The following is a 281,039-nucleotide window of genomic DNA, read 5'->3' as shown; positions in this document are numbered from 1 at the left end:
GAATAGACCATCGTGCTTGGAGCACACCAAATGCACGTTCCACATCCTTCCTTGCCCCTTCTTGATGTGCGGAAAATAACTTGTGCTTTTCAGTTTGTGCCATCGGTATCGACTTCATGAATGCGGCCCATTCTGGGTATATTCCGTCGACAAGGTAATAGCCAAGCTGGTATTTTAAGAACGTTGATATCATTGTTTGATCCAGCTAGACCAAAAAATGAATGCCATATCCAAAGATTCTGTGAAGCAACAGCCTCTAGAATAAGAGTAGGAACTCCTTTATGCCCGCTGGTGAATTGACCCTTCCAAGACGTGGGACAACTCTCCCACTGCCAATGCATACAATCGAGGCTTCCTAACATGCCAGGAAAGCCACGACTCTCACCAACATCAAGTAAGCGTTGCATATCGTTGACATTGGGTCTTCGCATATACTCATCACCGAATATGTCAATCACCCCTTCTGTAAACAGCTTCAAGCACGTAACTGATGTGTACTCGGCAATCTTGATATACTCATCGAGAGCGTCTGCCGGAGTACCATACGCCAATTGACGAATAGCCGACGTACATTTCTGCAATGGAGAGAGCCCATCGCGGTTAAGAGCATCTTTCCTTTGTGTGAACTCCGGAGACCACTCGCCTAATGCCTGGACGATACGCTCGAAGAGAGGTCTTCTCATCCGAAATCTCCTACGAAATACTTTGGCGGGGTAGAGAGGATCTTCACAGAAGTAGTCACATACTAAAAATGTGACGAATTTCAGATTCACAGGATCATCATATATTCAGGTTTACACCTAAATGACTAGAAATGGAACCATCAGGATCACACAAAAATTAACTCGAGAGGCAAATCATCAGGTTCGCACTGGATAATTCATCTTCAGGCAGTAACTAAAACAGCAACAGAACCAGAAACATCAGCTTCGCACCGATCATTGCACTTCCCCTTGATCACCTAGTCAAAGAGTCATCAAACACAAAGTACATGATCATTGTGAGTAACGACATGGCCTCCATTCTGTACAAAAGCCTTAGAATGCATATAACAATTGCAGAAGCATATGACAAAGAACATTCTGTACAAAATATGAAAATACCTGAATCTCCTTCAGGAAACAACATGGCCTCCATTCTACTCAAAGCCTTAGAACGCCGGGCCTTTTCACCATCATCCATCTTAGATGTGTCGGCTAAAAGCATTTTGGTGTAAGCATCCAACATTTTGGTGTTGTTGTTGATCTTTGCAGTTTCAAGCTGTCGATTTGATAGAAAAACTTGGTTATCTATCACCTTTTGGCGGTCCTCCATTGATTGATTGTTAACCTCAATGAATTTGTCCAATCTTTCTCCAAGCTCCTGTGAGAGCCCTCCTAACTTGCCTTTACCAGCACGATTAGCTTTAGCCTTATCACGATCAGCAAGTGGGCGTTTCTCAGCCTCCAAGTTGGTCTCATTTGATGTGAGATTGGTCTCCATGTCGGCACTGCTCTTTCCTGCTTTTGCTTTCATGTTTTTGTAACAGCCTAGCCATTTCCCATCATCCTTGAGTTTTTCCCACATGGCTAAATGTTGGAAAGGATGGCCATAGTTGCCTTCATACTTCTCCAATGCCATTTTTTCTAGGTCGTGGGTGCTGTGACCACTACGATACACACCAATTACAGCCATCCACTCAACATGGAAAGCAGCGAGTCTTTTCTTGGTCCTCTGCCACTCCATCTTCAACTGATTCCGATCTCTCTTCCGCTTACTTGGTGTGGTACTATTGCATAGAGCAGCAATGTCATCCCAAAACTTCTCACCCTTCTTTCCGTTCCCATCAATGGGATCAAGTGAACACTCCAACCAAGCACTTGCCTACATTGTGAACATTTAATTTAGTTGAGCCCAACAAGCAACAAGAATTTACATGCATAATAACAGGGATTTGAGCTACAAATATCATTACCAATCTGACATGTTCTTCGGGTGTATATGCCAGACGATATGCAGTCCTTTCTCCTGAACCATCGCCATCTACATCAATGGCCCTCCTTTTCCTTTTGGACGAAGTCGAATCCACTTTGGCTGGAGCAGACCGAGATGCAACTTCAGGCTTCGGTGGTGGTGGTGGTGTTGAAAATGAATCATGTGGGGAAGCACCAACGAAGTGAAAATTCTCCAAATTTTGGTGTCCTTGTTCATGATGGTGCATTGGCGGAGGTCGGAAACTATAAGGATGCATTGGCGAGAATTGTCCAAAACTTAGCAAGCCTTCGGGTGCAACAGTATAGGTTGGCCTCCTGTTACAAATATCAGAATTCATCACCACAAATTCCAAAACGATGTTGCAAATTTATATATGTAAGTAGGCCTTGCTTTTGTGCTTATTTAACGGAAGGTTGGTCTGATTAGACAAGAACTATCTAAACTGAACTGTACTTATTCTAAAGCCCACCGGATGTTCCTTACACTTGATTTTTGTTATCCAGTGAGGTAGCATGTCATCCCAAAACTTCTCACCCTTCTTTCAGATTTTGGCAAACGAACATGAGTTCTGATGTCTTACAGTTAGAGTACAACTAGGAGTTCCATAGGTAAATTAGTAACAACTACTAGACCGAACATGTACAATTACTAGTAGTGAATCAGGTACTCCAGACGCTGAACAAAAAATGCAATGCAAATTCGAGCTAAGGAAGTTGTAATTGCTGAACATTTTGATTTAAAATCAGAGAAATCTTACCATGAGTTCAATGAGGGGATGGCAGAAGAGCTTTCTAGGCCACGGGGGTATAAGTGCGGCGGTGTAGATGGGTTGGCGCAGGAGCTCGTCGGGGCGCCGGGGTAGAGTGGCGGCAGTGGCGAGTGGTTGGTGGAGGAGCTCATCGGGGCGCCAGGGAAGCGTTGCTGTGGTGAGTGTTGGGAATATGCCCTAGAGGCAATCATGTATGATGTAATTCCCAATGTATTCATAAATATTATTAAGTTGTCCTTGTTTGAACATATGATATGTATCATTGAATATGTGATTTGATTGTGGAACTATGTATTCATGTTGTTCATACTAAATTGTCCTTAGTCATTGAGGTTGTGCTGGACACATAACCTAGACTAACGTGAAAGTTGGCTGATGACTCGGTTCCACTTGTCATGGGCATGGTGATGTCATTTCAGCTTACACGGACTCGGCTAAAAAGTTTAGCGAGTCGGACTGACCCATATTGAGATGCAACGAGTAGATCGTCATTTGCATGTCTCAATCAATGTAATCCTTAGACCTGAGGTTATCGCACAATCCGAGTTGTGGATCACCAACTTAGGTTCTGTCAAACGTTGTTCCGTAACAGGGCAGTTATAAAGGCAGAGTTCGGGTTGACTGAGAATCAAGCTGTGTGGATAACCAAGATGGGATTTTGCCTCTCCGACTGGAGAGATATTCTCTGGGCCCTCTCGAGTGATATGATTCGGGAAGCATGGCCATGCGCGACTTGGTAACTGTTAACCGGGTCGATCGACTAAGAGTTAGTCGGATGAATCGTATATCACAGATCGAGAAGAGAGTTGAACTATTAAAGGGATGACGATTAATCGCCTATAGTTCGACAAGGTATATCGTGAGGCAAAAGGGACTAAGACGTATGTCATATTGGAAGGTACGTCGTCATGATTCGATGGTACTTGGAAGTCGGCACGTTCTGCTAGGAGTCGCTACCGATTGATCGATTGTGAGTCGGACTCCAATCGTGTCGAAGTCGCCATGAGCCTGCGGGGTCACACACTTAAGAGCGGGAGCAAGTATTTGGTCGGGTTGGACCCGAACTGGAATTGGGCTGACAATGTGAGTTGGACTCGCAGGATGGATGGGCCACAAGGCTTGGAGCCCACTTCCACTCGGTATATAAGCAGGGGCGTATTTGGTCGGGTTGGACCCGAACTGGAATTGGGCTGACAATGTGAGTTGGACTCGCAGGATGGATGGGCCACAAGGCTTGGAGCCCACTTCCACTCGGTATATAAGCAGGGGCGTGGGATGCCTAAGGGGCACGGTTTTTCCACTCTCATGCGTTGAGAACCCTAGCCCGATTCAGTTCAACCATCACACCGGACCTAGCAGTCCGCCGCCGGAGCTCCTCCTCGCATGTGTGGATACCGGCAGAGGTGCTGTACGTTCAGCACTTCGACGATCGCGGGATTGGATCGGCTGGATCGGATCGAGGGACTGCACTGCATCAAGGCGCCGCATCGATAATCCACAACTGCGCGTCTAGTGGTAATCCTCGTGGCCTTCTACCTCGGCTAGATCTTGGGAGTTCGCGTAGGAAAAGTTTTTGTTTATCTCTACGCGTCCCTTCAGTGAGAAGTCGGAAGGCCGGGCTGGCGCCGATTCCTTGCGGGCACCAGATTTTGCCATGTTTCGGGTGGCTCCCTGGTGGCACCGTCGGCCTCTCGCTGCCGCCGCCGGCCGGCGAGACGGAGAGCTGCGCAAGGGAGACGTATGGAGGAGCTGGGTGGTGGATGGATGGGGGCCTGCGAGAGAAGGAAGAGGATGAGTCCAACAAGGGGATTTTGACGAAGCATCCCACACCGGATCGATAGGCATTAAAAATTTCTCGTACTACACGCTATGTTACGGTAACCAGATATGTTACTCTATTTGCCTCTCTCTTCATTAACTCATTGCCACATAAGCAAATTTGCTGAGCTGGACTTTTTGTTACTGCTGAAGTTACCTGCACTATGAGCAGCCTTATGGATTTCCAAATCTCCAACCGATTATACATTTTTACATTCGAATAGGATCAAATTTTGGAACATTCCCATGGTATTCGTGATATTCTCTATTGTAATAAAACAAAGAACAATCAAACTGGGATCTACCTTGCGAAAACTGGGATTTATTTAGACTTCCAAGATAACAATAACATGCGTTGCAGCATACATGATGCAAATTAAACGGACAATTTTGACTTATGCATGAACAATTTCTTTTCCCTCAAAGTTGGTATATTTACTTCATCCGATTCATATTAGTTGTCTAAATATTACATGTATTTAGACATTTTTTAGATGTAGATACATGCATATTTGGAAAAAATTAAGATAATTAATATGAATCGAGGGAGCAGTCAACTTCTTTTAAGCCGCATCAAAATTGAAAAGGTAGTTCATAAGAAAAAGCGTTAAGCAATAACACACGCACACAGGCTATAGTCTATCAAGCTTGGGTAGCGACATTTCGGTCGAAAATGCCAAACGTTGCTCTTGCGTCAGGCCGCACGTTATCATGCACGGTCTAGATATGTACGGGATCAATCCAGTGAGGAACCGCCAGGGGTATTAAAAACTGGGCCACTCCTATTTTTTCAGGCAATCAACAGGGCAAGATTTCCCAACCGAATACTCACTCCGTCTCATATTAAGTTGAATCAAATTTGTCCAAATATAAATATATCTATGTCAAAAGGGGCTATATACATGTAATATAAACTCACTTAACATGAGACGGGAACATGTTACTTCAAAATATCAGAGTGTTACAAACGTGGTATGAAAGCCGTATTCGGCGTGTCCGATCAGTCGTTTGGTCCCCCAGACCAGTAGAAGATGATTCAGGGTCCGCTGGCCGAGGTCAATGTTGGACCATCAAGTCCAGATACCCAGGGAACCATCGAAACTTTATGTACACTAGCTTTGTGCTCATGCTTTGCTACAAAATCATTAGGAAGAGAAAATTGATAGTCAGCTTAATAAAACCTGATGATAGGTTTTGCTAAATTTGAACTCTGTTTGGCTCAAGAAATATTTTCCGACGAAAGGAAAATAGATCCTGTCGCACCAGGGAAACTAAGAAAAATTGCGGACGTGTCAGTGTACTGTGTACACAAGAAAAAGAGAGGAATCGTATATTCTATTAATCTGTTTGAGATTACAAAATACAATTCCTCGTGCGCTCCGTGGCCTGCTTGCACGGCTTGATTGACAAGGCGATTGTGGTCATCTCCTGGTTCACGGGGTCTCGGAAGGCTCCCGCTCATGTCATCGCTTCACGTCACCTATGCATGTATGGGTAGTGATGGTGTGGGTGCCGGCAGAACCCGTGTACAAGACACTACACGCGCCGTTGAGCGTGGCCTTAGCCGTGGCCACGCCCAACCTGTCGCTAAGCCTCGTCGGTCTCGACAACCTAAAAGTGGAGTTGGTGTAGATGCATGATGCCGCTTGGCTCGGACATGCCGACTATTCGGCAGCTTCGTCGGGGACGCGAGGAATCCATCCCGCGGGAGTGATTAATTGGAGAAGACCTGCAGGCCGGCGGGCGCATCCTGCCGACACAAAGAACCTGTTGCCGATGACGACAGCGTTCGAGTGAACGCCTCTCGTGCTGCGGCAACCTGTACGTCGGCTCGACCTGTTCGTCAAGGTAGTGCTCCGTGACGTCGCCCACGTCCGTACCATCGCGTATGGTGGCGCTCGGGCGGACTTCGGCGAGTTGTCGATGAGGACGGCGCCCCGCGTCGGGTGGGCGCCATAACACGACGATCCTCTTGTACCTGGCATCGATGGCGGCACGCGATGGCCGTCATGATTGCTTTGAAAAGCGACCGAGGACATCACGCCGCCAAGCTCCATAGATGGCCGAGCGGAGCGACAATGCTCGGGATCCACAGCACCATCATCATGCTAGATGCAAAAGAGGATCGAGCCGAGGATAGGGTTAGTAGTAGATTAATCCTCACCGAAGTCGTTACCTGAAGCCATGGAATTGATGTTGATGGAGTTTGATGAACCTGTACGCCTCAGCTTTCTGAGCGCCGGTTGCTTTGATCTGTTCGTGTCGCCGAGCGTTTCCTCCGTCTCGGAACTCTCGGAAAAAAAAAGCCCCCGTGCACCGTGGGGTGCTGCGCTTTATATAGGCAGCGGATGAACCGATACGCTCCGAGATCTCCGCGTAGTTACGCTGGCCGGCATCCTTCTCTGTTCCGTCCGCGCACGCGATTTCCTCTTCTTGTGTTTATCTCCTCTGGACCCCTGCTTGTTGACGCGAACCCAGGCTGTCAGGCCTCGGTCGAACAAACGGCAGGACTCTTTTGATTAGCTGACTAGCTCTCCAGCCGAACTCGAGCGCGCGCATGCTGCCTTGGCTGGGACATGCACCAACTAGGTCCATCGTGTATGCACGTACGCAGCCTAGCTGCTTGCAACGCAAATTCTCAAGTGCTCCTGCATGCATATATATGTACATATACACGGTGCTGCATGTGTCATATTCCATGTTTTCTTTTTTTTCTTTTTCTTAATATCCAGATCAAGTATTGGACTTGTACAAAATGTCATCAAACAAACTTTGAATCCAAACTCATAGAGATTGGAGAGGAAAGTCAGCAGCAGAGACTATGTAAAGAAGATTATGAGTTGAAGTTTTAATTCGTGGGTTTGTATAATCTACTTGTCAGAGTGACAAAAAAAAGATTAGAAATAAGTGAATTGACGACCACCGACTCCAAACTTTACAAGTACGCAAGATGTTTGGCATTTGTCCCGGCCCAAGTTCATTTTCGGGTGTAAGTTGGTGGACCAAGGTTGTTTTTCATGCAATGGACTGGGCCCGGTGATTGAGCATCATGGCCCGATCTTGGACTGGTGATTGGGCATTCAAATATAAGAATATATTGATGGAAAATAATCTCTTGATTTCATCGCCCCCAATCCCGATAAATAAAAAGAATACATTCTGGTCTACCGAATAATGATTTTGTATCTGAATTGTATTAAAGGATTCCGCTCTTACCACCTAGGTGGCCGTATCAGCCTGAAATCTTGCTTGGCCTGCAAGGAAAACATTTAATTTGATATTCCCGACTGCACATATATACTGGAACATATAGACCAGCACTCGTCAGTTGGTCTTACCACCCAAGAAAAAGTTTTTTTCGTTGATCTTTTATTCTCCCTGCTAGAAGTTACTGCCCACCGGCCCATGAGCGGCCCACCGTGCACATCAGCTTCTTGTCAGAACAACCATGCCAACCAAGAAGCGTCGCCGTAGCATAGGTACCATGGGCCATGGTTCTTGCAAGGGTCATCCCCGTCCTCATTCGTCACCGGTTCAACCTCAGCCCCACCATTAGACGCCTCTCTCCTCAAAACTTCACCGCATCCTCAGGCGCCCAAGCTGACGCAACAGGCCACGTATACCCAGTGGGCCTCATTCACATCAAATGAAATCATCATCTGGCGCGGGAACACATTTACATCAACTGGGCCGACAGGATCCGATTGCCCACACGGCCCAGTAAATTTAAATCAGCCCAGGTTATTTCGAACTCCCCGACCGATTTTAATTCTTGGTCGCAAGAGCTGGCGTATTGTGAAATACTAATACTCCGTATAATGAATTCGACTCAGAATTGCTTTCATATCTAAGAAAAACACAGCCAATCGGAAAAGAACATCAGGAAAAAAAACACCCCAATGTTTCTGGAAATGTTACAACTACTCAGCACTTTCAGCTATAAAATGTAAAAAAACAAGTGCCAAAACACATTGTAATTGTTACAGAGGCTATCGGACTGAACACAAGTGACAGACATTGAGAACTAATTATCGAGGGAAAAAACTGCCCAGCATGACAGAACATAATGTGCCCAGGTAAAACAAAATGTACGTAACAAGATCTATGCCATCAGTATCTTAGAATTCCCGCAGCTGCCCTTCCCACACCGCAGTTCGAGCATGTTGGTTCTTTTCTCGGCTTCTTAGGTGTGTCACCCCGATCCGGGCAAGTGATATTCTTGTGCCCCGACTTCCTGCATATCTAGCAAAAACCTGGTCCTTTTGCTGCTTTGCTCATATGGTGGTTTATCCCTCCTGTTTGTTGGCCTCCCGGGTTGCCTTTTCCGAGTTGGTTCTGACACGATGTCGACAACGACTCGCTTGTTTGCTGAACTATCTATCTCCCTCTCAAATTCTTACACCGGTAGAGGTTATCTTGTCAGGGGTGCCCGTAGTCCTCGTTACTTCATGCTCGTAGACGCCCATGCCATCCTTCAGCTTGCTCAATTGCTCATGGGCTCAACCTTCGCTTTTAGCCTTGCCAGTTGATGCATCACCTCCGTGTAGCACTCAACGTTGGCATCCCCTAAAGCCTGTATTTCCAAGCAAGCTATCTGAAGGCTTGTATGCCTGTACGTTCGGCAGGCAAGCACCACCTGATCTTTCTGGTACCGGATTAGATGTGGAGGCAGGACGTCTCTTGCGTCCCTTGTCCACCTCTTCAGTACATACCTCGCCGGAAGGGTCCTAAAACCCAAATGAAGCATGACCTAAACAATTGACTGACAATATTAACCCACACTCATCACCACAGCCGCAAATGATATACATGTCCAAGCTAGGAACAGAAAATTCATACCTTCAAAGAGTGAGCACACGGAATGCCTGAATGCTCGAACAGCCCGCACTCACAGTTAACTTCTTCTGTCTCGATGTCAACCGCCACCCTGAACACAATTTTAAACCATTTCTCTTTCTGGGCTGCCTTCTCGTGTCTAACCAGGTATAGCTTTGGATGCTCCATTTCCTCTACCATGTACTGTCCAGCCTCATAAAGAAGCTTGCCAAACTGCTCAAACATGGTACTTGTGTACACCTTGCTTGCATGTATTTCGAGTGGTAGATTGAACCTAAGCACCACCCCTGCCTGCAACAATCAAATAAGTACTCGTCTCAATTTTTAACTTTGAAAACGCCATGACACATAGCCAGAAATGAAAAAAAAACATGAAGTAATAGGTAATCACGATCCCAGTCCTCTTTTCCTGAAAACTTTCATCCGAATCTCTGTCGAACTGCAACTTCTCATATTGCTTCACAAACAAATGCATTGGACACCCTGGTGGTACATATCCTTTCAGTACATGGTTTGCACTCTCACTCCTTTGAGTGCTGGTCATGTTTGCACAGAATACATCCCTGAAATATGGTTTAGCCCATTTCCGCCGCACCTCGTATATCTGCGTCAAGAATGACTGCTTCTGTAGACCGTGCCTCACAATGAGGGTCGCCCACCCCTTCTCGAACTCATCCTCCGTATACATCTCAGAAACCAACCTGTGGAAATCGGCTCTGAATTCGCTCTGTTTACCATACAACGCGCCCAGAAATTCTTTCACCTTCTTAAGGACATGCCACTTGCACCATCTGTGCGTGGTGTTTGGTAGCACCTCACTAATGGTGATTTCCATTGCTCTAGCTTGGTCTGCAAAGGACCTGCACACACATGGGTTCAGTAACCAGAAAATAAAACATGTGAAGTGACATTACATATGAAGCGACCTAACCTGTAAGAATTGTTGTTGGATGCTTGTCTTTCCCGCCGATCATCCTCATGAACTCAGAGAATACCCTTTAAAGCTCTCCACCTTTTCGTCCCTCATGAGACACCTCCAAGTATGATGCTCTGGAAATGGTTGTTCACACCAACGAACAGGCCAAAGGGCATGTCATATAGGTTTGTCCTATATGTCGTGTCGAAGGATAAGACATCTCCGAAACATGCATATTTCTCAATACATCGCCCCGACGTCCACATCAGTGTCTTGATGCGGCTGTCGTCATCTATCTGGACACTGTACTTGAAAGTCAGATCAGCATCCTGCATTGCACTGAACGCCTCCATTGTTTTCACCGCATCCTGGTCAAATTGGTCTCTGCTAATCTTGCCACAAAGTGCCTTGAGCGGTCGTTTCGTGAAAGGAACATTCTCCATGCTTCCAAAGAAACTTCCAATTATGCTGTATACCTTGCCTAGGCTGACATTGTTCTCCCTCAGATGCTTCACCAATTCCTTCGTGTACTTGTCCATATGTCTGTGAGGCTGCCAATGCAGCTTCTCCCCGCACGTGCTCGACAGCAGATGGTTATGTGTGTCCCTGTGCTCACAAATATACCATCTGTTGTCCCCCAACCTAAGCACCCTGATCATAGCAAGGCAGCCGCAGCGTGCAGATCTGTTGTTGTCACGCATGGGCTTCCCCTGAAACGGATGACAGATAGTTTATTATTTCTCATAAATACATAAAATGCAAGGGTGCATCATTTCCGAAAACAAAAATCTACTGACCGCACAGCTGCAGACTATTTCCTGCATACACTTTTTCCAATGGACGGTCAATCTGCACTTTGAAAGTCTGACGCCGAAGCCAACCTCCCATGAATACAGGTTGTAAAAGTTGTATGCTTCATCAAGCGAATCAAACTGCATTCCGATAGCCGGATACACCACCTCCCCTGTTTTTCTATCTGCGTAATTACGGACAGCAACTTCTAGTGCGCAAGGTCGGCTTGGATTCGGCCTCCTCTCATCCGGTGCATTACCGAGCCGAATCCTTGTGTGAGGATTAAGAGCATATGAGCCAAACAGAATGCAATATGCACCACACACATCTAATGTGTTCATACATGACAATTTATGATTACTAATAGAACCGACCATTAGTGGAACTAACCTTTTTCTCCATCCCTCTGTGGAAATGTCACCAATGGGATCCAACACCCCTCTCTGCCCAATGTCCGTGGCAACTCCCCTGTTTTCCATGTTGTCTGAACCTGCCTGATCTTGGAGAACAGGAGGCTCGTTCATGTCGAACCCAAGCGGCTGGCAATCCAAGCTAGCACGTTCGCTAAGCAAAAATTGCCGGCCAATTTCATCAACAAATTAACAATAAAGATGTTCAAAAAAACACGGAACGTACCGATAATAATACGAACGACAAAGTAGGGGAACTCACATATCGGCTGCTGCATCCATGCCGCCGCCCTCCAAGAACCCTACTGTGAAACCAAAAGATCCAGAACGGGAATGGACGGTGGCCCGCAGGTTCTTACTGAAGAAGACGGGGCGGCAAGGAGCCTGACGATACCAAGATCGCGCCCGGTTGCGGTGGCGTCGGGCAGTCGGCGGAAGAACGGGACGGATCTTGGCCTGCAACAGAACAACCAAACCCCTCCACCTGTGAATATCTACTGAAGGGTAAAGATATCAAGATATGCAAGACACCATAAGCGAGTACTACACAAACTACCATCTACCTGTGGATTGACTCCGATGCAAGATATCTACTGAAGAATAAAGATATGATGATATGCACATTCTCTGTGATCACATCAGTGTCATCATTTGCAAACTGTGGCTTCTCTCCGGTAAATGATAACATGGCAATGTTCAGAAATAACCAACCTCTTCTGCTTCTAGTTACGCCACAGATTCTAGCAGGCAATACTTTGTTTCCACCACTACTGAGGTTAAGCATATGGGCTTTGGGAAAGGTCAGCAGAGGAGAAGAATATGCTTACATCCATCAGCACCCAAAGGAGATAGGATACATGCACTTAATTATGGTCTACCTGGTTTTGACCAGAGTGCTACTAATGCAGAAATATACAGCTTAATTATGGTCTGAAATCTACAGCTTAATTATGGTCTGAAATTGAAAATACCTATTGTCGACAGAATAGAAGCAAATGTAGAAATATAGCTCTGTTCAGAGTGTTCGGAGTAAGAGGTTACAGAAAATCAGTAAATGTCTAAATGACAACCAAATTCCAACTGCAGGCTACAAAGTGTTTCCCCCCTTTTCGAAAAAAAGAGAGGCTACAATAGTGCCAATGGAAGAAGTATAATACTTTTCACAATCCATGCCATACAGAACATATTGGGATCATAAAAGTAACATCCATCTAAAGCTCAGGTTTAAAATAACCTCCATGGCTCGTGCACTCCATCAATGACATATGAAAATGACAAAACAAACAGCCTTTATCTCAGTCAGAGTGCCAAGTGCTAATTGTTAAACAATGTCCTTGTTTCTACTAAACAATATCAGCTGCACCATAAAATAAATTAACAATAACCGAACATATACATCTAGGGATCAGTATTCAGTAACTGAAGGCTGAACTGCAGAAGTCTTCTTGCGGGAGAGCGATGGTGCAGCTGGGAAGTGGGAACCTTGGAGAGAGGGAAGGGCGGTTGCAGCAGCTACTGGGGAGCTGAGGTTGCAGCTCTGGCTGGATCGTAGCTCAAACCAACTTGACCAACAATAATATGTACAGGATATTTATTGAGACAGAGTTTACCTTGGAGCAAATCTACTGGGACTGGCACTGGGAGACGGAAGGATGAGGGCTCACGAGTCACGAGCTTGGCCGGAGAACTGGGGGGACGGGGGGAGGGGATGGGGGAAGGTGGAGAAGGGGGTGGGGGGTCGATGGGAGAAGGAGGCGGCTAGCCGGACGAGGGAAGGAGGCGGCGCAGGACCCAGGGCTCGGCGGCGGGGCGGCCGGCCATGGCTGCGTGCGTGTCCTGGTGGGGAAGAAGGAGGAGTAGGCGGGCCTGGCGGAAATGAATGCGGGGTCGATGTGCGACACGGACGCGGCTAGCCGGAATATGGAAGGAGGCGGCGCGTGACGAAGGGCTCGGCGGCTGGCCATGGCTGCGTGACGGCGTGGGGAAAGAACTATGCAGCGCAAGGACGGTCGAGCTCGGCAGCGTCGGCGGGTAGAGAAGCTGTCGTGGTTTCGTGGAGGATTCATTCGGCGGAAATGAAACGAAATGAAATCTAATTTTTGATAGGATTTTATTTGGGTGAATTTAAATTTTGAGTTCAAACATCATTTTTGTCTACCACATGGATCTGTAGAGTAAGAGACAATTCCGAAGAAATGATGGTTTTTAGAGAGGAATTGAGATTAGTTGTAGTGTGATTCCATGTAATTACAAATTAAATTCATTTAACCAATTCCATGCCAATCAAATAAGTTAGTTTCTAGAATCCAAAATGAATGCCACAATTCTAGCCCCAAATGATGGGTGCAGTTGTTAGGGATTTTGACCGGTTAGTTTTTTTTTCTTTACAAAAAAAAACACTCAAAAGTTCGTTCGTGATGGCCCACGTCAGGAAAGCCGTTCCTTCGAGCGAAAAGACCAAAATTTTGAATAAAAATCACAAAACCCTAGTTTCCGACGAACCATAAGCTTGTAACATAGAATTCCACCTATGAATTTTTTATCACTTACACCGTATTTTTGGACAAAACTGTATCCCAAAACTCGTAATCCTGCGGTCAACACGGGTAACATGAATTTTCTTCCAGTATCTTTAGCTGCATTACTGGTCTATCGTGCGTAAGCCTCCTTTATTCTCCTTCTATGTAATGCAAAGCTACGCTGCCGTGTGTAGATTTACAAAAAAAGAAAAGAAATCCTTTGTTATATATGTTCGCGTCCCGTCGGCAAAATTCTGGCTGTGCTGCAGCCAAACACACACGACCAAGACCATGTTGATCCACAGCGACATAAACGACCTATATGGCTATATCTTAGTCGATTCATGAAGAATAAAATGACACCATTATTTCTTCCATAGAATTTATTGCTCCTCCATTTCATACAAGGAAAACTACCTCCAAACTTACAAATATTCCATTCTTAACATATTTATTACTTGCAAATCATCTACCGAACCAAAGTTTGATATTAGAGCGCAACACGGGTTGAGTTGCGAGATTTTGAAATTGATACAACTTATTTTCATGGACAAGAAAAAAATTATGATGCAATATTATTATCATAGTTTGCAGGTCGTTTGACCGAGTTTGCTCCATACATTGATCATAACGTATTTAGAATTTTTTTTCTAAACCTTGTTTTGCCCTCTGTTGCAGGTTAAAGAAAAAATCGGTGAGGGACAACCCTATAAGTGTTGCAAGTGGCTGCATTTTGGTGGAAGATTTGAAGCACATTTCTGTGTCAAAAGTTATCATGTGGTCATGACAGATTTGAAGCACATTTCTGTGTCAAAAGCTAGGTGCATACATAATGTCTCATGAGTCATGATAGAATCAAATGTGTGGTTCTGTGTTTGTTGCCTTTGCAGATGAACATAGCATTCTGCGATGGTCATTACAGGAAAGATTTAATTGAGTAAATCTAGCTACTGGGATGCTTCCAGTTTGAACCGGAAGACCGAAACAACTCCAATACCTTCCCCAAAATGAGATAGTTCATCAGCAAACTATAGTTAACAAAGCGGAACTTCTCATATTTATCCCCAAAATATGACCAAACTCTTGAAACACCCCAGACTTCAATAAGTGTTCAGCGAACCACTATCATCAGCTTCCTAAACCATCATACCGAGCACTTGCATAGTTGCATCTGTTAGCTTTACGCAACCTAAAAAGTAACGTTACAAATTTTGGAACGTTTTAATAAACATCTGAACAGAACGTGATGGATTTCACAAAAGAAGAATAAGAGTGATATAGAAAAAGATGAAGCAAGTTGGGTAAACTACAAACTCAATAATAGTGGTACTGGCATGAATATGGGCATCATATTTAAGTTCTATCCATGTCTTGATTGAAGCAGAGAATTACACCGTGATCACTTGCTAACAAATAGCAAGCTTGGATTCAGGCTTGGCCGGTGTCAATATTTCCGTAAATAGAAATAATTAATACTAGTCAAAATGATGACAATGCTAAGCATATGTCAGGCTCTCATACATTATACGACGGTGACAACTTGCCTAAGTTCTGCACTTAAACATGCATGCTAACTAGTTAAGAAACACTGATGAACCTGGACGAAAGGTCCAATCTAAGATGAACACCAATCAGTAATTTTCAGCAGTACCATCAATGCTACTTGTTGCTATAAGACTGCTGTGAAGTTGATATATATATTTTTTTCTAACAAATGACATCATCTTGCATCAACACTGAAATGTAATTCTGTAACTATTTTGAGACCCATACTATTCGATCCACTGAAACACCAACTAGAAGTCCAGAACTCGATCGAGCAATGACAACCAAGTAGAATGCCGGTAATATAAATATTGCACTAGACAGTAGCCATTGGCACAATACACAAAACATTTTTGTCGATGTTATGAACAGCATGGGTGACTGAAAGATATATGTAAGAAGAATAAAATATCCTAAACATGTCAACATATGACATCCAGTAAGGATGTGTCAATAAATAAGCATTAGCTCAGAGATACAATGGCTGGTAATTATGTACCTTCATTTCTCCTGGCGTCTGTCTGAACGAACCAGAACATCAGCCAATGTATTCTTTTTTGTGAGGTCCTTCTTGCCTGATAAGGTGAAAAGAAGTTCCTTTGATCAAGGTACATGAATCTGAACACCACCCACCATAATAATGCATAACAATTTATAACTGTACAGTGTACACATATAGGTGTACTGTATAAAAGAACTAAGCTATGATATGATGGTCTATATGGTTATGTCGAAATGGAAAACATGTTTAATAAGCAGGTAGTTTATATATCTGCCAATTGGCTGCAACTGGTCCCATATGTGGCTAGTGCCTAGTGGAGTGTCAGGGTATGGTTTTACAGGCAGCTACATCTTTGGAGGTCATCGTCCAGGAGGTACAAATAATGTAAGTAATCATTGTAGTTCTACCGAGATAGGTTATTAATAAATCTAACTGTACAAATCATTCAAGTTGCCAACCCAAAGAGGGTGGATCGATTTGACGATTTTGGCATTATAATGATCTTGCCCAGAGTTGGCTAAATTATGAACCAAAATAGATTGTTTATTGCAATTTGCAAATATCATCTACATGAAGGAAATGAACTGATCTTCAAGGGACTAGAAGTCTGGAACCGTACCATTTATCAGAATGTAGTATGCTTACCATTACGAATTTTCATCTTTCTACAATGATATATCTATATGGGTGTGGGCTGTGGCTATTTCTCAATCGCTTGATATTTAAGAAAAAGCGTTAAATCTCACTCGACCGTGGGATTAAAATCTGGACATCATCCCCACTTCCCCTATCTCCCACATGATGCCACAGGATTAGCACGTCGACTTATCTCTAACTAAAAACCAGTCAAATTCTCTATAGCAAAACCGTATCTATGTATAGGTTTAACTAGTTGGGTGCCTGGTTGAAGAGAGCAGCAATTTGCCTGTCCTAATATTATGGACCGGCAAGCACACCAAAGTGATCGAAAGTAAAACTGGAATGCAATCTAGCTAGTGAATTAAAGAGCAAGTAACTAACCTAACGAAGAAATTGAGGTTGTCGAAAGCCACGGTGGAAGCACACATTGTAAAATCGGGTTGATGTCTCGTCGGGGACAGTGTCCAGTTACCTGACCCTTGTCCATGTCCACAATGACAACGTGATTGCCGACGGTAAGGTGCACTACATTTGCTTTAAACGGGCGAAGAGCACCAATCAGGGGCGTCCTCTTCGCCTGCAAAGCTGGTAGCCACGGGTGGCCTCCATCCACCCATAGCCGGCTGAGCGCCACCCTGTGCTCCAGCGTCCAGCCACTGCCGTCAGCGTCAATCGCGAAGGAGCTGAGCACGAACGGCTCCTCCTGAGACACCTCGACGTACCGCAGCGTTGCCCCGGTGACCCCCACGCGACGATAATTGACCGGCAATGGCATCCACCACGAGGTGCCGCCCTCACCGTCAGGCAGCATGTCTTCCTGCTGGATCGCTTTGTCGTATGCGTCCTCAGGCAGCACGCTGCCGCTCGGCAGCTCGACAAAGCGGGGCTCCGGCCGGTTGCTGAACGGGTCGGCCGAGATGGCGCCCCAGGTCACGTCAACCCACCACAGCCTGCCGCCCCAGGCCACCGCCTCCTGGCTGGGCGACATCCGCCGCGCGGCCGGTAGCAGGCAAGGGGTGATGGGTTCGTCGCATGTAAAACAAAAATTTTCTTACAAGAAGTGCAGAAGAAATCCAAAATAATATCTACTAGATGTAAGTAACGAGAGGGATTATGAGCATCATATCCTCGTAGACCACAAAGCGTTACGATCACGGGATCGTCATTGGCGTAGTGGTACTTTCGATGAGATCGATCTCAATGCTGAACGTACAGCACCTCCTTGGTATCCACACATACGGCTTAATGTCGTCTCCTCCTTGATCCAGCAAGACGAGGGGGAGAGGTTGACGAGATCCCGACAGCACGACGGTTTGGTGTACGATATGGTGGAGAGCTCCGCGGGCAGGGCTTCACTGCGCACGGGAGAGAAGGAGAGGGGCTCAGGGGAGAGAGAGATCTAGCTGAGGGCTTGGTGTGTTCTCTCCCCCTGCCCCTCACCTCTATTTTATAGCGGGTGGTGGCCAGGGTTTGCCCCTCCTCCAAGAAGGGGCTAGGGCCGGCCAGGAGAGTTCCGGAAGGATTTTTCCTTCTGCCCGACCTCCCCACGTACGTGGAGTTCCACCACGTGGTGGAGACTCCACCGAAGGCTTCCTTTCCCCCCCAATGGGATAATTAATTACCACAAAGACCCAATTAAATTCTCAGGAATAATCCGGAATATTTCAGAACCTTCCGAGAACTTCCGGAACCTTCTAGAATATTCCGGAACTTCCCGAACTTTTCCGAAACCCTGAAACAGCTTTTCCATATATAAATCTTTATCTTCGGACCATTCCGAAGCTCCTTGTGATGTCCTGGATCCCATCCGAGACTCCGAATCAATATCCGATACCACCATCTATTATCTCATCGAACCCTAGCGATATTAAGCGTTAAGTGTGTGACCTTACAGGTTCAAAAACATGTGGACATGACCGAGACACCTCTCCGATCAATAACCAATAGCGGGACCTGGATGTCCATAATGGTTCCCACATATTCCACGAAGATCTCGTCGGTTGAACCACAATGTCGAGGATTCAATTAATCCGGTATTCAATTCCCTTTGTCTCGCGATATATTACTTGTCCGAGATTTGATCGTCGGTATCACCATACCTAGTTCAATCTCGTTACCGGCAAGTTCTCTTTACTCGTACCGCAATATAATATCCCCGTGACTAAACACATTAGTCACATGCTTGCAAGCTCATTAGGATGTTATATTACCGAGAGGGCCCGGAGATATCTCTCTGTCACATGGAGTGACAAATCCCAGTCTTGATCCATACAACCCAACAAGCACCTTCCGAGATACCTGAAGAACACCTTTATGATCACCCAATTACGAGATGACGGTTGATGTCCACAAAGTATTCTTCCGGTATTAGAGAGTGGCATGATCTCATGGTCTAAGAAAATGATACTTGACATAATAAAAGCATTAGCAATTTAAACTTAAGTGACACGATCAAAAGCTATGCTTAGGTTTGGGTCTGTCCATCACATCATTCTCCTAATGATATGACCTCGTTAATAAATGACAACACATGTCTATGGTTAGGAAACCTTAACCATCTTTTAATCAACGAGCTAATCTAGTAGGGGCGTATTAGGGACACGGTATTTGTTTATTTATCCACACATGTATTTAGTTTCCTGTTAATACAATTATAGCATGGATAATAAACATTTATCAAGAACAAGGAAATATGACAATAACTTATTTATCATTGCCTCTAGGGCATATTTCCAACACGGGGAGCACTGCACGATGCCCCAATCCCTTGTTTCTGAGAGAAACCGGAGCATCATGTGTTCCTCCAGCTCCAGCCTAGCCACGGCGTACCTGTCCGGGGGCCCGCTCCGGCTCCGCCGTCCATCGGCTGGGGTGAGGATGCCCAGGTTGAAGTTGCACAAGATCTCCCTCCTTGGGCCTTTGATATCCGGGAGACAGGGTGATATCTCGCCGGTGATAGGGTTGAAGACGAGGTGCATCATGTCGGGGAGGCCGTCTAAACAAGGCTTGCCGATGACAAGAGCTGGGATGCTGATTCTCTGGACCTCGCAGCTGAGGAGGAGGAGGCCGTCCTGGCTTGTGGCGCAGACCTGGCGAGAGGGGAATCGATGGACGTCGCCTTCGTGGTCGGGGTCAGAGAGGCCGCCGCTAGCGAGGTGCTCGGGCATGTAGAGCTGGGAGACCCTCGGAGGTTTGGCGAAGGTCACGGATGGGCCCGGCGTCGACCCATTGCTGGCCGCCGTCCTCCCGAGCATGTACCCCGACTAGCCTTCCCCGGGAGAGCCCGTGGCGGCCGCGGCCGTGGAGAGTGGGCGGTGGAGGCGGCTGGCGGAGATGCCCAGGAGGAGGAGGCGGCAGAGCAGCATCGCGGCGGTGAGCGAGCAGTGGACGCCGAGAAGAGGGTTTCGAACTTGTGCTTGCTCTTCGTCTTCAGGCGTCAGAAGGGGGTTGTGGATCACGCCGGCGAAAAGCAGCGTGATCGTGTTCCACGGGATGCTTTGCTTGTAGAGCTTCAGTGGGGCCGAGACGTCAGTGACCATGTCCACTGGGGATAGCCCATGAGGAAATTTCAATAAAGGCAGCGGCGAGGTTGGCTATTGGCTGTAGTTCAGACATACGTCAGCAGTTTCACGTGTGTTTCCAGCTGTGGACTGTAGAGATTCCTAGCCTCCCATCACCTTCCCTCCTCTAGAGATTTATCAACTTTTCGATTCTTTTTCATTCAAAGTTTCAAACTAGCTCTCACCTGGGGAATGAAAATACGGATGGATTGCTGGTGGCACGTAAAATACAAGGATAAATAACTACTTGCATCCAGCTTATCTTGCATCCAAAACTCATCAACAACACTACAATAGGCATGTTCACTCCATCCACACCTATCAGATGTAGCCTCACTCCGTACGTCCACACCTGTCATGTGAAATTTATGAAGCGTTCTCATCTTTGTCTCGGGCCGCATCTTTGTTTATATAGAAGACCAATCAAATCGATTGAGTACATCTTGTGTTACAAGGAAAGGAGTTTAAACTCCGGGGAGAGATAGAGATAGAGATAGAGATAGAGATAGAGTTGTTAGAGATACAACTAGAGAATCCTGCCGACTATACAAGATTGATATCTACGACTAAGCAAGTTTGTTACAAACTCTAACACCCTCCCTTAATCACAACTTGGCCAAGTTGAGATTACGCTTGAAAGCCTCCAGATTCTTCACAGGAAGCGCCTTTGTAAAACCATCTGCAACCTGCTCACCAGAGTTAATGAATTGTATATCCAATTGCTTGTTAGCAACCCTCTCTTGCACAAAATGATAATCAATCTCAATGTGCTTAGTTCTAGCATGAAAAACTGGGTTTGCAGATAGATAAGTAGCTCCCAGATTATCACACCAAAGACGTGGAGTTCTTCTTTGTTCTACTCCAAGTTCTTTGAGTATAGATTGTAGCCATATAATTTCTGCAGTTGCATTAGCCAAAGCTTTATACTCTGCCTCGGTACTTGACCTTGAAACTGTAGCTTGTTTCTTTGCACACCATGATATGAGGTTTGGTCCAAAGAAGATTGCGAATCCTCCTATTGATCTTCTATCATCAACACAACCGGCCCAATCCCAATCAGAGAAGGCACTCACCAAGTTAGATGGTGATCTGCTGAACACTAGACCAAGATCTGAAGTGTGCCTGATATATCTCAAGATACGTTTTACTGCTGTCCAATGAACACTTGTGGGTTTATGCAAATATTGATATACCTTGTTCACTGAGAAAGCAATGTTAGGACGTGTCAAAGTCAAGTACTGAAGTGCACCTACTATACTTCTGTATTTTGTGCCATCTTCCTGTTCAAGTAGCTCTCCACCATGAGCTGACAGTTTCTCTGTACTTAACAACGGAGTTGGCGATCCTTTGCAATGCTGCATCCCAACTCGAGCAAGAAGACCAGACGCATATTTTCCTTGGGACAGTACAATGCCATCGTCATTCTTCTTTACTTCTATACCAAGGAAGTAGTGCAAATCACCAAGATCCTTGAGAGCAAACTCAGACCCTAGATCTTTCAATAAGGCTGAAACTGCATCACCTGAAGAGCTGGTGACAATAATGTCATCTACATATATGAGCACAAATATGGTTATGCCTGACTTGTTGAAAATAAACAAGGAAGTGTCTGATTTTGATGGCATGAAGCCTAGCTGCTGCAGCTTGCTACTTAACCTAGAATACCATGCTCTAGGTGCTTGTTTTAATCCATATAAGGCTTTGTCTAACTTGAAAATGTGATTTGGAGAATTCTTATCTTCAAAACCTGGTGCTTGCCTCATATATACCTCCTCTTCCAGAACACTGTGCAAGAACGCGTTCTGCACATCTAGTTGGCGCAAACTCCAACCTTTTGACACAACAATGGATAAGACAAGTCTGATAGTGGCAGCCTTGACAACGGGACTGAAAGTGTCCTCATAGTCTATGCCACAGCCTTGCTTGAAGCCTTTTGCTACAAGTCTTGCTTTATATCTGTCTATAGTACCATCTGACTTTTTCTTGATTCTATAGTCCCATTTGCAATCTGTGAGATTTTTACCTTCTTGAGGTAGTACCAAATGCCATGTTTTATTTTTCATCAGGGCATTATATTCATCTTTCATAGCTTCCTTCCACCTTTTGTCTTCAAGCGCCTGCTCCAATGTTTCTGGTTCACCTGTAGATGTCAACAAACCATAGCATATCATACCAGGGAAAAGCTTTCGTGGCTTAATAATTCCTTGTTGGAGTCGGGTCACAGCATGAGGTGGTGAAGCTGGTGGTGCAGGTGGTGAAGCTGACGGCACAGAGGATCCGGAGCTGCTTGAATCTATTGCAGAAGATCCAGAATTTGCCGCAGAAGATCCGCTGGAGTTTTGGGCGAGAGACAGCGTCATCTGCGATGCTTCTGTGCTTGTCGGGCTTGCGCTTGCGCCAGGTGTTGTATGGTGATCCGGGGAAGCTCCACCTGCAGTAGTACTGCCCCGATCTTCTTGGGACCGCGCACAGGCAGAATCTGCCTGGGATCGCGTGATGGCAGTGGCGGGAGAATCTCCCTGGCCTTCTGCTTGATGCACACAAGAATTGCACCCGGATATATTTGTTTGCCTGAAACTTGCTGGAATTGCTGCACGAGACTCATTGGAACTGTTAGCAGCATTAGTATGAGTATTAATCACTTGATCATCATCATTAAATTCGCCCCCATGATCAAGAGGTCAGAGGTGCTCCGAGAGAAGAAGGATTTCTGACCGAAATAGATGACCGGCATTTGGATGAAGAGATTTGAAGGGAAAAACACTCTCATCAAAAACAACATCACGATATATATATATATATATATATATATATATATATATATATATATATATATATATATATATATCGTGATAGGCACTTGACCCCCTTGTGACGTGAGTTGTACCCAAGAAAAACGCATAGCTTAGAGCGAAAGGCTAGCTTGCGGGAATTATAGGGGCGCAAATTGGGCCAACACACACACCCAAAAACTCTGAGAGAGGTGTAATCAGGGGTGGTGCCAAAGAGACACTCTAATGGAGTTTGAGAATTAATAACTTTGCTTGGAAGCATGTTAATTAGGTATGTGGCAGCTAGATAAACTTCATCCCAGAATTTGAGTGGCATAGATGCGTTTGCTAGGAGAGCTAGGCCAACTTCAACTATGCGGCGATGTTTTCGCTCAGCCGAACCATTTTGTTGATGGGCATGTGGACAGGAAACATGATGCATGATTCCTATCTTTTGGAAGAAAGAATTTAATTTTTCATATTCTCCTCCCCAGTCAGATTGCATGGCAAGGATTTTTCGGTCAAATTGTCGTTCAAAAAGTGCTTGGAAATTGTGAAAGATAGCAAAAACATCAGATTTCTTTTTGATAAGGTAGATCCATGTGTATTTGCTATAATCATCAATAAAACTCACACAACAAGAAAATTTGCCAACCGAAGTGGGGGCTAGACCCCAAACATCAGAGAATATCAACTCTAATGGAACAGTGGATACACTTGTAGAAATAGGGTATGGCAATTTATGACTTCTTGCTTTCTGACATGAATCGCAAACCGAATCACCTAAGGACTCACCATCATGTGGGAGTTTATTTTTCACTAAGCACTTGCTGAACTACTGAAGACGACGGATGACCTAAACGACTGTGCCACCTAGACGAAGATAATTTGGTGGCACTAAGACCTTGCTTGTGAAACTTGAACTTTGGTGGAACTAGGGGGTAGTCCTCCTCTACATCTGCCTCGATGAATTATTCTCCTCGTGACCGGATCCTTGATCAAAAAGAATTTAGGATGAAAATCAATAGAGACTTGATTGTCGATAGTGAGGCGATGAAAAGAAAGAAGATCTTTTGATGTACTTGGAACATGCAAGATGTTATTTAAATGCAATGTGCGACTAGGGGTGCGAATTGATGAGTGACCAATGTGATCAATTTTCATACCAGATCCGTTGGCGTTGTGCACTTGGTCCTACCCCCGGTACTTGTTGCGAATGGAGAGCTTCTCGAGCTCGCCGGTGATGTGGTCAGTGGCTCCACTGTCGGTGTACCAGCTGGTATCACCGCCATAGGAAGTGTTGATGGAGCCTGCCACCTTCTCCTCTGCTTGGTAGTCTTCATCGAAGCGCCACCAGCACTCAAGTGCCACATGCCCAACCTTGGAGCAGATTTGGCACACGGGTCATGGTTCATTGCCACGCCCTTTGTTGGTGTTGTTGTTGGAGCCTCCTGGACACTGGTTCTTGTTGGTGTAGGTGCGTCCGCCGTGATTTCCACAGCCACCATTGCCATGTCCGCGCTGTCCACCACGGCCACGAGATGAGGAGCCACCACGTCCACGTGTCGCAGCGTTGGCTGAAGACTTGAAGTTGCCTCTGCCCTGAAGGAGCTCCATGCGTGTGTCGAAGTTCGACATATGTGAGTACAGCTCACCAAGTGTGATGCCATCGGTCTTTGCATCTAGTGCAGAGACGAGCGGGTTGTACTCGATGTCGAGCCCCGCGAGGATGTAGGACACCATCTCATCTTCTCCTAGCGGCTTCCCGGCAGCAGCAAGTTCATCATCGAGGCTCGTCATCTTGGAGAAGTAGGCAGCAACCGTTTGGTTGCCCTTGGTGGCGTTGGCCAACATAATTCCTAGATTCTTGACCCTTGATCTGGACTGAGAGGAAAACATGTTCTCCAGAGCAATCCAGACTTCCGTCGCGCTCGTAAGCGAGAGGACCTGCGTCAAAACTTCTTTGGAAAGAGATTTGAACAGGTAAGAAAGGACCTGTTGGTCCTGCGCAACCCATGTCGCGTAGGCCGGGTTTGACTTCTTGACGATCGTCTTGTCGGCTTGCTCATACTCAAGCTCCTTGCTGGGTGCCTTGATCGAGCCGTCAAGATAGCCATAGAGCTGTGCACCACGCACATCAGGAAGGACTTGTGCCTTCCATAGGAGATAGTTCTCCCTGGTGAGCTTCTCAGTAACTGTGCCACCGAGAGCAGTTATGGGGTTGGATGAAGAGGACGCCATGGAAAGAGCTTGGAGATTGGATCTAGATGGGGATGGAAGAGGAAGACTCTGATACCATGTGAAATTTATGAAGCGTTCTCACCCTTTGTCTCGGGCCGCATCTTTGTTTATATAGAAGACCGATCAAGTCGGTTGAGTACATCTTGTGTTACAAGGAAAAGAGTTTAAACTCCCGGGAGAGATAGAGATAGAGATAGAGTTGTTAGAGATACAACTAAAGAATCCTGCCGACTATACAAGATTGATATCTACGGCTAAGCAAGTTTGTTACAAACTCTAACAATCAGATGTACTCCCTCCGTTTCTAAATACTTGTCACTGTTTTAGTGCACTAAAACAGTGACAAGTATTTAGTAACGGAGTGAGTACAATATTCTCAATTCGGAAATTGTAAAGAATGGGTCCAAAGATTATTTCGCAAAACAATCCATCTTTTTCTGGTTTATCAGTTTTATAATGAAAAGTAGAGGGCCTTGTGACTTGGCCAATGACTTCTCCATTAGGTAGGTTTTTGTTAGCCCAAGCCTTTATTTGTTGAGGGGAGGAGGAGCTGTCTACGGTAGAAACAATGGAACCATAAAAACAATTCTCACCAGCGCAAAAAAAATAAAAATAAAAATCTCTATACATAACAACTTTCTCCTCGGAAATCGTGGTCACAAAAGTCAAAACGGTCTCGAGCAATCAGTGACACAAGTGACTTCAAAGTTTCTCATGATCCAGCAAATGATGATAAGACAAAGGACGCCCGACAGTTAACCTAGCCTACTTTTTTTTGTAAGAAGGGAAATTTATTCATTAACAGCAGATTACATGTCGGAGCCTGTAGATAACAAAGCTCTGAGAATTACAAAGTTGTCTCAAAGGACAGCCAGCGGACCTGTGAAGGCTATTGGTACATGAGACAAGGGGCATGATATTACGTCTATTCTTAGCTGCCCTAGCAAGCTAATGAGCAAGAGTGTTGTTATCCCTAGGAGTGTAGATCATGTGAGAATTCAGCCTAGAGTGGATAGCTATAATTTGAGTAAGCTAAGCTCTAATGGACCAATGCCCAGGATAGTTGACAATGTCCTTCCGTTGGCATGCAATTGCTAGAGCTTGGTTGTCAGTCATTTGGTTAGCTTCCTGCTAATTGAGATGAGAGATGAGATCTGCAGCAAGGAGGCATCCCAAAGCTTCTGCTTGCAAAGCTGAATTCACTGGAATAGAGGTAGCTTGTATCTGGGCAATCCACCTGCATTGAGGATCAAGGGATTCAATGAAAACTCCAAGGCCTGCAATTGAAACTTCACTCCCATCAACAGGTTTCTTCCAAGCCGCGTCAGAGTAGATGTTAAACCCCTGCAAATGAGAAATTTGGGAAGTGGAAATGGGGGTAGAAGGAGAGATCAATTGATTTTGCTCCCTGTCTGAACCTATAGAAGTCTCCAATTCCCACCCTGCAATTAAATTTTAAGTATTTGGATAAATTTGTAGAGGGGAGGAGACCTTTCTATTGAAAAGTTAGTTATTCTTAGACTTTCAGATGCACCAAAGGAAGGTGAAAATGTTATGTAAAGAGGCATTCGGGTGACCACCTTTAATGATTGCTGCAATTATGTCAGTGACGGTGTTATGCTGATGAGCATAAAGATCAGATCTGATAAACCATGAAGAAGCAAACCAGGCAGCTCTGACAAACGGGCAAAAAAAGAAAAGATGTTTCTCATCTTCTACTGCCCCACATCTAATGTAGTTTTTGGAAATATGCCTGAAGATTTTACCTACTCTTTTACCCATATGGAGGGCCTTTTGAATAAGCCGCCAAGCAAAAGTCTTGACCCTGGAAAGAAGAGCTTTGCATCTCCAAATCTCCTTAAGAGCAGTGGACACCTATTGAGAGATAGGGGGGGAAGGAGAAGAGATTTGCAAATTTTGAGCACAGAACTTATAAGCCTCCTTAGCAGTGCAGACACCAGAGGCATTATGCTTCCAGCACAGGATGTCTTCTCCTTCTCCACGGAGAATTGGTGTCCTGAGAATTTCAGTTCAAAAAGCTGCAAAATCATATTAGGTTCCAAAGTTTGTGACCATCTAGCCAAAGATCTTTAACCTTTCATTCAAAAAAGCCTTCAGTTACGCCCTACGCGGAGAGAGCAGTGCAGATCAGGAAAGTACATGCAAGGTTCGCACGTGCATTGATCTGCTTGCTCATGCTGATCCAGCTAATTAATATCGATCAGGCATACTACGAGACATGTTCAAGGCTTTCAAGGCCTCCCTGCACATTTCAATTCAGACAGTAACTATGATGGCTGTCGTTGTGACAAGGAATTGTGGACGATCATTGAAGTTATCAGTTATCACTATGCTAGACTAGGACATGGCCAAAAGGGAGGAGGGAGGATACCGTAGCCACTCTTCGATCTCGACGTTCCCTGGCTCCAATTAAGACCATCAAGAAATGCACCAGATGCCTTTACATACTCCTGAAGACAAAAGGTTGTTACGTGTACATCAAAAGGATTTGCCTCAAAATGCAGAACTTGCACATTGAAAACGTTTTACTACAGAAAATGCACATTCCAGGTACACACAACCACACTACACCATACCCATTACAGTTGGACAAATCAATAACCCATTTGCCACTCCAGTTTCCAATCTGTGCAAGAGTACGAGTTTCCCTTTGGCTTGGGGGAGGGGACACCTTTGCATGCAAGGTCACCACATGAGACATTCAAGTATTCAACCTTGACACGAGGTACCTTAATTCACATGCCTTTGCATGATGTGTGCAAGATAATCTTATTAATTGGATCCACACTTGGACATTACAAGATTGTTGACAACACAGGTACCAACTAAAGTTAAGCTGTTTACAAAAAATGTAACAATATAACATAACAAGGTACAAGAAAGACTCATCTCAAGCTAGTAAAACAAATGATGTGAAAATAAGTGTGCATCAGGGTAACTAACAACAGAAGATCTTTTTTTTTCTGCGGGAAAAAACAACAGAAGATCATCCATTTATAAGGATGATATGCGTAGACAGAGACAGGGACGAGAGAACTTTAAATGCGAAATAGACTAATTTATCGCCTTCCATCTTTCAAACGACACACACGATCATCCATTTATAAGGACTACATAGGGTCATGACAGATGTCTCGCACTGTTACTCTACATGACAGGTATTCTAGGTCCATACATAATGTCTCATGACAGAATCAAATGTGTGGTTCTGTGGACGTTGCCTTTGCAGATGAACATAGCATTCTGCGGTGGTCATTACAGGAAAGATTAAATTGAGTAAATCCAGCTACCGGGATACTTCCAGGCTTCCAGCTTGAACTGGAAGACCGAAACAACTAGAATACCTTCCCCAAAAGGAGATAGTTCATCAGCAAACTATAGTTAACAAAGCGGAACTTCTGAAATTTATCCCCAAAATACCCCAGACTTCAACAAGTGTTCTGCGAGCCACTATCATCAGCTTCCTAAACTATCAGACCGAGCACTTGCATAGTTGCATCTGTTAGCTTTACTGAACCTGAAAAATAACATTACAAATTTTGGGACGTTTTAATAAACATCTGAACAGAATGTCGTGGATAACACAAAAGAATAAGAGTGATATAGAAAAAGATGAAGCAAGTTGGGTAAACAACAAACTCTATAATAGTAGTAATTGGCATGAATATGGGCAACATATTTAATTCTATCCATGGCTTGATTGAAGCAGAGAATTACATGTGATCACTTGCAAACAAATAGCAAGCTTGGATTCAGGCTTGAGCGGTGTCAATATTTCCGTAAATAGAAATATAATACTAGTCAAAATGATGACAATGCTAAGCATATGTCAGGCTCTCATACATTATACGACGGCGACAACTTGCCTAAGTTCTGCACTTAAACATGCATGCTAACTAGTTAAGAAACACTGATGAACCTTGGATGAAAGGTCCAATCTAAGATGAACACCAATCATTAATTTTCAGCAGTACCATCAATGCTAGTTGTTGCTATAAGACTGCTGTGAAGTAGATATACATTTTGTCTAACAAATGACATTATCTTGCATCAACACTGGAATGTAATTCTGTAACAATTTTGAGTCCCATACTATTCGATCCACTGAAACACCAACTAGAAGTCCAGAACTCGATTGAACAATGACAACCAAGTAGAATGCCGATAATATTAATATTGCACTAGACAGTAGCCATTGGCACAATACACAAAACATTTTTGTCGATGTTATAAACAGCATGGGTGACTGAAAGATATTTGTAAGAAGAATAAAACATCCTAAACATGTCAACATATGACATCCAGTAAGGATGTGTCAATAAATAAGCATTAGCTCAGAGATACAATGGCTGGTAATTATGTACCTTCATTTCTCCTGGCATCTGTCTGAACGAACCAGAACATCAGCCAATGTATTCTTTTTTGGGACGTCCTTCTTGCCTGAAAAAGTGAAAAGAAGTTCCTTTGATCAAGGTACATGAATCTGAACACCAGCCACCATAATAATGCACAACAATTTATAACTGTACACAGATAGGTGCCCTGTATAAAAGAACAGAGCTATTATATGATGTTCTACTCATTTTCTAAACAAATGATGGTCTATTTATAACCGTACACAGATAGGTGCATTGTATAAAAGAACTGAGCTATAACTGTACACAGATGGTCTATTTGGTCATCTCGAAATGGACAACATGTTTTATAAGCATAAGATCTCTAATCCCTTGCAGGTTATTTATATATCTGCCAATCGGCTGCAGCTGGTCCCAAATGTGGCTAGTGCCTAGTGGAGTGTCAGGATATGGTTTCACAGGCAGCTACAGCTTTGGAGGTCATCGTCCAGGAGGTACAAATAATGCAAGTAATTATCATAGTTCTACAGAGATAGGTTAGCTAAATTATGAAGCAAAATAGATTGTTCATTGCAATTTGCAAATATCATCTACCTCAAGGAAATGATCTGGTCTCCAAGGGACTGGAAGTCTGGAACCATACCATTTATCAGAATATAGTATGCTTACCATTACCAATTTTCATCTTCCTACAATAATATATCTATATATAACTTCAACTAGTTGGTGCCTGGTTGGAGAGAGCTGGTTCAGCACTTTGCCAGTCCTAATATTATGGACCGGCAAGCACACCAAAGTGATACAAAGTAAAACTGGAATGTAATCGAGCTAGAAAATAAAAGAGCAAGTGACTAACCTAGCGAAGAAATCCGGGTTGTTGAAAGCCACGGCGGACGCACACATGGTAAAATCGGGTTGATGTCTTGTCGGGGACAATGCCCAGTTACCTCACCCTTGTCCATGTCCACAACGACAATGTGATTGCCAACGATAAGGTGCACTACATTTGCTTTAAACGGATGAAGAGCGCCAATGAGTGGCGTCCTCTTGGCCTGCAAAGCTGGTATCCACGGGTGGCCTCCATCCGCCCATAGCCGGCTTAGTGCCACCCTGTGTTCCAGCGTCCAGCCGCTGCCGTCAGCATCAATCGCGAAGGAGCTGAGCAGGAAGGGCTCCTCCTGAGACACCTCGACGTACCGCAGCGTTCCCCCACTGACCCCCACGCGACGGAACATGACCGGCATTGGCATCCACCACGAGGTGCCGCCCTCACCGTCAGGCATCATGTCCCCCTGTTGCATCGCTTTCTCGCACGCGTCCTGTGGCAGCACGCTGCCGCTGGGCAGCTCGACAAAGCGGGGCTCTGGCCGGTTGCTGAACGGGTCGGCGAAGATGGCGCCCCAGGTCTCGTCCACCCACCACAGCATGCCGTTCCAGGCCACCGTCTCCTGCCTGGGCGACATCCGCCGCGCGGCCGGGAGCTGGCACGGGGAGCACTGCACGAAGTCCCACTCCCCTGCTTCGGAGAGAAACCGGAGCATAATGTGTTCCTCTAGCTCCAGCCCAGCCACGGCGTACCTGTCCGGGGGCCCGCTCCGCCGTCCATCGGCTTGGGTGAGGATGCCCGGGTTGAAGTTTCGCAAGATCTCCCTCCCTGGGCCTTTGATCTCCGGGAGACGGGGCGATATCTCGCTGGTCAAAGGGTTGAAGACGCGGTACGACGTCTGGGGAAGGCTGTCGGGATTGTCGACGGCGCCGGCCACCTGCCGCACCTGTTTGCCGCCATGCTTGCCCACGACGGGAGCCACGATGCGGATGTCCTTGCAGCCGAGGAGGAGGAGGCCGTCCTGGCTCGCGGCGCAGGCGTGGCGAGAGGGGAGACGGAGGACGTCGCCATCGGGGTCCGGGATGGGGAGGCCGCCGCCGGCCTCGGCGAGGTGCTCGGGCACGTAGAGCTGGGAGACGCGCGGAGGTTTGGCGAAGGTCACGGACGGCCCCCACGCCGACCCCACGGGCGGCGACAACTTTCCGAGCATGTACCACGACCAGCCTTCCCCAGGCGAGTCCGTGGCGGCGGCCGCGGCCGTGGAGAGTGGGCGGCGGAGGCGGCTGGCGGAGACGCCCAGGCCCAGGAGGCGGCGGAGGAGCATCGCGGCGGTGAGCGAGCAGTGGACGCCGAGAGGAGGAGAGAGGGGCCGAAAGGGGAGAGGGTTTTGCGCTTCTGCTTGCTCTTCGCCTCTTCGTCTTCAAGCTGGGCTCCGGTTCATGTGGACCGGGTGCGTGCAGCTCAGGCGTCAGAAATGAGAATGGGTTGGTGACTGGTGAACGCCGGCCAAAAGCAGCATGGTCCTGTTCCACGGGATGCTTTGCTTGTACAGCTTTGATGGGACCCAGACGTCAGCGATGTTGGTCCCGTGCAGACAGCCGATGGAGAAATTGCAATAAAGCGAGAGGCGTGGTTGCCTATTGGCTGTAGTTCAGACCTACGTCAGCAGTTTCACGTGTGTTCGCATTGCAGAACTGTAGAGATTCCTTCCGCCTCCCCGCACTTTCCTCCCCTGGAGATTTTTGAACTCTCAAATTTAATTCCATTCAAAAAAAAATGTTGGAATTCACCACTAAAGAAAAGAAAGAAGTAATCAAGCTAAAACTCTAGGCTGGATACTAGCATGGCTTTGGTGAAACTTTTTCAACTTTGACCATCTCTATAATTGCTCTAAATGTCTAGACTCTAAACTTGCATTATACGTAATAATTTGTATCCAAAAGTATTGTTAGCCGCTTCTTTGATCTCATCGTGGATGATCTCCAATCCTGAAGAGTTGCTGGATGTATTGTTGATCTTTAGGGAACTTGTTGTATTGGTAGCTTAAGAAGGGACAGTTGCTGCGGCCATTGCTACCTTTGTATTTTGTACCCCTCTTTCTTTCTAATAAAATTTGGCCTCCGGACCTTCGACAAAAGCATTGTTTAAGTTGCTAATATCATTTATTTTTACTTTTGGTTCAGAGTGATAGATAATGAAGATTTTAATTTTGTGGCATTTATTGAGTTGGTTTCGAACTGCTTTGAGTTTTAAATAGTTTCTAGGTTTTAAATAAGAAGTAAATATTTAGAGGATTGATCCCTACATAATTTACAAATAAAAAGTTATTTAATATGGGACGGAGAGACTATACAATTGGAAATTGAGCCTGGCTGCCAAGTGCCAACCTAGCAATGACACGTGCAACATACATCAAGTAAATTGGAATATCACTTGCCCACGGTATTAAGATCATCACTACGTTTCATAAAAGAGAAAATAAGATCCTTAGCTTAGCCTGGGCATTGCGATGTACATATTTCAGGATCCACGGTATTAAGATCATCACTACGTTATTAAGTCTGGAGCCCCAAAAATTAAGTTACAAGTCTCCAAGACCAACATATTTCAGAACTTGCAAACTCTTGGAGCTGAGGATTCAATTGAGGATGAATGTCAAGAGGAAATTAAGTTGAAAATGTTGACACATTTGGCTCACATATAACCGTCTAGATGAATATGGAGGACACATTTTTATTTTTCCAAATGCAAATCAGTTCGGCAGTGCTGATGATCGATGCTAGCTTCCTGAAAATGAAAGGCTGCAACTAGAGATGAATACATGGCCGATGCCCCAGTCTGCACACCATTTGCTAAAACCATGCATTTGGGAAATGGGCCAAGTGGCTAGCAGATATGGGGCTAAAGTTGAGCCATAACTAAGATCCCATTACTCTTGCATAACAGAACAAAAAAGGTTCGGTTTCAGGGTTCAGAGTTTGCACCGGAAATCTAACAGTTTGGTAGCCTGAAAGGGACCAAGTTTATCGTAACCTCAGGTGCGGTCACACTCTGGGAAAACAGCAAACCAGATATCCTATTACAGCTCACCCAAGAGAGCAACATCGTTGCATCAAGACATGAAACCACCCCATTATGTCCATCACCCCTCGCCAATAGACTGACGCCACTGTCCCTAGCATCTTGTTGTCCTCAAGGGTGTCATTCCTGTGCATCCCTGCTCAATATTTGAATTTTAAAGAATAAGCAGATAACTTCGAAATGAATCAAGATCAATGTGTCACACACACACAGAGCGCAGAAAAATGTTTAACCTACCAGATGAAGAAATGGTATAACTTTCTAGCTTTGCAATAAAAGATAGCTTTCCCTAGGCAGCTGAGATCGCATTAAGACAACAGTAAATAACTTGTCAAAATCTGAGCTGAGAATATTATCTTGCTCATTGTGCCTCAAGACAACAGTAAATAACTTGTCAAGCATGGAGTGTAACTTGGATTGTAAACTTCATTCAACCATCTTTTAAAAGACAAACGCCACCTAGAATTAGCTAAACTATGAAGCAGAACAGACCGTTCCCCGCAGATATCATAAAAGTCAGGAGATTGATCTTTAAGGGCACTGGCATGACAACATTTATGTGGAAATTAGCAAAAGTTACTATTGTGCCTGCCGGAATAGTTATTATGGTACACCCCAAATGAATCTCTCTATAGTATGTTTTATAGCTATTACGTTGCATCAGTCGATGCAGAGGCCAGGGGCTTCCCTCCTTTTCAACAAAAAAGCTATTATGCGACTAATATGCATTCTAAAACTCTAAATCAAATCATATTCCTAGAGATGGAGATGAGAAATTCAAAATATTTTCAAACAAACTATATTATCAGACAACATCAGAATATAGCAACTAATCCAAAGAAATCTTGGTGCGCAAATTGCACAGGCAGCCCTGCTAGTTTAGTATACATATGAATATAATCAGATAGATTTTGCAAAAAAAAACAAGAATGCTATAGAAAAACAACAATTTGTGAAAACATTTGGCATAAGGGAAACATGTCTATTTCCTACCATGTAGATTGAAGCAGAAAATTACAGAAGTAGCAAGCTTGAATTTCAAAGCTTGACTATCGGAAATATTTCAAGAAAAAGAATTACATAGTCATAACGATGACAATGCTAAGCATATATTGGCAGTGACGGAGATAGTCCTAGGACAACTGGGGCTGTTGCCCTAGGTGCATCTCATCGCTGGCTCCGCCCCTGTATATTGGTATCATATACATTACATGATATCTTTCCTAGTTTGTAGTTCTGTACTTAATCATGCTTACCAGTTAAGAAACATTAATGACAGTAATAAGGTCCATGATAAAAAAACAGCAATCATTAATTTTCAGCAGCACCATCAGTACAAGTTGTTCCTATTAGGTACTGTGAAATGGAATTTTGTCAAACAAAAGATGGTGCCTAGCATCAATACTGAGAATTAATTTGTAAGTACTTTGAGTTCCAAAAATATTATTCTTTCCACTAATCACCAACTAGAACTCAAGCAATGACAGGTTACCAGGATGCCATTATATTGAGCAATACATAGTAGATATTTGTAAGAACACATCAGCGTAAACAAGTGATTATATGACAAATAGTAAGAGTGGGTAAAGCATTAGCCAGGAGATGCATTGGCTGGTAGATTGATACCTTCATTTCTCCTGGCGTCTGTCCGAACGAACCAGAACATCTGCCAATGTATTCTTTTTTGTGGCATCCTTCTTGCCTGAAAACAAGTTCCTTTGATCAAGGTACAATAATCGGAACTACAGCCCACATAATAACACATAACAATTTATAACTGTACATGTATAGGTGCGCTGCATATAATAATTGAGCTGCCATACGCTAGTCTATTTTGTTATGTCAAAATGACAATGCATCTGATAAGCGTATTCTAATCCTTTGCAGGATAAATGTCTGCCAATTAGCTGCGATCCTGATCCTACATACAGTGAACAGAGCAGCGGGATATGGTTGTACAGGCAGCTACATTGGCAGACACGGTGTTGTCATCTTAAAATTAGTGCTGGCTGAGAGGTCAGCTTCATGTAATTTTGTTCAAATGGCACAATAATAATGAACATATGCCAAAATAATTTAAGCAATTTTTATCTAGTTGTACAGAAGAAACGTTCTCAGGAAATCAAATAGTAGCACAAATAGTTCAAATGGTCAATAAAAAGAGGGTGGCTCTATTCAACTATTCCAGCATTATAAGTACAAAGCAAGTCCAGAGTTGGCCATCTTATGAACCAGAATGGATTGCTTATTGCAAATATTGGACTATTTGGCTTAATAAAGATGTACCAAGTGAGGCACACCTAAAAAAACAGTGTCCATGACGACCCGCCAAACAATTCGCACAGCATAGTTAGCTATAATCTAGTGAGGTACACCTAATAGAACAAGTGAGTACTTAAAACCTGGGATCCGGGTTGTTGGAAGCCAAGGTGTAATGATACAAGGTAAAGCATCGTTGTTCCCTCCAACCGGAGAATGCCCCGTAACCACCCCCTTGTGCATGTCCACGCAGACGATGTGCTTGCCGACATTGATGTACATGACATTGGCCTCAGCCAGGTCGAGAGCACCGATCTGCGGCGTCGTCTCCCCCTGCTAGGGGAGCCATGGGTGGCCTCCATCCGCCCAAAGCTTGCTGAGTGCCACGCGGTGCTCCAGCGTCCAGCCGCTACCGTCAGCGTCGAGCTTGAAGGAGCTGAGCACGAATGGCTCCTTGTGGGACACCTCGACGTACCGCAGCCATCCCCCGCTGACCCCCACGCGCCGGTACATGTGCGGCTCCAGGATGGAACCCTCAAGGTTGAAATTGAGTGCTCGGCGGACCACTTCGTCGACTCCTTTCTCGTGTATGTGCGCAGGCAGCATGCTCCCGCTCGGCAGCTGGACGAAACGGGGCTCCGGCCGGTCGCTGAACGGGTCGGCGCAGATGGCGCCGAAGGTCAGGTCCACCCACCACAACTTGCCATTCCAGGCCACCGCCTCCTGGTTCGGCAACAACCGCGGCCGACCAGCCGGGAGCTGGCACCGCGAGCCCTCCAAAATCTCCCACTCCCCTGTTTCCGAGAGAAACCGGAGCATCAGGCGACCCTCCATCTCGGCCACGGCGTACCTGTCCGGTGGCCCGAACCCCCCGGAACCAGCCCGCGTGAGGAGCCCCAGGTTGAAGCCGGCCAGGATCTTCTTCGGGCCCTCGATTTCCGGGAGACAGGACGAAATCTCGCGGTTGCAAGGGTTGAAGACATAGTGCGACATGCCGGGGAGCTGGCTGAGGTCGGCGAGGCCGGTGAATTGGCGAACACGGTCGCCGCCCTGCTCGGCGCCCTGCCTAGCGACGATGGTAGCCGCGACGCGGATGTCATGGATGTTGAGGAGGAGGAGGCCGTCCTGGCTAGAGCAGCAGGCCTTGCAGGCGAGCAACCGCACGACGTCGTCATCGGGGTCCGGCAGCGGGAGGCCGCAGCTGTGCTTGGCGAGGTGCTCGGGCACGTGGAGCTGGGAGAGGCTCGGAGGGCTGTCGAACGACACTTCCGGGGCCGGCGCCGACCCGGCGGCCATCGTCGTCTTATCCAGCAAGTACCACGTCCACGAGGCCCCCCGGCGCGAATCCGTGGCTGCCGCGGCCGTGGAGAGGGAGCGGCGGAAGCCGCGGGCGGAGACAGCTGCTAGGAGGCGGTGGAGCGGCATGGCGGCGAGCGAGCGCCGGAGAGAGGGGAGAGGGATTTACGGGCTCCGTCGTCGGGTGCGGTTCATGTGGATTGGGTGCACGCAGAGGCCAGAGAAGGGCTCGAACCAGAGGACTAGAGGAGTGGTGGACCGGACGCCGGCCGAAAGCAGCCTAGTATCGCGCGTGGACGTGTTCCACAGCGTGAGTTTCCTGCATACCCAGGTGTCAGTGTCCTTGGTCTACTGGAATTAGTTCATCTGAAAGCTTTTGCACCTTTGGCGAGGCCTCTTGTTCACGAGTCACCGGGTTTCTCGAGTCATCGAGTGTTCCCACTCCTCCTGGAGATTCCCCTTTCCTCCCCTAATTTTTTTTGAAATGTTTCAATTGGTCTTGTGTTGTGAATTTGCAAAATTGCAACTTGATTGGACATTCAGATACGATCAAGGGTATTCCCGAAATTCTGTACGTACTATAGAAAACAAAGAAGTAATCAATTGAAAGCAGCCTTTCAAAAAACTATGACATGTGTTAATTGCAGCATACATGAATGCAAAAATACTTATGTTATATGGAATTTATTTTATTCATTTGATTGTGTGTTTTAAAAACCATGAGTGTTTGAAATTTCAGCCCTTGGTCTGTACTAAATCAGCGATACTTATTAACACTTATTATGAATCGAAGGGAGTGCTATTTTATTACTATGGTTTTTTCAGATTTTAAAATAAAAAGAAAAAATAGGTTACATGCCCAAAAGATACATCAGACGGTCAGGAAAGCTGGGGGCGTGAGAGGGCTGGGAGACTGTCCAGTTTTACTGTCCTAAATATATATCGAGAATGCATCTAGCTACTATGTGCATGTAGTTACAAAAGACCATCACACAATAACTAATGATTTGTTAACAATCATCACATGTTTTTCATAATGTAGAGGATGTACGTTAAGCAGAGACTGATCCCTAAATAATGTTTTTGTCATAGCAGAATTAAACATGGGGACGCATAGTAACCGTAGCATGTATGCTGCTCCACAATATTGGTCGTTACATGCTGGTTTAATCGAGTGATTCTACTGCAGTGTTGTTCTACTGTGAACAGAAAGTTCGAAACGGCTCTCAAAACGTGATAACGTAGCTTGATCAATACATTCCGAGCAATCCAAACTTCTCTCCAAAATTTACCCAAAACGAGAGTTTGCGCAAACTACCAATCGGTTTCATTCCTACTACGTAATTGATTGTGGCACCCTGTTGTAAGAAACCTGAAAAATAAAAACAATAAACATCAGGGACACTGAATAAACATTTTGGTGAGTGATTGATATAAAGGACAAAAATATATATGAGTAAACAGAAATAATCCTAATAGTCCATCTTTGTGCCTTTACAAGATTTAAAGAAAAAATAAAGTGAGTTATCATATGGAATAATATGCTTGCTCATTATCCATACATGATCACTTGTTAAGAAATATCAAGCTTCAGTTTCAAGGTTATAATATGCGTTCACAAAAATATTTCAAAGTGATAGTATGAAGCTTCAACTTCAAGGTGATAATATTTCAGAAAAAAGAGAAAACAGTTTTCCACCAGCTACTAACTGCGAGTTTGCCACCGCCGAGCACTATTAACTGCCATCGCGGGGGCATGCCTAAACAAGCTCTTGGCATGCAGATGTTTGTTTGTGCAAAGAAAGAACATGCAGGTGTTTGCAAAAAAAGAACACGCAGATGTTTGAGTAGGTTTGAGCAAGCCCTCAATTTGAGATAAATACTTCTTATGTTAAGCTGCCAAATAATTATGTTTATAGAGTGCAACAAACTACAAATTTGTTAAAGTAAGATGGCAGGCGAGATCCTCACTTCATACTTTAGCACTCATTTTCTTCAGTATATAGTGATTTATTATCTTTTTCTTTACGAGATGCAGTGTATTTATTATGTGCGGCAGAACATATGCAAGGCTAATTAGTCATCATGCTATCGAGTATCGACAGAAAGAATACCGTTTACAGTCCACGGCTATCTAAGTTTCCATCTTTTAGAAGTGATTTGGCATACATCCACTCATTCATATCGAAATGAGACAACCAAATTTATATTTTCCTACCTTTTTTGCTCATATAAAGGTTTGTTTCTTCTTCTAAGATGTCACAAGTCGTATAATGGTGAGCTGAGAGATGGTTATATAAACTGGTGTCTGCAATTCTTGTTACCTCTATCTAAGACTATTTATTCCATTGAAAAAACAAGTTGGATATTTTCTTGATCTTTTGAAGAACATGTAGATCTTGATCACTAGTATGCAGACCAAGAATGTGATCTGTTAAACTTTTTGTTGTCATGGATCTGTGGGTCACAAGGTCTGCAGAAAATAAATGGAAAGACAACAGCTAACATGTGATCTGCTCAACTTCTTTTTCATGCATCTCTGTATGATCAGGTCTACAGAAAATTCATGGAAAGACAACTGCTATATATTCTAAATTACATCAGGGTTGGTGTGTTGCATGAAGGTCTACAAAGGTCACCAATGAGGAAAATCATAATTTCCCACTCAAAACTGCCTCACTTATGTAACCAGATGGATGTGAGATGCTGATCTGAGGGTCAAGAATTAGAAATTCACAGGAGTGGAAAATCAGGGGGAAACTCGGATTTATGGAGATAAAAAAGAATAATCCTAGACAGTTCATCCCTTTGAGTGGGAAAATGGGCACTTCAACCTTATGAGTGTAAATCTACAGTTTTATCTAACACGACGAGTAGTGCTCCAGCCTTGCATGTTCTAGATAGTATGTCAGGTTTCTGACTTCTGTACCAAATTGGCAAACTTTAAGTTAAACATGACTAAATTCCTTTGGTGGAATATAAATGTCATTACACACCATCATATTTAGTAGTGCGAGCAGGGTACAGATTTCAATTCCTTTCCTGATGTACATTAATATATCACTACTTGTACTTACATACCCATCATCTGGAGTTCTCAACCACACAAAATGACAAAAATAAATGAAGATTCCTACGATATTCCAGTCCTCGTAAAGATAATTTCAAAATTCTTTGTTCAAAGATGCCAAGCCTATTTTTTTAAATTCAGGTAGCATATCATTACTGCAGGCAATGTAATGGGATGTTTGCCCATCTACTATATCATTGTGTTGAACATACGCAGGCAAAGGTAAATTGCTGTTAGCTAAATGCCTGAATTTGTTGGTTACTAACAAAATACTACTAGATGTGCAGAAAGATCAACTAAATGCTTGCATTGTCATCAGAAACAATTGAAATTACTAATTTTCATAAATTACTAATTGAGCACGATGGCGCAGGCACAGCTATAGGCTATACCCATAAAACTTCAAATTGTCGCAGCGATGCACCATAGGAAAGAAATATATATTGATAAATTGATATATTGATAAATATGGAATATATAAAGGAAGGGGTGGGAAATGTTCACACTTTTCTGCTCTTCCTCATCTTTTATGATTCATAAAAATGAATTAACTCATGTTAGTTGAGACATTTTCTTATGAAGATTTCTCCGTAAATTATGTGTAATCATGAAGCATTCTTTTCCTATGTTTCTACTCCTATAGATGGACGCATTATGTGTAATATGAGACGGAGGAAGTAGTTGAAAATTACCTCTCGCGAAGGTCTGCTCTTAATATTGGCTATTCGGCACCGTCAAAATGATTGACACGGCGACCACGTTGAACTACCAATAAAAAAACCGTTTGGATTTCAACGTGGTGGATTTACAAAATTTCTTGAGTATCACGTAACCTTTATTTTCGGAACCTCCGAGGCTGGCTTCCATCTCTCTAACTTTGACCCAATCTCACTCCTTTCGCAGACAATGGCAACACCATTTATTCAGGCCGCACAGCCGCTGGTCGTGCTCAAGCTCTTCAACACCGCCGCCCGCGAGGTCGAGATACTCAGGCTCGCCATGGACGCGCCACATGTCGTGTGCCTCCACGCGGTTGTCCCAGCGTCCTTCACGACCGGGGCGCAGTAGCCGCCCGAAGCGGTGATGCTCGAACTCTTGCCGGGCGGTTCGACCAAGATCTCAGATCTGAATCAACCCGTCTGCAAACCGTGTTTTTTTTGCTTGTATACATGCTGACGAGTGGGATCCACTTGTCAGATCTGGTGTTAACTTGCTTAAGTGACAAAATTTCAGTTTCGCGTAATTGATTAAGTATTATAGTCGCATTATGTGAGAAAAAGTGCAGAAATTGTGATTTTTCGATACAGTACTATAAGTTCGAATAATAAGGATTCCGTAATATTTACTCTTGTCTTTGAAAACCTCTTATATTGCTTAAACGTACAATCACCTTTCACTAGTTCCAACACGCAGGAGGCAATATGTTTATGCTGGCTGCCGGCATTTAGCCACATAGAGATGGTAGATCGGGTTTTATCCATCCAAGTATCCAACATGATCGTGACGGTTCGGCCGCCAGGATCAAACATCAGGAAAGCGACCGTGAAGATTGTTTTGAATGTTCATCTGTCAGGAATGTGCTCTTTTGAGCAGCTGCGGTTGGCATCCTGACAGTACAGCTGGCCATCCGGAGAGGGTGTGGCCGTCAGGAAAATACTATTGGATGGAAACAATTTTACGAAAATCTGTGTGGATAATTTAATTCGGAATTTGAAAGACAGACAGATATATATTTCCAAACTGACCACATAATAGTACAGATCACACACTTCAATTGACATCCACCAATGTTCACAAAATACAAGTTCAGACAAGATCACACTAACTGAGGATAGCAATCAAGTTCACAAAAGAACAACTACAACATGCTACATCAAATATAAGTGGTCATTATGCTTGGCCATCTTAATCATTAGGAGTGTGTTGTGGAGTAGCACCATGTTGTCTTGATTGGGGAGTAGTATGAGCATGATGTTTGGCATGGGACGATCCGGTCAGCGGAGTATCAACGTCGTCTTGGTATGGGGAAGATACCTAAAAGAACAAAGCTATGAGTTTATGTCCAATAAGTACTTACAAACATCGCAATTTGCAGAAACACCAACAAAAGGTAAATAAATATCACCACACAACTCAAATGACTACCTTATGCTGGCAAGTACATTAAGAAAGCCTAAACAGCTAAATGAAAGGGATTAATTGCATTTCAAAGTATAGTACGTACAGGAGCTCAAACAGAAAAATTCTAGGTAGAAAAGTTGTGAGAAAAAATTCAGAATACAAATCAGAGAAATGATGCATTCTGTACATCAATTTGACGTGTCCAGGCTCCAAAAAAATTGACCCAGTAAAAAAAAACCTTGTGCAATATTCTCTTGGAACAGCAACCATCAGCGGCAGCGGCAGCAGCAGGTTTAGAACAAGAATACAGCAGCCAACCGCGCCACAACGGCAGGTTTGTGCAAAAAAATTCCTGAATTTTTTTCTTCTGAATCTTGGAGTTAGAGTTGATTGCCAAACAGGTCTGTAACTCCAGATTTTGGTAGTGGAGAAGGATTATATGGGATGAGTGGAGTCAAGAATTGGGAGGTGCACACAGCTCCTGGACAGGTTCTAAAAGTGCTAACCAATAAAGGATAATCACTCTTTTAATTCTCATGGAGCGGCCATAGCAGATCTGGATGAAGCATCTAAATACCTGTACCTGCAGATAACTTAATCCACGAATGCATCTAAAAGAGGAACACGTTGACATCTAAAAACTGTAAACACGAGGAACATAATGGATAATATGAGAATGATATCTGGATTGTAATAAAAAACAGTAATCTATCCTAAAAAAAACAGTAATCTAGAGGATTTTTTTCACAAGCGAACCTAATGGACAGCATGGAAGACTTAGGCCTAACATAGCTGCTTACATGATCACCATCGGCCATAAGGTCATCTTCCAGGTCTTCGGGCACAGGAAGTCCAGATTTAGCATATAGGAGTTGTAGTCGAAATAGTGGTTCAGCTTACAGCAAAGTAACAAAATTGTATGTATACAAATGAGATATCTTACTTTGAGATGTTTTGTCACAATATCAATTTTTTTGCACTTCTTTTCCAGTTGCCGGTTCCTCCTCAATAAATCAGGAAGTCCAGAGTTTGCTGACCTAATGTTGTGTGTTTAGCAACTGCAAGAATCTCTGACTTCCTTATTGCACCTTCACTAGCTGATAAGTCAGCGACCATGTTGTCCATCCTAACCATATCACCCACTTCAACAAATGCATGGTTTGTGATATGGACACGTCTCTCACCATGTTCTGTCCAAACAGTGTAATTTCTCTTGAAACCAAAATGACACAAATCTAACTCCACACCATCTCTGTTCTTCCTATTGTAGTTTTGACAATCTGAGCACGGGCACTTAATCTCCCCATTTTGCACTACATTTGGATTAGAAAAGGCAAGATCTAAAAATTCCTTTGTGTTCTCATACCACTCATCTGTTGGTTTACCACGTTTCCAACCACTATACATCCAGTCTCTATCAGCCATTGCTTAATTCTGAGTTGCACACTTAGCACTCATGCACTGGACCTACAACAGCAAGCAATAAAATAATTTAACCTCAAATATTAACAAGTGTGAGAAAAAATATAAGTTTAAATTGAGAGTAAGCACTAAATACAGGTCTAATAGTTGTTGTCTTTTAACATGTCAATTGGCAAATTAGCATGTAGTACCATAAGCCAGTACTACATATTTTGCCTGTGGATATCTACTGAAGAGTAAAGATACCAAGATATGCAAGACACCATAAGCGAGTACTACACTATATTCTCTACCATCTACCTGTGGATTAACTCTGATGCAAGATATCTACTGAAGAGTAAAGATATCAAGATATGCACGTTCTCTGTGATCACAGCAGTGTCATCATTTGCAAATTGCGGCTTCTCTCCGGTAAGTGATAACATGGCAATGTTCAGAAATAACCAACCTCTTCTGCTTCTAGTTACGCCACAGATTCTAGCAGGCAATACTTTGTTTCCACCACTACTGAGGTTAAGCATATGGGCTTTGGGAAAGGTCAGCAGAAGAGAAGAATATGCCTACATCCATCAGCACCCAAAGGAGATTGGATACAGGCACTTAATTATGGTCTACCTGGTTTTGACCGGAGTGCTGCTAATGTAGAAATATAGAGTTTAATTAGGTATGAAATCTACAGCTTAATTATGGTCTGAAATTGAAAATACCTATTGTCGACAGAACAAAAGCAAGAAATATAGCTCTGTTCAGAGTAAGAGGTTACAGAAAATCATTAAATTCCTAAATGACAACCAAATTCCAACCGCAGGCTACAATAGTTCCAATGGAAGAAGACTTTTCATAATCCATGCCATACAGAACATATTGGGATCATAAAAGTAACATTCAGGCAAGGTTTAAAATAACCTCCATGGCTCGTGCACTCCATCAATGACATATGAAAATGACAAAACAAACATGCTTTATCTCAGTTAGAGTGCCGGTGTTAAACAATGTCCTTGTTTCTAGTGAACAATATCAGCTGCGCCGTAAAATAAGTTAACGATGACTGAACATATACATCTTGGGAGCAGTACCTGAAGGCTGAACTGCAGAAGTCTTCTCGCGGGAGAGAGATGGTGCACCTGGGAACCTTGGCTGGAGAGAAGGAAGGGCAGTTGCAGCAGCTACTGGGGATCTGAGGCCTGAATCGTAGCTCAGATCAACTTGAGTCAACAACACGAAGTAAGAGATTGATTGAGACAGAGTTTACCTCGGAGCAAATTTACTGGAGCCGGAAGGATGCGGGCTCACGAGCGATCTTGGCCGGAGAAGCCGGGACGTCCGCCGGGCAACACTAGAAGGGAAAGAACTGGGGGGCTGGGGGAGAAGGTGGAGAAGGGGAGGGGGTCGATGTGAGAAGGAGGCGGCTAGCCGGACGAGCGAGGAGGCGGCGCGTGACGCAGGGCTCGGCGGCGGAGCGGCCCGCCATGGGTGCGTGATGTGGAAGCAGAGGCAGCGCAAGATCGGCCGAGCTGGGCAGCGTGGTGGAAGAGAAGAACGAGAGAGTGTTAGGGATTTTGACCGGTTGTTCCTTTTTCCTTTTACCAACTCAAAGTTCGTTCGTGACGGCCCGCGTCAGGAAAGCCCGTTTCTTCGCGCGAAAAGACCAAAATTTTCCCCGCTCACGCGCGCAGAAGGCCCGCGCATCGCTCTGAAATTCGTTCCCGACGGCCTCGAAACGTTTCTTGACGTCCGACCGTCACGAACGAATTACGCATTCCTGACGGTTACATACATTCGTGTCGCTTATTTCTGCAACCGGCTGGAAAGTACTCCCAACCTTCCTGTCGACAAGTGATCCCCGCCACGCACACTATTTCGCCCGTCAGAAATTTGTCCGCTCGGCGTAGTGTTAGCAGCGATGTAAACGGCGCGCGTCTGGACGCCGTGATTCTCGTTTAGCACTTCTTCCCGTGCATTTTTTTTTCTTCGTTGTCAAAGGCCTGGAGGGCTAAACGGGCTTAAACGGCTGCCCGTTTACATCCCAGAAGTCTGTTAGAGAATTGATTGGGGAGACCTAACTGGCGGACGGTTTCCGACCGGTGTGAACGCCGCGATCGTCCCGACCAGGTAGCCTCCACCACGACATGAAGAGAGCCGCTGGCCGTCCCTAGCCCAACCGGCTGTCTACCGCCACCCGCGGCCGATGCGCTCCTGCGCCGCCTCGCCGCTCCGCCCTGCCCCATCTGCCACTGCTGTTGGGGAACGCGGTATGCTACGCTAGCACAAAATAAAAATTTCTACCGCTTCCGTCCGAAACAAAGCTGTAGATAATGGATCACGGGATTACCACTAGACGCGCAGACCCATAGCGGAAGTAGAGTCGATGTAGCGTGTCGATGCCGAGTAGTCGAACAGCCTGCTCCTTCTCGCCGATCCCACGAACAGTTCGTCCAAGCGCCGCAGGTGCAGCGCCTCCGAGGTATCCACACGTACAGGGAGGAACTCCGTGCGGCGGACTGCTAGATCCGATCGCAAGGCTTTGGGCGTGGAGGTGTGACGGCCGAATCTAACTCGCGTCTCGGAGTGGTGTAACCCTAGACGGGTTGGTCTCCTCCACTTATATAGACGTCCCTAGTGGGCTCAAACACTTGAGACCCGTTAGGAGTCTAAACCCGATACGAGTTGGATCCGATCCAACTCGGTTCCCACCCCTCAAGCGTGTGACCCTTCAGGTTCGCGGTCAGTCGGACACGACTACAAGCTCGGACTACGGGCCCGAGTAACACCTTACTCGTCCACCGGCACCGACTCAAGTCGATAGTTGGTAGCGGCGCCTAGCAGCACGTGCCAACTCCCGAGTAACCACAAGGTATATTGACGAACCATACAATGTGTCATATGCAACATTCCTTTTGCCTCACGATATGTGTGTCGAGCTCAAGGCGAGTGCTTGTCATCCTTGTGGATAGCTCGACTCTCTTCTCGTTCCTGTGATACAAATTCCCGAACGGGTTAACACTTAACCCAAGTCGCATGGCCATGCTTTTCGAATCTGATCACTCGAGAGGGTTCAGAGATATCTCTCCGAACAGGAGGGGCAAATCCCATCTTGATCAACCATGACTCGCAGCATGCTTCTCAGCAAACCCGAAAGCTACCTTTATAACCACCCAGTTACGGAGTAGCGTTTGGCAACCCCTAAGTAGGCCGATTCACATCCCAAGCTTATGCGATGACCTCAGGTCTAGGACTGGCATATACATCGTAATTTAGACTAACAAATAACAGTCATCTCGTTGTGTCTCAGTGCGGGTCTGTCCGACTCAACAATCTCATTGTCTAGTCCATGCTATCAGTCGGCAACACCTTGCCCTATGACTTGTGAAACATAGTCATCATATTGATTCACATTGCTAGTCTAGGTTATGTGTCCGCATAACCTCAATGACCAGGAACCATTAGAACAATCATCATAAAATACATAGTCTCACAAACAAATCACGTATTTATTGATACATATCAGTGATGATGTTCAAGGACAATAACAATGACTCATGAATACATAGGAAATAACATCATCACATGATTGCCTCTAGGGCATATCTCCAACAACCGTCGCCGCCCCGGCCACCCCTCTAACCCCGGGAACCTTGCATCTTCTCCAGCGCCGACCCCCCCCCCTAACCCTAAGTTCGACCTCTGACTAACCTCTCCGGCGGCTCATCACCTCCTTGTCTCCATAGTCGCCATCGCCGCTCCGGCTCCGGCTCGCCATGTCTCACCTCCGCCGCCCACCTCGTCGCTCCAGCTAGGTAGAGAAAGTCAGGAGAGAAGAAGAAGCATCATGCGCGTGGGGATCGTGGGAACAGATTTTTTTTATCGGAAGAGATAAGGCAGGGAATCATGGAAGAAAATCAAGGTGGGGCCCATCCAGGATTTTTTGCGCCAGTTTCGTCCACGGAGCACGGTTAAGCGCCAAAGAGTCCTTTCGGAATTGATGTCGGAACGTAGGGAGAAACCATGTCTTGAGCATCTTCGGTTATCCATGCCAATGGTGAACTGAAAGTCATCAATTCATCAAAAATGTCAATCTCAGACTGTTTTGGGGACAGGTACAGTAGGCAAAGATCTCTGTTTGCAAATGCTGATACGCTTAAGTAAATCTAAGCCAGAGGGATGTTCCAGTTCGGCAGCTTGAACTGGAAGCTCGAAACAACTCCCATATTTTACACCAAAATGAGGTAGATAGTTAATTAGCAAACTACAACGACGCCAAACTTCTCAAGTTTACCCCTAAAATTTAGTCACTAAACTCTTTAAACACCTAAGCTTTTCCAGATCTCCAGCAAAATGAGAGTTCATCAGATTAGCATCATCAGCATTCTCAATCTTCAGATCACCTGCATCTCTGTTAAGTCTTGAGAAACCTGAAATATAAAATAAGAAAAGTTAAGATAGAAACTTTAAGCTTTTGGATGCTTCAATAAACATATAAAGAGAATGAGATGAATTTTGCACGAAGAGTTCACTATAGGAAAGGACATAACAATTTGAGTAAACAAGAAGCACTCAAGCACTACTATAGTACTCCCTCTTTTTCCATCCTGAAATAAGTCGGATAGAGGGAGTACTATACTTGGCATATGGGCAACACCTAAATATTTTGCTTGCAATGTTACCAATGTATCTCTTTTCTGGAAAGGGGTTATATTGCCCCCTTGTTTTGGATTTCTAGACTAGCTTTTAGGTTCCAGGCAGCTGAAGCCCAAAAGAAGAGAAAATTTCCCACCAACTGCCAGGTGAAGCCCAACCCAAATCATGTGTAAAAACAGCTGCCAGGAGAAACTGGTCCGGACCAGTTTCTTGGGCTTCTCCGCGTAGCATTTTCGGACTTGCCCTCGCGGCGAACCGTTTTTACAGCCAAAATGCCACCGCCAAGTTATACCCGCGAACCGTTATTTCCTAACACCCGAGTCCATGTCAATCGCCAACTCCCTCCATCTCCCCCGGAACCGGCTGCCCCGCCTACTCCCTCCATCCCGACCGCCGGCCGCCGCCCTCATCAGCTCCCCCGGATCCGTCCGCCGCCATCCCCATCTACCCCGCAACCACCGCCCCCTCCCCTCCTCCCCTCATCAGCTACCCCGGATCCGGCCGCCACCATCCCCATCTACCCTGCAACCGCCACCTCCCTCCATCTCCCCCGCAACCGGCCGCCTACCCCCTCCATCCCGACCGCCGGCTGCCGCCATCCCCATCTACCCCGCAACCGCCGCCCCCTCCCCTCCTCCCCTCATCTTCCTGGATCTACGCCCCTCCCTCTTCCCTCTTCAACCGCTGCAGCTGCCCCAGATCCGCTGCCGCCGCACTTCGCCCCTTGTCAGCGCCAACACGACCTCATAGCCCTACCGGAGAGCTCCAGGACGACGTTGCCCCGCCACCGGACCTCGTCTCTTCACCGCCAGCCTCCGCCAGAGACCGCCGCCCGTAGATCCGCCATGACCTCCCCGGAGCGCCGCCGGATGAGAAGACCTCCTCCCCGACTCCTCTGCCCAAGCTCCTACCGTCCTACGCCCCCTAGTCAACCGAGTTCCTCCCCACCCTAGGTCGCCGAGCTCCTCTGGTTCTCTAGCAATACTGTGTTTTTTCAGTGGTTCTAGTAAAATTTCCGTTGCTTGGTGAACTTGTGATTCTGGTATAATTTTTTTATGTTAGGCATTGACAAATCTCAGAAATTGGTTGGATCTAAATTGTGAGCCTCCAATCTTGGCTCTTTTTGTATATCAAGAAAATTTAACATCTAAGTGTGTATTCTCTGTTGCTTGCTGAACTCGTCGTGAACCTGCAGTAGTTTCATGTTTAGCGCAAGTTCTGAACTGAAATTCCAGAAGCCAAAAAGAAGGGAATGTAAACAGTTTCTGGGGCTTCTCTGGGCAGCAGCTTGTGTGAGAAATTCAGCTGAAGCTGGCTTCCAGAGAAGCTCCAGCCGAAAAGAAGGGGGCCTATATACGGGCCAGGAAAGCTGCTTAATTTGGCCATTTTTGGAATGTTGGAAATGGAAGGTCTGTGAAGTTCTAAGATCAATGGATAGGAGGCACTAGTCTTGTTATCCAACAATGGGAGCTATATTTCATCTGTATCAAACAGAACAAATCTATATCTGATATCTATCATGCTTTCCCATTTGTTTTTGTCTCGTCATATTGCTCAAATCATGTGGAGTGGTGCCTCTGATTTGATACAACTGAATATTGGCAGTAACTTGGAACAAATAGTACTCTATGGCTGCAATATAGCTTGACTAATATGTTGAGTGCAGCTGTCCTGTGGGTATTGTGATCTAATATCTTGGTCTGGCAATGCAGGTTTTTTGGGGGGAGATTACATCATGCTTCCAAACCTGGCAGCCCCCGTGTCGAAGTGCAAAAAGGCAATAAATGGACCATTTGGTACAGCTACTGCAGGACATAACAATGCAGACCAAGGATTGGCTAGCAATGAGAAGGAGGAAGTCGATGCCTGAACTGTTCCGATGAAATTAAGCCCAGCAAACTCTCACGCTGAATTGAGTCTACTGCGGAGATGTGTGGCTTGTAATCTGAATTTCCCTGCATTACCTGGTAGCCTTAACTGGTTCCGCCATTTGACAACTTTGAACTTCATTATTTAATGTTGTTTCCTTTCTCGTGTGAGAAATGAAACGGGGGATTTGCCCTTTCCCTCTAAAAAAGTTATGAGTGACCACTGGTTAAGAAATAGAAAAGCTTGAATTTCAGGCTTCATCGTGGACAATTTTTCAGGAAAAAGAAATACAACAGTTATAATGATGACAATGCTTATAGCTAAACATACATCAGACCCTTATAAACTACATCATGTCTTGCCTAATTTGGAATTATACACTTAATCATGCCTGCTAGTTAACAAACACTAATACACCTGGACGAAAGGCCCATGCTGAAACAGCCACCAATAAATTAATTCAGAAGCACCATCACTGGAATACAAGTTTTGCTATAACACAGTACTATGAAATGGATATTTTGCGTTTGCCTAACCAATGACAGCATCTGGCATCAAAACAAAAATCTAATTCTGTATTTATTTTGAGTAGCCAAAATACAATTCGCTCCACTAAAACAACTTAGAACTCAAGTGATGCCAAGTTAGTAGGACGCCGATATATTTGTGCAATTCATAGTAGTCATTGGAAAAAATATGCACTGCATTTTTTGTGCATGTGATAAACAGCATGGATTAAGTAAGAGATATATGTAAGAAGAATAAAGGGTCCTAAACATATCGAAGTATGAAATACACTAAGAATGGATCAATAAATAAGCATTAGACAAGTCACAAGAGATGATACCATCATTTCTTCTAGCGTCTGTCTGAGCGAACCAGAACATCTGCCAATGTTTTCTTTTTTGTGGCGTCCTTCTTGCCTGAAAAGAAGTTCTTTTGAGCCAGGTACAAGAATTCAAACACCTGCCACCATAATAATGCATAACAATGTATAATTGTACATGTATATATAGGTGCACTACATATAATAACTGATCTATGATATACTGGTCTATTACATTATCTTGAAATAGCAATGTGATGAGTGTAAGATCTTTAATCATTTGCAGGTTATTTATACGGCTGCAACTGGTCCCACATGCAGTGAACGGAGCAGCGTGATATGGGTTTACAGACAGGTACATCTTGGATGTCATCATCCAGGAATTTTGTACTAGGCATGGGTGGCGTTGTCACCTTAGAACTAGTGTTGCTTAAGAGCATCAGCTTAATGTAATTTTGCAATTGTTCTATTGTCGGTTCATAAAATGGGGAAAGTCCAAATCACTTTCTCATGTTAGGAACCAGAACATTTACAAGATATGGCTCTGTGTGTTTTCACTTACTACAAACAGTATATAAATATTATACTTGTATCAACTCTCTCAAAGAGCCACACACTTATTTCTTGTGCAGTCTTACAGTCTTACAATATTCCTCATACACCTAACAATAAACAATCACACAATACCTCTTCGGAACCTTTAATACTCACCGGCTGACATCACAATTGCTATTAATTATCTAGTTCTACAGAAAAAGTTATCAGGGAATCTAGTTGTAGAAATTGGTCGAATTGTCAACATAAAGGGGATTGATCTATCCAACTATTCCTGCATTATAAATACAAAGCTTGCACATAGTTGGCTAAGCTAAAGGGCCTGGAACCATACATTAATATAAACTGGTTGACTGCCTGGTCAGAAAGAACTGGTTCAGCACTTGCTCTGTCCTAATATTATAGACGGACAAGCACAACATAGGGATCTTTGGTTACTTGTCTAGTCCAACCATTCTTCCATATCATCTTGGTTACCTCTCTGGGCAAAAACATAGTTTAGGTGAGAACTTGGACCGTTTTTAACCCAAGAAGAGAAAGGGGATCACCAGTAGGACTACGTACAACTGAGCTCTAGATAGCATTGCTATATAGTAATAATTTTGGCTATAAGCATCTAGATAGCATTGCTATATGCAATAAGTTTGGGACGACAAGCTTCCATTTTCTATATAAAAAGATAGCATTGCTATATGCAATAAGTTTGGGACGACAAGCTTCCATTTTCTATATAAAAAGATAGCATTGCTACATCCTACTAATGTTAAGAGCATATATAAAAAGATAGAATTTGCAAGAATATTAAAAAAAACACATGATATGCTCTTAACATAGTATTAGCCGAAACAATTAATGTACTCCGGAGTAAATATGGCTCTGTGTCTTTTCACTTTCTATAAACAGTATATAAATTTTATACTTGTATCAACTCTCCCACACACTTATTTCTGAAGTATTCAAGTCTTATTGTACTTTTTTTTACAGCTTTCTACAAACAGTCTTACTATATTCCTCATATACCGAACTAATAAACAATCACAATTTACACAATACCTCTTCGGAAACTTTAATACTCATTGGCTGATAGCACAATTGCTATTAATTATCTAGTTCTACAGAGAAAAGTTATTCGGGAATCTAGTTGTAGAAATTGTTAGAATTGTCAACATAAAGGGGATTGATCTATCCAACTATTCCTGCATTATAAATGCAAAGCTAGCGCAAGTTGGCCAAATTATCAACCAAAATAGATTGTTCATTGCAAATAGGGTTAAGTTAGCACATAGTTGGCAAAATTATCAACCAAAATAGATTGTTCATTGCAAATAGGGTTAATCTGATGTCATAAAGCTCAAGGAATTGATCTTTAAAGGCATGGAACCATACAATTTATATAAACTGGTTGACTGCCTGGTCAGAGAGAACTGATTCAGCACCTGGTCTGTCCTGATATTATGGACAGGGTAGCACAACATAGGGATCTTTGCTTACTTTTCTAGTCCAAGCATTCTTCCAATCTTAGTTATCTCTTTGGGACAATAACATGGTTTGGGTGAGAACTTGGACCGTTTTTAACCCAAAAGGAATGGGAGGGACACTGATAAACAAATCCTGAACATGGTGACAATTCATTCACTGCAGAAGTATGCACCCAACCTCAAGTAAACTGAAGCAAATGAACGAGCAAGTGACTACCTGCCGAAGGGATCCGGGTTGTTGGAAGCCAAGGAGAAAGCACGCATGGTACAAAGTAGATGTCACTGCTTTGACATGGACAATGCCCAATAACCTCACGCTTCTCCATGTCCACGACGACGATGTGCTCGCCGACAATGAGGTGGACTACATTGGAATCAAACGGGTGAAGAACGCTAATCTGTGGCGTCATCTTCCCCCGCAAGGGTAGCCATGGGTGGGCTCCATCCGCGGCCGCCCATATCCGGCAGAGCACCACTCGGTTCTCCAGCGTCCAGCCGCTGCCATCTTCATCGATGGCGAAGGAGCTGAGCACGAATGGCTCCTCCTGAGACACCTCGACGTACCGCAGCCATCCCCCGCTGACCCCCACATGCCGGAACATGACCGGCAACGGCATCCACCAAATGTCTTCTTCAGCGTCAGGCAGCTGGCTCCATTGGCGGAACACTTCATCGAATGCGTCCGCAGGCAGTACGCTGCCGCTGGGCAGCTCGACGAAACGGGGCTCCAGCCGGTCGATGAACGGGTCAGCAAAGACGGCGCCCCAGGTCACGTCCACCCACCATAGCATGCCGTTCCAGGCCAACGTCTCCTGGTTCGGCACAATCCGCCGCGCAGACGGGAGTTGGCACGGGGAGCACCGCGCATCCTCCCATTTCCCTGTTTCCGAGAGAAATCGGAGAATCGAGCGGTCCTCCAGCTTGGCCACGGCGAACCTGTCCGGCGGCCCGCACCCGCCATCGGCTTCGGTAAGGAGGCCCAGTTGGAAGCTGTTCCTGGGGCCTTGGATGTCCGGGAGACTGGGTGATAACTCGCGGGTGAGAGGGTTGAGGACGAAGTGCGTCATGTCGGGGATGAAGCCGTCGGGGTTGGTGATGCCGGCCAGCCGCCGCTCCCGGTTGCCTGGTCCCGGCTTGCCGAAGGCGGGAGCCCCGAGGCGTACGTCCTCGCAGCTGAGGAGGAGGAGGCCGTCCTGGCTGGAGCAGCTGGCCTGGGCGGTGTGGAGTCGCAGGACGACGTCGCCTTCAGGTTCAGGGCAGGGGAGGCTACGGCTGCGTCGGCTGGCTTTGGCGAGGAAGTGCGCGGGCACCCGAAGCCTGGAGACGCCCGGAGGGTTGGCGAAGGCCACGGACGGGCCCGGCGCCGCCGACCTGACGGCCATCGTCATCTTCTCCAGCATGTACCACGACCAGCTCGAATCCGAATCCATGGCCGCCGCGGCCGTGGAGTGCAAGCGGCGGAGGCCCCGGGCGGAGAAGCCGAGGAGGCGCAGCAGCGGCATTGCAGCGCGCCGGAGACGAAGCAGTGGTGGTGGACTACTGGACCTGGACGCCGAGAGAGAGGGGAGTTCTGCTTTGCTCTTCGTCGGCAGGTCCGGTTCATGTGGACTGGGTGCGCCCAGCCCACAGCTCGCATACGGGGTGGTGCTCTGCTCGCCGGCCGAAAGCAGGTAGTGTAGCGTGCGTGGTCGCGTTCCACTGAGTACTGCATCGTGGACCTTCTGTCGGACCCGCAGGTCAGTTATTCCGGTCTACTGCGGATAGATCAGGAAATGAATTGGTACTGTTAACCGTGGCGTGGCGTGTTCGTGCAGACGGCCTACGTCACCGGTTTCTTGAGTTTTCGCTGTCAAGTGTGCGAAAATCGACAAAATTGACCCAAAGTCGAAAGGAATTTGAAATCTGGATTCCGCGCAAAACTAATTTACAAATCTGATCCTTCTTCTTAGCGCCTGCACATGAGGCGCTAAACACTCAGTATAACGTCCTATAATGTGGCGTTAAACTCGTGCCAGCATGGCGAAGCCGGGCCCCATGCGCACTCATGTAGCGCCCCGTGCCGTGGCGCTATACCCTGGGCATAGTGCCTGGTCACTCGGCGCTATCCCCCCCGTGCCCTAAAGTAGCCGAACCACTCGGGCCGGAGGCACAAGCAGACAGACAGAAGGAGGCCGTCGGTTGAACCAAGGGGCGGACGCGGCTCCTCCACTCTCCCCCACCTCAAATGTCCCCTTCAAATCCTCATCTTTTGAAGGAATTTTCCGTGGAATTCTTCTCCCTTCCCCCCCCGAAGGTAATCTCCTCCGATCTACTCGTTTCCATCCCTACATTTCTCAAATTAGGGCAAACCCTAGGTTATGTGTGGATGTGGATTTTCCATGGAAGAATCCCATCATTCTTTGTTTCTTAGAGCCTACATGGGTATTATTGTTGCTCGAATGCAATGTGTGGTCTATTTTTATGTTTTAGGCTCGAATGCAACCGAAAATGGAGTCACAAATATCATGTTGACAATGTGTGGTCTATTTTTATGTTTTAGTATTCTCATTGATCATGTTTAGAATATTGTGGCACAATCAATTAATTTTGTAGTTGAGGCGTATTGAGGCACAAGTTTCATTTGTTGTATGTGGTCGTAAGTTATATTTTCTTTTCATGAGGCATATATGGTGAGTGCTTTTGCTTATATTAGGTCCTATGGATGCATTTTTGCAACTTGATATAGCAACTTGTTAAATGTGATGAATTTGTGTTACAAATTGGACACATAGCAATTTTCTCGGACTTATTAGTAGTCTTAATTGGAATATGTAGGATGGCTCTACTGAAAGATCAATTGTTTCTTTAACGTTGACAACTAGTGGCAATTAGCTCCCTTGCTTGTAACCAGTGGTCTTTTCAATCTGTATAGAGGAAAATGGAGTTTGTAATTCTTTTTTTTTAAATAGATCAATATTGTTTCTGTAGATGGATCTATGTAGGTTCATATTTTTAAATTGTGTTAATTGGAAAATGCAGCATGGCGCTCCTCAAAGATTACTATGATCAGTATCACCGTGGGCGTTTGATGCGGGAGGAACAAATGGTAATGAAAATTTACATTATGGTTCGTTTTGTAGTTGTTATGTTATAAATGTATAAGTAGCACAATCGGAGTTGTATTTTTGCAGGATCTCGGACCACTGAAGCTCAGGTCTCACGGGGCCTCCAATGCCGCCATGTCTTACGATGAGCGGTACACACCGTACATCTTGAGGACAGGGCTCCTCCCGTTCATCCATATGGTGACCCGGTCGACGCTTTGGTTGAACGCTCCTGCGATCACGGCACTCGTCGACCGGTGGAGGCCTGAGATGCACACGTTTCACCTCCGTACCGGAGAGATGACCGTGACTCTTCAGGACGTGTCCATGATCCTTGCACTCCCCATCGGCGGCGAACCGGTGTGTATCAACACAAGCTCATCGGGATGGCGTGAGCAGATGGCGGCTCTTATTGGTAGGGCCCTTGAGGACCGTGCTAACGATAGAGTGCCAGCAGGCGCTACGTACACTTGGATCGTTGAGAACTTTGCCCAGTGCCCCGAGGGTGTTGACGACGAGGTGGTTCAGCAGTACGCACGAGTCTACGTCTGGTACGTCATCACAAGGACTCTGTTTGCTGACGGGGGTGGCAGGACAGCTCAATGGCATTGGCTGAAGGCCTTGACTGTATGGGATGCGAATTGGAGCTGGGGTACAGCGGCACTGGCCTATCTTTACCGCCAGGTAATCATCTATTCGTACTTTGTTTATGCCTACATGACCTCTCATGACATGTCATAATTTAACCATGCATTTCTTTTTGTGCAGTTGGACGATGCTTGTCGTAGGAGTAAAACCGACAGCGGCATAGGCGGTCCTTTGCTCCTACTTTCGGTTTGGAGCTGGGACCGCTTCCTAGTTGGACGACCAATACTGTTGACATACAATGATTGGGATGATCATGGAGACCCGCTTCGGAGATCGACTTGGGCTTACAAGTGGGACGTTATCAAGGATAACTGGAGCGACACGGCTCTTCTGTACAAGCAGTACACGAATGAGTTGGACACGTTAACCCTCGAGCAGGTACATATTTTCATTGTGTCACTTATTATCATTTGTGTCGTCCTTATGAAAACTGATCATTGCGATGTTTGTGATATGTTGAAGGTTTAACGCCTCGTATCGCGGCGCTATACTTGCACTTAGAAATTTTTCCACTCCTCCGTCGGGCTGAAACGGTACTGACTAGATAATTAAATAGCTTAGCGCCTATTCACCAGGCGTTACATGTGAAGGTTTAACGCCTCGTATAGCGGCGCTATACTTGCACTAAGAAAAATTTTCCACTCCTCCGCCGGGCTGAAACGGTACTGACTAGATAATTAAATAGCTTAGCGCTCCTTCTCCCTTTCCTTCTCCATCCTCTTCTCATGTGCTTCCCAATCCTTCTTCCAACGAGCCTCTCTCTCCCTTTTCTGCGCTTCCACCATCATTTGCAACTTCCTCTCCCTTTTCTGCGCTTCCATCCTCATTTGCCACTTCCTTTCAACCTCAGCTTGAACGCGCTCATTATGTTTCCTAATTCTCTCCCTTTCCCTCTCCCTTGCTTCCGCCTCTCTCACCTTCTTAGCAGCTGCCTCCCACCACCCCGGCCTCTCACTCTTGTCCCCCTCCTCCTCATCCTCCCACTTAGTTGCCTTCAGAGGTTGAGAAGCGGTCATACCTTCTTGAAAGCTTTAGCTTCTTTGGCCGTTAACCCGTCCTCATCAACCTCTTCCTCGGGACCATTGTCATCCGAATCCGATGCATAGACTCGGTTAAAAGGGATGTCATGGTCCATATCCTCTTGCTCACAATATGCCTCCAAATCACCAACATTATTGTCATGCATGTCATCGTTATCCTCTGGCCATGATTCAGGTTGATCTTCTGTCATCAAGCTCGATGGTTGCGTCTCTTGATGTTGGATCACTTCAGGTTCAGGCGGACTCATTGTTGTGGTGCCAACATCGGGCTCAACGTGTGGCTCACTTCGGACCGGACTACTTGGGCGAGAAGTGAAGGGCGCCCTACGATTCAACTCAATGTGCAAACTTGATTCAACCTTTCTTGTAGCAAATAACTCTAGAGCCTTGTCTTGTGATTGGGCCACCGTCTCTTTATATGCGACCCAACATTGCTCCGAAGAGATGCGCATTGTCTTCCAACGGAGATGCAAACCGGACCCAACATTATGCCTTCCCTCTAACTCTACCACATCACTTGGGTTCATCCATTTCAACTCAATCCTCACTTCTTCTAATAACTCGGCATACGTAGGACTACAATCAAACACCAAGTCTTTTTCCTCCGGGTCCGCCTTAACATTGCCTTCCAAGAAAGCCTCTTTATCCACGTGATGAACATGAACAATTCTTGCCATCTATAAAATAGTTAGAACGATAAACTTCCATCAACGGAATCACCAATATACCCTTCAACCTAACAACGACCTTTACCATAAAAAAATTGTTCATGTTCTAAGCTTAATTAACCATAACTTAATTAACCATAATGCATAGGGTCATGTTGTGAGCTTAGTCAAGGGTTTGCCTAATGCTTAATTCCAAATAGAGAGCTCATCTCCACGGTACAAATGCAAGTGCTACATATCCAATAATCAATCCATTGTTCCAAGCAAATTCGGGTCAACCATAAAAAATTAGGGTTAGCCTACAATTCAACATATCCTATAGATCCAAAATATCATCCCATTTGGAACCAAATAGCATCCCATCATCCTATATGCCATAGATCTACAATTGCACGTGCTACAGATCCAAATAGCATCCCATTATTCCAAACAAATTTAGGTCAACCATGAAAAAACTAGGGTTTGCCTCAAATCCCAAATGTTCAGCACATTGGAGCAAATAAACGCACCAAAAGGAGGGGATCGGACGAGAATACCTTCGGGAAAGCTAATGGGACGAAATCCACACAACGGGGGTGAGATTTGAGATGGGGGTAGGGGGAGGGAGGAGTCGCCGCCGCCGCCGCCCCTCAGTTCTTCCTCGAGCCGGTCTGTGCTGGTGTTCAGTGTGCCTCTGCCTCCAGCCCGACCAGCTCAGCCACTTTAGGGCACGGGAGTATAACGCCCAATGACAAGGCGTTATACGCCATTTTTAGCGCCCGTATAGCCGGCGTTAAATGACCACGTGTGGGCCCCGATAACGACGGGCTGGGGCCCGATGAAGCCACGCTGGCATGCGTGTAACGCCGAGGGTTAAGGCGTTGGTCTGCGTTCTTAACGCCTGGTGTGCAGGCGCTACCCGAAAGGGTCGGATTTGTGAAATAGTTTCGCACGGAGTCCAGTTTTCAAATTCTTTCGAATTTGGGTCAATTTTGTCGATTTTCGCGTCAAGTGTCAACCAGTCATACATCCCCTCCCCGGGCTTTCCTCCTCCTCCCTGCAATTTTTTGAACTTTCAGTTCGACGAGTTTTTCATGCCTTGTTCGACAGTATTTTTTACTTTTTTTAATGATATTATTCACTCTAAATTAAAAAATAGTAGAAACCTAAATAATTGTTTGGTAAGGATTAAACGGGACTATTCATAGTTTGCCCCCACAAAACACCTCATCTTTGTATCAATTTAAAACACATATCAAATACCACAACACTTGTGACTAAAATTAATACATTAGTGCCAAACAAGGCCTTAAGAATTTTCAAAATCCGAACGAAACATTCACATCAAATCAAATCGCAAAGTTACGAACTACAGAGAATATTAAGATGTATTTAAATAAGAATTCTAGGCTCAGCCACGCAGCAAGTGACCACTCACACTGACTCGGTCGGTTAGAACTCGCTAGAGTTAGCTCGACTCCGCTCATTAATCTGGCGACTCGTTCAAGACGTTACATAAGTGATTAGTTTAAAATAAATCCAGATAAATGTGACACACATGCCATGTATAGGATTGAACCTTGATCGGCAGGTTCCATTACAAGGTACCAAGCCACCTGAATTATGCTCAGTTCACATATAGTGATCTATATTTACGTTACCACAAAAAAATATTGCTCGATAAACTATTTTCCAAGTAATTCAACATCGTTGATCTTCAATTTGAAGCAATGCGACGAGTGATAGGAGCCCATCCACGCGAACAATCGAACATCTCAGCCGCCGAGAACACCTGCAAGGAAGCTCCTACATCAGGTTTCTTCAAACCAGCCCAATGATCGACAGTTGAGCCAATGGTGAAACATAACAGAAGAGGGATCATTCGGCCTCGTTGCGAGCTTTCCACACCGTCCAAATGACAGCCACAATACCAATTAGAACAAGATTTCTCTCCCTTTTATTAAATTGCAGAAGCCAGCTATCAAACATGTCTTGAATTGAACAAGGAATACGAGAGAAACCAAAACTACACTGCACAATGTTCCAAAGATATCGTGCCATAGAAGAAGAGATGATCAATACTATCTTTCCTGTAACATATAATAGACAATGATCTTTTCCGTCCCACGCTTGCATTCTTAAAACATCCCTGGTTAAATTGTTGCCTCTACTTAAAAGCCAAAGACACACCTTGATCTTCAAAGGCAATCTGACACACCACATAAACTTATATGCCTCTGCTACGTACTTAAAAGCCAAAGAAACACCTTGATCTTCCAATGCAATTTGACACACCACATAAACTTATACGGATTAGGCACTTGGTATCGTTTGAGTGCTCCGAAGAGAGAGCCAACAAAAAACCTACCACTATCATTAATCACTATAAAAAGTTATTTTGTCAAAATTAGATCCAATAGAGTACGTACAATTTCCTTTCTTTATTTTCCAAAACCGATAAAAAGCATTGTTCAAGGACTTTTTTTCAGAATGGAAAGGTGATTTATCAATCCCGTTGCTTATCATTGACCGGAATGGCGGAATTACATCCTAGATTCTGTTGCCGTATATCGTTCGGTGAGAGTAATTAAAAAGCATTGAGTTTCCTTTGGAAAAGAAACCTTTGAAAAATTCTGTCATGGCGATATCCATACCGGTCTTACCGTCAGGGGAGGATGGCGAGGACAAGTTGTGGCCTCGTGGGGCGCCCGCCGTGTGGTGCAGTGGTGGTTGTGGGCAAGGCTGCCCCTACGAGGTGGACCTCCTTCTCCTGCTTGCACCCGTTCTCGACTCCTGATTGCTTATTCCCAAAGCAGTGTACGTCTTGATCATAGTCTCTCCTAGTCGATCGATCGGGCCATTTTGCGTGCATCTCATCCGCCTGATACCGCGCACTGAGGCGTTCAAGCACTTTTGCACTTCAAATTTCAGTCTCCCAGGTCCCAAGTTGTTTTATTTAGTCAATTTCGCTAAAAAAAAATTCAAGTGATATGATTTCGGATGATTCTGGTTCGTGTTCTTCTATGTAAGATTCACATCCTAGCTAGTCCATGTTGTCAGTATATGTTATTCCGTTGATGAGTTTTTTTCTTTTGCCTTTTTAGCATAACTTTTATTTTCAATATATTGGATGTTTTTTCAAACTTTTAATTTTACTCAGTCTGAAATTTAATTTTTCCAAGTTTAAGTTTTTTAAGCTTTTCATTTACAAATTTTTTTAAAAAACTCACCGTCGTTGCTCCTGGGCGGCGCGTCGATTTGCGTCACCTCCTGCAAGCGAGCGACAACGGCACGTGGCGGCGAAGGCGTAGGAAAGACGTGACAGCGCAGATCCAGGCCGTTGGGAGCCCGGGCAGCGCGAATCCGGCCTCCCTTCAGCAGCACAGCAGTGGCGAGAGGAGGGCAGCTGCGCCTGCGCGAGGGAGAGGAAGAGGTTGGGGTGCAGGGGCACGTGGGGGAGCGGGCGGGGGGATGGGAGAAGAGAGATATTTGATCGAGAGGGGGTTTTCGATCTGCCGACCAAGAACTTAGGGCACAGTCAATGTAAAAAAATAAGTTAGACCATAAGAAATTTTATGGTCCGTGAAGTCGACCTCACATATCGTGTCAAAAAAAAGTCGACCTTACATATTACAGTTGTCGATCTTACATATTGCAACAATCTCAAATGCGCACAAACTAGTGGTGTATTTCACTCTAACCGTGCATTCGTTTCGAGTTTTTGTTTTTTTATTCCACAAAACAACTCGTTTTTCTCTTGACTTCCTCCGACCAATAATGGTTCACATCCATTTAGTAGTTCCAATATGAGTGGTCGAGTGGTCAGACACTAGAAACGAGAACTGACTTGGTCCAAGTGCACGAATCTATAAGAGGTGTTTTGTGGGATGGAGGGAGTAAAATTTAGCATAATTGTCCACATGTTGTTGTTAAATTTTTGCAAAAAAAAATCCGCCGAGAAATATCAATAGGAACCCACGGTTCTAACTTAAGCCGACGTGGCTGCCATGTGGTCGGAATTAATCACGCCGAACTTTTTTTGACCTAAGTGTTACAGTTATGCCAGTTTATGGTGTATTCGCGTTAATTATTTGCACATTTGTAAGTATAAATAACCAATCAGGGGTCTAGTTGTTCGCTCTTCTTTTAGGAAAACTTTTATCATCAGATAATGACTACTCCCTCCGTCCCCAAATAACGTGGATTTGTATAAGAATTTATACAAATTCACGTCACTTATTTTGGAACGGAGGGAGATAGTTATCATTTAATAATTCACGTAGTATGTCTCATAATGTAGAGGACAACGTTGTTCTAGTCAGTGAACATGGAGTTCGAAAGGAAACAGGAGTTCGGCAAACTACCACCATCAACTTCATTCGTAATGGATTGTAGAGTAGTACTCCATCTTTTATACGAAACCTGAAATAAGAACAAGGAACATTAAATAAGCACATGGAAGTGAGTCATATCTGATCGAGTTAAATATTCAATCCAGTTTTACAGCCAGAACTTCCCTTACGGCTAATTACATCAGGATAGCTTCTCAAGAAATGTTAAGCTTGATCGGTTGGTACATTGTCAGACTCCAGATCATCAAGATCTTCTCGTATCGACGAATAGAGTTAAGGGAACAAGGAAATTTATGAGCGAACCAGAAACTTTGTGGACCAGCCTGGACACGCAACGGGAAACAGAGCCTTCCTTCGGTCCTTCCTAGTATTCCATTCTCTCCTGAGATCTCTTCTCTCCTCAACATACGGGTGTTTAATTTCGTGGTTTCCAATTTTCCGAAATCGGCCACAATAAATACCCTCCTACCGAATTCCCCACATCAGCCCTTGAAACTTTTCTCTTTCGCCAGGAAACCCTAGAGTTTAGCGAAACGCCCCCTCGCCCACCAAACAATTCGATCGGGCTCCAAGACAGCAAATGGAGTCGGCAGCGCTGGTGGTCGGGAGGAAACGCCGCCGCAGCGACTCTCCGTCGCCTTCTGATGATGAGTTGGAGGAGGGAGAGTTGGCGCCGTCCTTGCTTCACACAGAAGGGCTCGGCGGCCTATGGAGAGCTCACAGAGCCTCCCCGGCGGCGGGCTTGCTCCGACGTGTCTGGAGAGCTCTCCGAGACTCGAGGCTCTTCAAACGGCAACGCAAAGAAGACGAGTTCACGAAGAGAAACGAGGTCCTGGTTCTGGTTTTCGAGAGGCTCTGCATCCGAGATCTGTTCAGGTTTTTTTCGTTCCATCCATCCTCTCCCTCAGCTCAGTAGAAGTTCTCGGTCCTTGCCGGTATGCTTTTCGTTCCGCCGCTCTGCTTTTCCTTGTCCCGCTCCCGTTTGCTGTCGCCGCTGATAGAGGATCAATTTTTCGGGAGGTACCCAAGCCCCAAGGTACCGGGGATTTGGTGCTAAATTCCCCATCGCAGTGGCTGCGCCTCCCCAATCCCCTCGTTCCAGGATCCCAGTCCCGTCCTAGGTCTGTGTCCACAGCAACATCGTACCGGACTGCACGGCGCTCGCCCGCCGGATGGAGGCCGCCGATAGGGGCGTTGCGTGCTGGCTGTCGCGCCAGGCCCCGGCCCATGTGCTTGACGGCGTCGTCCGCCTCCGCATCAGGAGAGATTCTCAGTTTAAGAGATTAGCTATGCGCACGGAAGTCGTTGTGTTTTTTTCTCCTCCTTTTGTTTTGGCCAGTCAGTCGATCCCATTTGCTGAAACTGAAAGCCACCTGGAACTGTGTGTTTTTGTTTTAGAGAAATTGTCTGTCGGTGGAGGTACTTGGTACAGTCTTTCTATCGGTCAGTCATAGACATCCTAGTCCTAAACGCTTTCCTGCATATGTATTGAACAATTTTTTTTGGAAAGATATACTGTATATCAGACAATTAAGTGAATGAAAGCATTGTGAGATCCATGATGATCGAAGTCACATTTTCTACTTCCACTATGTGCATGTGGCTTTTCTGTTTATTTTTTTGCAGCCACTTCTCATTTTATGTCTCTTCTCTGTACTAATTGTTTTATTTCTTTTTTTCTCAGGTGCTCCATCACCTGCAAGGAATTCCAGACAGCACTTGCTTCGCATGACTTCAGAGGCGCCTACCGTCAAGTCTCCAGAGGACCTCTCCTGGCAGTATTTTACTCATCCCTACTCCAGCCTGGTACCAGTTGCCCGACCACCACAGCAGTCTTTTCAGAATGTTTTGCTGAGTTTGGACTTCGGACAGAGATTTATCGTCATTGCTGATTCAAGAGATGGACATCTTCTGCTTGTAAATTGTTTTGGCATCCCGTACCAGCGGTTCATGATTTGCAATCCAGTGGCCCGTCTTAGGAGGGAGGTTCCAAAGCCACCCTACAGGCCTGATCTTGTGTATCTTACGGCCGGATTCATCCCAAGTACAGGTCCAAGTGGATTCCAGGTCATCGTACTGTATGCTCATGCTACATCAAGTGATATATTGGTGAGCTCTAGGTATTTGTCGGCAAAGAACACATGGAAATCAGCTATCCACAGTTTGGAGCATAGCGTCAATTCACTGCGTGAGCGTGATATTAGGGCACCATCAGTCCTCATCGGGAACACACTGAATATTCTAGTGAGAAGCAGATTTGTTCTCAAAGTTCGTCTTGGAGAGCTGAATGTTCTTGGAGAGCTGAATGTTCAAGTATCCCAGATCCTACTTCCAGCTCCACATGTTGGAGAAGAACAGACCATCAGTGCAAATCTTATTGGAAAAGTTGGTGGAAGATTGTGCTGGATTGGTGCTACCGGAGGAGGCTTTCAAGTATGGATGTGCAATGAGTCGACAAATACCTTCTCAGACCCTTTATGTGACTGGAGTCGATGAAACACCACGCCTTCTTGGCTTTGCGGAAGAGAATTCTATTGTGATAGTTCAGCCTCGCATTCTCGTCCCAGAAAATCTGCAACTTATCCACCTTGATACAGAGGAGCGAGAACTGGTAGCAAGAGAGGGAGCTGACTTGTTCATATTCGGTTACGAGCTGGAGTGGCCTCCATTCTCCAACTTAAGAAGGCACGCGGGTCAGGGTGCAATGTGGGAAGTGTATTAGATATAGGACACAGATTTTAGCTGTTCACGAATTTTCTTGTCCCTTTTACTGCTCACAAATCTGTAGATGAAGAAAAACTTACATACACACGGGCCGGGTTGCAATGTGCGAGGCACTGCGAGGTGTACTACTATTAGATACTATAGGACACAGATTTTAGCTGTTGAGAAATTTTGATGTCTCTTTTACTGCTCACAATGTGTAGATAAAGGAAAAACTTACATACACCGAAGTGTTGATTTTGTGCTTGTTGAAGCTCGAGCTTGTGCTATCTGACCGTCGGTTCTGGCTTTGAGATGTATCTATCTGTCTGCACCGCTGGTACATTCTTTTTTTTTTTACCGCTGGTACATTCTGTCAGGACGAAACTACTGTTAGCACTTGTTTTATGTTGATGGGACAGTTGACTTGACTATGGCTTACATGCATCATCAGCCACACCTGACTATGGATGGCTACGACAGTTGACTTGACTATGGCTAGTATCGTGTACTCGTACATGCATGCATCAGCCACACCTGCCTCCTACCCCCAAAATGCGCCGAGCGGTCCATCCCATGGTGCGTGGGGGCTCTCCCGGAGAAGAGCTGACATTATTTGCGTCAATTCGTCGAACAGCTTGTTGGCAGCAAGCTAGTAGGAGGTCGGAGGAGTAGAAGACGAGCAACGAGGACGAGAGAACGGGGTTGGAGGAAGCAAATTAAACCGCGGCGGCGTGCCTGATGCGCGCCTGGATCTGGTAGGCCCGCCAATCGAGCGTCCAGGCTGCGGAGAAGCGCGGACTAGGCGACCTCGTAGGCGTCGCGGTGAGTGGCGAGGACGCGCAGGCCGGAAGACGGCGAGGGCCGCGGCTAGAGCGCGCGTGCCCACGAAGGCGATTGCGGCGGCGGAGAGCGAGCGAGTGCGACGCGGCGGGTGGCGCGGAGTGAATGGCCAGCTGCTCCTCGGTCTTCCGGTGGTTCTGGAACAAGACGGCGACCTGGCTGCAGACAGAGGTCCACCTCGAAGCTAGCTCCGCTCCAGCGCGCGCACACCAGCGCAACTCGTCCTCCGACCGGCCGGCTTTAATTTCTGCGCGCGCCGACACTGGCCGGCCGAGCTCGGACCCTGGAGAGCTAGCTTCGAGGCGTCGTAAGTCCTTGTACCCGACCAGTATACGTACTTCCGCCGCCATGGCCGAGCCGGCGCTGAGCGAGTCCATGCATGTACGCGCCGAGCGAGGCCCGCATCGCTGTGGAGCGTGGCCACGTCCAACAGCTTCGCGCCTCGCCAACTTCTCCAGACTCCAGAGCGGCGTCGGTCGACGCGCGAGTTCGTTCGATTCGTCTAGCCGAACAAAAAGAGCGAGAGAGACGCGGACGACCGGAGAAGAATCAAGAAGAAAGCATACGACAAGATGACAGGGAAGAAGAAGACAGGGAGGAAGAGACAAGAAAATCGACGAGCTACATAATCCCTCCATTCCAAAATAGTACATCTCTCGCTTGGAGTACTCTGTGCGGACGTGTGTATTCAGACAAGTACGGAGTAATAAACCGGAGAGACACCTTGCCAACGCGCACTGTTAGTCTTAATCTCGATTATTCATGCATCTGCATATTTAGTTTCCTTTTGCATGTGGTTAGGCGTCCGGCTAGTGATACGTGCGACTGATGCGTGCGACGCATATGAGTCCGGCAAAATTTCAGCTAGAAGGGTGATCCATCAGGCCAGGTGTTGTGTATGCGTGCATGTGTTATGTTAGCAGATGTAGATTCTTAGCTAATTAGGGCATGTATAATGGTTTATAAGGTTGCCTTCTTTTAGGTCTTTCACGTCATTTAAAAAAGACAACAAAATGTTTGTACAAATATGTTATCCCTTTGTGACATATCTTACGATTAATGCTTAGATAAATAAAATTAATTAAATAAATGTTAAGAAAAGATGAAATCTAATACATCGGAAAATTTGCCTTATCATTCTTGTGAAGGGATCATCTCTTAGTTAAGGAGTAAATCTAGTCCGGGACGAGAACTCCACCGTTCGGGGCATGCTTGTCGGCACCACATGCGCGGTGGCGGCCGCCTCCGCTTCCGCCATCCTTCCCATGCTGCAGGCGTCGCCCGCGTGTCCTTCCGCCTCATCCTCCGTGTTCACACACCAGGCGGGTGGGCGCGGTTCCAGCAGTAGTGAGGCGCAGCGTAGACCACGCCAAAAATTATCTGGTGTTCAACGCCGTGCCGACCAGGATGTCAGGGAGCATCCGCGGGCGAGTCTGCTGCAGCCGGGAGAAGAGAGGGGGACGATGATGTGCGGCGGGTGGTGGGCGGCACAGGCTGGAGGCGGCGGACTGGAGGAAGGAAAGGGGATGAGATGAGTTAGAGTACGGCTAATTTTTTTTAAATAATACGATTTTTTAATCATTTTTAAAAATAATACGAGTTTTTAGAAAATTGCAAAAATAATACGGCCTCAGCCTGGGCCAGACCGATTAGGCCTAGTCGGCCTGACCAAAGCTGATAAGGCCCTATCAGCCTGGGCCAGGCCGACAGCTTCCTGTCGGCTGGGCTAAGCCGCCCCGTCGGCCCCTTATCGGTCTTGGCAACGCCGACTGCCTTGTCGGGCTCGGCTAAACCGACTAGAGCCTGCCCAGGCCGACTAGACCTAATCGGCCTGACCCAGGCCGAAGCCGTATTATTTTTGAAATTTTCTAAAAACATGTATTATTTTTAAAAATAATTAAAAAAGTCGTATTATTTAAAAAAAATAGCTATAGTACGAAGGATCTTTGCAATTCATCCATCGCCTTATACCCGTCAGTTCGTGAGTTCTGTCTGTCAAAAAACGCCATGTCAGCAAAATACGTATCCCTTGGCCGTATATGATCGTATTGGATAGTATTTTTTAGTTCGATGACTCAGACAACCGTTTTCGAAGTATGAGAACTAGATTGCACGGACAACTCATGTTTAGTGACTAACAATGTATTTTACTCTATAGCAAAACCATTGTTATTGTTAATTTATTCTCGGAACCACGTCATTTTGGTGAAATTGTCTCAACTAGACCAAAACACTCGGTTTAGCGCAGTTCGCACGGTTTCTTACAGGTAGGCCCCACCTGTTAGGCGGCACTTCGGATCTGACATGACCCGTTAGCCCGCGTCTTGCTCCTCTGGCGCCCGCGAAGGTGGAGGCCGAACCTGATCCGCCTCCATCGCCGTGGCAACGCCAGGGATTTGCCCCTTGAGAATCTTGTGCACCTCGGGGCCCTGGCTCTCCTGCGCGAGCCGCCGGCATATTCCCCACTCGTTGCCGCCACCGTTTCCTGCGCGAGCCGCCCAAGGTGCTGCTGGACAAGGACAGCGCCGCAGCCGGTGTCACCATGGCGGGGCACCAGGCATCATGTCGACGGGGCCGTGAAGAATGAAGGCCCTTCTCCCTCGAGCGACGCCGCTGCCTCCCTCCACGGGAGCCGCCGCCGCCGCCACCCTCCGAGCGGCCCGCCCAACGGCCTCCCCGACACCCGTCTGAGCCGTCTCCCAGCGAGCCGTGGCGCAGCAGCGCCCTGGCCGCCCTCAGCCCCTCACCACCCGCGCATGAGTCGAATCCATCTGCTGATCCTGTCACCCCAGCAGTATTTGGTGTTGCCGTTGCTGAGGGTTCTGATTTCAGTAACAGGCCACCCATTGGTAAATTTTATGCCACCTACTACCTTGCCTTTTCATATAATTGGTTCTTCTCTGTGTGTTTATGCCGTTCTTAGCATTGGCTTTTTGTAAGAACTAATGTCCTTACCTGATTTGTAAGGTGGGGCTTGCCTCCAATCTTGCTTTGCTGTGCATCTCTAGACACCTGTAAGCTCATAGGATCACTGAAATTTGAATGTAAATCATATTTGTAAGCATATTTTGTACTTATGAAACATGTTTCTGCTTGCAATTCAATCAGATCAAACTCTATATGTCCCCCTTGTTTTGTTGCAGCCACAGAGGGAGATAAGAACCAGTAAGAACAAGGGAGGAAGCAAAACACACCCTTGCGCCTGCTTGATGGGTTAGTACAGCTTGTATGGAATTGGTAATCTGAACTTTAGTGATGGTTCGAATCCTGTACAGTAGATCCATTTTTTTCATCCTGGGCCCCAATGACAAGCAATGTTTTGTGTGCTACTTGTGTTTGTATACTGATTTGTCTCATTGGGGGAGAGGTTTGGTTTGGGGTGGTTGCTATTTTTTGTGATTTACATTGAACTGCAGTATAGAGGTGAAGAATAACCCCAAGCAAAGTAATGGTGAAATAGCCATCTCCTCTAGCACTGTTTTTTTTTTCATCTGCAGTATAGTCAACCTGTTTTATATTACAGCATGTTTTATAATGGTGAATCTTATCTTGCCTTTTCTTTTTTAATTCATTAATCTCTGTGGTCAATCATGTCCAATTGTATGAATTAGAGCATTGGTAATTTTTGTTATATGCTTTGTGCAGTTTTATCATTGTGGTTAAGCTGAGTTTTATTTTTTATTTTTGGAACACCCCCCTGCCACTATATTTACACCCCATGTGTATAAGTTGTAATTTTAGGCCGTAGCATTCGAATACCGATTTTTTTTTTTGCATTCCCCGACAACTGATTTTGCAACCCTTTTAAATTTTGCAATTCTGTGTCCTAGAAGGTGCAATTATATGTCTAAAACGATTGTGTGTACTGCAACAACACCTGCTCACTGTGTATGTCCTTTTTGCTCCTGTTGATGATCAAAAACCTAATTTTTGTACTGTCACTGCAATTTTAGTTGCACAGAGTAAGCATGCGCAATTTTTTATATTGAAAATCAGTGCAATTCATGTATCACTTTAGTGCAATTTAGTCCATTTTTGCATGTTCAGATATGATACAATTTATGTTGCACTTCAGTGCAATTTTATTTTTCTGTTTATAATGAACTTTGTTTTAGAGGCACTCGATGAAATGGCATAGCCATGGTCCAATTGCATGCTTAAGTAGGATGCAATTTATGTACCCATTTTATGTATTGCGGTAGTGCAATTTTCGCCTACCCTTTTGCATGCATATACCAGCCTAATTGCATGTTTAAGTAGCATGCAACTTACGTATCATGGCACTGCAATTTTTATTTTTCTATGTTTCTACCCTTTTTCTAAGGTTTTTCTAATGGACTTGATTTGTGTTAGAGGACTCGATCGGTAGTGCATATTTTCCCAACCCTTTTTGCATGCATATACCAGCCTAATTGCATAGACGGGGTCCAATTTTGCATGCTTAAGTATGATGCAATTTATATCACGGCACTTGGACTAGAATAGAAAATTTCGCTTCCAATTTTCCAAATCAATTTTGTTTCTATCACTGCATATTTTTGTGAATGGGTTGTGAATTCATTGCCAAGTTTTGATGGCTGTTGGGTGCTTGAGATTCTAATATGAACAGCCTTCTTCTCCTAAGTTATGTCACTTTAAGTTTCCTGTGTTAATGTTTCTTCTTCGGATGAGCAGCTCGAGTGGTTGCGCTTCTTCTTCTTAAGAAAAGCGGGTACACTGGAAGACATTGAGCAATTTTTCTTCACTAGAGAGCAATGACTTCATCTAAAAAAAAGAGAGCAAGGACTTGTGTCCAATGCAAAACATAAGGGTAGAGTGAATAAGTACACTGCTTATGCTTGGGCGTGCAGTATACTAAGCAAGGGTGGCTGCAATTCCTAATCCTAACTCTAAGTGTGCCTGTATTCTTGCTTTATCATGGGTTACATGCATTGTAGAAGTCCAGGATGCATATTTTGTCTGACTTGTTTTTTTTGCCTTTCAATCTGCAGCCTGCTTGAGCTGGAAGTCAAATTCAATGGAAAGGCCTGTATTCTGGATTGGGTGGAAATCTTGTCAGTGTTCTACCGTGAGTCTAGAACATGTTAATTTTTTTTTTGAAAGGAGAACATGTTAAATATTCATACTAGTACATGCATAATCTTATTCATATCACATTTGTTGCTTCACAACTTCTTTAAATAAAAAAATGTACTCCATATATCCATTATTCATAGCTTCACTTTTCTTTTATGCCATGAGATGGAATCACTCACACTTGTTCCAGTATATACTGTTTCTGCCTATGCAATTTTCTTAAGCTAATCCTTCACTTATTGCAGGGCTTCTGGTTTGTTTGTGGGAATATATGAACTAACAAAAAGGAAACTACTGGACGTGTTTCCTGAAAATTTAAGGGTCGTTGCTCATCTTGTAAGTCTGCACACACTTCTTGTTGGACTAACTAATTTGCTCAAAGCTTTTCTATTCCGTATATAACTACTCCAATACTAGTAGGTTTTGTAAGATAGTCTAGTGTCATATATATACATGCGTAATTAATCATGATAAAAGGTCATTTAGTAAAAGTTAGTCCTAAAATGCGTGAAAAAATGATCCTATATGACCTCGGTGCATATGACCCGATGTCGGACCTGATCGAGAGCCGGTCGATTAATGAGCCACGCCCGATCCCAAAGCCGCACTAATCTCCAACTCCCGTCCCTACCGGTCGAGATGGCGAACTCTCAAACGGGTCCAGCGTCGGGTCGTATGAACGAGGTTGTATATGATTCCTTTCCAGAATAATTAAATGTCGTTTTAGAAAAACTCTAATACCAAGGAACACTTAAGACGCTAGGAAGTACTTGGAGCTAATTCCGTCACTACGAACACCTCGTTTCGATAAAGCACACCTCCACCATGTAACCGTCCGCATCTCGTACGCTTTCTTTCCTTTGGTCTGTCTAACCTCAACATAGCTGAATAGATGTTTCAGCATGTTGCTGCCGTGCTCGTCGGCACCACTATGTTTGTCAGGGCAGAAACGAATTTCTGGGCCGTCGCCCTAAACTGTGAACTCCCAGCCTGGCCAAAGAGTAGGCGCTCTCGACGCCGTCATCTAACAAAGCCTCGCCAATCTCTTGCTCCCTCCGTTCACGAATAAGTGTATGTTTGGGTTTAAAATTTGTTTACAAAAGAATGTACTTTTCTCTTTTCAAAGCACTTTAGACTAAGAAAAAATGTTTCTCTCTCGTTACACGGAAATCAAACCCAGTGATATTTCTTCATGCACTTAGCTCATTGGTGGTGGGAGAATTAAAGAGGAGATAGATGGTGATTGACACCTTCCTAATTCATTTTCTATCTCACTTCTTAGTTTTTTGGAAATTCTCACTTCTTAGTTTTTTTGAAATTCCCGCACGTACACTTATCTGTGGACGGAGGTAGTATGTCTCGGTTCGAACCAAAGGTCCGTGGCGAGTTCGATTGATACAGAAAGGAAGAAAGAGAGGTGTGGAGCGGAGTTTCATCAACCAAGACGACATTTAATCTGAAAAAAAATAAAAATCCTAAAACGACATTTAAACTTGGAAGGAGGGAGTACATCCTAAAGTTTGTAGAATTCCCTTTGTTTATTTTCGGAAAGGCAAGGTGATTATCATTGACGGGAAGTACACGAGACGTGCACAAATTCTGTGTCCGTATATCGTTCGGTTAGGGTAATTAAGAAGCATTGAAGTTTCCTTTTTTCCTTTGGAAAAGAAACAACAACAGCAGGATGATTTTTCTGTTGTCGTAAAAATCTGCCTCGAATTCTGTACAGACGGGATCTAAACCGACCTCAGTCCTCGTACGGCGTAGGAAAACTCCTTCCTAACTTATGGGTAATCACATCGCGAAATTGACGAGACGGATCAGGGAGACACCAACGCTCCCCGTCGAGATCGTCCTCACAATCATCGCCCGGGCCGACCCTGTGACGGTCGTCCGCTGTGCCGCTGCCTCCAAGCTCCTGCGCCGCCACATCGCGGACCCGGCTTTCCATGCCGAAGTTGGCGCCGCCGGGCGCGGTCGCGGCGGCGCCTACGACCCGTCCCTCCTCCTGGGCATCTTCCAGCAGCACCGCGACGGCGAGCCGTACCGGTTCGTCCCCGTCCCGCCGTCCCGCGCCAGGCTCACGCTCCCGCTCATGCCGGCGGGGGACGCCCTTCCAAACTCGTTCGAGCCCGTGGCGTCGCGCGGCGGCCTCGTCGTCCTCCGGCGACGGCAGCGCGTCGGCGGTCCGGTGGAGCTCTGCGTGTGCAGCCCCGTCGCGGGCCGCCGCTCTCTAATAATCCTCCCGCCCCTCTCGCTGGACTACTACGACTCGCATGTCCTGCTCCCCGGAGACGAAGACGACGACAGCAGCAGCAGCACAGGCCGCCGCCACTTTTCCTTCCGCCTGCTCGTCGTGGAGGTGCTGTGCCAGACGCAGACGTTCTCCTCGAGGACGGGCGCGTGGGGCCCGGTCACTGAGGTTGCCGGAGGAGACGGATACTGGCCCGTGCGTCCCACCGCCGTGGTGCTCCGCGGGGTCGCGCACTGGCTGTGCCGACGCGACCACGTGCCCCCGCGGGGCTCATCGGAGGAGTTCTTCACATACCGAGTGGTCAGCCTCCGCGTCGACACCACCGGGGCGCCGCAGCTGGCGGGCGCGGCGATCGAGGTCCCGCAGTGCTGCCTGCGGCGGCGGTACAGGTATCCGGCCGCGGTTCCGCGAAGCAAAGAGCTGCTCCTGGTGTCGACGGCCGAGGGGAGGCTGGGCTTGCTGGTCGCCGAGATCATGGCGATATCCATATGGGTCGTCCCGTCGGGGGAGGACGATTCGTGGGGCGCGCGCCGCGTGGTGGTGGACAAGGCGGCCATGCTGCGGTCGGTGGAGCTGCGGTGGGAGCTCCACATATGCGTGACTGTTGAGATGGAGTGGTTCGGGGAGGCGAGCGGCGCCGTGGTGTTGCAGGTGCATGGCGCGGGGGTCCTCGTGCTCGACCTGCGCACCGGGGGCGTCGTCCAGCTGAGCTTGCATCTCCACAAGCCGCTCCGGTGCTGCCCCTACGAGGCGGGTCTCCTTCCCCTGCTTGCGTCCATCTCATCAGCGTGACAACGCACCAAGGCACGTAAGGGCAGTCCCAATGCTCCACCGTGGACTGTATCTAAATTAGCCACGTCGGATGTTTTGCTTTGGTGGCGAGTTAATTAAGAAGAAAGAGAAGATCACGTGGTGCTAATCGCATGACAGCTTGGTGCTAATTTGGGGATTTTTGCCTTCGTGTGTATTTTTTTTTTTTTGCATTCGTGTGTAATTAGGATCTTTGGTTATGATTTCACCGATGATGGATATGGATGCGAGAGTTTAAACTGTGAAGTGCGAATTCTACTGCTCTAGATACTTAGATAGCTTGCAGGTTCCTCAAAATTTTAGGTTGCGTTTGGCCCATCAAAGTGTTCGACGAATTGCTCATAAGATTTAATCGGTAAGTTTTTGCCACAAAAACAGAACATTAGTTTTGATCTGAACATGCACGATGATTAAAATTGCTGATACGATATATGATACAAAACACTGTGATGGTTGCATCTATAGGCCAATTTAATGGGAGGATAAGATACCGGTTTAAGATACCATGCATTGGAAATGCCATAAGTTTTTTTTTTCTTTTGAAAAAAAGCCACCGTGACAACTTTATTGATTCTCAAATACTCGATGCAGAGGCACTGGTGTCTCTCCTTTGCGAAAAATCTCACCAACCAACTGCCTACTAATAAATTCGGAGGATCTTCGTGCCAAACAACTAGCTGGGATGGAACCACACGACTAGCAAGAGCATGATATATCCTATTACTTTCCATAGGACAATGCTCGACTAAAACATGACTAAAATCACAAACTAAAAAAATAATATCATTCTTTATAGATTTCAGCGGCTGGGCCAATTGAATTGCCTCCATCCCACATGGTTCCGATCATCTCCATACAGTCGTTATTCACGATGATACCGGAGCAGCCCAACCGTCCAGAGAGAATAAGACCATCCTTGAACGCACGAGCTTCAACTGAAGGAGCATCAACAATGTTAGGAGGGGGCAGCTAATTGGGGGATGACTTGCAATGCACAATTACATGGCTCCTTCACGTGGCAATAACCTGGAACGACAGCACAGACAGCGGTGGCGGCGGCCTCGTCCGGCGAACGCGTAGAGCTCGTCGTTGAACACATCGGCGGTGCCAAGCTTGACGTGGAGGGTGGCAGCGGCCTCGTCTGGTGGATCGGGCGGTGGCTGTGGTGGCCTTGCCCGGCAACGGCGGCGGTGATAACGTGCCCTACCCTGCCCGATTCCTTCCTTTTCTGTTCTCTGTACCACTACCGGGCAATTAGTACCAATCGACAACGAGGAAAATTTGGTCCAGGAAAATGACATGTGGGCCCATGTCGAAAAAGTGGCTATTTCTTTTTGGTATTTTGTCAACATATCAAAGTAAGGTGTGCTATTTTGTCTAAAAAAAGAAAACGTATGCATTTGAAAAGATGTGGTATTTTGTCAAATTTTTCTTTAAACAACGCTGAGCATAGTATATCGTAAAAAAAAAATTGAAGTCATTTAGGAAAAAAGAGACTACTTGTTGTGCATAGGCCACCCGAGCAAAAAGAGAAGCCGAAGGATCCGAGATATAGGTGGTCAACGAGCCCGGCATGGCATGACCCGTCACTAATCAGGGGCTTAGCCTGGCATGAGCCTCCCCGGGCCTGAATAGAATCGGGCTGGCCCAGGCACAACACACCTGCGGGCCCCATAAAAAAATACACAGGAGGATGCAAAAAAATAGAAAAAAAAATGCTAGGTCACGAATCCGCACGGTCCTTTTAGGCGCTTGCCAGGCCAAACCCGAGCCGGGCTGCTGTGCCCACCACCTGGCCCATTGGCCACCTATAGTGAGGGACCACGGTTGCGGTGGTAGAAGAGTTGTAAGTCTTGCTGGTGGTAAGGCTTAGGTTCTGTTTGGTTAGAATTAAGGAAAATGTGATTTTTGCTTTTAACTTGATATTGTTACATGATGAATAAGCAAAAAACCAAATCACACATTTAGATGCTTTTATTGCTTACAAGCCAAACAATCAAAACCATGTTTAAGCCTAACTAAACAGGGCCAATCCCACGACACGAGCAAGTCACTGCCCGCCTGCGGTGTCCGGTCCCTGAGCATAAGTGGCCAACGGGCCGGGCCTTTTGGAAAAAGCCCACGTGCAGGCAACCCGGCCCGGCGCGGGCAGGGGAGAAGGGAGGAACGGCGAATCGGCGGCGACGCGGTTGAGTTTAGACGGCCGTTCGCCTGGTGAGTAAGGAGGCGGCGCACACCACGATCGTGGATCTGGCTCCGGTAGCCACCTGGGACAGAAGAGGGGGACGATACGCGGTGCGGCGTGGAGGCATGGTGCGCCGTCGGTCAGGAGGGGCGGTGGTGGGCCGTGCGCCCGCATCCAGGAAACCGACGCGACGAGGTGTCCCAGCCGTAGCGCCGTTCAGTAACTCGCTCTCCAGCGAGCAGCCCGCGTCAGGCAAACCCTGGCGCTACCCGCCGCCGTCTCCGCTGCAGGTAAGACGGCCGAGCACGTGCGGCGTGTGTCGGCAGCCCCGTCACCTCGTGCTCCCCATTCACGCATTTTGCGAGAAATCACATGACAGGCACAGCGCAGCTTCAGTAATTTGGTCACTGGCTAGCTAGAACTAGAAAAAGAATATATGCATCTCTTATCTTTGTTCGTGTCTGCGGAGCATAGGGGTTCAACTAATATAGGAGTACATGCTTATTGAGTTATTTCCTTCTTCACTGCCAGGGAGAAATAAAATTATGCACCTCACTGGGTAGATATGGATGTTTTAAGACTGAATATACCTCTTGGATTTCTAATTCCGTGTGTTTGCTTGCTGTCTCCACCGAATGGACGATTCCTGTCGAAATTGAAGAGATTTTGGGTAGAGTTGTGGTGAAGTTATGCCTGACACTATTTGTCTCTGCTTTTATCAGGTTACTGCACTGGTTACACCTGTCTGTTCCAAAGAATACCTGGGAGTTCCCAGTCCTTCCTTGGGATAAGCTGGTAAATTAACAAGCCATTAGCAGCATACTTCATTTTATTCACGGTCATCTAAAATACACGTGCTTATTATTTGCATAGGTCTTGGTTATTTTATTTCAAGTGTGGAAGGAACATTGGTTTGTTGTTTTTACTTAGGCTAACAAGCGCTGTTCCTTGAGGTCGTATAATAATGTATGAGCACTGTGTCCACGGTTCTCAACCTTGTAGTTTACATCATGTGTATAGCTATGCTCGTAGTTCACAAATTTATATGTAGTGTTGATTCTTGTTGGCCAGAGAACATAGATATGGTGCCTCATCTAATCTTAAAAAATTCCAGAGATCCACAATAAGCATTAAATTTGAATTACAAAACTGAATGAAATTTTGCGGAGTTTGAGATCTGTTTGGCCATTTTAAATATTTAAAATCTTTAATACTTGCTTGCAAGCTACTGAAGTGCGATTTTTTGTGGATGACACAATTGGGTAGTGTTAGAAAGACATTTCTTTTCTTTCCTTTTTGGTTTGGTAGTTGTACTGCTAGCTTTCTCTCATTTGTTTGGTTTTGGTTTTGTGTTGCCTGGTCCCCCAGGCGTTTTGTAAGATTCTCGCCCTCGTGACACACGGCTACTCTATGCTTAGTGTGCTAGTACTGTTGGCAAGTCCATTTTGTTTCGCAGTGTTTAAGAAATGCTTTGGTGATAACTAGTGAAGTAACACTAGTAGGGGGATACATATACCAAACTTGTTTCATATGCAAAACAAAAAGGCACCAGCCATCATTTAGAAAAGCAAAAGTTCCGGGCCATCTAAAAAGAATTTCAAACATCTTCTTAATTATATATAAAAATGAAAGCATTACGTGGATGCCCCGAGAGGTCTCCAGTGGCGGTGTGTTTTTTGGTCTGTTTTAACCGCCACTGGAGAGAGATCACGGAAGGAGTTTTCTGTAGTAGTGTGCGGACAATCAGTTTCCTTGATGCCGTCAATGTGAATATTGAAGTGATCTTCAAATCTTTGACCTTGGGCAGGTCGGTTGTCCCAGAATTGTTGATACAGATTGACCAGCTGTTGTGGGGTATGGCATGTGTTTGGTGATATGCGTGTAGCATAATCACTTTGGACAAAGGCTAGTTTTAACATAGCATTTGCGATGCCTTTCCCACGGTTTGAAGCATGTGGATATTTCTATCCAGTAAGTATTCAGACTTGAGATCTGGATGAGTATGGTACAAAGCACCATATTTTTGTATTTCTGTTAGTTGGGCATCACCTCTTGAAGAGGTTGGAGTATACCCACAATCTCATGGGATGCAATGTAGACCTTTTATGTCCATTATACATGTAGGATAGTTGTGACCGTTGAGCGCAAGCTCACCGAATTGTATTTTTCCGATCATCTTGACCTGTATGTATTGAAACCAGAAATTTGATTAATTTATTTCTGAGTAAATTAAATATCATCATGGTTACGTTGTAATAACATTTGCAAAAATTGAAAGTTCAAATGAAGACTTGAATAATATAATGTGGACCTCAAATTATTAATATAGCACTTTGAAGATTATCACTAAAAAGTGATTTAGATCTCTCAGTAATATGCGAGAATTCTTTGCTTTCAATAAGGTGTATGTTTCCACGGAACATTCAACGCCATTTAGCATTTTACCGTTATTGAAAGACTATAGTACCTTGTGTTATATTTAATTTAAATATTCGAGAAAACACATTGAAGGTAGTCATTATGTTAATTTCTGACATAACGTAGACCTCTCAGTAATACGCGAAAAATTCACTGCTTTCAATAAGGTGTATGTTCCCACAGAACATTCAACGCCATTTAGCATTTTACCGTTATTGAAAGACTATAGTACCTTGTGATTCACAAATATTAAATTGAGGTAGTCACATAGCGATGATTTTTGTTTATTACAAATGGAGCTTTTCTTGAATTAAATCAAATATGTGCATATTAATGCCATTTGGGACTTAATCGATGAAACAAAACTCAAGAAATAAAGATTTCAATTGCAAAGTCATAAATATCACATGTAATAAGGAATGTATATTACACAAACACATTGGACATGATAATATTTACATAGACAAAGATGTCTTTGAATAGGAAAACAGAAAACTGCTGGAAACTAAATAAATATAAGTTCAGGATCTATAAATATAAGTATTGTTACTAATAAACAGAAATCTGGACCGAATTGCAAATAACCGAAGGCTTCGGGCTTTTCTGCAAATCCAGCCTTGTGCCTGTGGAGGGGGTCGCTGGGACTTGCGTGGGGGCTTGCTGGGTTGGGCTTTGGTGGCCTTTTAGGCCAGCCCTGGTTAGGCAAGGGAGGCAGACGTGGGGGTTAAAAGGAGATGGGTGTTCGCTCAAAAAAAAAAAAAGGAGATGGGTGTGGGGAGATTAGGTTTTCCCAACCGGCCACCACGACCCGACGGCGCCTTCTACTGCTGCATCTTCTCCCCCGATCCCTTCTGTTGCTGCTGCTGTTGATCCCCATTTGCAGCCACAGCAGCCAACCCCCACAACCATGATTCGATTTAGAGAGAGGAGGGGAGGCCGAGCGCCTCCGCGTTGGTGGCGAGGCTTGGCTGGATGGAGGAGTCGTCGGTCCGGGTCTCCTCCTTAGGATGAAGACCGGTTCCGCCGGAGTTGGCGACGGGAGCGGCGGCGCGCCGTCCCTTGTCGGGCACGTCCGGCGGTGGAGGTGCAAGGTCGGCGTCCGTGGCGGCTATCCCGTGGCCGTGGCGAGCACGGGGTCCACACATGCGGTTCTAGCGGCGTCGAGGGATCCAACGGATTCGAGGGTTCCAGCGGCGTCGAGGGTTCCGGCGGCGTCGAGGGATCCAGCGGCGACGAGTCTAGCAGCGTCGGCGACGGTAAGTTCGTCGGCGGCGAGGGTCTCCATGGTGTAGGGGCTCGTGGAGACCAGAGAAGATTTGGGGAAGATCGTTGATCTCCACGTTTCTCACCTTTCTTCATCTCTGTTCTTGTCTTCTCTTCTTTTCTTCTTGATTTGCTCTCGGCAGAGGCAGTGCTGATAACGTGTTAGAGAATGAAATGATTGAGAATCTGTGATTGTTTCCATTGATTGGTGCTATATTTATAGAGGAGTCGCCTATACATGCACATGCGCTACAAGATTTGGGCACAGGCGTCCGTTAAGGAAAAATGAGGGAATAAACGTGGGAATAAAGAGAATATGCTTTGGTCACTAATAACTGTCATCAGTGCTAATTACCACGCGTGATAAAATTAATCTTATCAAAAACTTTGTTGTTGATGCACCTAGCTAGTTGTATTGACCTCCTTGCATGAACGTGGTTGCTAAAGCTGTGTGCCTTGAACCACCACATAAACACGCAATAAAATCTTCCGTACAAGACATGCTCGCCTCTTAAATGTTACTGAAAGCCTGAAATCAAATAAAGCCCCCAACCAACCTTGTTTTCCCACATTGCTTTTTATATATAGGAGCTAGCTAGAATATAAACTTGTTCGCTATGTCCATCGATACAGCATCACGGGTCACTTTTCTATCCCGCAAATAAGTTAAGCGAGGTAGGGATGGCAGCTCCAAAACACAAAAAAAAACTATATGAGAAGACACTGGAAAGTGTAGTAGTTTTCTAGGAATTAGAGACATCATGAAAGAAACATGCTCTAAAGCTCGATCACCCTGAAGTAGGAGTGCAAGTGGAACGTGTTTGCCATTCGTCCCTCAGGCCGTCCTCTGAGAAAAACCTGAAACACTTTTACGGGCTGCCCGTGTATCCCACAAAGTCTTAACTAGGAGAAAACTACCCTGCAGGTTCCTGACCTGCACCCTAGTTCTGACCTAGACGTCACTCCCCTAAACCTCCTGCTACGCCGACTTGACTACGGCAAGTTCATCAAGTCCAAGACATTCGCCGTCGGAGCAAGCCATCACTAGACTGGCATCTTTTTGACGGGCGAAATACCGAGACGGTAACGACGGAGGTGGCGGCTCAAAGTATTTCGATTGGATTCCCGTCTTTTTGCATCGCGGTTACACTGGTGACGATGGGAAAAAAAAGTCAAAGTAGTTTGCTCGACCAAGATGGGAACCCTGTCCCTTCGTGCAGCGTGAGCAACAACCTGAGGTACTTCTACCATGGGGAATTGGGGGTGGTTTAATCATCAAGATGATGTTAATTTTAGTGTGAGGTGCAATGTGTCGGTGGCAAAGAAGATCTTCACCAAGGCTGACCCCGCTCCAACAGTTCGTGGTGGTATAGAAAGAGAAGTCATACTCGTGGTAGCTAGCATTTCAGCGTGGAACAAGAACAGTTATAGATATGAGTAAATTTCACGGAATCACAGTTTTCGGGGCAGTCTTCTCACCGAGCCATAGTTTTTCTTACTTATCAGGTTTTGGCCGACGTGACACCTGACAGATGGGGCCCACATGTAAGGAAACCTGTCAAACAGGCTTAACCATCTGATTTGGGCCACTTGAGACATTTAGACTCAAAATGTGTGGTTTTCCTGTCAAAATAGCAAAAACTTGGGCTCCATGAGAAGACTGCCTCGAAAACTGTTGTTTCGTGAAATTTACTTCTATAGATATTTTGGCAGGAACCAATTATAGTATTTCCTCCGTTCACTAAAACCACGACAAGTATTTAGGAACGGAGGAGTATCACGTGACAATCCTTCGAACCGAGTTCGTTGTGTGATTGATTTTCGATTTATGAATTGTTGGTTGATTGTTTCAAGGAATATCATTTTTTTTTTCTTTCTACTACACGTACGTTCGCAAAACAACGTGCTTAGATTTGAACGTCAAACTCAGCAATGTTCGACCATGCTCCAAAATCGATGGCTCGCCACCATCGGCGCCGAGAGCTCGTCAAGAATGATGGACCTTTTGGGCCTAACAAGAAGACAGTCCGGTAGTTGAGCGATAATATGCATGTGCATCGAATTTGGCTCCACGTTCAAATGCAAATAATGACATGAAACCAACACGATATATAAATACTAGTAGAACTTAACAAAACATTTTGGCACGATGTAAAGGTAAATGGAACAAAGCACTGTGAACATATTTACAAGCACTTACTCTATTACATGAAATCAGCATGATAAATACTACTGCAGCTAGCCGCCTATATCGAGCCCAACACCAACCTTGAAACTCAAAGTTTTTTTTGTTTCCTCATCTCCTCCCAAATATATATATGCTACGTCTTGCTCCCAGGCCTAGCTATGACAGCTACAAAAATAAAACATTGAAAAAGCTTGCTGTAGGAGGCACCAGGAAAGTGATAATGACTGATCGTAATGATCGCTCCGCGCGCGGGCTTGCAACGTAGCATATCCTGGAGGATTTCAATTGCCCGTGGAAATCAACTTGCATAGCAAATGCCAAACGAAGATATGCACTCCTAGTCCAAGGTTGATTCAAGCAAAAGGGGTTACTAATTCACCGCTTGCTGCTTTTTATTGCTCACATGGTAAACACTATGTTCAGATACAGGTAGTCTAACTGAACCTGTGAGCCATGCGCCGCTTTTGGCAGCGAACTTGGTTTCCTATCTTAAATATGTGTTTTGCTGTGGATAAACATATTGGATCTTATCCGTTTCCTATCTTAAATATGTGTTTCGCGATGGATAAAAATATTGAAGATTATCCATGTAGTGAGAGGCATCCACGACCTTTGAAGTTGTTGGCGAGGATCAATTTAGTCCTCGAAGTCACAAACTGATTTTTGATCCCCGAAATTGTATTATACGTCCATACATGATCCTTGTACGGTATATCTTTATAATCAGACAGTAGACCCCACATGTCAGGTCCATTATTGAACAGGCGAATTGGTATTTTTTTTACAGAAACCCCCTCCTTATTCCCCCTCCGCTCCTTAGTCCTTTCCCCTGTCTCCTTCCCTTCCTTCACCCACACCCAGTTCTTCCAGCAAGCAGCCGCCATGGCTCCCCCTTCCCTCTCCTCGATCCTCCCAACTCCTCGTCAACGGATCCTTCCCCGAGCCCTCCTTCCTCAGGCCTCCTCGCATCTGCTCTCCTCCGAGCACATCCCCGCCCTGCACCTTGCCCGCCCCTGCCGTCGAAGCGCCCGCTCCAAGGCCGGTCCCTGACGTCGCGTCGGCGAGGAGCATTTTTCTCGGTCCTGCGTCGCATAGAGGATGGGATTTGGGATTCACGCAGCTGCACAATTCCGACAATCAAAATCGGCGCTAGGTGAGCGCGCTTTGAAGGCGACGTTTCGGCTTTGCCCTCGTACTGTCGTACACCGTGCTTGAAGGGCCACATGCCTCATCGACTCGCTGGTTTAGCATGTGATGGACACCGCCACACCGGTGAAGATGGCAATGGGACCCGAAATTCGTATTCCCGCGGGCTTTTATTCCATTAGGAAACGGGTTTGGATCATTCTCGATCACCGCAAGTTTATCCATGGGTCAAAAGCTCATATCTATATCTATCTAAAAACAATAAATACGGACAGTTCTTTTCGGCACGAGTTTTCGTATTCCGTCGAACAATCCTTCGTCTCCCCCGCGTCCCGTACCCCTTCGTGAAAAAAAAAATCCCCTCTGTCCCTCCCTTCCCCTTCTGTCTCTCTCCCCTGTCCCTCTCACCTCGCCAGCGCCATTAGCCCGGCCACCTCCTCGAGCCGAGCTCCGCCAGTGTCCGGCCGCGTGCCACCTTGCCTGCCCGATCTCTGCCGGCGCCTCCCCTTTCTCCTCTGTCACTCTCTCGGTCTCTCCCCTATCCATCTCAGCTCGCCAGCGCCAGCAGCCCGGCCCGCCAACTCGTCCAGACGAGCTCCACCGTCGTCCGGCCGCGCGCTGCCTCGCCTGCTCGATATCCGCTGGTGCCTTCCCTTTCTCGCCTGTCGTTGTTCCTGCTCCGACGTCTTCAGCGGCGCCGCTGCACATACTCCGATGGCCATGCGCCGCTGCTCGAGTTCGAGAGTCCCCGTGGGAGAGACTGGTTGAGTCCTGAGTTTTCAGGCAGGCCGACCTGGCCGACCTGCTCTCGCTGCCCTCCAACCAGGTCGTGGTGGAGCTCGGCGAGGCGGATCTTTTTACAACGGAGCAGCAAGAACAGGCAGCAATCGCCAAATCACGTTCCTCGATTCCGCAAAGGTGAATTTCTTGTTCCCTCGATTTCCAGTTCCAATATGTTGGAAGTTTCCCTCGATTTCCTTGCTGGCCGGCTCCCCTCCCTTTCTTTCTCCCACTGTTTCCTGGTAGAAAAAAATTAGTTGATTGGATTGTTGAGCCGTATGATAATTTGTGATTCCATTCGCAATGGCAGGTCAAGGAGGATGCGAGCGCCCTTCTTCTTGCTCCTCCTCCTGTTGCTGGCCATTGGTTTAGACGCCGTGCCCTAAGACAGGAGGCTTCTCAGGGATTATGGTATGTCTCTCTCTCAACGCCCTTCCTCTGCTGCTAAACTAACTTGATAATCGAAACCAGTGACCCCCATATGCAAATTGGAGAACGAATTCAGGTTTTTCTGCAATGGGAATTTCAAAAGTTTACGGAAACGTTTGCTCTTGGGACAGTAATGGAATCCCTGATTTCATGATTTGTATGAGTCATAATTGAAGTTTATATGCTACTACTCAAAACTTTGACATAATGTCTACCCGTTGGCATCATACCGCTTAGATTGTGTTAATGCAGCCTCATATGTTTTTGGTTTACATGCGTCTGGCCATTAATAAAAGGATGGGTGAACATTATGGTTAACCGAGGGTAGCCGACTTCATCCATCATTTTAGTTTCTCACATCTGTTATTTGGACAGCAGTAGACTGAGGACACCTATAACTTCATCAGTAACATCAATTTTAGTTTCATTATTCGAGGAGATGTTGGTCGGATGCGGAGGCGTTCGCGGCTTCGCGCTCCCGATGGACGTGGTCGGCCTCTTCGATTGCGGTGCGACGCCGCTCGCCTCGCACGGCAGTCTCCTCGTGCGTCTCGTCGACGGCGAAAGCGATGCGGAACCAGTTGATATGCTTGTCTCCGTTTCCGCGTGCTGTGTAGCACCTGCAAGGAAGAGCTCGCCGAATGCCAGCGCTGCAAAGCTGCCGTCATCTGCAGCAGCTGCAGGCCAACCGCGGCTTTCCAACGAAGGTGAATCAAAGAACAAGACGACGCTGGTGGTGAGGCCGAGCATGGATACCCATCTCCCGGCCGGCCGGCGCTGCAAGCATTCCTTTTCTTTTCGAGCTCTTGTTCTTCCGTCATCTCTGCTGGTCCAAGCCTTGAGAAAGATGATGTTGGATGAAGTTGACCTGCACCTGTCCGATGTAATGCCTGCCAGAGCAAGTTTTCACACGTAATTTGATTTACTCACAAACTTTATTTTCCATCTTGATTCCTCTTAAAATTAAAGAATAAAATGGATTTATTTTCCGTCTTGATTCCTCTTAAAATTAAAGAACAAAATGGATTTAGCTAAATCCACCGCATGCGTTAGCACACGGGTTCTATGACCTGGGTTGTTTGAATTTGTATCATTGTTCCGTGACAGCGCACGGGCATTTCGGCTAGTATGTATGTATGTATGTCTCTCTCTATATATATATACACATATATATATATATATACATATATATATATTTATATGGCCCAGTTCAGACCATCCTAAAGAAACCTTAGGTATATAACATGTTTTTAACCTTCATTCACTTCCCCAAATCCCTAGCCCCATTCTATCAAGTATCAACATCCTGATCGAGCCGCTCACTCTCTCTACGCCTACTCGTTCTCGCTCAGTCGCTCCATCCACTGCACTGCGCTGCCCACTCCCTCCGCGCCGCGGCGTTATTATATTGTTTTACTATAATTGTGCTGTTGAAACGGGATGTTTTTGTGTCGTTATGCTGCTGTTTTTCCTAGTTGTGTTGTATATTCTCACAGGTTTAGGTTCCCTGACGGGGACGAAAAAAAAATGAAACCTGTTAGCGGGGACGGGTTTGGGGACGGGGCTGCGATCAGGGTTGCGGGGACGGGTTCCCGGCAGGTTTTGTACCATTGCCATCCGTAGACACAGGTGTGCTATGGCCGGTGAAGACGCAAAGCCATGGAGGATCTGCAGCTGCAGCAAGGTAGAAATGGAAAAAACACTAGATGGCGTAATTTGTGTCAAGTTGGTTGAAATGGAATGAATTTGTACAAAGTCCACAAAATGGGGTAAATTGTATCACAAATGTGGAAGTAGAGTGTGAAAAATAGAATTCACTCTTCTCTTAATGACTCTTCGTGATGAGATGTTGACATCGTCATGTTATTGCTGTCTTTGCCACTTGACTACCTCAACGAAAACTCTGCGGTTGATGCACCTAGGTAGTTGTTTGACCTCCATGCATGAACGTGGTAGCTAAAGTTGTGTACCTCGAACCACCACACGAACACAGAAATCGTGCGTACAAGATATTGTTCAGCTCTGAAATGTTAATGAAAGCCTGAAATCAAATAAAGCCCCCAACCAACCTTGTTTCCCACATTGCTTTTCTTGAAGGCGCCCACGGTGCTTTACATATAGGAGCTAGCTAGTACGTAGAATATAAACTTGTTCTATATGTTCATCGATTCAGGCACCCTGAGAGACAAAAATGATGAAAACCCACCGGAAAATGAACTAATTTACTAGGAATGAGAGACATCATAGCCATGTTTTCTATCCCGCAAATAATTTAAGGAGGTATGGACGATAGGTTTGAGAGACAAATGATGGAAAACCACCGGAAAGTGCAATAATTTACAAGGAATGGCAGACATCATAGCAGAAACATGGTCAAATTGGTAGGATTTGAAAATGCTCACGTCCCGCAGGTCTTGTATTGTGGGGAAAAACTGGTTACTTGGTTGGTCTAGAAGAGCTTGTGTCAGGCTCTGATGATGTCTCCTAGTCTACTTTCACGGGTGGAGGACCCGGTAGGGCAAGGTAGGGCGCTCGCCCTACCTTGATTTTGCCTCAGTTATGAATTGGGGAAGATTATGAAACGGGGATCTAAAGGGCGGACTCCGTTCGTGGTGTGATGGGAGGAGAAACGGTCGGGAGCGAGAGGTGGAGGCGCTCGAGCGTGGAGGAAGACGAAGGGGGCTCGGGCGCTCGGCAGCGGGATGAGTGGCGGCGCTCGTGCGAGGAGGAAGAAGATGCACGGAGCGAGGGGGCTGTGGGGCTCGGCAAGGAGATGGGGAGAGGGGGTATAGCTTTTCTTTTTGTTTTTTTAAGAGAAGGAGAGGGGGTATAGCTATAGGTGGCCATCAGGTTGGCCTGGCCCAGGCACCGGCCGGTCTAAAGTTAAATGGGCCTGACCCGGTCGCGGCCCGGTGAAGCGCGACTCCTCCAGGCCCAGGCCCAAGCACCGTATAGCTGGGCCAACTACCCAAGTAGTAAATGAGAATAACACGATTACTAATAATATTTAAGAATACATGGATAAAAAAATGACAAATTCGTGTTAGATGTCGTAACCTTGCATCAAGTTAAGACAAATTATTAAATCGTTGTTAGATGTACATTTATTTGATCCTTTAGAATTTGTATTTGCGTCTCTGTATAAAATAAATATGCAAAATTTCAACTAATTTAACTTTGAATCATTAGAGGCAGCGATGGCGATGATTTGCATTTTTTACGTGGTCTGAGAAAGACGTTGTAGGAGGCAGTGATGATGGGTCAATTGTCACCTACATCGGTGACCAATCTTCGACGGCGACGCCCGTGTGAGGTGGTGTGTGTAGTGTTCCAACGTAACTTTGTGCAGTCGATGAGGATATAGCCTGCAAAGACTGGTTCTCCGAGAAACGCAACTTCTGCACTCTTAGTTATTTTGGATATCTACTTTTGATGTCCATGTATAATTGCTCATTGATGTCTTAATTGTCATACATTTACTCGTATTTTGCTTAATGAAAGTCGATAGGAAAATTATATTACTTAATGACAGTAGATATGATAGCCATGTCCACGTGGTGTGTATTACTCCCATGTTTTATGAGTTCTGATTTTGACAAACTTGCATCCTATGTTTCAGATTGTGTAGTTATTTCGCATAAGATACCATATCTCTCGAAGTATTGAGAAGGGCGTTGCTTATTAACTAAATATCTACTTGATATTTTTAGGTCACTAAGTATGGAGATATTTTTGGAAGCAAAATATAACTATAGTTTCACCCTTATAAAAATTTGAGTTGTTGATCGTCTGCTCACCCCACCGAAGAACTGTTTGCAAATTATTATAATTATCATATATTCTATGTTACAGATATTTATATTACATCTTCATATTATGATTAACATATAATATGATGAAAATTAATATTTAACATAAATATCACTAGATGATATATCATAAATGTACAAACCAAAAAAATGCATCCTAAAAATCCAAAATAACCAAATTTATTAAAATATATTTTGCAAACCTAAAAAAATATTAAATGTGATATCTATATTAACTCATAGATATTTATAGTAGTAAACTCACTACCGCGGTACAGCGGGGAAACAGCCAGTCATGAGGGCAATCCTCCGCAATGAAGACTTCAACTGGAACTTTTGAAACTGCAGATGCAAGTTGCATGAATAGATAATAAGACAGAGGGAAAATGTGAAATAATGAAAACACTTTTGTATCCATCTGCATAAGTTCCTAGAAAATGTAAGAAGCATCGGTTTATATAGAAGAGCACTCACATGTTTGAGTACTCACTACTCACATAAGCAAAACCTGTAGCTCTATTTAGTGTCCGCATACCAGAAAAAGATCATCACAAAATGAAATATCATTATCCCTTTAGAAAGGCCTTTTGTCTTTCCTCTGATGGGCTTGGCGAGGATTCTGATGTTGCACCTTCTTCACCAACAACTCTCCAGAAGTATGACCAAATGAATAAAAATCTCATTAATGTATACCTTCTCACGTTCTAGAGGGGGCGAGAGCTGATTGCAGAACAAAATCATAATCAAAGTACAAATAAAAGTCGAATGAATGAATACCAGAACTCTTCCAAGATTAATAGAAAGAGAAGATGCATTGGCTGACTGACCGGAATATTAGCTTAGGTGCCATCCTCATAGTTTTCATGGAATGTATCCGGCAACCGTGGGACTACAAATATAGAACATTACACAGACGTATTATTGCTTCTAAATAAGAACAATGAGAGAAAAAACAAGAGCTGGGGAAAATAATTCAAAAGGAGAAACAAACAGAAACCATACAAATCAGATAATCCACATGAGAGAAAAGTGAAGGCTAGCTGTGTTGACATGGCAAACCTGGCCTGGTGGATGAGGTTGCCGATGGTGACGTCTGTCGCCCTCCAGATCATCACCGGGAAACGATAAAACGCAGATCATGCTGGCTCCACACCATACCAGGAACACAAATAAATTCCCTAACAAATCTCTCGAAAACCGTAGGCCCGATGGTGGCGGAAGGGGACGGTTTTGTTACCTTTAGGGTTTTGGGACGGCGAGAAGAGCACATCGCCGCGGAGGAGGAGGCCGCGGGGGCAAGAAAGGGGGGCGGCGGGGCGGGATCCAAAGGCGGCGAAGGGAGCTTGTTGCTATGAGCTCATCCCAGCCATGGCCAACCTCCGCCGTGCGTTGGTAGGAGCTCGTCCGCGCCATGGCCAACCTCGCGCGAATCGGGTCAGGCACGGAGCGGATCCTGGTCCAAGAAGCAAAGAAAGAACAGAGAATGCGAGGTTAATGCAGTTCTTGTAGTGGTCGGGCATCTAGGGATTTTGGATCAGGCCAAGAGAGAGCTATGAAAGAAGAGAGCTTTCGTGCGTACCGAGAGATCTAGCTACTTCCGATGGTGGCGTCCTTCGCCCGCCGACGAGCTAGCGTCCCTCTTCCGTTGGTGGCGTTTGCCGCCCTCCCATGAGGTATGGTTAGAGCCGCCTCTGGAACGGTGAGAGATGGGGAAGAATGCCACAGCCTCTTCCGACCGATGGTGGCGTTGGTCGCCCGCCCACGAGGTAGGGCTACGACCGCCGCTGCTGGAATCGAGAGAGATGGGGAAGAAAGAAATCGTCAACTCCCAGATGCTACGCGAGACGGACGAATATGCGGCGGTAGTACAACGGCAGTACAACGCGGAGTACAACAGGTGAACAATACCTGGCGGTGGCAAGGAAACGTAATTTCCGCCCGTGAACAGTTCCGGGCGAGCCACGTGGCTAGGCCGAGCGTCCGCCCTTTCTCTCCCAGTTACTTGTTTCAATGGTCGATCATCGAGCTAGCCCGGCTGCAATCTGAAGTAAATCAACCAATGCCCCCAACAAATGCCCCCAACTAACCTCCTTTCCTACATTGCTTTATACTAGATGGGATGGCGCGCTTCGCTGCGCCGTTAAGGCTTACGTACGCCTCCACGTGTAGTTTAAGCGCCGTTGAAGTAAACCGATCTGATCGTGTGTACGTGGCCCATGTCTATACCTGCGTGTTCAGCGATGCACAAGACGAAATCGGAGTTCATAATGTCATTAGTGATCACACAAATGGGAATCAAGGTTGCTCTTGTGTTGAATCCGGGTATCTGCATGCCACGTTCTTATCTCTCTCTTTCTATTTTGATACAGAAACAATCTGGACGCTTATATCGCCCATATATTCTAGTTTGGGTAACGTATTGCACGACGTGTGCAAAGCTCGCAACTTCTTTAGCGATTGCAAGTAAACCGTGCATATTTTAGTTCATTTATTTGTTATTTTTGATACCTACAACCGTTACATGTTCGGAAATTGGCTTTAGCAATAAAAAAAAGATCATTTCCTTAGGCACAGTTTTGGAAAGAAAGGATCAAACATAGCATAGGCATTACCCCAAGATGAGGTTGCCATCAACGAAGCTTCTCATCGCCTGGCATAAGGTGTTCCATTTGTTTTTCAACACTATACTGATCAGTGACACCCAATTGTTTTTAAGGTGATCTCCCTATTATACTGAAAAATTAGCACCCTCAACTGACATTAATCCACAAGGATGTTGAAGGCTAATCTTTTCAAGATAGAGGATGTCAAAGGCTAATCTTTCCCAGGTACTTAGCAAGCAATAGCTGAACGTAATCTGCGCAAAGATAAAGTTCTCATCCTCCTTTTCATTAGATTCTACACAAAAGATACATCTATGGCCACAAAGAGTTCATTCCATGTTCTGAATGCACAGTAGTTCGAATGCACAGTAGTTCAGTTTGTGCTCCCGATGACCGACCATTGCTCACAGCTCCCAGTAGATGCTCCAAGAATCAAGTAGCAATTTGGAGGAGCAGATATGCACAGGCATGCTGCAACTGAACCAGAGCCAAGGTACGTGTGCAATGTCAAATTGGACGTGTGGCTTCAGAGAAATATTCTCCAGGAACTCTTTACAGCTATGCATGCGCCATATGAACATCCATAAGAAGAGAGATGATTTATACCGTGTCGTTGTACCTTTTTTTTTTACGAGTGCGTGTCGTTGTACCTTGTAAAGGTGTCCCCCAGGTTAAGCAGGTACGGAAGCTTAGTGATCGCCTGTAATAACAGGCAGATAACATCAGTAATAATCATTAGAAGGGAACTTGGGTTCAGTCATGTGATCCAGCGGGAGGAACATCAAAATGGGATTATAAGTATGGGGCAATCTATTTTATCAAATATGTTAGAACATTTGCCTGCCATAACCAGACAAGCAGCCTCTCTTAGTAGAGCAAGAAAAGTAATGGTCTATCAGTTTGCAGTTTTTTTCAGGTATTAATCTTTGGAACTATGGAGTTCACCAATATGAACAATCATAAGCATCATAGTAGTCTGAAAATAAAAAATCTGTTATAATGGAATATGCCTATGTACCAACAAAATTACATAAGACAAAGAAGGGCATAGCATGTTTTACCGGAAATGCATGTTTTACCGAGCTATGAATCATAGGTGATTTGATTTAGACCTGTTCAAATTCTCTCTACAACATCATGAATTTTGCACAAGCTAAGTAAAAAGACACCATTTTGCAAGTTGCAACGTATAACTTAAAAAAACAATTCTTTTTTTCTGGTCACATCACTTCTTATCCACAGTTAATTTATGTTTATAAAGCTACGATAAAAGGAACTACCTAACATAAAAGGAGTTTGCAGATGTTGTCCTTAGATATACTCAAGCAGCATAGGGCATTCTACCAAATATGATAGTCATGAAAATTAACACCATCACTACAAAAGCCGCAACCCATGCTTGCATAGCATATGTAACCAAGGAAGCAAGCGATAAGTAGCGTGCACATAACCAAGGCAGACACAAAACTGTTCCAAGAAAAAAAAGGCAAACATAAAACTGGAAATTGTAAGCTTCAAGGGATAAGAGCACTCCTTGGAACAAAATAGTCTGCATCATATTAAAACCATAATATTATACTTAACAGAGGAAGAACAGAGATCACTTAACATAAAAAATCTACAGAAAGATGAACAACGGCTCATGGGCAGCGCAAACAAACGTGCCACTTCCAGCCCTTACCTCACACGTTAACCTTTCTCGCAATAACTTTAGTCAGTCATGTTTACAAACACTTGTGCATGCACCTGCAATGCCAAAGCCAAAACAAAAATATAATCAGGTAAACAACCATCTATGGTGCAGCTAGTACCACAGTAAAGGCAAGTATGTTTCAGAAGTCGGACCACACGTCAATAATCTGATATAGCTAGACCTGGGCACTTACGTCCAAATCCAATAGAATGAAAATGTCAGGCCGGATTCCAAGAGTTTCCAGTGTCATCGCCTGCGAATTGCTACTTGGAGCCAACCCTTCTCCTGAGCATCTGGTTGCATCTGATTCCAAGAGTGTCCAGTGTCATCTACTCCGACCTTAGCCACAAAATCACCGTTTCCTAACTGCATCCTTTGCCATGTCTAGAACACTCAGCCTTCATGCTTCGTCAAGATGCCACATAGCACCGTAGCTTAGCAATGCCATAGTGCCATGTCATGCGCGGTGTAAGCATTAGGCTTCTGAGCCGATTGTGAGAAGTGCTAGAAGAAGGGACCGGCCATGCATAGAGGTTGAAGGGATAGCTTAAGATAGAAATATGACAAAAAAAATTGATTTTGTCCATTCAGCACACGACCCAGAAGGCAAAAATCTGAATCAACTGCTTACTTAAATAATGTCACCAATGCCAATGACCCTCCTGTACAGAATTAAATATCTTGGTTACCAATACCAAGTTGCTCTATGCTCTGCTAGACCCAATGCACCCGTTAAATTCATGATCAGTTAAGTGAATGTCTCCTAACCTGATGCAGATGTGAGCCCCTGAATGTTTCATCCTGCAGCCCAGAGAGTATTGGTATATCAAATGTGTTTAGTGCCATTAACACTGAAAGTAATGGCTCCAATTGCTATCTCTCGATCAAACTAAAGGTGCAAGCATTTTTTTCTAGCATATATAGCAAATCCCACATCCAAACTGGTCAGCTGTCATTCAGATAGAAGTGTCATTTATAGCAGGGTTAAATATATATACATCATTCTGTGTGTTTACCCAAATGTAAGGAAACACTATGGACACCTTATTAATCTGATAAAAAGTAGTATAATTGAAAGACCTTATCTCAATTAGCCAAACTCATGGCATGTCAACAATATAACCTGATCTAAGTGACTTGGAGGGTAACGACTTCACATCTAGGTTATATATGGTCCAAGACATCATCCTCTTTTGCACTTTGTAGCCACTCCTGTAAATCAATTGAATTGCTCAGAAAGTAAACCCTAACATGAATGAGCATTAAATAGATAATGTACTTAAGAAACAAATAGTACCACACAATTAGGGAGTGGACAGCAGCTGCATCTTTAACCAAGATAGTGAATTAATTCATCAATAGTCGAATAAACATGTATGTCTAGTTAATTGATTTTAAGTGGAAACTGAGTGCTGTGACTCTGACTATAAGCAGACCAAAGTGAATATATTTTTGAAGTAAACCATTGTTCAAAATAGATGATAAAGTCTAGAGAACTCATTGAAGCAAAAGAACATTCATGATTTGCATACTACCGGCTACTCCCAATCAATTAAACAAACTGTACGCAGATGAGATTAGGAATAGATTCCATACCACTTACCAGTGCTTGACGGAGCATCCACAATCGGTTCAACTTGATCTGTTGAATAAACGGTGGAAACAAGAAAAATCAGAACATCAACCAGATCCAGTACAGATATCACCAAGCCAAACTAACAAAGCACGGGATAAAATCTGCAACCAGCAGTTCAGCACCCACCAATCTGCCTCCTAGAAGGGCTAACCGACCCGCCGGCTGACGCCAATAAGCACGGGAGAGAAAGACGTGACCACAAAAAACCTAGCCACAACGCCACACCTCCTGCACAAAGGATTGGAAAACGAACGAAGATGCAGATAAACCAAGGCAACAGTGAAAGGAAGGTACGTGCGAGACCAAAGCGGCCGCAACCTATGGAATCAAAATCCGTCCGCCAGAGAAGAAAGCAGACCGGCGCCGCCACCAAATCCAGCCAGCGGATGCCACCAAAAACCGAGCGCCTGTAACATCCCAAAATTTTCCCATTCTGAAACGTTAAATAAAATAATTATTTTAATTAAACTATTGCCTTTGAAAATATTTTGGTTGTGAAATTCTAAAGGATTTTGAATTTTTAAGACTTATTTAAAATTTTCCACACCATGTTTGAATATTCAACAAACGAGTGGATTAATATGACTATCCAAATTATACAACGTGTTTAGAAGATTTATGTAAGTTCAAAGTACTTTATTTGGAACCATTTGCATATTATGATTTATCTGAATTATTCTTTTTATCTTAATAAATCCTATTTTCCTTTTGAGGGATTTATTAACATCCCAAGTTTCCATTTTGGATGCCATGACCATTTGAGAGCATCGTTGCGATAATTGAATCAATGAGAAATGCTTTCCAAAATTTATTTAAATGTTAAAAGAGAGGGAATAATATGACTTTCCCAATTATAAGGTTGGAAAACATCTTTAATGGTTCATGTGTATTTTCTTGATTATTATTTTGGTTTATCTGATTCATTTTTTAAAAGGAATGATTAAATAACAGAGAAGAGAGTAACATGACATCCTCTCGTGCAAATGCTTTCCCAACATTTGTTTCATCAATTAGACCGGGATAATGTTACTTCCCAAATATATATATATAGTTGGAAACATTTGCGATGGTTTATAAGGTTTGTGATTTGGTGTTATAAATCTATTTGGGAATCTATTAAACCATATAAATTTTATAAGATTTTATTTGTAGTCCAACCCAATGGGGTATTTAGCTAAGGAGGGGTTTTAGTGCAAATATGCCAACCCAGTATTTTATTGGAGTTTAAACAAATTTATGAAACAAGGTTTCATAATGGATTTTAAAATCAATTTTGATTATTACTTATAAAGCCCTAAAGGCAAATATATAAACAAAGGTATTTTTAAATATTTTATTTTGAAAAGATTCAAGTCCCAGAGGCTTATACGTTGGGTATTTGAATTTACAAATTTTTTGGTATTTATTTGGTTTGATTTGAAGTCATAAATCAAAAGATATGTTTTAAAAACAGAAAATAGATTAAAAAAAAGGAAGGCAACGGACCGGCCGAATTGGGCCGAACCGGCCTAGCTTACCGCGCGCCCGAAGCCGCAGCCCAGCCAGGCCTGCGGCCCATTCCCTCCCTTTGTCTTTTTCCTTTTTTTTCCTCTTGGGCCATCCTCTCTTCCCAGCCCAACTCTTATTTCCTTCCTTCCTTTTTCCTCCTGGGCCGAACTTCTTCTGGCCCATTTCTCCCCAGCCCAGCCCGCATGAGGACGTCTTCCTCCTCTGCTCGTTCTCCAGAAACGCACGCACGCACGCAGAGCCATCACGGCCACAATCTCCGCCCCATTAAAACCCATCAAAGCAGCCATTGATCCTGGAATTAAGACCGGGAAATCAATACCTACAATCCCGCAGTGATTCAATCAAGCCTTTCCCGTCTTAATCGACATTTCCTACTGACGTGCCCCTAATGCCGCTCGGTGGCATCCCGCTCCCGGTCTCCCTCCTCGGCCGGTATAAAATGATTCCACGCGCGTCACTTTGAGACTTTGCCCTCCTTTACCATTCCCATGTAGAAAGTTTGGTCTCAAAACCTCTATACAGCCGGGACCATCGACGTCCTCCTTCGCCGGTCATCGTCTCCATTGTTGCCGGTGAGATCTCTATGAAACTTCTTTTCCAAATTCCTTTCACCGGTAGGCTCCTATGACCCGTGTCTACCTCTGTGACAAGGTTGTGCGAACAACCGTCACCGTTGGCCGCGTCGTCCCCCGAGCCCATGCCGACGCCGCACCCGGAGCTCCTCCGTCGCCATCCGGAGGCGCCCTCGACCCCGACAGCCGTGTCATGATGTCCGCCTCGATGTTGAGCACGTCCCTAGACACCTCACCAATGCTGAAGCCCGCCGGAACGACGACTCCAACGACAACCGTCATCACCGTCTCCACGTCACACCACCGCCTCGGAGCACCCCGACAAACAGCGCGACCACCCTCGCCTTCCTCTCGTCTCCCTCGACGTCTTCCACGACCACATCGACCTTGCCGACGAGTTCCTCGCCGTTTCCGTTTCATCCCCCGGCGAGCTGTCCCCGTTTTGGTAAGAAAACTACCTCTGCCGACTGTCTGCCGCGGCAGGATTCCGGCAGGAATTTGCAGAACTGTTCGTATTGATTAGTCATATTTGGGAGCCCGTATCTTTTGAACCATAGACCATTTTGATCTGATTCTTTTTTCTGTAGTTATACCACATCTATATATACATATTAGGTCAGTTTTTGAACCCATTATAGTCCATATTCACTAGTGCATCGTCGTTGCAAAACTGTTTTCTTAGCAGCCCCCTATCCTTAGCCGTTTTTCTGTCACGACCTCAAAACAGTACTGTTTTGACTAGCTTCATTCCAGGCCTTGTAACCTGTGAAACATAACTCCTTTTCGTCCAATTCTTTTTTTTTTGTTTAGAGCACACCTTTATCTACAGTTTAGACCACTTGGTGCACTTTTTCCCACATAGACACACTAGTCAATTTTCAACCAAACTTTGTATCTTTGAGCACTGTCTTATTGATTAGCAATGTTCCAAAGCTCATACATGTTGATCCTAGTTCTAAACCAGTTCTTTCTTTCTGGGTTGACAAGAATAAACACAATTCTTAATTCTGGACCACTTCGTGCACCTTTTTAAGTTCATCTACCATAGCCCATGACTCCTAGAAAATTGTATCTGTTAACAGCCAATGATTTCACCATTTCAACTCCGATAGAACCCAAGCCTTGTTCCTACCTCTTAGATCTATGCCTAGGATAGCCTAACAGTAGTTAGGTACTGTTTAATTTAAACTTTGTATATTGCTTTGGTTCTTTATTTGGAGTTATGATTTGGAGTTGTCGAATGGTTATTTATTATTGCTTTTCGTTCTTCGCGATAGATTATACGGAGTGCGGTAACTGTGAGTATCGAAAAGAAGAAGAATACAAAGACACTAATCAGGCAAGTTACCTTTGACCATGATCCTATTATTTTATTATGCACTAGATTTTATTAGTTGCATTGTTAGTATTATTACTGTACCTATGCTAGCTATGATTCTCCTAGTAGTATAGGATACCCTTGCCATGTCCTTACCACCAATTGCCATCGTAGGTAGTCCAATGCTATGCTATGTTAGTATTCGTGGGTGGTTTCACTACAAAGTGATATTATTTTCATTATGAAGTAAAGTATGTTTTCCTTGTGTATGGCAAAACAAGTAATTTAATGAACCATCCTGGGTGGGCTGCTTTGAGTATTTGAGATGTATGCGGCGTTAGGTCCATTTTTATGGGTCCATTTCTATGAGTCGTCTCGCCATGTCTATGGGAGCGCCTGTGTCGCAAATGTGGGATGCCACACGGGGTAACCAGAGACTGGACTAGTTTCCTATTTAATAGCTTCCAGTACAACCACATGCTAATATGGGCTCTGGCTTGATGGAGTAAGACATATGATTTTAGATCCGAGGTGACATCAGTATGTAGCTGTGTAGATTGGAACGCGTCCCTCAGGCGGTGATTATGGTCTGAAAATTCTCGTAATCGACGTCGTTGCTACTCTACCCTGAGGACAGCAAGGGAACCCGTTGGTTTCTTGTGGAGATGTGTACAACCTTTCGAGAGTGTCAAACTAAGTACTTAGCCGTGTCCCCGGTTACGAACAATTTTGAGCGACTAGATTTGGGAGCTGTAAGGAAGGTCTCACTCATTCTAATTTATTAATAAAATGAATGGTTTGAACCTGGATAGGAGCATTGATGTGTCTACTCAATGTTCATTAGGTTAATAGGAGCATGTGTGTGTCTACCCCGTGTCCAATAGTGATAAAACTATTTGGTTAAAAATGATAGGATGAAACATTGATGCTTTTATGCAAACAGCCAAACCCCACTTAGCCAAAATATGCATGTACTTGGTAGGTCCTTTTATAACCTCTGGTGAACTTGCCAATACATTCAATGTATTGACCCCCTAGTGGCTGCAACGTTTAAATGTCGCAGGTGAACCAGGTGAAGAGTGAAGTACGAATTGTTAGGGTTGCGAGTTTACATTCTAACATGTTTCGACTGTGGAGTTGTTATGGGACTTATGTATCTTCTGCCTTCCGTTGCAAGATTTTATTTTATTTTGATCTAACCCATGAGGTTATGCAATATGTAAAGTATTATTAAAATTCTGGATCAATGCGGTGTACTTTTGACCTTTGTATCTTGATATTACATCTTGAAACTATGTGTGCTAGCGAGTCGATCTAGGAACTAGCACTGTAAACACAGAGATCGAACCCTGTACAGGAGCGGTCGCTTCAGCGCCTCGAGGCGCTTCTATAGCGACGGTGCCGCCGGAGCCGGCGGACAGCAGAAGGACGCGTAAAAGGGAAACGCCGAGAAGAATCGCGTCGGGAAGGACGAGACCGGCTGGGAACTGCTGCGCTCTGTCAGGATGGAGCGTTCTAGAAGACACGCGAACGCACCTCTAGCAAAGCCCACCACACAACAACTGCGATGGCCCAACCAGGCACGCAGCCCTACGCCGAGACAAAAAAAACATCTGCGTCGACGTGGCCGATCGATTGCACAGGTGGTTTCTTTGCCCTTTCATAGGGGTAAAGATATAGGAGCTGCTCCCCACCACGTAACATATGAACTTGTTGGTTAGGTTCAGCGATCCAAAACCACCCTTTCTATCCCGCAATGGAATTAAGCAAGGTATTGATGGTTGGTCCGTTAGGAAGAGAAATGAAGAAAAAACACCTAAAATTGTCCTAAGAGTTTACTAGGAATGAGAGAAGTCATGGAAGGAACATGATCAACCGGTCATGAAAGGACATGATCCAGTATTCTCACCAGTGCAGAGTAGCAGTCACGACCGAAAAAACGTTCCTTGCCGAACGCATTTTTTGAGGTCTTCAGCAAAGCCAAGATGCAACTCGGGTCAAAAGAAACGCACACGGCAAAGAAAATCACATGGCAGTGGGCTCATCGAGAGGAAGGATCTGGAGAAATCGATTTACCTGAAAGATCATGTGTTCTGTTTCGGTGACAAAGAGGATCTTCACCAAGACCATCCCGGCTCTAGCAGTTACCCGTGGTATCAACTAATAAGAAAGAGGAGGCAGGGCACTAGCTAGTAGTATTTCAGTGGAGAGTATCATCATCTGGTGTTCTACTACATTTTCCGATGGTTTGATTTGAACATCGAACTCAGTAACTCATCGGTGTTCCACCATGCTGAAAAATCGGTGGTTCGCGATCATCGGCGGGGAATTGGGCTTCTTGGGCTGAATAGAATGTTTGGGCCGTGATGAAACCTATCCGGTCTGCTCATCGGTTTCTGTGGGGCTCGAGGCCAGCCTGCTGCAGGTGCAGGCGACGCACCAATACGTTCCTGCCGTGTCCATGAAAACCTCCAACCCGAGCTTGTACGTCCGCAAGAAGCGTCACAGATAAAGCTGGCCACTTGGGCTGGGCTTAAGGCCCGCCCGGCACCCGTTTACAGAGCTGGCTTGGGCTGTGCCTGGGCCTCAGCCTCGAGCACGCGCGGCCCGGCACGGCCTAGCTTGTTTATCATTTTTTTTACTGTCTTTACATTGTCTTCTTACATTCCTCGTAGGACATTGGGCCAAACGGGCCTGGGCCGGCCCAGCCATGCTATTGGACTCTGACTGGGCCTGCTTGTCACGGTACGGGCACGGCCCGTTTATATGGGGGCTTGGTGCCGGATTGGGGAAAACCCAGTTAGCGACGAAGCGGGCTGTGTTGGACCTGGGCCGGCCCCTTGGCCAGCTATGGTCATAGGTAGCATCTTTCCTGACTCTTAGCTTTTTTTAAGGAAATTGACTAAGTTTATAAAAAAAATATAACAACGTCAAGTATAATATCAAATAAGAATACTTATACATGTCAAGATAAATTTAGTCTAACTAATTTAGTAGAACTGTAGTTGCTGGTATATTTTTTTATGAATTTTTTCAAATTTAACTATATTCCCTCTGATTTTAAATTCTTGTCTTAAATTTGTTCAAATATGGACGTATCTATTCTTAAAAAGCGTCTAGATACATGTAATATTTCGTCAACAATTTAGGATCGGACACAGCAACTTTGAAAATTTAGGAACAGTGGTAGGTCCAGCTATACCTGGGCAAACCCGGGCCGGGCCGGGTCCGGGCCGGGCTTCATAAAAGCCCGACGGTCAAACCTGAAGCCCGAGCCCGGCTCGGCCCGGCCTGAAACCCCGAAAATAGGTCATTTAAGCATTAAAATAATTATTTTTGAAACAAATAAATGATTTTTTATACCCATTTTTCCTATAAAAAATACCCGTTTTTAGTCATTTTGGACTTTTTTCGGGCTTTCAGGCCGGGCTTGGGACTGGAAAGTGAGGCCCGAGCCCGGCCCGGGACGTCGGCCCATGCCTAGGTATAGGTCGAGCTATATCTGGGCAAACCCCGGGCCGGGTTCGGGCAGGCTTCATAAAAGCCCGACAGTCAAACCTGAAGCCCGAGTCCGGCCCGGCCCGAAACCCCGAAAATAGCCCTTTTAATCATTAAAATAATTATTTTTTAATAAATAAATGATTTTTTATACCTATTTTTCCTATAAAAACCGTTTTTAAGTCATTTCGGGCTTTTTCGGGCTTTCAGGCCGGACTTGGGACTGGAAAGTAAGGCCCGAACCCGACCCGGAACGTCGGGCTTCGGGCCGGGCCACCCATGCCCAGTATAGGTCCAGCATACCCTGGGGTAGCCGGAGGAAGCATGTATCGCTTGTGACGCTTCGCCAGCTCGGGGAACGTAGATCGATCGAGCATCTCAGTGTGGCATGAGCTGGTGTGGCACGTGGATCGAATTTGACTCCGGGTTCAAATACAATTTATGACACGAAACCAACACGATGAATATTAAAAAACATTTTGGTACAGTGAAAAAGAAAAATGGGACAAATTAATTACTAAACATATTTACAAGCACTCCGTGTCCGTGATATGAAACCAGCATGATAAATACTACTACAGCCAGCCCCTGGCCTGCGTCTTGCTCCCACCCAACACCAATTTTGAAGATCAGATATATTTTTTGCCCCATCTACTCTCAAATATGCTACGTCTTGCTCCCTGGCCTAACTATATGCAGTTACAAAAAAAGAAAAAAAATATAAAGCTTGGAGTAGGAGGCAGCAGGAAAGTGATAATGACAGCTTGGCGCGGAGAATTAGCTTCTTGTAGTTTTGTCGGATTTCAATTGTGCATCGAAATTAATATGCAAAGCAAATGCAAAACGAAGTATTGCACTGCTCCCTGAACACTTCAGCCAGCCAGCTTCTTAAACGCTACAGTTTTCCTTGATTTTCTTCAGAGTGTATTGCTTAAGAATGATTACGGTGACTGTCGGTGGGACTCTCTGAAACTAGAACTTTTTTGGTGTGCAGTACCTAGTTGGTCATTTATTTTTCTTAATGACTGTTGTGAATGTAATGTAACAGATGTCTCAAAGGAGTTACATGTATATTGGTCCAACAGGAACATGGATATAAAGAGGACTAAGAAAAGATTTTTATGATGAGATGTTGACAACGTCATCTTGTTGCTGTCTTGATTACTTCCATAAGAACTCTGTTGTTGATGCACCTAGCTAGCTGGTTGCCTTGGCCCCTGCAGCATGAACCTGGTAGCAAAAGGCTTGTACCTTAAACCATCACACAAACGCGCAATGAAATCTTCCGCACAAGATATGTTTCAGCTCTCAAATGTTACTGAAAGACTGAAATCAAATAAAGCCATCCGCAAAGACAAAACAAAAATACAAATAAAGCCCCCAACCTTCCCAAGTTGACTTATAAAGTACTCCCTCCGATCCTAAATTGTTGTCGAAATATTACATGTATCTAGACGCTTTTTAAAAATAGATACATTCATATTTAGACAAATTTGAGTCAAGAATTTAAGATCCAGTAGATATGAGCTACAAATCCTACGGGTCTGGTATTGTCGGAGAAAACTGGTTACGCCGTGCCAAACTCGTCCATCTTCCGCTGTTGTAGCTAGGCTTGCCACCATGTCAAACTCGTCCGCATCTGACCTCGGCTGCGGCCATGGCTCGACGGCGTCGGCCATCGTCGCCAAGCCGCAACCCCACCCGTATGCGGGTCGCACGTTCTCAAGAGGATGTGTTCAGTTTCAGGTGCGATTTGTCGGTGACAAAGAGGATCTTCACCAAGACCATCCCGGCTCTAGCAGTTGGCCGTGGTATCAAGAAAGAAGAGGCAGGGTACTAGCTAGTGGTATTTCACTGGAGAATAGCTACTGTATCTTTCTGTTGCACGAACTAAGCAGTTCATCACAGTCTCATTTGATGATCGTGCCAAGAATTATGGGACAGAGGGAGCAGCAGTCTTTCAAACTGAGTTCATTGCATGAGTACTCGATTGTTAATTGATGGTTGGCTCTTTGTTGAAATCATCTTGTGTTCTACTACATGTTCGGATGGTTTGATTTGAACATCGAACTCAGTAACTCACCGGCGGGGAGTTGGGCTCTTTGGGCTGAATAAGAATGTTTGGGCCGTGATAAAACGTATCCGGTCTGCCGTGGTATCTATGACACGAGACCAACGGGATAGGCACGGGGATCGAATTTGGTTACGGGTTAAATACAGTTTATGACACACGTGGATCGAATTTGGTTCTAGGTTAAATACAGTTTATGACACGAGACCAACAGGATATATACTTCCTCAGCCCTGAATTAACTAATGTATACAAATGCATGTCAATTAATTTGGAGTAGAGGGAGTATTTAAAAACATTTTGCACTCTGATACTACTCCCTTCGTCCCATATTAAGTGACGAAATATTACATGTATCTATACGTTTTTTGGGTATAGATACATTTATATTTGGACAAATTTGAGTCATGTATTATGAGATTGAGGGAGTACTCCTGCAGCCAGCCCCTGGCCTGCATCATGCTCCCACCTAGCTAGGTCCCACCCAGCACCGTAGGATATATATTTTTTCCCATCTTCTCTCAAATATGCTACGTTCATCTTGCTCCCTGGCCTAACTTCGGATTTTATCGCCTTCCATACTTCACAAGCTGTGGTTAGTTCAGGACTCCATTTGCAAGTTGCTCGGATAATTTCGCTACTTTCACGAGCAAGATCGCGCTTTTCGTTACGAGCTTGAACTCGGGCTTCTAAAGCCACTGGATTAGCTGTTGCATGCATCCGTTGCATTTTCCCAGGGATGCTGTCGTAAAATTTCTCCACTATCTATGCAATGTAATTCTTGTGTAATTTTATGGAAATTCATTTCTTTGTATGAATTTCAGGGTGAAATAAACCTTTTATCAATTAATTTGTCACATTTGGACCGCCAAGTTATCCAATGTTACAAGAAAACTGTCATCACCTACCCATCCAGGGCTATTCGAGGAGCTGTTCTCTCATGAAACAATTGCTCGAGCGTTCATCGAAATGTTCGTGTGTATATGAAATTTGTTATTATGCCATGTGCCAATGCAGTGCGCCCGGCCAACTAAACTAGCAGCCGAGCACCAGATGCATCGCAGCGGAGGAGGGCCTAACATACAGGATTACCCATTACCTGATTACAAGGAACCTACAGGGTTTGAGGAAATTACAACGGGTCCATGAACTTGGCAGCGATGTTTAGTTTCATTCATTAACTTGAAAACTCCTCAAATGACTCACTAAACTTGACAGCTTTACTCATTTTAGTCCAAATAATCAGATTTGGGCGAAATTCGGTCATGATGGCATGTGACGTGGATCTGGCCATTCGAGTAGCCGCCGTTGAACCCATCGACGGAGTCATTCGCTTGGACGCCACATATGCCGGCCCGAAATGGGTTCACCAGCGAGGGCAGCGTCTCCCCATCCTGAAGATTTAAGGGGGTTAAATAGAAAAGGTCCATAATTAGAAAATTGTGAAAAGCCCCCTCACATGCGGGCCAAGTCCATGACACATGCCAGCGTGGCCGATTTTCACCTGATTTTGACCATTTGAATTAAAATGAACAAAGCTGCCAAGTTTAATGAGTCATTTGAACAGTTTTCAAATTAATGGATGAAACTGAACATCGTTGCCAAGTTCATGGACCTGCAGTGTAATTTCCTCGGTTTCTCTAGTCGTTTCTTCTTCTTCTTAATGACAGTTCTGATTACAACAAGAGTCGTCCAACATCATCTTGTTCATGTCTTTTGATTACTTCCATGAAAACGCTGCTACTTCCTTGACCCAATCGCAAGGACGCGGCAGTCAATGTTTGTGTACCTTGAAGAATCAGCCACATAAAAACGCAATAAAATCTCCCGTACAAGATGCTATATGTTCATCCAGCCTGGCCCCTACCGGAAGTGTTATTGAAATCAACTAATGCCCCAAGCTGAGTAGTATATGTTCATCCCGCCTGCCCCCTACCTGAAGTGTTATTGAAATCAAGTAATGCCCCAACCTGCAGAGCTGTCCCTGATCAATTGGCGTCAGGCTGTTTTACAAAAAATAAAATCCTGTAAATTTCCGAAATAAACCTGTGGTCCACGTTCTATCGGAACTTTTGCGAAAACCCCTTGTTGTTTTTCAAAATAAATGCGCAATCCACGTTTAATTGAACACGTGGACTGCAGGTTTATTTCAGAAATTGACAGAGATTTCTTTGCAAAACAGCCGGCGCAAATTAATTAGGAACGAAGGGAGTAGCATATAAACTTGTTGTTTGTTACGTTCAGCGATCCAACATCGCGTCACCCTTTCTATCCCACGATGAAATTAATCAAGGTATTGATGGTTGGTCCAATACATAGGAAGAGAAACAAAGAAAAATAAACCCGAAAGTGGAAGACCTCACTAGGAACGAGAGAAGTCGTGGAAGGAACATGATCGGCCAACAAACAGTGGCGGAGCTAGACAACAATTGTCGAGAGGGCGAAAACAAAAGATTACGGCTTGCTTAGGTGAAAATGGGTCTGATCCTGCACTTGGAGGGGCCAAATTGTCTTTTTTCCTACTCTAAACCCTGATTAATACATGCTGCTACGCTAAAAAGCTTTTGGCCGGGGAGGCGGTGGCCCCTGCTGACCTCCACGTACACATCTCCGCCCCTGCGGCCAAACATGGTCGGCCGCTCATCAGAGGACAGGATATGAAGTTTACCGTTCCCAGTGGTGCAGTTGCATGTTACCGTGGCGGACGCAGGAAAAAATTTAAGGGGTGGAGAAGTTTACGCAACAAAAAAATCATGTGCAATATAACTATACAAAAGCTCATTATAATACTAGATATGTATTACTTTGTGTTCAACGAGCCAACAATAAGATAGTTAGAACCAATACATACCTCTATGTCTTATCTTCTTAGAGTATGCATGCTTAATCAGTTAACTTCATCACGGAATTGCATATTCTATTCAAGGTTAACTCATTGTATCCCGTTCGTATGCAAATACTTTTGAAGTTTTAAGAACTTTGACTGTTTTGTTGCATAAAATGTGTGTGAAGAAATATCTCCCAAAAAGTTTAATCGTGAAGTTCGTTATTTTTTTTAGATGCATCATGAAGTCCTTATCTCACATCTAAAAAAACAGTCAGTATCTCACTTCTCAAAGAAAAAAACAGGGCTTCAGGCCACGTAAACTCATTATCTCAGTGAGTATACGTGCAACTTGTATCTCCAAACGATCAGAATAGTAAAGCATGCGTCGACCAAGGGATATACACTCAGGGCCTTACATAGAAATTTGAGGCCCTTTGCGAAATCTAAAATGAAGCCTAAATTTTTGTTTGCCGATAACAAGAATAGGATTTTTCATTTGATTATACGACTTCCAGATATGCTACAACTTATTGCGACAGTTAGTACCAAACTATATATTCATGTTGAGACAAAAACTAAAACTTGATATGTTCAGAGCGACAGCGAGACAAAGAAAGAACAGAAGAATTCGAAGTTGAGGATCCGGCCTTCACCGGTGTAGGGAATCGACGCCGCTTGCTGCTTGAGTTGCAGCCTTGCAAGCAGCGGAAGAGGTTAGGGACTGGGAAGGACCGAAGGAGAGGGAGATGAATCGATTGGCGATTTCCTCAGACTGGGACTTTAGGAGCGTAGAACGGCAGAAGACGGAACTGAAGCATCGGGCACCAGCGAACAGACTGCAAGGCTAGGATCGTGCGATAGATTTGGTGGGCTGATTGATCTACGGTGTGGCCAACTGGCCGTGTGGGCTTTTTCCTTTTCCTGCCTGCCTCCATGAGCCATTGGACCTTATATTCAGTATTAAGCAAAGAAATTAATTATGATAACTATTAGTAGTACTAGTACTTAAGTAATTTTTGAGGGTCCATAAAAATTAGGGGCCCTGTTTCATCGGCCAGCCTGCCCCTGCTGGTGTACGGGCCTGTATACACTGCTTGGCACATGCAAAAAAAAAAAAAGCACACATCAATTCTCATTTGTGTGACAGTCGCTCCAATTTGATGTTGTACAATAGTAAGGACGTCAAGGCAAGTGAGCGTACTGTCATACACCACCGGCAATTTTTTTCGAATGTAACTATTCAGATCAGCTTAAAAGGCTTGAATTTGATTAACCCCTTATCCTTAACACCCACCGAAAATGCCAACTCCTTCAGCTTAAATGATCTCAGTAAGCAAAGGTTTCAAAGCACAAGTCAAGCTTCGGTACAGGCAAACAAGAAGTCAGTTTGATTCTCGATGTTACGTTCAACCATGCCCGAAAACTCTGTCCTCTTCCAATCTATACAAAAATTGACTGACCATAAGTTACAACGAAAGGCAGAAACAATTTTTCATAGATTGGCTAAATGAGACTTCCAGAAGACATGGACCAAAACTGTGAACTATCACATCATAGACGTCAAGATGCATCCACAAATGTGGGTTCTCGTTTGTGTCACCTGAATGTATGTGTATGCTCGAAAATGTCTCTCTCTTCACGAATTCTGAACAAAACGGCAAAAATGAATAAGCTAGCACTCACAAAAAAATAGATAGGGAGAGGCAGCAAGTTTGGGAAAAAAATCAACTTACATGTAGTGTGCTACTCCTTGGGATCAATCAAACTAATCTTCTTCAGTGGCCAAATCTGAGATTAAACACACTGTCAATACTCACACTTTCACCAAAGGGAAAACTCATGGTGATAAAACTCTAGGAGGATGGCCCCCAATTCCCATGTCGATGCACTAAATACTTAGAAGCCGGACATGGAACTGGACTCTAAATATTAGGTTTGTTACGGACATCACTAAGCAGTAGTAAACACTAAACATTAACTGTTCAAGCTTCCAAATCATGCAAATTATATTTTATGGCTTATGAGCTGCAAATGAAATTAAACATACATGCTCATATCTGACTGTTGGAAATAATGTCAGGTAAACAGCCTGACACTGAGAGGCAAAAGAGGGTCACACCAACAGACCTAAGAGAACGCCCTGCTCAGGGGCACCAAACCAGCGATGGTTTCTGTCCCCTATCACACAGCTCATATGTATAAGGGGAAACAGTTACCCTCATTATTACAACCAAACTATTGTGCCTATTGGCTCGGCCTCAAAATTTCCCTACAGCTCAAGCGAACCGTTGAAGTGGTGGGAAGACCGACTCCACCCCGGACAACGACGCCAGTCATCGGCCAGTGCTACCGCCTAAAGGGACGCCGCCACCGTCGCCCTCCCTCTACTTCGCCTATGGCTTTCCCCAACACGAGTAAGTACATTGTTCATCCCGTGTTAACGCTAATTAAGTGTTCTACTTGGCGATTAATGATGTCGAACATTAAGATCTAACACTATTGTGTGAAGAGGATCTATCAAGTATCAACATGCAGTAGCTAAATAACATTGGTAGATGGCAGAATATTTCTTCCAGTTCAGACCACCACAAATTTAACCTCTAAACTTATCCTAGTAATTTGGACTACACCAATTAGTGATCACTAATGATCATCTTAGAAGAAGTCTAATAGACACTGGCTGCCTGGTTGTCCAAAAAATCTGTGACTTCAGGGTACCTCAAGTTTAAGAAACACTGGTGATATAAGAAGGGCTATATTACCCCCCTTGAATAACTCAAGAAGAATTTCCCCAGGGCCTGATTACTAGCTCAAGAAAGATGCAGAGTACTCAATTACTTACCCAACAGTTTGTTATATTGAGTCTAGAAATATTCTATAAAATATCTCAGCACAACATGCCCGCTCCTGATGATAAATTTTTTTTGAGAGATCAATGGGGGGGAGAAATCCCCACCTGAATATATTCCCAAAAGGAAGCCTGAGGGGCAATACACCTTACCGGAGCAAGACAACATAAGAAAACAAAAAACCGAGTACATGATTACAACACAACGCCAAAAAAACCCACAAGAGGAGCAAAGCTATGCGGCCTATGTTATGCTCTAATCAATGAACAGAGTGACACGAGCAATAGGAGGAGGACTGTCATAGACAACACCAGAGAGCGAGGGGGCATAACCAGAAAGCTCAGACCAAAGCACGGAAACTAAGCCGGGAAAACCGAAGCATCACCATCAAGAAGTCGCACCGTTGCCATCCATGGGGAAATAGACGACGAGGGCTCGCCGATCATGCATAAATGTCACGCAAACCCTCCACTGGAGGATGGCTTTTCCGAGTGAAGGAGAAGAGCGACAGGATGGTAGCATGCTCTCAAAGTGTGCCACGAATGAGAGATATCTCCCCAACATGGGGGTGGTTTACCCAGTGGAGGAGTGTAGAAGAAGGACACATACGACGACATAGGATGACAACAAAGGCAACCAAGCAGAAGTTTGTTGGAGATTTGGAGGAGCAAAACGGAAAGTGGATGGACCTCAAATCGACCATTAGCAGCGCACAAACCCTCTATCCCGGCCACCTCCGGTAGGAGGATGCCGTCTCCATGGCTGCCATCTACAAACCATAGATCCTGGAGCATAACATCCCAGGGTGTATAGAGACTTCCGAATCCGAGCCACGACACCAACCGTTAGACGGTGACGCCACCACAGCTGCCATCCGCAGACGGTGATTACCGAAGGTCATGGCAAACCACGACCGACAGAGGGAGGGACCGGACAAAATAGGAATGCACAATTCCCAAATCAGCATGTAGCACGGCAAAAGGTCGTAGGATCTGAGGGGGATGGGTGGCGGATGAACGAGGATGATGGATGGCTGGAGGTGGAAGTGGGTGGGTGGCAGCGGAGCTCCTCCCTTGTCTGACCGAGGACCGGGCCACCGGATCTAGCAAGTGGCCGCCACGATTTGGCCGGGAGATAGGAGGAGCTGGGCGGGGGCAGGACCGCTGGAGAGCTTGGGGAGTATAGGAGCAGCCTGGGGGACATGGTTGACGGCGTAAGGGCGGGGGTACGCAATAACAGCGAGAGGAGCACAGCGATTGTGACGTGGGGAGGCCGCTGGACGACGGCGGCACGGTTTTGGGGCTGCGCCCAGCGATGTCGAGGTGGAGGAGCAGGAAACCAACGACGGCGGCGCGGTGAAGTGGAGGCATTGGTGAGGGGAGGTAGGAGCCAGCTTGATGGGGGAGGCGCACGGGTCGGGGACGCCGGATCCGGCAAGAAAGCAGCCGGATCTGACCCGGATGCGCTGCCACGACCCGGGGGAGAGCCGGATCCGGTGGCCGATGGCTGGCATGGCGAGGGGAGGTGGTGGTGAGCCGAGGATTGCGCTGGCTTGATGGTGGAGGCGCACGAGGGGAGCAGAGCCGGATCTGGAGGAAGGACTTGCGGATCCGGCCAAGGGCGGCGCTCCGACGACGCACGCGAGGTGGAAGCGCACGGGAGCCGCAAAGCCTCGCCGCCACCTTCACGGGCAACGGCCTGGCTTGCCGGCAGCAGCCTCCAGCAGCGGTGAGGGAGGAGGGAGGGGGGGGGGGTCGCGGCTGGTGGCGGGGGTCGCCCTCGAGTCGCCCGAGGTGGGCGACGCGAGAGTTAGGGTTTCTGCTCCTGATGATAATCACAAGGCAAATTTGGTGAATATCCCAAGATGTGATAATTAAAAAATATGGAAATATAACAAGAAACTGAAGGACTTGAAACTAAGTTTTGCCCAAAGAAACATAGCCTCACTAATTGCCAAAGTATTCACATCATACAGTGAAGCTATTATCCTATAACATGCAGCCTCAGTGTAAAGTTTGTTACTCGGAGAAATTTAAGTTCGAAATTGTCACTAGTTAATAATGCAGAAAACAAAAGTTGATCTCTAAGTAAATGCCAAATCTGATGATGATGATGGGTAAGTTTTAAACAGCACAGATAGAAAGTAATGAAAGGTTTCCACCAGGCTTTCATTAACTAATGAGGTTCCGTCAAAGAAAAAAAACTAATGAGGAAAGCAGAGAAGAAGTTTGCATACCCAATAGGACATCTTCCCTTCTACAAGACCATAAGGCACAGATCCAAGTTTCCTTGAGTCCGTAGATGCATAAATATTGTCACCCTGCACCCAAATATAACCTTGCGGTACCTATAATTATACAACGTCAAGAGTAACAGCATTTTAGGAAGGTCATAAGAAAGAAATTCAAAACTGAACAGAGCATGGAACTTGTCATGTTCCAAACTTTCACCTAGGCATCAACTAAAGCTGCAACGAGCTTAAACAAAAGAATTTCAGACTTTGAGAGCAGGAAGGTCATTTAGATAGTCTTTGACAGACATCAACAAGCCAATTTTTGGGGCTACAGATCGTCATCTGAAGCCATAAGAGGTACACGTCTTTTGATGGGGTAATAGCGCTGGCATCTTATCACTTAATCAGTACGGAAATTTGCCATCCATATCCTAACTCATCAGGTATCTGAACGCCTTATCTAAAAGTTACCATCAGTGATTCTCTTTCAGGGGAGAGATCATATCTAATACTCCCTCCGTCTCATATTAAGTGACTCAAATTTGTCCACATATGGATGTATCTATATCCAAAAAGCGACTAGATACATCACACATGTAATATTTCGTCACTTAATATGGGATGGAGACACGGAGTAGTACTTAGAAAACACCAAAGTTGATATAAATCAAGGAAATCTGAAGTCAAGATCCGTATCTGGAGGACAACGAACCTAACCGGCTAATCCATTATGCTCTCCTAAGTTTGCAGAAGATGATGTCAGTCATCTGGAGATTGGAATCCAAAACTCTAGTTTCAGGCACTGGACTAGGCAAATAAAATTATATTTTCCCCCCGATAATAACAGCATCAAATTCGAAACCCAATCTAGCATTCTAGCTATGAAAGGAAGCGCATGCTAAGCTTCAGACCCAAGCCATTGTAACAGTTTTTACGTTTTCCTTTGAGCAGATTAACTTAAGTTGATTTTCCATCTGAGCCCTACTTGATCATCACATGTTCTATTGGTTCTGAAATGAAGTTTTTGCCATATTCTTCTGTAAAGGGGATGCAAAGTACTATAACACCAAGAAAATATGTTATTTACAAAGGATTTCCAGGTCTCTATGTTTCTAGAAATTGCTAATCATTCTATATATCCCTATAAGACCTAGGAATCAGATTCAATCAACAAGCCAATGTTTCGAACCACAATAGCAAAAGACTAACCAGAGATGGTAAACAACCTGTTTTTTTTGCCATCCATTGCAGCTAGGGATGCAAGCGGGATTCAGCATATCCCGCTTAAATAACTTGCTGCTTCCGAGGTCTCGTATAAAACTTAGGTTACAAACTTGTAGATTGACTTAGATGCAAGATAAGCAAGATATTCAGTCAAAAAAGATAAGCAAGATATTCTGCTTGCATCCTAGTTGCAGCTGCTTTCAAGACAGCAAGTTGCATTACAAACACCTTTTAACATTGAAGTTCTGCAAACTTCAGTTGAGCTTGTGAATATTTTCACTCTTACCATCTTGATCCTGAGGTCTGGTGCATGGAGATTTCACCGAACCAAAAAACTAATCAAACTACCGCCGGACAACAGGGAAACTACATTCAGGTGCCCACATCCTGCAACAGAGAAATGAAGTATGCAGGAACCATAAAGTACAAAACACAAAGAATAACACGCAGGACTACTCGAATCATCACCATCAGTAGGCAAAACAAACACTTTCTTTTTAAGATAGCAAGAAAAGGAAAGAGTTGCTCATATATGTTAACACCAAGAAAAACGAACGGACCGAATGTTTTCCGTCACATCTTGTAAAACTGGAGAAATGGCATATGAATGTAATTTAGGTAGCAAATGATCACAATAAACAAATCCTAAATTCCAGAAGTTATCTGCATTCCATGTTCCAAATCACTGAGCTAAATTGCAGCAGCTGGCGCCACAAACATATACGGTGGCAGTAATTTAAAGAACACAAAAATAAGCTTATTTTTACATGATTATAGAGGACATGCATAATTTAAAAACAAAGAATCTCAAGACTGTCAAAGCCAAAGGGTTCCGTAACTTATACAACCATACATGCTTAAACTTAAGTCCTTTTAAGTCTTCTCAATTCACGCAGATGAGAACAAAACATCAGAGGCACTCTGCAACCAATGTCGAGGGAAAAGGAAGGAACTAATCAAGATCCACAGGGAAAAATGCACAATAGGAACCCAGTATGAAAGCCACTCTGCAAGCTAACCTCCATTTTTCTTATTTTCACAAGACATTCTTGTAGAACTGCTACACTGAATCCCGATCAGTTTGTCCTTATAAAAACAAAACCAACAACGCTTACTATATCGGCAGTTTGTTCTCAGCTCAACACCAACATGACAACAATGCTTCATACGGATTGTAAACATGACATTTGAAAGTCTCAAGTAAAAGGCCATGACATAAGGCCTCAAGCCCTGTGTCACTCATCTTTCATGGACTACAAAATTAGACAATCATGCAAATCTTGACGATTAGATTACACTTCATCTTACCCAAAGTGCAAACTTTAATCTAAAATCATCTGATCAAAAGTTCACACTGTTGACAAATAATTAAACCTGGACAAAGGTCTCCCAATGCAATGGCTGGACTGCAGTATCATCAGGCTCACTGACAATTATCTGAGCATTTGGAGAAGCCTTTTCGAGAGGCAGCAGTTTGGTTTCAAGAAACTCGGATGTATTCAGATGATCCTTATGAAGCCCTTCTAGGTGACCGCTGGGAGTAAATAGAATCAATTGGTTGAGTCTGGCTGACTTTTTTAGCACAAAGCTTACTAGCCGCATCTCATTGTGGCGGCCCTTAAAATTCTCCATCTTGAGCGACATAAGGTTTTCACAGCCATCCCCTAGTGGCTCTTCTGCTGATTGCCCTACATCAGATGGCTCTTTCTTTGACCCATCTTCCTTTGATTGATCTTCTGCTGAACCCTGTTCCTCTGATTTGTCTCCCTTTGAATGATATTCCTCTGACACCTCTTTCTCTGATGCACCAACCTTGGAGTGATTTTCCCCTGACTCCATTTCCTTTAATTCGTCTTGTTCTGATTGCTCTCCATCAGACAGCTCTTTCTTTGAACCATTTTCCTTTAATTGACCTTCCGCTGACCCCTGTTCCCCTGATGCGTCTTCCTTTGGGTGACATTCCTCTGATACCTCTTCCTCTGATGCGTCAAACTTTGAGTGATTTTCCCTTGACTCCATTTCCTCTAACTCATCTTGTTCTGATTGATCTTCATCGGACTCTTCTCCCTCAGACTCAGACAGCTCTTCCTCTAGCTCATCTTCCTCTGACACCACTTCCTCTGAATCTGACCTATCTTCCTCTGATTCTGATGGTTCTTCGTATGGCTTATATTGATCAGTCCTTGTTGGAAGCTGCAAGAGGGTGTAGTAAGCATTCGAAGAACTAGCACATAGCAAAAGCAGGCATACAATACAATGACTATAAAGAAGGGCCTTATATGCCAATTTTCTATTAACAAAGAGCATTTGAAACGGTGGACAAGTCATCAACAAAGGTCATCACAAAATGTATTTATGTAACAAACAGAGGGCATTCACCTGCACAAATAGTCTCTCCAATCGAGAACTACAGCATATCATGAGGAAATCCATAATGTGGCCTAGATTTTCGTTGTACATTGCAAACATCAGCAGCTGCACCTCTCTCAAATTCCTTAACTGGCACAAGGCAGCATTTCCAGCTACTGATTTGGCACGAGCCTTGCCAGAAACTCTCTGCAAAGAAGAAGCATATAAGAGAAACTGAGCAGTACAAATCAACAAGATGGAACGAAATAAAGTGAAGAACGGACCCGTAGGGCACTGCTGCAGAGGGTAAGCACGGTGAGGTTAGAGCAGTTGATGAGTGCATCAAGACAACTCATCTTGCAGAGCCTCAATTCTCCATCGTCTGTTCTGATCCATATGGAGGGTCCCGAGCGTTTGCGGTCAGGTCCCCCGAAGCAGAGGTAAAGGTCGTCAAGGATGGTCGGGATTAGGTTGGCGTTGAGGTAGCCGCCGCTGTAGCGCAAGGAGCGGAGGAGGCCGGCGTCCTCCTCACGGATCATAACGTCGGTGACGTATTTGCACTCCGCGACGGTGACGCTCTTCAGGTTAGTCCCGGTGGGCAAGTAGTCGCGGCCCCGCAGTCCTTTGCAGTAGCGTAAATCGAGGGTGCTGAGGACGGGGCATGCGGCGACCAGGTCGAAGACGGTGTTGTCGAAGATGGTGACGTCGGAGACGGTGACGCGGTGGAGGTGGATGGCCTCGAGGGCAGAGTAGGGGCGGGTATCGGGGCAGAAGGAGTCGGAGAGGCCGACGCAGACGCCGCCGAGGGAGAGGCGCTCGAGGCGCGGGTTGCCCGGCGACAGGCGGAAGTTGAAGGCGCGGCCGGAGACCTCGTTTGCGCCGGAGAAGTGGACGTCGAGGTCCGCGACAGAACAGGCGGCAGCGTAGTCGAGGAAGCGGCGGAAGTCCTCGGGGTTGAGCCCGCCGATCTGGAGCGAGAGGGAGAACCGGTCGAGGCGCCGCACCCCGCGCCGCTCCATGGCTTCCATGAGCTGCCGCGAGGATTCCTGCTGGACGGGGACGCGGAATTCCAGGGAGGAAGGCGCCGGCCAGCGGTAAGTCCAGAGCGCGCGCCACTGGGTGGAGAGCGCGCCGGTGCGGATGGCGGATTTGAAAGGGAGGAGCGCGAGGATGTGCAGCCGCAGCGCCTCCGGCAGGGTCGAGATGTGGTCTTCCTCTGCCTCCTCCACGTCTCGCTGCGGTTGCTCCCCTTCCTCATCTGTCCGCTGCCTCTTCGAGCCGCCGCCGGAATCGAACTCCGTTGCCATTCTCTGCTATCGGCGGCTCGCCACTCTCCAGCCAACACCCCGGCGCCGCGCCGCTTTAACATTTGCTCAGTGATGACCGCTGGACTAGCCCAAATCTGGCCCGGAGTATGTTTTTTTCTGAATGAGGTCAACTTGTGCCAAAGTTGGAATATTATGCATTTGGATATTATTGTACTACTGTACTATGCAAGCCAGATCTTGATAATGGTGCGATTTAACCTCATAGATGACCATTTCTGCAAATCGTTCATCGCTCGGCTCTCCATCACCACGAACGTCTGACCTACGTTACTACATGCCTTATTTCAAGAGAATCTTCATGTGTGTTTTCCTCCCTGAATTTTTGTTGCCACATGTCCCTGCAGCGGACATCATCTAGTTTAATTAACCCGTCATTCATAACACCCATCGATAATGCCAGCTCCTTCAGCTATAAATGGCCTCAATAAGCAAAGGTTTAAAGCACAAGTACAGTTTCCTTACAGGAAACGAGAAGTTTAGTTCGGTTCTCCATGTTACATGCAACCATGCCCGAAACTTCCTTCCTGTTCAAATCTATACAAAAATTGACTGACCATAAATTACAACGGGCGGCTATTGTATGATAGATTGGATGAATGAGACTTCCAGAAGACAAGGACCAAAACTGTGAAGTATCACATGATAGACGTCAAGATGCATCCACAAATGTGGGGTCTCGCTTGTGTCACATGTATGTAGGTGTCCTCAAAAATGTCTCTCACTTCACAAATTCTGAACAAAACGGGAAAAATGAATGAGGTACCACACAGAAAGAAAAAAAAATAGATAGGAGAGGCAGGAAGTGTGGAAAAAAAAATCAACTTACCTGTAGTGTGCTACATCTTGGGATCAATCAAACCAAACTTCTTCAGTGGCCAAATCTGAGATTAAACAGAATGTCAATACTCACACTTTCACCAAAGGGAAAACTCAAAGCGCTAAAATTCTAGGAGGATGGCACCCAGTTCCCATGTTGATGCCCTGGCGTTTCACATTTGGCCAATGCATTAAATACTTAGAAGTCAGGCATGGAACTGGATTCTATATTAGGTTTGTTACGAACATCAAAAAGCAGTACTCCCTCCGATACATATTATTCCCTCCGTTCCATAATTCTTGTCGAAATCTTACATGTATCTAGACACTTTTTATGAATAGATACATCCATTTTTGGACAAATCTGAGACAAGAATTATGGAACGGAGGGAGTACTTGTCTCAAATTTGCCCAAATATGGATGTATCTATGTTTAAAAAGCGTCTGGATACATGTAATATTTTGACAAGTAATATGAATCGGAAGGAGTAGTAAATACAAGCGAGATAAGACCCACGGTCCACATCAAATGAGTAAACACTAAATATTAACTGTTCAAGCTTCCAGATCATGCAAATAATATTTTATGGCTTATGAGCTTCAAATGAAATTAAACATACACGCTCATATCTAACTGTTGGAAATAATGTCAGGTAAACAGCGAGGACAAAGAGGGTACGCCCAACAGGCCACGACCCTAGGAGAACGCCCTGATCGTGGGCACCAAACCAGCGATGGTTTCGGTCCCCTTTCACACAGCTCATACATAGAAGGGGAAACTGTTACCCTCATTACAACCTAACTATTGTGTGGATTAACTCAGCCTGAAAACTTCCCTGCAGCTCAAGCGAAGCATTGCAGTGGTGGGACTGGGAAGACCGACTCCCCGGACGACGACGACGCTGGTCACCGGCCAGTGCTACCGCCCAAAGGGACGCCGCCAATGTCGCCCTCCCTCTAGTTCAACTATGGCTTTCCCCAACACAATTACGTATATTGTTCATCCCTTGTTTATGCACTTAAGTGTTCTACTTGGCTATTAGATTAATGACGTAAGATCTAACACTATTGTGTGAAGATGATCTATCAAGTATCAACATGCAGTAGCTAATTAACATTGGTAGATGGAAGAATATTTCTTCCAGTTCAACTTGCAGGAGCTAAATAACCCCTAATCTTATCCTAGTAATTTGGACTATAGAGATTAGTGGTTACTAATGATCATCTTAGAAGAAGTAAAAAAGACACTGCAAGCCCGGTTGTCTAAGAAATCTGTGACTTCAGGGTTCCTCAAGTAAAAGAAACACTTGTGATATATGAAGGGCTATATTAGTATATTACCACCCTTGAGTAACTCAAGAAGAATTTCCCCAGGGCCTGATTACTAGCTCAAGCAAGATGCAGAGTACTCAATTACTACTTAGCCAACAGTTTGTTATATTGGGTCTGGAAATATTTCTATAATATATGCCAGAACATGTTTGCTCCAGATGGTAATCAGACCAATTTGGTCAATATCCCAGGATGTGATAATTAAAAAATATGGAAATATAACAAGACACTGAAGCACTTGAAACTAAGATTTGCCCAAAAAGAACATAGCCTCACGAATTGCCAGAGTATTCACAGAATACTCTAAAGCTGTTATCCTATAACATGCCAGCCTCAATTTAATATACATTACTCGGATAAATTAAGTTCGAAATTGTCACTAGTTAATAATGCAGAAAACAACAGTTGACCTCTAAGTAAATATCAAATCTGATCATAATGGTAAGTTCTAAACAGCACAGATAAAAGGTAAGGAAAGGTTCCCACAAGGATTTCATTAAACTAATGAGGAAGCAAAACAGAGAAGAAGTTCACATACCCGATAGGACATCTTCCCTTCTACAAGACCATAAGGCACAGGTCCAAATGTCCTTGAGTCCGTAGATGCAAAAGTATTGTCGCCCTGCACCCAAATATGACCTTGTGGTACCTATAATTATACACCGTCAAGAGTAAGAGCATTTTAGGATGGGCATAAGAAAAGAAATTCAAAACAGAGCATGGAACCAAACTTTCAACTGGGCATCAACTAAAGCTGCAACGAGGTTAAACAAAAGAATTTCAGACTTTGAGAGCAGGAAGGTCATTTAGATAATCTTTGACAAACATCAACAAGCCAAACTCTGTGCTACAGATCATCATCTGAAGCATAAGAGGTACACATCTTTTGAAGGAGTAATAGTGTCGGCATCTTATCAGTATGGAAATTTGGTCAACCAAATCCTAACTCGTCAGGTATTTGATCATGCCTTGTCTAAAAAAATACCATCAGTGATTCGCTTTTAGGGCTGACATGACATCATGTCTACTTGACAATACCAACGTTGCTATAAATCAAGGAAATCTGAAGTCAAGAGCCATATCTGGAGGACAACAAACCACACCGGCTCATGCATTATGTTCTCCAAAGTTTGCAGAAGATGATGTCAATCATCTGGAGGTTGGAATCCAGAACTCTAGCGTCAGGCACTGGACCACGCACAACACATTCTACTTTTTTTTCCCCAATAATAACAGCACCAAATTTGAGCCAATCTTCAGCCATTATTAGATCCAATATATACTCAACTCACCACCACGGTCTTGGAGGTGTCGATGTTCTCGGGGTCGACGAGGTATGTGACGGCGTCGCCCTCCATCCCGAGCACCCGCTTGGCGATCTTCTTGCGCGGGTCCTCGGGCGAGGTGAGGAGCACGACGTCCCCGGGCGCCACCCACCGGTACCGCGCGCTCAGCCTGTCAATGACGGCCACGTCCCCCATCAGGTTCAACGCCGGGAGCATGCTCGGTCCTTGGGGCTGCAACGACGATGAGTAAGGCGTCAGGGAAATGGGAGAGCGCGGAGAGAAGGAGAGGGATGGGGGAGGGAGCGCGCACGTAGGCGAGGGAGAAGACATGGGTGTGGACGACGTGGACGGCGCAGAAGGCCTGCGCGGCTAAGAGAGTGCGGTCGAAGGCTTCCCCGGCGATCTGGCGCCATGGGAGGCCGGCGAGGCGCCGCGCGAAACCGGACATGGGTGGCGGCGGCGGCGAGATATGGAGAGGAGCAAAAGAGCTTGCGAGAGCGCTCGTGGAGAAACGAGAGAGTAGGCCATAGCGATGGGAAAGGGGCCACTTTTCTTCTGGGCCAAGATTCGGCTATCGGGCTGGGGTCCTCGCTTGGGCTCAAAAGCAGATTGGCCGACAGACTACAGTAGCCCAATCAGGATGTTCGCTTCCTATTTTTTGAAATCGCAATCATGATTTTCACTTGATTTCTCAAGTCTCAGTAAACGCGTGGAGGTGAAAGAAAAGCTGTCGATTACAAAGAAGAAAAAGAGCCGGCAGAGCAACTCAAACATTTCCAAGTTCACTAGTAGGAATACATGTCAGTGATATTATATATAGCCGTGCGACCCCGGGGCAGAAGACAAAAGGCAGCAGCGGCAAAGGATAATAGAAGTACTAGATGGCAATAACAAGGATTAGAAAGGGAAAGCCCCTGCTGAGGCTTTTATCTACGATGTATATATATTAGGGGGAGGGCATCATCGTCCTCAACTCTAGTAGTACATGAGCTGCTGCTGTTGTTGCTGCTGCTGCTGCTGCGGGTTGACGCCCTGGAAGCCGCCGTCGTAGATGGCCTGGCTGGCTCCGGCGCCCATACCCATCGCGGCCTGCCTCAGGGCGGCATGCTGGCCCATCAGGGCCGGGTTGCCGGCCATCTTGCTCAGAGCCAGGGAGCGCTCATAGGAGAAGAGGTCAGCGGCTGACACGCCAGGAGTGTATGGTGCCACTGCCAGGGCTGGAGGGGGCAGAGGCGCGGATGCTGTCCCTGGTGGAGTTGGCTTGCTTCCCCAAGAGCACTGCAGGATTCAGTCAAACATGGGAATATGGGAATCCAATCACTATCACACAATAACTGGATTTTTATCATAGCAGATGAACTTCAGTTAACTACATGAAAATTGAATTATTTGTGTGAATATCGACGTATGAAGACAAAAGTACCTTGATCTGCCTTCCACCAACAAGTTGGCCATTACCCGTCTGAATTGCCAGTGCAGCTTCTTCATGGGTGCTGTACCTCACAAAGCCAAATCCTTTATCACGTGTTACGCGAACCTCCTCAATTGAGCCAGCCCCGAGTAAATGGAAAAATCGATGCACATCATTGCTGTTGATCTGGTAAATAGGAGACGACAAAGTTGGTGATGAGCAAACATGATATGCACAACCAATAAGAACAACACAACATTTAATTGGGACAAAGATATTACATCATGGGGAAGATTGCCAACATAAACAGTTGTATACTGTGGATTATTTTCAGGACCATCTTCATTTGCATTCTCCTTGCCAGCTTCTGTATAGCAGGAACAATGAAAATATTTTGTTAGTAACCGAATGTACCACGAAGGATTTCACATATCTGCGTAGATGGATTCTGTGGTAAGCAAAGCATTATTCTAATTCCTAGTGTACAAGAGAATAAGACTGGAAACGTCTACGCTGAAGCTGAGTTCCAAATGCAACAGAATAACTTTGAAGTGAATTCAAGTCTTATTAATTGTGCAGAACATAGATTTGAAACCTACGCTTCCACAATTATGTTACGTGATGGTTCAACAGTTGCTAGCTGATTGTTCCATATCAATCATCTAGTATCACTTAGACAAAGTTAAGTAGCACAAGGACAAAGAGCACATATATTCACCTGATGAGCCGTTTATCAACTCTACCATGCCCTTCGAGTCCGTATTTTGCTTCTCTTCACCAGCATTAGCACCCTTTGTTGCCCAATTGCAACGAATCTGACGGTTGCCAAGCCACTTCCCTGAACACAAGAAAAAACAAACATACATTATCACCATTTAACTGAAGTTAACTTGGATGCAGGTATAATAAGACATGAGTAGCAACAAGGAACGTAAGCGCACCATTCAACTCATTTATGGCAGTTTGTGCATCCTGTGGATGAATAACAAAGTAAGATGATGAAAGGGGAGTCCAAAAAAAGTTAACAACACAGTTTGGAGTCTAGACTAGTGTTTTAGTTATCATAGTGACACTACCTGCTGATTCCTGAAAGAAACAAAACCGAAACCTCTTGATCGTCCAGTCTTCTGATCCCACATAACCCTAGCATCTCTGCACAAGTTACCCAGCTTCAGTAATAGGATGGGATATAATGTACAAGGGGGAGAGATGCACAGAGCTATAAAACACTTACGAGCAAGTAGAATATGCCGAGAAAAAAGCAAACAAAGCAGCATCTGTGACCTCTGGGCAAAGATCCCCCACAAAGATGTTAAAATGACCTGCAAGAATAAACAGCCATCAGCAGAGCTCAGTTTCAACAATGTTGCCTTCATATGCATAATGAACGACACACACTGGAACAATCTGGCATTCATATGCACAAGGCCGCACTGGAAAAAAGAAGTAAACACAATGAAACATTTAGACCATCTTTTAGTTACAAACCTGATGTATCCTCTCTCTGGGTACTTGCATATGCCCAGTTGACTTTTATTGGCTGGCCAAACCTGGTTATTCAGTATTCATAAGAAACGTTAATCTGAAAGGGAGGACATTACATTTGTTCAAAGATAATTAATACTTAAAACCAAACACTTACAGTTGTCTACCGTTTAGTGACACAATTGCAAGTGCAGCAGATCTACGGTCATAATAGTCAACGAAACCAAAAGATGACTACAAGATTAAAAGAAGGAAGGTGAATAGCAGATTAACACAGGCAATACAACTAGGATTAACCATTCCACAGATAAAAATGATAGTAATGAACTAAGTATAAGCCACAAACACAAGTACAGGGCTACAGGTTTCTAAAGAGAGAGGAGAAATGCATTAACTAAAATAGCAAGTAATAGTCCTGGGACTCCTGGCAAGAGATCAGTTGAGTAAGTTATGTATGATGTATCTCGTCCATGTGTTAAGTAATCATAGCCAGACAATATTTAAAAGCTTCCTGGCAGGTAGTTGCTCAGAACTAGGATCTATGTCATTCATGCAACATGTATCTGCCATGCCTACCCAAACAAACAAATTTGACAAAACTGCAAAGTAAAGCTTCATCAAGTAGGGTTGTGAGAACGTTTAACAATTATGCACAAAATTAGTCTATATTGTACCAACCAACCAAATACTTCACTGTGATACTGTAAATCCTTTTGTTTAGGAGCATGTATCATGCCTAGCTGTCCATGTCATGTCATAATGCAACAGACGGCATACAAGTTGTTTGATACTACCGTACAATGATAATGGTGCCTACAACTAGCACCATTTACAAAACAAAAGATGGTGTATATCATAAAGAAAACATGGTGTGTGTGTGTGTGTATATATAAACAAAAATAATACTCAGCAAATTCTTTCAAGTCACCTTTTCTTTTCTGATGAGTTTGCACCCTTCTACTGGACCGATACTTTGAAAGACCTCGTGGAGTAGTGAATCCGTAACTTGCAGATGGATATTGCCAACATACCTATTCAGAATATCAACAATTAGTACAATAAAGAAAGAATGCGCAGCTTTATGTTACAACAAACAGAAGAAAATTTGATTCAAATTATCAAAAGATCTGAAGAAAAAGTTCAATTTGAGTTTGCTATTTGAGCCCATGTTTACAGACAAGTATTTATTTACATAAATCAACCATTCTCCCAGTAAAGCAGTAATTAGGCCATAAGGTTGCCAAAAGCAATGAGTAACAAGACTTACACGCTGCGGCATGTGCTTGAATCAAACCCAGGAGGCAGGTTTCCGCTAACAATGGGCTCTATCTGCAAAAATACAAGTGTCACAACAGAGATACAGCTCTCTGATCTTTGGAAGGACATAGGAGTCAATCAAGCTGTAAAAAAATTTGTAAATCATATATCACAACCAAAAGTCACATGAAACCATATGAATTCCATAAGGTGTGAAAAGAACATCCAGTCCATTAGTCTATGGTGTACATGGTTAGGGAAAGTTATGCAGATATACAATATGATGTTGCATGTAGGATTCCTGAATGCTCAAAGGAAAAACTAAGATCCACCCCTCCCTGTCCTGTGAGAGCCTCCTGATGCCAGACCATCAGAGGTAAGCTAGCACCGGGACGTCCCATCGGCCTCCTTTCCGCCCGCTCACCGGCCACAAAAACCGCCCAGTGCGAGGCCCATTCAGTCAACTGGAATGGTGCTAAGGCCTTTCCACCCTGTAAGCTGGCGGCATGCTTGCCGCCATTTGGGTTGGCGGAAAGTGTGCCCGTTGCTAGGCTTTCCGCCAACCCAGATTTGTCAATTGGCTTACGAGGGGGTTATTTTTGGCAATTGCGTTCAGCAGGGAGTTTAGGACAGCATAAAATTTGCTATACGATACTGTCAACATGTCAGAAGCACTTGTTGTACTCGGTCAGCACTTAATTTGAATATGCTTACCAGAACTACAGAAGGAACTGTATTCACTGGCTACAAGTATATAATCATGTAAAAAGAAAAGAATCCCCACCATCACAAAACTGTTGCTATTAACAAAACAAGTGGAGTTTGGCATGAATGCAAAACTACGGACTAAAACTCAAGACTGCATTGCCATCTGAACAGACCAACATGATGAAGAAGGAAAAAAAATGGCAGGACAATTATGGTGCATTCACAATGACCACTAAATGCGCAGTATTTATGATCAAATACAACCGAAACTTAACCCACATCCTTAAATGGTGACCATTTCAGTAATCACCAGACTAGTTTCATCTGGTACTCACACGCAACCCGAACACATTCACAGCTCCGCACTGCATATATTCCACTTCAAAATTAAGAAAAATAACTCGAAGCACAAACATGCTTATCCCTATCACGCTTATATAACACATCAAGCTCCAGCCCAAAACTGCTGTCGCTCAACAAACCTACCCATAATCTGTACTGTAAATCCAAACCCTCGCAGTACCGCATGCAACTAATTCCGCACAGCGTAGCGTGCTCAAGCATAAATCCCCGCAACGACAGCTAAAATAAACACAATAATTGGCAAACCTGCTTCTTAGCTTAAGAAAGTAGAGAGGATCTGAAATCCATTCAAAAGCAACCTCCTGAGAGACGATCTAGACCGACAAAAAAAACCCTAATTAAAAAAATTATCCCGCGCACACGCGGCAACGTGCAGAACTCCCGAGAGGGACTCACGAAATTGGAAATTCCAGGGGCGAAGCAACAGAATCTCCAACATTTCAACCGATTAACCCAACCAAGAGACATGAACCCTAGAACACGGACCACACCGCAGAAACGCCCAACCCGGCGGGAACCCCCAAATCGGAGCCCGCGCACCCCCGAATACCACCAATCCGGAGCAAACGAGAGCGATCGAGCCGAGGAAAAAGGAGCAAGCACAGGGAGAATAACAGGAGCGGAGGAGCCTACCTGCGGCGCTGCGAGGAGGCCCGGGTGCGGGTGGTGCTGCGGGAACATAGGCGGCTGCTGCTGCGCCGCGGTAGCCGCCTGCTGCTGCTGCTGCATGAGCAGCGCCTGCTGCATCATCTGCTGCTGCTGGGCCGCCACCGCCGCGGCCTGCTTCATCCGCTGCTGCATGGACATCGCCGGCCCGCCCGCCTCCCCCGTGGAGCAGGGAGATCGATTTATTAGGGTTTGGGTCGGGATGAAATCCAACCCAAACGGAACAACAAGAGAACGAAGATGAAAATCGAAACGGAAAGAGGAAAAAAAGGGAAGAACAAAAAAAGAAAAAGAAAAAAGAAAGAAAAAAAACCCTCGAAGCCGAGGGGCGAAGTGAAGAGGAAGAAGGAGGAAGGAGGCGAGTGTGGTGGGGTGGGCGACCCCCCCTGAACCAAAGGATATTTTCTTGCAGCCATGCTACTTTTACATCCCAACCCCTAACTTCCTACCTAATTCCCAAGTCAATCTTCTTCAGAACTTGAGTATTGTGCTCGCTTCCGAGCGACGGGAGGCAATAATTGAGGCATGTACGTTTATGTAAATTAAACAGAACCCAAGGGGTTTGAGGAACACGGGCGCTGCAGTGGACCGAGACGGGGAAGACCCGGTGTTCGTGCGCCGGTGCTGACGTGGCGGTTCGTTGCCGCGCGACTCGGCGATGTCTCCGGAGCCACGTGGCAGGGGAGGACAGCGAGGGCAGCTGGTGGTTCCGGTGTTCGTGGACGAGGTTCACGGGAGGCTGTGTCGGGGAGTGGATAGGGTTGGAAGGAGGACGGTCGGGATCCGCTCTGCTGCGTGTCAGACGACTCCGTGTGCCCCCTCGTGTGGTTGTTCACCTGGTTGGGCATCTACCGGCCGGGCAGAGATTTCCATCAAATGATGATTGAGTTCTCATAAACAAAAAGAAACAGGATTAGAGAATGATGGTGCGCACATGCATCAGCTTTTGTTTGATTTAATACTAGGCTATTTTAGCTTAGAAAAACCGTTTCTCAAAGAAATTAATACGGAGTATGCTGTTTTGGCTTAGCGAAAAACATTTCGTTTTCTAGAACTGGGGGAGTAGAACATAAACACGTGTGTGTTGATGTTCAAGGACTGAAGGACACTCGCTGTTATTCGGCGATGTGCCGATCTGTTGATCTTGTTGTACGGGACTGTCGCTGTCTTGGATGTATGTGTGTTTAGTTCCCATGTGGCCACTAATTAAGGGGTAGAAATACTGGTTGTCCAATCGCCATCGCTGGGGTGCAGCCTCTAGTCTCCACAAGATTGATTTGTTTATCTGGGAAGAGACGAACGAAACACTGCTTAAAAAAAAGAGAGAAAGCAAACAAAGATCGATTAGACAAATAAGATAGATGCGTGCTTTCGAGAATAATTAGGTGAGCAAGACAACCTTTGTGCGTGGCTTTGTGCAATTGTGCGCGCGCGTGATCTAGCTGAATTGCTCAAATGGACGGCTCTCTCTTCAATTTCACATATGATTATTATTATTACCTCCTTTGAGTTTGCAATATCAATTTTCTAGAATCACTATACCAAAAAAAATTTAATAAAGTGTTGGACCAGATATTGATTCCCATGTACTCCGTATTAACAACCGTTCTCCTGATGCATTGGCTAACGAAAACTACGTCCATTGGCTGGTTAGGCTGGTAATAGTGTGAGTGACATGGAGTAGTAGATATGATACTACTCTATGTTACTACCTTCATAACGTATGGTAACATAAGTATCGTACCATAGGTTCCTCGTTTATTAATTTACAAGACACATCATGCCTCAAGACACATTTATGTTATACTATTACACTCTCTTTCTTCATTAATGATGTGCCACATCATTCAAAACCCTATAAGGATGATACTACCTTTGTTACTAGCACTATTATCAGCCTTAGGGCATCTTCAACAAGCCGTTACTTTGCATTCCATGTCACCACTTCTCTCTCCTATCCATCACTTTTCTTTCTAATTAAAAAGTATTCTTTGTACTAGACCCATTTGTCATACTCCAATTTTTCTCGGTACCCGTGAAGTAGCAGTTTATTGCAGGAGTAACTAGTACTATACTTCTTCCTACTTTTTCTCTTTCACCTAAGCAAAAGTCTGACACGTGGCGTTAAGTAACGGCAGCAAAACAACTGTTGGAGATGCCCTTAGAGGCAATAGTAGATGAAGCAAAGCATGGCCATGTATATCAAAATGTCTTAATTTTGGATATGGGAAATTGAAAGGAGAGCATCATAGTTCCTGCCGTAAACGGCCTCTTCAGTGACAGCTCCAACTTCCAACCCGCAAATGAAGCACCTAGATCGATACTGAACGGTAGGAGCGAGGTTTTCGTGAATTCCACCTTCACGATAGTAATGTTTACTACTCCCTCCAATACACGTACTAACTTTGTACTAAATGCAAAACATTTATTATGAATGAGATGGAGCATTTCCTAATGTGGCCACTAATTAAGCATAAAAATATCAGCTTCACCAACCACCATCGCTGTCTCTTCTATCGGAGAAGAGACGAACCCAAAGAATTAGGTGCATTCTTTTCGAGTAGAATTAGGCGAGCTTTGTGTTCGAGCTGAATTTGACTACTCTCTTCACATATGATTATTGTTACCTCCTTTGAATTCTCATATATTCACATGTGACTACACTTAAAAGAGTACTTAATTGACGAGTATTGGAGCAAACATTAATTCTCATATAGTATTACCTATCCTTCTTCTGATGCATTGGCTATTCAAAAACTATATCGATCCATTGTCTCGTTTGAGGTAAGAGTCGGTGGAACCAGAGCATATGAGATGTGAGCAAAACTGGATCCGTTTACATAAAGGACTTCTTCGGAGCCGCTCGGCTTCCAGCTCTACAAATGGAACGCGCAAATCAGAACCGAACATCGTAACTCCACTAGTCCAGGGAGCCGGGATCGTGAATTATGCGAAGCTAGAGGCCTCCCGAACAAATGTCAAATTTCCGGATTTAATTCCCTCGGTGTGGATTTGGCGGATCGAGCTAGAGGCCACCGCAACGTATCCAAGATTATGCGGCTGGATTCCCCTCCCTGGCCGATTTGGGGACCCGATACCAGTACCAGTACAAGTTGAAACAAGATTCACATGCAAACACAAACACAAGCAAAAACACAAACTATTCCAACTCCACTACCGAAATACGGAGTATTACATGACTAAATCCTGGAATTAGTCCGTAATACGTAAGCGTTTTGATGACGTACACTGTCTTTCAGATGTTGCTGTTTTTCCGTGTGTGAAGTAATTCATTCCGAATTGTGAGACAAGTCTCCGTATAAGCACGCGTACTCCACACATGCGTACGCGGCGGCCGGCCGACCGATCGAGCTGAAGGACTTGGCGCCGCGTCCAGCTCCAAAGGATCGTACGTACGGAGCACGTCCCTGATGCCGGCCGTGTTCGATTGGTTCCCCGGGCGCGTGCGAGAGAACAAATAGAAAGACCGGGCACGCCGAAGAGGTATTACCGAGTACACATATCTTCGGAGCTGGGCAGAACGAAGAGATATTACCGAGTCCATGTCTGTCGACGCAGCGGCGCCGGCGGCGGCCGAAGCAAATAAGAAAGGGGGAAGGATGGCGCGGCTCATCCAGGAGAAGATCGACCGTCCTGATCAACAGCATGAAGAGGCCGCGCCCGGCCCTCTCCACCTTCTTCACCAACGGTCTCTTCGACAGGCTGCCGAACGACGAGATGCGTCAGGGTATCATGACGCTGCTTGGAGACATGGTGGAGCTGTGGGACTACAAGCAGGGGCTCCTCGACCAGTGCCACGCCCGTGGCTACACCGAGGTCCTCGTCCACGACGACGACGTGTTGGAGATCTCGACCTGCTCTGATTAATTAAGTAGTGACGACATGTCTTTTGTCTCCAAAATGTGAGGCTTGTAACTTTTTTTAATGTTCAAAGTTTTATCAGATCTCTTTTATATTACTTCCAAAAATAATTGAGTTTTAACGTGAAATTTTGCATGTTCACCGAACATCACATCTCCAACAAAAATATTTGAAACTTCTAAACATGGTTTTTACTAAATTTGCTGCCAAAAAAAAGAGATTGTTTTCCTGACAAAAGCAAAAAAATGCTTCCAAGTACCAAACCTCCAAGTCAAAATGTCTATTAATTTTTTGGAGAAAAGGCTTAGGCCCTGCTTTATTAGAAAGCATTCCGGAAATGTCTATTAATCGATCCAGCAACATTGGCGAATGTACCTCATCTTTTTTTCTAAAAGTTATATTTCCAGCCGATGGTGTGGTCTTTACTGATGGAACATGATCCTTTAGGATGAAAGTCCATAAAGATCGTCATTGTCTTTATTCGTTTTGATTGTACTGATGTATTGTATTCTTATTTCATAAAAAAATAAAAGCATGCCCTTGTTCTAAAAAAAACGAAGAAACCAAAAGATAATAAAATTCTTTCTTCGTCAAAGAAAGAGAGAGCTGGAATTTGATTCCGTGCAAAGAATTAAATAAAACGTGGCGCCACACAAAATTAGAACGAGCAATGTCGCGTAGTACAATTATACGTATATATTTCATACATTTTCTCTTCTTGTTTTCCTACTGTCAAGGGCAACGGGGTCGTTCTTGGAGACCTGATCAACCGGTGCGTTCCGGAGGTGACTTAATTAAGTCTAGGTACGTATGTAATTAGATTGTCGCACGCAGTCGCTAATTAAGGATCGGAAGAGGCAATCGATGAAGCGGCGGATCCCCGCTATTGAACCTTCGTCGAACCTCCCTAGTGATAGCCTCACGTCCATGGCTACCCAACCTGCGCGGGGGGAGAAAAGAAAGTGAGGAGGCTGTCGCGCCTAAACCATGAGGAGATCGAAGCCCTAGTCGAGAAGATGAAGCCGCCGCGCCCTGTCCTCCCCGCCGTCCCCAAACCCATCATCGACAGGATGTCCTACGACCAGATGTGCCAGGTGTACGCGCCCATGAGGGCTTGCGAGGCTATGGAGCCGCAGGAGGGTCCTTGACCATTACCACGCCAGTGGCTATGCTGAGGTGCTCGTCGACGATGATGATGCCGTGTCCTGCGGTGAACTTGCATTAGAGCTGAGTCCAATTCTTAAATCGCGGTGGAACTTGTATGTATTTTCAGGAGAACATAAAAACAGTTCAAGGTTTTGAATTAATGTATGGATTTGCTAAGTCTCGGAGGTGCTCAGTTAAGATTGCTGTTGGATGAGAGAATAGACTGGCGTGGTTCCGACGATCTTGAGATGCACTGATCTATGTAAAAAATAGCTGCGCGAATGTGCACCTGGCATGTGACCGGTACCACCTTCTGTACTACAAGATGAAAGTGTGATTCGATACAGGAGTCTGAACTTCGCAGCGGACCTTGATTGCTACTGTGGCCTGTCCCCACGAGTCGATCGATCACGTCTGTTTCTCACGCAACCCGTGCTCCTCAGCACCTTACAGGTGGCATCCCTGCCTTTTGTCCTATATATGCTTTTCTGCATGTTCGACAGCAAGAGTATTCGGGCATGATTAATTGGGACCATTTACTCCCAAGGCTAGCTAATAATCATCACCCATCTAAACAAATAAACTTGATCATTCAATTTTAATTAAAATTCAAAAATTTCCCACGGATAGTACTACCAGATTCAAATCCCGTTCCGAGTAGTTCTTGCCAAACTGGGATTCAGATGCCGTGTCATGAGTTTTCGTATCACTGAGTGTTGTGAATTGAATTTGTTCATTCGACTCTAGTGGGTCAAATGATCAAATCTGCCATTTTTGGCCGCATAAATTTCCAGGTAAGCACAACGAGGATCATCAACCGAAGCCGTCCGTTCACGGACGGACGGCCCGGATGCAGTTGATCAGATCTGGCTAGAGGCCTAGAGCCGTGTGATTCCTCCTCGTCGAGTCATCTTTTCTTTTTCCCCATCTAATCATCACCAGCTTCGTCTTCATCCCCTTGCTGTCGTCTCCACTCCCAACAAAGAGACCACCCCTTCTTCCGGCCCTCCCGCCATTGCTCTGCTCACTCCCCCTTCCTCCTCCTCCTCAAGCAGAAGCTCCGGCGCAACGCGAGCTGCCACTGCTGCTGATGCTTCTGACCGGTTCACCAGTCGCCGCCGCCTGCTGGCTTGGTTTGCCCCCTTGCGCGCTCCCAGTCTCTCGCAGCCAAGGTGTTAGGATGAATCGACAGGTGAAGTGAAGGTGAGGAATTCCACCTTTTGGCCCAGTTTTACCGCGCGGTTTCGGTGCGAGCTGTGCTTGCGCTTCCGGGAATGGCGGGGAAGCGGTGGTGTTAGATAGGATTTCTTGATAAATCCTAGGGGCTGTGTGGGTTTGCAGGGGGTTTCTTGCTGATCCATCCTTGGTTGCCGTGTGATTTCCTTTCTGAAACTATAAGTTGTTATAGGTAGCGTGTGGAATGAGGTTGGTGAGCTCCTGAATTGGTAATTCGGTGATAGGAAATGTGTTAGTGACGATACTGATAGAAGGGTTATGGGATGGGGAATTGGGTTTGTGGGGCGCATGTTCATGTTGGTGACTTTGCTATCTGCTTTTTTGTAATAATTTTGGAAGGCCTTGGGGCGGTTGCTACTGGACTTGGAAATTGGAAAAAATAGTAAGTTACTTATAGTGGCGTATGGTTCAATGGTGGTACCCGCTATCTGTTATGCTACATTTGCGGATTTCTATATGTTGAGCTGCATGTGATTCACTTGACATTGTTAGATTTTCCTAGTTAAGAAGAAGTTGAAATTAATGTGGCACCCGCAGATATGAACTATTGACTCTCAGGCAAGGTGTAGTGTTTACCGGATCCCGTTTTTTACATCAAATTTTGAATTATTTGTTTAAGCAGAATTTTTCATCAGTGCACATATGACAGGATTGAGATTATAAATAGAAACAGTTGTTCATATGAGCATTGATGAGACTGTCCAATGGAAGGTTTAATCTTTATTTTAAGCAGTTATAGAATGAATTGGATTGGGTTTCTTGACAGTTTTGCACTGTTAGTTATTAACTTTTCATTCCTTTCTGTTTGGCGGTCTGGCGGATACTGGACTTTACAGCTTTGAGTGACCACAAGGAACATGAAATTATTTTCTCCTCTTTATCGGTACGACTATCACCCATAAAGAGATACAGAGAGTGATGGTTGCTAGTTCCAGAGATTCACTTGTAGACAACATTTGATCACTATTTTCAGGGATGGTTGTAGTTGTAGTTCAATGTACAGCTAACGAGAAAATAGGATTTGGTTGGTGGTGTGTCTTCTACTGCTCAGGAATAATAGGAGATTTTGTCAACTAGCCAGTTCGCCCGCAGAAATTTATGCTGCAATTATGTTTCACCTTTAATATGAGTTGTTTAGAACAACAAATTTCTGAATAGCTAAATGGCTCAACAAAGGATTGTTATCTTTTGGCCATTCAATTTGTACATCTCTCTTCAACCTAGAGATCTATGGTGAGCATGCCCACAGCCTATCTGTTGTATAGTGTGTTAGATGAGGAGTAATGTCTAATAAAGCATACCTATTTTGAAGCACAGCACCACAGCACTAACTTGTCTTGTTTACTTACGTTCAACTTCACCGTTAAAATTTGGAGCCTTCTCACCATCGTGCCAAGTTTACAATGTCATCTCCATGCTCAGTCATCTTCATGGCCACAACGCCCAAATACCATCTTGTGTCTGCCAATTTGATACTCAAGGCATGCAATCATTGACATTGTGCAGATCCGTTGCAACTTGGGCATCCTTGTGGAGGCCTCAAACTTAATAAATGTTGCTGTATGTGCGTGAGGCTACTTGTCTTCACACAATTGAAACTCCAGACTAAGTGCTTGCTCAAGGACATGACCCAGCCTTAAATCTGAATGTACCTACAAACCATGTTAAGATATAGCTCTCTGCTATGATATGGCTGTAAATGATCACACTGTCTAATGAAATTGTGCTAACATGTTGCTTATTTTTCTAAAGCCACATGGGACAATGCAATATTGTATATGCATGCATGCAAGCTACTGACGAATGACAATTACTTTCTCCTTTAAGTTTTTTATCAAGTAGTAGCAATATAACGTACAATAGCTGCTTTAGTCCATTAGGGCCCCACCAAATCGAGATGTTTGTAATTTTTATGAGAATTTGCAGTGCAAAAATCCATGTATGCACGCTTATGATAGCGAGATAAATAACCTTCTTTAGGTAACAATAGTTGAAGAAGGAATTTGGTGCGAACCTATTATTTCTGGATAATGCTAAGTATCCACTTTCGCTTTTCTTTACAGTTGAACCTGCAGAAGAGAGAACTCATGTGAAACACAGAATGCCACAGATCCTGTTTCTGTCAGCCTTCAGTTGATGTTGATGGTACTTCGGGAGATCATATTGATAATGCTGGGTGCGATTCTTTGTCTTGTACCTCTTCAGTTTCTTACTTGAATATCCTTGGTTCACTGCTGAACTTATCCAAATGCTAACAGAAACAAGAAGTCAGTTGATAGTTACTCTGTTCGAGTAGCTTGTTGAATGGTAATGAAAAGCACCCATTGCTGGCAATTACAGTCTGTTCAGCTTGTATTATGTTTTCTCACAGATGCTCCTCTGAGACTGTTCCCAATATTCAGAAAGATTCTTTCCCTAGAGATGGGTTCATAGGTTGTAATTATTCTTGTCAGCATACTTCAAATGTGAAATGAGAGGCATATCTGCTAGATTGCTATGACCATGTAAAACTTGATGTAAATATCACTTCTCTTCTAAAAGTTAAGGCAAATCTATTCATCTCAACTATTTTCTCATGACAATTAGATTGAACCAACTTTAATATATATTATATGAGGGCTATCATTTTGCTAATTGGGCCAGCAAACTAATATTAGTTGCTTGTGTCTTTCAATACCCTTGCCAGCTTTTGACAGGTGTATTATCTTTAGGCCATGAAACTGTACAAGTACTTTACGTAAAAATGGTTATTTCAGGAAGCAGAAGTTCGGTTTGATTGATTTTTAAGCCAGTATTTCTCACAAGTGTCCATATTTTCAGGTAAACAAAATATTTTGGAAGTGCTATAGTACTTGATCAAACGATGAAGTCAACAGTTTTTTCTGCAGTTGCTGTTTCCATTGGTTATATATTACTTGGATGGGATTTTACTACAGTTTTAGGTAATTCTTCTACTGATTGTCTGCTACTGGCTTGTTACGAGAGACTAATTGTTTTCTCAGTGTTAGACTCTACCTCCAAATATTCAGCTTTCTTTATTCCAAGGAGGCATTTAAGACAAACATACTAACTCGGTTTGATTATCTGGCAGAGGCTAATCTCCATATGAAAAAGGAATTTGACTTGGAGAATGGACCTTCTATTGAGGGAATAATTCTAGCAGTCTCAGTTTTTGGGGCCATTCTGATCACAATATTCTCTGGATCACTATTAGATTGGCTCGGCAGACGTGCCGTATTGATTTACTCATCTCTGCTATTATTTTCCGGTGGCATCCTAATGCTGTGGTCTCCTAACGTCTACATTCTACTCCTGGCTAGGCTAATTGTTGGATCAGGAAGTGGTTTGGTTTTCACCAGTGTCCCAATATATATCTCCGAAACATCTTCTCCAGATATGCGGGGATTACTGGGAACTATGCCGCAGTTCATGTTCATCGTAGGAATAATCTTTTCCTATTGCATGGTATTTTGGATGACATTGGCGTCTTCTCTTAACTGGAGAGTTATGATAGGCTCAATCTTTGCACCTTCCATTGTCTACTTTGCTGCATTGGTATTTTACTTGCCAGAGTCACCTAGGTGGCTTGTAAGCGATGGAAAAATTAGCGAAGCCAGAGTTTCTCTACAGTGGCTTAGAGGGAAGGATGATGTTTCAGGTGAGAATGTTGCTATTAGCTTCAAAGATTTCATTTTATTGTTTTCAGCTCAAGATGGTTAATTCAGAAGGTGTATTGAGTAACTAGATATGGTTACGAACTTCTTGAGTAGATAAATATGTAGTTCTAACTGCATCTGACAGTATGAAAATACAAAGTACTCTATATTTGGAAAGTTATTATGGGTTGAACTGGAGATAGATAATGCCGTTCGATCCATCATGCGAAGCTGTTTCCTCGCTATGGTCCATCTAGCCAGTGGCGGAACCAGGTGGACCAGCAGGAGACTAGATCTCTCATATCTTATACTATGAACTATGTATTTTTTGTGTTTTGCCCCCCCATAAAATAATTTCCTGGGTCCGCCCATGCATGCCAAGACAAGGATAAGGGAGGAGCTGGAGAAGAAAAAGATCTTGGAAGTCAGAAATCACTTTAGTTTCTGCTTGCCTCCGAAGCCCCTAATAGTATATAGTAAGGAAAGCCTGAAAGATATAAACAATTAGTGGGTATCTGGAGGGGGGGGGGGCTGTAACGGGACTTTTTCAGGCTAAGGATTCAAATTCAACCCCCCTATCCTAACATGCAACTTGACAGCTAGGAATTTGAAAAAGGAAACTAATTCTATGCGTTATACTGGCTTTAAAACTGACAAAGTAGGAGTTCCTAATCATTTGCAGTTGACACAATAGTTAAAACCATTTGACAATGAAATGTGTATGGTAATGATACAGTGGCTGGCAGAGACTCAAATGTTCATAAAACAAGACTTGAAAAAGTAGCAATGGAGGTTCATTCACTTATCATGCCACTAACATATGGCATGTTGTTCTCAACAATCCTGATGACTATTTGTGTTATATATTTTTCACTGCTTGATTTGAAGAAGCATAAATGAATCATGACATCCCATAGATCTGCAGGTGAAATAGCTCTTATTGCGGATGGTATGAACATTATACCGGGAATGGGCATTGGAGGACATGCTATTAGCATTGCTCAAGGTCAAAGTTTCATTCGAACAAGCACCAGCCAGCTTTCACGCTATAGTAGTTTGTATTGGCACCTTTCAGACCCACTAGTTGATCTTCTTGGAAGCATTCATGAGAATATGTCAGAAATAGGAAGTGTGCGGAACAATTTCTTTCCGGCCTTCAGTAGTTTTAATTTTGTAGAACATGAACGGGTGGATGAGCACAGGGAGGATGATGACGGTGCTCAACAGATTAGGGAGGCTTATCCTGCTGACGAAGACAATAATGAAGATGGTTTACAGACTTCTCTGCTTTCTCAGGCTGCAACTGCAGAAGGATATGGTTCAAATGCACCCTTTACCTCTGAAGGGAGCTCTTCATATTTAAGAAGGCATGGCACAACAGGAATCGTGCAAGATCTTATGTCTTCTTTACATGATCATGACATTGAAGAAGAAGAAGAAATCCGTGAAGTACTATCTCATCAGCCTCCGGTTCACAATATGGAAAGCACAAGGAGACATCCATCCAGACATCAAATTGTCCGGCTATCTGAAACAGCTGATATGAAACCTAAATGGAGGGTACTTCTTCAGCCAGGAGTCAGGCATGCTTTGTGCCATGGCATGTTAATTCAAGCGCTTCAGGAGGTACAATTCTCTCTGTCATCGACACGTGCTTATGTACATAATTTGAAAAGGAGGCTCGGTTCAGAATCCTTCTGCATTGTCAATTGCACTTCTTGGTAACTATGCTAATAGCGTGTTCACTATTTGCCCTCTCTTGAAAATGTAGTCTGCAGGAATCAGTGGTCTTCTCCGCTATAATCCTCAAATTCTTGAACGAGTTGGAGTGGTTAGTTTGTTTTCGGACATTGAACTTGGCTCTCATTCAACAGCAATCCTCATAAGTGTCCTTAATGCTTTTCTGATGTTGCCTTGTATAACTGCTGCAATGATGCTGATGGATATCTGCGGAAGAAGGTTAACCCTGAGACTACTTGAACATTAAAAAATATTCACAATTAGAAGTGTCAGTACATTTATTACCATTTAAACATTAGGGTCATCGTCAAATTCCAAAAGTTGTCTGACATCTTTGTAGTTGCCATCTCCATTTTTCAATATTTTCTTATGTCTACGGTGGACGGTGGTAAGCTCTCTGGGCTGCTCATAGCCAAGCATTCTGACGCAGAAGCACTGCTTACTTTGCATATGCTTTGTACTAATCATCTTACAAATAAAATATTTCATATCGTCCATTGGTCCATTGGCATTTCAATTTTTCGGTCATATCTGAGAATAAGCTCAATATGCTGTGCTCATGATTTTCAAAATGACATTCATTGCATGCTCTTAAGAAATACTCCAGATTAAGACCTTTGTACATTTATGCAGGCCTCTTCTCCTTGTCACCACTCCCATCCTAATGTCGTCACTCAGTACAATAGCTTTGTCCTCCATAGTGAACATGGGATCTTTGGCGCAAGCAATCCTCTTCCAACTCACATTAACCATTTGCTTCTGCTCGTATGTCGTTGGTTTGGGGCCAATACCAAATATTCTCTGCTCTGAGATGTTTCCGACCAGGGCACGTGCAACCTGTGCTAGTTTTTGTTCACTTTCTTTCTGGTTTGGAAGACTGCTTTCAACATACTGCTTTCCAGTGATGCTGAGTACCATTGGGCTCACCGGAGCATGCGGTGTCTATGCATTCGTGTGCTCCATTGTTCTTCTGTTCGTCTACTTCAGAGTGCCGGAGACAAAAGGTCTTCCCTTGGAGCTCATTGCCGAGATCTTCAAGTTTTCAAGGCAAGAATGTCTATAACAGAAACATAGAATGTTCAGGGCTGAAGGCGACACAAGCCAAGTGTTCACTGGATGCTTGCTCTACTGCGTGTACATATGACAAATGTAGCTTCGTTGCTGGAATTTTTGTGCTCGTTAGGAGGATTGGTGATAGTGTTTGTAGTGATTTATCTACTTCAGGTCTAGAGGTACAACAAGAAGATTTCATTGCATGAATCTTTCATGTAACTGACGGTTGTTGTATATACAGATAAAATCACATGTGCTAGTTCCAAGAATGTTGATCCTCAATGGTAACACAAAACAAAGCATATTATATTACTGAACAAAGTTAGAAAAGAACATGTTATTCCATACTCATGTTTGCAGGCAGCATGTCAAATTCAGCACCCCTGTGGCTTTCTGATGCTATTTCCAGGATATAGATACTGACATGTCTCATTTCGAAACACTGCATTTAATTTATTTATTTTCCAACATGGTTCACATACCTGAAAGAAGCAACATGCATCTGTTTCAGTTTACTAATTTAATCTTTGCCTAATTTGCCATCTTTGCTTCTTTTAGAGATGGTTTGCAGAACCAATAGCCACATTTCCTGCCCCATTTTTCTCATGGAAAAAAAGAGACAACCAGACTACTCTCGATTGCACATTTACTCTTCTTCTTTTCTTTTCTTTTTGTCAGAAAAGGTGGCAAAGCCGTTGCATTGCATCATCTCCATTGATCACCTGTTGTCTCAGCCGAGTAACACTATTTTTAGGTCCCAAAAACTGCATGCCTAACCACTGGAGCAGAAGAGGCATTGAGAAAACGCAGAAGAGGCAAAGCCAAGAAAGGCAGGAAACATTTACAGGGGCTGGAAGAAAACTAGAGGAAAGGCTCTGACCTCCACCAAGACGGTCATGGTCACCCTCATCCTAGCGTTCCGGCTCTCCACTCTTCTCCTCCTCCTCGCCGGTGGCCGGGTGACCCTCGCCGCCGAACCCGCTGCCGAGGCGGCGGCCCTCCTGCGCCTCAAGGCGTCGCTTACGGACCCGAACAAGGTGCTCGAAGCGTGGTCGGCGTCGTCGCCGTCGACGCCGTGCAATGCCACGCACCCATGGCACGGGGTGCAGTGCGACAACGGCGGCCTCATCGGGCTCCGGCTCGTCCGCCATAACCTCTCCGGCAAGTTTGACTTCGGCGCGCTCGCGAACCTCCCAGGCCTGCACACCATCAACCTCAGGCACAATGCCTTCGCCGGCCCGCTGCCGCCGAGCCTCGGCACCGTGCGCAGCCTCCGGGCGCTCTACCTGTCGCACAACGCGTTCTCTGGCCCCGTCCCCGGCGACGTGTTCGGCAACATGCGGTGGCTCAAGAAGCTCTATCTCGACAACAACGAGCTCACAGGCCCGCTCCCCGCTGCCGCCATCGCCGGCGCGCCGCGGCTCCTGGAGCTCCACCTTGACCACAACAGGATCGACGGGCCCGTCCCGGAGCTCCTCCCGGCCTCGCTCCGGCTCTTCAACGTCTCCCACAACCGCCTCACAGGCTCGCTCCCGCGCGCCGTCGCCACGCGGTTCAACGAGTCGGCGTTCGCGGGCAACCCCGGCCTGTGCGGCGCGCCGGGGAGCGGTCCCGGCGCATGCTCCCCGGCCGCCGCCGCGAAGTCGCCGGACTCGCCCGCGCCCGGCTCGATGCCAATGCCGATGCCGCCCATGACCCCCGCGGACTACTTCGCCGTGGAGGAGGAGACGAGCGTGGTGGTCGTGATCGGCATCATCCTCCTCGTGATCGCCCTGGTGACCGGCGCCATGGTGCTCATGCTCCGGCAGGACGAGCGCAACAGCGCCCCGCCACCGTGCTATGACACGGTCCCCGTCAGCGGCAGCCCCACCTCCAAGACCATGTCCATCTCCTCCGCCAACGCGCAGCCGCCCCGGTCCTCCAACGCGGTGGCCATGGAGATGGCCGGGTCCAGCCGCGGCGGAGGCATGGGCGGCGGCAAGCGGGCGGACGAGTTCGTGCTGATGAGCCGGGCCAGCGGCGAGTTCGGGCTCCAGGACATGATGAAGGCCTCAGCCGAGGTGCTCGGCAACGGCACCCTGGGCTCCGCCTACAAGGCCGCCATGCGCAACGGCATCACGGTAGCCGTGAAGCGGATGCGCGACATGAACCGCGTGGGCCGCGAGGAGTTCGAGAACCACCTCCGAATGCTCTGCGAGCTCCGCCACCCCAACGTCCTCTCCCCTCTCGGCTACCATTACCGCAAGGAGGAGAAGCTCATCGTCTCCGAGTTCATGCCCCGCGGCTCCCTCCTCTACGTCCTACACGGTACCGCCACAACTAAATCCCCAAAATCAAATTAACCAAATTCCCCCGATCAAATCACCGATAAATGTGATTAATTAGTGGTTAATAATCTATGATTTGGTTGATTGATTTAGGGGATCAGAGCCCGAACAGGGTGGTGTTGGATTGGTGGGCTCGGCTGCGGATCGCGGTGGGGGTGGCGAGGGGGATGGCGTACCTGCACGAGAAGCTGGGGATGCCGGCGATGCGGTTCGTGAGCATGGACGGCGCCGACTTCGACGCGCCGCCGCCGCCGCCGCCGCACGGGAACCTCAAATCGGGGAACATCCTCCTCGACGCGGAGCTGCAGCCGCGGATCGTCGACTACGGCTTCTTCCCGCTCGTCAACGCGCCGCAGCTGGCGGGGGCCATGTTCGCCTTCCGCTCCCCGGAGGCCAACACGCCGGGGGTGTCGGCGAGGTCCGACGTGTACTGCCTGGGCGTGGTGCTCCTGGAGCTCGTCACGGGGCGGTTCCCGTCGCAGTACCTCGTCAACGTGCGCGGCGGGACGGACGTCGTGCAGTGGGCGGCGGCGGCCGTCCTCGAGGGCTGCGAGCACGAGCTCGTCGACCCCGTCGTCGCCGCCGCGGGACCCGCGGCCGTGGGCGGTGCCGTGAGGATGGTGAGGGTGGCCGGGGAGTGCACCATCTCCGCGCCCGAGAGCCGGCCGAACATGGCGGAGGCCGCCCGGATGGTCGAGGAGGTCGCCAATGGCGCCTCGTGACCACTGCGCCACCGCCGCCGCGAAATTTCTTCGGACGAACGCGATCGAATCCGGACCGTTGATCAGGGGGAGGAGGGTGACGTGGCGAGAATCGGAGAAGGGGCGTTGTTTGGCTGAAAATATATTGAAGGTCTGAATTTGTAAAAATGGGAGAAGGAAGGCAGTCAGGACCAGATGGAGGGGTAAACCGTTCCCGTTGTTTTACATCTCTAGTGATTTCTCTAGGCTACTTACATACGATTTCTTCTAGTTTGGGGGGGATGGAAACAAGGACCATACTCGTGTGGATTTTTCTAGAGATCATTGTACCCGTTGTATGTTGTATGTATGCATGTAAAAAGTCTTCGATTTAGAGTATTTGTTCAAATTATAATTCGGTTTCTAGTATCCAAAATTGCAAGAGAAATGCGCGTTCGTGCGTACTACTACTTAGCTTAATATGCGGTTGCTGAATTTTCCTGTGCTAAACTTATCTTATACTGAGATGCCGTGAAAGATATGTACAAAACTATACAAAATTTGGCTAGCCAAACTATATAAATGAGATTACGAGGATCCACCTCAGGGCCAGTTCGTTTCTGCCCTTCCCAGTGAGAATTGATAGGGAATGTCTAAAATTCAGTTCAATTTTCCTAGATTTCTTGCCGATCCCTGCAGGATTGCTGGAAACGAACAAGGCCTCGGTGAGTCTACTAGAAGAGCAACGATCGGCCACGAGGAGTTGGACTCTGCCCGTGACACTCTATCCACACACATGCACCTAAGTTAAACGCAACAAATTCACAACCACGTTCTAAAATTTGCACCACAACATTAAAAAATCCTTTCACTATCAAAGACATTTTCCTTTATTTAGCAAAAAAAAAATCATAATCATGTTCGATTAGCAAGTTTACACACGTGAATTTCGTAAATCTGCACCGTTACAATTAGCGGTCACTCGCTAGCAATTCTTTTCTAGCTTATTTGAGTCTTACTCAAATGGCCAAAAGATATCATACAGGATGGCAAAAGAACAATTGAAACCGCAAACACCGATTGAAAAAATAGGTTACGTGTAGGGCTCTCAAGTGTTCAGCTCGATTCGGTTTCACTACTTGAGATAACGGGCTAATTTGACTCGTTTCGTTAATATAACAAAGTCAAAATCAAACTCGGCAACACGTAAGTTTGATAAAAAGAATTGAACATGAATGTTCTACAATTTTGACCATCTCAACACGTGTGACATCTATAAATGTAGCCAAGTACTCCCTTTCACTAGCGTTAGGTCAGGGACAAGTGAGCTATGGGTCAGAGATTGTTCCCGAGGCCTTAAAATTAGTCATGTCTTAGGCTTATTTAGACCGAGTTAAACTGGTAAGTCGTCACTCGACTCATTAAACTTGTTCCATTAACACGTTCAAATCCGAACTCGCTCAACCCTAGCTGTGTACCTTTGGCTATCTTTAATCTTTCATTCGTACATATAGAAGTATAAATATGTAAAGTTCGCAGAAGGGCTCAACAATCGACGCTTTGGCCGAGTGGTTAAGGCGTGTGCCTGCTAAGTACATGGGGTTTCCCCGCGAGAGTTCGAATCTCTCAGGCGTCGTTTCTTTTTGGTCCGTTTTTTGGGATCCCAAAGTAGTACACAGTTTTTCCTTCTACAAATGTTCATATGCTTCAAATTTCATTGCCGGTTTTCTTCGCCACCAACCAGTTCTTTTTTCGTTATTCGTTGAAAATCCTATTTGTGATGTTACCCATTTTTATGTGTAGCTGCAAACAAGTGCCAGATAGCCAAACCGGCCGGCATCAAACACTGCGTCACATACCCATAAGTTGAACACCACAAACCAACAACATCTAATATTTGGTCTCACGTTTATTGTGTGAGCACGCAGAAGAACAACTCTGAAGATTCATCAATGAACAAATGGTACAGTACTAGCTCTGCAAAACAGACATGCATACATACATTTACATCAGGTAAATCTTCCACCTAGTGTGCAAACACAATTTGCTAAGAAAAAAATAACTCTGCAAGCCACTAATCCTCTCATATAAAAAAGGCCAGTATTCTTCACAGTAAAACTTGTACGGACTGGTTTAACCCAATGTACCCTCCTCTCAAGCAAACTTGATCTGTCATTTTGCTGTGTAATTAACCCAATGTACCCTCCCACCCTACTATTCTTGTACGGGCTGGTTTAATCTTGAATCGCCCCAGCCAGCCATATGTAATTGACCCCAATGTACTACTAGATTGCACCCTCCTCCAGCGACGGTGCTGAGCTGCCGCCGAGCTCATGCCCGTTGGCGCCATTGTCTCGCCACTCCATTGTGGTGGCGTGCATCGTCCTCAGGTCCGGGTGGCCATACTTCGCTGCGGCGACAGCATAGCAGCCAAGGGTGTAGGCGAACACGAGGAAGACATACGCAAAGAACTGGAAGTTGGCAAGCTGCTCGGCTCGCTCCTCGGCAGCATGGCCATGGCACTCAATGTTAGCATCGGCATCGCGCTGGCACCCCTTGGGGAGCATAGACCCGTAGAGTGTGAAAGCGGTCTGGTAGAACCACAGGCCTTGCAGGGTGATGAGCACACCGCTGGCAAGGTCGACAGGGAAGCTCTCCGGGAGGAGTGCGCCGAGGACAGTGGACACGACGCAGAGACCGATGAGGACAACCAGGAGGTAATGGTAGTAACCCTCCAGTCCCTGGTGAGTGGTGGAGTGGAAGTAGAAGAGCAGGAGCTCTGCCGTGAATGCCGTCGCTGCGACCAGGCACAACGCGCCCTCCGTCAATGGTAGGTACCTGCAGCAATCACCATTGAAAGGGCATGTTAGCTCTCTGAGATGAGAATCTCACAATTCGAATAAAGGCTGTAAACAAGGTAAACTGAAAGGAAATTGGGCGGGCACAGAGTGCAAATTAGATTTCTTGTGATCACCAAGAAAACCTATATTTTCATGATCCAGCATTTCAGCGAAAAGCTATTCTATTGAAAAAAATGATTACCATCCTCTCGCATTTTAACAGAAACAGAGCATCTGCACACTATAGTTCCGGCTGCTTTATCTTTCCATTGTGCAGTTTAAATGTTAAATTACTTGCACCCAAGAAAACATGATAGAACAGTGACATGATTTGGGTGATGATTGCTGTGTACTTTTACAATGGGATGTACCACAGCTTTCTTTGTTAACAATGGCTGCAAGGACAAGATGAAACAAAATGGGAATATGATTGCAGGGCAAAAAGGTTACACAGACACTACACCGAGATCAAACTGGGACCCTCAAGTACCATGGAATGTGAAACATAGTCAGGTTGCATATCTGCTATTGGCCATTGTACTCACAAAATGACAGTGATTGGGGCCTGGCCCCCACCCCCCACTCCTGAAGAAACCAAAAGTATCGAAAGGGAACTTATCCATGATGTCTTCTTTCTGTCAAGCTAAAGTATTATGCTTGAGAGCTGATAAGCTTTCACTAAGCTCATGAGGATATTGAAAAAACTTTGAGCTGAAAGCGATGGGCACTAACAGAAAGAATCTCTCCACTTTTTCCACTACTAACAGTGTACATGCATATCAAATTTGCCCATGACAATCAGCTGCCAGTTTTACTCCAAGAAGGCTACAGGCCACAGGGAGTCAAAGTGTCAAATCAAGCTCAGGTGCGTCCGTCTAGAGGTGGAAGAAGAATAATAGCACCCCTAAATTTTTGCAAGGAAAGTTTCTGCTACAGCAAGTCTAACACCAGCACTGCCCAACTTGGAAAGAAGCTTAATGCTGAAGAGTAGCACATGGCGTTAGCACGGGACCAGCTAATTCTTCTCCCGCTGGTCCGTCCTTGTAGCATTCAAGATGCGACACTCAAGTAGTCAAATGAACCTACTCCCAAGTACTACCAACTAACACAACAACCATCTCAACCTTTTCTTGTAATTTTTTTTCCAGATTGCCACATGTACGACGGCGGTAGCAATAATTAATCGAGTAGTTCATGGAGCTGATGGAGCTAGATCGGGAAGGAATCAAGCCTAGAAACTTCAATTTGGATCCACCTTCGTTGGTTCAGATGATCAAGTTTCTTTTCCAATAAATAAATACTTCTGCGGTTCCATATTAATTGTCGCTGCTGATTTAGTACAAAGCGAGGGAGTAGAAGAAGATGAACGAAATTGAGTGAGAATAACTAAAAATAAATAAAGGAGGTTGGGTCTATGTCTGTCTGTGATCCATGGCGGGCGCAGGGGAAAGAAGGAATGAAGGAGATGATGGGTGTGGTGTCTGTGTGCTGACCTTGTCTTCTGGGAGAGTAGGGCGAGGGCGCCGAAGAGGAAGAACATGAGGAGCATGCCGCCGTGCTCGAGGTCGTTGAGGTGTGCCGGGTTGACCCCGCCCCCCGGCGCGAAGATGCGGAGGTGCGTGGAGTAGAGCACCTCGACGCACATGTCGAGGAAGGCACCGCCCGCGACGACGTAGAGCTCCAGGTGCCTCAGCGCCGGCGGGGCGCCGAGGAAGTCGACGGGGTTCCAGACGCGGAGGCGGAACCCCGCCGGGCCGCCGGCAGAGGCGTAGCGCGCGGCGGCGGACCAGACGTGCCACGCGCCCACCAGCAGGAACAGCGTCCCCGGCAGCGCGTGCCCCTTGAACGACCCCATCGGGATCTGCGCCGCCGCCGCCGCCCTGGGCCGGCCGGTCAACGCGCAGGCTGAGACGAGGGGTCGGGGAACGCTCTCGGGTTAGCTATCCTCTCGGCGGCGGAGGAGTCGAGGAGAGATTATCGATCGGCGCAGGAGAGGGCGAGGAAGAGGAAGACGGAGAGGAGGAGGGGATGATCCGAGGCTGGCTGTCGGCGGGGAGACCGGAGTATGATTTGGTGATGATGGAGGAGCGTAAAGCAGGAGGGAGAAGGAGAGAGAGGGAAAAAGGAAGAGAGTGGAGAGTGATCGGGATCCTTTTTTTCCTTTCTGCTACTATGTTGATCCAGAGAACAGAGAAGCCTTTTTTCTTCTTCAGATTCCTCGCTTTCTTCGTTTCCAGTGCCCGCGAAGGCCAGCCTTTCTGGCTTTCTCGACGAGGTGCGGAGTGGGAGGAGGCGTTGGGGTTGGTGCCTGGTCTGGTCCGTGGATGGATGGATGGGATGGGTCGATCGTCGATCGGGCGGCGCGGCCTGCTGCTCTGCTCTCTTCTGTTGTCTTCTGTTGTGTGCCGAGCGGTGCGGCATGCGGCGCGGACCGTGCGGTGGAGTCTGGACTGTCCATGCGCGAGCGAGGCCTTCGTGCCAGGCTTTTCGGTTTGGTTTGGGTGTGGTCTTCTCTTCTTCGGATCCATCGCTGAGCCAGTACTCGCTCCGTTCCGTAATACAAAGTACGCAGGCATTTTAAAATTTTGTTTTGACTACCAATTAGACCAACAAAATGTGAATTATGTATTATAAAAAGTATACTGTCGGAAACTTCTTTCAGATATGAATCTAACGGTATAATTTTTATAACATATAATTCACATTTTGTTAGTCTAATTGATGTTCAAAGTTAGACCTCAGAATGCGTCGGGCTTATATTATGAAACGGAAGGAGTAGTAGCTAGCTGGTGACCGAAGCACGAGGCAGGCGGATAGGTCTCACTTCTTCTCCTCTCTGTTCCAAGTTTCCGAAATTTCAGAGCATTTCGTTCCGTTTTATCCGCCTCACGTCCTCACCCTGACTGTCGACGATTTACTACTCCCTCCGATCAATAAAATGTGTCGTCCACCTAGTATAAAATCTGTACTAATTTACTATAAAATGGACGATATTTTTTATGGACCGGAATACAATTTTATTATTAAAATTACAAACGGATCGTATTGTTTATTAATTTTTTAAACGAAGACATAGCCTCTTGGCCTCTTAGCACTGGCACGTGGCGAGGCGCGACGATGACGATGTCATGTTGACGCGGATGAAAGGCGAGCGGGCCTGGCGGTGGACGAGGAGGGTGAGCGGCGTGTCGCCGAGCTCGTAGATCTTGGAGGGGTAGAACTAGTTGCGTTGGGTAGGATGACGCTGCACACCCGCGCTGACTGGGGTTGCAAACGATACACCGTTCCAGGAGCAGGACGTCAAGGCAAAGATGTTGCTCGTGCTGAGATCGGTGTTGCTCAACACAAACTTCGCCATCTTCTTAAGGCGGTTGCGTCCTGATGATTGCCGTCTCGAATTATTTCAACCTTTTTTTTTTGTCTTCTTAAGGGTTGGGGGGGGAGGGGTTTAGAGTTGTATAAAGCTCGCATCTATTTTTTCTATTTTTCTTATTTTACAAGGGGTTTTCTGCATATTTACTACACATGCACGTACATACATACCGGCCCTTGATTTACAGGAAATAGAAGTTGCATATGCGTATTTCCTCATAATTTTCAGAGTTAAAAGTAATGTTGGTGGCTTTATCATTATTCTTAAAATTAAAGTTTGAAGTAATTTTGTTGTTATTCTTAATGTTAGTGGCAATTCTAAGTTTAGATATAATAATAATGAAAACATGGTCTCACATTCTAATGGAAGTGTTTTTGTTCTCAGATGATCAACATTTGACTAAATTTAGATAAATAAATAATAATGAAAACATGGTCTCACATTCTAATGGAAGTGTTTTTGTTCTTAGATGATCAACATTTGACTAAATTTAGATATAATAATAATGAAAACATGGTCTCACATTCTAATTATGGAAGTTTTTTTGTTCTCAGATGATCAACACTTTCTAGGACAGTTGTCTAAAGCAAAGCCCAAAACACACACCGTTTATCTTGAGTTGCATAACCACTTCTAGAGAGTTTTAGAAAACATTGCAATCAAGTCCATATTATTATTCTTTATCAATCTAAATCATCGAAGGGACATCAGGGACTGATGACCATTCTGGCATGGACAACATCATTGATCCTGTCAATGGCACGACAGAGAGGGTTTCCATGTTGTCGATGGTTTATGAAATAATACGGAAACAAGAACAACTAATAGCAAGTCCGGGTCGATGTTCCCATCAGGAAGAATAGCGAACCCAGAAGGCAGGAGTGGAAAGAGGCATGACTGCCACCATGCATAACATCCAACATGTGTTTTGTTTCTTAGCGTGAAGTGCAGATGAAACTACATTTGGAATTTTGTGTTATAATTTATGAATTTCTGGACAATACGTATTATCGTTACATTGCCATTATGTGGTCTGTTTGGACCGTATGATTCTGGTGGGTGTGCACTGATTAGGAGGCCCAATCTATTTAAGGTTCTCAGATTAAGGGCCCAACCTATTTTCCTCTCATATCGTTGGGTTCTTTCTCTTATTTCCTCTCCCTCCACTTCTTTTATTTTATCAAAAAGAACAAGTCATCATTTTTTTCATCAGTATAAAGTAATTTTTACTCGAGGCTTGTTTTACTTTTATGCATAACAGTTTGCGAAGGAGTCCACTTTTTAGTATTTTCTAAAGACCTTTATGCAATTCGACTCCAAACTTGCCGATCCTTTTTTCTTTGAAAGCTGCTTGCCGTTCCTTTTATTTATACTGTGACTAGTGAGGGGGCGCACGCGTGCACGTCCTTATACAATTTAAATATGTCTTTTTATTTTTATTTCTCTTTCAATTTTTAGTATCTTTTTTTATAGGACACTCAAATAGATGTCATGGTCTATCTGTATAAACCTGCGCGTCCAATATATGATCCATGTACATTGCATCAGATAAAATCCACGGACACGATAAATTATAATTAATTGAAAAAAATATTACAATTCAACCCAATTTAAAGCGATATTTAAAGACAACAGACAACTACTCGGCAAAATTATTACAAGTATAATGCTCATTCGTAATGGACTCAGCCTTTAAATGTTCAACAACTCGTAGAATGAAAAAATTGGCTATTTCAGAATATCGATCTTTGTTTAGCTTCTTATAGCGCCAGTTGTCATGTTTGGTGGCAGAGACATCAAGTGATATTCTTGATAATCATGAATAAAACATTCAAATATTCTATTGGCAATCAACATGAAATAGCTCGCATGGGTCGAGAACTGCAAGTAAATAGTGTTACCTTTTTGGCTGAAATGTCTGATCTCTACAAATGTTACTGGGCGATGGCTTACGGAAAATGGTATATATCTCCGAATTAGGTTGGCAATATATATAAGCTAGCATCATGGCGAACATTGACTCCATCGCTCTGTCCTCCTAGAGATATAGATGAGAATTGAAATTTGGTGGGCATGAACAGATCGGCTTTGCTGTACTGTTGGTAAAACTTGGAAGAGAGGTCAATGCATGTGAGAAAAATTATGTGGAAAATGAAAACTATATAATGTACATGTAATATTTTCCAGAATATTGGCATGACCAAATGGAGTTGTAAACTTCAGCAAGAATGAATCATGGTGACACGAAATCCATACTCAATGTCAACAAATAAAGATTTGGCATCAAAGCACAGTAGGACCTTGCTGTCAACAATGAGCTCATCCAATGGCTTCAATAGCATAACCAATGGCCTCTTCACTGCACCCCACAACCTAGTTGTGCAAGAACATTTTGTTCAAAGAAGCATGAAACCAGAACAAAACTGCACATCAGTTACATGAGCATTTAATCAGATAGCCAATAAAAAGATACCACCAATCTAAAGAAAAACTTATAAGAGTGAGGTTTACAGTTATTGGCAGATATGGATAATGAATTAGAGCCTGCACTCTACCATTCTTCTCGACCATTGTGCAAACTTTGGATAGTGCCGAGAGAAGGAATCACCTGAAATTATCTCATGGAGATTACACAAAAAAAATCCTTACGACATATTCTTTTTATTTTAGAATAAGATAGTGTAAATGTGTAATACTCTTACCGTTTGTAGAACATCATAGTTACATACATTAAATTATTATTAGATCAATGCAAATGATATAGCCAACACTGGCATGCTCTAAAAATGTGGACAATACTAAGATCAGTCTTCCACAAGATTTGACAATGAAGTGAAGATGTAGATATAAATAATAACCAATAAAATCGTCCAATATTACAAATCAGTTCATCATTCATCCATTACTCATCAACTGCTATCATGTATCAACTGCTAGAGTGCTACCGCTAGTTATATGAGATATCACACAGAAATTAAGTCATATGTCTCTGCTACTGACCCGTACGCGAACCGCATAAAAATCAAGATAAAACGATGGCAGCTCACTCCCAAGGGGCTCCGGCAGCGGCTCGATTTGCGTCCACGGCAACTCCGGCTGCCGCAACAGGACGGGACGGTGGAGGAGCCCTTGCGGCCAAAATAAAATCAAGAGCTCCAACCCCAAAATCAAATCAAGAGCTCCAAGAACAATTCGGTGCTCCAGAAGGCCGGACTCACCGTGAGGATGAGATGGAATCGAGGACCGGGGATCGCAGCGTCGGCGGGTGTCGAGCGGAGCGCCCGGTCACGTGCCTCCTGTGAGGATGAGACGGCAGCATCTCGCAAGCGGCGGCGGGGTCGCGACCTGAAAGATCGAGTTTGTCAAAGAGGGGGGGTGAATGTGACCAGTTTAATACTTTCTTAAAAATGAAGACTGAAGACTGAGGACAGTCACAGTACTTCAACAACAGGAATTACACTTATCAATTTTAGAGTTGCAGCGGAAAAAAGAAAGATGAACAAGTTTATAGCAGCAACAATGAAGACATAACACAAAGAATCAGTTATACTTCAACAGAGAGTAAAATTTGAGGAACGAAATCACCAGGACTGAAGACACATGGATTTGTTTTCCGAAGTTCAGATTGTTGGCACAATCCTACGTCTCCGTTGAGAGGGCTGAGTCACACAAGACACGCGGACACACAAGTCCACCCAATCCTCCTGAGTTAAGACCAATGTCTCGCCCAGTTACTCGTGGTAGATCTTGAGGTGATCTCCGAACCTTCACAGACTGGTTGATGGCAAATCACAATCTTCGATTGCTCTTCAACACTGACTCCTAGCCGTCTAGGTGATGCCAATCACCAAGAGTAACAAACTTCAAGTGCTCGGCTAGAGAGGGGATCCCATTCTTCACGCCCAGTTCAGCTCTAAGGGTTTTATCAGGTGTTCTTTAAAACAACTTACTGGGGTTCACCACCGAACTCCTTCGGTGTGGGTCGTCTTATATAGCCTTGGCCACGGTTGATCTAGCCGTTGTGACCCGTTGGATAAAGTGATCCCTGAGACTCCAGCTCACACTTATCACTTTGTCTCACAACAGTTAGATTAGGTGGTCAAGCACGAAACGACAGATTTTCAAACACATTTGAAATCAGAGTGAAGACTTCACGCGGAAGTTTCTGTGAAGTCTGAAATGTTTTATTATTCACTCCGACGAAAAACACTCACACAGAAAATGGTTTTCGCCTAAGCTGAACATGAAGAATAGGTTTCACCTGAACCAGCTCCACACTTCAAACCCCCCTTAATAGTACGGCGTTCCTATACTCAAGTGAAGAAAACAACTACGGAAAGACCTATGAAGAATGCTACGCTTCATGTTCTTCACCGTTCTTCACTGAGTTCTTCATACTTCAAGCCAGTACCTGTACTTCAATTTTTAGGGGTCATCGATGCTGGTCAAATCAACTCTTCTGAGGAACTAAAACCTAAAACATTCCGTGTAGCTCATTAGTTCCTCAACCATGTTGTCATCATTCATCAAAACCCATACAGGGGTAAGGTTTCCCTTTCACGACCGGCTTGCCTGCTCTCGTGCAGGGGGATCGGCGGCGGCGGTTCCTGGTCGCGTGGGGGGATTGGCTGCTGCGGATCGCAGGTGGAGATCGGCGGCTACGGTGGGCGAGCGGGCGAGGCAGAGGAGGCGGCGGCAGCAGGGGAAGGGAAGGAGGAAGGGAGTGGGGCGGGCGAGGTGGGCTGTCTGGCGGGGAAGAGGCGGGCTGCAGGGGGAGGAGGCGGCGGCGGCCGCAGGGGAAGGGAAGGAGGAGGCGGCGGCGTTGGAGGCTGGCTGGGTGAGGAGAAAAGAAAGTGAAAACGGTTCGGGGCTGAAAGATTCTCCTGCGGGTGGAATTTCAGCATAAACAGGTAATCACTAAACGCACACGGTTAGCAAATAATCCATGTTTTGTTAGCCTGATTGCGGGGTTATTAGTTCTCCGTGTACGTTTAATTGGGTGGACGTTGGGATGAATATGTTGGTGCCTTTATAAGTAGTATAGATGAAATTTGCAGATTTCTATCGTTGTATGCTATATAAATATACAAATGACCTTTGGTCGCCAGAACTTTGAGATGCCTGAAACGAACTGAGAGCATATGCTCTCTCTATATTCTTCTTGGGACACTACCACTGCCAGACCCTGATCAAAATGCAGGCATGACACAGGACCAATTCGTCGATGGCGTCCACTAATCCACATAATTTATCACCTGACTCTGTGGTTATTTATTTTATTTACACACGGGCAACACAACCCAACACAAATTCACAATTTCGTATCGCGCCACAACGCATGAATGGAGCAATGTAGATACAATCATACAAACAAGACGAACTGCGCAAAACACTGAAGATTTATTGCAAGGCCACTCCAGAGTACCTCTGAAGATTGAAGAGCACCCGCATCACTGCATGCCATCGTCCGAAGCCACCGGGCACCGGTCGCAAAGGGTCGGCTGGCTTAGAAGCTCCGGTTGAGCATGTCGCCGCCACCGCAGCCACCTCCGCAGCCAGAGCCACAGCCGCCGGAGTTGGCCTCGCTGGCCTTGGTGCTCGCGTTGAACATTATGCGGTTGCACCCACCACCGCAGCCGGAGCCACAACCTGAACCACAGCCGGCGAACTTGGCATGGCCAGTCTTCAAGCCTTCAATGATCATGCCGCCGCCACAACCGCCACCGCAACCCCCACCGCAGCCGGAACCACAGCCACTGAACTTGGCGTGACCTGCCTTGGAGCCTTCCATGTTCATGCCACCTCCACAGCCGCCGCCACAACCACCACCACAGCCGCCTGACTTGGTGTGGCCAGCCATGGATCCTTCCATGATTATACCGCCACCACAGCCGCCACCGCAGCCAGAGCCGCAGCCGCTAGACTTGGTGTGACCTGCCTTGGAGCCTTCCATGATCATGCCACCTCCACAGCCGCCGCCACAACCGCCGCCAAAGCCGCCTGACTTACTGTGGCCAGTATTAGAGCCTTCCATGATTATACCACCACCACAACCGCCACCGCAGCCAGAACCACAGCCGCTAGACTTGGCGTGGCCTGCCTTGGAGCCTTCCATGATCATGCCACCTCCACAGTCGCCGCCACAGCCGCCTGACTTTGTGGGGCCAGTATTAGAGCCTTCCATGATTATACCATCACCACAACCGCCACCGCAGCCAGAGCCACATCCCGAACCACAGCCACTGGACTTGGCATGCCCTGCCTTGGAGCCTTCCATGATCATACCACCTCCACAACCGCCGCCACATCCCGAGCCACAGCCGCCTGACTTGGCATGGTTAGTCTTGGAGTCTTCCATGATCACACCACCTCCACAACTGCCACCACAACCGCCACCGCAGCCGCCTGACTTAGTGTGGCCGGTCTTGGAGCCTTCCATGATCATGCCGCCACCACAACCGCCACCGCAGCCTGAGCCACAACCTGAACCGCAGCCACTGGAATTGGCATGGCCAGTCTCAGAGCCTTCAATGATCATGCTGCTGCAACTGCCACCACACCCAGAACCACAGCTGCCAGACTTGGCAATGCCGGCCCCGGAGCCTTCGATGACCATACTGCCACAACCGGAACCACATCCACCACCTGACTTGTTATTTCCCTCCTTGGAGCTGTCAATGATCACGGTTCCACCACAGGAACCGCCGCACCCAGATTCACACCCCGCAGACTCAGCAAGGCCATTCCGGTCACTTGCAATGACCGTACCACAGGGACCACAGCTCGCATGACCGTTCTTGGAGCTCACATTGACCATGGAGCCAGCACAGCCTGGTCCACAACCACCACGTTTAGAATCAGCGACCTTGCCGCTTGCAGTGACAACGCTCTCACAGCTAGCATGATCAGCCTTGTCAACTGCCATGATCATGTCACCACCACAGGCTGGGCCACATCGTGCTGGAGCGGCAGTGGCTCCTACTACTCCAACTGCCACAGTTTCAGAGACCATGGCAGTGTCAGGATCCGACATCGCAAAATTCTTAACCATGGTACTTCTGATGAGCTTCTTGCCGTCTTTGGTAATGACATTTAGGAACAAGAATGATATTGCAATCCAGGGAAGCAGAAACCAATCCTCATCCACCTAAGATTAAAAAAGAATACCATTAGTATATTTCAGACGCAAGGAAATTAATTTTGACTGTTTAGAACTGAGTTCCGTACCGTGATAAATTCTGATTCAATGTCCAGTAGTGCGACTGCTTTGCCATAGGGGTGTTCAGCAGAGAACTTCACAGCAGTAACTGCTGCAGTATCTTCAGCATGCTGACTGCAGCATTTGAGCTCATACGCTAGTCTCCTTCCCATGTATAATTTGATCTGGTTTGTTTAAAGTAGTAACAGAGTTTTAAGTATTCTAAATGCATAAGCTTTTTTATGTACATATAAGTAAATATTATCGCTATATTTTTTTAACAAACATCGTGTCTCTATGAATCGAGCTGTAGACTGCAATTATCCTTACCAGTTTATTGTTAACACCTTTCAGCTCGAGTATGCAGCCATCCTGGCTCGGTCTGGGGTCACTTGTGATTGATAAGCTGGAATTATTTAAATACCATTTATTTTTCTTGAACTCTGCAAGCTGAAATGTGTTTTTTGATGACTTTGTTCCTCCAACCAATTCCTGAAAGAGAACCATGCCATTCTTTGCCTTGTGTTCCCTGAGAAAAAGGACGGGTAAACTCATGTTCATAAGCACTTGATATTTCTTTTTACATTGGACAAAGAACTTCCTGGTGTCCACTGAAAATATTATGCCTGTTTTGAAGGAATATCATAAATACTAACACAGAAATTGAACACCAGATCCTGTTGGAAATACTAATTTTCTGTTTTCAAATGAAATAAATAACCATACTATATGTTATTAGCAATTAATTGACAAATGTATCATATAGCACCTTTTTCTAATTTACAGTTTAAAATGAATAGGTAAACAATGTACCATGTACTATCCTTTTTCTTGTTTCTTTTTTGTTTCTAAAGAAAAGTGTCAATGTATCATGTACTCCCTCCGTCCCAAATTAAGTGACTCAAATTTGTCCAAATATGCATGTATCTATACCTAAAAAGCGTCTAGAGACATGTAATAATTTGGCACTTATATGCGACGGAGGGAGTAGTACTTACTAATCAGCATAACAATGCATTTCTTGATTTGATCTACTGTTTTCCACATACGTTTTACTATGAAGTCACATAATCGACTCATACTACTAGGAATTGTTTTTACCTTATCTGAACACGTACAAGTTCAGTACCACAGTCATACATGAAGTGAGTCCAACAGCTCATCTTTTGATCCTTGATGGAAGATGGCAATAGACAGGTCTTCGGAGAGAAAGGCTTCACATTGATCATACTAAGCACCTGAGGAGCCCGACTTGGGACAGTACAAGATGCAGCGACACGGATGCTGATGTAAGGGGAACCGCCAGGTCCACAATGAGGTTTCAGTTCAAACCACCTCTCAAAGGAGAGCTTAGAATCAGGCCGTGTAAGCTCTTGAAGAGAGATAGAAACCTTCCCTAACAGTTCTGATTTTTTCGAGGATGATGCCCCAGCAGAGGCCTGATCTACCATTACTGTCAGAATGAGTTCGCCAGTAGGTTCGCACTGGAAACCAGCTCCAACACTCTTCCCTGTTTTTGTAGAAATATCTAACCTGCCACCATCGCTGATAAACATGTCTGGTTGAGTCTTGGTGAACCATACATACACACTTTTCTCTGGAATTGCAGATGGTAGATTCTTGATGTCCACAATTTGTAAATATAACTGTGAAGGAAGGAAAATTGTAAATGTTTAGAGTCTAGACTCAGTACAAGTCTCTCGGGAGAAGTGCTCACTTGAGATACTAGATAACATATCAATCGTGTTTTAAAAAACAATAGTACTTTATACTTCCACATTTTGGGATATATTATTAGATCAGAAATATCTTTCAAACTAAATGATTGCACGTTTGCAGCTTCAGGAACAAAAAGATGTAAAAAGAACATACCTCGACAACTGTTGTTTCAACAATAGCTAGATGCTTCTCCACTTTACTGACACCAGAACCATTATCATCCTCACTACCAAATACCTGAGGAATGGATGTCACAGAAGATGGCAACTTTCCACGGTACATAGCACCAACCTTCCAATATCTCAGACCAAAGATATTCTCGAACTGTTCAGTGGTTCCCGAAAATCCAGTGTCGAGCTTCTTCCCTTCAGCTCGATCATCGTCAGTGTCATCATGCTCCAGAACTCTTCCAAGGAGATTTAGCATGTCATTGCAGTATGTAACAGGATGTAGTTGGTGAGTATGCCACATGAGATCCACATCATACGTAGGTACTCGGAACAGATTTATTCCTTTCTCCTGATTCACCTTGATCAAATACAAAAATCCTTTGTACCGAGCTAAAGCTTCTTGAAGAAAATGGAGATCATGCATGCTCGGTGTTCCGACCTGCCAGAAACAAAGCAACTCTCTGGCTTTCAGTTTCTTGCATATGTACTGATTACCAGTGACAAAATTCTTCAATTATCACCAACATTTGTTAGGCTAATTAAATCAGGCAGCAATTTGCTTCAGCGCACAATAATGTGAAATTTCAATTGGAATAGCTAAGTTGTAGATTAGAAGTTCAATCATGGGTACTCCATCACAATGGCTCTTCTTGTATGCAGTACATAAGCAAAGATTAGTAGTGTGTAACTACCTGGTAGAAGAAAGAAGACTGTCTCTTAACAGCTGAGACCAAATTATAGGAAATGCCCCCTGCAGCTCCATCGCTCAAATAAACAGTATCGTCAGAAGGACTTGTGTACTCCAACTCAAAGGGCTCCCTAGGATAGAACCCAGCCCAAACTTTCTCAGCCTGATCCTTTGACTTAACTTGAATGGAGGACTCAACATATTTATTGTCCAATATTCTGCCATATAATCTCTTGCAGTCCTTTATGTATTGAGCCTGAAAGTAATAATTCTCAGCACAGCATCAACAGAAGCAGTTCACTTTCAAAAAAAGAAAAGAAAGAAAAACAGTTCAAGATGCTTTTCTTATTGACATTTCCAGCCATGTTCGCTATATGTTTTATGTCAGGTGCAAATAGTTCTAGAATGTGGTGTTCACAGCAGTACAATCACATACGATGGGTATTAGGTAATCCTGAATGACACATGATCATCTGTAAATTATGATGCGTACTGGATTAAGCCGATGGCAGTGCCATATCCACTCGCAATCAAGAGGAACAATCAAAGGCCCATCTACAACAGCAGCCTCAGTGTGCTTGGCAAGAAGGGGAAGCCAGCAAGCTTTGTACCTAGCACAACAACAGAACCAATACGTCAAGTGTATAGAACACACACAGAAATTAACATGGTTTATTTCAGCATCCTAATGCGATAAGCAGCCCTGCTGTCATGTCGAAATTTTCAGATAATACAAGAACTCTAGCACCACTTTTAACTGAAAACAAGTCAGAAACTGGTTTAAGAAACTACTCCCTCTGTTCCTACATTTAGCCTACCAAAACGTCTTGCATTTAGGAACAGAGGGAGCACAGCCCATGCCATCCGTCGAAACTGGAAAAAATCCGAACATACAGAAATTCAACTCATATCAAGGTATTTTACTAGTAATTTTTACCATACGATTTGACATCAGGGTCTATGTCTGTTTTTCTTCGCAAGCAGGTGTGTCAGTGTCAGGAAACATGGTTGTCAGTGATTCTTAAATGTTGATTGGGCAAGAGTTCTGTCCACAATTGTCCTGAAATTCAGCAAGTGTTCATGGAAGAAACCGAGCACCGATTCCTTAGAATTTTCCATCCCAACAAAAAAATAACATGATGGCGTGAGAAACGACTCACCAAAACACCATGGGGAAGAACGACAGAAATTTAATTTCCACACGCAAAAACGCCTCCCGTGTCGCTGAAAAGCCAAATGAGAGACGTCGACGGGTACGGCGAGGAATTACCTGCGTATGGCCCTGTGGAGCAGCGGGCCCTCGTAGAGCCACCGGCGGCGGTCCACGGCGGCGAGGAACTCCAGCTGCCGCAGCGCCGCCGGGACGAGCTCCTCGCCGACCCCGACGCCGATCCCCTGCGCCGCCGCCCACCGCGCCTCCTGCTCTGCGTCCATCTTCTCCCCTCACCCTTCCCACCAGTACACACTGGCTGACAGACGGACTGACTGGCACCTCTCCTCTGATGATCCTCTCCCGCCTCCTGCTCGCAATTTATGCGATCCGCGAGGCGGAGAAAGGGGATTGATTAAATAAATTATCCGCCAAACTGGAAATGTAGCATCGATCCTATCCGCGGCAGCGACGGGATGAGATCAGACGCAGTTGAGGTTTCGGTTTCGCGGGGATGGTTGTTCAGTTCAACTGGAAGGGCCGGTGTACTCTGCGCACACACTTGGGACACCTTTTGTCCTTTTCTCAACTGTTTTCGCGACGCTTGCAAGCAAATGCAAGTGCTTTGTACGGAGTAGTACAGTACTACTACTAATGGTACTACACACCACTATCTGCAGCAGTACAGAAGTAGTACGAAGTACTACTGATTTATGAATAGTCCACTTGGTTCTGGTTTACATATATGCGTTATCTTGCTGCTCCACGTTAAGGAGCTTCTGCAGTCCGTGAAGTACTAATGATGGTAATTATTAAGGAAAAAAAGAGAAGAGAATAAGCCACACTGTGCAGAAATAAACCAATCATGCTACCTGAATGATTGCTCTTGCTTGCTTGCAAGCTTAGAAAACTAGTGCAACTGGATTATTCAATAATGGATGTGTGAATCATGCCGTTTCAATTTCTGGGCATCTCAACTGCTTGACCAGGCTCAATGCACGCACGCACGCATCTGACGTCTCTCCTTGGGCAACCCGGCCTGCAGTACAATAGTACAAGCTGCTATGTGTAGTACAGAGGATCAGCAGCAGTACGCACACGACAGACAGCAGCTTCCTTCCAGGCTTACAGCCAAGTCTTGACTCGATCGATCCCCTGAAGAACGGCCTAAAATCGGATGGCCATCAGCAAAGTTCTGGACAGATAATCATACTGTCATGGTGATTTCTGCATGCACAAAGTCTTCAGCTCAAGCGAATTTCCCAAGAAGGCGAACAAGGTCGGTGATCAAGATGGTACAAGTCTCCTGGGTTCTCTGTAGCCACAAGGTTTCCTCGACGAACCAACTAGGAGGCCTGATATGTTCCAACATTTTCCTGGCCTGGCCCCAACACCTCCTGGTTGGCTTCCTCAAGATCATCATGGACTAATTAACCCATATGTTGACACAGGTGGTATTGGTTACCTCTTTTCTCCTCTGAACACGAGTATACGTCAACATATCGAGTCGTACACGGTTGTGGCCATCTCGACAAGCAGAGTCGTCAGTTGGTGTAGCTATCTCTCCATATTTCAGGGTTAGCTTGATATTGCCTGAGATCCATGTTAAGCTAGCTCGGTTCGATCAGATTTCCATCAACCACCGCATGCAACGACCTTAACTCAAACCTTGCCGCTTGCAGTGATCCACCGTGTGGTCACAGATAGCACGATCAGCCTTGTCACTTGCCATGATCATGTCACCATCACAGGGTGGGCCACAAGTGTCGCATCGTGCCGGACCAGCAGTGGCTCCTACTGCTCAACCTGCCCCAGTTTCCGACACCATGTTAGCGTCAGGATCAGACGTCGCACCATTCTCAACCATGGTACCTCTGATGAGCTTCTCGCCGTCTTTGCCAGTGGCATTCAGGAACAAGAATGATATTATAATCCAAGGAAGCAGAAACCAATCCTCATCCACCTGATTAAGAAGAATGCCATGAGCATATTTGAGATGCAAGGAAATTAATTTTGACTACTTTAGAACTGATCAATGTACCGTGATAAATTCTGATTCAGTGTCAAGTAGTGCGACTGCTTTGCCATAGGGGTGTTCAGTACAAAACTTCACAGCAGTAACTGTTGCAGTATCCTCAGCATGCTGACTGCAGCATTTGCGTTCATATGCTAGTCTCCTTCCCCCGTATAGTTTGATCTGGTTTTGTACAAAAGAGTATCAGAGTATGCTAAATGCGTAAACCTAATTCTCAATATATTTATTAACGAACATGCTGTCATACAAAATGAGCTGTAGACTGCAGTTGTCCTTACCAGTTTGTTATCACCTTTGAGTTCGAGTATGCAGCCATCCTGGCTCGGTCTGAGATCATTGTTGATGGATAAGTTGGAGTTAATAAAATACCATTTATTTTCCTTCAATTCTGCAAGCCGAAAAGTGTTTTTCGATGACTTTGTTACTCCAACCAATTCCTGAATGAGAGCCTTATCCTTCTTTGTTTTGTGGTCCCTGAGGTAAAGGTAACTTCATATTATTACACCAGAAGCAATTGATACATTTTAAACATGGGAAAAAAAAACTTCTGGGTGTGTACTGGAATAAATTTAGATCTGTTCTGACAAAATAGCTAAATCAAGCCACTAAAATTTAATACTAGTTCCTCTTACAAATATCGATTTGCAGTAAAAGAAAAGGTTACCAATGTGTAGTTCAAATGAAAAAGTAACCATACAGTTTGTTATCAGTACTTGAGTAATCAATATATTTTGTTTCTGAAAAAAAGTAACATTAAGTATCATGTAGTACTCACTGATCAGCATAGAAATACATTTCTTGACTCAAAGTAGTTTTTTTCGCATATATGTTACTGTGCAAGCACATAATCGATTCATACCACTAGTGTAAAAAATCACCTTATTTGAAGACGAACAAGTTCAGTACCACAGTCATACACAAAACGAGTCCACCAGCTCGTCTTTTGATCCTTGCAGGATGGTGGCAATAAACATGTCTTGAAAGAGAAAGGCTTCACACTGATCATGCTAAGCACCTGCGGAGCACGGCTAGGAACAGTACAAGATACAGCAACGCGGAGACTGATGGGAGGAGAACCGGCATGCCCACCATGAGGTTCCAGCTCAAACCACTTCTCAAAGGATAGCTTAGAATCAAGCCGAGTAAGATCTTGAAGAGAGATCAAAACCTTCCCTAATGGTTTTGGTTTCTTCAATGCCGCCGCCGCAAGATAAGCTTGATCAACCATTACTGTCAGAATGAGCTCACCAGTAGGTTCGCATTGGAAACCAGCTCCGATACTCTTCCCTGTGTTCGTTGAAATATCTAACCTGCCACCGTCACTAATAAACGCATCTGGTTGACTCTTGGTGAACCATACATACACACTTTTCTCTGGAATTGCAGATGGCAGTTTCTTGATATCCACAATTTGCAAGTATAACTGCAAAGAATGGAAATGTTTTAGTCGATAAACTCAGTAGAAGCCTCTTTGCAGAAAAAGTGTTTCAGATATTAATTACCATAGTAATTGTTTTTGAGAATCCTTACTAGTAAAACGTTACACTTTTCGGTTATATTGTACTTGTGTAGCTGTTGCTTCAGGAACAGTAAGATGAAAAGAGGGAATAATACCTCCAGAACTGTTGTTTCAAGAATAGTAAGATGCTTCTCTGCTTTAGTTACACCAAAACCATTTGCATCCTCACAACTAAATATCTGAGGAAGGGATGTGACAGGAGATGCCAAGCTTCCACGGTACATAGCGCCAACCTTCCAGTATCTCACACCAAAGCTATTCTCGAACTGTTCAGTGGTCCCCGAAAATCCAGTGTCGAGTTTCTTTCCTACAGCTCGATCATCATCAGTGTCATCATGCTCCAGAACTCTCCCAAGAAGATTCAGCATGTCATTGCAGTAGGTAACTGGATGCAGTTGGTGAGTGTGCCACATGAGATCCACATCGTAGGTTGGTACTCGGAAGAGGTTCGTTCCTTTCTCCTGATTTACCTTGATCAAATATAAAAACCCTTTGTATCGAGCTAAAGCTTCTTCAAGAAAACGGGGATCATGCATGCTTGGTGTCCCAACCTGACAAAAATGAAGCAATTCTCTGACTTTCCGTACAGATATTCATTTCTTGCATATGTATGGATCACTAACGACAAAGTTCTTTAATTATCACAAACATTTTCTAGGGTATTAAATCAAGCAGCAATCCACTTCGGCACACAATAATATGAAATTTGAATGGGAATTGCTAAGTTTTGGATTAATCGTTCAACCATGGGTACTCTATCACAGTGATTCATCTTATATGTCGCACACTAGAGCAAAGATTAACAGTATAAGTACCTGGTAGAAGAAAGAAGACTGTCTCTTAACAGCTGAGACCAAATTATATGAAATGTCGCTTGCAGCTCCATCGCTCGCATAAACGGTATCGTCAGGAGGACTTGTGTACTCCAACTCAAAGGGCTCCCTAGGATAGAACCCAGCCCAAACTTTCTCAGACTGATCCTTGGACTTTACTTGAATGGAGGACTCGACATTCCTATTGTCTAATATTATGCCATATAATCTTTTGCAGTCGTTTATGTATTGAACCTGAAAGAAATAATTCTCAGCACAACATCACCAGAAACAGTACGAGATGCTTTTCGTAGACATTTCCAACCATGTTCACTATTGTTTTTAGAACAGAAAATGCAGATACTTCTCTAGGATGGAGGATCCAGAATGAACAATCATTGTAAATTGAGTTGCATACCGGATTAAGACGATGGCAGTGCCATATCCATTCGCAGTCAAGAGGGACGACCAAAGGCCCATCTACAACAGCAGCCTCAAGGTGCTTGGCAAGAAGAGGAAGCCAGCAAGCCTTGTACCTAGTACAACAACATAAGCACTCAGTTTATCACTAAAGCGACTTGAAATGCAATGCCCAGTTAATGTCAAAATTTCTATAAGACCAGAGTTAACTGAAAGCACAAGCCAGAATTCAGTTCCAGAAAATGGTGCCAATACCATTCCTCGAAACTCAAAATCTAAACATCCACATATTCAACTGTTCCTCAACTCATAACCAAGGTTTCTAACCAGTGGTTTTTTACTTTTACCATATGATTTCACATCAGGGTCTATTTATTTTTCTCGAGCATGTGAGTGTCAGGAAACATGGGGAACATTCTGAAACAGTGATTAGGCAGGAGTTCTGCCCTGAAAATTCACCCCAAGAGTTCAACGAAATCCGGTACCAATTCCTCACAATTTCCCATCCCAACACGCCGCAGGGAAGCAGAGTTGCAAAAAGGAAAAAAACACACGCAATCCCCTCGGAGATGGCGACGATACCTGCGTATGGCCCTGTGGAGCAGCGGGCCCTCGTAGAGCCACCGGCGGCGGTCGACGGCCGCGAGGAACCCCAGCTGCCGCAGCGCCGCCGGGACGAGCTCCTCGCCGACGCCGATCCCCTGCGCCGCCGCCCACCGCGCCTCCTGCTCCCCGTCCATCTTCTCCACCCCACTCCTGCGATTCCGATCAGGCCACGCCAAGCAGGGAACAATCGCGAGACGGCGATCACGAGCGGGTTCAGATTATAATCGGAGCCCTTCACGAAGAGGGTCGCCTCGCCGGTGGGCTTTGTTTGGTTGACCGTTGACCTCGACTACTCTAGGTTTCGTGCCACGCGGCTTTGACCTCCAGACGGATTGGGTTAAGGCGTGAAGTTGCGTGTAATACAGAGCTCAAGATGTTGGATCGTGTACATGTCGACAGCAACTTCCTTCCTTGTTGCCATGCCATTGCCATCTTGACATCTTCCCCGAAGAACGTTGGACTTGGATCTTTCTCAAATTTTGAGCGAAATTTTGATGGATTTGGGCAATTTTTTGAGTGGATATTTTTTTTCTTCCAGAAAACACAAAAACTTTGTGTATCGATCCATTGATAAGAAAAGAGAGCCATCTATATAACCCACAAAGGATGGCACACGAAATATAACCGACACTTCCAATTCAAACTTGGCCAGGTCAAGAAGGAACACGATATGGGGCCGAGGGGGGGAGGGGGGTGTGGGTGGTTTGCACGCAGCTGTATTAATTGGTGTTCTTATTTCTTTTCTGTTACCAGTATTTCGGTTTCCCCTCCTTGCTTCATTTTTAGATACAACTTTGACCATAGTTTGACTAATAAAAAAACAAGCATGTACAGTGGCAGGTGCAAGGTGTGCACTTGTTCAGAGCCACCAAAAATTAGGAGCCTCCATATTTAATTCTACTACTGATTAGCTATACTTATTAACATTAAATTTTAAGGCTCATTAAATAGAAAAAGAAAAAGGCCCATGAGAAGAGGGGCAAAGGGCAAATATCTTTCTCTTGTACGCATTCATCATATGAGACCTGTCATGATTATTCAATTTCATTTTAAAAAATACTAAAATGATGATGCTTTTCGGTAGAACATGAGCAACTTATTGCTTCGTCACAACTTTACTATTTTAGCATGAAGATTTGATATTGTTCTAAGGAGTATTGTAAAATATAATGTGTCTAGTAATATAGTGAACCGAAAGTATAGTTTGGTTATGCAAAGTTTTTGAATCTTAAGGCCACATTTTACGTTTCGGACCAGGGTCTCAAAATCCTATATACGGCCCTGATAAAAAAACAAAGGAAACTCTGCAGCATGAATGCACACATCTAGCCTAAAATTTATTGCATAGTTTATGTTTATTACAGAACACCGAAGATATTAGGCTTATACGTGACCAGGGACAACAAAATGGGTTATTGCAGACTTGCAGTTGCAGCACACGTTCGATCTTCAGATAAACGTGCAGGCACAAAGTGAGTACGTCGATTCAAATCCAGTTACGCTAGCAGCTGGTAGCCAGGCCGAGATGCGAGCTTGATAAAGGAAAAAAATATAATTTTTTGCATGAACTGGAACGATTTACATGTAATCACGAACATAGAGAAAAATCAATTCCTGAATTTCCAGAACCATGCAAGCAAAGTTCACTATTATGACGGCGCGACGGGTCCACCGGTTAGCAGTCAGTCTTGCTGCTCGCCGGAGCGGACGATGAAGAGGACTGCGAGCCCGCCGACGAGCGCCGTCACGACCAGCGCCAGTGCCGGCGCCGGCGTTGCCACGCCGAAGTTCTGCAACAACGACAACAACAAACAACGATGAGAGACGAGCGTCAGTCATGGAGGGAGCGCCTAGGAATCGAGCCGAAGGATACCTCGACGAGGCCCTTGCCGGTGGACACCTCGGAGACGACGGCCGTGGCGAAGCTCATCATGGCGAGCCGCCCAGCCCACACGTCCACGGCGCTGCCTCCCTTGCTGCTCTGCTCGCACCGCACCGACAGCGCACGCGCGGCGGCCCTGCTGGACCTGGAGGAGCCGCTGACGACGCGTGCAAGGCAACGGGAGCCGACGGAGAGCCGCTGGCGAGGGGAGGCCGCGTGGGCGGCGGCGGCGGCTAGCGGAGAGGAGCGGAGCGCGGAGGAGAACGCCATGGGTTGAGATGGGATGGGATGGAGATAGTAGCCAGTAGGAGATGATGGATGGATCGAACCGGAGAAGGGAAGGAGGAGATAGCCGAAGTGCCGAAGTGGGTGGCCGGTAGTTGCCCGTTTGGAAGGAGCTCTATCTGTCCACGGAAAATTCATCTCCTGTCCTCTGGTTGTCGTGGACGATTATTCTTTCTTGTATGGGCTTAATGTCAAGAAGAAAATATTGTATGGGTGGGCTTTGGGCCGATGATTCGATCTGCAGAGCTGCTTTCATTTCATTAAGAGAGAAAAACAATTTCCAAGGCGAAACCAAAGAAAAAAATACAGACATCGCAATCATGCTGCCTTCCTCAAGACCTTCAACAGCGGAAATGCAAAGCTACAAAACGTTCTGTTGTGCTGATTACTCAACTGCTTAAGCCTTCCAACGGGACCAAAAAGATTGACATCTGGAACCAGGGGACATCCTTGGCCCACTACCTTGTGCACAGGCGCTGCCGGGATCACCTTCACAGGCGACTTGTGTTTCAGCACTGATCTCCAAACTGGGAAACAACTTGTCCGTGCATATTCGATTCCCCATCCTCTAGGCGTTCCCTTGTTCCTCGCAACCTTCTCTGCTTTAGAATAATGCGGGCAAGGAATTCCTAGGGCTGCCTTGATTGCAAAAGTATCCCCACCTTGTTCAGAGAACACATGGTCGTAGTGGGAGAGGTCTCCGATGTCAACGTCTTCTCCGGCAGGTCCACCAAACCCGTTATCTTGAAGAATCGATGAGACACGGCGAGTCACCTCGTCTCGCGGCAGCTGCACGTCGTCGGGCACCTCTGGATGTGTGTTCGGATATATGTGTCAAGAGCTTCACCGGCGCGGGAAACTGCATGGACAAGCAGTAACGCGGCATGAGCGAGCTTTTTCTGCGCCGTCATCAGCTGCCTGTTTTCCTTTCCTCTTTGACCTCTGTCCAAGCTAACAATGCGGTCCGGAACACGTTTATGAGAACATAAAATCCATCTTGCTTGTTTTTGCAGTTTCTGTTGCAGGATAACCCGCGACAGATCTGCTTTTGAGTCGCCAGGAGCAAAACCGCGCTCTCGACAAGTCTCCCTTCCTTCATGTAATTCCATAGCTCGTCGATGAGATTATCCGTGCGTTCCCCGAGCAATCTTGTCGTGTCCAAGAAGATTCTCAATTCAGGCAGGAAGAGAAGATGAATCAGCTTGCAGACATAGTTGGCATCCGCCTTGTCATTCTCCACATCCTCCTGGCTAAGAAATGCGCTGTGCTCCAGATACTTATGCAGGCAAGTGTTCTCGACCACGACGTGGAGCGGGAGCAGGCCTTCGATGACCTCAGCCCCGGCGGTGCGCACGTTCGCCGACGCCTTATACCGGAAGAGCAGCCTGATCATGTCCACAGAGAACATCGCAGCAGCTTCATGGAGAGGGAAATACCCATACCGGTTCATGCAGTTGGGATTGGCACGGAAGCCGCAGAGCGCGGCCGCCTTGCCGGCCAGAGCGGCTCTCGCGCACCGCAGCGCGCTCTGCCTGACCATCTGGGTGAATGCCAATGGCGTGATGATGAAACCCCACGCCAAGCCGCAGTCGTCGTCATGGAATCCGGATGTGCGGCCGGCGGATTCCATGGCCCCTGTACGGATGAGAGAGTCGCCGAAGTAGACGCAGTAGCCGGAGGTCCGCCCAGTCCAGGAGATGAGAGAGTCGCCGGAGTCGCCTTGTGTCTAGGCAGCCAGCCCAGTCCGCGTCAGAGTAGGCGATCAGCTCGGTGGAGGCGGAGGCCCTCAGCTGGAGACCGAGCTGGGTTGTCCCACGGACGTAGCGCAGGATGCGCTTGACCATGGCGAGGTGCACGTCACGAGGAGCGTGCATTTGAAGACACGCCTGCTGGACTGGATAGGCAAGGTCCGGCCGGGTCATGGTCAGGTACTGTAAAGCACCGACCATGCTGCGGTACGCTGAGGGATCCTCCAGAGGTGCGCCGTCGGCGGAGGAGAGCTTGCCGTGCGTGTCGACGGGAGTAGATGCCGGCTTGCATTGGAGCATGCCAGCTCGATCCAGCAGCTCCGTGGCGTAGCGCTGCTGACTGAGGAAGAAGCCATGCGGTGACCGGGTCACTTGCATGCCGAGGAAGTAGTGGAGGGCACCCATGTCCTTCATGGCAAACTCGGCGTGGAGCTGCTGCGTGACGTGCTCGAGGAAGGCCGGCGAAGAGGCGGTGAGGACGATGTCGTCGACGTAGAGCAGGAGGTAGCACGTGTCGTTGCTCCGCCTGAGGACGAACAGCGAGTTGTCCGCGCGGGAGGAGACGAAGCCGATGGAGCGGACGTACGCTGCGAAGCGCTGGAACCAGGCACGCGGCGCCTGCTTGAGGCCGTACAGCGACTTGTCGAGGTAGCAGACGTGCTCCGGGCGGGAGGTGTCGACGAAGCCGGTGGGCTGGCGACAGTAGACGTGTTCCTGCAGCACAACCGTTAGCCAGCCTGGGCATATGCAACATTTCATACAGCACCAAAATACGGGCTCAACATGTCCCAACAGAAGGGTACAATACTAGGATAAAAAGAACTTTTCCTTGGTGCCAATTTTGATCATATTTGGTGCAATGCACGTCTGCTAGCTACTTATTTCTCGAAAACAAAATGTGGTGAGTGTATTTGGAAGAAGAATTGTTTTCCATTATCATTATGCAGGGATCATGGTAGTGTGCAAGAGGCTTCTCGATTTTGCTGTTAACTAAGGTTGCTTGCGTCTAAACATTTAACATGCTAATAGTATTTCTAGATAGTTTCCATCAAATACTATTTTTTGTTGGCATTTTGGTGTGGAAAATGGAGCCATTCACCTCACTGCGACAGCCTTCACCATCTTTAATATAATCTGAAATCAAGCCCGAAATAAGCAAAATCATCTCAGTAGCCTAACAGGGCAAGGTGAACAACTACCAAGTGCTGCAAAAGCAAATGGAAAAGAAAGAAAACTTGATGGCATCGTAGTACATTTAGTCCTGGACTAAAAGGGGGACAATTTAAATTAGTGGCCCACTAAAAAAAAGCATTGTTCTTTGTCAACTAATTTTTTCAGCAACATCCCTCTTAAGTCTAAACGCTGCCATGACAGGATATACAAATGCAAAAGAGCAGCAAGTAGGTCCTAATAAAATAAAAATATCGCTAATCAACCTCTGATTGGCTACCAGCTCCAGCAGAAAACTTTAGATCATTTGAGCATCAGTTCTTGCCATCAGAAAATTAGACTCCATCAGTTTTTCAACTCTAGAAACATAAGAAACGAGGATTGGCAGACTCGAGTTGACAACGATTCACTTAAATGATAAGAATAGTGCTAAATTTTGATTGTCATTTTGTAACCAGTCCATCAATCAATGTTTACTAGCATATAAAAACGAGAATAGTATGCAGACAAGCTGAAGTCCGAAAATCGATAGGATATCAGTGGAATGCTAGACAAAAACTAGTTGGTAGACTTTTGTAAAGGCCTTATGACTGTCTATTTCAGATCATGTTCAGTTTGTTGCCAGACCAAAAAAATTCTAAAAGGAGATTGCATAAATATTGACACTTTAGGATTACTGTAGTTTTGACCGTTAAATAAAACAACTACCAAGATTTGCAACATGCCAAGAGATTCGTCATGAAAAATAAATTCTCAATACATACTTGTATAAAAAGGAATGAAACATTTAATTGGTTGGCGAATTGGATTAGTGTATAACACATGGACTTGAGTGTAGCAGAAGAACTAGCATATGTTTTTTATTTATTTAAAAAAGAGAGGGTATTGGCAAACCCTAGCCAACACTGGTGCACCACGTGCATGAAACAAGGGATACCAGCCTCGTTATTGAACTTGCTCTTCATCTTGCACGGACCAACTTGGTGCTTCCTTTCTGAATAGTATTCCTCTGCTCCTACAAGCACATGATGCAAAAGTTAATACCAAGCCCAAAACAAAATAATTGACGGTAGGGAGAAACAGTGTATAAAGAAAACAAAGTAGATACGCCTACATACCACTGATTACGAATGCAGCAGCTGAAGATGTAGTGGACCAGGTTACTAGGTCCCGGTGCACGGCCATACAGGCTGCAACTATCAACTGCCGGTGACAAGCTGCCACTGCTGAGGTTGTACTGCCCAAGATAGCGTGGCCCTGAACAAGGGTAGACAACATTGGCCCCCTTCACTGTATGCAGAATCTTAGAGGAGACACTTATGGTCCTTTCATTAAGGAACAAGGTATTGCCTCCGATGTCTTCGATTGGGATAAACCTTTGCAGCACAAGGTCTGCGAGTTTGCAAACTAAAACTTCCTCCAACCGAAACAAATGATTGTGGCCACAAAGCACCAGGATCTCCGAACCACATTCTACCAGACCGTAAGGATAGACGAGTTTGTGTGCGGGGATTGTGGCGATCACCTTGGGCTGTTGCAGCACATATCCTGCAGCCGTCCTATCCTGCAGCACAGGTGGGTCAACCTGGAGAACCTGGTGTATCTTTTCGCCACACGAGCTGGGAGTCTGCAGCATATAGAGCTTGCCCTGGAATGAGAATGGTGGATACCCTCTTGGGCATTCCCAGCCTGACAGAGTCCATTGCCGGTCCATGGCGGTAGCGAAGGCTACACGCCTCACCTCATGAAGTGCAAGCATGCCTGTCATGGTTCCAGCAGCGTTAAAGGAAACAGAAGCAGAGACGATTATCGCGAGCCTTCTGATCCTGTAGGCTGCAGGACAGCTGAACAGCAGTGGGTACAGCTGCGGGAGGAGGGGCCCTAGGGGTGGGAGCTCGGTCACGTCGCCGGTGAACGGGTTGACGAGGCGGACGGCGCCTTCCTGGTCCGGATCCCGCAGCAGAAGGAGAAGCCCCTCGACGGAATCGATGGCGCAGTGGTCGCCGAGGAGCGGGATCCAGACGCGGACCAAGGTCCCCGTGTCGAGGTTGAGGAAGCGAGCTTGGCCGGCGAGGTCGGGGTGGCCGGGGTGGAGGCAGTGGCCCTCGGGGAGCATCATCCAGCGGCGCGGGTGGAAGCGCGGGTCGGCGACGCCGCGGCCGCGGGGGGAGGCAGTGCCGGACCGCCAGCCGGTGCAGACGGCTCGGAAGCAAGCGCGACGCCACCACGCCGATCAGATCTTCAGGCAGCGAAGCCCAGCGAGATACGGGCTCCCACCTGGTGTGGCGGCGGCGCCTCCGTCTGGGTGTGATGCCCCCGCAGCCCCGCGATGGAGGTGACGACATCTCCAGCCCTTGTTCGCAGATCTCATCCACCGAGAAACCAAGCGTCCTCCACTCGCCGCCGCCTTTCGTTGCTGTGCGGGGATACGCCGCGTCGCCGCCGCCGTTTTGGGATGGAGGCACAACCGTATAAGGTGCTCAGTACATTTGCAGAATGGCCCTTAAAGGAACCTAAAATTATACTAACTTCTTTCATCCTGTATAATTTCAACAAAAGTCCGGAAACAAAAGAAGAAAGCTAGAGCTGCAGATTGCTGATCTTCAAAATACACCGAAGAATTTATGACTTGATGCTGAAGATGATATGATAAATCTTATACGGCACATTGTTGCTGGTCTGAATAAGCGAATAATGAATGTTGTTGTTGCTTACCTAGTTGTTTAAGTTTTGAATATGCAACCTGTGTGCCATAGTCATTTCTAGTTGATTTATCTTCTGCTTCGACAATTTTAATGTATTGTATGTGTGGACAAGTTTATGTATTCCCGGTTTGACGTACCGTCTGTTTTGGTTAGATGTTCTTCGTCTTTCAAAATGTTTTACCAATGTTTGGTTATTTCACTTGTTGAAATGTTATAACAAGTTGGCGCTTTGCTCAAACAAGGTCACATGGGATCACTATAACTCATTTTTACATGAACTAATGTTGGTCAACACCGGTGCTATACCAGTGCTAAGAACTCTTAGAAGCGGTTCTAAACCTTGGAGCACCACGGTGCTAAGAAATTTTTCTTAGAACCGAATCAACTAGTTGCGCCGATTCTAAGAAGGGCGTTGACAATTGGTGGACCCTAGCGCAGCCACGTGCCTCGCTGCCGGTAGCGGCCGGAGGAGGAGACCTACTGGAGGAGGGGAGGCAGTGAGCACGATGCCGCCGGTAGCAGCCGGAGGAGGAGACCTACTGGAGGAGGGGAGGCGGCGGGCACGATGCCCCCGGTAGAGGCCGGAGGAGGGGAGGCCGCGCCGCCGGTAGAGGCCGGGAAGAGGAGTAGGCGGTTGCGGTGGGGACGAGGAGGAGGATTGGAATCTGCAGTTGAGGTAATTACAAGATTTGGGGATCTTGCTGTAGGGGGAGAAGAGAGATTTGGGGATCTTGCTGTACGGGGAGAAGAGAAACACGAACATGAGGGGAAGCGACCAGAGGTGAATGTGGAGGAGGACGTGAGCTCGCGCCAAGTCGCTGAAGTCGACGGACGCGCGGCGGCCTCCTCCTGCGGGCACGGAGATGAAGGGGGCGAAGGACAAGTAGAGCGCCGCCAGCGCTGCGAAGTACGGCGGCGTAGCGGTTCCGAGCGGTGCCTCGCCGTTGGCCGCGCCTCTGCTTCCCCGCACTCCGGCCGCTCGAGCTCTCCATTTCCGACCGTCCCCCTCGTGGGGTCAACATGCTGCTCATGGGTCCCTCAAACCGAGGCTAGTAAAAATTGCACGTTGCACCTGTTTTGGTTTTCTTAGACTCGGTTATAGTTTTCCATCCAGGCGTGGCTCACATTGGCCTTGCTGTTAAGAGCATGGCCAGTGTTGGTCAACACCGGTGCTATACCGGTGCTAAGAACTCTTAGAAGCTGTTCTAACCCTTGGGGCACCGCTATGCTAAGAAAATTTTCTTAGAACCGAATCAACTAGTTGCGCCGATTCTAAGAAGGGCGTTGACAATTGGTGGACCCAGCCGCAGCCACGTGCCTCGTTGCCGGTAGCGGCCGGAGGAGGAGACCTACTGGAGGAGGGGAGGCGGCGAGCACGACGCCGCCGGGAGCAGCCGGAGGAGGAGACCTACTGGAGGAGGGGAGGCGGCGGGCACGACGCCGCCGGTAGCGGCCGGAGGAGGAGACCTACTGGAGGAGGGGAGGCGGCGGGCACGACGCCGCCGGTAGCGGCCGGAGGAGGAGACCTACTGGAGGAGGGTAGGCCGCGCCTCCGGTAAGAAGAGTAGGCGGTTGCGGTGGGGACGAGGAGGAGGATTGGAATCTGTAGTTGAGGTAATTACAAGATTTGGGGATCTTGTTGTAGGGGGAGAAGAGAGATTTGGGGATCTTGCTGTACGGGGAGAAGAGAAACACGAACATGAGGGGAAGCGGCCGGAGGTGAACGTGGAGGAGGACGCGCGTGAGCTCTCGCCAAGTCGGTGAAGTCGACGGACACGCGGCGGCCTCCTCCTGCTGGCACGGAAACGAAGGGGGTGAAGGACAGGTAGACCGCTGCCAGCGCCGCGAAGTCCGGCGGCGTAGCGGTTCCGAGCTGTGCCTCGCCGTTGGCCTCGCCTCTGCTTCCCCGCACTCCGGCCGCCCGAGCTCTCCGTTTCCGACCGTCCCCACCCCCACCTGCGCAGATATGGGCGACAGGGGGCGATGCCGTTTTTGGAGCCATTCGAGCCGAGAGGTTTCTGGAAAAGTGGAGATGGAAGCTCGCGGGGTCAAGATGCTGCTCGTGGGTCCCTCAAACCGAGGCTAGTAAAAATTGCACGTTGCACCTGCTTTGGTCTTCTTAGACTCGGTTCTAGTTTTCCATCCAGTGGCTCACATTGGCCTTGCTCTAAAGGAACCTTAAATTATATTAAGGTTTTGTGTAATTTTTTTCCTTTCATACTTAACATTGTTCATTCGGTTCGTACTAATAGATTATAGGAAAAATAGAAAACAATTTCTTTGTTGCCTCTATCGAAGAAAAAATAAAATAATTAAACATCCAATGAGACCTCATTTTTTGAATTCATATAGGAGAACGAGCTAAGGAACAACACCTTGTACGCCGAACGGGAAGAGAAGATCCCATCTGACTTCCACTTGGCATCCTAAATTTTCATATTCTTATTGAAATATTTTGCATTCCCTACATGTGAAACGGGCTGGTGGCTCACTATTCTCAGGGAGTCAGGATGCTCAGCCGAACACTTGGGATTGTTCATGGAGGTTGGTCGCCTACATGTCCTTGCGTGGCAAGGAACGATTTGGCTATGCTAAAGGGATTTGCTTATTTGTCCTGAGATTAAGTGTAATCAAAGGCCTTTCGAACAATGTAATTCAATAAAAGAGCTAGGATTTTTGGCACGAGCTACACCGTGTTGAGCCAAAGTCAAGGTGAATCCGAGAAGCAAAGTGGCCGCGTTAATTTGGGGTTGGACCGACTTTGATTTAGCCACAAACAGAAACAGATGGCACGATCCTGCACTGCTCAACAGAGATTAATGGAGACGGAAGATGGAGCAACCAAAGGGGACAAGTTGAGGGCACATTCGTTTTGAAGGATTCGTAAATGGTTTCTACATGATTTCAACCCTTGGATTTTTTCTGATGTGTAGCATTCGTTTTATAAGAATGGACATTCTAGATTTCTAAGAAATGTATCCAAATTAGCCTAATTTCTAAGAATTCTAAGAATTAGGTGAGACCTCGTTTAAAATCCTTATGGATTGGAATGTGTATAGCATTCCATTCGTCTAAATTTCCTATTCCTATGATTTCTAAATCCTGCGAACTGAACAAGCCCTGATGAGCTTTTTTTCATTTGGGTAACGGACACGCCGAGGGCTCCTTTGATTCAAAGGAAATTCTTACGATTTCTGGAGGATTTGGAACCTTTGGAAAATTTCCTTTGTTGATTATTTGATTCATGGAAATAGAATCCTTAGGAATATTTCCTATGGATTCATTTGCACTATATTTTGTAGAAAAACTTCCATCAACTCAAACCTCTTTTTATAAGTCTTTTGTTTTTCCTGCGGTGTGTCAAACACACTTGATGCCAATTCCTATAGTCTTTTATTGCTATAGGATTCATGAGTACGTGCCACTCTAATCCTGTGTTTTTCCTATTCCTGTATTTTAGAAATCCTATGAATCAAAGAGGCCCTGAGGCTTAGGGCACGTTACGGATGTCCTGCCCACATGGGCCACAGGGAGGGAGGTTAAGATGTGGTGATCTGTTGTTTCGAAGAACAAGCAAATTTTGTGAAAATATTAATGGCCGGCTACGATTGATGGTCAAGGGTGTGTCGGAGGCAAGCAAGAAGCACACATTAGAAAAACAGAGAGGGCATTGCTTTTGTACAGTGAAGTTTTTCTATTTCTTTTTACGAGTCTAGAAACCTATAGTATAGATAGTTTATTTTTTTAGTGATAAGTTTGTTTCATTTTTCTTTTCTTTTTTAAGAAGACGTTCCATGAGTCCCATCTTCTATAAGCATTAGTATGTGAATACCCATGTGTGGTGACGTGATCGGACGTGTAAATTGCGATGCAATCAGTATTTCTTAAAACGAAAATAATTCATGATTTTCTATGATGTTACAAATCGCTTTCGCTTCAAAGCTATCTACAACTAAATATGGAACAGAAGAAGGTTAAAATGGTTCAACTTAAAAGTAACTAAATGGGACTATTGAACATGGCAATAATTAAGCGAAATTATTATGACACACTTATCTTAGCGAGTAAATAGAATCGGAAGAGTTTTAAAACATGCCATTTTTTTTAAGAAGACGTTTCATGACTCTGGTCTTCTAAACAACAGTACGTGAATACTCGCGTGTGGTGATGTGCTCGGATGTGTACGTTACGATGTGGAGTAATACGTATTTCTCAAAACAAAAATAATACCTGATTCTCCGTGGCGTGGCGTTACAACTCGCTTCGCTTCGAAGATGTCTATACAACTAAACATGGAATGGAAGAAGGTTAAAGAGAAAAGTCTGTTTCAAACCTTGAACTTGTAGATCAAGTCAAAACAACCTCATATTCTTAATTGCTGAATTTCAAACCCTGACTTTAACAATCCCAGTTAATCCCGGCGGTTATTCCTTGCAAACCCGTTTGTCTATTTGGGATGGTGATGTGACAGGATTAAAATGCCTTGGCCCCACCTGTCACCCCAGCATGACAAAAAATTCCAAAATCATAAGGCGAGCTGAGAGAAAGAGGAGTTGCAGCCATTTTGTCGAGCAATTGGAGGGCACCAGCTGTGTCCATTGGCCGCGGCACCGGCGTGCTCGACCACCCAACCCTGCTACTGGAGGATGAGGCTCAACAAGCTGCCGCTCTAGACCGTGGCCACAACTCTGCTCCCCTCTGAGGCTCTGACGACGTCCAGGTCCCCGCCACGGGCGGGATCGCCACCGAGTTACATCTCTAAAAGGCCGACCTCGACCGCGTCACGACGAAGCCATCCCTCTTCGGAAACCGGTCGGCCAGGCTCAAGGTGGCGGGGCGGCGCCGTACCATGTGCGGGGTCAACTCCGGCTGGTAATATACCCACGCCCCAGCCTCACCCTTTGTCATCATACCTTCTCCCATCTTTCTTGGCTCCGTCGTTTCTCCCCAGCAAGTCAATCTCTCAGAAGCTGCAAAAGATTTGGTTGAGTAATTTGTAGCACTTGGACTTGATGACTTGGTGTTTACTGGATCGAGCGGACGGACCTAGCTGTGGCGGCGACCAAGTCGCCATCTTCCGCGGGCGGTGTACTCCCTACTCCGGGTCGATCCCTGGCGGCGGCGTGCGACATGCTCTGCACAGACACGGACTCCAAGGATGTGCGCGCGTGGCGGGGCCGGCGCGAGTTCGTCGGGTTCCACGGCGGCGGCAGCGTCCTCGTCAAGGCCATCCTCATCTGCAAACCCCAACGACGGCCGCATCTTCACGGGTCACCATGACGGCAAGGTCCGCGTTTGGCTCGCCAACCCATCTTCCTCCTTCGGGGCTGGCAGCCACGTACACTACAAGCGCGGGCCAGCACGCCGCGGACCGCTCGGAGTGTCGCGATCACGATGCGGGAGGTCTTGGGGCGGCTCCGCCGGCTTCCCTCGCCGCTCTTCTCTCGTTCGGTTGCATGTCCTCTAGATGGTGGGCTTTAATCGATAGGTGGGCTGTCATGACAGATGGGGCCATGCATTTTATCCCAGCCACGTCATCATCCCGAATAAGCAAACGGGTTTACAAGAAAAATCCGTCAGGATTAACCGGGATTGTAAGGTAAGGGTTTGAAATTCATGGATTAAGAAGATGAGGTTATTTTCAGATTTTGTCTATGAGTTCAATGTTTGAAACAGACTTTTCTCAAGGTTAAATTGGTTCAACTTTAAAGTAATTAAACGGGACTACCGAACATGGCAACAATTTATCAAAATTATTAAGACACACACTTATCTTCGCGAGTAAATAGAGACAGAAGAATGTTAAAATGTGCCATTTTTAGAGGCACCGGTTGTACAGGGATCAACAATCTGTGGAACAACAATATTTATTACGAAAAAAATCTGACGACACTGACTCAGACGTGCTTGAACCAACATACTAAATGAATTCTCCATTCATTACAAAACAACACAGACTGACCCCCGGGTCAAATTGACCAGCCGAAAACAACATTTATTCCAGTTGACGCCACATTTTTCTTCCTTTGTCTAGAGAGGAATCCGAAGCATTTTTCTTTGTTCCTCGGCCAGCACAGCTGAGGGCAGAGAAGACAGAGGAACCGGTTACCCACCTGGCTTGTCCTCCTCTGTTCTGTTGGCCAGGCAGAGCTCCTCTTCCCCAGGCAGAGGCAACCTCCCGGAATAAATTCAGCCCATCCCTCACTCGTCTGACCGCTCTTCTCCTCCTGTACACTCTCCTTTCCCCCACCCACACGCCACAGCACACCCTCTCCTCCAGGCTACGGAATGCTCTCCCAGATTTGCTCCAAGGTATGTCTATGGAATCTGGATGCATCTGTTGAACTCTGGTGCCCATGTGGTGAAAGATCATGAAGATTCGATCATGGTAGGGCAGGAGGAATAGGGCACGGAAGAAGGAAGATGATTGTTTTATTATTATTATTATTAGCACTATTATTATATGCAGATACATACTTGCTCATCATACGTATCGATCTCCATGTCCTCGTGTTTGCGTGTCCATATCCGGCAATGAAGTTTCCCTTTTTTGTTTTGTTTTGGGTGGTAAACGAGGTTTTTCTGAGTTTTCTTTTTCTGTACTGTACTACTGTCTGTACAGTACCAGGAAGCTAGCATCAGATCAGTTCCGATTTGGATAGAATCATCTCGGAGTGCCCCTGATCCAGCTGCTAAGATATCAGCAATCTTGGGCTGTGGGTTACTAATAAAGAACCCCACCTTTGTTTAATCCTGGGGGAGTTTGTCAGTCTGGTTAATTCCCAATCCTGGCACCACTGCCACAAGAAGTTCCCATGATTTCATCTCATGAGAAGTTCCAATCTTTCTTCAGGGGATTTTGTTCCTTCCTTCCATGAGAGTGCAGCCGTGTAGGCAGGTGAGGTGGGGATTTTTCTGCAGTCACCACTCTTCTGTAAATCCTCGTCATGTCCCTATCTAGCTTGTTTGGAGTAATCCAGCTTGTTCTCTTTTTTTATCTGCTGCTTTCAGTTCCCACTCTTGGCATTATTATCCCCACAGGAGTAGGCCCCCCTGGTGGCAAAGATTGGATTATGGGCTGATTAGTAATCTTGTTTTGGTGCATGGCAAATGTGGGCAGAAAGCAACACAGGGAGAGGAGGGGGGCAAGCAGTAGGCGACTCCCATATCTTTATGGAATTGGGCCAGCTTTTGGTCATTAGAAAAGTTTTGCTTGTCCTCCCATCTTTTCTTCTATTCTTTTCTTCTCCCATCTCATCTCTGGGGCTCTGGTTCTGTGTGTAGAAAGAGAGCACAATACTAGGTGGGCATGGAGATGGCCATGATTTCTTCGCCTCCTCCTCTCTCTCCAAACACTTCCCAATAGATTCCATCCCCCCTCTCTATCATCCTGGGTATCCACCCCCTTTCCCTCTTCTTAATTGCAAAGGTTTCTGCACGATAACATTTGTTTGGGGTAAGTCCGATAGAATCCTTCCCTTCTTTTTATGTTGCTTTTCTCACTCCTCTCCCCTCCCTCTTCCTATTTAAGTTCTCCAGTGCCATGCCAACAATGGTGACTGCTGACTAGTTGTAGTACCACAACCAACTTGCTTCTGAAACCAGTAGATAGGAGTCTTCAGCCTGCTTCTGCTGCCCCTCCCTGATGCTTGCAATTTTTTCCTTCCTAGGAGGAGATTGAAATTTGAAAGAGGTGAGCCAATCAACCCCCCTGAAATTTCGCCTCTTGTTATCCAGGTCCAGTTCTTGGATTTCACCTCCAAAGCCTCTGCTTGGATTGTACTACTAGTACTGTACTGTGTTGTATATTTGTACCTGCGCATTGAATCTTTGTGCTAGATGTTCTTGAAGAGCCTTTATCTCCTTCTCCCCGTACAAGCAACCCAATCCCCACATAAATGCAAAGTTTCCAAGTAGTATCTTTTGATTTCTTCAAATACCAAGTTTGTTTAATCACTCTGCTGAATTTCAGGACTCCATCTAGCTAAGCTCTGAAGAGCCCGTGAGAGCCAGGCAAAGAAGAAGAAGGAGAAGAATCAAGAGTTGTTACAGATGGAAGGGGAGAGCTTCTCTGGGATGGGGATGGGGATGGGGATGAATGGCGTTGGGGGGCAGCAAGGGGTGGACGGGAAGCTGATCCAGACGTTCCACAAGAGCTTCGTGCAGGTGCAGAGCATCCTGGACCAGAACCGGATGCTCATCAGCGAGATCAACCAGAACCACGAGTCCAGGGCGCCCGACTCCCTCACCCGCAACGTCGGACTCATCCGGGAGCTCAACAACAACATCCGCCGCGTCGTCGGCCTCTACGCCGACCTCTCCGCATCCTTCGCGCACCACGGCGGCGGCCACGGCGGCGCCGCAGCCTCCTCCGACGCCGACTCCTCCGGCACCCTCCGCTCCTCCGCCGCCGCCGCCGCAGCAGCAGCAGCAGCAGCCGCCGGGCACAAGCGCCTCCGGCCCGCCTAGCTAGGTGGCTCCTTCTTCGCCATGGATGGATCCGTGTGTTGCTGCTGATGAGGTGGTGTTGTTACTAGGCTAGTTCTTCCTTCCTGAGTTCCTCCCTTGCTGAATTTCTCCTTTGCTGCGGGCGTTTCTGTTTCTGTTCCCTTCCTTCCTGATGATGATGAGAAAAAGAGAGAAAGAGAGGAATTTTATGTAGAAGCTGATGAGAAAGAAACAACGTTGTAGAAGCAGCAGCACTAGTTCTTTTGACAAATGACAATCTATCTGCACTCATGTTTCTTCAGCCTTTGTTATTACTCCTGCTTGTAGAATCTGTTTATTAGTATTTCCCTTTCCCCTGGCTGATTGATTTCTGCTCTTGGTAGTTCATCACTGTGGAGATTTTGAATCCTCAAGATCCTCTTGAGTTGGTACCACTATTTTCTTTAGGGGAAGATTTTTAAAATACTGTTTCCCTTGGAAAGGGAATGGAATGGACCATGTGAGCCTGAAATTCCTCCATGTACTGATGCAAAGTGCAAAGCTTTTACAGCTTTTTACCAAAATCCATCTGCTGCTGCTGCTCCTCATCCCCTGTCATTTTTCCCTTTCTGAAATTTCCATGAGTTATGATGAAAAGCTTGATGACCAAACCACTTTGCATCTACTACCGGTTTCTACTGCCACTTTGCTCACTGACCTCTTTTTGAGATGCTTTGCTCACTCACACCTGAGTAAGTTGGTGGTGCTGGGAATGTAGATAAGGTTCTCCACTCTTTTGTGCATGCCAAAGCCAAAGGAGAGAGCAAAAAAAAGGAAGGAAGAACACTGGGTTGGTTCTTTCTTTGTAGTGGGCATCTGCAAGATGCTGGACAGCATCAGCAGCAGGAGGACTGAGAGAAAGAAAGCTTCAATAATTATTTGTCTGCCAATCATGGCCAGAATCTTATTTGTGAGCGTGGTGTTGTGTGAATTGGCACCTTTTTTTGGGTTCCTGATCTAAGTGTGTGAGCCTTTTTGACCACTGATTTGGCCTGCTGAACAGTATCAATGGGTCCCCATTTGTTCTCTCCCTACGGTCCTAAACATGGTTTCAAGAAATTAAAGAAACACAAGGAATCACAATGTAGGGAAACACAAGAGAGAAAAGACATCTTCTTGTGCTAGATAACCAATTGAAAAATCATGTTGCACTTGGCATATTTGAGCATAACTAACATCATGCCTGATCTCAAAATGGGCACTTGTAAAAATAGAACAGCTAAGATGGAATGAGCTAGAGCAGCAACAGAATATCTTACCAGAACTATGTAAGCACAGTGTGCCCATTTCATGGAGGACAAGCTGTGTTCTGCTGTGATTGGTAGCCCGCTTCAAATGCTTATCTAGAGCTAGGGGATCTTCTGTTCCCTTTCTCCATCAACCTCTTGATAGGATCCAGAGAGCCCAGACAAGCTACACCCACTCAAAGACAAACACATCAGTTTTGGGATCACAGTTGTGGGAACTGGCCAAATTCTGTGGGTCCCACCCACAAACTCTCTACAATCCACATGGCTGGTTAGTTGCTTAATCGTCAGTACAAACATATATGGTGTGCTAATAAGGCTTGAACATGGAACAGCCTGATTTTCAGTAAAAGATTAGGATTTTTCTGTCAGTTCAAGTCATTTTTGTTAACATTTTCGAAAATAGAAGTATGGACTGTGGATGAACAGTGGGAACAGTACAAGTTAATACAGTTCCACTTTAGGTCAATTAGTACGGAGTATATTGTAGTGAGAATGCAGAAATTGTCTTGTATTGGCAGTAACAGAGATTCTTACAGATGTTGCCAGAGATGGTGCATGTGGGCAGATTCAGTGCAACTGTTTGTTGCGTGATCAGTAAGGTAAACAGTTGTTTACTCCAGCTTGCATGTGAATAAATGAGTCACTGTCATAGGTGTACTGTTAAGGCCTCTTTCATTATTATTTTCGAAAATCCTATTTGTTTTTTTAAGAGAACCTCTTTTATTCACAGGATTATAGAGCAAAGAAATAGGAAAACACAAAATTGGAATGCAAACAGATGGTTAAAAAAATACAAAAATAAATAAATATGGCTATTTGATTTACAGGGAAAACACAGTAAGCCTATTAAACACGGTCAAATCAAAGTCAAACCACATGAAAAACTATTAATTCGAATCTCGTTATGCCACTAAATACCCTCCTCTTGTTCTTCATACATAGAATTTTAAAATTAAGTTTCATTGGATTGTAAACTCGATTCTTGTTCTGGCATGATAGAAGTCAAAAGTTTCGGCTCCTTTTCATACCCTGGAGAGTTTATGTGAACAAATGGAGTTCCGTTTCACACTGGTACAAGAATTCCAATCAGCACAGAAATATAAAGCAGCTGTGTCACATGGAGTCCTTGTTGCCAAGACATTTAAAGCCAGCAATAACATTGGATACTGCTGTATCAGACCAATACCAATCAAAATAAATAATCATATTCACATAGCAGAAGGGTTGACAATTTAATCTTCCTTTTTTTCTGATGAATGAAAGGAACATGTACAATGAAGTGAAGTTCTAAACTCATCATCAAATAAATAAAAGAAGATGAGTCTTATAGTATAGTATGTGTGGATAGCAACTGTTATTATAGTCTGCACTAGTTAATGATTCCACCACTGAAACTTGTGGGGGATTAGGTGGTGTTCCAGCAGATCTGATACTCTTACCAGCTGATTGACTCCACTACACCGAAAATCGGATACATCATCAGCAATTATGTTATGCCCTGTAGTAGGTATGTGATGGAGCTGTTGGATTTCGGCAAAAATAATTGGGACAGGATAGGACCACCTCAGACTAAGGGAGAAGTGTTTATTGCTTGGCAGGAGGGCCATTGATTAGTGCAATGATAGGGGGTGTTAATTAGGGTTATCCTGTACCATTAACTTATTATGATGTGCTTTGATATTGGAAGTATCCACTTTCATCCAAAAATCTAGAGAAAAGGGCTCTCCTTTTCATTTTCCTTAAAAGTATACCCCAAGGATGCCTGTCCCTCCACCTTAGGGCGCATGAGCATCAGAGAACTTTTACGATGTATACAAACCAACCATTTGTTTGTTCAAGAGAGGCGTGGACACAGATCACTCTTTTTTTTTCTGGAAGGTTTTTCTAATGTCAATAGCTTCCAGATTTTGCTTTATTAATCAGACCCAAAGTATGCTAAGTACAAAATACTTAAGTCTACTAATCTAATTAATCTGAACTGAGCTGACCCTCTTTGTGGTTCTTCAGTCCTCATCCTAATGGATTGACTCTGTCTTAAACCATCAGCAAATTTCCTTATCTATTCACAAGTTGAAATTCCATCATTATCAATTTATCAGGCAACTCCATAAATTGTGCACCAATCAATAACGCATCCTTTCGAGTTCAACTTTTAATCTTTCTCACATGTAGCCAATCACACAAGTCCACATAACTGCAGGAGGCACAGACGCTTATCTGTTTCGAAAACGATGTGGAAGAGGGGAGTGGTACTAATCCTCAATCCAGGTTTGATTAAGCCGGAGCTTACGATGCAGACATTCAATCAACATCACATAGTACATCCAGTGCATGCAATAATTTCCCCAACTAAGTACAAAAAGGTATGCTGTTTTTTTTACCGAGGCCAAGCATGTTTAGCAAATCTTGAAACTGTCAAAAGTTCCACTGCAACTACAAGGTGGCAAAACTTTGGATGCGTGTGCTTTTAAGAATCAGGAGGCGGTTTAGCTGTTAATTATCTCTATAAACTAACAATGTCAGGACCACAAAAAGCCCCGCAAGAGATAGAAAAAAAATGCTACCACTTCTGGGTCCAGGCATGATGCAGCAGGCAGCAGCAGCAGTACTAAAAAGGCACAAAAAGAGCCAGAGAATCTGTGATCTTTCGCTCTTGAACTCTGGACTTGGCCAAATTGCAATGCGATTGCTCCTTTCTAAAAGACTCGGACAAATGGTGCTAGTAGCTAGTTTCTGTACAGCAAAAAGAAAAGAAGAAGAGGAGTGAGGTCTCTTTCCTTAAAGCAACAGCATCAAAGCCCTTTTCTGCCGTTCTGATGCTTGTTTAAGCCGTCATTGTAGAACAAACACGTTTTTTTTCTTTTCGAAAAGGGGTTCTTCCCGGCCTCTGCATCGAAACGATGCACACAGCCAATTTTATTGCAAAGTTATATCATCTTAGTACACAAATTAAGGATCACACAAAGTTGAAACAAAAATAAGCCAACTAAAGCAAAGATCCTAAAAAAAAATTCTATGCATCTTGCAATCTAGCAACAGGCCGCCAGCCAGCCAGGTTGGAGATATCCGAGCGGCCGTCTCCAACCGCGTGCACCCAGAAGCCGAAAGCTCCCGCTTGTCCACAGGGAGGAGGAGTGACCAAAGGCGGATTAAGGCGGTGGCCCTGAAGATAACCTGCAAAAAGTGAATAGCTCTGGACCAATTAAAATAACATCATTACGACAATTCCAAATAGTCCAACAGACAGTAGACACTCCCACCCGTATGTGAGCCTTAGTCTTTTTGTCAATCCCATTTAACCAATTTCCAAACATATTAGAAATATTGGTAGGGGGCGGCAAATTAAAAGCAAAAATAATAATTCGCCACACAAGTTGGGCATATGGACAAGAGATAAATAAATGATGAATGGACTCCTCAACGTCGCGAAAACAACATTTCATATATCCCGTCCAGTTCCTTTTAGCCAGATTATCTTTCGTAAGCAACACTTTTTGGTCAAGAAACTACATAAAAATCCTAACTTTGAGAGGGATTTTTAATTTCCAAAGATAATTATGCGAGAAACCTATAGCTATTCATCATAACTCTATACATGGATTTAACCGAAAACCCTCAGAGAGGGTTAGCTTCCACCAAAATCTTTCATGTGTGGTGGATAGATTAACCATCATTAATCGCTGGACTAAGTGCAACCAAGATGTCCACTTATTGCCAGCAAGAAGTCGTCTGAACTCGACGTTCAGAGGGACCGTTGCTAAAACATTGGCAACAAGAACATCTTTCCATTGCACGATTGCACGATGTTAAATAATAATGCAGAACAAACACGTGGTGCTGTGATAAAAACTTGACTCTTTTTCTGCTAAACCACTCGCTCCTTCTGCACTGTGATAACTTGTAAAGCTTCAAACTCGGATTGAAGGAAATGAGTGGCAATATGAAAACCATGATGTTTGGATTATAATGACCTTTTGGCAGTCTCTGCTTGAAATAACAGCTGTCGTCCCTTGATTCTCCAGTGCCTGCCTGCCTGTACCCAGCTCTGACAGAATTTGCTGGTCGGATTCCTGGCTCTTCTCGTCACTTCTTCAGATGCCTCACAAGGCACACAACAACAGTTTACAGCACAGTGAAATACACTATACAGAAGGCCCCAGCTGCAGATGAAAGCCAGAGATGCCTCTCCCTGCTCATCTGGGTGCTCCTCTGCAGTGATCTATCTCATTCTTGACCTCGCCAGTTCGCCAAAGCGAGCGACTTCAGCTAGCAGTAGTTCTATGAGTTACTGCAGATAAATGCTTTGTCTCAAACTGCAAAGCCAGAGTGAATTACTAGTAGAAGTACTAGGAGTGAATTTGGTGGTGCATGGTACAGGTAATTAAGAACTCGAGTACATTCAGAATCAAGATCTCCAGGAGTAAATACTTGGCATCAGATCCAGTGGCTGTACTGGCAGGTTCTGTTACCAGTGCTGAATGAATGCAGTACCAGGGAGATTTGAACTGTTTCAGCCCCGGCACAAGGACAAGGACCACCAGGACATGATAGCGGATAGTACCTAGGCACTGCAAATATATATATGATCCAGTGTGACATATGGCCATTTATTTATTGCTAGATCTTCATGATAGAGATTTCATGGGAGGGAAGACAGCACAGTTATTGTACAGTGTCTCTGAATATTGATTTGCTGAAATGTTCAAACTGCAGCAACTAGAAACAAATAGGTTTTGCTTCAGGGTCAAAACTGTTGCAGTAAATTGTGTTGGTAAATTCAGTATAAAGGGTCCCTGATTGAAGGTAAGAAGCAGGTATGGACAAATATATATGGTTACAGTTCATGACCAATCACCCATGACAAGCAAGCTATTCCATCCGATTCGACGACTGAATAATGGCGCCATCATTCGGAACTTATGGAGCTTATGCAGCCACGGGGATCTACCGATGGAATTAGACAGGAAAACAGGAGAGGAATATACGTCTAGACTCTATATTTGGAGGTTACATCTGCAGCCACTAAACCTTGATGCTAGTCCAAATAGCCTCTGTCAAACTGTCAACTGTTCAAGGTGATCTCATACTTGCAGCGAAATCATATCCGACATTTTAGATCCTGTCTGGAATATCTGTATGTATTTTTTTTTGAGGGCACCTCAAGAGGGGCAGGGTTCCGGCATTTCATTATAAAAGAAATAGAGAAAACCGGACAAAAACCAGATACAAGAGTACGAAGTGCCTAACAGTTAACAGGATGAACGACATATATGTAAATTTTGTGGATGGATCGGTATTTAGTTCTTCGTGCTTGAACTAAATAAATCCAGTCCATAAAATTTACGCATCTTCCAAAAAAGGCTTTATAGGTTTACTTCGGATGATTGAAGCTGTATTAACAACGGATTGATATTAGCACAGATGCGTGGGGAAATCACAACCAAATTGCCAAATTGGGCATGATCTACAAGCATTTATCTGCTGTTTCACTGAACTTTCCAAAAAGAACTTCAATGGTTTTGAAGTCTAGTTGCAAAGATCTAGAACTCCCTCCATTCAATCCGGGCCGCCTATGTTCGATCTGACGGTTAAGAAGTGCCCACGTGGTTCTTAGCAGCAGTTGAGAACCGCGATTTTAATTCCATTTTAATTTTTTCTTCTTCTTCCTCCGATCCCTTCCTTCTCTCTCTATCCCACCTCGACGGCGTCGAGCGCGACGGCGGAGCCATGTCCGTGCGCTTCCGCTACCGGAGCTCCCCTCGCTTCGAGACCCTCGATCTCGGCGGCGCTGTCTCCGTCTCCGTCCGCGACCTCCGCGCCCGCATCCTCGGCCCCGCGCTCCGCCGCCACTCCGGCCTCCTCATCTCCGACGCCGCCACCAACCGCAGTACGCCATGCTCCCCTGCACTCTCTATCCCTCACTGCGCGCCTGCAGCTCGCCCAACTCCTTCGATTTGGCTCATTTTTTGGGGGTTTTTCTTCCCCGCAGCTCTGGACGACGACGCGCTGCTCATCCCCGCCGGCTCCGACCTCGTCGTCAAGCGCGTGCCCATCGAATCCGTCGATGGCGGAGGGTACTCGTGGCCGGCTCCTCCTGAGAAGACGTGGGTAGCTAGGAAGAGCTGCTATTTATGCTGGAACCTGGTGTGGGTTCGACGTTTTAATGCTGTGTTTGGTTGTGAGCAGGGCTGAGGAGCAGCCTGGCTGTGGCCACGGTAATCGAGGCGACGGCATTGCGCTGTTGCCACCTGCTTCGCACAAATTTGATGATACCAGCAAAGCGCTTTGCCCTGGTGTAGAGGTAGACTTATCAGAATCATATCCATATGCTGATGATGGTGACAAACTAGCACGAAGTTCTGAGAAAAGGTAAAATTCAGACCTGTTTTATCTGTGTTAGTCTGGTAAACTGTTATCATCATTCTGTATATGTTTAGTTTTACTTGAGAGGCCCCGGTGCACAAACATGGCGATGCTTGTCCTTGCTTCTGAATATGTAACAGATTGGCTCGAGCAATTCTATGAATGTAACAAACTGCAGTAGGTGGACAGGGGACTTGTCACTTGTGTTCACATGGTCAGTTGCTTGTAGAGGCAAATATTGGGATCGAGTTACACAGCTGATACTGCTTCTCTGGAGGAGATTTGTCTTGTTCTGATTATTTTTTTACCCATAATGAACACCTTCTAGGAATGGTTTCAGTCGTTTATGACCTGCCACCTATCTAGGTATAGATGGTTGTCGTGCCAAACTCTTAGATAGTGTTTTACTATACTGCTATGTAGTTTCTAGTATATTGCTCATACTTCTTGTTTGACTTGTAGTTATTAGCTGTATGCTTCAGATTTGTGATTGCTTGTTGTTGTTCAAGCATCGTTGAACAAATCCTGCATGTTCTGAATAGGGACCATATTTTATGAGTAGCTGTCCCCTGTACACATTAAGAGGTGCCACTATAGGAAAAATTACATACCATTCTATCTTCTCTAGTGCTACTATATGCCACCAGGGGTCGCTAGATTCTAGAATTCACATGAAAAGGATTTAAAGTAACCACATGTCCTTCAACAGATTATTTTATGTCCATGATGCATCCGTTCGTACAAGATTTTACTATGTTTAATTATTTACTGATATGCTCTGATATGTCTTGTCCAAGATATCTGAACATTGAAGGAAGTGGCCTTAGTGAGGCCATGCCCAAAGGTGAATAAGCAGTTTCATTTTGTTAGAACTTCCTAAACCATTACTGAAAACATTTCTTTTTGTTACTGGATGGCAGAAATTGTTGTGGATAACTCTACTGAAGTACTTGGTTTGGAAGAAGGAAAAAGGGAAATTGAAACAAGTTCCAAGGCTAGGGAACTTGAAAAGATGGAACAGTAATATATTCCTTTCTCCACATAAAATGTTCCATATCTTTTACTAAGTTCTTGCACAAAATTTGGAAGTTATGTATTTATGAATTTAACATTATATGATCTTTCTTGCTTATCTTAGGAGAACCAACATGGATTCACCAGCAGAATTGAGATGCTTCCTTTGTGAAACCATATTTGAAGATGCTGTGATGATGACATGTTGCCGGCATAATTTTTGCAACAGATGTAAGGCATTTGAGGAACTATACTATCTCTCGCTGTTGTTTAAGAGACCATCCTCTTGAACAAAACTATGAACTGTATTTGAGCACCATATTCATCATGGTCATAAAAGGAACCTTCCAAAGTTCCTTTTATGTTATTATCCTGCAGCGAGCCTTGCTCTGACACAGAACCCCTCCATTACCATGCTCCTAATCTTGACATTGATTTTAACTTGATTTGTCCTGTTAATACTTTTGTATGTATTTGCAGACATGGTGTTTCACACTGATTAAAATATCAAAAAAATGTATGATCCAGTGCAGTGCATCTGAATACTGATTCCAATTACATGTAGATGTCTGAGCTTCTTCATATGGTCTCGGCAGAGTGCGGTGATCTCTTAGTAGCATGCTGCATGTATTTGCCACTCCCAGTACATGCTGGCTCCCTGTAGCATTATCATAGTGAATTTTGTTTGAACTGTTAGGTAAATATTGCTGACCCAGAGTTTTATAATTTTCTCAGACCCTGATTATAGAGGTCCGTCCCTAGCGCCTACAGGATATACATATCATATTTGCTGATAACAGAGAATAGCACATTATAAATTTCTATTTTACCCTGTTGTATTGAAATATTTAAATTATTTTTTTGGTGCTGCAGGCATAATTTCTGCTTTGGCGGAGATTAAAAAATGTCCAAAGTGTTCATCCACAAGGTGCACCACTAATGATCTGTTACCGAATTTGTCACTACGTAAAGCCATTGAACATTTTCTTGATGACCCAGGACGTATGTATGCACCTGGTAAGTGGAACTCTCACTACCTTCTTCAGAAGATTTTCTTACCTTCCTAACCACTGTTGAATACACATTTCTTGTCTGTAAGCTCAGATGTAGAATCATGTATAGAAGCAAATGAGTCATCATGTGCCCTGTCAATTCACCAACAAGAACAAAAGTTGCCATGTTCTCCATCGGTCACTGGAAAAGATTTCAATCAGACCATGTCACCCGTGAAGCAGGTTAAAAAAAGCTCCAGTATCAAGATCCGTCTGGATGGAAATAAACCAACTGAAGCAGTTTCAGCACTCCCCCAAGAAGCACCTAGAAATGTTGATTTTCAAAGTGCAAGCTCCTCAAAGATGTACCAGAATATTGCACAAGAGAGCGGTATGTTCTTGCCAATTGCTATTACTTATCTTTTTAGTACCTGGGGTTTTGTTTTTATTATTTTACATTTCTCAGAAGTTTTGCATACTGTTGAAGCCAAATCATTCAGGATGAATTCTTGGGGTATTCACGATTTCCTTTAGGTCAGTATTTGTCATTTGCTTATCAGAGTTCACCGCAGTCAACGTCCAATTTGTTTTCTTCAGACGCAGATGGAAATCGGTTTGCAGCGCCAGTGACAAGGGACAGAAAGGTGCAATATATTTTCTTCTTGCTTTCAAGCTTCAATGATTTGATACGAGTTTGATGCCGTTTTTTTTTCTAATTCGCTTAACAATATTGCCATAAAGTTCCTTTTTTTTGGGATAAACAGGGCGGACGAACTTGTTACCGGTGTGGGTCTCCAAACCACCTGATCAGATATTGTCCAGTTGCATCAAATGAACAAGCAGGTAATTAGTTCCGTTGAGCATATCATGCTTCGTACCTTCTACTCGTTCTTTTAATTTCCCTTTACATATTCTTCATTGTTCCTTACATACAGAAGATAGCACGTTCCACGGGGATGCATATGGTCCACCTAATTGGCAGGGATCCATGTTTCACCCTCTTCAGCCCTATGCAAATAGTTATGGGACACCTGGGGTCATTCCATTTGATCCTGGAGTTGTCCCAGCCTCACCTTTCGGAGTTCCTTCATACATGCCACCATTTTATGGACGCATGCAGAATCCATAGTAAGCTACCTCTTTCCTTTCTATGGTATTTGTCTGAGATGCTGCTTTTAATAACAGCAGTTTTACCAATCATACCGAGCTTAACTGTTAATCATTTTGACCCCTGAATGACATTTCCAGTGCTTTTATGGGGATGAGGGGTATGCCATCTCCAGTGCTACCTGTTTTACAGCAATCTCATACAGGATTGGGTATTCACGATAATGTTAAGAGTCAGGAAACTCCAAGTGAAAGGGGAGGAAGGTAAGGTAACAATGAGTATATTGGTATTTGCATGCAACTATAAGTTTATGTAAATTAGGCATGGTTGTTTACAGCTTTTATATGTTGCTTGTGATGCAGCGCATGCCCAAACTCCCAAGTGACAGTGTAATTTTAAACTAATTCAATTTGCCTTGTCTTTTCCTCACTGGAAAATTTAACTTTGACTGGTAAATTGGTAACGTGCCTATCATATTAATAGGAGTTGCTTAAGACAGAAGTTTGCCTTTTTCACTCTGCCATTTCCCTTTTTTGTCAGACTACTAGATTTCGTAGTAAGTGTTGTACATTGATGGTTTATTTTATTTTAGCTTTTATGTCTGGATTGCATTAAGCCATGTATCTTGCGCCACGTGGTGTTGGCACAAAACTGTAATACCCATGGTTTTCATTTAGATGTCCACAATGGATGTAGAGCTCCCAAGCTTGCTATAGGATTTGCCTTTATGTCTTTTTGGTTCAGCTAATTTGGAACTATGTGGGCTTATTTATGTAGGGAGTATGATTGTGATACTATTTCGGAAGATTATCCTGATGATGATGGTAGAAGATCACATAAGCTATACCCAACAGAAAAGAATTCTGATAGGTACTATGATGTCGGTAGCACCAATGTTAAAAAAAGGCACCGCAAGGATAAGTATTGTAGCCCTACCCGTGAGAAGCGAACTTATTCATCAGAACAAGAATTAGTTGATCAGAAACATTCAGTGGAATTTGGTTCATGTGGAAGAGAAAGGACAAATCATTACTGTAAGCAATCTGCTTCTGAATGGCATGGCATCCCTGACAACTCTATCCAGGACTCTAAACAGAGGAGCAAGCAGCATGATAGAAGCGCTTCTGGAAGAAGAGATGAAAGTGGGAGGAAATTCAGAAGTGACTACAGTGATTATAGTCGTCATCAAAGTTGTAAAGAAAAGATCCACGCAGATAAGGCTGATGATGGGCACAAATCGAGTAAGAATACATATGGGCATAAACATCGGGTCCAGGAAACTGACTACAAACGTGATAGCAAGGTAACGATAACCAGCCAGAGTTCCAGACATGGCACAACAAAAGTCGGTTCTTCTAATGGCCACCTAGGAAGAGACCGGGTGATGGGAGATGGTCGTCACGGTGATGACGAAAGTGATCACTACCGTCACAAGAGAAAGGGAAGGCATTAACAAATCTAGGTGAAGGTTTGTCTGTGCTTCATTTGGTGCAAGCGAAAGAAAGAGTCCGTATGAATAAAACATCTTACAGTGTCAACCATGTATCAGGATTTTTGCTTATTCTGAAATTTAACAGTCGTGTTATTAGCTGTAAATCTTGTGAAGAGTGATTGCCAGGTGTAGTTCAACTTATTTTCTTACTCCCTGCCACAAATATGTAAGTGTAAGAGTTGTATGGTGTTGACAGACAACTGATTCTGTTTAAGAGCTCACCATGCTTGCCACGCTGTAAGAGTGGGATGTTGTTGATGTACATAATAACATGGAAACTTCAGTCATTTATTGGGAATTGTTGTTCACTTGGTGATATGAATTGACCCTGACCATCTGGTTATCTACCATTGAACACAAGTGGACCCATAGAAAGGGATCGTCGCTACAGTGTTAATAACAACTTGTGCAGATGTTCTCTGCCTTATCCACGCCTGGTAGGTTGTGCTACAAAACAAGCAGAGGAGAGAGGGGATTCGAGAAGGAACTCCAGGAACTCCGCCGTCGCCTCGCCGTGGCAGCTAGTAGGTATGGCAGCTTTGTAGGGGATGACATCCTCTACGACAAGGAAACGTTCAGGCTCTGCGTCCGCCGGGCCTTTGAAAGGGCGAGCAAGGGAGAAGATCCCGAGCGGATCTTCCCGGTCAAGTCTGATCTCCTCCCGGAGATCGCAGATCTGCGTCGGCAGATGATTGATCTCCTACGACGTCCCAAGATCTCAGTGGAGGCCGCGACCACCGACCTCACCACAACCTCGCAGACCCAGCCGATTTCCCCTGTCCCAATGATCCCGGCGTCTCAGATCGCGGCGGATCTGCCGCGGTCAGTGCCCCATGAGATCTGTGTTATTGTGGAAGGTGTAGATCAGGGCATCACCGAAGGAAGGCCGGAGCAAATCACGGACGGTGATTCTGGGCAGAAATCGCGCCCCGTGGGGAGCGGCGGATCCGTCGCCGGCCAGAGTCACGCGAGTCTGCCCTCCAGTGTTGCGGCTATTTAAGGAAGAGATGGGGGACGCCATTGTCACCGACTTAGTGCGCCTTCGCCCTGGAGAAGAGAATCCAACTAACGCCCAAGAAGTTCCGGATCCTCCCTGGCAGTGCTGCATGGCGGCCAACGGCAACCGGGGGAAGGAAAGTCAGGGAAGCAATGCGGGAGATGTGGTGTCGGACTATGTCCGACGGCCGGGAAGGAACACGTGGAGGAGGGAGTTCAGCCTGGCCGCGTGATCCGGGCGGCGCTAGTGGATGAACATCCTGACTGCCGGCCACGCACAGCAATCGGGTCGTGGACTTCGACAAGATGCAGGTCGAGATGGCCAGCAAGTGGATCGTCGTTGGCCGCTTCATCACCACGGGCACCTTCAGCTCCTCCCGCCTGTTCCAGCGCATGCGAGAGATCTGGCACCTGCGAGGCGGCATGGAGTACAAGGAGTTGGCAGGTAGCCGGTTCCTGATTGAGTTTGAGCAAGAGGGTGACTTCCTCCACGTGCTCACGGGAGGTCCATGGACGTATCTGGGTGATGCGCTCCTGGTTGTTGCCTACGATGGTGTCTCCTCAGTCGCCGACATTGACATCCATATCCTACCAATCTGGGTGAGGATCTTTGACCTCCCGGTGCCGATGCTGAACGCAACTGCTGGGAGAGAGGTGGGTGAACTGCTGGGACCTGTGAGAATGGTGCACACTGACAACCGCGGCAAGGCATGGGATAACTTCCTCCGCGTCCGAATCGAGCATGACATCTACAGGCCCATTGAGAGTGTTGTCCGCATCCAGGACAAGATGGGCAGAAACTTTAAGAGGTATGATGTTAAATATGAGAGAATTCCTCGTTTTTGCTTCTACTGCGGTATAGTGGGACATTGCTACAGCTCATGCCTGATACCGGAGGAAGATAAGAAAGTACGTTTCTGCGAAGACCAGATTGCGTCGCCGTACAAGAAGTTTGACCATCGTAGCTTCTACCTGCCGGGCGAACAGTCGAGGGCGAAGAAGCAGCTGTATCTGCCAAGCCGGGACATGCTGGGCAGGTGGAAAGGTGATGGCCGGAGTGCTGCACCAGAGGAGGGGAAAGATGGCGGCCTGAGGACGCAGAACACTGCTCACGCTGTACCGACGGCCTCCCCGGTGTCAGCAGACCGCAATGTGACTGACCCGGTGGTCGCAGACGCCCTCAACGGGGTGTCCGATGCTGTTGGTAAACTGACTGTTACAGGGCATACTCTGGACTCACAGGGGGAGAAGGAGGCTGTGCCGAAGGAAACAACCCCTGCGGCGAAGCCGAAGGGCAAGACTTCAAGCCGGCGCAGGACGAAGACGGATGGGCAGAAGGGCACTCACATCAAGGCAGCGAGGACAGAACAAAACGTGGAAAAGATTGGCAGGTTGGAAGGCAGTGAGTCGAAGATGCAGAATGAGAGGGTAGCGAGGCAGAAGGCGCTGCAGGTGCTAAAGGACAAGATCCAGCTCCTTGGCAAGCGGAGGCTGGAGGAATACATGGAAGGGAAGGAGGTAGAAGATGAAGCACAGAAGAAAATCAAACATGCCCCTGCGGTGCTTGCTGCTGGCCAAGGGGAAGGGAATGAAGGAATTAGACAGACGGAGGCGACCAGCCACGGGGCCACTGGCGAACTGACGGGCGCGAAGGAGAGCGCCCGTCAGGAGCAATGAAACTCCTCTGCTGGAACTGTCGGGGCCTGGGGCAGCCCCGAACAGTTCAAGAGGTGGTGCGTCTTGTGCAGCACCACAAGCCCAAGTTGCTCTTTGTGTCTGAAACCCGCAATCGGCAGCAGTACGTGGAAAACCTCAAGTGGAGGTTCGGCCTAAGGAACGTGATCACGGTAACCGAAGATGGAAGGGGAGGAGGTCTGGCTCTGTTCTGGGATGAAGATGTCCAAGTTGATCTCCTTTTACTTAATAATCGTTTTATTGATGTAATAATAAATGAGCCGATGGGAATAAAATGGAGATGCACTTTCGTGTATGAGGAACCCCGCACACACCTGCGGTCTTGTATGTGGGAATTGTTGAGAAGGATCCAGCCCCTTCGGAGTGAGCCTTGGATGGTGGTCGGAGATTTTAACGAAACCATGTGGCAGTCTGAGAATTGTTCCCGTAGGCGCAGAAGTGAAATGCAAATGAGAGACTTCTGAGAAGTGCTGTCTCAGTGTGATCTACATGACCTGGGTTACTCTGGAGCAAAGTGGACTTATGACAACAAGCAGAAGGGGGCGAATAATGTGCGAATCAGGTTGGACAGAGTGGTTGCAACTCCGGCATGGTCACACATCTTCCCGGACTGCAGTGTACAACACCTGGTCTCCCCCAGATCCTATCACAGCCCGCTGCTGATCGATCTGTTGGCCAATAAACCTGAGAATCGGCGACCGGCTGCTATGCGTTATGAAGCTTATTGGGAACGAGAGGAGAAACTGTCAGAGGAAGTGGAGGTCGCCTGGACGAAGCACCGCGTGGCAGGTGACCTGGGCAGTGTTGCTAACACGCTCGATGGAGTCATGTTGCACCTACATAAGTGGAGTGGTGTGACTATAGGATCACTCGGGAAAAGCATCAAGGAAAAGAGAAAGCAGATGGAGTCTCTGGCTAGGCGTACTGACGCCGCTGGACAGAAAACATATAGGAAAGTCTCAGCGGAATTAGACGAGCTGCTGGAAAAGGACGATGTAAAATGGCACCAGAGATCGAGACTTGAGTGGATTAAATCAGGTGATCGTAATACATCCTTTTTTCATAAAAAATCCTCTTGGCGAGCTAAGAAGAACCATATCTCGTGCATCCGCCGAGAAGACGGAACTGTTTCTGAAGATCTGGACGAAATTGAGTCATCGGCTACCAACTACTTCCGGTCCTTGTTCAGTGAAGATAACAGTGTCATCCCAGACGAGCTTATCGAACTGATTGATCCGAAGGTGGATTAGGCTACAAATCAAGATCTATGCAGGGAATTCAGTGCAGATGAGATTGGGGATGCACTTTTCCAGATTGGGCCACTGAAAGCGCCGGGGCCTGATGGCTTTCCAGCCCGGTTCTTCCAACGCCACTGGGTTACGATGAAGGAGGACATTGTGGTTGCGGTCCAGAAATTCTTTGCTACGGGGGAAATGCTTGACGGAGTAAACGATACGACCATTGTTCTAATTCCAAAGACTAAAAACCCACTCAGCCTCAAGGACTTCCGGCCTATTAGCCTTTGTAATGTAATCTACAAAGTGGTGGCGAAGTGTCTTGTCAACTGTCTGAGGCCCATTCTCAAGGAAATCATTTCGGAAACACAAAGTGCCTTCGTCCCAGGGAGACTGATTACTGATAATGCTGTCATCACCTTTGAGTGCATACATGCGCTGAAGCAGAATTTGGTTAGTGGTGACTACTGTGCCTATAAGCTGGATTTGGCCAAGGCTTACGATCGGGTGGATTGGAAATTTTTGGAGGCAGCACTCAGGAAAGTGGGCTTCCATGAGAAGTGGATCAAGTGGATCATGTCTTGCGTTACATCGGTCCGGTATGCTGTCAGGTTGAATGGGCACTTGCTCGAGCGCTTCAAGCCTTCGAGGGGACTTCGTCAAGGTGACCCCTCTCGCCATTCCTTTTTCTATTCGTTGCTGATGGTTTGTCCTCCTTGATTTCGAAAGAAATTATGTCAGATTCCTGGAAAGAACTAAAAATATCTCGGAACGGCCCCGGAGTGTCACATCTCTTTGCCGATGATAGCCTGCTTTTCTTCAAAGCTACAAGCAATCAAGCCCATTTAGTGAAACAAGTTCTGAATAAATATGAGATGTGTAACGGTCAACTCCTTAGCCCAAGCAAATGCTCTCTCCTGCTTGGGAAGAACTGTGATGCTCATACTGGAGATACTATCGCGGCCATTTTGAATGTGACCACGACAACATTCGATGAAAAGTACCTGGGACTGCCTGTTTCTGATGGCTGAATGAAGAATGGTAATTTCCAGTCAATTAAAGAGAGTGAGCAAGAGACTCGATGATTGGTCTGAGAAATATCTGTCGTCCGGAGGTAAAGAGGTGCTGATAAAATCGGTGGTTCAGGCACTGCCATCGTATGCTACGAGCGTCTTTAAATTCTCTAAAGGACTTTGCGAAGAGCTGGAACACATGACAAGGGATTTCTGGTGGGGCGACGAACATGATAGGAAGAAAATCCACTGGTTGTCATGGGAGAAACTGACGAGGCCTGAAGGGCAAGGAGGCATGGGCTTTCGTAACTTGGTACTCTTTAATCAGGCTCTCCTAGCGAGGCAGGCTTGGCGCCTGTTAGCTAATCCGACCAGCCTCTATGCTCGGCTAATTAAGGCCAGATATTATCCTCACGGAAACATTCTGGATACGGCATTCATCCAGTCGACGTCGCCGGTCTGGCAAGGGATTACACACGGATTAGAGTTGCTTAAGAAGGGATATGTGTGGCGTATCGGTAATGGCCGGGCGGTGGATATTTGGAGAGACAATTGGCTTCCGAGAGGGAATCTACGAGTGTCAGGCAAAGCATCTTGCGGCGGGTGGCTGACTTGCTTCTGCCCAATGAACAGTGCTAGAATGATCAGCTCAGTCGACAGATTTTCTACCCTCACGACGCTGATACCATCCTGGACATTAAACTGCCCACGACTCAGCAGGAGGATCTGAGTTCCCTGAGAAAACCGGCGTGTTCTCTGTCCGATCGGCCTACAGGATTGCCCTTGCCGAGGTTTCTGATTCAGGGATGGGCAGCTCGAGCTGTGATCCAAACGGGGACCGCAAGCTATGGAATATCATCTGGGAAGTTAATGTGCCGACAAAAATTAGGGTCTTCGCGTGGAGATTGGCAACAAATTCATTAGCGGTGCAGGAGGAGCGCAGTCGCCGTATCAAGAAGACCATGCCTGTCTGCACTGTCTGCGGTTGCGGGAGCGAATCTGCTTACCATGCTGTAATGGTCTGTCCAAAAGCGCTGGGGCTGGGCCAACGTATGAGGCAGGATGGGAATCTCCCGGATGAGGCAAAGCTAAGATACAGTGGGCGCGACTGGGTATTGGTCCTTCTGGATTCGGTCAATAAGCTTACTCGACAGCACCTTTTGTTCCTGTGGTGGAGAGCTTGGCATCTCAGGAATGATTCTGTCTTCTCGACGGGCAAGTGCACTATTGAAGCGTCGGTAGTCTTCATCAGGAACTATTCCTTGGCCATGGAGAATGGGAAGGAAGAGGACGCCACGAGGCTGCACTGCCTTAGGGAAATGGGGGAGTGCACTGTCGACACTACTTCTGTTCCTTCAGAGAACAACAATTCTGGGAGTGCTCTTGGGAGGTCTCGGCAAGGGGATGATAATGACCAGCTCTGGAAACTCCCTGCACAAGGTTGGCTGAAGCTGAACACGGATGCAAGCTTCCTAGAAGCAACCGGCGAGGCATGGTGGGGAGCTGCCCTGAGGTCGGAGGAGGGTCGAATTGTTACTGCTACCTGGGGACATTGCCCGACCTGTGCTTCGGTAGAAGAGGCGGAAGTCACTGCCTGCGTGGAAAGCCTCCATATCCTTGCTTTAGATTCTGGCACAAAAATCCATTTGGAAGTTGACTGTCAGGTGATTATCGCCAGGCTGGAGAGGGCTACCAAGGACCGATCCTACCTGTGCTTCCAGTATCGCGAACTGCATCAGGTGATGTCAAACTTTGCAGAGTCAAATTGGAGCTGGACGAGCCGAACTGGTAACGGCCTGGCGCACAGCTTGGCGAAATTCGCTAGGGAGTCTAAAACTGATGGGGGTGCTTAATGGGGCACTGCCTTTTGGTGTTCAGGGAAATATGTCGAACCCATGTAACTTTGATACTTTCACAGCTAATTGAATGCCTTTCCCTTCAAAAAAACAATAACAACTTGTGCAGATAGATTACAACATCCAGAGTTTACACTTGAAGTCGTTTAATAAAAGCATGAAAAATTTGCGTTGTTTGACATACTATCACACCATGCGAAAAAAAAGGATTTTAACTCCCGGTACCTCTTTTTTTTTCTTTACTTTTTTTTAGGGGGATTTTTACTTTTTTTTTGAGCAAAAGGGGGATTTTTTACTTGAAGTTGAGAGGTAACTCCCGGTACCCGAAAATCCCAGAATAGCCTGAAAATCTAGCAGCCCAATAGAAAAATTCCCAGCCCAACCCAACAAACTAAACCAGCCCACATCCCTCCGGCCCACAGACTCACGCGCCTCGGTTTAAACCCTTCCAAGCCTTCCTTGTCCCCGCCGCTCCCAATTCCCGAGTAGTCGCCGTGCCGTCGGCACGACCAGCTGCCGCTCACCTCAACTCCTCCCGCTCCGGCTCGCTCCGCAAAGCAGATCACTTCCGCGCGGTGAGTTTCTCTGGCCGCGTTGAACTCGGTAGGTTGTGCATGTCGTTTTGCTCCCACAGTTGATTTTTGCTTGCTTTCTCGGGGTGGATGTGACGAAGCAAAGGCAGCAGAGGCGGGCGTTTTCCCTCTGATCTGGTCCATGGCGTAGTATGCTCACTCGCATCTGGTGAGTTTTGTTTGCTCGTACTCTCACCGGTGACGATTTTTGCGGCGGATGGGGGTGTTTGGTTCGGCCTTTGCATGCTCGTCCTTGTGTCATACTCCGTAGCACGAACTAGAACAACATCTAGGCGGCAGGTGTTGTTTTGTAACGGGTATCCATGGGTTACCATTTGGTTTCTGATCCCCCCGCTGATGATTGGTTCGCTTCATTTTTGTGGCGTTATGTGATTCAGATTCAGATAGTTGCTGGTTGCACATATGGCAGTGTATTTCTGTTTATCAGATTTGAATTGACTGCTGCACATATTGTTTGGGTATCGAGATTTTTTACATTTTTTGTAGAATTGTATTGGCTATTTTTTTGCCTGCTGTCCACTGAAAAGTGAATACTAAGGGCCATACCTGTTTAGTTTAGTTCAAATGCTAGAGAGTGTGTGAGCTATGGAGATAGTTTTCTTCTCCATAGCTCAGACACCATATGAGTTTTGGAAGTTGACTGAGAGTACAACCTGCCATAGAATGCTTTAAACTCTGCATATATGTGTGTTCAATCAATTTTAGTTTTTGCTGGTTCAAGAAAGTGCGCCCTTTTTCTTGTCTATACTAATGGCTTTTTACTAGTTCTGAACATTTGCATCGGAAATCCACTTTAACATCAATATAGTTAATGCCTATAAGGGGAGCAGCTTTAGCACTAATTTTGTTTCTTGTCTATACTGAGAGTGGGGTGTATTGTTACCTGATCTGGAAGGTGGGGATTGCCTCCAATCTTGCTTTCACGTGCATATCTAGACATCTGTAAGCTCATAGGATCGCTGAAATTTGCATGTAAATCAGATTTGTAAGCATATTTGTTGCAGCCACAGAGATAAGAACCAGTAAGAACAAGGGAGGAAGCAAAACACACCCTTGCGCCTGCTTAATGAGGTTAGTATGGCTTGATCTTGCTGCCCCCCCTGGATTTCTTCTCCTTTCTCTTTTATTTTCTAGTCTCTGCCAGCCGCCATACCCCCCGCTGCTGTTCTACGTGTCGTGGAGCTGTGTTCCCCCTCGATGTTCTTTCTTCCTTTTGTCTAGGGTTCCGTATTACAGGTTGTATAGTTATTAATTGGGTCGTTCCTTATTAAATCGCCTTGTTATTTGATGGGCATCTCCAGTTCATTATTGAGGCAACTGTTATGTTTGTCTCCCTCTGTATATGTCCCTCTATATTCAGAACTTGTAATTCAAATATTTTTCAAAAAACATAGATACCATATATTTCTAGTTTGCTCAATTTCAGCACCAGCCTTTTACAACTGCATCACTGAATTTAAGCAATTCCAGTTACATATTTATGCAATTGCAATCCCCCTGGTAGGATTCCTTTTTTCGTAGTTTTTGGTCTCTGAATGTGTGATCAAAATCTACTCACTGCAGTAGCTTGTAGCCATTCGTAGTCTGGGCATGTTCATGCCCGTTACCAGAGTTTTTTTTTGTGTGATTTGACGTCTGGCTCAGCTACACCAGTGTAAATTAATTTCAGTTCTAGATTACTGTTTGATGATTTTCCATTCATTCAGAATAGGTAGAGTCCAACAGACAATCAGCCCAAATTATGGGTGGATGTGCACTGCATTATTACTACAGCAACTAAAATTGAGCAAAAGTGCATGTTCTGTGCTGTAGCCGGCCATTCCCATGTAAAGAGCACGTACTCTTTTGGTGGTAGCCGGCCAGTCAGAATCTGAATTTAGACTTCTGTTTTTTGCTGTAGTGATAATTTACGATTGTCTGCCGTATTTTTTGCACTGTCCCCCTGAAAAGAGATGACTGTTTTGTCATTTGTTCAATATGTATTTGAATCCCTTTTTTAAATTTTGAGTCCTTTGACGTTTAATTTTTCATTATATAAGTGTATGTTATGCGGGATACCTTTGATTTTTATTTGAATTTTCCTGCTTCTCAAATTTCAGGAATTGAAATAAGCGTTGAAACAAACTAGCAGGGGCAGATATTGTTTTCAAAGGAGAAGGTATATATGCACGACCTTGTTCTTTTTCATTCAAATTGCACTACTTCAAGGCTACTATTTTTGCAATTCCAGATTTTCTCAAATGCAATTTCATTGGACTCAGTTCGAAGATTTGAAATTGTATCCCAGGGAACTTTGTTTGTTTTGGACTTGTGAGTAGTTCTAGTAGCGCCCCCCCCCCCCCCCCCCCCCCCTCTTTTTTGGGACTTACTGTTCCGTTGTTTCCTGTTTTGGTTTGGACACGCTTGGAGGAATTTACCATGGGTTTACGACGTTTCTATTGCACTCTCCTGTCTTAGGAATAATATTCCAATTGCGAGTCCTGCAAGCAATTTACGAGTCCTGCAACTTGCAATTACGAGTTCCATTTCTTGACTTGCGTAAGGTGCTTTGGACAACCATTCGAAAGCGCAAATTAGTGGATGAGCACAGTTAATTTTCCCTTTGATTTTGATCCATTTACTCCGGGATTCAAATTCCCGTTCAGCTTCAATACCATGTCTTCTACCTCTGCATCGCAGTTTTTACCCAATGTTCTGCGCTGGGTCGCTTCAGATTCAGTAACTTCTTTTCTACTCTTGTAATCACAGATTCTGACTATGAATTACACTTTTATTTATAGTGCGATCTAGATTATAAACAGGTGAATCTGCAGGTTTCTGAATTATCAAATTCAAATTCAAAAGGCATTAAAGGTTTTTGTGTTGCAATTCTATCCTTTTAAATATAAATTGCACTTTTCTTTACAGTGCAATAGCATCTTGGGTTTAAATCCATTGCATCAAAGTTGCAGTTCTTGCAAATGCAACTGCAGCTAATTTGATTGGGATTGCATTTTATACCTGTAGCATCTAATCTATATGGGTTTTGCAACTACAGCTTCCAAATTTGCAGTTTTTGCAAATGCAATTGCAGCTAATTTAATTGGAATTGCATTTCATACCTGTAGCTATCCAGATTTTGCAGTCCAGTTTTTGCACTTGCAACTTTGATTTCGCACCTATTATCCTTGTTATATGTGAAGAGGAATAAGCATCTGCCTTTTCCTGTATTTTGCTGCTGCCTATTACTTGTTTGTTTGGGTATTTGTTCTCTAACCTGATGCTGTACATTGCGATTTTTTGGATTTGCCTCTTCATAATTGATATCATTCATGAGCAATGAATTCCTTTCTGAATATATAACCTGATGCATCACGGAGTCATTTGTTATCCAAGGAGTCGACGCCATATTGAAGTATTGATTTGTATTTTTGATCTTGGAACTGGTTCTGTAGCCGGTTGATTTGTTGTTTTTGTACTTTTAGTTATTCACGCACCTCCCAACAATAGTGCATAATTTTTTCTATAGCTGATTATGTATACAACTTTGTTTAACCTTTGTGGTTGTTTAATCAACCAAACATCTAGGTGACCTTTTTTTCTTTCCCCTACATCCCCATGCACAACACGATAATAGTGCAACTTATAAGCTGACTAAGCACAATCGCACACGTTTTGTTGGGGTCTTTAAATTTCTGGTTATGCAATATCTGATCTGATATCTTACATCTAGGTGCAATTAGCTATATTAGTGCAACTTACAAGGGATGTAAACATGTTTTTGCACATGGTCATGTTAATTTGCACAATTATGTTGTTATTGCAATTTGTGCAAAAACCAGGTGCATCCATCCAATTTGCACATTTCCTTTTTCTTTTAGATCCAATTTTTGTGTCAAGTAGGTGTAAATTAACAGGGAGCTAATTGACACATTTGTACAATTTTTCATGGCCTAAGTATGATGGCTCTTCCAGGCATCTTCCTAAGCTCTTACAAGCAATCTTTTTTCTAGCTCTATGTGATCTTTATATGTACCATCTTACATGCATATTGTAAGGAGATTTGCAATGTTCAAATCTAATTGCCCCATGTTGTTGCAGGCATCTACAATTTGTTTGAAGTTGGAGCAGCTTAGGCAGAGGGGAGAAGTACATACCTAAACGATCGAAGGTTAGGCTCCATTGCCGTTGTTCTGTAGCTATTCAGATCATGCAGTCGAGATTGGGGGCCTTTTTCATGCCCACTCTGCATAGTGGATTTTATTTTTTGATAATTAGTGGATCGTACATGTAGTCTTGTTATATACGATCCAGATTTTAGGGAACATAGGCCCAGATCTATTTTTGATCATCTGGCAAGTGTAAGTGTTCAGGGAAAGGCCCAGCACAATCATGAATAGGCCCAGATCGACTCATTTAAGAGTAATAGCAAAAGTGACTGTTTTTTCTCAAAATTTCAGGCGTCTGGTTTTAGTACAGAAGACAAGGCAACTGTTTTGGTACCAAAAACCAGATGTCCGGTTGATAGACAGACCCTATCTTTTGCTATAAATCTATAGTTTGTTGCTGAAATCTCGTGATGTTTAAAATTCTGCTGATTTGCTGTCAAATATTGCTGAACTGTGTGAGAATGTTGCCGAAAATTCTGCTGAATTGTTGTCAAATGTCATTGAACTGTGAAAATGTTGCTGAATGAGTAGAAATGCAAGACTTGTGTTCATTGAAGAGGCCAAGACATATATGACTTCTTGTGTGGGTGTTAGTCTCAGTTAGTGCATACTGCGTAGTGGTATTTTGGCATCAAAAACTAAAACTGTAATGGTATTTTGGCAAGTTTGTTTTGACTAGTTGTATTGTGGCTATACTCTCCCGTGATCAGGTGATGGACCCGTCGCCGACTCGTCACCGTGGTGCCTTCCTGATGACCGAATCCTCCCGCCAGGACCACGACGGAGGGAGCGCTCGCCAGCTCGCTCGTCCCGCGCCGCCGACCTGTCGTCGTAGGTTCAAGGTTGGACGTGTGCGCTTCCGACAGATCGGTTCCTCCCGCAAGGACCATGGCAGAGGCAGCGTTCGCCAGACGCCACCTGACTTCGCAGCGTCCGCAACAAACGCGACTACGCTCCGCCCGCTCAGTGGTCTGGCGTTGCCGACAGCCACTCCTCCGCTCGGTGCTCTCGCGCCGCCGACTGTCTTGTCTGACCCGGTGAGTTCCAAACTCTAGTATGACTGTTTGCAGTTTCTTTCGCCCGTTGACATGATGTATTGTTTGCGTGATAAAAAAGACATGATGGTTTTCATTTCCGTTTTTGCAGGCAGTGGACCTGCCTACTTGTATCTTGTTGGGCACTCAATCTGAGGACAAAGCAACTTCTCTAGCCACTGAATTGATCTTTACAGAGTTCAACTTTGCTGATTTGGAGTCAGATATTGACAAGACCGACAGCGATGATGAGGACGAATACTCTATTAAAGCATGATTTTGCAATGGTGCCTGAGGTAAGTAGTACTTGATTTCCTTCGGCACATGCTAGGAATTCTTCCTTACATATCTGTCCGCGATGATAATTGTATGTTATGCTAGGGCAATATTTATTCGCAGCAGCTTTGACCGTTTGAGAGCTGCAAGCTTGTTTACAGTTAATTACTTTGAAATCCTTGATTCATGATTTCATGTTATGAGCTGGTATCTTGATATAGCATCTCGTTCTAATTTCCCCACTGTGGATTGTTATCTGTATAACACAAACTTTGTATTTTCATGCAGTACATTTCTGCAACCAAGATGGTCTTCCTTGGGCCGCAGGACCATGCTGCTCGCATTTGGTACTTGAAGGAAGGCACATCCTCCTGAAAGGACATGCAGATATAAATTGTGATATCAAAGAATTCGTTTTACAGTACAACATGTTAAAGTCACTCTGGTTTAACAGGATGTGATTCAGGAGACAATCTGCTCTTTTGAAATTTGTTCTTATGGTTCGGGTTCCATGTTTCTAGGTTTAGCTGGAAAAGTCTGAACAATCTTTTGGTTCAGCTGCTGGAAAATCTCAGTATGCATATTTTGACCAGCACGTGGCAGGTTACCCGGTGACTTGTTAGTCTGAAAGGAGTTTTGGTCCAGTTCAAATAGGTGTCGATTAGCGTTTGCCCTTTGATTGGTCAATCGAGTCGTATTGGCCACGCAAAATATACACATGCAACTGGCTAATAGGAGTCGATTAGCTTAATTTGTATCAGATCAAGTATTTGTCTTACGAGAAATATAGAAAATGTCATGCGAGGTGTCTCCCAAAATTTCTAATCGATCGATCTCTTTGGTGTGCATGCGATCCGTTGGCTAAATCAAAGCATTGTCTTTCCTCGGTCCCACAATCTGATGTTCCGGTCGACCATAAACTCTGTTTCAGAGTAGAAACAGAGTAGAGAAATCTCGTAGTTATTCCGTCCAACAAAGGATGTCTCAACTTTAATTAAATTTGAATGCATCTATACACTAAGTTATGTTTAGATACATCCAAATTTTGACAAATTCGAGACATCTTTTGTTTTACGGAAGAGTACTAGTGGAGTGCCCGTGATTGCTACGGATTAACAAATTCATGTGTGATTTCTGACTCCTCAATCCTCTTACCACACACCCAAATATGTAGTGCAATGATCCAAAAGGACACCAAATTTAATTACCTCAAATCCTCAACCTGGAAGCTACAAAATTATGTCGTGAATAATTCCTTTTGGGACCTCTTGTATGCCCAAAACTTCTAATGTTTTGGCAAACATCTGCAACTCGTTCGTGTAGACAAATGTCAGAAAAAAAAATCAGAGTTCCGTATATGTGTGTGGCAATCCTAATACTGATTCTACTTTTAGCTCTCCAAAAAATTACCTGTCAACAAACCCATAGTGGTGGAGAGGTATCGAGTCGAATTTCCTTGTCTCTCATTCAACGCTGTGCGCTTCAATGTGCATAATCAACCTGTTCCTTCCATTCACCATTATTCCCTGCTTTGGTCTTCATTTAAGAGCTACTTGGAGTGAAATTTCTTCTGTTTTTCATGCAAACAGTGGCAGTGATTTCAATCAAATCTTGAGTTTTGGATAGGAGTTTAGAAAAATTGCTAATCTGAACCTTAATTCTGATGTGGTGTACATGAGAATGATAACACGTTTTTTAGGCAGCAATTGTTGTTGGATACCAAGGTGCCGAGCGATTCATGAGTCAGGACTCAGGAGGGCGACGCCCTCACAAATCCAAACCCGAGTATTTTTATCAAACATATCGCATTGAGAAATCGTTCCAAGCACTCGTAGGTCACTGTCTCTTAATATGGTACACAACAAGCACAATGTATGATTAAAACAAGAAAAGAAAAGGGAGACAATGACTATGTGAAAAACTCAAATTAATCTTGCTATTGAAGAACTGGAAGGTGACAATCAAGGAATATGGAAGACGTATAGATTGAATTTTGAATTTTGTTTTTATCTCTGATATAAAAAGCTTTCTTGATAGTCTAACTCCAGTTCTGTGAAACTGAAGAGCAAGTAAACCGTCACAGGTTAATAAATAAAAAATGCTGAATTCCTATACCTGGAAAATGAATAAAGCAAAAATAGATAAAATGAGCTTGATCTTGAGTTGCCAAAAAGATCACAGCAAACAAATTCTCAATTTCAAGATGAGATATCATGTGAGGACGGAAATGCATGGACGACCTGAATACCTGAATATCTCAAGCTGTACTTGTTCCTGCTTTCATCTCTGAAAATTTGACTTTGCAGGTTGTCAGTTTCATAAGACAGCAGTATAATCTCAAGCTGTACTTCCTGCTTTCATCTTTCAAAACTTGACATTGGCTCATGCTATTGATATTGAGCTGCCATGCAAACTTGCAAAGTCCAGGCTGTAACTCATTCTTTCTTCAGAGAAACTACCCAAACTACATCTGCAATATAAACAGGTTGGGAATTCAGTAAACACAAACCATGGTATACAATGCTCAATCCCTTCAGAAACAATTCTCAATACACACAACTAAACAAGTCTAAAACCCACGGTCCATAAAGCCAAATCGCTCGAAATCCTGAACCGATAGCCAACCCTAGCACGAATTCCTCAATTTTTCACCAATCCTTTCTTTCTAGAAGCGCCACCAGTTGCTCCGTTGTAGCAGTCGACGCCTCATTCCAGTCGCTTCCCCCGTTCCCTTGGCCGTCGTTCCCATGGACGCCGCGATGTCTGGCCGTACTGGGTTCACAGGCGAGGGAGACGACTCTATCATGTCTTGGCTCTGAGACGACGAGAACATATCGCGACCGCAGGAAGAATGGGGTAAGAGGATTAAGGATGAAAATATCACACTTGTGGCCTTTTTCAAGCGTGGGCTGGACAATGGGTTCAAGACCTAACTCTTTTAGCGGGTTATAAACTGAAGATTCCATGATCCCAAAATTTAGGACCCCCTTGACGCGGCCATGTTCACGTGAGCTGCTATTGTGGCTAAATAAGGCCGAGTTCGTCGATTTGGACTAAAACGAATCAGCTTGTCAAGTTTAACGTCCCACTTTTTAAGTTTGCAAGGTTAATGGTTGAAATTGAACATGCCTGCGAACTTTAAGGTTCTGTCATGCAATTTTCTCAAAATACTGCCATGGGGATAAGCTTTATCTATAGCGTCAATTGTCACATCATTGAGCCCCCGTTTAGCATACCTGGTTTGCTAGATTTAATTTCATTACTCAAAATTTAATTTCATTGCTCATTACCAAAAAATATGAATCTCTATCTCTACTACTTATAAAGTCACCAACTTGGCAGGAAAATCAAATCTAAGCCGTCCATTCGTATTCATCCAACGGTACAGGTTGCTTTGTTCTCCCCCTCCCCCGTCTCTGCGCTAAGGGCAACTCCAGCAGGGCGATCCAAAGGGACCGCCTTTTCTGTCCGGTTTGGGTCCGTTTGGGTCGCGGCCCGGACTGAAGGAAGGCAACCTGTCTGTTTAGGTCGTGGAGTGCGCCCAGCGGGGGGAACGCAAATCTGGAAAAAAAAAGATAGAAACGATTTGCATTTCATATATAGTAGATAGTTCATACATGCAAATCTAAAACTAGTACACAAAATATTAGAAGTAGTACTACTATACTATACTTCCCCCGTTTCTTGAAAGAGGGCACATTAGCTTTGATTAAGACAAAATTTTGACTAAGAATTACTCTATTAATATGTGGCTTGTAAGATATGGAACCATAAGTATTATGAAATACTTTTGATAACGAATCTGACGATACTAATTTTGTGTCATATAAATCGCATCTTAACGTAGTAATTTGTGCTCAAAGTCTTGTCTTAATCAAAACTAATATGCCCTCTTTCAAGGAACTGAGGGAGTACTAGATATCTACTCCGAGTCCGAGTCGAGGGTGATTACCAACGGCAGAGATGGAGTCCAGCACTCCGGCGGCGGAGACTGGTCGGCCATCTCCTGGTCCGCCGGCGGCTCCTACCCTGGCCACAGCAACTAGGGATCGTCCTCCCAGACCCGGCCATCATCGTCATCATCCACCACCTCCTCCTCCTTCACCTGCACCCACCACGGTGCAGGTTCTTCCACGGCAACGGCAGGAGCGCTGTCTTGGGCGTTGAGATGCAGCGCTAGGCCGAGCTCAGGCCACTAGGCCAGCTCGGCGAGGGTGGACTCCTCCTCTGCCTTGCAGATCATCTCCGCCTCCTCGTCCGCTGTCCGCGGCAGCGGCGCCACCTCCTCCCTGGAGGCAGCGATGGTGGCTTGGAGCTCGCTGACATCGTCATCCTCCTCTTCCTCCTCCTTCATGATGGCGGCGGCGATAGGCACCGTGCCTATGTCGACACCCTCCCGCCGGAGCTGGTGCTCCGACCGGAACCATTCGTCCCAGTATGGGGACTCCGGCTGGTACTAGTCGAGCAGCCGCTCCCTGCTAAGCCCGCCGCCGCATGATTTCGGCCAAGTGAGCCTGGCCGGTGGCACCAGAACCCTTTCCGGGCTCACGTGCCACCCGTGCTGCAAGTGCACGTTCGGCCATGGGAGCGGGATGCCCCACTCTTAGCAGTCCCTGGACAGGTCGACGCCGACATAGTGTCGAACTGGCCGGCTGGAGCGTGGGCGGTGCAATGGTGAATCCCCGCGATGCCGGCCGGTAGGACAGAGCGTGAAGCCGGCAAGAGGGAGCCACCGCGCGCCGCCGGCGGTGCGCTTCGGCGCGGTCCCGACGAGGACGACACCTCATGGTCGTTCTTGGTATTGCGCCACCACGGCTTGGGCGCCATTGTTGCGGTCGCTTTGGTGGTCGGTGGCTAGGGTTTGGTCTCTGTCGAAGTGGGGTGGGAAATGGGGACGGGGGCTTATCCCCATTTAATATGACCACGACAGTACGTGGTTGGGTCGCTGGCAAGTGGGGACAGGAAAGGTGAGAGGGTTTGACCACATGGACCAACCGGACCGCGCGGCGCTTCGTTTTGCGTCTGTGGAGACGCAAACCCGCCTCGGATTTGGGGCGGGAATAGGTCGACGCGGACCAGAGTCCGGACCGTCGCGCAAACGGGTCGCCCTGCTGGGGGAGGCATTTTGTCCGTTTTGGACCGAACGGACCGCACAGGCACAAATGCGTCGCTCCGCTGGTGTTGCCCTAATGATGTATGCCCCCTTCCATCGACCTGAGTGCGATATCCGAAAATAACACTATGCATTGTCCGTGCAAAAATAAAACCACGATCTACTCCTCCTCCCGTCCTCCGCACCGGAGCGCACTCCACTGCCAACGCCGCCGCATAGCCTACTTCGCTGCCTCCGCAGTTCCCGCGAACCCTCCGCTGCCGTCGCAGCCCAGGGAGTGCCGCCGCCGCTGTTGCGCCCGTCCCGTGAAGCCACCATCGCCGGAGGCCGCCAACAATCTCTCCCCCTACTTCGCTGCCGTCGCCGCCGCTGACGCGCCCGTCCCGTGAAGCTGCTTGTGCCTTGATTGTCATCTAAAAAAACTAACTGTTATGGACAGCTTCTGTGGAGTTTCCAGATGCTGTGTATGACATATTCCTGTTTTTTTATTATTTTGTACTCATACTAAAGCTTTATTTCCACAAAATATCGAATTAGTGATAATATATTCGTAAAAGGAAAATTGCAATTTCAGTAGGACAGACTCTGTCCTTTGCACTCTCTGTTCCATTGCAGAATTTCCCATCTTTTCAAAATAGCCTAACTGTATAGGTTTGATGTACAGGTTAGTTTTAACATGGCTGAAGTCTTTTCAAGAGATGCATGGAGATATATGGCTATATTCAGGTATATATAACGTGATTCTGTCATCTGCTTTTTTCTATTGTCCACTTCAATGTGGTTAATAGCTGCTTCTTGTTGCAGAATGACTGGATAGGGTCTCGATTTTGCTATCAGAAGATGTGTGGAGGTATATGGACTACACGACCTTGTCAAACATTGACCTAGGACGAATCAAAGAATTTCTTACTGCAATTAGCTATACTTAATCGGTTAAATAGCTCTTGACCTTCATATGTCCATGTCATTATTCCTTGCAGCCTGCTCATGTGAAAATCGATGTTGATTACCAGTGGATTGTACACCAAGTGGTTCCTTCTCTTGGCAGGCTTTTCATCTGTCTCTGAGCTTCCTTGAATATGCCAAAATTGGCGAGTTTTAACAATAGTGAAAGACTTGATATATTTACGATGATTGTATCTACTGTCATGCGGCTGTATCTGTGGACATGAGATCTTCTGTATTTTGTGTTCCGGGGAATATTTGCACTGATTTGTATTTCTGCGTCTTATATTTTGCAGCGGGGCTTAATGTTTATGAAGCTATTACCCATCTGTTGCAGCCCGTCTATTGGGAATGATGTTTTATATAAACACTGTGATGGAACCGATTCATCCTCTTTTCTCACATTGCTTCTGTGGTACATGATAATTACATCCCTTGAATTTGCTTCAATGAATAAACCATATTCAGAATGAGGCATATTTGTAAATACGAAGAGAAACAAGCTATAAACAATATCCGGAACAACAGAGTTGTCTTAGGACTGGGAGAAGCGAGTAGGTTCAAATGGCTAAACTCCACTGTTTCAGACTTGCAAGAGGTCACCGTGTAGTGGTAAAACATTGCTAGATTTAATGTCAGTAGTGATCATCGCCAAAATACTGATGGGATCCAAGTGTCTCAGTTCATCAATGCAGCCCCATTCTTCCTTGGAAGGCAAACAGGATTGAGCCGTTTGACATCTCAGCTAACTAAGTGCAGAATAGGTTCAGAATTAAAAAAGTTAGCTGCAGATAATCAGATTATATACATTTTTGTGGACGGAAGATTATAAAGAGTCCTAGCTGATGTTTTGTTGCCGAACTGGAAATTGCACGGTTTTTTCAGCATCGATCACACAACTTCAAGAACCCGTTTTGTGCCTCCCGAGAAGCCAACGGGACTAATTAGGCTTGCTTGGCTTGTTTGATACCGCTGATAATTAAGTTTTTTATATTATTTTTTACTGAACTCAGACAATTACATCTATGGTGATACAATCATACCGAAAACACTCTCAGCCTCTGCATAATTAGAGTGCACACAGCCCAGCATACTCTGCTAACAAGTACTCCCTCCGATTCATAATAAGTATCTCAGAGGTAGTACAACTTTGTAAATCGGAGGGAGTACAAAAATAGGTTCAGAATTTAACAAACATAATCAGATTAACTAAATTTCTTTTTATTTTCAGCATTTCTTATTTTGGAACGAGCCTAAGCTGATGATCTTTCTTCCTGAAAAGTTTTGCAGGAAATTACACAGTGATTTAGCATGGATCACATCGAGCAAGGTTACCAGAGTGATGAAGCACTTGGGGTTGGCTAAAACACCTTCCTTAGCTTGATCTAAGCTAATTTCTTACAGCCAGTTGCTTGCTTGACGACTCCAGGACGGTATCTTCTTCGCCCTCGTGCTAATGGAACAAGCGGAGGAACTATCTCATACTCCTCCTTGTGATTCTCAAAAAAATCTTCCTTGTGGCCGTGGGCAGCTGCATCTTCCACCTCCTCCTCGTCGTCGGTGACCTCTACCTGGTACGTATAATAGCCCTTAACCTCGTCGTACTCACGTCTAATCTTGTCCTGCAGCATCAGAATACGGTCGTTGACGTTCCTCTTAAAGAGGGCTTTCTTGGGATTCTGTTCAAACATCGATGGAGGCACGGGTTTCACTTTGTAGTCTAGCATAGCCAAAATTTCTGGGGTCATCTCGCGAATCACCGTCTTAATCTTGGTCTTCTTCCTCACATTCTTCTTGGTCGTATCCACTTCTTCTTCCGTATCAAACCCCATCCACTTGGACATTACATCGTAATCGATTGGCGCCCCGCTCAAATGCCACTTGGAAATAGCATCGTGATCGATTCCCATCGAGTTTAATTAGTATCTTGGTTCGCTGGAAAATTGCCCTGCCCCTGCCCTGCGAGATTGAGATTGAGATTGAGATTGAGATTGAGATTGATGTGGGATTTGATGGAAAATCTGGCGCCTCTAGACGCACATATATATCAATCGCCACAGACAGCACTTAGACTCGGAATCGAACCGTACGATCCGAGTCGACCTGCAGCGAATCGATTCGGATCTCAAGACTGAAATCGAGGATTAAAACAACTTAACCGGACTCGGAGAAGAAAACTCCTCTGGAGAAGGAGAGAAATCAGATACTCTATCTATCTCAGGGGATGCCAGAGGAATTGAAGAAAGAACAAGGCACGTACCCAGCAGCCGCACTCGCCGCCGGCGCCGATTTGCTTCGACCCTCTTCTTTCTCAGTTTCTTGTCCTGACCAAGAGAATAGAGGAATGGCCGGATGGATGGGCGGCATTTTTTCCTTCTTAAATTAAATAAACCTGGACTACTCGGCCACTCAGATCAGTCCAGCGATAGGCAGCTGCCGACCGTCCGATCAATTGATTGGTGGTTGTATTTTTCCCCTGCGTGGCTGGAGGTGGACATCTTCTTCCATGGGCCCTACTGGTCAGTGGGGGTCGGTCTGAGAGTCGTGGATCTTTGGTCAGCTGCCACGTGCTCACTCCTCCATTGCATACACGCACAAAAAAAAAAGCTCCCATGGGACCAGCATTTTTAGATCATCTCCAGTCACGTCCCCTAAAGGTCCCCAAATGGGCTTGGGGGGCGCCGTCGGAAAAAACCAGTTCCAGGAGGGTCCACTAATGATTTTTTTCTGTCCGCGTGGCCAAATAAATTAGTTGGCGCCCCCGGACCGAACCCAACTCACAGGAAGGCGGCCGGGGGCGGCGGCTTCACGTGTTATTGCGGCGGGCCTGTCCTGTCAGCGGCCATTAATCGCCGTCACCGGCCTCGGCTTCCCATGCGAGTAATGGTGGTCACCGGGTCAAACTGTCAGCTCGTCCCGTCGGATGCCACGTGGCGTGCCCCCGCGCATTCCAACGCCCGTTTCTCGTCGTGTTTATACTGCCCGCCGGGCCGCTTTCCCCACCTATAAAAGCAGCGCCGACCCCGGCGTGCTCGCCATTCTCGCCCTCGCATTCTTCTCCTCTCGCCCCCCCTTCTCTCTCTCTCTCTCTCTCTCTCTCTCTACCAAACCCGAGATGGACAGGCGCCGCTGCGGGCTCACGGTGGAGGAGGCCGAAGCCCTAGACCGGGCGGGTTACCCCGTGTAGCCAGACAGCAGCGTGCCGAGCGGCTGCTGAGCCTCGGCGGCGTCCCTATCCCGTCGGTGCCACGAAGCACTTTTTTGACGGCCTGACGTCAGAGGAGCGCGCGCTTCCGGAGTGGGACCGTCACACTAACAGCGCCTGGGCGCAATTCTTCGACGACCAGCGCGCCATCGATCTGGCCCGATTTGACAGCCATGGCCAAATCCCGCCGCCTCCTCGGAACAACATCGCCGGCCGGCGGTGTTCTAGGGCAGCCGGGCAGGACGCTACCGGCATTGATGGCACACATTGCCGCCGGCAACGTGCCCTGGCTAGAGACCCCGCCGCCTCCTCCTCCAGTGTCGACCGGCCACCAACGTTGGCCGGCTAGAGACCCCGCCTCCTCCTCCTCCCATTCTTCCTCAGCGGCATGCACGCTTCCGCTGCGCCGCGTCAAGGACGAGCCTGACTCGTCTCGTGGGCGTCGGGCGTTGTCGGAGGATGAGCGGACGTTGCTTGTGCTCCGCCGTGACGACGACCCAGAAGAGTTTCCGTCCAGCAATCGGCGGAGAAGGTCAGCGAAGAGGAGGCTGAGCAGGCACGCCACGCCTCGGCTTCACCATGACGGAGGCCGAGCTCATGGCCTGGAGCGATACCGAGCACAGAAGGAGAAGGCCGAGTAGGCATGCCAGCATGGCGACGTCATCGTCCTCGACAGTGACGAGGAGGAGGAGGAGCCCGCCGGCCTGTCGCCTGCGGACGACGCCTGGTGGGACAACCTCTTCGACGACGACGAGTAGGCGGCAGCTCGGTTTTTTAATATTTTGTATAATTTTCCCCAAGTTTAATCAAAATTCGCATTGTTTAATCAAATGTCGCCGAGTTATGTCAAATTTCACCAATTTTTTTTTTGAGAATTTGGTATTGTGGGTGTGGTTGGGAAGCGGAGGATCCCCATTGTTTATTTTGCGAAGGCGCCCCCCTCCCATAAAAGGCCTAAAAGTCGACCACCGCGGACGTCAATTTTTTTTTCTTTCAAAAAAGAGGTGAAACCCCCGGGCATCTGCATCAAAAAGATGCACACAAACACATTTATTGATTTATTAACAAGCCTGACAAAATGAATACATCGATCGGAACATCCAAAGCTACCAAACTATACCTACAAGACCGATGTAGGCGGTGGCCATCATCCGGGCCGACTGCCTGGACCGCATGCCACCACACAACATCGAAATCCGAAGGCCGCACTGGACACAACTGGATAGGCGAATCCACAGCGTGTGCCATCTGCTCACGTTCTAGAAACAACCACCACCTTCTTCCACCAACCCATCTTCAAGATATAGATCAAAGCGTTGCATCATGCTAGACTTGGCATCGACGAGCAGGACCAAACCCCTTCAGCAGCACATGTCCAAAATGTGATCCGGGAGACCCAGATCTAGGGTTTCCCCTTGAACATCTGGACGAGAGGCAGGAGAAGCATAGTGACGACACCTTCAACAAGGTAACGACTCCCGTGAGCACCGCCATCGTCAGCCCCGAACGAATCGAAGCCATGCCTCCCAGATTCGCCACGATCAGAGAGCAACAGGTCGTCCTTGCCTGCCTAGCTTTGGAGAGGGAGCCGCCTCCATGCAAGGACCCGACCAGCAGGCCGCCGCTGCCACAAACAGCAGCAAGGACGCGGCCAGGCAAGGCCTCCGCTGCCACCCTGGCCAGTGATGCCGCCGCCAGGATGCGCCTCCATGACACAACCCAGGCTGGCCGCTGCTGCTGCCGTGCGCCTCCAGGACGCACCCCAGGTGAAAGATCTGTATGGTCGACTAGAGTGGGGGGGGGGGTGAATAGGCGACTAACAAATTTTCACTTTTTCCTTTTCTTTCTTGAAAGATACAAGCACTTAATCCTAGGGCTTACTAAATTCTCTAAAGTGAATACAACCCTACTATGAAGTGCAATAGCCGAAGCGATAGCCGAAGTAACAAGAGAAACAATGTAGCGAGCGAGAATGTAAAGGGGTAAAAATGATACCACACGGGAGACGAAGATTTGACCGGAGTTCCACCTTTTGGGACAGGTGTACGTTTCCGTTTGGAGAGTTCTCTACCACGAAGGTAGAGGAGCCACAAAGGCTCACTCTATTCTCTTCCCACAACACCACAAAGGCGAGGTAAGCTCCACTAATGGCTTCCTTGAAGGATTGAGACTCACCATATATGTCATATTTTGGGTGCTGTCAAGTATTAGTGAAACCACATATTATGAATTCTAATATTTAGCACTTCATGAATTTTTGCTATATATCGTTTTGATTCTACATATGTGTATAAAATCGATACGAAATAACTCAGCCAGAGAGCCAAGAAAGAATTTCAAATCAAGGGTATTATAGACTTTTGAACAGACAACTCAGATAATAAGCTTGGAAACCAACAGCCGAGAAAAACTGGACTGCAGTTCTTCAGGAGCTTCTCCCCACCACAATTTATGTGGGTAGAGAAGTTCAATCCGTTTCTTGGGAAGCTGAAGCTAAAAAGAACTGGCCCCTATTGTACTGTTACCTTAACATGATCTAAGGCGTTTATTTTGATCCAACAGTTAAAAACAAGTGGACGAATACTGAGCTCACACACCATTGCAAAAGCGTGACTTAATGGAGTACTAATTCTCATCCTCCTCCTCATCGTCAGTATTGTCATCATCTGACTTCACATCAACAAATTTGAATTCTGTTAAAACCATGTTGAGTTAGCAATGCGTATTTGGGAAGATACTTCAATAATTTTGATAATTGGAGAAGATATTTACAAGGAAACTTCTAGTGAATTTTTTCCATGAGAAGACTGAAATATTCTAGAAGGATTGAGAGGTTGCATGAAAGTATAGATATTTGTCATGGGACCTCCTAAAGTAAGTCCAGCATGCCAAAGATAAAAATATTCTAAGAAGATTGGGAGGTTACATGAAGTGTGATGATGTTTATCCGCAAGAAAAGGAGTGATCGATGGTATTTACCGTGGAAGACACTAGAGAAATATCTTCATGGAGAAGTAACAAATATCTGAGACTAGGATATTTTGGTGGAGTGTTCTAGGGAATAGATATGTCCAATAGGCTTCTCATGCATCCAATGGTCTTGTGAGTCGAATAAGACGTTAAGATGAGGATGGTATCATTTTAAAGGTAGAGTAATATCATAAATCAGGAGGATATCCCTTGCTAGACTTGATAAAGATATGTGGCCTTGGAGTGCTGAAAAGAACGGCTTATATTCAGTCAAGTCAGCATACCGGCTACTGTCTCTGTGGAAGCGCACACTAGAACAGAATAAAACCAATAAGGCAATCTCTTCGATTGGTGAGGATAATCCAATCTGAAAAAAGCTTTGGCATTTAAAGATTCCTCCCAAAGTGAAGGCCTTTTCGTGGCAGGTTATAAATAATTATATGCCAGTGCCCTAACTGTGGTGTTGATGATGAAACCTGTTTTCATGTGTTGATAAAATGCATTTTTTCCACAATATTTTGGCAATTTTTAATGAGCTTTATAATATCAAACTACCAAAATTGCATCAAGTGACATTGATCAACACTTGTAGTGAATAGCAGTAATATAAATGAGGTTCTCCACAGGGATTAATGTGCAATAGTTTCTAATCGTCAATCTTTAGCTAAGCAAGCAAATGTGTGTGTTTAAGAATTAATACCAACAATTTAAAACAGGCTAAGAACTGTGTTTTTGATTATTTTCTGTTTACTGTTCACAATCTGAAAATAGACTTTCTGACGAAACTGAATTTCAATATTGACAGATAAAACTTAACACTAAAGAAATTAAGACAGTGAAGAATCTAGAAAGATGCAGAGATTAAGACAAGGGATAATAGCAAGATTAAGGTTCTAGGAAGAAGATTTAGCAAGCAATAGACATGGAAAAGATTCAGATCAGGAACTAGAATCAGATTAACAAAGGTTAAGAGTAACAGGTGCAGAAAGTTCAGATTCAGAAGTAGAACAGGTTCAGAGATTAGAAAAGCAGGGTTTTTAACTAGATGCAAGTGTTTAGACAGGGAAGAACAACAAGAACTAGATCTAGAGAAGGTTTAGAAGCAAGATTTAAGGCATGGATTAGATCAGATTAAGTTTACTTAGCAGATCAAGAATTAGAACAATAGGAATTCAGGTTTAGGGGAGGCAGAATTAAAGACAGGAAAAAATTTGGCTAGCAGTTGAGAATAAAAGATGCATGGACATGATCTATTGAATAAAAACAACACATGAACGTCTACTAACATAACATGAACATGGATCTAATGCAGGAACGAGCACAAGTACAATTCTTGAACAAATCACAGCAACACATGACATGAACAAGAAAAACAACACCAAACAGCACATAACTGAATTATAGACAATGTTAAAGACAGGGAAGATGATCTAGTATAGCAAACAAGTCACAAATAAACACTAGAATAGATTACTAAACTGGAAAAAGAGTTTTGCACGCAGGATGAAGAGTTTACAGCCAAGAACAGCAAGAACAAGCAGGGTTCAGACTTAAGATAGGGAAGAGATTCAGTTACAGAGAGATGTAGCAGCAGATTCAGCAGAGGAGTGGGATATGGGAAAGATTTGTGGCCTAGAACACTATGAACTGAGGAGAAGAAGAAGAGAGGAAGCCATGAAAAGGTGTCTTCGAGTTTTAGATTTACCAACCCATCCCAGGGCTGGCTTGGAAAGAAAGTGGGGTGCAGGTGGTGGATGCCTTCGAGGGAGAGGGGCTGCCTTCCTTTATGCCTTTTCCTTCGCTCTCTCTAATGGATGCATGAACTCAACATCAACTTTAGCTTATGAATACAGCTTCTAACGTGTTCTTCTCTTCTTTTTGCCTAGTTGCTTTTTGTTCTCTTTTCTTCTTCTTCTCTTTTAGTCCATAATGCGGCATGATGTAGAGAAAATGTGCCTTTTCGCACCAAACCTGCATATAAATGTAAATGTGCTGTAACATACATAATTTAAGCTTTTCTGGTTCGAATAATTTGAATTCAAATTCAAATCTGCTAAATTCAAACATGATCAGCTCCAAATGTATTTTGAAAAAGTGTGTAAAGTGGGTACTGATCATACCCCCACACCTGAATTTTTGCTTGTCCTGAAGTAAAATAATTGGCTGATCAACAACAATTAACAGATATGCAGAGTTGTTGAAACAAATCAATGCAATTAACAAGTTCAGTTTTCTGTCAAAACATCCATATAAATTGTATATCAAACTTTTCAATCATTTATGGGCATCATGTAAAGACAAATGAATTCTAAAAGATAGTACTTGACTGAGCGGAGCTACTAAAGTTCAGAAAATAGGCAAATAAACAGCAATGTGGTTTTAACCACTTATTTGCAGAGAACTGTGACTTTTGTCACTTATTGAAAGCTGAAAACTGTAGCAAAGCCACTTATTGAATTTATAAAAAAATTCAGAACAGGATCTGTGGCACAGCCGCTTATTGCAAGAAATGTGACTTTTGCCACTTATTTGAGAGAGAATAAACACATGTGGACTTTGCCACTTATTGAATTCCAGAAAACAGCAAGCAAACTTAAGTAACAATGCTCAATGACACAGATTTCAAGTATCACAATCCCAAGATCATCACATCTACTTAGTGACAATAAGAAATTAGCTCAGAAATCACAACTGATGCACCAGGAATCATTGAAATTTGAGATATTCATTTTATAAGGTCATTTTGAACAGAGAACTAATTTCTTGCAACTACAATTAATGGTTTCTTGACAAAGCATTACTATAAACAATGTTGAGGCACAATCAGTTAAAGCATTTGATTTTGCAATGAAATTATTTCAGGATTGGTGAATTTTGAGCTGCTGAATTAAGTTTAAGCTCATGAAGTTAAGAATTGGAAGCGGAAATAGCTCACCAAATTTTTTCGGCAGCTGGCATCAGGTTCTTGACAATTTAATGTTCATAAGAGATTTCCTTGTTTTTTGCCCTAACCCCTTTGCTTCTTTGCTTCACAGATATCCAGAACCAGAATCCAAATTTATTTCCTACAAAAAGAAAAGACAAACATAAAACACACCTCATAAAAACAAAAAGGGAAAATTACTGAAAATGAACTTTATTCCCAGGTTGTCTCCTGGTAGCGCTTGTTTTTGGTCTTTAGGTTGACCCTTGATGTAGTTTGACTGCATTGTGCATCGACTGCCCATTTACCCAACTCCGTCCGCCGGGCCATACTTCTTTGATTCATAATGCGCGAATCAATTGATCTGCTAATCGCTCTGCTACGGCTTCTTCGATCACGGACGAATCCTTACGGAAGCCATGACTCGAGAGACCATCTATTGGGTTTCAGGTTCAGGGCTTGCACCATCACGAGGTTGTCGTCGATTCAGGTGGTCGCCACAGGTGCTGGAGGCCTTCGAGGGTGCCATCATAGGACATCCTCGAGGCCACCCTCACCAGACAACGCCGGCCGCCGGGTGATTGCCAACATCGCCGTTGATCAGGATTTATGATTCATAGCAAAGGCCGCACGGGAATTAGGCCATGAACCAGATCTTAGGCAGGGAGCGCTGATTACGGTTGGTGGGCTTGGGGATTTAGCGATATGCGGGTGTTTTTGCAAAAGTATAGCTTGCCAAGCCTGGAAGCGGGCGGTGATTGTAATTTTGCATTGAACCGGACGTGAGGCGCATGATTTGGATCGTTGGGTGCAAAACGAAGGGATGCAGGGATACACGACATGTAACGGATTCACTGGATACGGTGCCTTCGTTAAGCAATTTCAAGTGTAAACTCTGGGTGCAAGTTCATAAATACCATGCATTGTGCCCTTCTTTCCCTCCATCTTGTTGTAATCATTATGCAAAAGTTGTAATTTCATAGATGGATGGATGGATCCACTTGTGTTCAGTGGTGGATTTCCATTAACATGTTTTATCTTGTATTGTCACTTGGTCACAATGTTTTTGTGGAGGCTTATCTTTTGGTGATGATTTTCCTTTTCTTTTTTTATTTCATTATATCAAATATGGAGTATCTAATAATCCCTCTGATACATAAAAATTGTCGCCAAATTAGTACAAAATAGGCGACGGTTTTTATGAATCAGAAAAAGACGAAAACCAAAAATAACTGGACTCGGGCCTCTCAATAGACTCAGGTCTCTCAATAGCTTCTCTCCAATATGGTTTCTGTGAACAGGTAAAGCTGTTTCTAAAGAAGTCGAAGCTAAAATAAACTGGCCTTTGTCTGCTCCAGGGAGGGTGGGCCATGGCCGCGCGCGAGGGAGGAGGCGGCCAGGCGGCGGTGGGCCCGAGGGTGCGGTGGCGCAGTCGTGGTGGGAAGGGGGAGGGGGGACTGCTCGTCCGCCGCTTCTTCTCTTGGCGATCGTCTGCCCAAGAGGCTTCTCGGTATTATTCTATCAAGATGGAAGAAGAGCCGGGGAGGGCACATGAAGAAGAAATGAGAGGAGGGGGAGGAGAAGAGAAATGAGGGGATGAGGAAGCTGGCGCCCTGCTTCCCCTTCACCGGAGGAGGAAGCTATGGCCCGTCGCCGCCTGGATAGGGAGGAGCTCTCTCTCTCTCTCTCTCTCCCTCTCTCTTCCCGTGCTTCTTCAGATTCTTCCACGCGTTTCCAGTTTCCCTACCTAATTCCCCGCCAGTGCTCAATATGGGGCATCGGGCGGGGAGATTTTTGGGCAGGGGCGGATTTGGGCAAAAAATTAGACGGAGATTTCACGTCGGGATGCCGTTGGGGAGGGTTACGGCTTACCGGTGTTTTGCCTGACCCCATACCAGTCGGCACCCACTCTTTACCCTCCCCGTTTTCCCCGTTCCCCCAATTTCCCCATACCCAGCGAATCCTCCTCGCTCAGCCTGTTCACCGAAATCCCTAATTTCTGGCCCAGACGATGATTTGGCGAGAGAAGGGGAGGGAACAGGCGCCAAGGAGGGAGAGGAGCACGAAATATCCAACTTCCGTGCCCAGGCGACGATTTGGCCCCGGGAAGGAGGGGACAGGCGCCATTGGAGGGAGAATACGAGCAGCAAGAAGAGGGAGGGAAGACGGGAGCTGCTGCACCCTCTGCTGCACCTTAGAAAGAACGGAGGGGAGGAAGAAGGCTGGGCGTGGCCGGACGCACGTACGGCGCCGTCGTCGAGGATTTCGTGGTTGCCGTCTCCAACCTCTGCCGTCCTTCCTACTCTACCCATGGCGCGAAGGCCACCGTCGTGGGCGGCGGACAATTTTGCTGGATGCCAGACTTTGGGCATTACCCATTACCCTACCCGAAATTTAGGGGTGATAAATTTCTCCTCCCCGTTGCTCCTGGTAACGGGTCGGGCAATGGATACGGGTTACCCACCGGCATCCTGAGTTCATTTCAGACGACTAATCGATTTCTACACCGATTTTATCGGCACACGTGATTTCCTCTGCCGATAAACATTAAACTCCACGTTCCTTTCCCAATCAGCGATTAGTCGACACTGAATCGGTCAATTTCGGTGATTACGAGTGAGCATGAAGTGAATAGATGCGGTGAAGAAAGAAACTGCGTGGGTACAAAATACAACCCCGTCATTTAAGAAGAAGAAAAAACGCCGATCATCCATCCGGCGATTTCTCTGTTCTCTTCGGGAGAAGAAAGAAGAGGGGCGAAGCAAATCGGCGCCGGCGGCGAGTGCGGCTGCTGGGTACGTGACTTGTTCTTTCTTCAATTCCTCTGGCCTCCTCTGAGATAGATAGAGTATCTGATTTCTCTCCTTCTCCAGAGGAGTTTTCTTCTCCGAGTCCGGTTAAGTCTTAATCGCCGATTTCAGTCTTGAGATCCGAATCGATTCGCCGCAGGTCGACTCGGATCGTACGATTCGATTCCGAGTTAAGTGCTGTCTGTCGCGATTGATATATATATATATATGTGCGTCTAGAGGCGCCAGATTTTCCATCAAATCCCACATCAATCTCAATCTCGCAGGGGCAGGGGCAGGGCGATTTTCCAGCCGTACCAAGATAATTAAACTTGATGGGATGGGATCACGCTGCTATTACCAAGTGGAAATTAAGCGGGGCGCCAATCGATTACGATCAAATGTCCAAGTGGGTGGGGTTTGATACGGAAGGAGTGGATACGACCAAGAAGAATGTGGGGAAGAAGACCAAGATTAAGACGGTGATTTACGAGGTGACCCCAGAAATTTTGGATATGCTAGACCGGAAAGTGGAACCCGTGCCTCCATCTCTGTTTGAAGAGAATCCTGAAGCCGCCGTGTTTTATAGCAAAATCAAGGAGGAAATTCTGATGATGCAGGACATGATTAGGCGTCAGTACGAGCTCAAAGGCTATGGCACGTACCAAGAAGAGGTCACCGACGACGAGGAGGAGGTGGAAGATGCAGCTGCCCACGGCCACACGGAAGATGCAGCAACGATAGATCCTCCCCACCACAGGGAGGAGGATGAAATGGTTACTTCGCTTGTTCCACTAGCACGAGGGCGAAGAAGATATCGTCCCGGAGTCGTCAAGCAAGCAACTGGCTGTAAGAAATTAGCTTAGATCGAGCTAAGGAAGGTGTTTTGGGCAACCCGCAGTGCTTTCATCAATCTGTTGGCCGTGCAAATGGTGCGTTGGTGGATTACCGAATTGTTGGGTGGAAATACAGTTGGTGATATCGGAGTTCTTATGTCGTGTAAGGCTGTATAATCTGCATGTTTTACAGCAAAATGATGCTTGAGGTTTAAGATGGTGCTCTAATGAACCAGTAGATGTCAAGTGCAGAAGTCCTGTAGGTGTGAATCTGTATAAATCAATTGCTTTAGTGAATGCCTAAGTGCTAAATTTCATTACGGATCCATGATGCCCAGTTGTGATTTCAGTTAGTCTTGCAGATCAAGGGAGATTCGGTGACTGATTATTGTGTGCGCCGAATAAAATAATGTGTAAGAAATAGGGCACTATTAGATTTTGGTCTCTATTTTATGATTATTTCAGAATGAGAAAACAGAGGAGAATTTTTTTTTTCTTCTAATAATGTTACCCTGCTGCTGCAAATTTCAGTGATTCAGAATTTTATTTCTAAGCAAATCCCAACGATTTATAATGCATAAGTAGCCTGCATAAGACTACTCTGTTAACAAAATATCTTTCATGTTCTTTTATTGCCACTGTTATCTTATATTGACCACTCTGTTATCTTCAATAGTAGTTGACAAGCACAGGCTCCATTTCTTTTGGCAATCGACCACTCTATTATCATATTGCCACTGGTTTACCATGTATCCCAAGAGATTAATGCGCTAAAAGGAACAAGAAATAGTTTTGAAAGTACTTTCTCTCTTTCCACTACGGTACAAACTCTCTTTACAAATTTTTTTTGAGGCAATCTGGGGGGGGGGGGGGGGGGCGGTGAGTATGAGTTCACCTTTCAGAAACGCCAAACCATTTGATAATGACATCTCTTTACAATTGTGAGCTCGGGATCTTCTTCAACTCATATTTGTGTGTTTTACCAACTTTATAGTCTTCTTATCCGCCCTCTAACAAAGAGTACATTGTTTTTTGTAGATTTACAAAAGGCGAGGCAAAAAGGCTGCTCCTAACATTGTTGCGGGAGTATACAATTGACTTCATGTTGTGATGCAAGATCCTGTTGCAGCATATGCAAGCAAATTGATTCATGTTGATGCAAACCAGTGTTTGAAAAATAATTTTTTTTTGCGTGATTCTTTGCACGTATTGATATTTTTTATTGGCAAGAGTAAATAAGAACTTGCATCTATATAAACATGGACCCAAGTGCATGAACTTGCATCTGAATGAACATGTACGTAAGTGTTGCTTGATATATTGAATTTGCATCTGGGATGGATGTGTACTGAACTGTTGCTTGATGCCTTAATTGATCTGAGTAATCCTCTAGTGGCATGGATTAACAGAATGGCTAATTTGTGACAGGGATTAGACCCACTGGTGGAATTGACCCAAACAGGAATTGGGTGGAGGGAGGGGATTCACCAAGTCCCCTGCAGGGATTAGATGCACTCCTTTCATCCGAATGGAGCCCAAGATTTTGTTCGGTTTTGGATTTCTTGATGGGGATCAGAAGGGATAAAGGGGAACTTGAGCTGCAATCTCGGTAATCCCTAGGCCCTAATGGGGTAGAAACCCACGGGGGGATATTTTTTGGCCCATTGCAATCTTTACTCACGTGCACGCACATCTCTAAATTTGAACATGTTTTCATGTCTCATTTTATTTAAGTTGTTTTTATTACCCTTTTCTTACTGAGCCAATTAAATAGATGTGATGATCTAATGATGTAAGCGTTCCCAACGTACAATCCACGCACATTGCGGCCTAGTCCAAAATGCAAGGAATCTCATTTCCGAAACTCATTTCTCTTTAAGCCTGCACGTGAAACATACGATCCTTGCACATTGCTTCAGATAAAATCCACGAACATATAAATGATATTATAATTAGTTGTAGAAATATTACAATTCAATTTCTGTTTGAAGTGATACTTAAAAGAAATCTAATCAGCAATGTTATTCACTAATTTGTATTTTTATGAAGGCCAACCTATTTATGTGATCATGTTGCCTCCTTATATAGCACTGATCTATCAACCACCTCAGCTCTCATGGCACGTACTCCTTGACTTCCATACAAACCAGAGCTTCCTGTTATTAGTGGGTCTAGTAAGGAATAATTAAACAATTTCGCCACCACATCAAGTCCAATTCAAATCTCAAGGGGGTATACAAGATAAAGATCCATGCTACAAATGTTTCTCCTCCATACATTGCCAGCCTTGCATTACATGCAAATGAACTAACTGAATATTCACGGAGACTCCATATTAGAATGTGTTCATGCATATTGCAGCATGTCAGTTCCACTTAACTGCAACCAATCATAGACATTCTAACAATAGAACTAATTCCTTTGCATATCGAAGGACACCATCTAAATTTTTTAAGACAAGAAAATATCGCATCTCTCCCGTGGTATCCGCTACATTGACTTTACTAACTCGCCCAAAATTGTCGCGAGCAAGTATAATCGGCAAAAAAAAATCAACCTTGAATGGCAAAGACAGACATATACTAATATATATTACATCAATAAACTTCACAAACAACTATAACATATAGCTTCTGAGCAGTCTATTTTCACTGTCTCCAATTTGGTCTAATCACTGCACAAATATTAGAAGAATGTAGTTGGAGTCTCAGATCTAAACAAATAGGAAGAAACAATAAGCTAATATTTCTTTCTCATTGCCTTATGACTTTCACCAGCCTCATTGTTCAGATCCCTCTGCTCCGTTTCTCCCAATCACAATCTATTGTCAGTTTGAACTCTGAATTCACAATCTATTGTTAGTTTACACTTTGAATGTTAAACTACAAATATTATCAACAAACATCAATCTCTACTTGCATTATCGTTAGTTTACACTCTGAAAACTGATGGAAAATGTACATATTAAGTCGCTACCTCTAACACAAATTACATGAGATGGCAAATTTTAGTTTGAAGACACTGCTTTTCTCAGGAGCATTTTCTCAAACATGTGGCATGCATCATCAAGGCTTCTCCTAAGATTGGCCAAGAGGGTGCAGATGTTCGCGGTTCTGTGAGAAGAAAGCCACAAAATTATGGTTTGGTGAAATTTACTCTAAAACGGAGTATCCAGAAGCAATGGCAAAAACGTAATCTAACAGCGGTAGGGACAAATATCTTGGTATATATGTTCATGTTCGCAAGAGCTCTAGCCGTCGCCGCAGCTGACCACCTCCAGGAGCTTCATTTGTGGCCGCTTCTGCTGCCTCCCCCTTCCTTGTGCGGGCGGTGGACTGCCGACATCGGCTTGGGGCGGAGATCCAAGGGCGGGAGTGGGGGCTCGTCAGGCCCGGCCATGACGGCTCGGAGGACTCGGGGACGGTGCGGCCGCTTAGCAAGTCGACGATGAGCGACGGGGTCGTCTACCTTTTCGCAACGGAGCAAGTTGTATGAGGATGAGGCTGAGCAGGCTGAGGAAGTCGTCCTTGCAGGGGTTCCCCAACTTCACCGATGAGAGAACGTACAGTGTCAGACGTCCCGAGGTCGCCGTACACAATCCCCAGCGACTGGTACGCCAACGCCATCACCTGGAACCTTGTGAGCTCCTGTTCATCTTATAGAATCTCTGTATGCGCGCTTATGATCCACTTCCTTGTGTGGACTTTCTAATAGCTGAACCCTGTTTTAAATAAATATGAACAAGTATCAGGGTAATGCTCCTGACAGCGACATCATTGAGGACTACATCGACAATCACGGAAGGCCAGCAGATAGCCGCACTTTTGAAGTAAATTCTCTTACCTTCCTCTTTTGCCTCGTTTGATGAACACATACGAGAAGACCACTTGAAAAAATCTTGTTTAGTATTTTATTTTTTGTTATGCACATACGGAGAGGGAAATTTGCATCGAATCTCTGACTGGATTGCATTAGTTGTGAACCCTTTTATCTGTACTAGGTTTTTGACCAGATCAATTCTAGAGCAAAAATTTTGAACTAGGATTTTTCTAGTACACGCCACTGCAAACTTTTCGCACTATAAATATTCGTAGTTCAACTCAAATGACCATTTTTTTTACTAGAATTTTTCTAGTTCAACAATACTGCAAAATATTTGTACTATATATGTTTTGGCTAGTTTAAAATCCATAGTTCAGTTCTATATACACCCTGGAGTTTAGCAACTTACTGTAGTTTGATTACAAAATTCTGAGAGCAACTCGTAGACTGTTTTTACAAGTCACCGTATGACATTGACACCATGCATTAAAGTTGCAAGGCCCACATACTGTATGTGACACAACCTGTGCTGACCACTGCCGGGGACAAATCCTGTACCCCGTGCACTGTTCTTCTGTACTCGAGCTCCCGTATTCTAATGTATAAAGAGATGAAAATCATTTTGGCACAGATCCAGAGATGCCCTTGGTCTGTGCAAAACCGAACCCAAAACCGGACAAAAATAACCGAAACCGAACCGAATTTTCGGTTTTCCCGGTTTTCAAAATGTGAAACCCTTTGGATTTCGGTTTTTTGGGTTTAAACCGAACGGTTTTCGGTTAAACAGAACAAAACCGAAACAATATAAACCTGAAGGTGCAATATTTAACAGATGTGGCGTAGTAGCCCAGTGGTCTGCACCGACCGAGTGATCCAGAGGTCGGGAGTGCAGTTCCTAGCCGTAGACGCGTTTTGTTTAATTTTTTCTGGCCTATCGGGCCGGTTCTAGGGCAATATGGGCAGATCTTGAGCACGTATGGACTTGGAATAAGCAGTTTTGGGTCGATTTTGAGCGCTCTCAGGCATAAACAACACTAGAATCAGAAAAGTGCCTCTATCAAGTGTTTTTGTGTTGAAACATGCATATAAAATTTATGTGTTGCTCAAAAATTTGCGTCAACTTTGGTCAATTTGGTTATAACCGAAACCGAACCGAAATTAAATGGTTATAACCGAATCTGAACCGAACTTTTATACGTAACCATATAACCGAAGTATACGAACCGTATTAACCGAAAACCATATTAACCGAACTGAACCGAACTGAAAAACCGAATGCACAGGGTAACCTTGGTCAGCCAGGATTTCTAGTGCGTTTGCCACGGGTTCAAAAAATCCGGACCCATTGAAGGAGGCTCTTTGCAAAATATCATAATGCATGGTCCTTTTGACCACATGATGCCATGTGGGCAGATTAAACTGCTCTTGTACATGTGAACAAACGACCAACAAATGATGACAAAATGCCTCCAAAAATGTTTGGAGGCTTTTAAAAATATGACAAGGAAGTTGGGGGAGGGGAATGTCATTTCAGGCTTTTTGGAAAAAAGCCTCCAAATATAGCAACTAAGGCTTTTTAAGGAATACCTTCAATTGTTATTTGGGGTGTTTCCCGAAATGCCCTGAATTGTCAAACTAGGCTTTGCAAATTACAAATATTGGTGGGTCCAACACCAATTCTCTCTATGCACTTTCCAGTCTCATCATCTGCTACGGTTTTCCCTAGTACGTTGATTATTATTATTACCTTTATTGACTTACTATATATTTGCTAATTGGCGTGATTTTGTGACCCGTGACCTCTTTTAAGGTAAGTTCCTGATTTTTCTCTTCCTTTCCTTTCTTCTCGTGGGCTTATACATTGGTGGGATTTTTTGTTAATTGGCAATGCGGGACTAAAGATACCATACTCCGATAGAACAAAGCTCTCCTATTTGACACCAATATCGATCCTGTCATGCACGGAACCGGAAGAGAGCAGCATGCGCCGGCGAGCCGCCACTGGCGGCAGCAGCGCCGATGAGGAACGGGGAGGGATCAGGATGCCGACGGATTGTAGAGGAGATCAGCCGGCGGCGTCGGCAGCTGTCGTGGTGGTGTCACGGCAGATGCCATAGGATGGCTTAACTTGGGGCCGATGGACGAAGGAGGAACCGGAGGAGGGAGGATGTGAAGGGAAACACGCACAAACACACAAGCACACCACAGTTTATCCAGGTTCGGAGCCCTCTTGTGGGGATAAGACTCCTACTCCTCCTTTGTTGTATTAGCCGGGATAGACAAGCTCTACAATGGTGCTCCTTGAGCTGTATTCTTGAGGAAGAAGAAGAAGAAGAAAGGGGAAACCCTAGGATGCTCTCTTTCTCCTCTGTCCCTCTCTACCAAGGGGTGGGGTTCTATTTATAGGCCAGACATGTCACACTGACATGCGGGCCGAGTCTAACGTCACCGTCCTTGGGCCCCGCTGGGCACACGGCTTGGTTCCCTCCAAGCAGTACCGCAGGGGACAAGACAACTTTACTTTTCCTACCAGCCGGCAGCGAGTACAGCTATCCTCTGCCGGCTTCCGTCATAGATTCCCTTTCGGTGCTTCCTGCGGGTGGTCACCTGACACCAGCGTACAGGCGTTGACCGCTTTTCCTGGAGTGATGATGGCGCTGCTTTACTTTGCACCGCGTGGTCAGGATAAGACTGTTGAGGGATCTCGGCTATTGTTGAGACTCCTGTGCTCGTCTTCATCCTGCAAACTCATAAAGTAAGATAGCCGTGTCGGCATACACCGGGTATGTCGGCTTAGCATTAGTTGCATTCGGAGATGCTGGCATGCTTATCTATGCCGGCCTTGCGTCCGTTATCTCGGCTAGAGTTGTGTCATCATGACCCTACCCGAGGTCATCCCCCCGACACTAGTCCCCGAAGCTGTTGTGGTCCGGCATAGAAAGATGTCGGGCTGCGATAGTTTCCCATAGACAGACCACCAACGCTCACTCGAGTCTAGCTAAGAAGGACGCCGAGATACCCCCAGGTTCTCCTAGCCGAGATCAATTTAATCCGTGACTCCGGGTTGGCATGCTTATCCAGTTTTTTGCTGAGATTCTTTCCTCTCCATGACCGACAATTTAAAACTCACTTTTGCCGACATGACCGCCACCAACGGGAGGATAAGGCTTGAGTTACTGCCATTGCGCTTTTTGAGGCGAGCGTGTCGTCGCGTCGGACAGTAAAACCGACAGAGCCTTTAAGGATAGAACTTCGGTTCCCACGCGAACACTTATCCTCCGGATCTCGTGGGATTCTCGGCGGCGCGCCGCGCAGTAACCGAGCGCACGCCTTGATGAGCATAACTGCCCAAATCGTGTGCAATCTTCCCGTTAGCCACTAAGTTGATAGCACGGGAAAAGCGCACCCCATTACTGCCGCTCGGGTATAAAAGGAGGAGGAGGGCCTCGGCGGAAAACCCTTCGCACTCCTTGCTCTCCTCTGCTCCTCGCACACTTCGCCGCCGCCTGCTAGCTCCGAGCATCTCCGCCGCCGCGGTCTCTCACCTCCGAGCTCGCAGTCGTCGCTTCGCTCTCCTCTGCTCCTCGCGCACTTCGTCGCGCTTAGCTTGCTAGCTCGGACCTCGCGCAAGCACTTCCTCCTCCGAAGCTCCAATCCCTAGATCTGTTCTTTCCTCAATGGCTTCTTCTTCTCGCCAACCCGCCGTCGACCCTGCTACTTAGGCGGAGGAGAGGGCCAACTCTGAGCGAGCCGGCTGGGAGGGCTCGGATGTCACTCCGGCGGACATCCAGGGGCTCCGCCGCTCCCGGCGGATCCCGGAGGACGTTGAGTGCCGGATTCCCGGCGACGAGCTCGTGCCAACTCCGGAGGCTGGTGAGCGCGTCGTCTTCTTTTCGCATTTTGAGCGTGGTTTTGCCCTTTCTGCTAGCGATTTTCTTAGGAATTTCCTAGATTTCTTTGGCCTCCAGCCGCACCACCTTCCGGCGAATGCCATTCTTACTCTCTCGGCATTCGTCACTTGTTGCGAAGGCTATCTCGGCCTTTGGCCCTCCATCGACCTGTGGTCCCGGTACTTCATGTTCCGGCCACAGGTTCTCCCCGATAAAGACAATCCCGGCGCCGTGAAGCCGATGACCCAATGCGGCGCCGCCACTGTCATTCCTCGCCGGGGTTCCATCTTCCCCCATATTCAGGGTCTTGAGTCATGTAAAAAATGGCTCAGGAACTTTTTCTATGTTAAGAACTCCTCTGCGGCCGACAAGATCAATCTGCCGGGATTCGAAGTCGGCCCCCCGGAAGAGAAGAGAAACTGGTCTTACGACCCAAAGGAGACCAATCCGGAGGTCAACGAGATCCACGCCGCCATCCTCGAGCTCAAGGAGGAGGGGATGACGGCCTATGATCTATTGGTGACATTTGTATACCGGCGGCTGTGCCCGCTCCAGTGCCGGTTACACAAGATGTGCTTCTACAATGGTCAGTTCGACCCGGACCGGGTGTCAACCGTCCGGCTTGACCAGGTTCAAGTCCGGCGCCAGGTTAAAGCTATTGCGAAGACTAGCCTGCCGGAGCACTGGAACCGGGGTATGCCGGCATACAGCCGGAAGCACCGTGCGCCCCTGGTAAGTTTTTTGTTTATATGTATCTTCTGCTCTCACCCGATATATGGCTATACCGGCCTTACTTTGACTAAGACTCAACTCGGCGGCACCTGATTCTTCCTTGCAGAGATTCGCCCGTCAAAGCAATGAAGACGGGAAATCCTCGGACAAACGCTTTGCGGCCCCGCGCATGACCATCAACCATGAGGATCCGGGTTCGGAGGACTTCATGCCGATCGCCCATGCCGGCCCTCGCCGTACCGAATGTAAGGATCTCTAGCATCTTCTTGTAATCCTTTCAATATCCATTAGCAAAGTATTCATTTTTGCTCTATCCCGGAATTAGCCGATTCAGGCGAGCCTGTCGCTGAGGCATTGGATGCAGTCGCCGCATCGGAGCTTGTGGACCCAAGCCTAAGCCCCTGATCGCCGGGTAAGGCCAATTTCACCTCAACCGCTGATGTCGGTTTTCTTCTTTGTTATTGTACACGCGACTAAGTTTTATTTCTGCAGGGAGGCTCTGGAGGCAACCCAGTCTCAGACGTGCATTGCGTCTAAAATTCTGGCATCTCATCCTTCCTGTGCTGAGGCCTCTGACCCGGCCGTGGGTGGGACTGAGACCGCCGCTGCTCCGACATCCCCGGGCCGGGATGTCGATCCAAGTGCCGACGCCACCGTCGTCGGCCAATCCGAGACTCCCGCAGCCAGGGTTTTGGCAAGCGAGGCTACCACCGAGGCAACGCCTTCCTCGGCCACGGCCGAAACCACAACGGAGCCGCCGGCCTCCGAGATGCCGCAAGAACCGGCGACGGGTCCCCAAGACCCCCAAGATCCGCAACCGACTCCGACTCCAACTCGGACTCCGACTCCGTCGCCGACTTCATCGCAGGCCGCGAAAGCCAAAGGCCCTGCTGCTGCTGCAGGGTCGACGGTTCCGGGGCCGGCAGGCCCACGCCGCACCGGTCGGCAACAAGAGATCCCGCTCCAGACGAGCAGCGGGCAAAGCTGGGGGTCGCTGGGCCAGTTCGTCATGGACTGGAACCACGTGGACCACTACGAGGTGACCTCCGGCACCGTGCAGGTGGCGCGGCAGAGCCCCTTGGTGGGACAACCACCGACAGCAACTCCGGAGTCGGTAGCGTCCCGGATGTATCAAGCCCGGGTGACCTTGTCCGAAACAAGCCGAGCTACCGAGGTATGCAAAAAACCCTTAAGAAATTTCAATTCTCAATTCCAGTATAGTATCCCTATTCCTAGTCCCCGAGGTTCAGGGCGAGTAATAATTAGTCGGCCTGAAGCTTAGAAGCTCCAAACACTTAGTTCTCGAGATTCAGGTCGAGTTTAGAATAGTCGGCCTGAAGCTTAGAAGCTTCAAATACTTATTCCCCGAGATTCAGGTCGAGTTTAGAATAGTTGGCCTGAAGCTTAGAAGCTTCAAACACTTATTCCCCGAGATTCAGGTCGAGTTTAGAATAGTTGGCCTGAAGCTTAGAAGCTTCAAACACTTATTCCCCGAGATTCAGGTCGAGTTTAGAATAGTTGGCCTGAAGCTTAGAAGCTTCAAACACTTATTCCCCGTTAACTGCATCTCGTAGCGAACTTATTTATGTATGTTCGTCTTGCAGGTCTGCATGAACAAGCGCACCGCAGCCTTTAAGGGGCTGTTGGGCAAGTATAAGGAGCTGGCGATGGCGCATAAGGCCCTGAGGGCTGAGCGTCAGAACTAGAGTAAGTACATCTTGCCGAGATAAGATTTCTGTCCGAGTATGCATAGCCGGCATAGACTGACATTTATTCTCATCTACAGCCAGAGACGACACCCAAGTAGCGAAGCTACTGAAGCACGTCGTCAGGTCCAAGGTAACTCGTCGTCTGCATCCCGGGTTCCATCCGTATGAGATATCAATCTCTGTAATATATGTCTGTTTAAACAGACGAGAAGACTCGGCTAGCCGAGCAGCACCGAGAGGACGTGGCTCGGCTGCAGGCGCAAATCTCGGCGCAAACAGAGGCACACAAGACCGAGGTGGGTGAGCTCACCTCGACCCTCTCTACCCAGGCTGATGAGAGGATCCTCCTGGAGAATGAGGTGAAGAAGTGCAAAGGTTTGGTCGCCGAGACTGAGACCTGCGCCGTTGCCGCCGAAAAAGAGGACGCTGAGAAGACCCGGCGGTTTCAGGTTGTCCGGCATGAGCTCATCAAGATCGAGGCCATGCTGACCAGTAAGTTGCCCTGGCACAAATTTCTTCATCTGATCACTTGTCCGAGTAATAGTAGTAATAATGCCGAGACTCATTACTGTCTTTTGCGCTTTTGTCAGAATCCTTTCCACAATCGGTCGAGACCGCCGAAGCCGCCGTGATCAAGGCACGCAAGAAGAGGGATCCAATCGGGACCACCCCCTTCGAGTACGACTTAGAGGATTATCTGGTTAGCATTGCTAGCCGGGTAAAACCTCTAAAATCGTGCGGGGTGAACATGCTGAACGCCGGCATCCGCGCCTTCCGGGCTCTGTGGCCGGGAGAGGAGGCTCCGACCGGCATCCCCGAGTTAGCAACGCGCCTGCTGGAGGTAGGGGATCGCCTTAACGAGTGGCGGGAATCGGCCGCGCACGTTGGCGCTGACGAGGCCTTGTCGTTCGTACTGTCTTGGTACGACGGCATCAATCTTGACGTGCTGTAGTCAATGCGTGCCGGTTCCCCCTACCTCATGGACCCGGAGCTGATCGCCAAGCGCAAGGAGCGGGCCCATTCCTTCATGCAGTATGCCGTCGTGCATACGTTCGTGGAGGGCCCACCATCCGAAGCTGAGGCCGAGATGACCGATGGCGATGAAGAGGAGGCAATGGATGAGGAGATTGTCGTTGAGTTGGCCTCCACCGCAATGGAGGTACAAAGCTCCGGCGCCAACCATCCCTCCGTCTCTTCTTAGTTATACCGGCAAAACAAACTTTAAAATTATTAGATCCCCGGGATGCCGGGTGCACATGTAAATAGTCCGAGATACTATTAGTTGTGAAGCACAATGTTTTTAATTTAATTTGCTTAAGTCTTTTAAATATCGAGTTCCCAACCGAGTCCCCGAGTCTGTTTTTTCTGTTGGCGAAATTTTATGACTTTAGTTCTTTTGTCTGCCTTGTTGGCATTCGACGTATGAACGGCGAAGTCATAGAACAACCCTTTCGAAAAGTTAAACTCGAAAAATTCATTTGGCAATACTCGAGCTAGGAAAGAAATGCCGAGTTAAGTGAAACAACACGCATCTCGATCGCTTCTTTGTTTGTTTCCGCAATCGCTTTTCATGTGTTCGGTTATTTCATATCCATTCCTAGCTTGCCATGAAGGCAGGCTGCGGACATCAGCGAAGTCATAGAGGGGATTTTCAATACCGACACACTACTAAACCGACATAAGATTACAACACTTAAATGATATTTAAGTCACCGAGTTTCTTTTAAGAACTCGGTGGATAATTTCATTTTCTTAATTAAAACATTCAACATAAGGAAAAATTGATACAAATACTCAGCTTTCAAGTATAGAATGGACGGAGCAACGCAACATTCCATGGCTTCTTGGTCTCCTCGCCCGACTGGTCCATCCTGTTCGCCTTGGGATCTTGTGCATCTATAAGATAGTAGGAATCATTATGGAGTGCTTTGCTCACAATGAAGGGTCCTTCCCATGGAGGTGACAATTTGTGCATGCCTGCTATGTGTTGCACAAGTCGGAGGACAAGATCTCCTTCCCGGAATACTCGCGGGCTGACCTTTCGGCTGTGATAACGCCTTAGGTGCTGTTGATAAATGGCCGACCGAGATAGAGCCAATTCCCGTGCTTCTTCGAGCAGGTCGACATCATTTTCTCGGGCCTCTTTTACCTCGGCCTCCGTATACATGGTCATTCGTGGAGAGTCATGTTCAATGTTGGTTGGTAAGACGGCTTCTGCCCCGTATACGAGGAAGAACGGCGTGTAGCCTGTAGAGCGATGGGGAGTCGTCCTGAGAGTCCACAGCACAGCCGGGAGTTCATCCAGCCAGCATCCCGGAGTACGCTCTAGCGGTTCGATTAGCCGTGGTTTTATGCCGGCCAAGACCATGCCATTTGCTCTTTCCACTTGCCCATTGGATTGAGGATGTGCAACAGAGGCAACATCCAATCGGATTTTCTTTTCAGCACAGAATCGCGCAAAAGGTCCCTCCGCGAAGTTCGTCCCATTATTCGTGATGATACTATGCGGGTACCCATATCTCAAGATGATATCCTTCAGAAATGATACCGCAGTTTTGCTGTCATATTTCTTTATCGGCTTGACCTCAATCCACTTGGTGAACTTGTCGACCATGACCAGGATATGCGTCATGCCTCCTCGCGCTTGCTTGAATGGTCCTACCATATCCAAACACCATACGGCAAACGGCCAAGTGATTGGGATGGTTTTGAGTTCGGACGCCGGCATATGGATCGTGCTGGCGTATCTCTGGCAGCCGTTTCATTTCCTGACTATGTCCTCTGCTTCCTGTAGTGCACTCGGCCAGTAGAAACCGAGTCGGAAAGCTTTGCCTACTAGCGTTCTCGAAGATGCGTGATGGCCACACTCTCCTTGGTGAATATCCCGGAGTATCTCCTGCCCTTCTTCCGGCTCGACACATCGTTGTAGGACGTTAGTGACGCTCCTTTTGTAAAGCTCACCGTTGATGATGGTGTACGCCTTTGTTCTTCTTTGAATTTGTCTTGCTGACACCTCCTCTTCCGGTACACTCCCATCTTTGAGGTAAGACATTATCGGTTGAGCCCATGCCGGTACAGGACGAGTGGCGAAGATTGGCTCATACGGCTCGTCTATCTCCATCGGCTCAACTGCCATTGCTTCCGCCGAGTTAAGGCGCTCAATCCCCGGGTTACCGGAACCTTTGCCGCTGTCAATGTCCATAGGAGTGGCGCCGGCCTCTGGACTCGCCGGGATAAATATAGACTCCGATTCTGGCGATGGTTTGATGGATGGCTTGCGTAAATGCTCTAGTGCCACTCCAACCGGAATGGCTTGTCGTGTTGAACCAAGTTTCGACAATGTGTCAGCTGCCTCGTTCTCCGCGCGAGGTATATGGTGGAATTCACATCCTTCAAAATGGCCACTGATCTTCCGAACATGGAATCGGTACAGCGCCATGTTGGCATCTAATGCATCCCAGTTGCCGGAAGCTTGTTGGACGACCAGATCGGAGTCATCAAAACATTGAATCCGGCGAACTCCAATTTCCTTTGCCATTTTCAGTCCATGCACCAGTGCTTCATACTCCGCGACATTATTGGATCCTGCAAAGTGAATTTGCAGGACGTATTTGAGCTGATCGCGCTTAGGCGAGGTCACAACTATGCCGGCGCCCAGCCCGCTTTTCATCTTAGAGCCATCAAAATGCATCTTCCAGTAATTAGTTTCCGGGGGTGGTGGTTCATACTCCATCTCGGCCCAGTCCACGAGAAAATCTGCCAGAGCTTGAGACTTCACGGCGTCTCGTCTATCGTATTGTAGCGTATAGGGTGCTAGCTCGATTGCCCATTTTGCTACCCGGCCGCTTGCATCTTTGTTACTCATGATCTTCGAGACAGGCGCTTCACATATAACCCGGATCTGATGCGCATCGAAGTAATGCTTCAGCTTTTTTGCCGCCATATAAATGTCGTACGCCATCTTCTGATAATGGGGATAATTCTGCTTGGATGATGGTAACACCTCGCTCAAGTAATATACCGGCCTTTGCACCGACTTGCCCTCTTCAACTCTCTCTACCACGATGACGGCACTAACAACCCGGTTGGTTGCCGCGATGTATAGTAACATCGGCTCCTTCTCCATTGGAGAGGCCAATATCGGTGCCGTCGCAATCATCTTCTTCAGCTCCTGGAAAGCTAGATCTGCCTGTTACGTCCACACAAATTTGTCGGTTTTCTTCATCAGCTGGTATAAGGGCATAGCCTTTTCACCCAGCCGACTAAGGAAACGACTCAATGATGCTAGGCATCCTGTAAATTTTTGCACATCTTTGAGGCATTTTGGCAATTTCATTCTTTCTATGGTGGCGATTTTCACGCGATTTGTTTCTATACCTCTTCTTGACAGTAGGAAACCGAGCAATTTCCCTGCCGGCACCCCGAATGTGCACTTGGCCGGGTTCAGTTTCATTCGGAATCTCCTTAGATTCGCAAATGTTTCCCGGATATCATCCAGGAGCGTAGCACTCTCTTTGGTTTTTATGACGACATCGTCGACATATACCTGCACATTTTTGCCGAGTTGATCGTGCAAACATTTCTGCATGCATCTTTGATAAGTAGCTCCTGCATTTCTCAAACCAAACGGCATAGTGGGATAGCAATAAGCCCCGAACAGGATGATAAATGATGTCTTTATTTGATCGTTAGGGTTCAGCGGTATCTGATGAAAACCAGAATACGCATCCAAAAAAGACAATTACTCACACCCGGCAGTAGAGTCAATCACTTGATCGATTCGAGGTAATGGGAAAAGATCTTTGGGACATGCCTTGTTGAGGCTGGTGTAGTCGATACACATGCGCCACACCTTGGCAGCAGTTGGGTCGTCCTTCTTCTTTTCGACCATGACCGGGTTTGCTAGCCAGTCAGGATGTAACACTTCCATGATGAAGCCGGAAGCTAGAAGCCGGGATATTTCCTCCGAGATAACTTTCCTTCTATCGTCGGCGAAGCGTCGAAGGGGCTGCTTCACCGGTCTCGCGTCTGGCCTGACGTGTAATGAGTGCTCAGCTAGCTCCCTCGGCACACCCGGCAGGTCTTGATTCGACCATGCGAAGATGTCCCGATGCTCACGGAGGAAGCTGGTGAGCTCGCCTTCCTATTTTTCGCTTAGACCAGCACCAATGATGACGGTGCGGTCCGGGAACTCGCCGTCGATTTGAATCTTCTTTGTTTCCTTGGCTGCCTGGAAAGCCACACTTCCATGAGGATTTGTCATAGCCGGCAAGCCAATCTGCGCCGCCTGAGCCATCACGACAACTTCCTGTAGCTTCTTCTTCTCGCCAGTGATGACTAGTGACTCGGCCAAAGCAGACCCTGCCGCCGCGCACTCCATCGAACGCTTGTAGTTGCCAGTGATGGTTATACTACCATTTGGTCCCGGCATCTTCATCTTGAGATAGCCAATGTGGGTTGTTGCCATGAACTTGGTGAGTGCCGGTCTACCGAGCAATGCGTGGTACGGACTATTGAGGTCCACCACTTCGAACAACAGATTCTCAGTCCGACAGTTCTCTCGGGTACTGAATAAGACATCCACTCGAATCTTGCCTACTGGGGCACAAGACACTCCCGGCACAATGCCATGAAAGGTGGTCTGGCTTGGCTCAAGCATGTTGTCGGTAATGCCGAGCTTCAGCATCGTGTCCCGATATAGGATGTTTATGCTGCTCCCATTGTCGATGAGGACCCGAGTGAACTTGATGTTAATGTCAGGCCCGATGAGTGTCGGATCAACCACCAAGGCGTATCCGCCAGGATTGGGCATAACCTTGGGATGATCTGCCCGGTTCCAGTTGATCTCTTGCTCCGACCAATACAGGAACTTCGGAACAGCCGGCATTACAGCATTGACCTCCATTTCTCGCCTACGCTGACTTTGTTTGTCAGTCGGCCTAGTGATGAAGATCATGTAGCTTTGGTGATGCTCCTTGTACTCATTTCTCCCGGCATAGCTTGGGATTTCCTGTTCCTCCACCTGGTTAACAACATTTTTCGCCTGAGGGGGCCCTGGATTTGTACATTCGCACCTATGAGCGGTGGAGGAGGGGGCAATCGACTTGCCTCACCCTTCTCGGCCCGTTGCATCCAGCTGCACTTCCGCGTCGTGTGGTTCGCTGGCTTGCTGGGGTTTGTCGTGTGAAAACGACAAGGCTGATCCTGTTGGAAATATGCCCTAGAGGAAATAATAAATTTGTTATTATCATATTTCATTGTTCTTGATAAATGTTTATTGCCCATGCTATAATTGTATTGATTGGAAACTCAAATACATGTGTGGATAAATAAACAAATACCGTGTCCCTAATACGCCTCTACTAGATTAGCTCGTTGATTAAAGATGGTTAAGGTTTCCTAACCATAGACATGTGTTGTCATTTAATAACGAGGTCATATCATTAGGAGAATGATGTGATGGACAGACCCAAAACTAAACATAGCTTTTGATCGTGTCACTTAAGTTTAAGTTGCTTATGTTTTATTATGTCAAGTATTATTTCTTTAGACCATGAGATCATGCCACTCCCTAGTACCGGAAGAATACTTTGTGGGCATCAACCGTCATCTCGTAACTGGGTGATCATAAAGGTGTTTTTCAGGTATCCCAGAAGGTGCTTGTTGGGTTGTATGGATCAAGACTGGGATTTGTCACTCCTTGTGACGGAGAGATATCTCTGGGCCCTCTCGGTAATATAACATCCTAATGAGCTTGCAAGCATGCGACTAATGTGTTTAGTTGCGGGGGTATTATATTACGGAACGAGTAAAGAGAACTTGCCGGTAACGAGATTAAACTAGGTATGGCGATACCGACGATCAAATATCGGGCAAGTAATATATCGCGAGACAAAGAGAATTGGATGCTGGATTAATTGAATCCTCGACATAGTGGTTCAACCGATGAGATCTTCGTGGAATATGTGGGAACTATTATGGACATCCAGGTCCCGCTATTGGTTATTGATATTTGATCATGTCCACATGTTCTCGAACCCGTAGGGTCACACACTTAACGTTTCATGTTGCTTGGGTTAGATGAGATAAATGATGATGATATCGAATTATGATTCGGAGTCTTGGATGGGATCCTAGACGCAACGAGGAGCTCCGGAATGTTCCGGAGATAAAGATTTATATATGGAAAGTTGTTTTCAGGGTTCTGGAAAGTTTGGAATATTTCCCGGTTTTGACCGGGAAGCTTCTAGAAGGTTCTGGAGGGATCCGGAGGGTTCCACCTTGAGGCCCACCTATCCCTGGGCTAAATGGGCCTGTGAGGGAGCACCCTGGCCTTAATGGGCCGAGGGGCTAGCCCACAGGGCCCATGCGGCCAGGAGGAGAGTCCTGGCCGCGGGAGAGTCCTGGCCACGGGATAGTCCTGGCCGGCCACGCCTTCTCTACCCCTATATAAATAGAAGGGGGGGCAAGGGAGAGAGACACCCCAAGCTTTCAGTTGGATCTCTCTCCCCTGAGCCCTCCTCTCCTCCTCTTCTCACGCGCACGGCGTAGCCCTGCCCGTGAGAATATTCACCATAGTCACCACGCCGTCGTGCTGCCGGGATCTCGTCTACCTCTCCCTCTCGCTTGCTGGATCGAGGAAGGAGGAGATAACGTGAAGCTGAACGTGTGGATACCAAGGAGGTGCTGTCCGTTCGGCACTGAGATTGATCTCATTGAAAGTTCCACTACACCAACAACGATCTCGTGATCGTAACGCTTAGCGGTCTACGAGGGTATGGTGTTCATGATCCCTCTCGTTACATACATCTAGTATATATATTCTTGGGTTTCTTCCGCACTTCTCGTAGGAAAATTTTTGTTTCCTATGCAACGAACCCAACAGTGGTATCAGAGCTAGATCTATGCGTAGATGTTTTGTACGAGTAGAACACAATTTAGTTGTGGGCGTTGATGTTCATATTGCTACCTCCTTTGTGCACTATCGGATTTTGCGGGATAGTGGGATGAAGCGGCTCGGACCAACCTTACTTGTCTTCGCACAAGAGACCGGTTCCGCAATTAACATGCAACTTGTATTGCATAAGGCGGCTGGCGGGTGTCTGTCTCTCCCACTATAGTTGAAATCTGATTTGCAATGGGAGGCCTATATGGTTAATAAGCAATTTGTATATCACCGTTGTGGCTTTTGCGTAAGTAAGAACGGTTCTTTTAGTGCAGCCCCTAAAGCCACGTAAAACATGCAACAACAAAGTAGAAGCGTCTAACTTGTTTTTGCAGGGGCATGTGATGTGGTATGGCCAAGATATGATATAATATATTTGATGTATGAGATGATCATGTTTTGTAATATTTCACGACTTGCATGTCGATGAGTTTGGCAACCGGCAGGAGCCGTATGGTTGTCTCATTAATTATTGTATGACCTTCGTGTCAATGATTTAATCGCCATGTAATTGCTTTACTTTATCGCTAGTAGTAGCAATAGTCGTAGTAGCAATAGTTGGTCGAGGCAACTATACATGACGCCCGAGGACCTAGGCGCCATGCTGGTGATGATGGAGATCATGCCCGTGCTTTGGAGATGGAGATCAAAGGCACACGAAGAGAATGCCATATCATGTCACATTATTTATGCATGTGATGTTTATCCCTTTTATGCATCTTATTTTGCTTAGTTGACGGTAGCATTATAAGATGATCCCTCATTGTTAATATCAAGATAATAATGTGTTCTCCCTTAGTATGCACCGTTGCAAAAGTTCGTCGTTTTGAAGCACCACGTGATGATCGGGTGTTATAAACTCTACGTTCGCATACAACGGGTGTAAGCCAGTTTTACACATGCAGGAATACTTTGGTTAACTTGACGAGCCTAGCATGTACAGACATGGCCTCAGAACACAAGGAACCGAAAGGTTAAACATGAGTCATATGAATGATGTGATCAACATGCTGATGTTTACCATTGAAGCTACTCCATCTCACGTGATGATCGGACTTGGTGTAGTGGATTTGGATCATGTGTCACTAAACAACCCGAGGGATGTTGATTTTAGTGGGAGTTCATTAGTAATTTGATTAGCTTGAACTTATTATCATGAACTTAGTCTAATTGCCTTTGCAAATATGCTGTAGATCAATGGCTCGTACTACGTTCAATATGAATACTCTCCTAGAGAAAGATAAACTGAAGTCCAATGGAAGCAACTTTACGGACTGGTTCCGGAATGTGAGGATTATCCTCGAAGCTGCCAAAAAGGCTTATGTTTTTGATGCAGCGCTTGGTGCAGAACCCGCAGCAACTGAGTCTGCTGACGTTAGGAACGTTTGGCTGACTCAATCTGAGGACCACAATGTAGTTAGGTGCGGCCTCTTGCTTGGTATGGAACCTGAGCTCCAAAAGCGTTTTGAGCACCACTCGGCATATGCTATGATTGGGGAACTGAATACTTTATTTTAGACCCAAGCCCGTGCGGAGAGGTATGATGCCTCCGAAAGGTTCTTTAACTGCAAGATGGAGGAGAACAGCTCCGTTAGCGAGCACGTGCTCAGAATGTCTGGGTACGCCGACCGCCTGAGACAACTGGGAATTGAGATTCCTAATGAATTAGGCATTGACCGGGTTCTTCAGTCACTACCACCTAGCTATAAAAGTTTTGTGGTGAACTAAAATATGCAAGGGATGGATATGACACTTCCTCAGCTCCTCGCGATGTTAAAAACCGCGGAGGTGGAAATCAAAAAGGAGCATCAAGTGTTGATGGTCAATAAGACCACCAGTTTCAAGAAGGCAAAGGGTAAGAAGGGTAATTTCAAGAAGGGTGGCAAAACTGTTGCCACTCCCGCGAAGAAGCCCAAATCTGGACCTAAGCCGGATACTGAGTGCTTCTACTGCAAGGGGACTGGCCACTGGAAGCGTAACTGCCCCAAGTACTTGGCAGATAAGAAGGCTGGCAACGTCAAAGGTATATTTGATATACATGTTATTGATGTGTACCTTACTAGTACTCGTAGTAGCACCTGGGTATTTGATACTGGTTCAGTTGCTCACATTTGTAACTCGAAACAGGAGCTACAGAATAAACGAAGACTAGCAAGAGATGAGGTGACTATGCGCGTCGGGAATGGATCAAAAGTTGATGTGATCGCCGTCGGCACGCTCCCTCTACATTTATCTTCGGGATTAGTTTTAAACCTTAGTAATTGTTATTTGGTGCCTGCGTTGAGCATGAACATTATATCAGGATCTTGTTTAATGCAAGACGGTTATTCATTTAAATCAGAGAATAATGGTTGTTCGATTTATGTGAGTAATATCTTTTATGGTCATGCACCACTTGTGAATGGTTTATTTCTATTAAGTCTCGATAGTAGTGACACACATATTCATAATGTTAATGCCAAAAGGTGCAAAGTGGATAATGATAGTTCAACATATTTGTGGCACTGCCGTCTAGGTCATATTGGTATAAAACGCATGAAGAAACTCCATTCTGATGGACTACTTGAATCACTTGATTTTGAATCATTTGATACATGTGAACCATGCCTCATGGGTAAGATGACTAGAACCCCGTTTTCAGGCATAATGGAACGGGCCAGTGACTTGTTGGAGATCATACATACTGATGTGTGCGGACCAATGAGTGTTACAACGTGCGGTGGATATCGTTACTTCCTAACCTTCACAGATGACTTGAGTAGATATGGGTATATTTACTTAATGAAAAACAAGTCTGAGACATTTGAAAAATTCAAGGAATTTCAGAATGAAGTGGAGAATCATCGTAACAAGAAAATTAAATTTCTACGATCGGATCGTGGAGGTGAATATTTGAGTTACGAGTTTGGCACGCATTTAAGACAATGTGGAATTGTTTCACAACTTACGCCGCCTGGAACACCACAACGCAATGGTGTGTCCGAACGTTGTAATCGTACTTTATTGGATATGGTACGGTCTATGATGTCTCTTACTGATTTGCCACTGTCGTTTTGGGGTTATGCATTAGAGACAGCCGCATTCACTTTAAATAGGGCACCATCTAAATCCGTTGAAACGACACCATATGAATTATGGTTTGGCAAGAAATCTAAGCTGTCCTTTCTTAAAGTTTGGGGATGCGAAGCTTATGTAAAAAGGCTACAACCTGATAAGCTTGAACCCAAGTCGGAAAAATGCGTCTTCATAGGATACCCTAAAGAAACGATTGGGTACACCTTCTATCACAGATCCAAAGGAAAAGTGTTTGTCGCTAAGAACGGGTCCTTTCTAGAGAAGGAGTTTCTCTCGAAAGAAGTGAGTGGGAGGAAGGTAGAGCTCGATGAGGTTATTGAACCTTCTCTCGAATTTGAGTGTAGCGCAGCACCAGAAACTGTTCCCGTGCATCCTGCATCAGCTAGAGAGGAAGCTAATGATAATGATCATGAAGTTTTGAATGAGACAACTACTGAACTTCGCAGGTCGACGAGAACACGTAATACTCCTGAGTGGTACAATGCTCGTGTCATGAATGTCATGTTGTTGGACAACGATGAACCTGCGAATTATGAGGAAGCGATGATGAGCCCAGACTCCGAAAAATGGTTAGAAGCCATGAAATCCGAAATGGGATCCATGTATGAAAACCAAGTATGGACTTTGGTAGACTTACCGAATGACCGAAAGGCCGTTGAGAACAAATGGATTTTCAAGAAGAAAACAGATGCTGATGGAAATGTTACCGTCTATAAAGCTCGACTTGTCGCAAAAGGTTTTCGACAAATTCAAGGAGTTGACTACGATGAGACTTTCTCACCTGTAGCGATGCTAAAGTCTGTTCGGATTATGTTAGCAATTGCTGCATTTTTCGATTACGAAATCTGGCAGATGGATGTCAAAACCGCGTTCCTTAATGGTCACATTGAGGAAGAGTTATACATGGTTCAGCCCAAAGGTTTTGTCGATCCTAAGGATGCTAATAAGGTATGCAAACTTCAGCGTTTCATTTATGGGCTGAATCAAGCATCTCGGAGTTGGAATCTCCGTTTTGATAAGGTGATCAAAGGGTTTGGATTTGTCCAAACTCACGGAGAAGCTTGTATTTACAAGAAAGTGAGTGGGAGCTCTGTAGCATTTCTAATACTGTATGTGGATGACATATTGCTAATTGGGAATGATATAGAACTTCTTAAAAGTGTTAAAGGCTATTTGAATAAAAGTTTTTCAATGAAAGACCTTGGTGAAGCAGCTTACATATTAGGCATCAAGATTTATAGAGATAGATCAAGACGCCTGATAGGACTTACACAAAGTACATACCTTGACAAAGTTTTGAAAAGGTTCAAAATGGATCAAGCAAAGAAAGGGTTCTTGCCCATGTTGCAAGGTAAGATATTGAGTAAGACTCAGTGTCCAGCTTCGGCAGAAGATAGAGAAAAGATGAATAGTATCCCCTATGCCTCAGCCATAGGCTCTATTATGTATGCCATGCTGTGTACTAGACCAGACGTGTGTCATGCTGTTAGTTTGACTAGCAGGTACCAAAGTGATCCAGGAGTGGAACACTGGACAGCAGTTAAGAATATCCTTAAGTACCTAAAAAGGACTAAAGAAATGTTTCTCGTTTATGGAGGTGACGAACAGCTCGTCGTAAAGGGTTACGTCGATGCTAGTTTTGACACTGATCCGGATGACTCTAAGTCTCAATCCGGATACGTATTTATTTTGAATGGTGGTGCAGTTAGCTGGAGGAGTTCCAAGCAGAGCGTTGTGGCAGCATCAACAACTGAAGCGGAATATGTGGCTGCTTCAGAAGCGGCACAGGAAGGAGTTTGGATGAAGGAGTTCATATCTGAACTTGGTGTGGTTCCGAGTGCGTTGGATCCCATGGACATCTATTGTGACAACACTGGTGCCATAGCCAACGCCAAGGAGCCGAGGTCTCACAAGAATTCCAAGCATATTAAACGCCGGTTTCACACTATTCGTGAATATGTCAAGGATGGTGACATAAAGATTTGCAAAGTACATACGGATCTGAATGTCGCAGATCCGTTGACTAAATCTCTTCCACGAGCAAAACATGATCAACACCAAGACTCCATGGGTGTTAGATTTATTACAATGTAAACTAGATTATTGACTCTAGTGCAAGTGGGAGACTGTTGGAAATATGCCCTAGAGGCAATAATAAATTTGTTATTATCATATTTCATTGTTCTTGATAAATGTTTATTGCCCATGCTATAATTGTATTGATTGGAAACTCAAATACATGTGTGGATAAATAAACAAATACCGTGTCCCTAATACGCCTCTACTAGATTAGCTCGTTGATTAAAGATGGTTAAGGTTTCCTAACCATAGACATGTGTTGTCATTTAATAACGAGGTCATATCATTAGGAGAATGATGTGATGGACAGACCCAAAACTAAACATAGCTTTTGATCGTGTCACTTAAGTTTAAGTTGCTTATGTTTTATTATGTCAAGTATTATTTCTTTAGACCATGAGATCATGCCACTCCCTAGTACCGGAAGAATACTTTGTGGGCATCAACCGTCATCTCGTAACTGGGTGATCATAAAGGTGTTTTTCAGGTATCCCAGAAGGTGCTTGTTGGGTTGTATGGATCAAGACTGGGATTTGTCACTCCTTGTGACGGAGAGATATCTCTGGGCCCTCTCGGTAATATAACATCCTAATGAGCTTGCAAGCATGCGACTAATGTGTTTAGTTGCGGGGGTATTATATTACGGAACGAGTAAAGAGAACTTGCCGGTAACGAGATTAAACTAGGTATGGCGATACCGACGATCAAATATCGGGCAAGTAATATATCGCGAGACAAAGAGAATTGGATGCTGGATTAATTGAATCCTCGACATAGTGGTTCAACCGATGAGATCTTCGTGGAATATGTGGGAACTATTATGGACATCCAGGTCCCGCTATTGGTTATTGATATTTGATCATGTCCACATGTTCTCGAACCCGTAGGGTCACACACTTAACGTTTCATGTTGCTTGGGTTAGATGAGATAAATGATGATGATATCGAATTATGATTCGGAGTCTTGGATGGGATCCTAGACGCAACGAGGAGCTCCGGAATGTTCCGGAGATAAAGATTTATATATGGAAAGTTGTTTTCAGGGTTCTGGAAAGTTTGGAATATTTCCCGGTTTTGACCGGGAAGCTTCTAGAAGGTTCTGGAGGGATCCGGAGGGTTCCACCTTGAGGCCCACCTATCCCTGGGCTAAATGGGCCTGTGAGGGAGCACCCTGGCCTTAATGGGCCGAGGGGCTAGCCCACAGGGCCCATGCGGCCAGGAGGAGAGTCCTGGCCGCGGGAGAGTCCTGGCCACGGGATAGTCCTGGCCGGCCACGCCTTCTCTACCCCTATATAAATAGAAGGGGGGGCAAGGGAGAGAGACACCCCAAGCTTTCAGTTGGATCTCTCTCCCCTGAGCCCTCCTCTCCTCCTCTTCTCACGCGCACGGCGTAGCCCTGTCCGTGAGAATATTCACCATAGTCACCACGCCGTCGTGCTGCCGGGATCTCGTCTACCTCTCCCTCTCGCTTGCTGGATCGAGGAAGGAGGAGATAACGTGAAGCTGAACGTGTGGATACCAAGGAGGTGCTGTCCGTTCGGCACTGAGATTGATCTCATTGAAAGTTCCACTACACCAACAACGATCTCGTGATCGTAACGCTTAGCGGTCTACAAGGGTATGGTGTTCATGATCCCTCTCGTTACATACATCTAGTATATATATTCTTGGGTTTCTTCCGCACTTCTCGTAGGAAATTTTTTGTTTCCTATGCAACGAACCCAACAGATCCAACATCACTTCGAAGGTATACTTCGGCTTATCTTGCTAGAGTTTCTTTTGTTCTCCCTTCTTGACCCACTGCTGACTTCCAGTTTTCTTGCGCTGGCTAGAGCCGGCATCAGGTTCGTCTTGAATCACAGCGACATGAGCTGGCCCATATCGGTAATCCGGCCTATCATCCCTTCTCTCGTTGCGATGATCTTGATGATCGTTCCTCCGGAATGCCCCGGCAGGATTGTATACCGGCTGCTCTCTTTGTGGCTCTGCCGGCATCAGCGATGGCTGAGTCGGATCGCCAAGCGCGTACATGTCGGCTATCCTGATCATTTCGGATAGAGTAGCCGGCATCTCTCTTTGAAGCTTTTGCCACAGCATGCTGCCGTGCCGACATCCTTGGGCAAACCATGCTATGGCCTGCGATTCCACTATCCCTTCACAGGAATTGCGGAGATTGTTCCATCTTGTCAGATAATCCCGGTCGGTCTCGTTGTCTCTCTGCTTGCACATGGACAACTGTTGAGAACGATTCGGCCTCTTGTAGGTACTGGTGAAGTTGCTGACAAAGGCTTCCTCGAAATCTATCCAGCAGTTGACACTGCTTTCCAGCAAATGGTTTAGCCATATCCGTGCCGGTCCCACCAGCATCTGGGGTACGTAACGCACTGCCCATCTGCGGTTGCCGCCTGCCACGCTTACTGCCGTGACATAGTCTTACAGCCAATCTTCTGGCTTAGTACTGCCGTCATACGTTCTCGTGCCCCTGGGCAGCTGGAAACCCGGGGCTGGTTTCTCCCTCATGATTCGGTTCGCGAAACAACGCGGTCCCGGGGGACCTTGCTCCTCCAGGAGCTCGGATAGATAGATTTGGTCAAGCCGATGTCGAGCATCCAGGGGTGATACCTGCCTGTTGCCAACTCTGCCTCTGAGCGGACCGAGGTTATCGCGCTCCCGCCTGATATAACCCTCGTCTGCCATGGCCAAGTATCCGTCATCATAAAGGTCATACCGGCGATGTTCACCTCGATAGAGGGGGTTGCGCCCGACACCCTGTTGTCCTGTAGCAGTATTGGGTGCCGGACCTCGAGGTCGGTGTCCATGATCGAACGAGTTACGCTCCTGCTGATCTCGGCGTATCTCCTGCTGATCTCGGCGATTTCCGCCGAGACGCACACCACTTTGGCTGTCATTGACCCTCCTGACTATTTGCCTCTCGGCCAAGGCTGGGTCATGGCATTCCAGCTGCTTATCCCGGCCAGAGTTGACGCTCTTGTCCCGTTTGCCACCAGGCGAGGATGCTTTTTTGTCAACCCGGCCACCAGCGATGCACCGGGTTTGCCGTGCATTTTCATGTATGCCTCATTTTGCTCATTAGCCGTTTGGAGCAGTTCTTTCACGTGCAGTTGCGGCTGCCGAAGTGCCTCTCCCGTGAGATTCGGCAACTCCTCAGCCGCAGCCTCGGCAGAGATTTTTGACAGGGGTGTTGTATTTCGGCTTTAGTGCCGAAGCAAAACTTGCCGACAAGCCGACACTCCCCTGCCATCTCTTGTCATCTCGGCATTCAAGTTCTCACCACGGGTACGCACCTCCCCAACTCTGCTGGGGTTAGTTAACGCTGTAGAACTAAGACCATGTGCTTTATTATACTCACGGTGCGAGATGTCAAGCTCCTGTCGAGCGCTGGCAACGTCGACTGCCTCCTTCAGCAGCTTCTGCCTCTCCAGCTCCAACTCCGCCTATAGCTGAGCCGGGTTAACGTTCGACGCCACCGGCACCGTCAGCTGCTCGATGGAGGCCTGGATCTGAGTTGGCTTTGGCGGCAGAGCCGATGTGCCCGCTTGAGCGGCGATGTTCTCCGGCTTCTCCAAAGGGAGCTTCGCCGTTCTGCCGGACTTGGTTGGGGCCACGCCACCTCCTGCAGCGTCCCTTCCCGCATCAGCGCCATGGGCCATCACCATGACCTGCACACGGTCAGCGGGGAAGTCGAAGTGCTGGCCGCGAGCCGTGCAGATGGCGGGGGGATCTTCGGCCATCACCACCTGCTCCGGGTACCTGCAAGGGCTGTCAGTAGCGACGTAGACCTCGTGCATGCCGAAATTGATGAAACGGCCTGCACAAGGAAGCGGCGCGCCGTTGAAGCTGCCCGCGTTGTTGTTGATGAAGCCCAGAGAGCCGAATCTCTGGACCAAACCGGAGACCACGCGCTCTCCAATGGCGAGGAAGCTTCCCGTCCGGGCCGCTGCTGGCCCCACGGTGGGCGCCAACTGTCGTGGTGGTGTCACGGCAGATGCCATAGGATGGCTTAACTTGGGGCCGATGGACGGAGGAGGAACCGAAGAAGGGAGGACGTGAAGGGAAACACGCACAAACACACAAGCACACCACGGTTTACCCAGGTTCGGAGCCCTCTTGTGGAGGTAAGACTCCTACTCCTACTTTGTTGTATTAGCCGGAATAGACAAGCTCTACAATGGTGCTCCTTGAGCTGTATTCTTGAGGAAGAAGAAGAAGAAGAAAGGGGAAACCCTAGGATGCTCTCTTTCCCCTCTGTCCCTCTCTACCGAGGGGTGAGGCTCTATTTATAGACCAGACAAGTCACACTGACATGCGGGCCGAATCTAACGTCACCGTCCTTGGGCCCCGCTGGGCACGCGGCTTGGTTCCCTCCAGGCAGTACCGCAGGGGACAAGACAGTTTTACTTTTCCTACCAGCCGGCAGCGGGTACAGCTATCCTCTGCCGGCTTCCGTCATAGATTCCCTTTCGGTGCTTCCTGCGCGTGGTCATCGGACACCGGCGTACAGGCGCTGACCGCTTTTCCTGGAGTGATGATGCCGCTGCTTTACTTTGCACCGCGTGGTCAGGATAAGACCGTTGAGGGATCTTGGCTATTGCCGAGACTCCCGTTCTCATCTTCATCCTGCAAACTCACAAAGTAAGATAGCCGTGCCGGCATACACCGGGTATGTCGGCTTAGCATTAGTTCCATTCGGAGATGCCGGCATGCTTATCTATGCCGGCCTTGCCTTCGTTATCTCGGCTAGAGTTGTGTCGTCATGACCCTACCCGGGGTCATCCCCCCGACAGCAGCGGCCTCCGTGGAAGGAACAGCGCGGGTGGACGGCAGAGGAGTAGCGGTCGGCAGCAGCAGCAGCCTCCGCGCGCGGAGGGACTGCACGCGGGCTCACAAGAGATATCGGTGGAAGTCAGAGGAGAGCAGGCGGCGGCGGCGGCCTCCGCGACGTGCCTCCATTGGGACTAGCTCGGGAAAGCAGAGGAGATGGGGGTGGGGCGGCTCGCCCTTCGGCGGACGAGCCACGCCATCGCCAAGGAAGGCATGGCCCTAGATCCAGTCCTAGCGGAGGCGGCGCGAACGCAGGTCATCAGCGCGACGGTGGTTGCGGCGCAACGGTTCGGTCATGCGCGTGCAGAGATCGGGGAGATCGGGGAAGAAAAAGGCCCGTGTGTGTCAAATTGGTTGATGGGTAAGTTTTAAAAAAAACTGAGGGCATTTTTGCATAATGTACAGATATTGAAGGCATTTTTATTGAAATAGCCTCTAAACTTGCTATGGCAATTTTACAAATAGCCCCAACATGATTTTATCCGTGGCTTATTTTCAAAATGCCTTTGATGTTTAGATTTTTTTAGGCTTTTTCTTCATTATGCCTTTGATGGTAAAAGCTTTTGAGGCTTTTTATTAACATTGCCTCCTTATCTTGGTTCTTCTAAGGCTTTTTATGAAATTGCCTGCCATAATGAGTAACTAAGGCAAATTTAAAAAAAGCCTTTATCAAAATGCCTTCAAAGTTTGTACGTGGTATAGGACAATGACCAAATCATCTTCCCAAAACTGAGTGCTGGTCCGTGGTAACGTTTTATAGCTGGGGACATCCTGCGAGAACTTTCCAACCATATATCACACCAATTGCAATAGGAAACCTGACCACCCAATCCATGTGATAGGCTTGGGAGGCATGCAGGAATATTATGTGCATCAGTGAAATCATGAGTTGACAATTTAGCATAGTTCTTCTACTAGTCCGACAATAGAAGCAGATTGCAACTATACCGCTGGTAACATGTGAATCTAGGAAGATGCAATCCACGATTCCAGTGCCATTAGAAGACCATCACTACCAAGATCTCCGTAATTTTGTTAGTCTTAGGTACTAGGTTTTGGTGCTCTCTGCTTCCTCCAATTAATTACATCAACCTAGGTAGTTCCTGACACCTTCCAATCTCATGAATCTCATGTGCAATGCGCACAGTCAGTACTCTAGTTGTAAATACATAGGTATATGAACTCTGGTCGTGGGCATTAAGAGATCCGTGAAGCACAGCGGAAAGGCGAGTTAGGTCGAGCAGCAACATGAGGACTTGAGGAGACGGGAGGGTTCTCGATTGGATTAGGCAGAACGAGCAGAAGGACCTAGAGTTATATGCAAATGACACTGTCCCCAAAAAGTCTGGATGCATTGTGAGATATAATATGGTTGGGATTAGAGATAAGATAGAATCGGTTTAAAGAAATTACTTGTCTTGTCCTCCAAGTCTATCTCTCCTTTTTGTACCTCTCTATATACCCCATACGAGGATATATCATGGAATACAATTTAGGGTTCTAATCCTATATTTCTACATGGTATCAGAGCGGTTAGACTAACGTCGCCGATCCTTGGCCACACCTTCCGCATCACGTCGCCTCCGGGGAGATCTTCCTCCGTAATCTCCCCGGAGGGCTCCCGTAGTTCTTCTCCCGATCAATCAAAGATTAGATCGGTTCCACGTATTAGTTTAGATCAATTTTCCAATTTCCAATCTATTAGATTAATTTCAATTAGCCACGAAAATACCCTACGACGTTCAACTCTTTGCGAAGTTCTGTACGCGGCTCGGCGACCGGCCGGACAACGCCTGCCCTCGGCAACTCTGGGCACGTCCGGCACGGCCTCTCCCGGGCGCATCTACGACGACCTCAACAGCTGGCTCCACGTTGATCATTCGCGCACGATGACAACATCGATGCCCGGAGACGATACGAGGAGGCGACGTCGCAATCTGATCTGCCGGCGATACTGGGCGACACGCGGCCATCCATCGACCGAGCTCCACGACATATGGACCCAAGTCTTCGTCACGCGCCCGCAAGTTCCGTCCACGTCGTCACCGGATCCATATATACGAGCATGCATTGCGTGCTACTCCAGCCCCAGGCCAAGATGAGCATGCATACGTGCATGGCAGTATGGCACTCAACACCACGGAGCGATCTACATGATGCATGCATGGCCTACGCGCCGAGGACATCTCCTGCGTCGACGTCTACACCGAGCCGGCCTGCACCAAGCGACACCGGGAGGGACGCGGATCTTACACCAGTACTGGGATACGCGCACGGACGCGACTACACAGATACCGCACAAGCGATCGACCCTGCACCAAGCGACATCACGACTTCAAGCTGTACGACTACACCACGCCTGGCTACGAGATACTTGTACGTCGAGCACATCTACGAGAAGCACATGCACCATCCACACGTCAGGCCGGTGTGGAGCGAGATGCAATCTTCATCGACTTCTCAGACACGGCATCGACACCTCGTCGCCACAAGGGACGCCTTCGAGCGACAGGTCATCGTCGACATGCCCGCTAATACGCCATCGCCGACACTTCATCGCCACATGTCATCATCAACGTGGTCTCCATCAAGAATCGTCGTCAACCAGCCGCTGCCACTTCGTCCACACGGATGGACATCTCCCACGTCCTCTGACAGTTCAACTGCAAGACTCATCAGCAACGACAGCGTACCCGCGTTAGCTTCATCGACGACGGCATCCCCGCGTCTTCGACTGCATCGACACCAACATCACTATTTGTGATGACTCACCTCCAGTTCTGGCAAAACTGGCGGTCGCACGGCGTGCACGGTTCTGGCAAAACCGATGTGTGCTCGATGGGTTTCCTCAAATTCTAGCAAAATTGGCGGCCTCATCTCCTTCAACGCGTCCTCTGACATCCGCAAGACGCTCCCCCGATGACACCCTCTGACATCTGCAAGGAGCATCGTCTTCGACTGCAGCTCCGTCTCTACATCATCAACATCTCAGACCACTGCCCCCCGCTACGACTGAGGGGGAATGTTAGAGATATAATATGGTTGGGATTAGAGATAAGATAGAATCGGTTTAAAGGAATTACTTGTCTTGTACTCCAAGTCTATCCCCCCCTTTGTACCCCATAGAAGGGTCAGATCAATACAACAACGAATATCGTGGAATACAATTTAGGGTTCCAATCCCATATTTCTACATGCATCATTGGTTGGTACGGATAATATTGGCATCCTTTCAATGACTAGAAAAGAAAGACAGGGTGACTATACATACAGCAAATGATTATGTAGACATGTTTTGCTGGAGCCGCCCCAAAAAAGGGAAAGCTGACGAACGTTTTTCCTAGATAACGCGACACAACATCATCATAGTCTCTTTCTAATTCATGAATTGTGAGCAACGGCTTAGATGTGAGATGATTAACGTTGTGTTGCTTGCTTGCTCCATGAGATTGGAAGGCGTCAGGAACTCATGGCACTCAGAATTCTTTCCAGCCGTGGAAATGAATAGTATGTCAATTACTCTTAGATAGAGTTTCACTTGAAGAAAAAGGTCAAATGTAAGCTGATCACTTTTGTTACCGTTGAAGCTTAATTCTGACTGACAGGACAGTTCAGACTTCAGAGTATGAAACAAGAAAAGCTCCCTCTTGCATGGTCTTAGTGTGAGCTTCATAGTGATGCCTGGACCTCCTTTTAGCTCACGGAACACAAATCATTCTAGTGCTTTATGTTTATCAGTTTATGTCATTTCTATGCAGATATGTACACAATTAATTACTTCTCGAAATTGGCAGCACAAAACAGCAGCATGTAGTTTGTAGCAGAACTTCAATTCAACAGTTTGTAGTTTGTTGTGACCGACCTGTCAATTGTGTCCATAACTTACTACGGTGTACTTCTCAAAAAAAAAACACTAATTACTACGGTGTAGTTGGCGTAATATCTAAAGAGAGGGAACTTGAACATAGTTTATTTCTTTAACTATACATTTCAAAGGTAGGTTCGTACGTACCTCTAACTAGGATCGGTTGGACTGTGCCAAATTATTCTAGTAATGGTTAACTGAACTCTGTATAATTGAATCTAATCCGGTGCACCAACCAAAAGCACTTAAATAAAAGTAGGTGTCGTCATGCATGGTTAATTATGGTGTAAAATCGTACCCAACACCTCAGTTAACACCCAACTTTTCATTAACTCACACACATGCCGGGTGGGCATTTACGACGACCACAAACTCAGAACTTGAACTTCATTGTCTTTCTTGCTTAGTCAAAGTTCAACCAAACGTGGAGTGACGTGCAGTCCCAAAAGGCAGAATTTCTCTTGAAAATAGAACTATTTGGCGACCCGTTTTTCTCTGCACCAGATACAACATGTAGGCATGTGAAACATTGGGATTGCTAGGTGCATTGTGTGGATGGGGACAAGTTGAAACATGTGATGCGAATTCGGACAATCTTATTAATTATGGTGGTGTAAAAATACCATCGCGTGTCAAGTAACGGGAATGTAGATGAAGCTGGAAACCAATGCCTCGGGCTTTGTACTATGACGGTACTATGAACCGAGTTAAGTCATTCCAGCACGCATGCATAGCCTATCATTATTTCTTGGAGGCATAATACTAGATCACATAGTTTGTACGAATGCATGTGTAGCTAGCCTAATAATAAATTAAGAAGCAAACTCTTATAGCAAATTAACGAACAATGAGGCTCCACTAGTCGTTATATATGCTGGTCAACGATGTCGTTCGATTAACAACAACATTTTGATCAATGCGCAAATGTGTGGGTCAACTATATAACGACCTCCAGTATTTCCACAAGAAATCTATAGTAGAAGAGGAGTTCTCCGGTGCTCGAAATTTTCTCTACCGTCCATTTTGCCTACATCAACGGCTAGAGATTGACGGTACCTTCCAGTACCACCACGTGATTTGCGAAAAGGACAAACGGAAGTACCAAGCTACCGAGGGAAATATCGTATACGTAGCGCCATACGCACTGGCACCAGATGTTCGATCTTCATTGCTGGTGATTATCCTAACCTACTTTCCTAGAGATGATCCAGGAAAATTATGCCTTAAAATCATGGGAGGTAGGAATGCACTAAGGTGTTGGTCCAATAAGATCAGCAGAGAAACATATGAGCAATGTCTTATTTGCGTGACTAGATCTGGAAACGACACACCAAAAATACGTGTTGGGTATCTATGGGACTGGATGGTAGTTTGTTGGAACAAATCAGGATTGCATGGTTTCATTATCGAGAAAGGATTGGTAAGTTGATTAACTCGCATGCCTTGCCACCAGCGCATTCGAGCTGTTCATGAGCAAAGTTTCACATCATCTCCAACTACCAATTCTGTAACTGATCAACAGGGATCAAGCTTTATAGAATTAGTTTCAGAATTGATGTCCTTTCTTGAGTGTTTCTGATTCTTGGGGCTACTAAAGGTCAGTAAAATATGCTTTTCACTTGTTAACCGTTGCTCATTTTATTCGATGTGTGGAAGTAACAGAAAGGTCTCACAAATGGTCCAGCAACTCATCACAAATGGTCCAGTATAACACAATGTTCAATACGGAGTACTGGGCCAAAAAGCTGCGTCCTGACCCACCTATTGCACCGCGACCAAGAAAGATGGACGATCTGTGATTCCATGAGTCCTAGCACACGGGACCCAAATATCCGTGTCCATTCTGACATCTTATTGTGGTGGTGTAAAGTTACCATCGCGTGGAGCTGGAAACCCACACCACGGGCTTTGTACTATGACGTTAGTATGAACAAGTTAATGAAGTCATTACAGCACGCATGCATACCTATCATTAATTCATTATTTCCTGGAGGCACGATACTGGATCAGATAGTTTGTACTGAATGCCTTTGTAGCCTATTAATAAGCAACCTCTTATAGCAAATTAATGAACAATGAGGCTCCACTGGTCACTATATATGGAGCCAGTGCCAGTTCGATCAGTTGTTGTTATATATGCTGGTCAACGACGTCGATCGTCGATTAACAACAACATTTTGGTCATTGAGCAAATGTGTGGGTCAACTATGTCGACCTCCAGTTTTTCCACAAGAAATCTATTAGAATATGGGATTTGGAGGCCTCTGGAAATATGGTACCGCCATACGCACTGGTACTACACGTACAATCTTCATTTCTGGTGATTATCCTAACCTACTTTCCTAGAGATCAACTGATCCAGGAAAATTATGCCTTCAAATCATGGGAGGTAGGAATGCACTAAGGTGTTGATCAAATAAGATCAGCAGAAAAACACACAAGCAATGTCTTATTTGCGCGACAAGATCTGGCAACGACACGCACCATACGTGTTGGGTATCTATGGGACTGGATGGTAGTTGGGACAAATCAGGATTGCATGGTTTCGTTATCGAGAAAGGATTGGTAAGTTGATTAACTTGCATGTCTGCTGTTCGCGAGCAATGTTTCACATCATCTCCAATTACCAATTCTGTAACTGATCAATAGGGATCAAGCATTATTGAATTAGTTTCAGAATTGATGTCCTTTCTTGAGTGTTTCTGATTCTTGGGGCTACTAAAGGTCAGTAAAATATGCTTTTTAATTTTTCACCGTTGCTTCTTTTTGTTGAGATATAGTGCAATGATAAATTGCGTATCTATTAATTGTCACATCATGACACTCCAAATGTATCGAAGGGCCATTGGCCGAATTTTATTAGAAAGAAAGGAGTAGCAGTACAGGAGCTGTAAAGAGAATTTACAGCAGGAAGATACAGACTTCACAGACATCAAAAGGGGACACAGGCAGCACACAACACACTACAGGAACACAGACTCTTACAGTGCAGCAACGCAGCCTGCAGTAATTGGGAATTCCTTCCGTAAGCACTGAAAATAATTAGCCACCGTCTGGGATGAATCGTTGTCGCAGCTGATGGGAGTGACCGAGCTCTTCTGGAGGTTAATCCGGAGGCCTGACGAGTCAGCGAAGAGGCCAAGAATCTCTGAAATGACCGCTAGGTCGGAGGACACGGGGCGAAAAAATAACACTGCATCGTCAGCGTAAATAGAGACTCTAGGTATGCTGCAATTGAGACCCAAATCAGATAATAAGCTATGGTTGACAGCCCATTGCAGAGTAGCGTGAAGAGCATCCATTGCGAGGATAAAGAGGGCCGGAGATAATGGGTCTCCCTGGTGAACTCCCCGGACAAGCTGGATCGGGGCTCCCTTCTCACCATTAATCATGATCGATGTCTGGGCTGAAGCGAGAAGGCCGCAGGTCCAAGAACACCAGCGGTTGCCGAAGCCTCTGCGACGGAGAATTTCAACGAGGAATTCCCAAGAAAGTGTATCAAAGGCTTTGGAGATATCGATCTTCATCAGAATGGCTGACTTCTTCTTCATGTGCAAAGATTTAGCAATGTTGGCCACTAATTTGAAATTCTCGTGTATACTTCTAGTCTGCACAAAGGCACTTTGGGCAGGGGAGATCAGCTGCGGTAGCAATGTAGTCAAGCGCGATGTAAGAATTTTGGAGAATATCTTAGAGAAGCTATGAATCAAGCTGATCGGCCAAAAATCCTGAATGTCCAGGGGATTTTCTTTTTTCGGCAACAAGGTCAAGATGGCAGAGTTGAGGCGTTTAAAGCTTCGGAAACCTCCTTGGTGTAGTAAGTTCAGAGCAACAAGCACATCGTCAGCAATCACGTCCCAGCATATTTTGAAGAAGAGACAAGAGAATCCATCCGGACCCGGGGCGCGATCCGACGGCATGTCCATCACCACCTTCCCGACTTCTTCACGGGAGAAGGGGATCTCCAAGGCGCTAGCTTGACCAGCAGACAGCACCGGGAGATCTATGGCGTCGAGATTAAGCCGGCGGTGGCGAGGAGCGATGGAGCCAAAAATATTGGAGAAATAATCTTGAGCAAGGTCCAGCTTACCATCAATAGTGGTGGCCACTCGATCATTATATCTCAGAATAGGGATGAGATGCTTACGATGCCGTGCATTAGCTTTCATATGAAAATATTTGGAGTTTGCGTCGCCTTCTTTAAGATCTCGGACATGAGCACGCTGCCGCAGTCTGGTTCGCTCCAGGGATGCAAGAGCAAGACATCTGCCTTTCAGGAAAGAGCGCAATCTCTTCTCTCCTTGAGAAAGGTTCCGCGATTCAGCAGCCAAATCAAGACGAAGTATGACTTCATTGGCAATCTGGAAGAGCCGAGCAAGATGGCTCTGCTTCTTTTGCCCCCAACTTCTCAAGGCCTTGGCTGTAGCAGAAAGCTTGGCATCAAGAGTGTGAAGAGCATCACCGGATGAGCTAATTGACGCCCAAGCATTGTTGACCACATCCAAGAAACCCGGAATTTTCTGCCAGAAATTCTCAAAGCGGAACCTGAAGGAACGCGGCCTGTTAGAGGAGCAGGACATGAGCAGGGGGCAGTGGTCTGAGATGTTGGTGCTGAGAGCAGTGAGATCGCTGATACGATAAGTATCTTCCCAAAGAGAATTAAAAAAGACCCTATCCAATTTTGCAAGGATCGGAGCCTCTTGCTCGTTGCTCCAGGTAAAATTCCTCCCTTGTAGAGGCATATCTCGAAGGGCCAGAGAATTGATCAAGTGCCAGAATTTATTCATCATCCTGCGATTAACTCTCCCATTACTTTTGTCTGCCACATTACACACCAGATTGAAGTCACCATCGAGCAACCAAGGTAGCTGCATAGACAAGCCAATGCCCGAAAGCTCCACCAAAAATCTCTCTTTGTCCGCCTGATCCTGAGGACCATAGACAGAGGTAATAGCCCAACTCTTAGCGTCCGCCAATGAGATCACATCGGCGGTGATGGAGAATTTCCCTTTGTGCCTGGCAGTGACATGGAGGAGGTCAGAGCGCCAGGCTATAATGATGCCCCCCCAGGTGCCATCCGCAGGAATAAAATCAAAAGCATCAAACGAGGGGCCGAAAGTTTGGGAGATCACAGCAGCATCCACCGCTTGGAGCTTTGACTCTTGGACACAGACAAGCGACAAATTGAATGACTGAAGAAAGAGACGGATGGAGTTTCTCCTAGCAGGGTTGTTCAGCCCCCTGATATTCCACACCACAACACTAAGACAAGAATCCATCAGAAAATAAATAAAAGCTTCAGGAGACAACAGAGCAGCAGCAAGCCTAAGCGCAAGGTTCTGCTTCATCCGGAAGAGCGAATGCCTGGAAGCCAGAGTAGGCAGGCTCGTCGAAGCTGTATTCTTCCGGGGCGAAGAGGGCTGCAATTGCGCGCAGGTGCTGCGGCACGAGCGGCTTGGAGAAGAGCTGCAAATATTGGTCCAAGGCATCCTGCGAGACCGTTTCCTCCTCCGAAACCAGACCCAGATGCTTGGTCAGGACTGCCTGGGCTCGGTGATAGGGACCTTTGTTCATGCCGTCATCCTTCTTCCGGAGTCGTTCACTCCGGCACGGAGTAAAGTCAGCGAGGAGGCTATTCTTTCTCCTTGCCGGAGCCGAAGATGCTGGCCGAGGACCCAGAATCGAGCGTGGGGGAGAGAGGCACGGTGCTTCATTGAGAGTGTCAACAGCTGCCAAGGGTGCCTCCAAAGAAGCCGAACGCGACGGGCTGGAGCGGTTCGGGCCAAACGGGGATCTAGGAGGATTTGCAGCCGTGCCCCCACCATCTTGAGGACTGGCTATGCCTCCATCCACGGGTGCCGGCCCAACAAGAGGCCCAGCCTTCGGTTCCATTACCAGCAGGTTCGTGAAGGGTCGAGGAGGGTCCGGCACATGATTATCGTCGCGAAGCAGCTGAGACCCACACTTGGAAGGCCCCACCTCCGTTGACGACGCAGCCAGCGGGCCTTGACCGGAGGGGCTCTTGGTGGGGCCCGCCACGGGGGACGAAGACCGGTCGTTGACAAGGCAATGCGGCGGCGTGCTGCGAGTAAAGATGCAAACGGGATCCCGCGAAAGTCCCTCTTTTAGGTCATTTTTCAAATCTTCTATTCATCCGATGAATAGAAGATTTGAAAAATGACCTAAAAGCAGGACTTTCGCGGGATCCCGTTTGCATCCCTAGTTGTGAGGAGATGCCGACAGAGAGCTCCGTGGAGGGGAGGTGTGGCAAGGCGGGGACCTCCATGCATGTGGCAGGGAGAGCGGGCCCGAAGCGGCTTCCGTGGCTGGCGTGCCACCAGGATGGAGGAGCAACCGAGGAAGCCCGAATGGAGGCGTCGGAGCCAGCACAGCGGAGCCCGTGGCCGTGGACGCAACTGATGTCGGCGGAGAACAGAGTAAAGGCCCAAGCGGAGTTGATGGTGTCACTCCCGGAACCGGCGAGCCGATGGGAGTGCTTGAAATTGTAGCAGGAGAAGCCACCGGGGCGGGCATGCCGCCCGCGCCGGCGCGAGCAGACCACGAGATCAAATCTTGCCCCACTCGCCACTCGAACGGTTTTTTCCCCAGCCGCCACCGACCCCATCCGTCGCCGGCCGGACTGGCGAATGCATGGCCACCACTTCAGGATGTACCTCGACCGGAGCCATCAATTCTGCCACCCCAGCACGGATAGACATGGCGGCGAGTAGTGTCTTCGTCCTCGTCGATGTACAGATTGGGGAGCGGTCCACCACTTCCAGAACATGGATGATGAGAGGGTGAACCAACGTGCGCCTGAAGGTTGGAGCCTGCGGAGGCGGTGGTGAGGAGGGATCGTCAGAGAACGCCGGTGAGTTCTGGAGCCCCACCGGTTAGGGTATTTCCAGATCATATTCCTTTGGGATGGTGCATGGATCGCGCATCCAGGCCAGGGCCACCAGGCACCACCGGTCCGTCGCAGGCAAGATCTCCACCAGCTGCCCATCAAGCTTGTTAATGAGCTGACTAATGGCCTCCCATTCCCAAGCGTCAGGCGGCAGGCCTTCAAAACTGAGCTTGGTGAGGAACTCCAGCTTAGCCCCCACTGCCTGCGCGCTCCTATGCCAGCGCCTGAAGCTGATGTGCCCCGAGAGGTCCAGGACACGGGAGCAATCATGCGTCGAGGCGAAGGAGATGAAGAAATCTGCAGGATAGGTTACCTCCACCCGGACGAGATGTCGCTGGATACCTCATGCACGTTCCAGCGCCCGAACCAGAGCCTCTGTAGACACCGGTGGCCTTGCTCCCAGGACAGTGGCCAGCAAGGTGCGGCCGTTGAAGTCGGCTTCCAGTGCCGCCATGCCAGGGGTGCGGGAAATGAGGCCGCGGCCGCGAGCGGGGCGCAGATCCGGATCCCCACGGGTGGCAATCTCCTCCGGGAAGCGAACATGGGCCAGTGGAGGGAAGTGCTCCATAGAGCTCGTCGGCGGTGGTGGTGGGCGAGCGGAATGGGGGCGCTGTGGTGGTGGTGGGCGAACAGAATGGGGGCGCTGCGGAGGAGGCCCGTCAGAACCGTCGGCAGTAGCAGAGGTGCGCGAGGGGTAATTGCGAGCGAGGTGTCCGGAGAACCAACAGGTATAGCACCTCACTTCTTCTCTGCAACTGGATTTAAGATGGCCCAGGCATAGGCAGTTGAAACAACGACCCGCAAGCCACCGAGGTATCCGAGTGGGGTTGGTAGAAGGAGCAACTCTGTCTTGATGAGAAACGACCTCACGAGCATCTTGAATGCGGAGTCGACGACGGTTGCAGACCAGAGTCCACCCTTCGCTGTCGTCTTCCAGGTCCAGCGAAGCGGGGCGGGACCGACCAGGCAGAGGGGCGTCCGCTCCAACTCCAGATCTGGCTGGGGGCACAGAGTTGACCGAGGGAGAGGAAGGAGATTTATCTGGCCGCCGGTCGCCGGAGCGGACAGCCGACGGGTGAGGATGGGTGGTTGGTGGGCGCCGGCGCAAGGCATCTGAGCTAGATTGCTAACATGTATTTGTTTGCTTAGTGTAACAAAAGACATATTCTTTCGCTTCGTTTGATGATGATACAACGAATGGAGGAATCGATAACTGAAGTGTTGTTATGCTGACATACTTCTTGCTTGTGTGTCCTTGAATGAGAGCCTCCTCTGTAGTGTTGGTGAGACGACACGTCCATTTTCCTGCATGCACATTCAGTTGCTCTCTGCATGCATGTTCTTTTGTAAAATGAAAAGCATTCTCGTTGTTAGCGATGATTTATAAAAATGGCCCTGCATTTTTGCAGCTGACCAATCGAAGAGTATGAACACTGTTAATGCCAACAGAGAGCGATTGGTGAAGAAAGGATTAGCGCAGCAGCATCAGCTAGCAAGTCAATTGGTTTCGCGGTTGATCGGGAACATCGGCAGGCCTCGTGAAGATCAGCGGCAGCATATCGATTAGGTAGAGGCAGTCTTGGCGAGATTGGATTGGATGGATCGATTTTGATCGACTTTTATTTTTGTTTGAGAGGACCGATTTTGATCGACTGATCCGTGGAACCTGCAAGCAAGGAGCTTGGCCCAAGGGGTCTACTGGGCTGGGCCAGCATGGAGTCATCAGGGCTACGAGAGGCAGCACAAGACGCGCGTTGGCCAAGGCGAAGTCCAGATGCAGAACGGGTTCGTTTTCGTGGGCCTTTCAAGTCCCACTGCTAGTAGTAGTATTTTTCTTTGAGACGAATGCCCAAGTCAGTACCACGCTCTTATCTGCTAGTGTACCGTGTTTTCTTCGGTTTTTCTGCCACTCCGCGCCACCTCCTCTGGCTAGTCCTCTGTCTCTGCACCGTCTCCCTCGAGAGTAGCCGCCCCTTCCTGCAGCACTCAATCCAATATATATACTCATTCCGTCCAACAAACGATATCTTAAGTTTGCAAAATTTAAATGTATTTAGACATGTCTTAGTGTATAGATGCACTTAAATTTAATCAAAGTTAGTACATCTGTTGTTGGACGGATGAATACACGTATTACTTTCGCACAGCTGGAGTTGGCCACGACAGTTTGATTACGTTAATGTGAGCCGGCGGAGTTAAGTCACACAAGATCAAATCTTACGCATTGAATGCAAAATCACCAAATGAAACTCCACTAGTCACTATATATGGGGTCAGTCCGTGCCATGCTCGTTGGCGGTGTGGATGAACACACAATATATATTTTGTTAAACAAGCAAACATATGGATCAACTACAGCAATCTCCGGTCTCACTGGTCGCATAGGATTTGGAGGCTTCCGGAATTTTAGTAGCCCTATGGCCCTTTTCTTTTCGGCTTATAGACCAGCCGACAGTGCCGAGCAGCTTCCCCGCTTCCCCGTTTACAATGCCCTGAACCATTTTGTTGTAATTACAAAAAATCTGCCACCGAGACATCTCCAGACCCCAACCCGTCCTGGTTCCCCCACCTCCGCTCCTTTTCCCTGATGAGCCCCCCCACTCTCCTCTGCTCTAGGGTTCTGTCGACCCCCGGTGCCGCCGCCACCGTCGCCCCCACCGCTCCTTCTCTGCCACCATAGCCCTTGCCGACCCCAACCAACCTTCGCATCGTCCCTTTCTGTCAACGACCTAGACCAGCCCACTAGACCGTCAAGCCAAGATGGGCCTCCGTCGCGGCTCATTCGTCACCATTGTCTATCATCTCGGCTTGCAAGCCTGAATTGGGTTCGTTGAACCTTGTAACCTCTTTATAAGCTAGCTTCCATACTTCTTCTTCCTTGGCTAGGATATGGATGGCTTGGACCGTAAGAATTGTAATATGAACTCGTTGTGAGGGAGGATGGGAGGAACAACGACCACAACAACTTTCCTTGTCAATTTGGTATCCGATTCCTAGACCTAGCCACCAATTCGTGAGTAATCCATCGAGTCCTCACAGTCTGGTATCAGAGCCAGCATCGCCATGCCTGCCTGGGGGACTTCCTAGGGGGGATGGGATGTCACGATACCAAGCATTGCTAGTGATTTTAGTCCCACCTCACTAGTGGGAGGGGGCTACGACCAGCATATAAGGGAGAGTAGCCACTCTCTCATCAGTCCGGGCTTTCGGGATGAGGAGGGCTCTTTGCTTAGCGAACAACGAACAATGAAGCTCCACTGGTCACTATGGAGTCAGTTCCGGTTGAGTTGTCATATATGCCTGTCACCAACGTCGATCAGTTAACAATAATATTTTTTGGTCAATGGGAAAAATGTGTTGTCAACTATCTCGATCGGAAACATCGGCAGGCCTCGTGTAACATACCGGTTTTCGAAGTTCCAAAATCTATTTCCTAAAAATGACTACTTGAAAATTTCGAGGAATTAATCAAAGCTTAATTGAAATTTTCTTGATTCTTTGGCTTTGAATTGAAGTAACACCAACAAGAATACAATTTGATTTATACTCGCTCGTTTGGTTGTTCTGTATTTAATTTGGATTCCGCATATCCCAATATGCATCTCTGAAAGTTACTAGTATTTTTCAGGCTTTAATTCGATTTGGTATTTGATTGGATTTCGAAGCTTTATGTTTGACAAGAAAAGCTTCTTAACCTTTGGGCTGTTGAAATCTCTTATAGCCCATTTCCTTTTCTCTCCTTCGTTCCCTGGCCAAGCCCATCTCTCTCTTCTTCTCCCTCTATTTTATTTCTGCCGCAGTCCAACTCTGCTGAAGGGTCAATTCTCCCCGTGCGTGTATGTCTCTCGCTTCTCTTCCTAGTGGCTTTTGTCTCCAGAACGCAGGCGCCTCTGCCCGCTGAAACTGCCGCCTGCAATTCTAGCCATGCGAATTGAACCGCTGCACGCTTTCTCTCTTTTCTGCACTGTCCGCCCTGCTCTTCTGTGCACAGGCGTATGCCTCAGCCCTTCTTCTTCCTCATGAGCATTCAACAGCATGCCCACAAGCCAGCCGTAGGAACCATCAAGCAACGCCGACGCCAAGACCCTTGCTGCCCCGCACAGCCGCACGCCTCCCTCCTTGCTGTAATGCTTAAGCACAGCGTCGACGTCCTTTGCAATTGCCATGTCCAACTCCAGCGAACCAAAGAGCCTCAGATCGAATCCTCACACAAGAGCACCGCCCACCCGCTGTGATTCCGTTCAGATGATCAGTCCGACAATCCATCAACCACAACACTCTTCAATTTCGAGATTCATTTGATCCTGTTCTGTACTTGGTCTCATGATCACGTGGTGCTTGGTAGGTGATTCATGAATCCCTTGCGTCCACAAGTCTATATATATTCATCTCATCTACCGGCTTGACGAGTTCGTTCTTGCATTTGTCCGGTGTCGTTGGCCGCGTTATCCTGAACCATGCCGCTGCAACCGCATCGCCTTGGTCGCCGCCGGACAATTCTGATGAACCGGAGCCTCGCTGGACGAACCCTAGCACCAGGAGCATGGATACGACATCATGAATCCAACGCCCCAACCTGCAGCCTGAACCGTTGATCATGCACGTCGAATTCTGGCCATCTTTGTCAACCTTTGCCGGACATTTGCAGGACGATTGAGATGCCGTCGGTGAGTCTTCATTCAGTTTCTTTCACCCCTAGACTCCTCTGCACCCAGGAAACATCCTAGACATGGTCACCTGCCCAATTCTTCGTATTGGCCATGCATTCATCATTCCATGTCAATCCTGATCGACGACATGACCAAGCTATCTCCTTCTTATATCATGTTCCTCGAAAGCTATTCTGTGTCCCAGTGTGCCACTATTCTCTACCAGTCCAGAACAGAAAACGGATCACCAATCCATTCACCACAGCCCCGACACCATCAATGCCATCCCGTCGATGACCGACATCCCCATAGTCTCCTATGTTCAGTCCACAACCACCTGACTTTGACCTGAACATATTTAAGTTCCTTTGGACCTTAACTAGAAAGCCTCTGGTGGAATCGGATTCCAAATCCGATGGGTAAAAGTTAAACTAGTTTATTTGACCGATGCAATTCGGGTCATATTGAAATAGATTTGAATCTTCGTGTTATTACTAAAGCATAGGGTCTGTTTGTAAAGTTTATATAATTTTATGACATGCCTGATTGTGTATTAGATATTTAAAGTGTCATATATTTCTTGTTTTAATTGTATGTTCATAGCCATGATACTAGATTTGTTTATTTTAGATCCTCTATAACTTTTGTATGCCTACAAGTACTGTTGCTGTTTTCTTTGATAATTTCTGGACTGCTAGTTTATGCAGTATTTTATTACCATAGAAAAGACATGTTTGTACGTATAGAATTGTGCTTGTTATTTCATGTATACACTATTTGTTTATCATATTGCACCATTCCAGTACTATGCTTAGGTTGTTTCGGTGCTTTGCATATTGTTCATATGCCATGCTTTCAGGCTTGCATATATTCTTTGCTTATATTGCATAGAGTATGCTTGGACAATTCCAATGCTTTTGCTATAGTTTATTCTTGTGGCCATTCAAATATTTTCTGAATGCTTTAGTAGAATTTTAGTACCATTCCAATGACATGATCTTGGTTGTATTTATAGATAGAAAGAGCATGCATATGTTTTCTTATTGCTTGTCTTATATAGATCTACTTGGCATACTTTGTTATAGTTTGACTTATATAGCTTAGTAATATATGCTCATCCGAGGTTAGCCTATTGCTTGCTAGCGATACATGTTAATTGTTGCATGTACTGGTATATGCTCATATAGAGATGTTCTTTCTCTGATTACTGTTGAATGGCTTGCCATGTTTCTTAGTGCATATGCATCGTATATGTTCATTTCATGATAGCATATTGTTGCTAGAATATCCATGCTACAATACTTTATCTCTATGTGAATTATTAATTCTCACATGTCATTGCTTGTTGTGGCTTCCATGATGTAGATGTTCGCTTGCAAATGCATATGGTTTATAGTTGCATATAATTAGGATGCATCTCTTATTATTATGCTCATGTCTCTAGCATAGATTTGATGCTTCTTTACTAATATACAATCATGCTTGTGGTGTTCAACTGTCATCTTGATCTAGAAATTACATGTGTACCTTTATCTGGTGTAGAGATCTATATTATCTTTATCTTCTATAATTCTCTCATTTCTTACTGCTGCATGCTAGGTGTTATGATCTCTACTTGTTGTATGGTAGGAGTTGATTGTTACTTGCAAATTAACATGTTAAGATATATTGCTTTGTCCTGGACTGCATACATATATACTTGAGCTAATTTTCGGTTAGTGGCAGCATAGCTTCATAGTTTACTATTTATTATTATACTAAAGCGTATGACCAATCAAGCTATATCTTTCCTTTTGGGTATATAGTTATCTTTCTTGGAATCTATCTCAATTCCCAATCCTACCCAAGTTGTTCCTATCCTTTCCAAACCTATTCTTAGCCTTGTTGTCTATTCGCTCTCCTATTCGTATTTTATTTGGCATTATTGATTTTGTATTTATTTTGTTTGTTCTTGTTATCATTATGACGAATAGAGAATGACGAAGTGGAACAACGACAAGAAGTTGAAGAAGAAAGATTCATCAACGGAAGCATGCCCCCCCCCCCTCCCCCCTCTCTTTGAACATATTTCACCTATGTTTTCAAATGGGCATTAGCTAGTTATTTTATTGTTTTATAAACATGCATGCTATTTTATTCCTATAGCTAGCATGTCGATTGACACTATCATGATGCCATAATCTGCTTGTCTCCTTTCTCCTAATACCCGAAATAGTTTTATTTAGTATTCTTACACATAGTACATCTGCTTAGCCTTGATTAATAATTTAGTTCACATTCTCTCGAGTATGTCATCTCAAGTGTGAGTTATTCTTTTAAAACTGAATTATTGTGAGCATGTTGGATGCTGAGTGTGGTCGGACTTGTGCGACAAGTGCCGATGGTGTGTTTTAAAACTATTCCGGTGAACTTACCAAGGGTATGGCGGCATCGGATTGTTGGTGGAGTGGGTTGGAGTCCCTCGAGTTTGTGGTTGCCGTTGAACCCTATAAGGGAAAATGCCTGATTTCCGCTTACTTCACCATACAAGTGCAACCACATGCCTATATGGGTATGGCGTACCAACTAGGTCAGCGTGAATTGGTGGCGTCTCGGCCAAGTGGTGGATTGGGTCTCGTGGAGACTTGAGGGACTTGCTATCCCTGGTAGCTGCGGGAGTTGTTTGGCGCGAAAGAGGCCTTTAGCAGGTCGACGTACACACCTCCGACTTGGAAACCTTAGCGGGCTGAGACAATACCAAGGATCGTTGATTGAAAGGTCACGTAATCGACGCCATTGCTACTCCGACGGGAAGACAGCAGTGGGGTAACACGTCGGTTTCATGTGGTTCCAGTGTACAAACTCTACAGAGTCGAAACTATTCGAATTTCCGTGTCCGCGATCATGGACGAGTGAAGTGGCACTTTGGGTCATCTACCTGTCATCTCTCTATTTCTCGGTGTTGGTGTGTGAGTGTGTTAGATCGACATAGGTCGATTGTGCCGCCGGGTCATGAGGATCCCGCCGCTTATCCGGTGTCGTTGTTGAACATCATTGGATTGATACCACATAAAACTTGTTTTGGTGTAAAACCGCTTTATCAAAATTATGGTTGTATTTCAAATAAAATCGCTTTTATGCAAATGAACCATATCACCTTCCTTTGAAGCCGTACATGTAGTTATTCAGGTTTCCCGAGGGGGCACGCTGAGTACGTAATGTACTCATCGCATTGCATTTTTGTTGATATACAGAGTTCTATGAAGATGAGGATGCCAACTACAACTACTAGGAGGATCCCGATGAGTGAGGTCACGTGGACTACCTCGACTGCCTGTGGCTGAGATGGAGTCTCTACGCATTTTATTTCCGCTGATTTCTGATTGTATTAGTGTCGTGAGACATTGCACTTTGTAAGTCTTTTGGCATATCCATAATAAGTTTATTTTATCGTAAGTTTGTTGTGCAATGGTACTCATTTCGTATGTGTTCATCGGCGCTATCGTGAACTGACGAAGTTAAACACATGGAGGGTCTGGAAGTTAATTCCGGGTTCCTCACACCTCGTGAAGATCAGCGGCAGCAAATCGATTAGGTGGAGGCAGTCTTGGTTACATTGGATTGGAAATTTGGACGGATCCGTTTTGATCGACTGATCGGTGGAACGTGCGAGCAAGGAGCTTGGCCCAAGGGGGGCTATTGGGCTGGGCCATCACGGAGTCATCGGGGCTATGAGAGACAAGGCCAAGATGCGCGTTGGCCACGACGAATTCCAGATGCAGAACGGGCTCGTTTTTGTGGGTCTTTTTGTTGGTTGATCTGTTTTGACAGGAAACTAATGTCTAGAATCACGTCCTTAATTTAAGGGCTGTGTTTTAGGAATTGATGAGGATATAGGCCATTAACCAACGTTAACGGCTAATCCCCATCTCACGCCCTGGCCCTGATCGGGGGTACTTACCAACTATAGGTTTCGGCCCCCTGTAGTGCAGCACCATATAAAGGAAAGGTTGGCCCATTCTCGGAACCCTGGTTCACGTGAGATCTTGCCAACCCCATTCACCACTAACGACCCTACCAATCTAGGGGAGCGTTGAAGCTACATGAAGGTCGTCAACCACGACGCCGGTAACTGGTCAGTGCCGGTACCGGTCAGAAGGACGCCGCTACCTCCGTCCTACGGCAACAACTACGGCGATGGCTTCCTCCTCCATCGTACATATGAACCTCTCCCCTAATCCCTTTGTTTTAGTACTCTAATAAGGATGTTAGTTTCTAACACTTTTAAGTCACTATTGACGGACCTATCTCCTCATTTATGCGTTTCACTAACAGACCGGACCGACTTCCTTAAAGAAAAGACTAACGGGCCGACGATCGACCTGTCTGTGGGGTGATAAAATGGAAAAAAAAAATAGGGTGGGCGCCGGGCATGTCCTTAATTCCCCTGATGCGCTCCACGTCGCGATGGTCGACATGTGAGCAGGCTTGGGATCGGACGGCAAAACGCGCGATGGCTGCTTTCCGAAGCGTCTCGCGGCTTGCCCAATGAGCCAGACGTGGATCACGGCGGCTCGCCCATGGATTCCAGGACCTCGCGCCACCGCCAATGGTGCTGGCTGCCTCCGCCGGCCAACCCCTATGTGCTCTCGTCCGCTTCCTCCTCCCAACCACCCGCCAAGAGTCAGTCAGCCTGCCAGGGAGAACCTCAGGGAGATGTTTGGCCAGGTGGGGAAGAGATTCGGCGACGCCGCGCGCAAGACAGTGGGCATGGTCGGCGATGTCTGGCAGTATTGTGAGTTTCCCCGATTCCTTGCTGCGGCCAGGAAATCGGAGCGCGTGCATACCACGGCGGCGCGCGGGAGCTCATCCTGCTGGAGTCGGACGAGGAGGAGGAGGCACGGGTCAGGAGGCTCGCCACGAGCAGCGGCGCGAGGTCCTCCGGCGACATGCGCGAGTACACCATGCCCTCATCCGCCGAAGGAGTGGCGGACGGGGCGGCGGAGGGCTTGGAATCCATCGGCGAGCCGCTGCGATGCACGTCCGGCTCGTTGGGCGAGCCGCGAGACGATTCGGAAAGCAGCCATCGCGTTTGTCTCCGTCCGATCCGATGCCTGCGCACGGGGACGCGCGTGAGCCCGGCGCCCACCCCTTTTTCCCGATAAAATCAGCAAAGGGTAAGTTCGCAGGCTCATCGTCTCAAAAAAAAAGCTAGTCCTAAACGCAAACGATCTACTCAAAAGTGATCAGCAGCCAATAGCGGCCATGGCCCCCGCTTCTTCTTCCTCCACTCTACATACAACGAGGCAACAAGACTCAGTTGTGGCACAGCGCACGCGTGGTCGCTCGCCTGCCCCGACGACTCTGCGCCGCTCGGGGTCTTACCCGAGGAGCAGAGTGAGTGGTGCCACGGACTCACCATCCAGCCATGCCGTGGCCTTGTACTCCTCAAAAGACCCCTCTATTGGGGGAGCTACCGTGCGCGCAAATACTATGTGTACAATCCCTCCACCGGCCAGCTAGCGGTGCTCCCGGACCGGCGCTTGATGCAAGGATGCTGGTCGGCCTCGTGGAACGACAACTACCGTGCCACCATCTATGAGACCCTCGGGCTCGGCTACGATGCGTGCAGCCAGAAGCATAAGGTGGTGCGTGTGCATTACCGTGGGTTATTGCCTCCTGATTACTCTGACAAGATATGAACTCGGAGGGGGTTGCTCCCGGTCATCTGTGAGGTCTACGTGGTGGATGACACGGGATGCTGGCGGTTGCCGATAACTACTGGCCCAACGGCAACGCCTCCTGCGTGGGTGAGCTCGTACGAGCCGAGCGTGTTCACGCAGGGACATGTCCATTGGATGGCGCAGAAGCAGAAGCCAAAGCAACACCCGCCCTGGAGGGTGACACGTAAAGGGCTCATCATCTCCTTCTCACTCGCGAAAGAGGCGTTCGGTGTTGTGCCGCTGCCGCCCCGCGTCGAGCATCCTGGGACTTATGGGCTCACGGAGCTCAAGGAACGCCTATGCCTTTTCACCCACAGCGTCGACGTCGCCCACCACCAGTACCATGACGTATGGTTGCTAGGCGACCATGAGAAGGGGACGTGGGATCTGTATTGCCACATCGACCTACGCATGTCACCGGAGGTTGCTCGGTTCATGTGTTGCGCTAGTCCGGTCAACGTCATTGACGACGGCTGCCGCATCTTATTCATGCCGGGCTGCGACAAAAGCAGGAACGTCCTGTGTGCACACACACCAATAACCGGTGGCGTGGATTTCCTGCCTTTCGGCAAAGATTTGTCGGCTCCCTTCCATGGTTACATCAACCGCGATTATCCACCGGCCAAGTTCTATGAGGAAAGCATTGCCTCCCCGGGATGCCCGCACGAGGACATTATCTTCTCGTCAGCATCCATGTGGGCCTTTCGCCTAGCCCTAATGCACCTAGGCATGCCGCCGCATGACCTTGCGCATCTCAGGCTCGTGTGCCGTAGCTGGCGTACCATGGTCGATCAAGATCCGGTGTTTCGCCAAGGCCGTGTCGAGGAAGATTCATCGGAGACAATTCAGACAATGATGGCCTCGGTCATATCGTAAGTTGTCGACGACCAAGGATGACATGAGATGTGAGCAATATTATTTGATCTAAATTACCTGTTGGCTGATGGTAGGAGTAATTTAGAAATAGTGTTGCTAGATTTGTCAGAAAACAAAGTTTAACATGTAGAATTGTCAGTCTCGTGTGTCTATATATCTAAACCATAACCGTTAAAGTAACATTCTAAACATGTTGGATGTGGAAAGCAAAAGAAGAAGAGATGACCTTTCACTGTAGTAATTAATGTTTTCTATACCTCTATTGATACCTTTCTTGAGTATACTTATATTAACCTGCGAGTTACATCCAAGTGTACATGTATACTAGGCTGTTATCAACATGGTCACCAACCTGCCTTTTGAAGACATCAACCGTCGGGAACTAAATTGCTCTCCAACGCACTTGGAGCTGCCGCATGGTTCAGGACGCGGACTAACGTGTTCTTGTATTCCACATCTGGTAGGTGTTGTATCGCAACTTATCTGCAGAGACCCAGTGGCCTAATTTGCAGACATTCCATCGGCGATCGGCGAGACTTGGTTTTGCGGACGATCGTCCCGGAAACAGGCCAAAAGTGGCGCCCAAGACAAGCGCTGGCCTTCGAAGACGGGCCAGGAGGAGAAGCTAGCCCAAAGGGGGCTAAGTGGCGGCCCAAGACAGGCGCTGCCCAGGAGGATAAGCTAGCCCAGGCGCGGAGGGTTCCCCATCCCACTTACAAGCCGGCCGCAAGACCTTTCAGACCAAAGAATTGTAGCCCAAGACTTGGTACTCGTTTCTTCTTCATTCTAAGCCGGCTAATCGAACTTCCGGACTAGTGATCTTCTTCACTGATCTCCGGCAGGGTTGCTTAGGTGGGATCTTTTGGCGTGTTATCTTGCGTATTTTTGCTGACGTGACATGTAATTAGAGAGAAAGCTGTCCGTTATGTTAGCGACTCTCTTTTCACACAAAACAACATAAAGACATTAAACATCTCTCACAAAGCTACTAAATAATTGATGTTTTAGAGAAAAAACTACAAGACAATGCATTTGAGGATATGGTCTCTTGGCATTTATTGTTGGCTAAAAGTAACGATGCACTCGAAGTGGCCTTACAATTATGCGCGGGGTGAATGAGTTTGTGCTTTGTGGCGTCTCTTGATGCACAACAACATACAATCATTAAATATTTCTTCTCAAATCTTTTTGACCTGAATCTGATGGGCGTAATTAATCATTTGTGCACGTTTTTAAATTAATGATTTGTCAGGGTGCACGGATAAACACCATATTGAAAGTTTAGTAATTTTGAAAATACTCATAATGTTTATTGCTCTAAATCAAAAACCTAGCCGCGCATCATGCGTAGGTCACTCTACTGTTCTCTCAATTCGACAAAACACCTCATATAGATTTGTGCATATGGATCAAGAAAGTTCTCATTTCTAGTGTCTCACCATTTGTATCACATTGAGATTAAATGAATATGTGTAGTCATTGACAGGGTGCGGGAGCCAAGAGAAAAAAGAGCTATATTAGGGAATGAACGAGAAAAAAGTTTATATGAGGTTTTTTGTGGAACGAATGGAGTAGTATACAATATAGACTGCATGAGGTATGCCATAAATCTTGTGGGCACACTTTGGCATGCAATTAACAAAAATGCATTAGTTTTTATTTGAAAAAGGTGAAAAATGAAATGCCCGGTCGGGCATACTCTTTTCGTGCAAGTTCGAGCATGAGACTTTAAAACAGTCAAATGCACTTGTCCTTGCATACTAGCATAGTACACCTTTTGTATGCAAGTTGGAGGCTTCCGGCCACCTACTGTAAAGCTATACATATGAGAGAGAAAAAATCCAAGGTTCGTGTTACTACTATAAGACGGGGAAAAAAAGCTGGTTCAGACATCGTGCTGAGCTGACCACATCACATGAGAGTTGTCGCTTATAAGCTGCCCAAACGCGTGCATGAAGCTATCTTCAATAAAGTTTCTTCTTTGAATCGATAACTCCTGGATTTTTTGTGTGTGTACATGTCAGTGTACAGTGCTAAGCATGCAGGCATGTGAGGCATCGGGAGCATGACAGGAGGCAATACAGGAGAAATTGGCACCCCCTATGGTGACTCTGAACTTCATTGGGACATGCCGCCTTGGGTCAAAATGGCTCGATTGCAGGCATGCCAACACGTGGCCTCCATACTTCTCGGTATCCCAATCAAGTTTAACATGGGAACACTCGATTCTGTGCTCCTCTTTGATCGATTGGATTTCTGGCAGAGGCGGTCGATGCGAGATTGGCCTCGACCAATCGATGGACCTGGCAGGCTGGCACGTGAGAGCAAGGAGGCTAGGCCCAATGAGTGGCGGCCCAAGATTCACGCTGGACTGGCAAAAGCTGGGCCAGGAGAGAAGCTAGACCAGGCCCTCGATGGTTCTGCGCGGAGGGTACCCCTTCCCCATCTCACGCTTAGCCCGGCTGCAAGACCTTGTAGAGACGAAAGTTGTAGCCCAATACTTGATACTCGTTTCTTCTTCATTTTTTAAAAAGTCGGCTGATCGAACCTCCGGGCTTGTTTTTTTCTTCAAAAATTAAATATGACATATAGCCATGGATTGCACAATTGCACATTAGAGTGATAAAAAAAGTTGTACACAAAACTGCATTATAAGTTTCAACTCGATCTGTCTAGTGATTTTATTATTCAGTGACACACAAGTGGCATCGCCAGCGTTTTGTAAATGCGTATATGTATCCAAGCCGGCCAGACATAAGGGCGTTAGGACATCTTCACTAGGTTGAAACTTACGTGTAAGTTTGTAAATGACATCAACCAATAATCTATTATACAACCACTTGTCCACTTCAATAGTGAGAGGTGAGAGAATTTGTTGAAACTTGCGCATGGGTTGCATGCGAATCTACGTACATTATTATAATATTTGTTACTCCTCCAATTCATAGGTGTCTTGGATTAAAGTTGTACTAAATCCAAAATATTTATTATGGATCGGAGGCCGTCCCAGAAAAAATGTCGTTTTAGGTTTTGTAATTTTTTCCAGATTAAATGTGGTCTTATGGATAATTAATTATGCATGCACACGCTTTGCTTTGCTCGGTACTAGATGTGCAGCTGCTAAGCGCATGCACTGGCACAAGCATGGGGCCCCACCGTTTGCTTCGCTCACTCATTGGACAAACCAGTGCATGCAACCAGCGCATGTGGCTTTCAGCCTTTCCGAGCTGCCGTATTAAATGCGTTTGTAAAGCTGCTAGCATGCACATAGTGCTTCATTGCTATTTGCGTTTGGTCTAAAATGACAAGTAAAATGGGAAGGAGGAAGTACATAGAAACTTCAACAACAAATATTTTACAACTATTAGTAAAAATGAGTATGCATGCCCTTTGAATACACATGCTGGCTTACAGATAGCTCAGTGTCATGCTCCAGCAAACAACAAATTTTCAGGATGTACTCGTCAATATGCAACGGACACATGATTCAGTCACCGAACAAATGACTTTGAATCATAGGCTAGTCATGTTACATCCGTGCCGTACAACTCTTGCTTACGCACGGCTGGAGTTGGCCACAACAGTTAAATTACTGTGCGTGAATGTGAGCCGGAGTTAACTCAGACAAGATCAAATCTTACGTATTGAATGCACAGATGCGTAGTACGAGAAGCGTGTTGAGCTCAAAGTACCTTTCCATGTGGAGATTATGACACCATGTGAATGGAGCGTCTCGAAAACGAGGAATGACTAATCTTCAACAATATTATTCTAAACTTCTATACTTTTCAAGGAGTAACTCAATCTGGTGTTTCATAGATCTAAGAGAAAGAAATATGTAAATTTTGAGATATGGATCTCACACTTTAGATAGAACCTTGAGACTCTGCCTTTGTACATATTTTCATTTTAATATATGTCAGTAGATCATAGATCTACTGTCTTTTCCTTAGAAAAAAAGAAGCAACGTGTTAGCAAACCAGCAATAATGAAACTCCACTCTAGTCACCATATATGTAGTGCCAGTCGTGGCCGATGTCAGTAAACCACAATATTTTGGTAGCAAGAAAATATGTGGATCAACCACGTCGATCTCTTGTACGTCTCACTGGCAGCATGTGATTTGGAGGCTTCTGGAATTTATGTAGCCACATACACACTCACACTGTGGGTGGTATCCACATTGCTGGTTACTAGGCTCCGTTGCTGATGTTATACACATCAGTGGCGGATTCTTATAGGAACCGACACTGATATCATTTTTCACATTTTAAAAATAAAGCTGGGCATTGGCCCAGCCCGCACGTTCCGGTCGCCACGCCCATGCCTCAGGAGCAGGCATCCCAGCTCGTTCCCCGTCCACTACTACAGAAAATCCCATCCGTGATCCCCCTCCAGTGACGGTTAAAATGGACCAAAAACATACCGCCACTGGAGGCCTCTCGAGGCGTCTACGAGCGCCACCAGTGGCGGTGATAATAACCGCCACTGTTGTCCCACCACCAGTGACGGTGAATATTGTCCCGAAACAAGTCACCGCTACTAGAGATACATCAGCAGTGGTGGTGTTTGTCACCGCCACTGGTAATGGCCATGGAAACCCTAACAACCATCAGTGGCGGCCGTAAAGAAGACCCGCCACTGGTAGACCACCCGATACATGAAGACAACAAAGAAGAAAGACAAGATTGTCCAATAGTTCACTATTTGTGTAATTTTGATCAATTATGCTCGTTGATGATTTTCAATGTAATTTGAATTCTAACGAGGTTCGAATTTTTAACTTGTTCAAATTTGAAAACAAATGCCGTAAATTTGTTCGCAATATTTTTCTACTGTGAATGCATATTTTATTTGCTTGTTTCATCATTATAAAGGAGGAAAAAAAATTTAAGCCCGCCCGGCTCAACTAGGCTGTTCGGGTTCGGGCCCAGCCAGGCGAACCCGGGAGCAGGCTACTACCTACTAGGCCAGAGCGGACCCGGGCCAACGGGGCTGTTATCTGAGCCCACAAAGAACAGTACAAGCACCGGGCCCACGGGTCAGGCAAGGAGCACAGGAGACAGGCGAGAGGATTAATCGGAAGCTGATGGGAGATGAGACTAAACTCCCACCTCGCCTCGCGCGGAGCCCACAGAAGGACACCAGTGGCGGTGATTTCCGTGAAACCCGCCACTGTTGCGTGCTACCAGAAAAGGAGGCAAAAAAGTTATTTAGCTCGCCCGGTCAACTAGGCTGTTTCGGGTTCGGACCCAGCCAGGCAAGAACCCGGGAGCTGCCTACTACCTACTAGGCCAGAAGAGCACGGGCCCACAGAGCTATAATCCGAGCCCACCAGTGCACACAGAGAGTACCGGGCCCACAGGCCAGGCGAACGGGAGTAGAGGAGAGAGCAGCATTTGATTTTATTCGGAATCTACAAAGGGAAGGGGAGGAAGCTATTTATGCTGGTCAAATCGCTCGTAAACTAGCGAGGTGGTACTAAACTCCCACCTCGCCTCGCGCGGCTGCCCGCTCAAGGGGTATGAGTGGCGGTGATTACAGGTAAACCCGCCACCGGAAGCATCCACCAGTGGCGGTGATTTCGTTGAAACCCGCCACTGGTGAGTGCTACAGAACTTGGGATTTCCCAAATCTTCTCCAAATTACCAGTGGCGGTTATTTTCATGAAACCCGCCACTGGTAATGATTTTAGAATGCACTATTATAATCCTATTATATTCTCTGCGTTCCCAAAAAATATAGCAGTTATACTTTTAGGTGTATAGTAATATTCTTTGTTCCCAATACAAGTTTTAGACATTAATTCATAGTATTTCATACAAATTTATGTGATTATGTGTGGCTTTGGTGCTAATTTAATTCCATAAAATTCAATTTTCATCAAAATGAGCTGAAACTTGGCATGGGAACACCTATCAGTCCAATGCAGCCACATGGAAAAAATCAAGCCCAAAGTTGTTGTAAGTTTACCATTTGGATGTTGGCTTAGAAGGTATCAGAGATATCTATCTAGATGATCCCAATATGTTATTCTTATGGGATTCATTTGGAATTTTGACACCAAACTTCATATACAGGCATATTGTTGTGTGAGTAGCCTCCAAGCCAAATATCAGATCATTCTGAGCAATTTTGTAATTTATAACAATTTTTAACCATAGTAAACACTACAAAAGCATAAATATTTGAATTTCAGCAATGTATTTACCATTGAAATATTTAGTGAGACAAGAAATAATTATTATACACTTGAAAGTATAGGTGGCATAATTTTCAGAGAGACACAGAATATAATAAAAATATACTACAAGGTTTTCACCCTTGTGCCATGGAAATGTTAGCCACAAGATGAATTCGGATGCAATAGATAGGGTATACTGCAACATTATTCGGTGTTGGTTGCGATATGGGGTCTGGTGGTTGCAATAGCGGGTAATGTTGCAACGGATTTGTATTGTTGTGTTTTCAATTATTGGGGTTGCGATAATTATCCTGATAGATGTTTGCGTTGCCTTAAGTTCTGCGTTATTGCCACTTGTTATGTAAGGGTTGCAAAAGAGCATTTGATACAGCAACAACTGTTGGGCGTTGCGAAGGACCTATTCGATATAACAACACCAACGGTACTTGCTGCAAAAGGATTTTCTATGGCAACTGATATTTCCTGGTTGCGAACAACCCATTAGAAATAGCAACGTAAAGCTGAATGGTGGCAAACGCTTATTGGATATAGCAACCAAAATCAGAATCGAT

At 45.9% G+C, this 281,039-nt stretch overlaps 23 protein-coding genes, 6 long non-coding RNA genes, 3 other non-coding genes and 1 pseudogene across 64 annotated transcripts; 12 read left to right on the top strand and 21 right to left on the bottom strand.

Annotated features, from left to right (window-relative positions):
* Positions 1-253: 253 nt before the first annotated feature.
* On the bottom strand, positions 254-2,263 carry LOC100844493. 2 transcript variants are annotated; one of them, XR_732191.2, is made up of 4 exons: positions 1,955-2,263; positions 1,104-1,863; positions 873-961; positions 254-800 (listed from the first exon to the last, which is right to left on the bottom strand). XR_732191.2 is itself a non-coding variant. In XM_010239241.2 (3 exons), exons 1-3 carry the CDS (start codon positions 2,228-2,230, stop codon positions 939-941), a joined length of 1,059 nt encoding a protein of 352 aa, XP_010237543.1. In that variant the 5' UTR covers positions 2,231-2,263; the 3' UTR covers positions 254-938. The 2 variants fall into 2 exon arrangements, 1 of the variants encoding a protein (XP_010237543.1); XM_010239241.2 differs by having other exon boundaries at positions 254-961.
* A 6,177-nt stretch (positions 2,264-8,440) lies between these two features.
* LOC112268530 (protein FAR1-RELATED SEQUENCE 1-like) lies at positions 8,441-10,256 on the bottom strand. The gene is made up of 2 exons (XM_024455261.1): positions 9,401-10,256; positions 8,441-9,311 (listed from the first exon to the last, which is right to left on the bottom strand). Exons 1-2 carry the CDS (start codon positions 9,620-9,622, stop codon positions 9,045-9,047), a joined length of 489 nt encoding a protein of 162 aa, XP_024311029.1. The 5' UTR covers positions 9,623-10,256; the 3' UTR covers positions 8,441-9,044.
* On the bottom strand, positions 9,672-13,561 carry LOC100844196 (annotated as a pseudogene).
* An 11,112-nt stretch (positions 13,562-24,673) lies between these two features.
* LOC112269059 lies at positions 24,674-24,812 on the bottom strand. The gene has a single exon (XR_002960646.1). It is a non-coding gene; the product is annotated as a small nucleolar RNA Z247 (small nucleolar RNA).
* A 3,540-nt stretch (positions 24,813-28,352) lies between these two features.
* Positions 28,353-31,954, bottom strand: LOC100843285. The gene is made up of 3 exons (XM_003575795.4): positions 30,525-31,954; positions 29,678-29,753; positions 28,353-28,830 (listed from the first exon to the last, which is right to left on the bottom strand). Exons 1-2 carry the CDS (start codon positions 31,816-31,818, stop codon positions 29,680-29,682), a joined length of 1,368 nt encoding a protein of 455 aa, XP_003575843.3. The 5' UTR covers positions 31,819-31,954; the 3' UTR covers positions 28,353-28,830; positions 29,678-29,679.
* A 1,447-nt stretch (positions 31,955-33,401) lies between these two features.
* LOC100842978 lies at positions 33,402-37,657 on the bottom strand. Its single transcript, XM_010239240.3, has 3 exons — positions 35,978-37,657; positions 35,202-35,277; positions 33,402-33,711 (listed from the first exon to the last, which is right to left on the bottom strand). The coding sequence occupies exon 1, from the start codon at positions 37,257-37,259 to the stop codon at positions 36,171-36,173; it is 1,089 nt and encodes a 362-aa protein (XP_010237542.1). The 5' UTR covers positions 37,260-37,657; the 3' UTR covers positions 33,402-33,711; positions 35,202-35,277; positions 35,978-36,170.
* A 4,245-nt stretch (positions 37,658-41,902) lies between these two features.
* Positions 41,903-45,331, bottom strand: LOC104584480. The gene is made up of 4 exons (XR_002965872.1): positions 44,996-45,331; positions 44,820-44,927; positions 43,122-43,788; positions 41,903-42,234 (listed from the first exon to the last, which is right to left on the bottom strand). It is a non-coding gene; the product is annotated as an uncharacterized LOC104584480 (long non-coding RNA).
* Positions 45,332-47,780: 2,449 nt separating this feature from the next.
* On the bottom strand, positions 47,781-54,753 carry LOC106866907. Of its 2 annotated transcripts, none has more exons than XM_024462869.1 (3): positions 53,327-54,750; positions 51,098-51,173; positions 47,781-48,155 (listed from the first exon to the last, which is right to left on the bottom strand). In XM_024462869.1, the coding sequence occupies exons 1-2, from the start codon at positions 54,609-54,611 to the stop codon at positions 51,109-51,111; spliced, it is 1,350 nt and encodes a 449-aa protein (XP_024318637.1). In that variant the 5' UTR covers positions 54,612-54,750; the 3' UTR covers positions 47,781-48,155; positions 51,098-51,108. The 2 variants fall into 2 exon arrangements, 1 of the variants encoding a protein (XP_024318637.1); XR_002966012.1 differs by having other exon boundaries at positions 48,139-48,155; positions 51,098-51,216; positions 53,327-54,753.
* Positions 54,754-56,128: 1,375 nt separating this feature from the next.
* On the top strand, positions 56,129-57,308 carry LOC100842367 (protein MAINTENANCE OF MERISTEMS-like). Its single transcript, XM_014902310.1, has 4 exons — positions 56,129-56,194; positions 56,280-56,876; positions 56,961-57,218; positions 57,303-57,308. Exons 1-4 carry the CDS (start codon positions 56,129-56,131, stop codon positions 57,306-57,308), a joined length of 927 nt encoding a protein of 308 aa, XP_014757796.1.
* Positions 57,309-63,360: 6,052 nt separating this feature from the next.
* On the top strand, positions 63,361-65,824 carry LOC112268854. The gene is made up of 2 exons (XM_024455036.1): positions 63,361-63,755; positions 64,564-65,824. The coding sequence occupies exons 1-2, from the start codon at positions 63,524-63,526 to the stop codon at positions 65,373-65,375; spliced, it is 1,044 nt and encodes a 347-aa protein (XP_024310804.1). The 5' UTR covers positions 63,361-63,523; the 3' UTR covers positions 65,376-65,824.
* A 2,892-nt stretch (positions 65,825-68,716) lies between these two features.
* On the top strand, positions 68,717-78,990 carry LOC100831682. Of its 16 annotated transcripts, none has more exons than XR_002960010.1 (6): positions 68,717-69,638; positions 71,417-71,479; positions 71,747-71,837; positions 75,362-77,040; positions 77,473-77,545; positions 78,558-78,990. XR_002960010.1 is itself a non-coding variant. In XM_014903175.2 (6 exons), the coding sequence occupies exon 6, from the start codon at positions 73,288-73,290 to the stop codon at positions 74,545-74,547; it is 1,260 nt and encodes a 419-aa protein (XP_014758661.1). In that variant the 5' UTR covers positions 68,728-69,274; positions 69,393-69,439; positions 69,569-69,662; positions 71,417-71,493; positions 71,747-71,837; positions 73,231-73,287; the 3' UTR covers positions 74,548-74,835. The 16 variants fall into 16 exon arrangements, 12 of the variants coding, with proteins under 12 accessions (XP_014758661.1, XP_014758659.1, XP_014758662.1 ...); XR_002960008.1 differs by having other exon boundaries at positions 68,719-69,638; positions 71,417-71,493; XM_014903175.2 differs by lacking the exons at positions 75,362-77,040; positions 77,473-77,545; positions 78,558-78,990 and adding an exon at positions 73,231-74,835 and having other exon boundaries at positions 68,728-69,274; positions 69,393-69,439; positions 69,569-69,662; positions 71,417-71,493.
* A 4,449-nt stretch (positions 78,991-83,439) lies between these two features.
* LOC112268749 lies at positions 83,440-85,963 on the top strand. The gene is made up of 3 exons (XR_002960180.1): positions 83,440-84,683; positions 84,856-84,956; positions 85,397-85,963. It is a non-coding gene; the product is annotated as an uncharacterized LOC112268749 (long non-coding RNA).
* A 21,921-nt stretch (positions 85,964-107,884) lies between these two features.
* On the bottom strand, positions 107,885-112,795 carry LOC112268910. Its single transcript, XR_002960417.1, has 4 exons — positions 111,810-112,795; positions 111,596-111,706; positions 108,244-108,298; positions 107,885-108,155 (listed from the first exon to the last, which is right to left on the bottom strand). It is a non-coding gene; the product is annotated as an uncharacterized LOC112268910 (long non-coding RNA).
* A 773-nt stretch (positions 112,796-113,568) lies between these two features.
* On the bottom strand, positions 113,569-116,676 carry LOC100841457. The gene is made up of 3 exons (XM_010239235.3): positions 115,450-116,676; positions 115,196-115,372; positions 113,569-115,009 (listed from the first exon to the last, which is right to left on the bottom strand). The coding sequence occupies exons 1-3, from the start codon at positions 116,470-116,472 to the stop codon at positions 114,185-114,187; spliced, it is 2,025 nt and encodes a 674-aa protein (XP_010237537.1). The 5' UTR covers positions 116,473-116,676; the 3' UTR covers positions 113,569-114,184.
* A 208-nt stretch (positions 116,677-116,884) lies between these two features.
* On the bottom strand, positions 116,885-120,443 carry LOC100831078 (mitochondrial inner membrane protease subunit 1). The gene is made up of 5 exons (XM_003577296.4): positions 120,238-120,443; positions 119,934-120,158; positions 119,180-119,290; positions 117,320-117,374; positions 116,885-117,225 (listed from the first exon to the last, which is right to left on the bottom strand). The coding sequence occupies exons 1-4, from the start codon at positions 120,373-120,375 to the stop codon at positions 117,330-117,332; spliced, it is 519 nt and encodes a 172-aa protein (XP_003577344.1). The 5' UTR covers positions 120,376-120,443; the 3' UTR covers positions 116,885-117,225; positions 117,320-117,329.
* A 218-nt stretch (positions 120,444-120,661) lies between these two features.
* LOC100830774 (oligouridylate-binding protein 1) lies at positions 120,662-126,195 on the bottom strand. The gene is made up of 12 exons (XM_003577295.4): positions 125,785-126,195; positions 124,091-124,152; positions 123,752-123,854; positions 122,981-123,057; positions 122,827-122,888; positions 122,573-122,660; positions 122,415-122,490; positions 122,280-122,310; positions 122,057-122,176; positions 121,620-121,705; positions 121,351-121,524; positions 120,662-121,205 (listed from the first exon to the last, which is right to left on the bottom strand). Exons 1-12 carry the CDS (start codon positions 125,956-125,958, stop codon positions 120,903-120,905), a joined length of 1,356 nt encoding a protein of 451 aa, XP_003577343.1. The 5' UTR covers positions 125,959-126,195; the 3' UTR covers positions 120,662-120,902.
* A 5,571-nt stretch (positions 126,196-131,766) lies between these two features.
* LOC100830463 (monosaccharide-sensing protein 2) lies at positions 131,767-138,847 on the top strand. 4 transcript variants are annotated; one of them, XM_024455182.1, is made up of 9 exons: positions 131,767-132,048; positions 132,918-132,964; positions 134,145-134,257; positions 134,340-134,388; positions 134,902-135,023; positions 135,173-135,739; positions 136,663-137,363; positions 137,509-137,696; positions 138,111-138,847. In XM_024455182.1, exons 5-9 carry the CDS (start codon positions 134,945-134,947, stop codon positions 138,538-138,540), a joined length of 1,965 nt encoding a protein of 654 aa, XP_024310950.1. In that variant the 5' UTR covers positions 131,767-132,048; positions 132,918-132,964; positions 134,145-134,257; positions 134,340-134,388; positions 134,902-134,944; the 3' UTR covers positions 138,541-138,847. The 4 variants fall into 4 exon arrangements, with proteins under 4 accessions (XP_024310950.1, XP_010237533.1, XP_014758683.1 ...); XM_010239231.3 differs by lacking the exon at positions 132,918-132,964; XM_014903197.2 differs by lacking the exon at positions 134,340-134,388 and having other exon boundaries at positions 131,768-132,048.
* On the bottom strand, positions 138,661-141,115 carry LOC112268911. Its single transcript, XR_002960418.1, has 2 exons — positions 141,034-141,115; positions 138,661-139,012 (listed from the first exon to the last, which is right to left on the bottom strand). It is a non-coding gene; the product is annotated as an uncharacterized LOC112268911 (long non-coding RNA).
* LOC100830151 (pollen receptor-like kinase 3) lies at positions 138,970-141,954 on the top strand. Its single transcript, XM_003577293.4, has 2 exons — positions 138,970-140,837; positions 140,951-141,954. Exons 1-2 carry the CDS (start codon positions 139,427-139,429, stop codon positions 141,577-141,579), a joined length of 2,040 nt encoding a protein of 679 aa, XP_003577341.1. The 5' UTR covers positions 138,970-139,426; the 3' UTR covers positions 141,580-141,954.
* A 1,137-nt stretch (positions 141,955-143,091) lies between these two features.
* Positions 143,092-143,173, top strand: TRNAS-GCU. The gene has a single exon. It is a non-coding gene; the product is annotated as a tRNA-Ser (tRNA).
* A 249-nt stretch (positions 143,174-143,422) lies between these two features.
* LOC100829430 (transmembrane protein 45A) lies at positions 143,423-146,716 on the bottom strand. Its single transcript, XM_003577290.4, has 2 exons — positions 145,871-146,716; positions 143,423-144,375 (listed from the first exon to the last, which is right to left on the bottom strand). Exons 1-2 carry the CDS (start codon positions 146,230-146,232, stop codon positions 143,823-143,825), a joined length of 915 nt encoding a protein of 304 aa, XP_003577338.1. The 5' UTR covers positions 146,233-146,716; the 3' UTR covers positions 143,423-143,822.
* Positions 146,717-152,868: 6,152 nt separating this feature from the next.
* On the bottom strand, positions 152,869-159,206 carry LOC100841152 (glycine-rich domain-containing protein 1). Its single transcript, XM_010239230.3, has 8 exons — positions 158,796-159,206; positions 158,019-158,136; positions 157,530-157,781; positions 156,821-157,276; positions 156,050-156,594; positions 155,279-155,477; positions 154,978-155,133; positions 152,869-154,897 (listed from the first exon to the last, which is right to left on the bottom strand). The coding sequence occupies exons 1-8, from the start codon at positions 158,957-158,959 to the stop codon at positions 153,257-153,259; spliced, it is 3,531 nt and encodes a 1,176-aa protein (XP_010237532.1). The 5' UTR covers positions 158,960-159,206; the 3' UTR covers positions 152,869-153,256.
* A 185-nt stretch (positions 159,207-159,391) lies between these two features.
* LOC100829133 (glycine-rich domain-containing protein 2) lies at positions 159,392-166,412 on the bottom strand. The gene is made up of 9 exons (XM_014902702.2): positions 165,941-166,412; positions 164,044-165,857; positions 163,460-163,577; positions 163,045-163,296; positions 162,325-162,780; positions 161,589-162,133; positions 160,989-161,184; positions 160,717-160,872; positions 159,392-160,638 (listed from the first exon to the last, which is right to left on the bottom strand). The coding sequence occupies exons 2-9, from the start codon at positions 164,199-164,201 to the stop codon at positions 160,477-160,479; spliced, it is 2,043 nt and encodes a 680-aa protein (XP_014758188.1). The 5' UTR covers positions 164,202-165,857; positions 165,941-166,412; the 3' UTR covers positions 159,392-160,476.
* Positions 165,750-166,219, bottom strand: LOC100840846 (stress enhanced protein 1, chloroplastic). The gene is made up of 2 exons (XM_003575788.3): positions 165,941-166,219; positions 165,750-165,857 (listed from the first exon to the last, which is right to left on the bottom strand). Exons 1-2 carry the CDS (start codon positions 166,217-166,219, stop codon positions 165,750-165,752), a joined length of 387 nt encoding a protein of 128 aa, XP_003575836.3.
* A 3,521-nt stretch (positions 166,413-169,933) lies between the features above and the next one.
* LOC100840241 lies at positions 169,934-181,691 on the bottom strand. The gene is made up of 4 exons (XR_002959996.1): positions 181,604-181,691; positions 176,088-176,143; positions 170,271-171,568; positions 169,934-170,167 (listed from the first exon to the last, which is right to left on the bottom strand). It is a non-coding gene; the product is annotated as an uncharacterized LOC100840241 (transcript).
* LOC100839627 (protein ELF4-LIKE 4) lies at positions 177,919-180,642 on the top strand. 4 transcript variants are annotated; one of them, XM_010239228.3, is made up of 3 exons: positions 178,197-179,313; positions 179,528-179,550; positions 179,830-180,642. In XM_010239228.3, exon 3 carries the CDS (start codon positions 179,910-179,912, stop codon positions 180,324-180,326), a length of 417 nt encoding a protein of 138 aa, XP_010237530.1. In that variant the 5' UTR covers positions 178,197-179,313; positions 179,528-179,550; positions 179,830-179,909; the 3' UTR covers positions 180,327-180,642. The 4 variants fall into 4 exon arrangements, with proteins under 4 accessions (XP_010237529.1, XP_010237530.1, XP_024310238.1 ...); XM_024454470.1 differs by having other exon boundaries at positions 178,199-179,313; positions 179,389-179,550; XM_010239227.3 differs by lacking the exons at positions 178,197-179,313; positions 179,528-179,550 and adding an exon at positions 177,919-178,169.
* A 5,563-nt stretch (positions 181,692-187,254) lies between the features above and the next one.
* Positions 187,255-192,879, top strand: LOC100839326 (E3 ubiquitin-protein ligase RBBP6). Of its 5 annotated transcripts, none has more exons than XM_014902683.2 (14): positions 187,255-187,481; positions 187,584-187,698; positions 187,781-187,963; positions 188,755-188,801; positions 188,878-188,977; positions 189,096-189,202; positions 189,845-189,988; positions 190,076-190,354; positions 190,430-190,477; positions 190,561-190,607; positions 190,728-190,806; positions 190,899-191,091; positions 191,212-191,339; positions 191,849-191,986. In XM_014902683.2, the coding sequence occupies exons 1-13, from the start codon at positions 187,322-187,324 to the stop codon at positions 191,336-191,338; spliced, it is 1,629 nt and encodes a 542-aa protein (XP_014758169.1). In that variant the 5' UTR covers positions 187,255-187,321; the 3' UTR covers position 191,339; positions 191,849-191,986. The 5 variants fall into 5 exon arrangements, with proteins under 5 accessions (XP_014758169.1, XP_014758166.1, XP_024310236.1 ...); XM_014902680.2 differs by having other exon boundaries at positions 187,258-187,481; positions 190,902-191,091; positions 191,212-191,334; positions 191,849-192,879; XM_010239224.3 differs by having other exon boundaries at positions 187,259-187,481; positions 191,212-191,334; positions 191,849-192,879.
* Positions 192,880-193,829: 950 nt separating this feature from the next.
* On the top strand, positions 193,830-206,227 carry LOC100828831. Of its 2 annotated transcripts, XM_024454469.1 has the most exons (7): positions 193,830-200,099; positions 200,956-201,022; positions 202,051-202,109; positions 204,032-204,101; positions 204,810-205,136; positions 205,246-205,429; positions 205,698-206,227. In XM_024454469.1, the coding sequence occupies exon 1, from the start codon at positions 193,866-193,868 to the stop codon at positions 195,234-195,236; it is 1,371 nt and encodes a 456-aa protein (XP_024310237.1). In that variant the 5' UTR covers positions 193,830-193,865; the 3' UTR covers positions 195,237-200,099; positions 200,956-201,022; positions 202,051-202,109; positions 204,032-204,101; positions 204,810-205,136; positions 205,246-205,429; positions 205,698-206,227. The 2 variants fall into 2 exon arrangements, with proteins under 2 accessions (XP_024310237.1, XP_014758170.1); XM_014902684.1 differs by having other exon boundaries at positions 193,830-201,022.
* Positions 206,228-212,463: 6,236 nt separating this feature from the next.
* Positions 212,464-213,852, bottom strand: LOC100828129. 4 transcript variants are annotated; one of them, XR_001407533.2, is made up of 3 exons: positions 213,728-213,829; positions 213,508-213,570; positions 212,464-213,426 (listed from the first exon to the last, which is right to left on the bottom strand). XR_001407533.2 is itself a non-coding variant. In XM_003577285.3 (2 exons), exon 2 carries the CDS (start codon positions 213,375-213,377, stop codon positions 212,853-212,855), a length of 525 nt encoding a protein of 174 aa, XP_003577333.1. In that variant the 5' UTR covers positions 213,378-213,426; positions 213,728-213,852; the 3' UTR covers positions 212,464-212,852. The 4 variants fall into 4 exon arrangements, 2 of the variants coding, with proteins under 2 accessions (XP_003577333.1, XP_014757581.1); XR_002959995.1 differs by having other exon boundaries at positions 213,508-213,649; positions 213,728-213,822; XM_003577285.3 differs by lacking the exon at positions 213,508-213,570 and having other exon boundaries at positions 213,728-213,852.
* Positions 213,853-219,087: 5,235 nt separating this feature from the next.
* On the bottom strand, positions 219,088-222,030 carry LOC112268617. The gene is made up of 2 exons (XR_002959994.1): positions 220,578-222,030; positions 219,088-219,613 (listed from the first exon to the last, which is right to left on the bottom strand). It is a non-coding gene; the product is annotated as an uncharacterized LOC112268617 (long non-coding RNA).
* Positions 222,031-222,106: 76 nt separating this feature from the next.
* On the top strand, positions 222,107-225,543 carry LOC106866594. 2 transcript variants are annotated; one of them, XR_002959993.1, is made up of 3 exons: positions 222,146-223,360; positions 223,439-224,603; positions 225,229-225,543. It is a non-coding gene; the product is annotated as an uncharacterized LOC106866594 (long non-coding RNA). The 2 variants fall into 2 exon arrangements; XR_001407423.2 differs by lacking the exon at positions 225,229-225,543 and having other exon boundaries at positions 222,107-223,360; positions 223,439-224,518.
* A 6,599-nt stretch (positions 225,544-232,142) lies between these two features.
* Positions 232,143-235,544, top strand: LOC112268638. Its single transcript, XM_024454547.1, has 5 exons — positions 232,143-232,634; positions 234,239-234,306; positions 234,421-234,473; positions 234,548-234,835; positions 234,934-235,544. Exons 1-5 carry the CDS (start codon positions 232,143-232,145, stop codon positions 235,293-235,295), a joined length of 1,263 nt encoding a protein of 420 aa, XP_024310315.1. The 3' UTR covers positions 235,296-235,544.
* Positions 235,545-239,486: 3,942 nt separating this feature from the next.
* LOC104584936 lies at positions 239,487-240,248 on the bottom strand. The gene has a single exon (XM_010240769.1). The coding sequence runs from the start codon at positions 240,246-240,248 to the stop codon at positions 239,487-239,489; it is 762 nt and encodes a 253-aa protein (XP_010239071.1).
* Positions 240,249-281,039: the final 40,791 nt, after the last annotated feature.

Source organism: Brachypodium distachyon, chromosome 4 (genome assembly GCF_000005505.3).
Source record: "Brachypodium distachyon strain Bd21 chromosome 4, Brachypodium_distachyon_v3.0, whole genome shotgun sequence".
Lineage (NCBI taxonomy): Eukaryota > Viridiplantae > Streptophyta > Magnoliopsida > Poales > Poaceae > Brachypodium > Brachypodium distachyon.
The sequence above is the reverse complement of the archived record's forward strand: the minus strand, read 5'-3'. Positions and strand labels throughout refer to the sequence as shown.

Excerpts from the sequence above, each read along its gene's own strand:
- LOC100844493 (XM_010239241.2), bottom strand. The coding sequence starts at position 2,230 with ATGCATCCTTATAGTTTCCGACCTCCGCCAATGCACCATCATGAACAA. Across the intron at positions 1,864-1,954 it reads CCGAAGAACATGTCAGATTG|GCAAGTGCTTGGTTGGAGTG; the intron begins GTAATGATATTT and ends TTCACAATGTAG. Across the intron at positions 962-1,103 it reads GTTTCCTGAAGGAGATTCAG|GTGATCAAGGGGAAGTGCAA; the intron begins GTATTTTCATAT and ends CTCTTTGACTAG.
- LOC112268530 (XM_024455261.1), bottom strand. The coding sequence starts at position 9,622 with ATGTTTGAGCAGTTTGGCAAGCTTCTTTATGAGGCTGGACAGTACATG. Across the intron at positions 9,312-9,400 it reads CGTGTGCTCACTCTTTGAAG|GTCATGCTTCATTTGGGTTT; the intron begins GTATGAATTTTC and ends TCAATTGTTTAG.
- LOC100843285 (XM_003575795.4), bottom strand. The coding sequence starts at position 31,818 with ATGCTCCTCCGCCGCCTCCTGGGCCTGGGCGTCTCCGCCAGCCGCCTC. Across the intron at positions 29,754-30,524 it reads AACCCGGATTTCTTCGCTAG|GCAAGAAGGACGTCCCAAAA; the intron begins GTTAGTCACTTG and ends TCACTTTTTCAG.
- LOC100842978 (XM_010239240.3), bottom strand. The coding sequence starts at position 37,259 with ATGCCGCTCCACCGCCTCCTAGCAGCTGTCTCCGCCCGCGGCTTCCGC.
- LOC106866907 (XM_024462869.1), bottom strand. The coding sequence starts at position 54,611 with ATGCCGCTGCTGCGCCTCCTCGGCTTCTCCGCCCGGGGCCTCCGCCGC. Across the intron at positions 51,174-53,326 it reads AACCCGGATCCCTTCGGCAG|GCAAGAAGGACGCCACAAAA; the intron begins GTAGTCACTTGC and ends ACTTCTTTTCAG.
- LOC100842367 (XM_014902310.1), top strand. The coding sequence starts at position 56,129 with ATGGCGCTCCTCAAAGATTACTATGATCAGTATCACCGTGGGCGTTTG. Across the intron at positions 56,195-56,279 it reads TGATGCGGGAGGAACAAATG|GATCTCGGACCACTGAAGCT; the intron begins GTAATGAAAATT and ends GTATTTTTGCAG. Across the intron at positions 56,877-56,960 it reads TGGCCTATCTTTACCGCCAG|TTGGACGATGCTTGTCGTAG; the intron begins GTAATCATCTAT and ends CTTTTTGTGCAG.
- LOC112268854 (XM_024455036.1), top strand. The coding sequence starts at position 63,524 with ATGATGAGTTGGAGGAGGGAGAGTTGGCGCCGTCCTTGCTTCACACAG. Across the intron at positions 63,756-64,563 it reads TGCATCCGAGATCTGTTCAG|GTGCTCCATCACCTGCAAGG; the intron begins GTTTTTTTCGTT and ends TTTTTTTCTCAG.
- LOC100831682 (XM_014903175.2), top strand. The coding sequence starts at position 73,288 with ATGGGTAATCACATCGCGAAATTGACGAGACGGATCAGGGAGACACCA.
- LOC100841457 (XM_010239235.3), bottom strand. The coding sequence starts at position 116,472 with ATGGCAACGGAGTTCGATTCCGGCGGCGGCTCGAAGAGGCAGCGGACA. Across the intron at positions 115,373-115,449 it reads TCTGCAGCAGTGCCCTACGG|AGAGTTTCTGGCAAGGCTCG; the intron begins GTCCGTTCTTCA and ends TCTTCTTTGCAG. Across the intron at positions 115,010-115,195 it reads TGGAGAGACTATTTGTGCAG|CTTCCAACAAGGACTGATCA; the intron begins GTGAATGCCCTC and ends ACCCTCTTGCAG.
- LOC100831078 (XM_003577296.4), bottom strand. The coding sequence starts at position 120,375 with ATGTCCGGTTTCGCGCGGCGCCTCGCCGGCCTCCCATGGCGCCAGATC. Across the intron at positions 120,159-120,237 it reads ATGTCTTCTCCCTCGCCTAC|CCCCAAGGACCGAGCATGCT; the intron begins GTGCGCGCTCCC and ends TCGTCGTTGCAG. Across the intron at positions 117,375-119,179 it reads AAGGGAAGATGTCCTATCGG|ATTTGGCCACTGAAGAAGTT; the intron begins GTATGTGAACTT and ends GTTTAATCTCAG.
- LOC100830774 (XM_003577295.4), bottom strand. The coding sequence starts at position 125,958 with ATGTCCATGCAGCAGCGGATGAAGCAGGCCGCGGCGGTGGCGGCCCAG. Across the intron at positions 122,889-122,980 it reads TCACTAAACGGTAGACAACT|GTTTGGCCAGCCAATAAAAG; the intron begins GTAAGTGTTTGG and ends CTGAATAACCAG. Across the intron at positions 121,206-121,350 it reads TTGGTGGAAGGCAGATCAAG|TGCTCTTGGGGAAGCAAGCC; the intron begins GTACTTTTGTCT and ends TGAATCCTGCAG.
- LOC100830463 (XM_010239231.3), top strand. The coding sequence starts at position 134,945 with ATGAAGTCAACAGTTTTTTCTGCAGTTGCTGTTTCCATTGGTTATATA. Across the intron at positions 137,364-137,508 it reads TAATTCAAGCGCTTCAGGAG|TCTGCAGGAATCAGTGGTCT; the intron begins GTACAATTCTCT and ends TTGAAAATGTAG. Across the intron at positions 137,697-138,110 it reads ATGGATATCTGCGGAAGAAG|GCCTCTTCTCCTTGTCACCA; the intron begins GTTAACCCTGAG and ends ACATTTATGCAG.
- LOC100830151 (XM_003577293.4), top strand. The coding sequence starts at position 139,427 with ATGGTCACCCTCATCCTAGCGTTCCGGCTCTCCACTCTTCTCCTCCTC. Across the intron at positions 140,838-140,950 it reads CCTCCTCTACGTCCTACACG|GGGATCAGAGCCCGAACAGG; the intron begins GTACCGCCACAA and ends TGATTGATTTAG.
- LOC100829430 (XM_003577290.4), bottom strand. The coding sequence starts at position 146,232 with ATGGGGTCGTTCAAGGGGCACGCGCTGCCGGGGACGCTGTTCCTGCTG. Across the intron at positions 144,376-145,870 it reads CTACTCTCCCAGAAGACAAG|GTACCTACCATTGACGGAGG; the intron begins GTCAGCACACAG and ends TGATTGCTGCAG.
- LOC100841152 (XM_010239230.3), bottom strand. The coding sequence starts at position 158,959 with ATGGACGCAGAGCAGGAGGCGCGGTGGGCGGCGGCGCAGGGGATCGGC. Across the intron at positions 157,782-158,018 it reads ACTGCCATCGGCTTAATCCA|GCTCAATACATAAAGGACTG; the intron begins GTACGCATCATA and ends TATTACTTTCAG. Across the intron at positions 155,134-155,278 it reads AAGGTGTTAACAATAAACTG|ATCAAATTATACATGGGAAG; the intron begins GTAAGGATAATT and ends TAAACAAACCAG.
- LOC100829133 (XM_014902702.2), bottom strand. The coding sequence starts at position 164,201 with ATGGACGGGGAGCAGGAGGCGCGGTGGGCGGCGGCGCAGGGGATCGGC. Across the intron at positions 163,297-163,459 it reads ACTGCCATCGTCTTAATCCG|GTTCAATACATAAACGACTG; the intron begins GTATGCAACTCA and ends TATTTCTTTCAG. Across the intron at positions 160,639-160,716 it reads CTGAATCAGAATTTATCACG|GTGGATGAGGATTGGTTTCT; the intron begins GTACATTGATCA and ends CTTCTTAATCAG.
- LOC100840846 (XM_003575788.3), bottom strand. The coding sequence starts at position 166,219 with ATGGCGTTCTCCTCCGCGCTCCGCTCCTCTCCGCTAGCCGCCGCCGCC. Across the intron at positions 165,858-165,940 it reads CCGGCAAGGGCCTCGTCGAG|AACTTCGGCGTGGCAACGCC; the intron begins GTATCCTTCGGC and ends TCGTTGTTGCAG.
- LOC100839627 (XM_010239227.3), top strand. The coding sequence starts at position 179,910 with ATGGAAGGGGAGAGCTTCTCTGGGATGGGGATGGGGATGGGGATGAAT.
- LOC100839326 (XM_010239224.3), top strand. The coding sequence starts at position 187,322 with ATGTCCGTGCGCTTCCGCTACCGGAGCTCCCCTCGCTTCGAGACCCTC. Across the intron at positions 188,802-188,877 it reads TAGTGAGGCCATGCCCAAAG|AAATTGTTGTGGATAACTCT; the intron begins GTGAATAAGCAG and ends ACTGGATGGCAG. Across the intron at positions 188,978-189,095 it reads GAACTTGAAAAGATGGAACA|GAGAACCAACATGGATTCAC; the intron begins GTAATATATTCC and ends TGCTTATCTTAG.
- LOC100828831 (XM_024454469.1), top strand. The coding sequence starts at position 193,866 with ATGCAGGTCGAGATGGCCAGCAAGTGGATCGTCGTTGGCCGCTTCATC.
- LOC100828129 (XM_003577285.3), bottom strand. The coding sequence starts at position 213,377 with ATGGGAATCGATCACGATGCTATTTCCAAGTGGCATTTGAGCGGGGCG.
- LOC112268638 (XM_024454547.1), top strand. The coding sequence starts at position 232,143 with ATGACCCAATGCGGCGCCGCCACTGTCATTCCTCGCCGGGGTTCCATC. Across the intron at positions 234,307-234,420 it reads TATAAGGAGCTGGCGATGGC|CCAGAGACGACACCCAAGTA; the intron begins GCATAAGGCCCT and ends TCTCATCTACAG. Across the intron at positions 234,836-234,933 it reads GATCGAGGCCATGCTGACCA|AATCCTTTCCACAATCGGTC; the intron begins GTAAGTTGCCCT and ends CGCTTTTGTCAG.
- LOC104584936 (XM_010240769.1), bottom strand. The coding sequence starts at position 240,248 with ATGGAGGTCAATGCTGTAATGCCGGCTGTTCCGAAGTTCCTGTATTGG.